The sequence below is a fragment of the Callionymus lyra genome, chromosome 2, assembly GCF_982586985.1.
Source record: "Callionymus lyra chromosome 2, fCalLyr1.hap1.1, whole genome shotgun sequence".
NCBI classification, from domain to species: Eukaryota; Metazoa; Chordata; class Actinopteri; order Syngnathiformes; family Callionymidae; genus Callionymus; species Callionymus lyra.
In genome coordinates, this window is record NC_141819.1 from 43,389,285 (window position 1) to 43,602,371 (window position 213,087).

The following is a 213,087-nucleotide window of genomic DNA, read 5'->3' on the forward strand; positions in this document are numbered from 1 at the left end:
CTGCAAACAAGTCTCTCAACACGTCCGCTGGTCCGGACCTGAATCAGATGTTACTCAAACGTGAAAACAGTCAGTGGGAATGGCGGGTTTTATTAAGTTGACCCTTGACCCTATGAGAGATCAGGTGACCGGGGCACTGCTCTGGAATGTTTTCCCTCTGTTTCATTTTCTAATTTAGAAAGCCCTGAACAGTCAGGAATCTTATTCATGTGATTGTGTGTCTGGTAAAAATCTAACAAGCAGCGGAGAGCTTCCTGTTTGTGTTGTAGCCTGAGCAACACAGACGTGTTCATTTCTGCCGTCTGTGCACACAGTTCCTCCTGCTTTCAACATTCTGTCTCTCTCTGGAATGTGATGAAGAATCAGCTCCTCTGACTTCAAGAACGTTCGGTCCAGGTTGACCGCAAGATCCAGACTCAGGTGCAGGAGTTGAAGCATCTCGGGATCTTGTTGACGTGTGAGGGAGGAATTCTCTCTCTCCATTGACCAGGGAACGCCTTGGTATTCCCAGCTGGATGTTTGAGGATTTTCAGTGTGATTCAACAACAGCATCAGGCTAATAATCAGTGGTCGTTGGAGATCCTGTGTGTAGGAATGCAGAAGGCACATTCCTGACCCGGCCCAGAGGCTCCAGCGAGGAGGGACCGTCTGAAGAAAACAGAATTCCCAGTGAGGTTTTGAGGAGGTGACTGCCGGGGAGTAGAGGAGGCCCCTTTTTGTCACCGGGGCCCGTGTTGGTGCGTCAGGGGCCATATGGACGCCTTCCACGGCGCGTCCTGACTTCATCCCATTCTTCACTCTCCATCACCCCCTCAGCTCCGTGACAGCAGCCTCCAGTGAATGAGTCATGGCCCGAGTGAAGAGGGACCCTTGCACTTTTGTTGTCTTCCATCTGCTGCTTCCTCACTTCCTTCTCATGAGCTTAAACCACATTTTCCTTTCAGAGAAAAACCCTGGACAGTTGCCGCTATAATCTGCACGCCCTTCAAACCCCCCACCTCGCCTCGGTTACGACCCATTATGTACTGGCTGTCACTTCTGAATATTGCTTTGGATTTTCCTTGACCTGTGGTGGACCCGGCTCTCTTGGAAGTCCTAACTTTAACCTGGAGGTGCCTCATGAGAAGCTGGGAAAATGAAAAATGAGCAAAGTTGAAACATTTGCGGAACAAAAACAACATTTTTTCTCGCTCCAATTATGAACCATGGTGCTGATGTATCCATGAGTGGCAGGATATGAGTTTGATTGTTTTTCATTACAGTCGACAATCTAATGTAATACACAGACTGTTGTTTTACAGAGCAACAGATGGTCTCACTCCTTCAATAATCCCTCACAGAAAACACTCTCACTACATCTAATCAATGTCAGGAAATTAGAAAACTACTTAAGGACTTCCTCTCAAGGTCAGAGGTTGGACTCTCCTCAGACCTCCAGGAGATGACGTGAGAGATGATGTGCAGTGATACCCAGTAACTCAATCTGCGCCTCGCTCAGTGACCCTTCCCTGACCCAGGATCAGAGCAGTGATACCCAAGATTGAGCGGGACAGAATATGTTCAGTCCTTTGATCCTTTCTTTGGAAATCATTAACAAAGTTGAAATCAATGAAGAAATTAATTTGGTTCGATCTAAGCGTGTTCTTAACACCAGTTTCAATATATTTGACTGTTTTTCATAGAATCATTAACATCAGATCATACACGACTTTTGTTTGTATATATTTGGTAAGTATGTGATTTATATTTGTAGAGCGCTTTTCCAGAGCAGGGTCACATAGCAATCAAATAATGTTCAACAACCATCAAACATTTACAGCTGTATTTAACCGACAATAATGCAATGTAATCAAACAATTTACAAATAAATGTAAACAATTATCAACAGTAATAAAACAATGTTCAACAGTAATAAAACAATTTTCAACTGAAATCACACAATGTTCAACTGTAATCAAACAATTTTCAAATGCTATTAAACAATGTTCACAGTAATCAAATAATTTGCAAATATATTTAAACCATTTTCAACAGTAATAAAACAATTAAAATAAACTGCAATAAAATAAAAACAAAACAAAAATCAACTGCAATCACACAATGTTTAATTGTAATGAAACAACTTTCAACTGTAATGAAACAATGTTCAACTGTGATGAAACCATTTGATGATGATCATCCAGGTGTGTTTTGAGAGTGAAAACGAACAGATGGAAAAAACATTCTAAATATTCTGCCCCTTATTTATAACTTTCTATGACACTGAACAACAATACTTACATTTAAGTTGTTGTTATTTTAATGATTATTGATCTTACATTATATGTCATCTATGTTTTCTCATCATGTATGTGTGTCACATGAACAATCTGTTAGTCATGTATAATATAACATTATTTCTGTTATTGATATTCATCTCATTACTAATTCAGTTAATAACTATTTTTGTTTATAAAGAAGTTGAGAAATTTTAATTTCAAATATGAAAAACTTTTGGTAGCTTCATTTTTATTACATTCAATGTTTGGAAAAATGTTTTATTTGCAAAATGATTACTTTGATGCACTCATTTCATTACATATTTTTCCACAAATATTTACACTACATCTTTCTAGATCTGTGGTTCACTATAATAAAATAAAAACCCATTAGTGATTCCAGTTCAGAGTTACAAGACAACATCACATAAAAGCCAGTCAGTAAAAGTGTGTTTTAAAAGAGATTTAAAAGAAGGGACAGACTCAGTCTCATCTCTGAAATCTCTGCGGACGAGAGGTTATGAGAGCAGGATCCATTGTGACGTTATAATGGGCTTAGCTCATCCAAGATCAATTTAAGAGACACTTAAATCAACACATTATTTGCCCTTTAAAGTAATGAGTAAACATTCAAATCAATACTAAAAAACACAGAAAGCCAGTTCACTGATGCTTAAACTGGGGCGAACCAGTTAAAAGCCCAGTTTCTTAGTTTTGGAGGAAGGAGAGAAAATGTCAGAGGGTATTGGGTGAGTTGTTCCAGGTTGGTGTTGAAAAGCATGGGTTGTTGGGTGGTTGTTGGCAACATGACTGACATCACAGACATTCTTCTGGTCTTTCTTCACCTACTTCTTTATCCTGTATCATCACAACTGTGAGTTACTTACATGATTTTATGTCACTTTTCCTGTCAGTGGTCACAATCTTACGGCTGATCCGAGTGTGTTGTTTCTTATATTTGTGGTGAGGTTGCGATGGTCGGCAGCAGGCCTGTGCTCTTCAGGATCTTCTCCTCCAACAGCAGGAACTCTTTATAGTCCTTGTTTTCCTCTGGACTCTCATGAAGGACTTTGCTTGGATCTTCTTGTTCCTTATGAGAAGAAAAACGTTTCATTTTCCTCTCGATTAACTCAACTGGGCATATCACAAAGAGAAATACAAGCAAGTATAATGAAGAAGTATAATGATCAATTAAAATGATTATTTATGTTATTATTTGTTTCTAAATTTGTTTCTGATTTTATCAGGGTTCAGTTCATTTCTGAGGCATGGTAAAGACAGCTTTATTAGAGGCACATATTATAAAAAAAATATATAAACATATTACTAATACATCTTAAAAATAATTAACTTGATAATTTAATAAGAATAATAAAACATTTATAATGTTCAAATATTTATTACATTAATCTCATTTTAATATTTACATTTACTTACCAGGAATCAAATAAATATGATGTATGATAATAAAATGCTGATCATATTTATTTATTCTACTAAAAAAAATATTTTGCACAACATTCAGCAGTGCAGCGGTCGTGGATTGAGAAGCAGAACAATTCAACAATTTATTATTAAACATCTTATCTTTAAGCAGATCTTTAGTTATCTTTAAATAGCTGTAAACAAAGTCCAGTGGCTCTCCTCTTCTGCTGCTCCGGCTCCAATAACCACGTGGATGAATAAAAGATGAGTTTGGGGACAGAAGAGGGTGAAAGAAAAGGAAGGAGGGAGGGACGGTCTGCTCCTGCTGCTACAATGTCAACTTTGAACTGCCTCACACACTTAACCGGCTCAATAAAAGTCTTTTTGTGAGCCTCGCTGGACTATTCAGGGAAAACGCCCGTGATTCTGGAGTTCAACTCAGGACACGAGGTCTGCTGAAGTGGACAGAACGCCACCTTTTTTCTTTTCTAAGACTCCAGATTTCATTTGTGTGTATGTTTTTTTACTGCAGGACTACTGACTGTTTTCTTCTTCTGATCTTCAGTCGCCTTCTTCTCTTCGCTCCAGTCGTGGCCCCTCTTTAAGAAATCCTTCAGCTTCTCCTCTTCCAGTTGAAGAAACTTCTTCAATGTTTTGATCTGCAGGAGGGATTGACATGCAGGTTAGAAGCAGAAACATCCAACTGAAGAAGAAAACTACTAGTTATTTGGACTTCAGCACACAAGAATCCCAACTGTACCAACGATTGCTTTTCACAGCCCACAGTCGTCAAACAACCCCCTGACAGTGATAGATAGAATGTGTCACATTAGGATGAATGTCTTGCCTCGTTCCTGGTGGGAATGCAATGTTTCCTCGGGATCTCAAAAACACGAACCATTCCGTGATCATCTGCTACAGCCAGGAGGTGTTGCTTGGCTGTCAGGAAACAGACATTCAGAAACAGGAATCCGAGGCTCTGTGCTTCTTTAACCTCACCTGAGACAGTCCAGGGTTTGATGCTGGTGATCTTGGAGTCAGTGTGATGAGCGTAAACCTGGACCGGTTCACTAGACTTCTCCAACAGGTTCCACACCTCGATATTCCCGTCTGCTCTCCCGATGTAGAAGACAGCTGCTCTGGATGGAGACCAGCAGGCGACGGTGCACTGCTGCTCAGAGGTCGGAGACAGGAAAACAGGACCGTCCTAGAGGTGAAATCACAGATTGTTACAGTGCATCAGACCCAGTGTGTCATAAACCTGCTTCGGGAAATCCAATTTAGGCTCCAGTCTACTTACCACAACTCCTTCCTGCCAAATGGCAAAGTTCCAACTTGATCCGGTCAGAACGACATCTTTTAAAAAAGGCGACCGCTGCACTGTGTTGACCGAATAGTGATGGACGTTATAGCAGAGCTGTGGCTTTGTACCTGAAAGAGAGAAAGTTAAAACGACCTTCAGTCAACAGCACAAGCTCGTATGGCTTGGAAATTACAGTGACATTTTGGGATTTGGTTTCTAGTGTGTGTGAATTACACGGGATCAATAAAGTTATATCTACCTTACACTCATTTTAGCTCAATATAATAAATGTCAATATTTAACGGGAAAGGTCCCACATAAGCAGCGACTCATATGACTTTGCAATTTCTAGATGCAAGATTAAAGAATAAGAGGCTCAATTTCCTCCCACAAACCTTTGTTGTAACTTTAGCTCCAACAAGGATAAGCAACAATAAAGTATATACAGCTATCGGGGGAAAAGACAAGCATCTCTTCAAGACATCTCATAATAAAGCCTCTCACTTCGCAGCCGTCCGCCGTCGTCCTTCTCCAGTTTCCAGTCCGTGTAAACAATCTCTCCATCCTGGCGGTGAAACATCAACATTAGCGACACCGTGGAAGGAAACGAGGGATAAACGTTCATAGTGCTGGATGTTATTTATAGCTGCAGCTCTTCTCAGATGTCTATTCACTCGCTTGACTTATTGAGGGGAAAGTGTTGCACAAAAAAAACACGTTTGGTCGAGTAAATACATGCCTGAACCTTGAAAGAAAATATTATATTTAAACTCTGAGGAACATATTGAAGCGTAATTGTCAATTCAAGTAGCTGTTTTGTGTAGAGTATTCTTCATTCTTGTATGTATTGAAATCTTTTTCTTCAGCAATTGTGCTCTACCTCTGTTCCAATGTACATCTTGGTGTTGACGTCCTCCAAAGGAGTGAGAGTTTTGGCTGATGGCATTCGGAGCTGATTGTAGACAGGGACCTCCAAACCATGGTTGTGTGACGCTTCTTTGCAGAGAACACAAGAAGACAGTTGAAAGGGAATACACATTATGGAACGTAGAGGAGAAAATAAAAATAAAAGAATGATATAGGAGAAATAAGTGAATAAAATAAAATAAAAGCAAAGAAAACAATCGTAATAGAAGAGGTAAAACGGAAACAAATATTTATCAGAAAATTTAAATGAATGAAAATATTATAATTTCAGGGAGAAGAAACACTCGAATGGAGATTACATGTAACAAGTAATAACAAGCTTTTTTTAAATTATGCTTTTCCATTTTTTAATCCTTAATTGATCAATATTTGTATCATAAATTTGTTTCAAAAATGTAGCCCGGGTGTTGACTACTATGACTACTCTTTAAGCCTAAACTAAATCATCAATGAATAATTTATCAACTTTTTAAATATGAAGACATTTTTCGCCCAAATTAATATAACAGTGCATCATTTGTAAAAACAAAATTAAAATTCTCAATTAATTTACATTGTTGCTAAAAAAAAAAACGTGGTTGCTTGATTTATTTGATGTGATCTCAAAGCTCCAAATGCGACTTTTAACATGGAGAAGAATAAGGCTTTGTTGACGAGTCAGCAAGATTTGCAGAGTGACCTTTAGCACAAAGACCACAAAGAATAAAGGTGAGCCACCAGAAGAATGTGAAGGAAAGCTGAGTAAGATTGTGGAAGATGGAATGGTAAGGTAAGGTAAAACTTTATTCTCGAGGTAAAGGAGAAGGGCAGTCGTGATGGAAAAGGCCGTTGTGTGACAAAAGCTGGACTGTGTCCTCTGACGACACAAGACTGTCCGTTCACACTCTCTTATCTGTGGCTCCCAATTAAGCGTTGGCCGCTGTAATCTGCTGGATTTGCCCTTGAAGGTCAGATCAGATCTGCTGGCACACTTTTAAGATGAGTGCACAGATAACACACACACTGGAGGTCAGTCCAGTCAACAAGTGATGTGCATTATTTACTTAATCTTCAAGGGTTGAGATGCCAACTTCCCGACAATGGACGCCATTATAATCCACAGAGCATGCTTCCAAAAAGTAAGTGGATTTATTGGCTGAGTTAATGACACTATTAATTCGATGAGCAGCGAAGCCGTGTTCTTAGAGACGGACCTCCCGGCGGACAAAGAGTCGTCTCTTCTTGACCAGCCAGGACACACAAACACAATCATCTTCTGTTGCTCCAGTGCCGCGCCGGCAGATTGCAAAGAGCTGACAGTCGCACAACTAATACTCGACAACTATGAGAGCCTTTTTGTGGATGTATCACTTAATAAAGTGCTGTGAAACCAGAGGAGAGACGAAGGTGCATGAACTGGTCTCTTCGCTCAACTGTCCAAACACATGTCAAGACAAAGGAGATGATGTCAGGATGGGTACAGAACAGTCAAAGGTATTTCAGTGTCATTATTATGAGGCCTGGACAAAGTAACAATTATACTGATCTTATGTTATTTGCTGCAACATTTGGACGTTTCTAGTTCAATCATTTTACACCTGTGATCTGAATTTCACGACAGAACTTTAATATAGTTACATATTGACACTTTGCAAGGATTGAAGATTAACTGTGTTTTACTTCAAATGAACTTACATTTTCTGTATTATTCACCCAAATATTTAAATTAAGATGACTAAGATAAGATAAGATTTGTATTTATTACATATTTTGACATATTGAACTTCCAGAGTTTAACATATTTAATTATAAGTATGAACACAGATTTCTTTTATGTCATTATTTCTTCCTTGGGTTTTGTTCAATCATTTTTTGGAAGCACTTTGAGGAAGTTAAGACCTCATCAGGCAGACGGTAAATAACATCTATAGGAGTTACTCACACTTAGACTAGTCTTGCAGAAATACCTCAGCTTGTGGGAAAAAGTTAGAAGCAGTTTTTTTTTTTATTCTAGAATTGATTGACTAGAGTAAAGAAACTATTTTAGGCAGCATTTACTTTTTACACATGTTACATGATAAAATATGCACATAAGTGTGATGCTTTGAGGTGGACTTTTTGAGGACATCACAGGTGTGTGAGTGTGTCACTGCGAGTGTGTAACTGTAACCCAACCCGTTGATGTGGCCGTACAGACGGGAAATCCCTCACCTGGGCTGCTCCCGCTCTTATCTGTGCAGGTGTAGTGATCCAGGCTGAACTTCAAAGGGGCGTATTCTCCTGCCTTCTTGATCTTTGGCAACGAAACCTGACGGATGATGAGGAAGGTTTAGTTTGACATGAGCAGAACCGACAAAGAAGTTACCTTCAACACTGCTTATAAGCTCCGACTACAACCAGATGAATGATGGAGGCTCATGAAAGGTTTTCATTATATATAATGAAATTTATTATGTTTAAGTATTTTGTACAGTTTGTACAGAATACCTAAAGTAGCTTAACTAAAGTATGTTTTTGTCTTGGGATGTTGTCTCTTACCAGTACTATCTTTATGAAAACTACTATTAAACTTACTATTAAATCGAAATATTCTCTACTCTCTATTTTTAACATTTTTATTTATTAAACATATTTATTCCAGTCATGTTATTTATTCTCTATTGATAAATGCTCTATTTGTAATTACTTATCATTAATGATTACATAAACTGCACCAGAGGTGAGAGAAGTATCATAGATGCTGAGTGAGGCCTCGACTAAAAAAAGAAAAAAAAATGGCTTAAAATGGATACTAGTTCTTGTCACAATACACCTACAACATTTTATAGTGTCATACCTTGCAGTATTTGAAGCTCAAAAAAAGGCCTGATATATTATATTTATTGATGTAAACATGCTGACTCATCAGGCAGCAAACACAACTCCCTATGCAACCAACTCTGAGACACACACCACCTGCACGTTAGATTTCCTCCTGCAGCAGTTAAATCTGAATAAACCTGAAAACTGTTCAGATAAAAGCACGACAAAACAGTAAAGTCATGTTTTTGTTTTAGCAGGAAAATAACTATATCAATAACTTCCTTCACGGAGAGTTTTCTACTAATTAATTCTTATTATTATTGGCTATCTGGTGCAACAGAGTATTGGTATTAGGATTTAAGTATTTTTTCAATTTCATGTTCAACTCCATAATCATTTTTAATTTACAGACATCTGTATTTCAAGGGGTGAGAACTTTAAAGGAGGAAACTTTGATAACCTTGAACAGGGGTTTCCATGTTCGGTCCAAATGTTTAAACGTGTCCGAAACACTTTTCAGAGTCATCATCTTGTCAACCAGCACTGGTTTAGACGCCCGGACATCCCAGAACAGAAGGGAGCTGTCAGGAGAAATAAGTTTGTCACCTGAATGTTCAGTATTGTGCCTTCCTTTCTAGAATTAGTGGGAGCAGAACAGCACAGCGGAGTGACCCACCAGTCGGAGGAGCAGGTGACGAGCTGAACACAAATGTTGAGCTGGTTCTCCATTGGTATTCCTCCTCTGGTGACCTGATCAGAAAGAAAGGTCTTTAGAAAGGCTCCCTGGAGGCCACTTTGACGATTGCCTTGTTTCACTTAACCAGATGGGTGCCAGTGCTTTATCGCACCTAATCTATGCAGAAACAGCAGGAAGGCACCGTGGGGAAACCAGGAAGTGTGTAACGTGATTATCTAGAGAGCACACCCAGAGAACGCCACTGATTTATTAGATCAGCCAAGACCTTCAGTCCATTTAGTCGTAAATACTTATGACGGTCTACCTCAGAACGTGATGTATCATTGATTCATTGGTTCTTTCTTCTAGTCTCCTTGACTCAATATTTCACATTTAAACAACATTTGTTCTTACATTTCATCTGCTGAAAACTGGAGTTACAAGTTAGTTCTATAGAAGAAACAATGTTGTTGTCAGGTTGATATTGTGTGTTTCCAAACCTCGAGCGTCCGGGGTAGCCAGCATACATCTGTGACCGGAGCTTTGTGGCTGTTCTCTAAAGCTGATCCGGCACAGTGGGGCACCAGTGGGGTCTTCTTCTCTCTGGGCTCATCAAGGCCCTGATGAGAGTCCACTGAGTCAAACTTATCATGCACAGCTTGTAGAAGGTTGAGGAAGCATCAACAGATGAGTAATAGTGGTAAGTAAATAATGTATATTTCAGAGGAGTTGAAACAGATTTAAACAACTCATCTATTGAGAACCAGATTGTTCCAACTCTTATATTTATTGATTTATAGTATGATTGTTAAAGACATAATCTATTTATAATTAAATAATAGATAAAACATAATAAATGAGTCATTTATTTGCCTGACAGCGCTGATTGAAATCCTTATTTACAGATTTTTATATAATTCAATATTCTTCGTATTGCTTTTATTAATCGGTTGTTCAACCTTATTAAGAGAAACAAGTCAAAATAACCGCATTTCCAAATGTCCATAATCCTGGCCAATTTGAATTAAGAACACACCTGGTAGAAATAAGAAATAATAATTACTAATCAAGGGCCCTACAGTTATTTCCAAAGGTTCTACATATGCCTGGATCAGACATAAAGAAAGTCATAAGGGCCTTAATACAATGTACTGTGATCTTATTAAGACTTATGCTACCATCTAAAGTTTCTATTAATGTTCATATTCCAGGTCCTGGTCAGAGGTCCATTTGTTCTCTAGTCAGTGTTGGTATATACTCCAACACTGACTCTCCAATATTTGTTTCTGATTTAGGTCCAGTTTGGATCCATTCCGAGTCTTAGTTATTCTTGAGCAGGAAGGAAGAATGATAAGGAAATTATTATAATTATTACAGCCACAAAACTTTAGTAGTTTCTGTCGTTCAACAGGTGCTGAGGCCGCTGACACTCGACCTGGAAGCTATATTGACACAGCAAACATAAGCCTCGGTCTGATTCGTCTGTGCGTTATCTTGCAAGAGGGACAGATACGAGGGGCTAGACGGCGGGAGGGGAAGGGGCTTGAGTAACAGCTGGACTATGTGAGCTGATGCTGTTGGCTCTGGGAAATGAAGAGCAAATATGGCGATGGATAATAGAGGGAGGTGCACAGGAGAGAATGAAGGCAAGGCAAAGACAAGAGAGAGGGATGGAGACAGCTGTTCCACTGGAGAGATGATAAAAGCACACAGCAAACAGATTCTGGCTGAGGTGGGAGGGTTTGGGGGCTTTTTAAATGCAGGGGTGGGGGGTGATCAGAGATCTTGCTTTTTAGTGTCCTATTCCTACATTACACAAAGGGCAAAGACAAAAAAACATTGGCATAAAAGAAAACAGTATGTAAATCATGTCTATTGGCATAATTTAAAATGAATAAACACAAATCTGTTTGTTCAAAAATGTTGAATAGTTATTAATTCTATTCTATTCAAATAGGAAAATAAGGTGTTAAAAGTGTTTTTCTAACATGGTGATAGTGTTTGTTTTTTCACCATAATACATACATTTTTTAAAGAAAATTAAGAACAAACAATGACAGGTACAATACAAACGTTTTTAATTAGAACATCTTTTAATTTAAATGAAATATCATAATGCTGTTTTTCTGAATATACATTTATTAAAGTGTAATTTTGGAACCGTAGGATATATTTTCCTATAAGGAAAGTTTTTTAACCATGAAAAATTTTCATTAGATTATTTTAGATTGATTCTCTTTTGTGGATATGTAAAAATTACATTAATTTCAGTGTATCACAACTGTGATCAAAAACATTAATAAAGTACATTTCTTTGTCTTGTTAAATCATACTTAAATTGCCAGCCTAAGGCTTTAGAAAAAAAAAAAACCTTATACGGTGGAGGCTGTAATAATGAGTCATTAACAAGTCATTGTTAAATGCACAATTTACAATGCAGGTTTAAATTGTTGATAAGCACCTTTTCCAACATTTGAATATCTGCCCTTTTTTCAAGACATATTTTCTAATAAATGATTCCTCTTTGACATGCACACTTTCCAGAGACCATGTGATGTGTTCACTTTGAGGCTGAGCGCTTGTCTTCTCGATTTGATAATCCTGGTAGAAATTAAGGAGACACAGTTGAAGTCCATATGCCTGTCACACATGATAATCCTTCCTTTCCTAACCCTTCTGTCCACCCTTACTCCACAGCCATCCTTTATAGTGCCTAACTGTGCTGCTTGACTTAAATTCAACCTCATTTTGTTTACCTTCCAACAGGCCAAGTTATATCTATTGGACTTGACCACACCCGTTAGGTGCTTTAACACTCCGGAAGTGTGAGGAGAAAAGGTACTGAGGCCGACATGACTGATGAATGAGGGGTAATTTTCTTCCTCCCCTCAGGCACTTATATATAATAAATGATGAAAACATTCATGACAGGAAATTATACATTTGCAGAACTGCCCTTGACAGCTCATTTCACATCAACTAACCATTAGAGCAACATTCCGATTGAATAAAGGACGTGGTGCTTCAACACATCCGTCATCAAACGCAACCGGTCTTTACAGCAAATGTGTATAAACTGAGCTCCCACACTTGCATCACTGCATCTGACATCATCTTTCAGAAAAAGAATGAGAGTAACTGAGAAGTGTATGAACTTCATGACTAAAGATACAGAACACCTTCTATTATCGTATCAACATTGTGCACATTAGAGACGAGATACTGGTACTTACATATGTGTCACTGTTGATGGATGTCTTTTGACCAGCAGGCTGTTTACACTGCAGGTGGGTGACGTGAGACGAGATGTCCCACAATACAACCTACGACAGAACCGGATCAGTTGCACGACACACAACACTTCAAAGTGTGTAGATAATAGTAATAATAATAAATAGTAACAAATTCTACTTCTTTTTTTTTGTTATAAGCACTCAATTGTACATATCTTGTCCAAAAAAAACAACTTGATTTGTGACCAGACAAACATTTCAGAGAATGCGTCAGATACTTTTAGTGCTTTAAACATGTATTGAATTTCGTATTTTTTATTCAATTTAATCAACCCGCTTCTCATTTAAATTACAAAAGTATATCCAGTAAGGAACACAGGAAGGAGGAATGCAGTATGAGAAGGTACTTGTATTCATTTTGAAGGAAACCAGAAATAAAAACTCCACATGGGTTTACTTAAAAACATAAGAGTTGCCTTAAATTGGAATTTAACCTGAAACCTTCCTGCTGTAAAACTTCAGCACTTGAATACATTCTTACAAAAAACTTTCATGGGAGACTTGTTGAATGAATCCATCTGGAGTCAGTACCTGGCCATTCACACAGCCGCCAACAAGGATATTTGGATCAGAAGGGCAGAACTCAAAGGCAAGAATACCATCTGGACACTCCAGCAGCAACTGCAACACAAAAGAACCCTCGCAGTATTTATATATCCTGAGTATCTGATCCATGAATCCGAACTGCAGATTTGGTTTCACCAGTTGACAAAAAATGGACTCGGGAGGAGTAATTCTTCATCAGTGATGTGGTGTCCATATCCCTCCCAGCAATAGGTAGACGTGGATGTGTTGGTCATATATAGTTTCTTCTGCACATCCTTGCTGTGAAACTTGAGTATTTCATTGACTAGAAAAGATGTACGTCATGCAGAACTCAGATTACATTCTAAGATTTGGTTTCCCAGTTGGAGCAGGTCAGCTATTGATCAAGTGATGGGGTTGGATCAATACACCCCCTCTTAAATTCTGCTGAAGTCAACACTGGTTTTGAGTGACAGAAAAAAAATTAACAGCTAAGTGAAGAGTGAAGAATGGAAGTAGAAAAATGGCTATCATTCAATATTCCTGCTGACTTGTTGTTGGGAAAGGGGCCTCGGTGAATACTTTTCATACCTGAGGTTTGGAAGGGTCAGAGAACTCGTACAACAGTATGACAGGAGGTTCGGACTCGTTGAACTGCTCCTCCATGTTGTCTGTCAAAGCCACGGCTATTACTCCTAGAAATTGAAGAGCAAACCTCGTCTTTCCAACACTTACCATCAGCGCACATGTCTACTATAAACATGTCAGCTACACAAGATTAGCTTTTTGTTCACATCCAACACTATTTGTTGTTTAGTTTCAAACTCATGTGGTGATTATGAGTTGTAAATGTACCATTTCAAAATATCCTAAATATAGAATAAGCGCTTTTATGTTGTTTATATCTAAATATTGCAATTTCTGCCAACAATATGCTTACCTTACTTTGTTAATCTTATTATTTAAATTAAACAACTTTAGAAAAACATTTTGTCCACTAATTGTGTTGCCTTCTGAAGTCTTTTTGTGTTACGGTTATTCACTTGTTCCGCGGAGTACAGGCTGGATTGTGTCCACACCAGATAGGCTAAGATCTCCTATATGATTCTGACTGAGGTTTGAATATGGCTATAAAGTTTAAATCACAGTCCATTTAAACTATGTCCAAGATGAACGACCACGTGAACCACAGCTTACAGTTCAAATGAGGAAACTATTAATATATATATATATATATATATAAAGTATATTTATCTTGCTTACTCACCCTGGATGGTGGGGTGCCAGTTGATGCAACTGATTTTCTTTTCTGGGATGAAACTATGGACATTGAAAACTTGATAGATCATCAAATCTCGGTTCACTTTTCCAAAGTTGTCCACGGTCTGAGCTCCTGTTCCCAACGCCATCCAGTCATCCACAAACACATTCATGATCTCCTCTTGCTGAAGTGCCAGCAAAATCCTGCGATGGAGGAGAACCTCTTAAGAACCTCCTGGTAAACTGAGCAGCCTTGTCTATTTAAAAGGTTTATCTGTAACTACACAAATCATAACCATCCACCTGCCATTATATTCTCTTACTCTAAGAAACCTGTCAACATTTGACTTGCCTTGGGGTCACCACTTTGCAAAACTCTTTGAGGTTTTCAGAATGAAGTAAGTTTTCTTCATCTTCTCTTCTAATCTCTCTTGCTGTGTACTGTGTCGTGTTGTTCTTCAGCAACTTCCTGCGGGATACAAAGAAGCTACAAGTGAAATGTGACATCCAGATGATAAATGTGTTTTCAATAGAGAGCGTCTTTATCTGCCATCATCATGTCAGCTGTGAAATATTAGATTCCTAATGCCGCCGGACAGGTGAAAGACCTTCTCTGGCCTGGAGGAGAAGATTGCTTTTTCCCCAACGTTGTGAAAATCAATTAAATATTTATTGGTAAACTCTACCATTCCGTCTGAGCAGTGCTGCTGAGGATTCTGGGAACTGCCTGCACCCCGCAGTCCCTCTGCAGACGCTTGACGCTGAATCGATTGTCCTGATAGGAGGCACACTCCATGAAGCCGTCCGTAGCATCTGAAGTATTGCGGTCGCTGAAGCAAACCAGCATCCCAAATTTCCTGCGCACTCTGGAGAACTTGAACAACAGCTGTTGACAGATTGAACACGGAGTTTCAGGCTTTATGAAATATTTATGGCGCTATTAAAAAGTACCGCTGCACCTTTTCCCTCGACTCTCCGTCAGACTCTTCCTCAATTTCGTGCTCACTGCCGAGAGAGATCCACTGCTTTTTGTCCGAGGTCATTGCATTCAAAACTGGTGCTGGTGTCGTTGGCTTTGGAGCCTGTACAGCCAAGAAACAGGAAATAGAGAGCTAGTACTTAGAACTGTTTATTGTAAGGCCTCTTTCACAAGCATGTGTGAAAGTTGTTTTTGTATTTCTGCATCTGCTTGAATACAAATGACACAAATCAACTTTCACCACTAATAAATCCACAATTTTGAGTCACACTCACTAGTTGTCACCTTCAATACTTATTCAATGCAATTTATGAAGAGTGTTGCACCATCTAGGGATCATGGCATGTTATGAAAACTGGTTGATGATGAGCACAAGTTCAAAAGTTACACATTCTAGCTGTTTTTGTCTGTGTCTGTGAATATTAATTCATTCTATTTTTAATCTTTTCAAGCAAGAAAATGATCCAACCTTTCATCATCAATATTATTTCCCCGACGGTGTGTCTTGGCTGTGTTGTATTCTGCAGTTATTTGTCATTTTACAAGTATAATGAAGAAATAATCAGTGGCAATTACTCCTGTGATGAAAATAGTTTGTCTAAAGACAACTTTCTGTCCTATCGATTTCTTACTGAAAGCATTCTGTTTTTGGCCGCTGGGGTGATGACCAAGTAGAAATTCTGTCCGTACGTAAAGTTCCTGTCGAACACAAGCAAGAGTTCGTCCTCTGTGTAATCCTGGGGAGACAGGAAAAAAAATTATCTTAATGCTGCCCTCTAAATAGACAGAGAGGCTTTTATTCGTATCTGTGTCCTCCCACAATATAATTTATCTTCACTGGTTCGTAGTAAAGGCAAAATGCGAGTTCCATTTTTAACTTTAATTTAGACTTAAAAAGAGGGGGGGGGTTTACACTGTTCACTTAATAATATCATCCATAGCAACAGCAATTAATCTGGAATAATTAACACTTAGAAATAATCTGAAAGAACAGCTTTAGCGGCGTGAAGGATCCAATTAAGGGTAAGGATAGATTGAATTTAGCAGCATGAAACTGAAGTACTTAAGCGAAGCACATGAGGATCTTTTTGAAGTCGGGGGTATTTTAAGCAGCTAATTGAAGCTATTTCTTCTGATTTGTGGTAGCTGATAAGAACAAAGTAAAGTAGAAAGAGTAAAGTACTCTTAAGTCAGCAGGTATGAAGTAATAAATCTTATCTCATTTTATTTTATTCAACTTAAACATGATGATACATAACAAAATGCATGCGCCAATAAAGGTTTTTACATTCTCATGAATTTATTATCTTAATGTTTCTCTGCACTATCTGCCTCACAGGGCTGAAATCGGACACCGCAGCTCTTGTCTTTATATCCTGTATGATGACTTCTTTCTGCAGCAGCTTGTATGGATTCTCTAAATTGACGTCCACATCTGCGCGGCAGCCCAAAAGCTCTTGAGTAGCAGATGTCAGGACAAGTGGTACGATGTCATCAGTGTGATCTGAGGTAGTGTTCGCTATCAGAATTCAAAGACACAATTAAATGTCTTTCAAAATTAAATTCGGTATAATTGTCCTTTATCACATGCACACACTTTTTATACAGTACAATTTTAGGTTATATCACATGAAGACAAAGTCATTTTTTTTAGATATTTGTATTCGAGAAAACTGCTTAAAAATGATAAAAGCCGTCAGGATTAATATTTATGTTTTTTTGTTCTCTGCTCCCGTTTTTATTGAAAAGGTTTTATTAAAAAAAGAAAGAAAAATCATTTCCACAATAATTTCATTAAAGAAATGTTCAAAGGGTCATTTGAATCAACCTTTATTTATTTATTGTTTTAAACAAGAACTGTGGTCGGAGCCAGGACACGTAGGAGAAACCATGTTTACCGCCGATTAAGCTTGTAGTTAGGCCCCGAGTTCTGCTGCTGTAGGTGTAGATTGCGGGAGGAGTTCTTATACACTGGGCTCTCTTTCTATGTCTCATCAACTATGAAGTTCTTACTCGCCTTCGTCCTCTCCATCTCCCCAGAACCACTGATTTATTTTTCTTGCACTACACACATCATTTTCAGACTATAATTTGGATGACGATGTATAAACTACAGAATCACGTACAATCAGAACCTAATATTCTGGTCACAGTACTGGTGGTGCTTCTGATTGATTTCAAAGCGGACTTTCAAGGGGATATAGGACATAAATGCAATGTTTTCTCGTAAAAGTGTTGAGACAGCAGATGCAGAGATGATAAGCAGGACTGAGCTCACTTATCAAGTGATGCTCTTACAATAGCCGAGCTTAAGAGTCACCTGACCTTCAGGCTCTGACACAAATTCTTGCCCTTTTCATCAAACACACAGCTTCTCTTGTGATCCTACACTCACCCCTCCCTGCAGGGCGGACCCTGGCTGATCCTGGTCTATGCACTAACGTAAATCTTGTAGCCAAAGGTGTTTCAGTTTAACAAAAAAAACATTCAATGATTTAAAAGGGCTCATCTTGAATAAACACAACTAGGTTCGACTTACGCAGGTCTGGTACACCTTACACTAAACACTGCTCCACATAATGACAGTTTTCATCTTCAAAGTCTTCCCACGAGGTAGCTACTGGGACCAAGAGAATGCTGGAGTGTAACTAACCACTTCCCAGCTGGGTGTGTCAGCCTTTTCCAGCTCCAGACTGCTGTAGTGGAAATTCACACTCTTTATGGAGTTATCAGTCAAGAGTGGCAGCTGTATTCAAAGATAACGTTTGCTCAGGACACAAAGAGCGCCATGTTTCATAACCCCGGAGAATGTAATTAACGTCTTATTGAAAACTTCTGAAAGGCCATTTAACTTCCTTTGATTTTCCTCATGATAAATTATCAGGTCAGGTGTTTAGTAGAATTGTTCAAATGTTTACTCCATGTATTGTGCGACACGCAGAAGATGATTTTTTGGAGCTTGTTATAGATACACAGTGATCCACGATACAAATGAGGAAAAAGTGTGTCATGTTTACATACCTGACACACTCGACACATGCACATACAAACTGCAGCGCCGCTGATAACATTTAAGATTAAAATCTAAAGGCAAATATTTACAAATCTGAACCCAATGACTGCGCTCTCCATCATTATGACTCTAGCATGAGCGTGTCACCGAACCCGGTGATAGACACCTGGGAGATGACCTGTATTTGACCACGGACTATGTTCTCAGGCGTCTGAGTTAAAAGCAAACCAAACCTTGATAATGTGGATCAACAAAAATGTGCAAAGGCGTTGCAACAAAACACTCTGGAATTATTCCCAGGAACCTTTCCCACCACTTAAATACAGAGTCGGAATGCGCCAAAGTTGTATTCATCTTTAAAATGTCAAATATTTTTATAATTATAACTGAACCATTGGGGAAAAAAAGAAACAATAATTTCAATAATGGACAATTCTGACCCAAATGAAAGAAAGTCTATCTTCCCATTATGACCCCTGTATTTAATCAACAGCCTTGGGAATCATGTTTGCCCAATTCTTGTGTAAGTGTTAATAATTAACTCACATTCTTCTTTCTTCTTGATGGTTGTAGTGGACACATGTTGTCTTATAACCCTGGTGACCATCTCACTTCTTAGTTAGCTTGACTAGTCCTGATACTGCAAAAGAAAAGGAAATCACCAGTTATTCAAAAATTGTAATTCCTTAAACCACCTTATGTTTAAATTCATTATCAACTCATACAGTCGTAGTCATGAGTGGTCCTTGGTCTACTTTAGCTAGGATAGTAGCGCTCCCTGGTGGTAGCCTGTGACCGTTGCATATGAACACCACCACTTTAAGGTAGAACTTTATAATACAACTACAGGAAAACAAACACAGGCGTTAAGAGCAGGAGTGAATACCACAATAAAAATGTATCATTTTATTGTTACTATGTATAAACACACGTCAGCGTTAACACTGAACACAATAGGACAAATAAAACAACTTGTTTCCCTGTAAGACGTGTTCTTTATTAATACCAATAACTACACGTAGTAGTTACAGCGAACACAACAACAAATAAAGTTTTGATTTTACCTCTCGAAAAAACAAAAGTAGTACTATTTCTACACAATCCACAGTATCAACTTCTGCTATATATGCACCTACTCTGAACGTTGCATGATGTCAAGTCTAGCATTTATGGAATTACATTAAAACAAACAAACTTTTTATTGTGGTGCAGATGACGTGTTCGCTAGCAACACATCATGCTATAGCACCACATCATGCTAACAAATATGTTCGCGCAAAAGAAAAACAATATTACCTTGAAGTCTTTGCTTTTCTGTTTCAATACTGATTTGCGACTAATGTTTGCTAATCAACTTTATTACCGGAATTAGTTTATAGTTTCAGGTCGTCCTCCTAAAATGTCTCGAGTTTGTCGCCACTCAAATAAACATTTGGTTGCTATGGGTTACGAGAATGCGGAGGTTTGTTTGGAGTGACAGAATACGCAACCAATCGGATTGCAGTAATAAAATGACGCAGGACTCATGACTCAACCATTACCTGAGGCTTTTTTTTCCACTTTCGCCGCAGGTAGCTTTACCTGTCGACGACTTTTGCAGCTAACCAACAAAAAAAAAACTTTTTTTTAATAACTTTCTTAAAAGAAAGTAACATTTTCGAGGGGCGTCGAAGGGTAGGATTCATTGAAAGTCAATTTGCAGCAGCCGTGCGAATTCGGTGAGTAAATACCATTTTCCTTCTGGCTTTAGTACTCATTTAATACTGAGGTGAAGAGCCAGAGCAGCAATGGTGGAGGCAGATTCTGAGTGTGAGGTGCCCTTAATAGTTGAAAACAGTTCAGGTACAGACTGTTATTTACAGCTTCACAATCACCTGAGTTGTCTTGTGAGTTTTCGTTTTAGAGTTGGTGTTTTACAGGGATGTGACGCAGGTGATACACGTTCATGACGTCAGCCCAACCATTGATCATTTAATAGAATTGGGCTGTCATTTTCTTGTTTAACTGGATACTTAAGAATGTTGACATGTCTCTACCGTCACTGATGATTGACTCATCAAATCACTTCCTCAGCAAACAAGTGTTGAGATGAGGATCAGCACCTCCATGTATGATGCTACTGAGAAGTTGGAAATGTTAATGTGTCACTTATGTAATGACAAAAATTAAATTGCTGTCACTTCCCGTTTCTTGCCTCCAAGTCTTCATCTTTTGTTAATGACCTGGAGAACAAAACCATTGATTAAGACTTTTTGATGGCTGGTGAATTTGGCGCCCATGTCGTGTTTAGAAAAAAAATACTTACCCATACCTTTGCCCATGTCTGCTGTGGATTCCCAAGTTTCGGGTGTCAACAGATCCAAGATCATTAAATTCTCATGACTATTGTAAATCAGACCAAAGTACATTTTGACACTCAGATTTTGTTTTCTAGATATGGAGGAGTCTGACGTCTTCCGTGACGACGAGGACATCTACGCCCGCTTGCCGGCGGAGCACGAAGACGGCGACATGGAGTGCCTGAGGAGGAAAATAAAGTATCACTTCATGAACCCGTGTGAGAAGTACCATGCGCGAGGACGGAAGCCGTGGAAGCTCATGCTGCAGCTCATCAAGATCGCCATCATCACGATACAGGTTAGCGTCTCACGTTCTCGGCGTATCTCCCTCGATTAAAGAGGACACTCTTTTGTCAGCTGGTGTCGTTCGGGCTCAGCAACCAGATGGTGGTGATGTTTAAGGAGGAGAACCTCATGACCTTCAAACACCTTTTCCTGAAAGGCTACACAGATGGAAGCTCGGACACATACGCCGTCTACAGACAAGCAGACGTTTACGACCACATCGGATATGTCATAGAGCAGGTAACTGAGACTTTTGTGTGGTTGTGTTATTGCTGAACAATGACTGTCTTAATCAACTTCAGGTCAGTCACAGTTGTTTGAGCTGCAGCTTCAAGAGGACAACATGGTACAATATCGGCTCGAGACGTTCCTTAGCTAGAATAATCTCAGACTGTATTTTGGGTGTGACCCATGTTTTCCTCCCTGCCCTTTGAACCAACATAATTCCAGGATGCAAAGTGAAAAGTGGGACCAAAGTCACCTTAATATTGAAGTAAACCTCAAAGTTATTGTTATCAATGTAACACAATGCAAATGTTCCAAACAACATTTTAAAATCTTGAAACTAATAAAAAAAATGAATAAATAAAACAAAGGTCAAGCATTTGTGGATTAATCCATTTTATTGCAGAATTGTAGTCTTCAACTTCTAATTAATTATTTTTAAAAATTGATTTGTGATTAAAAAGCATATTTATACAATTAAAAGAAATGTATACACTGTCAAGAACTGTACGTTTCAACTATTAAATATGTATATATCTTTTTTAGAGTTCGGTTATTGATATTTACACAATTGTAGTAGTGATTTGAACTTTTTGATAAAAACATATGTAATAGAAACAGAATTATAAGTTAAGAAAATATGCACTTTTAAGGTGCAGCAAGTTATTTGATCAAATACCTGATACATTATAAAAGGAAAGGAAAAAAGAACCAAAGTGTAAAAGGGAAAGTATATATATTTTTTTTGTCAATGATTGTTGTTTATGACTGCACGTGACCTTTGGGGTCACGTGCAGTCAGAACTTTGAACAGAGTTGTTTTGTAGACATTCCCCACATGAATGTGTTAAACACTATAGTTTAATGTTCCTGGTCTAGTACGGACTCCTGCACAACACCACAGTGGGAAACCATGAGTACGAAAAGAAGGGTTCGATATATACGCCACTGTCGCTGTGTCAGCAGTTCTACAGGAACGGATCCATCTTCCCAGGAAATGAGACATTCGAGATTGATGCTCAAGTGGAAACTGGTAGGAACGCAATCACTGAAAAAGACACTCAAAAAGTTCCATTTAACTCTTGTGTGTCAAACAGATTGCATTAAAGTTTATCCGACACCCCATCAGCCACTGCATGAAGCTCTTCCTCGTTTTGAACTTCACTTCAAAAGGTCCAGAAACGTTTCTTCCATATTTTTACACTGCAGTGGAGTTGCTCAAAATCAATTGCATCCTTCTTAAGTCAAAGAGGGACTGTTGAGGTGTATCATTATGTTAAATACCAAATTCTGTCTGTCAACTGCACATGCTTCAATACTCACTTTGTCGGTGTCTCGTGTCAGCTGACTTGGCTCCTCTGTCACCAGGATGATCTCTGTCCAGATCACGTTTGTCCTCAAAGCCATAAACCTGCAGACAGTCCGACACAGAGAGCTGCCCGACTGCTACGACTTCAGTGTTGAGGTGAGTCCCACAAGCCTGTTCACTGGATCACATATGGCTGAGAAACATTTACTCCTCTCTCTGAAACTGTTGGCTATATTCTATAGCCTTCATTTTCATTTAAATATTTACATTAGAAAATGTACTTAAGCCCCGCCCACTAAAAACCCTCAATGACCATAACCACACCCACTCTGCTGTGATTGGTCAAGCATCTGGATTTTACCACTCTACATTATCAATCTCGAAAGTCCCCATCTTCAAAGGACTGGATGTATAAACAAAGCAGGGTGTGATTACAGCTGGCTAGAGATTTCAGACGGGCGAGAACTTAACTATAAAGTAATAACTTCATCATGATGAGAGACTTACTGTATCTTGGAGAGGAAGACTAAAAAACTTAAAACTTGGTGATGAATGTGTTTAGTAGGACTTAAACTTAATTTGAATCTAATGGGTATCTATCTTAGACACCTGTGTCACACCTTCAGGTGAAAATACATCTTATTTCATTAGTTTTAGATTTACATCCTGAAGTTATATTTGAAGTCAGGCACTCTGGCATCCATGGCACCATTATCTGGACTGTGAGAGACAGAAAGAAAAGACAATATCAAGATGCATTTGTATATGTTCAAAGCTAGAGCCTCATTGAACATATACTGTACATGTGACTGATGGAGGCCAGGTAGATTTCTCATTAAAATTAAAGATGACTTCCTCCTTCATCCAACCACAGATCACTTTCAACAACCAGGCTCACAGCGGCAGGATTAAGATCGACCTGGAGAACGACGTGGAGATCAACGAGTGTCGTGACTGGAAAGTAACTGGAGCGTGTATGTGTGTGTGTGTGTGTGTGTGTGTGTGTGTATTTTTCCACACTAGTGTCTCATGTTCCTTCACCGTCGTCTCCGTTTCCTCAGCCGCCAAGAGCATCTATGTGACGGTGCTGTTCGACTGCTTCATCATTGCCACCTGCATCATCTCCTTCACGCTCTGTACACGCTCAGTCCTCAGCGGCATTCAGCTGCAGTTTGTAAGCAAACCGCTGACAATAGAGCCAGAGTCTTGCACCTTTTGAACCTCTGCTTTCCTCCCTACAGGAGTACACACTCCACTGCAGGGAGCACAGTGGGAAAGAAGTCCCATGGTCGGACAAGAGGGAGTTCATAAACGGATGGTACATTCTCATCATTGTCAGCGACATCATGACCATCATTGGTTCCATACTCAAAATCGAGATCCAGACAAAGGTGAATGAAATGTGGCGCCACCATGTGGATAAATGTATACACTGCAGATCACTGACAAAGTATTTAGCACATGAGCAACACACTCCTGCAGCTCGCACTCACAATATTGAAGCAAACTCTGGCAAACAATATGTGAAAAAGAGACCATGTATGTCTTGGTGCAGACCTGGGTAAGATCTGGCTCAGGGCCCCTAAAGGAGTCAGAGTTAAACAATGAAACAGAATGTATAGAAGTTTCTGACGGCTACATCAGAGCCCTGCTGTTTATAATTTGTTTCTGGACACTCAAGTTAAACATGAATCAATCCACTTTTTTCTGCCTTTAGTTGCTCACGAGCTACGACGTCTGTAGCATCTTCCTCGGCATCGGAACCATGTTTGTCTGGATCGGTGTTATCCGCTACATGGGCTACTTCAAGCAGTACAATGTGAGTCCAGAGCTCTTGTTCCGACATGTACAAACTGAGCACTCCATGGGTCGTGACCTTAAAGTCATGGTGTGACACAATCATACAAATAGTTTTCCACACCGCTGAACAGATCTGAATAGTGTTTCTTTGTTGACCTTTTAGATTCTCATACTGACTCTCCGAGCTGCGTTCCCGAATGTGATCCGGTTCATCGGCTGTGCTGGAATCATCTACCTGAGCTACTGCTTCTGTGGCTGGATCGTTCTCGGACCCTATCATGAGAAGGTGAGTGCTGACATCACAACCGTCTTAAAGTAAATGTTTAAACATGTTTAAAATGTCAATAAACTGTATGTTGGAACATCCTTAACTGACCCCTGTCCAGTGCTAGGGTTTGACTAAAGACACATTATTATAGGCCCATTATTTGACCCTTGTGTTGTCTCTTGATCAAGGTGAACATACATATGCACAAGGGTTAAAATACCAGTTGGCTCAACTTAAGAAAAATAGTTTTCAATAAAGGAGCAAATGAAATTCACAAATAATAAATAAACTTAGTAAGCCGCAGGGTCTACCTGGAAAGCAGGCACTTCATCAATCTAATACCATAGTTTCCAAAACACTGCAAATATGAATTATTAATTTACCCTTGCATCCCAATGGTGAGTGAAAACAAGCAGCACATGTACGCTGGGACACCCAGTTATTTTTAGGAAGAGCCGAGGAGCAATCAAGGTAGTGAAAAGTTATCAAGCCATTTAAATTACCAGCACTTGTTTAGGAAAAATTTGACCAAGCAAAAATAAGTGTAAATTAAAAAGTTCCACATGATTGATAACATATTTGTTTCGTGTTGGCAAATCAGATAACATACAAAAACATCTAATTTTTTGTTTGTTTTTGATGGCATCAGCAATGGAAAGAAGTCATAACTGTAGCAGCAAAAAACAGATTTCAGTTATTCTTATGATCAGACAAAAGGAACATATTGGGAAGATGTTTGTTGCATTTTGGCTCATTATTGATAAGTATTGGACGAGTTAGTGGCGACACTCATGACCCAAGTATGTTAAACTGTTGTGGTAAAATATTAATCCTCACCTCCTTCCGTCTTAGTTCCGGACCCTTAACACTGTCTCAGAGTGTCTCTTCTCCCTCATCAACGGAGACGACATGTTTCCCACCTTCAAGAACATGAAGCATAAGAGCAGCCTGGTCTGGATCTTCAGCAGAGTTTACCTCTACACCTTCGTCTCACTCTTCATCTACATGATCCTTAGCCTCTTCATCACCATCATCACCGACACCTATGACACCATCAAGGTAAACGACCGTCAAAGTCACTTTGATCCGTTCAACTCACCGTTTGGGTCTGAAACTCTACAGCAGCAGCAGCAGAGCGGGACGCCCACATCGGAGCTGCAGCGCTTCCTGTCAGAGTGTCAAGACCTGCCCAACTCTGGAGTGTACAGGCTGGACAAGAAGAACTCCTGCTTCCTCGGCTGGTGCATCAAATGGTAACAACCCTTTATTGTGGCTTTTCAAACTCATGACCATGGGTTATAATGCAGTATCGTTTGGAGTCATTCAACATTTCACCGATCTGGACCTACTCTGGATCGAGACCAAAATCTGGTATAAGAAGGTTTGCAGAAAGATGCAGAGTGGATGGTTTAGCTCAGAGGATGAAGATTTATACCACATTCTGTTTAGTTCCTCATGGCTATAAAGGCATTTTTCTTGTTGCTTTGAGCAAATGTACATTTTCTTCAGTCTGCAACCTGGACCGACCAAGTTTGACAATGAAAGTAGTTAAAGATAATTTATTTTTACTTGTGTACCTGAAAACCAAGAATTGTATGACCCACATGTAATTTTTTTCCTATTTGAATACATTTGAAGCAAGACAGCACTGCTGCACACATTACAGTAATACATTTGTAATTCACACGCCTTCATCTGTCAATCTCAAATCGGTCAAACAAATTCTTTCTAATGGTCTGAAATTGAGATCTTGAAGTGCTTGACATGTATTCTTCATTGATGTGACTGGGGATCTCCTGGGATCTCCTAATCTGGCTGTGGGTTTACTCAAACGTTTTTCTTGAAAGTGACTGATTAACATGTATAATTAATATAGATCAGGCGTAAACATTTTTGCTACTTTTAAGGGCACTATGTGACCTGAAGGGCTACGGTTAAGTTTGGTACACACTTCTGAAATAACTTGATTTTATTAGTGTTTTAGAAGAATAGCACTTATCATCCATAATAATACATTGATTTCCCCAATAATTACCAATGGTACAACAAGAAAGGAAACTTTCAAAATCATACAGAATAAGACAAAAAATATTTATTTAAAATAGTCCAGGGGCTACTCCTTTTGTGTCTGCAGGCACCACGTTTTGAACCCATGATAAAGAGGTACTCTTACAAACTGCTGCCTTACAATATGGGTGTAGAGGAGATCAAAGCTGACTGTTATGTGAAAGTCATCATTCAGGCTTAACGTTCCGACTAATGTTGCAAGTTAATGATGCGAGAGGAGGGAATTTATTGATGGTCCGTCCACAATAAGAAGTCTATAAAAACCAGACCTTTGAAAGTGATGACATCACAACCATGCATCTCCACAACAGCAATAATGGATCACTGCAGTGGCAACTTATAGGAAACTGAGAAGTTTGGAAATCAAATATCCAAATATTTAAACAAGCTAATAATCCTAATCCTGACAGAGCAGTGATTTATATTTGCTTTCCTCTCATGAGATCATTAAAAAAAAAGTGGGCTTTAATTTGTGAAGTGGGTCAACCAAACGTGACATTCTGAATCATGTCATTTTTGTGACATGTCCTGCCTTCTCTTCCATTTAATGCATGTGTGACAACATGGCTTCCAGGTATTCCTGAAAAGCATTTATAGAGCAATCTTTTATAAAAGAAAGAGGGGAAACACCTGATGATGAGTTTTTGTATGGAAAGGGCCGTAAACTGGTTTCGTACTGTAGGTTTGTTTAGAAGCCTAACACTAGATGGCAGTGTTTCGGCTCCAGGGTTTAACAGAACGTTTATTAAGAGATCTATTATAAATGCCCTGACATATTTATTTTCAGGTCCAGGAATGATCCGGAACCATTGACTTCAGAAGCCTGACCGGGCATGGAGGAACACAAATGTCTGAAAACTAACTTAAAATGATCTTGTCAAGATGATGCACAGAGCACTTTGTAAATATGTTTTATGCCCAAAGAGGCACTTGAATTTACACTGGTTTGTTTCCTGATCACAAAATAAAGCCAAATGTGTTGAAATTAGATTTTATTCCACCAATGTCAAGAGAATCAAATCTAAAAATCATTCTTCTCACAATAATTCAATTGAAATTGTTTCTAAAAAAACATTGATAGAACAGCTCTGTCAAAAAAAGTTAATAACTGTGTAAAAGTGTCTGTAAAAATGTCCCTTGAGTCTCAGCACTCGAGTTTTTGAATCCAGTCCAAAACCTTGGCTCCAGAACACATTCTGTGTTTGCTCCCATTTTTTTGTTTCCATGTATTGTCAAGTCTGTTTTCTTTAGAGAGTACTTGTAAACTTCATCTTGCATCCTGAGGTCCTACGACCCACTGGTCCTGGCCTCAGTCCGGTTTGGATGGGCCGGCTCCAGATGGAGGCTGGACTCTCTGCTCCTCCAGCCTGTTGGACTGAGAGCGTAGGATGAGGCCGAAGAAGTCCTCATCTGGCACCGTTGGACCTCTGGCTGATGGTGGCGCCGCACACCTCTGGTCGTTCAGTCGGGAGCCCTGGAGGACAATCAGTGCTGTAGTAAATCATGTTCAGAGCAGAACACAGATCCTAGTTAAAAGGTTAAGGTATTTATTTCATTTTTAAAACAACACTAAAGAACTAAACCTTCACTTACTACAAGAAGTACTGCACATGGGGAATTGTATTTTGCCAGTAGCTGTTGGAATCAGGAAAAGTTATATCTGTAGTACAATTTTGTGACAGAAATTCAGGAAAACCTTAATTTTGAGTTTCTCTAATTGCCAGGTTGATAATACTACTGTACATGCAGTATTGGGTGGAAATAAATCAATCACTTTCTAACTCAGTTTACAGCTAAGTTGTTCTAAAACACTGCTGTCTTTATCTTACTCCCCCTCAGTGAACTCATCACTCCAGGTATGGCATTTTAGCATATTTTGACCATCAATATGCACAAAAGCCACGTATCATTAATCAGCTCAGCTTTCAGAAACTTCTTTGTAAATCACATGGAGGTGAATGTGGTCCGACGGTTCTATCAGAGCACAGCCCCAGTTCGGGGCTTTCAGATGTTGTCTTATTAAAAAAACAGAATTAACAAGTTGCATTTCAAATGTGTGTATTAAATCTGGTGAGGGGTGACAGGATTGTCAGTGAAGTCGAACAGTCAGGATCTGGTGAAAATTGAGCTGAAAGCTTCCATCGACAGTCGAATGGTAAAGTTATAACAAGCATCACACCCTGACCAGCAGAATGGAGAAGTGTAGGTAAGTTCATGAGGCAAAATGACCTTCGGAAGTCCCACATGTTTAAGAGGACACTAAATTGTTTGAGGAGTATTTGTTCATGAGGTTCTGAAGTTGAGGTAGACAATCTCCTTACCTGGCACTTGACCAGCATGTCGAAGAACACCTCTTCACCCTCTGGCTGGTCAAAGCTGCACTTGTCTCCACTGAGCGGGGAGGGTGTGTGCGGCGGATCTGAGCTGGAGACTTGGGCTGAAGGAAGAACATGAGAATGAGTTCAGAGAATCTTTGAACACACCCAGAGTCGTCACCTTGCGATGGGTTTGGGCCGTCGCTGGAGGTGGTGGGTGTAAGTGGCGGGTTGCAGATGCTGAGTCTCCAGCCAGGAAAATTGTTCATGCTGACTCTTTGGTCGTTGAGTCGGCGAGACTGGGAGCTGGCCAGCAGCTCCAGGAAATGAGCTGGATCCTGGGATGGCGCTTCGCATTCTAAAATAGCTGCAGGTGGAACACAGTTGTCAATGTTGGACGAGGCAGGAGTCAAGTTGCCACAGCTGGACAGACGTGGAGACGCTGCGTTCACACCGGGTCAGTGAAGGTGAAGACTCTGGAAGAAGGGCTCACTCACATTTCCTCTCAGCTACAGGTGGGGTGGAGGAGGGGGAGGAATGGGCGGGGTGATGGCTGGGGCCATCCAACAGTGTGCACCTTTGGTCATCCATCCTGTTGCCCTGGAAACGAGACAGGAGGTCGAAGAAGCCGTCCTCTCCCAGCGTGTCGTGTGAATCCAGCTGATGATTTAGTAACCAGGATGAGAAATCACTCTATTGTAACAGGAAAAAACCTTCTGGACTCACCTTCGGAGATTCTGCAGAATCGGCTTCAGGTGACGAGGGTTCGTTTCCATTCTCCTGCTCCTTGGACCTCTTGTGCTTTTTACTCCTCAGACGCTGGAAGAGGAAGAGCTTGGTGGAGGCTTTGATGGTGTTACTCCTGGACCACTTGGAGGACGTCTCATCCTCGGAGTCCTACACATATGAAAGACAACGTTGACTTTTATCACGTTGACACTTGAGGTTTTATTCCAACCAACGTACAGAATTGAGTTGCTACTCACCAGACCTGCTGAGGGATCTACAGCTGAGATCTTGTCTGAAGTTGGACTTGACTGTTCCAGGTTCTCAGCACTCCCTCTTGACCTTGCTGGTGACTTTGATCCTAAAAATAAATGTATTAAATAAATGAAACATTTGATATACATTTTCTCATTCGTTTATCATGTGATGATTTACTTATTTATTGTAGTTTATTTTGTTTCCAACTCTTACATCTACAGTTTCAGAGACTTCAATATCTTGTTTATGTTTGCTAAATGTATTGTATTACATATTAAAGATTTCAATTCTATACACTTATTATGCATTATTTAAATGGTTTAATTCACTTTATAAACCATTGGCAATTTAATTGGGCCTGGCAGCAGATTGAAATCACAAAACACAAATGCACATTAAGTAAAAACATTTTTTTTTTACATGAAGCTTTCATGGAGAATGTGTTGTAATTTATTTCTCTGCGTCTTGCAATCTTGTATTGCTTGTGTTGATTATATTGTCACTCGTTTAATTTTATTTTGATATATTTGTACATTAACGGTTATTTATATTTGATGTTGAGACGATTATTTGATATACTTTAATCATAAAAATAGGATTTGTCAGAAGATGCTGGTTCAAGTACCAGTCAGGTGGGTGTAGTTCTGGTGGCTTCCTGGCACTACAGAACTATTGCTGTTGGTGTTTCGAAAAACATTGGTGGGACTGTGGGAGTTGGACTTGAGACCCACAACCAAGCGAAGGTCAGACAAGTTCATCCTGGCGGTGATCTCGCCACTTTTGTCGCCCGTCTGTAGCAACACAAAGCCATTGTGAGTCAGTTCAAATATCGCAGATGTTGAATTGACAAAGACATGTGCTGTTCCATTTGAATCAGCAGATGGTGCTATTGTCCAACGATATCTGTGCAGGTGTGGCGTAAACACTCGCCTCTTTGGCAATTTCCAGATGTTTCTCAGCGAACTGCATGGCCTGCTCGTGGTTCCCCAGGGCGGTGTGGGCATTTCCGAGACTCCAGTAAGCTCTTCCTTCTCCGACTCTGCAGTGGAGATAAAAATAACCTCATTTAGGATTACACAAGACTGAGGAGCCTTATTGCAGTGAGGACAGCTACACAAAGCAGATGTTTGGCTCAGGGCTGCTTCACTAAATCATCGACAACAAGACAAAAAACCAGAGCAGAGCTTAGGTGCAGGCTTGGTCTATATAGTAGAAACTCTTCATGACCTCCGGCCTGTAGCTCAGCTCATCCGTGCTCTTTAATCTGCCAAGGTATTAGGTCCGAGTCATCTCAGGTCAGTCAGCTTGAAATGTTTTGGATTCTTTTCAGAATTAAATACTGGGACGGTTTCCCCATTTACTGGTTTCAAGTAATTATCAGCGCCTTCCCCCTTTTTTCATATTCAAAATCCCCCAAAATGGAAATCATTCATTTTCAGTGAGAGGTGTTCCCCAGAAACCAACTAATCAGTAGTTTTTCCCTGGATGCCCATCTGGAAACTGGGATTTTATCACTGTGGAAGTTCCTCTTCCAACTCTGCCCGACACTTCCTCTCTCAGTATGAGCGAGGAGCGGGGCGGCTCATACCTGTCGTTGAGGTCCTGCGCAATGACCAGGTGTTTGAGGTGGTAATCAATGGCTCGCTCGTAGTCCTGCAACAGTGTGTAGGTGTTGCCCAGGCTGTAGCAGGCCTGGGCCTCCACGGCTCGGTCCTTCAGCAGCCGGGCCAGCTGTAGAGTCCTCCTGAGGGCGAGAACACAGAGGAGGGTGTGGAGGGGGGGGGGCGTCAAAGAATGTGGAGGGCGTGTGCACAGAGTGATAGTCATCTGTTTGTTTTCTCTTCAAAGATTCTCCCGTCAGGAGCGACTGACAGTTGATGAGGAGCAAACAATAGAGTCCTGTTTGAGCAACGGTCTTGATATCTCTCAGCACTCAAACTAAACAACTGATCAGACACACAAATCAATCCCCTGTTTTATCATTCTTCAGAGCTGAGGTAAATTAAAACAGAAATAAGTAGAATAACTAGCAAAACAATATCCAGTTTCAGGTTTAACATGTTATTATAACCTAATAAACTAATCACATTTCAGGTTTAAAAAAAGTTTTTCTCATTAACTTGCAAACGTCTCAAACTCAACTGACCAAAATGAAATCAGAGAACATGAAAAGTGGAAAATGGTTCTAAACTTGATTTCATGATAACTTTACTGTGTTTGACTAACATCTTGATGACATGTATACGACATGTAAACGGCAGTGACATGGCGACATAAGATTAATCCATTCAAACCTTTTTATAAAAATGAAGTTTAAGGGAAGGCAGTTTTAACAAGCAAAATGCTCAACTCAGAACAGACAAGGCTCTCTCAGTTTCTTCCTGGTGGGGAGCCAGCAGACCCTAAAACACCAACAATGCGCAGCTTATTTAGAGGCAAACAACTCACCAGACCAGGCCACATTCCTACACTGATGCTCACATGCTGCCATTGACATGGACCAGGTGTCTCTAATGCTTAGCTCCTGTTAGCTGAGGCACCAAGTAGTAGCTCACCAAAAAGTCAATAAATGTAGCGACGCAAACTTTTGTCACTGTGTAAAGAAGGTAGCCTGTTATCCCAAATTGGTGGGGAAGATGAATTGAATTTTTTTCAAAGTTGGCCTTAAATAAAAAGACATTCGATCTGTGCTTATTCACAAGCATGCTTGAACACTAGTGAAAGGCATCTGAAGAGGATTATAAGTGAAAGGGAACTCTCTCGGCGTAAAATGTACTGCGCTCTAGGAGATCTCGTCGGATTCATCAGCAAGCAGTTGCAATCCTCACAGAGCAGCCAAGTCTCAAGCTTTGAGTGTGACAGTCACTTTGAGCCATTTTCACAATACACGCCACACTTGAGATTTCTCAGGCTTAAATTTACCCATTTAATACTATATATTTATTTTTTTTAAATGATAATAAACAATGGTCATGTTTGCCATATCTATTGATTGACTAAAACGATCTAAGATTGTTACCCAATAAATAGGATTTACATTTTGCGAGATCACACAAAGGATTGCAAGATCACGTAATATATATTTTGTTCTTCCATGTCCCTTTAGGGGCTCCGTAGGTTACACCTATTAAACTAACAACATTTTGTGTGGCACAGACTCACTTGTAATGACCAGCCGCCACTTCAAACTGGCTGAGGAAGATGCAGGCGTTGCCAAGGTTACAGTGGGCCCTCCTCTCCGCAGATCTGTCGCCAAACTCTTTGGCGATCAAAAGGCGCTGCCAAAAAAAGGAGCAGTTTGGAGCTCATCATCAAACAGCGAACATGCTGGAGACATCGTAACTAGTAAAGATCGTATGTCGAGCCATTATTCATTCCCAAAAAAGCTTTTTAATGACCTACAGAAAAAGAAATTACAAGTTTGCAACACACCTTCTCGTGTGCTGCCACAGCAGTTTTAAAGTCGCCCAGCAGATAATATGTGTTTCCCAGGTTCCCATAAGTCCGGCCTTGAGCTGCGCGGTCCCCCAGCTCCTTAACCAAACACAAGTTTGCTCTGCAACAACAACACAAAAATACCCTTTTAACAACAGAAACTTATCTAAACATAGTACTTCCTGACTAGACAGGGAAACAAAATGTTTGTTTTGATTTTTAAGGCCAGCAAAACCATTTAAAATTATAACCAAGACGTGTCTGCTCAAAGACATCAGAAATAAATGGGGTAGTTGACTGCTAGTTTGGAATGCTAATTAAATTAAATGATAAAATATATATAATATATATATATATATATATATATATAAATTCACATTTTTTATGTAAATAATACTTAGCAAGCAATTATAACTATGCCATAAAGATGCTGATTTCAATCCCAGAATTTAATTAACAACGTTTGAAAACATTATGAAATCATAATTTTGGGATAAAAATGTAATTTCTTAATATATAGTTCACTTAAAAATACATAAATACTTCCGCAACTTTATAATTATGTAAGCCACCCTCTGAGCCTCACTGCCATCGTCTCCAGTGAAATTATAAAAAATGACAATAAAATAAATACAGTAGGTGACTCTGCTTTGATTGGTAAACAATTAAGGCTTGTCACAGCATGTCATTAATCCCGGAATTCTCAACCTCCAAGGGACTTGATGTAAAAATGCAATGAGCGTCATTACAGCTGGCTGGAGGAGGAGTGAAGACATTGTTACATCATAATTCACTCCGCTCTCGTAGCCTCTTATTCGCCAGGATTTCAGACTTTATAAAGTAAATTCAAAACATCATCATGATGAGTTATGAGTTACTGCATCTTGGAGAGGAAGACTTCAACATTTAAAATATGTGAGTAAGTCAGGAGAGTTGGGTTTTGACATTAGTTGCCCTTTAACATTTGAATTAGGATACATTTTACTTGAAACATCTGGCAGATCCCTTTTTCTTTTTAACCAAATACGGTAAATGGAAGGAGTTCAGCATTCCCACACAAGCTGCTGCTCTGGTGACATTTTCACCCACTCAGGTCATTTCCAGAGGGTGGAGTGAACCCTGACTCACTCGTAGTACTGAGCTGCTTTCCTCAGAGCGATCCTCGCTTCTTCTGGAAAGTCTCCCGGCTCCGTTCCACTCCAGCAGATGCTCTTTCCTTTGGCGTGGTAAACGTTCCCAAAATTATACAGCGCCCGAGCTTGCCCAACCTGCAGCGCATGCACACACACATAGACACAGACATACACGCAGACCAGAAGGAAACCAAAGTGAGCAGTTCTGTAATTAAATACTCAAAATACACGGACAGCAGACGGTGTTGTGATGGGATGTTGGTGTTCCACAACTCTGCAGAGGCAGATTAGATTTTTTGCTAAAAGATAAATCTCTCTCCGACGTACCCACCTTGTCATACATGGCTCGGGTGATGTCCAAGTGTCTTTGGCAGCAAACCACAGCTTCATTGTATCGTCCCAGAACCTTTAACGTGTTCCCTAGGTTCCCGCTGGCTTTGGCCTCACCAAGTTCATCACCAATGGTTCTGGGAGGACAAGAAAGAGCATGACAAGTAAGGTCCACATTCATAACAGAGAAATCAAACACAAATCAAGTTCAACTTCATGCAAGGATATTTTTCCAGGGGTCTTTTGAGTTAACGTGAGGGTAGCGGCAGCGTGAGCCAACAAGCTACAGACTGTAAAACAACAGATTGTAAAGACTGATATCCATGCATACTTGTTAGAGCTCTGTATTGAGGACGTATCGGGATGATACCTTCTCACAGCTCAACAACATTTATATAAAAAAAAAAAAAAGGAAATATTGTTACCGTGTGAGTGTGAGGTCATGTCGGTGGTACTCAAGGGCTTTGTTGTACTCCTGTAGGTGAAAGTAGGCATTGCCCAGCTGGCTGTAGATGGCGCTGAGAATCTGGAGGTCCTCTGTTCCGACCTGGATGGCCGACTCAAAGAACGATACCCCAGCCCGATAGTTTCCCGCTTTGCAGAGACGCTCCCCTTCAAGGGCCAAGTCCAAGCACGAAGATTCCATCCTGTGGATAAGGGCGACCAATCAGCTTATTTATTAATTATTATGATGTATAAAAACGATTGATGGGGTACAAAAAGGTGTCAAACTAACAAAATAAAGGGTTTTTGGGGGAAGTGCTTTAACACTGTAGCCCATATTGACAGAAAGTCTTGACTCTGAATTAAGCAACAAGTTAGCCCAAATACCTGTGCCATGTGCATTGCTCTCCACACCATACCGCAAATGTAAATCCAATGACTTGAAGTCAACATTTGAACTTTCCCAGTCTATGTACAATGTAACGTTTTGTGTGTAGGTGCTGCATATTGAGGGTTAGTCTTATAGTTAAACCCCTAAACTTCACTCACAACGCCTTATATAATAAAGAAGTCACAAGAACATTTTTCACCTTAAACTGTACACTGAAAGCTTCATGATAACTGAAATCATACTATACTTATATACTGTACAACCTTTACACAGATAAAAGTATTAATGAGAAACTCATTTCAACACGTCTTTTTGGTCTCTAAAGCATGGTTATGAGTCAAAGTCTAAGTTCTAGTTCTGCCCGCTGACGCAGTTCCACCACAAACGGCCTTAAAAAGGGAAGAGGTTTTAAAAGAGAGTTTTTAACCACAGAAATGTGGCTCATTAGCCGAAACAGAAGCTTCAGCATATGTGACAGTGAATTCATCTGGAAGAGACAACCACATTCCTCCTTTTACAATCGGAAAGAGAAGTAAAGGAGATGACACGTTGAGTCAGCGGGTTCCCTTTCCTCTGAAAAAAGTGCTTTAAGTAAACTGTTTTACTCTTGATGGAAAATTTCACAAGACTTTCATCTAACCCAAAAGTAAGATAAATGAAGTTAGGATTTTTTTCATTCCTACCATTTTTGACACACATTCATAAAAGATTTTCACATACAAAACAACCTTAAAATGTATAAAGCAAAAAAGATATAGAAATAAACAAATGTATAAAAACTATATTTTATCAGAATGTAAACTATACACAATCTATTTTAGTGATGAATGGAAAAGAAACGATCAATCACAGTTTAACATGGAAAAAGAAAAAATATTGAAAGAAAAGAGAGAAGTAAATTGGAAGTAATTCTAAGTAAATCATGGACTTACATAGAAAGGTATCTAAATCAAAAAACAAAAGTATAATATAATATAATAACAATATCTGTTCAAAAGACTGCATGTGCAGAAATAAAGATTCAAATAACTGGTCATCTAAGAAAATATGGGAAACCATTTTAAAAGATCCTGCTCATGGGTTTGGATGGTGACTGTCTGGGGGTCATTCTCGGTCAATAAACGTCACCAGCAGTTACTCACAGTTGTTTAATACAGGAGACGATTTAGCTGCTTGGATCGATGAACGGGGGGATTTTTAGCAAGACATGAAAAGATCCTTCTAAGCATTCAGCTGTATCATCACTTCAATAACGATTTCGACCTTTTCACTTTCAAAGAGTCTGGGATTAGTTGATTGATTCATGATTGAGGTCACATTACAAAAAACTAACTACAAAAATGATAAACATGACTTTCGGTACAAGACCTGATTCAAAGTATTTTAAGGGCATGTGAATGTCCTCTGTGTGGTTTAGAGTCAGACTCTCCAGTAAGTGTGTGAAGAGAGGAGCACTGGAAGATGCCAACGCCCTCACTGAGAAAGTCAGCCAGACTAAATCCACACGGGATTACTTCATATGCTTGTAAAACAAATCTAGTCATGCACCAGTTCAGTGCGGCTGATTCACAGCTACAGCTCTGTAAACATGGTGAGTCTCTCTTAGAAGAGTGTTTGCTTGTTATCGAAATCATGTTCACAATGTTGGTATTGCACACAAGTTAATTATAATTAGATTACTTTCAATATATTCATAATAAAAGTCATTTTTTTACGTCTCCGCTCGTCACACTTTTTAGCTCGCGAGATACCGACATGAAGACGATCTATGAATCCACAATTCATTCACACAATTTGACATGACACATACAAATGGTAACTATGATGGCTGAACAAAAACAGCCGAAAAATACGTCAAAGCATTGGGTTAGTTTATTCCATTTATCAACCTGCCATAGCTTTTTGATCTACACGGGGGTCACCGACAAAGGAATAACCTATTGGCCTGTTAGATCTTTTTTTTATTTTTTATACAAACAACTAATCATCCATCATATCATGTTTGATTTTTAGTTTCCTGTAGTTTGCCTTTTGGGTCACACAGTGCTCTTAGAGAAGCTTGCAGTTGCAATAAGCTTGATGGGCCCTGATCTCCACATTGTCTACCCTGACATTCATCCACGCAATGGTAGGGGGCGATAATGGATCTCAAAGTTGAAGAAATAAGATTTGTTTGAACAAAGAGCCTTAAATCTAAATAATGTTTATTGAGATGGACAGACACAGCCTTGCAAAATCACTTGATTTCCAAGACACAAATTAACAAAAGAAAGCAGTAGAATCTTGTTGACAAAACTTGTCAATCAGGAGATCCAGCGATGGGATTATTCAACTTAATTTGGAAAACCAGATATAAGGTAGGGCTAGGCAATAATATAAAAGACTATAAAATAGGGCTGCACGATATATCAAAGAAATATCGATATTGCGATATTGGCACGTGCAATATGCATATCAAAATAATTTTTTATTGTATAAACCAAGCATTTCTTAAATGCACACCTCGACCAATCGGTGTCACATTCTGTAAAGTTGTCAATTTGTATTTCTATTTCTCGTTGTTGTTTACGTCTTGGTCGGACAGTGAGCTGTGTGGCGCAGCTTGCTAGGCTCGGTTGCTATGGCGACGCGTTTTGCCAGTGAGCTGACCTAGCATGGCTGAGTATATACACGGAAGTAAGACTAATTTATGCGCTACTCAAACACTAGTTATCCAGTCAGCCTTTTCAGAATTCTTATAAAATTGTGGAACTTCCAAACAAGTGTATGCCTTTCTGGAGTCGCCATAAGCTAATGAGCTAAGTTGTTAGAGTCAGGTCATTTATAAACTGTTATGTGTGCGTATACAAGGAGGTGGGATTTATTATTGATTCGGTGATATCGTGACGCGCCGGCAGCTCCTATCTAATGTCGCGTAGCTTTGCAGGAAACCGATGCAAGTCCTGCGAAACTGAGTGTAATAAGTGAGATCTTTCTCCAATCATGTCGTCAATGAAGCACGGAAATATCGCATCTTTTACTTATCTAAACCCCAGGACCTCCCCTACAGCACTCACGCGGCTCATTTTTAGGTGAAAGAAAAATATATTTCATTAATATCGATTTGCAATACAAGACAATATTGCACTTATTTCCAATATCGTGCCGCCCTACTATAAATATATGATTCCCTATATTTAAGGGCTGGTTGAATGAAATATTAAAAACAACAAATAATTATTCAATTTATCCCTCTTAAATGTCACTTTGCAATGACAACAATTTAATAAAGTAGGTAGGTCTGTGGAGCTTTAGTTCAAACGTGTTAGTATTCACAAGAACATCCAGCATTGAAAATAATTCTGAGGTGGATGGCTAGATAAACCTTGCACCATGTTGTGACGTCAGCAGAAGAACCAATTGCGGTGGCATGATGGAAGTGGTAAATGGTATTGAAGGTTCTAGCAAAACTTGTCTGGATCAGTTTTGTGTCGTCTAGTCTTCAGTTTCAATATAGAAGAGCATCGGGAGGATCTTGGACCATAAGTTTGATTGCATTGCAGCACAGCAGAGAAACATAGATCAGTAGATATAGTGCCACTTTTTTACTTCTTGAAGTTGATATTAGGCTGAAATGCTTTCTAATGCTGACATCATTACAAGTCAAATGTACCCATGAGCCCGTAAAACCGTAAATAGATAACCTTGTGTTTAATACATGAGGCAAAAAAACAGATCTAGATGATTACTATACGACATCGCTACTAAATCATTTCACAAGAATATGGAAGCCTGAAATATCATTTATTTATTTATTGCTCTTCCATTTGTTTAAACGGTTACAAAAAACATGTCAGCCGAGAACTTAAAGAAAATGGAACAAGGAAGATCAAAAGGCAGTTAAAGCAAAAAATAAGCCAACATTCTATTCCAGTTCTATTTTATTAACAAGTATTTATGATAGACTCAACCATCTTCCTTTCCCAAATCCACAATTTAGAAAGGAATGTAAGAAACTCTCAGGGATCAGTCTGAATTTAGTTTAGAAAAATGTGTTTTTAAGATACTTGGTGATTTATTTCAGAAAATTAAATATAACACAGGTTATAAAAATTATTACTTGCGAAAACACAAATCCACTGCTGCTAGTGCACAAGTTCAAGACACCCTACATAATAATATTAATAATAATCATAATAATAATAAGCTAGCATTGTTGTATATACAGCGACCATATTTATTCTTAGAACAGATGTATAGTGGTGTGTAAAATCTTAATTCACTCAATGTGACTCAATGCAAAAGAGGCTTGTCCTCTCTAGAGCACTGCGAGGCTAACATGCACAAACACTGATCGGTCGAAGTGGCCGTCTTTTCCCAACAGAGCCAAGTTCATATTTCACCCATTAAATCTGTTTTGCAGACAATGATTTATTTACTAATTCATTAATTAACCATTAACACATGTATCCCCTCCACAAGTTCGACCCATCATTCCCCTTTAGAACTAGCCACAGAAGTGTCTCTTATCGGGGGTTAAACAGAGATGGTTTAAGTTAAGACTAATAATTAGACTGTATATCAAACTCTGTTAGGAATTATTGTATATAGTTGTATAGATACGAGTGTTACTGTTAAAAGCAAAATAGTACCTTTAACCTGCTTTGTAAGCAACTTTACCTCATTCATGACTACTCAAGCAAGAAACACTAATTTAGCTAAAGAAAGAAGTAAGTAAACATGCCTTTCTTCTTCTACTAAACCATTTGTGTGAACAGTCCCACTGGGATTTTATCTACCACCTTATTAATCTCCACTTCTGATTCAAACCATCTGCAAATGGGCGAGTTCTACAAACTCTTGCACCCACATCAGACATGGAAGCCATTATTGAATCTTACAGACAGAAACGTTGATGCATAAGACTTCTTTTACAAAAACCACAACTCTGTGGTTACACTTCAGTCTGCCACTCCCAACAAATGAGAGAAACACAGCGAGGAATTTAACAAGCAGAAGTCAATTCAACAAAACAACCATGCAATAAAATACAAAAGAGCCACATATTTCTATATATTGAGTTAACAAAGACTTCTTTGAACAATAATTCCATTCCAAAAACAATGTCTACTTTAGCTGTTGTTTTTATGCATTTGTCATCAATATATGCTAGGTGGGCAAGTTTCTTGGTTGAAGATTCAAAGTGGCCCTGCCTCGGAGAACCCTGGAAACGTTTATTTGGTTTGTGTCCATGTCTTTAGAAGAAGACGAAGAAGGTGATTTCTGTTCACAAACTTCACAGGATGTCTGGACTTTGAGATATACCGAAAACCTAAGCATTACCACTCAGAGAGACAGTCTTATCTACATGGGTTCTGTGTTTGAAAACACCAGATTCTAGAGGACCAGATACTGAAAATGCAAACCCAAGATTGTGGGGATACATTTGAAAAGCCAGTTTAGGGTCTTTATCGCCCATCCAATGGATAGCAGTGGTCCCCAACCACGCCTTAACCAGGCCGCAGGATATCCATAAACAAGTTCTATTATTTTGCATGAAAGTAATCGTTTTGATTATTAGTCTGGTGACAAACATTGTTTATTCGTAAAATTGTATATAAGCCGGGTAGGTAACCCATTAGATAGTCTTCCACATCAGTGGAGAGGTCTATTGAGGTGGCTCAGGCACTCATTTCAAATACATGTCTGCTGAGTTGTTGGACACATGTCCCAGTGCAAGCAGGAACCAGGGCAGACCCAAGACATGCTTGAAAGATCTCACATAAGAGAAAAAGTAATACATCTGTACTCCTTCATAGAGATGGAAGGGTCAGTTGGTTTGCAGCTACACACTTTGTGTCAACTCATTGTACTACAGACTAATGAACGGTACTCAAACAAGTGTGGGTTAACATTTCCTTCAATTCTTTTATGCATTAAGGGGCAAAACAGCAGTGTAAGAGCACTTTGACATTAACCAAGCAAGTTCTAGCCCAGGGGGTTTAGACTTTTCAGCCTGCCAGCTAAAAAAAAAGCAAAATATAAAGTATACTTATTTAAAATTATATTAAAAGTTATTTATGAGTACGATATACACTCATGTTAAGTCAGATGTTTACGCTGCAACATTATAAAGTGCAGTTTTAGAACCTGAATAAGTCGTTTGTAGCCATCCTTTTTACCAATTACTGAATACCGGTGCCCTTTTAACGATTGTTATTATGATGGTCCGTAAAGAATTTTATCAGAGAAGCTGGTAAATCAATAATTCTCATTTATGCAACATTTGTTTAATTTGTATTGCCACAGGCCTGTTGCTGTCAGAAGCCAACGCTAGTGCAGTGTGATCATTTTTGAAGGGGATTCTGACTGAGTTTGAACAGCTTATACTGTATTTATGTTATGCACAGTCATTGAATTGTAGTATTCACAAGATGTCCTGTATAAGGATCAGGAGACGGGATGGATGATCGACTGGCCATGTATTAAACATAACTTTGTTCTAGGCCAATAAACAAAGTTCAAAAAATATAATGCCCAACTAAAATACCATCAAGGGGTAGCATATTGAATGTTTGCATTCATCTCAACAAGCTGGACACTTAACATGTAAATTATTGAATGCATGGTGCCAATATGGGTGAGACAGTCCAAGTGAAAGTTTATAGAACACATTCTGTACTCTAATAACTCTCTCAGACAGGGGTTAGCTGACTTTAAGACATCAACTCTTCACACCAGGGATCAGGACTAAACACCTCAAAGTGTCTTCTGTGCCAAGCACACCTAAAACCCTTCTCCAGACAAGCGCTCTCCTAAAACGGATATCCAACAACACCAAAGTAACATTGGCCATTTCAAGAACAATCACACCGTCAATTGAATTTCCGCTGCTCCTGACAAATGACTTTCCTCAGAAGAGGATTAATAAAGTCTTCTCTTATTTATAGTCAAGGCACTGTTGAAACGCAAGGGTTTATTACCGTCACTGGTCATGTGTTGAAACCTACCAATTGTTCAGAGTGAAACTGAAATTCAATTGATGTAGTTTAAGGTTACACAACATAAACTCTTTGCTTTTGGAACACATGTTAATCAGAGTTGCTGATGTCTGATGACCTACTAGATCCCAAAGTTGTCGAGTCGAACTCAGTCGGAGGTTAATCAGGTTGGTGCAGATTTGCTGAAGTGGGCTTGACATGTCTGCAGGGGTGCTAGAAGTTCCCAAAAATGCACAAACTAAATAGTCAACATTGAATAATAAAAGTCCAGATTAAAACTCAGTTCACTACCTGGCAAGCAATGACAACTTCCAACTGCACATACCTCTTCCCTTTTTCCGTCCTTATGCATTTCAGGCAGTTGGACATGAAGGACATTTCAAGCTCCTTAGACGACCCCTGAAGTACTTCTTTCAACACGTCTTTGGCCTTCACGTGAAAACGCATAACGCAGACAAAGTCCTGTTGGCATTGAGGGTGAAAACACAACTACACACACTGAAGTCCTGACGCCACCTGTGAGACTAGGCTAACATGCGCTAACAGCAAAACAAAGGATTTAATCGGCTCAACAGCTCCCCTCGACCCAAGCAGACCGGCAGAACTGACAGGAAGCGTTTCGTTACAATAACGTCAGATTAATACTTGTGTGCCATTTAGCAGAAATAACAGCAGAAGAACAGGTCAGCGGGGTCTCCACGTTTTGGCTGATAGTTGCACTTCTCGACTATCTTCTCTGCTGTAGCCTGGCACTGCTAAGCCACCTGATGGTATATGTCACTTCCAATTAGCTCCGACATGGAAGGTAATTATAGCCACTTTAAGTGGCTGCAGACGGCCCTGTAGCTATTTGCTCAACACTCCATGAAATAATAATTCAGCAGCAAACAGGTTGAATGGCAAGGAACAGTTCTGTTGACCCCTGAAAAATAATTAACCTGCGGAATTCCGAAGATTTAATGAGATAAATCGTGAGTTAAGAATTTCCATAATTCTCCATTTCTGCAGCACACCCTTCAGGGAATGATTAGGGAAAAGAAAGACAGAAATTATTTTCTACTAAATCACAATTCCCACCCTCGGGCTCCTTGACACTCCACTCGCACCCATCCAGGGAAACCACTTGTCTGAATTAACCGTGAGGAAAAAATACATTAACTCAGTGTGAGGTTGACACATTGACAGGAAGTGTCCAGCAGCCATCAGACCCATTCACTAATGAGGACAAATGATAAAATATAATATCATTACCTTTTCAGAACAGTGAAATGGGCTTTGATAAAAGAAAATGTACATTTGTCTACACCACCAGGTTTTTTTTCTGTACTGATCAATTTAAAAAGATTGCATTGGAACGTGAAACTTAACTCTTCATACAGGTCACTTGCAAGCAATTGAAAAAATAATAATTCGTGGTCTTACGAGGACATCGAAAGATTTTACACATGTAATCTGGCACTTAAAACTAAACCAGCAACTTTGACGAGCACCATGTCCTGCAGGCTTGTCGGTTATTAGAGAGGAATTCAGCTGTAGGAGAAACTGTGCCAGTGGAGCAGCTCAACGTGTGGAGACTTGTGTGCATGAGAGCCACACAACAAAAGACACCAACAATTCTATCTAAATAAACAGGTGCATAGAACCCACAATGGGAGCTTTCTCACAATTAAATATTTACAGTTTGGCCCAAGGGACCTCCAGCAGTCAACTCTGAGTTGCTGGCTCGTGTTTCAGACACTTGCAGGAGACTCGTGCACATCCATTATTTCTACTGGTGGAGAGTTCAAAATAAAGAAAAACACATTTTGTTTATAATTTTCAGTCTAACATGTTCATTTTTTTTTTAGAATATGATAACCATGTATCATGGTAAAATAGTGTATTATAAAAACAGAATGGCCAAGGTTGTATTTATGAACTGAGAACTGCTTTGTGTTTTTCTGAGAATCATGAACTACAGTGTAAAATAGGGGTGTAAGAAAATATCAATATAACGATATATTGCTATATTTATTCTGCACGATACTGTATCCATATTCAATGGCACTGTATTGATGTAAAAATAATTTAAAAAAAAAAGTTTTTCCTTTGAAATTGTAATTCATATTTATTTCATGGTTTATATTTCAATAGTGTGTGTTTAAAAAACAATCATTACATTTTTATTTACAGTGGACGCTCAAATATTTACAGTGATAATCAATTTGTGTTCTGCAATTAAACCTCTGGCCACTAGTGAGCAGCATCTGCCAATTGCTCTGGATGTTCTGTTCTATGTTATTCTTTGTATCCTTTGTCTTTGTTGTTTTTCTTTGATCTATGTTCTTTGTCTTTATCTTTAGACTTAGATTGTGTAATTGTGTTTTTTCTCTTTATTTCTCTTGTTCTTATTTTATTTTGATTGATTTATTTTTTATTTTTTATAAAAAATTGCTGTATGTATTGGCAATTGGAAAAAAACAATTTTTCAATCAATAAAGTTTTACCTTACCTTAATTCTTCCGTGCCAAAGGTACAAAAAAACTGGCAAAATGGCAGCAATGACCAAAAAGGAAAGGGTACGCCAGGATCCAGCAGCTTTTTAAAGCTGATGTTTGGATCCATTTTTGGTTTAAAACAAAGCAAGACATTGGTAATGTCATAAGAGTCACACGATCTGCACTAGGAAATCTGGGCATGTGGGCCAGCTTCTCTTCCTCCACAAAAATCTTGAGTTAATAGATTTCTCTACATCCGACTGTAACTCATGTGCATTTAATATGGCTGATTTTAAGAATGGCATTGAATGTTTACTAGAATATGGTGGTTGTGTACAAGTAAATTATTTAAAATAAACAATATATATCATTGTTTCTACAGCATGGCAATATATCGCCACACATGTATTGTGATACGTATCGTATCGCCAGACACTTGCCATTACGAAGTCCTAGTGTAAAATACTGAAAGAATTCTGACCACCACCACAGAGAGACATAAAGAATAATTTCCAGTGTATAACATATGATGTAAAGTTTGACAAAGTTAGCGAATGCCACATTTGTACACATGTAGATGAGACGGTGTTGAACCAAGAATGTTGTAGTTGGAGGAAGAAAGATGAAGATTGTTTAGGTGAATAAGGTCGTGTAGAGCATAGAGTGTAGATGGATGATCAAGTTAGGTTAAGGATAAGACTCTTCACTTGAAAACAATTCCCTGAATGAGACCTCCAGAGGGATCAATAAAGTTTGATCCATCCATCTATCTAAGACACAACTAAACACCCAAAAAATCCAGTTGTTGTTATCACATATTCTTAAAATCCCAAGCAGCTTACCTGTGGCGAGTGAGTAGTACATACTCAGAGTCTACTTCCCAGTGCTGACGACCCATTGGATACATGACCACGGCTTCAGTATTGACAACAACTGAGCTAAACACAACCTGGCAAACTACGATTCAAATCACCACAAAGCATTAAGTATACTCATGAACAGGACCAGGATTCTAGTGTTTCACTCTCTTGGTCCAGTCAGGTTTCTAGAAACCTGAGCCAACAGGTGAGAGTGAACAGTGACACTCGGACTGTCAAACACTAGGAACCACTTTTTAACGAACAGTTAAATTTCCTATTATCTTTTTTGATATACCGATTTTATGGTTAGGGCCATTTTAACACTCATGTCAACAAATTAGGTCAAATGACAAATCTCAGAGAGCTCTAGACATATCTTGTATGATCTTTCTGTTGGTCATTAAAAATAAAATAGACCTTAAGAAAATGAATAAGCACATCAAGAAAGAAGCGAACAAAGATCGTCAATGCTACCTAATAAATATTAAAATAGATTATTGTGTGACTACCCCTTTAAATCATAACTATAAAAACATAACCTCTTCTGAATACTTAATGTAGTTTAATTTGATTTTATCCAACAGAAGCTTTGTCCAACCAAAATACACAAGTTTGACATTAAATGACAACATATATACATACATTTTTAAATGTGTTATTTAATCAAATTTAATAAGAAAAACTAATTTCCGTTCAATCACGCTGTGTCACAGCCTATAGGTCAATAACCACAGGTGAGAGTAAAAACAGTTTGTCTATTGGCTCAGCTCAGGTTGTTGAGCAACGTAACTCTCCTCTGAAAAGTGAATCCTCTGAAGAAATTCGCAGTTTTAAAACACGAACAAAATTAGTTCTACACTAAATAAAGCCATTAACAAATGGCACAAAATGGGAATTAAAATGCCAAAACAGCGTTACTGGTCATACAAACGCGATTTTAAATGCGTAATTTAGCAGAGAAACACATTCAAGTAAGATGTGAAACTTACCAACTTGGTCTTCCTTAAAGAAATCAATATATTCCCTCACTATTGAAGCGATGAACAACTGGAGACGTTACTCTAGTTCTGGTGAGTTGGTTTGGGGAAATTTAGCGGAAAAGTCCGAGTGAGTCATAAAAGCATGACATCTGTTTGACGTGGAAACAGGTGACTAAGTTTTAAATCCCTTTTTATTATTTCTTAAGTCACGCTGGACGTGTTTGGACGTGTGGGATGAGTAAGCTAAGCTAGCAAAGTTGTAAACAATCCAGCTAACTTACCTCAGACTGCAGCCTCTCTGAACATGTCTTCAGATCCCAAAACTTAATAAAGGTGGTCGAAATACCATCGCCAAGTGTCTTTCTTACAGTTAGTTTGCGTGTTGACAGAACTCGGAGCCCCTCATCTGGAAACAAACCGTGCGAGTGGGAGCAGTTGTGAGAGCAGTTGCGGGGAGAAGCCACTCCTCGCCCCGAAATCTGCCTCCAATTAGGAAACTTTGTGCTGCCTTCACGTGGAATCGGAAACCACAGAGACATCACCGGAGATACGCAGGAAAAAATAGAGTTTGTGTTTAAAAAAAATAAAAAAAATTCTAAAACATACAAAACAAACAAATAGTGACATATTTGTTTATAACAAGGTAAAAAAAAGAGTAATGCAATAACTCACACAGTGATTCCTCTATCAACGCGGTCCTTCTGCCCTCTTACGTTTTTTATCAATTCCTGGTCCCTGAATCACACACAATTCATACGAAATAAACTTGGTTTTTATTTTTTGGCGCATTAGCATAAAGGTATAAAAAGTGCGTATAGAGTACGATATATCTGATTTGTGTTGTTCAAGTTAACTTATTGCAATATTAAAAAACACAAAGAAATAATAAGAATTATATATGTTTTACTTTCTAGCATTGATTAAGTCATATTTACTGCATTTGTAATTTTAAGTATTATTTCAGTATTATTTTAGTTATTTAAGTAAATTGTATTATTGTTATTTTAGTTAAATATCTCCTTTAGTAAATCATGTTTTTAAAGCAGGTAATAATAGATGCTAAACTATATAACAACATTACAATTATATATTTTGTAATGTTAAGTTACCTATGGAAAATCATGCCATAGAACTCTACCTCCTGAGGGATCAATAAAGTTCTACCTAACCTAACCTTTTACTCTAACAACAGACTGGTCACGAATAGCGAATATATTTTATATAAAGTTCTTCAAAACTTTTTCAATTCACCAGAAAGGGAAAAACAATAGAAACTGCATCAACAGGAGCCTAAAAACAGAAGTTAACCAGTGTGGTATGTTGCAACAAAATTCCGTGACATTGTAGTTACACTCTTCTGACACTAGGGGTAGCCAGAAACCATCGGTTTAATCTTATGTGATGCAGCTTTACAATACATAAAGTATACATAAACTGTATGGAACTTTACTGGAATTTGGAATTGCTAATTATTTCAACAAATAAACTTAATGGTGTCATCACTTTTTGGAATATTTTTGTCACAAACAACATTTCTATTTAATTTGCATTTCCAAAACAAATAGATTATTTACTTTTTTAATATATTTCAGAAAATGTATGAACAGTATTGGTGCTGAAACGCTTCCTTCTTCTAAATACGAACCTTTTTGTCATAAGTCCTGTACTGTGACCTTCTGGCGCCCCCCTCTCTCCCCCGACACTTTTATGTAATTTCTCTTGGCTGCTCCTCCTTTTTATCAAAAAGTGGAATACTAACTTCCATCTTCTTTAACTGCATATGTTTATGAATAAAACGATTAAAGAGGAAATGTTTGTGATGAAAGTTTTGGAGGTTGTTTATTTGTGTGAGCTTTGAGAACATGTCCTTAGACACAAACATCCAAAGTGAAGTACAAAAAAGGCAATGGAGCATCAAGGTCATTCTGCAGTGTCAGTCTATTCTTCAGAACCAAAAGCTAATGTGAGAAAAGTGAAGCTTTTAATCTGCCAAATCTGAGAAGCTTCACACGGTGGTGTAGCGAGCAGGACCTGGGCAGGAGCGGAAAGGAGATGAGCCACTAGGGAAATCAGACAGAAATCTTGGGTTGTGAGAGGGTTGATTCTCCATCAAAGCCTGCCTCCTCCTGCGCTCTAGCCTCTGGTAATGGAAGGAAATTGGCGGGCGGCGGGCGACGAAGCCGCCTATCTCTTCTGATGATGAGTCAGAAGACTGTCGCTTTGTCAGAATTTCAGAGGACTCGCTTGAAGACGAGTCCCGGCGAGCGAAGCGGGTCGCGGCGACCGATGGCTCCGACAGCACTATGGGAGTAGACACAGGGTCGGAAGGCGCCGGTGCTTCCACAGGGGGCAGCTTGGGGTCTGAAAGAGTGGGCTCTGGCTCATTTACTGGATCAACGAACACAGGGGGAATAGGAGGGAGAGTGGGCTGTGATGGCAGGTCGTGACCTTGAGGCTGCACCGGTCTGAGGACATCCACATTCTGGAGAAGACAGAAAATACATGCTAATCAGCAATTCATCTTGAAATGTTGGAATAATTACACAGCCAGTGGAGTCTGTACGGAAAGTTAATGATCTTTTGAAGTTGACATATTTAAGAAATCAACCTGGACACATGGCAATTTTCAAAACTGTTGCTTCCCTAGCTTCTCTTTGAAATTTGTCTTTAATTTAAAAAGTGCATTCTTCTTAAAAGCATCTGTTATTAGTTGAGTTTTTTTTTGGGTTGGCTAATGGCAAAGAAAGTGCTAGACTTCAAGTTAAACCTGCCCCTTTGGTGGTATATCTATCTATATATCTGTCTGTCTGTTTGTGGGTCTGCCTGATCTGAATTGAAATAAAATGGATTGAATATTGGCGCTGCTATCCTTGGTCATGGTTTTATGAGGGATTTTATCAGATTAAAATTTGATTAGGTCTTATTTTGATAAGACTAAATATTATGTGTATGTATAGCAAAATACATATATAATAGTTCTAAAATTTCAGATCCTTTCTTGAATTAAAAGGCATGACGATTGTCGTATTTCTATATTTATACCATCATTAATAAATATTCAATAAGGTGCATTTCGAGAATCTCCTTTCACCAATTGTAAGATCCATAATCTGGTCAACTTTGTTTTCAAATTTATTTTTTATACCCAAGCAACTCCTGATCTTTCAACCCGTTTATATGAATAAATAGGGTTTTCTTTTATTTATGTCTTATATTAGTAGAGTGTACCTGTAGCTTGAACATCTCACACGTCACATAAACCTCTGGATGCACTTTCGGGTTTCCACGCACCGATCCAGAACAGAACCCGGCGGTCTAGAATGAGAATAATCACATTAGAGCAGGTACCTTCAGAAGAAAATCCCCGACTTCATACACTTGTAATGATGAGCACGGTGATGCTTGGATCAATGTGAAATTTGATGTCTAAGATGATGATGAATAGGCATTTCTAGAGATTTTCGGGTTTTTAGAAAGAAGCTGTTGACGTGTGCGTACGACCATCACCAGCAATGACTATAAGGCCCCTGCTCAGAGTCAACACTAGCTTCCTTTTCTTGTTTTTTTTACAAAGGGTTACATTTCTCACAAGTATATTCATTTCATTTTTTATTGTTTGAGGAAATAACATTAACATCACATGACCATTGGAACTAACATAAGCCTAAGATCACATGGCCATTGGAACTATCATTAGACCAAGATCACGCGACAATTGGAACTAACATAAGGCTAAGATTGCATGACAATTGAAACTAACATAAGCCTAAAATTGCATGACAATTGGAACTAACATTGGCCTAAGATCACATGACTATTGGATCTAACATAAGCCTAATATCACATGACCACTGGATCTATCATTAGACCAAGATCACGTGATGATTTGAACTAACATTAGCTTGAGATCACATGACCAGTGGATTTAACATAAGCCTAAAATCACATGACCACTGGATCTATCATTAGACCAAGATCACGTGATGATTTAAACTAACATAAGCCTTAGATCACATGACCATTTGAACCAACATTAGCCCAAGATCATAAGACCATTTAAACCAACATTAGCCTAAGATCACATGACCATTTGAACCAACATTAGCCTAAGATCGCATGACAATTGGAACCAACATTGGCTGAAGATCACGTGACCATGTGAACCAACATTAGCCTAATATCATAAGACCATTTGAACCAACATTAGACTACGAACACATGACCATTTGAACCAACATTAGCCTCAGACACATGACCATTTGAACCAACATTAGCCTACGAACACATGACCATTTGAACCAATATTAGCCTAAGATCATTTGAAAGTAAGTAAGTAAGTAAGTATCATTTGTAGAGTGATTTTCTAGATCAGGGTTACAAAGCGTTTAAACAATCAAAACAATACCAAATTAAATGTATGCTTAAAAAGACCAATACACCACCGAGACAAACACAGGAGTCTCAGAGAATCAAGGAAAAGCCTGCACGAATAAAAGTGTCTTAAGATGTTTCTTGATGTTTCTCTCATCAAACATAGAGAGAGAGGAAGATTATTCCAAAGCTTAGGAGCAACAGCCTGAAAGGATTTCTCTCCTCTGGTCCTGTGCGAGGAACTATCAGTAGATTCTGATCCACAGACCTCAGAGCCCGAGCTGGGGTGTAAGGCTGGATCAGATCAGTGATGTAAGGAGAGGACTGACCATGAATAGCTCTGAAAGTAAGAACCAGAATTTTAAAATTGATCCTGAAAGAAAATGGCAGCCACTGAAGTAATTTATATTTGAAGAGCGCTTTTCCAGAACAAGCGGGTCAGAATTCTTGCTACAGAGTTCTGAATCAACTGCAGGCGAGACAGCTCCTTCTTGTTAAGACATGAAAATAATTTGTTACAATAATACAGACGAGAAGACACAAATGCATGGATTACAAGCTCCAGATCATGTTTTGACAACATTTTCCTAAGTTTAGAGATTTTTCTCAGTTGAAGGAAACAGTCAGTTTTCTTTTGTGTTAAAAGATCATTCTTTAAACAACAAACTCAATAATCATTTTTCCGACATGAGATGAGTAAATCAGCAAATGATTATTCAACACGATGGAAACAACTTGGCACATTCTTATACAGACATTGTTAAAACACTTAATGAAGTGTTATCAGTTCTGCACAATGTTCTCTGCCTTGGTTGAAAACACTGTAAGAGACGAACGGTCCATCTTATCTGCACAATTAATGGAGCTAGAGTTGTGGTGGGGCGGTTTGACACCTCCAGTTTGGGCACCTTAATGTGGAACCAAACGTAAGTAATGTTGTACCTGCAAGTTCAAATAATTACTTTGCCTGCATTCAGCAGTCGCAGTCTTTTGTTGAAACTGGTTTCTCAGAATTGGGAGTCTTTATTTGTGTTTTTTATCTTTTCAAAAAAGACACAGAGTAAAGTGGAGGTGCAAAACATTTAAATAACTTACTCTTTAATGGTTACTTTCGTCAATCTGTAATTATAATCTTCACAAACACTAAGGACTTTTACTTCCTAATATTTTCTGTCACAATGATGTCCATCTGAGTGATCATTCTCTTGTCTTGTTTAACCTGGACTTCATCCCTGAACCTAAGCCCTTGAAAGTTAGGTCTCAGAGGCTTGTCATCTCAGCCGATACTGCAGACAGTTTTTCTGCTATGTTTGACCCTCTTTTCTTCAATGACTTCCTTAACCTGGACAGTTTGATTCACTGTTTCAGTGATCATTGTGTTGAAATACTTGATCAAGTGGCACCTGGTAAATCAAGTTTGGAAAACCTGTAACCCTGGTCTTGAAAAGCGCTCTATGAATTCTACTTACTTACTTACTTACTTACACTTGACATCTTCATTACCTCAGTGTCTGACTCCGCGGTCAGCCGCTGGCAGGTCCCTCTTTCGGTCATTCCCTCTGGACAGTACTGGACCGTGTATTCCACAAAGTTTACTTTTACCGGGAGAGTCTGGAACACATTACCAAAGATTATTGACATATGTTCACTATACAATATAAGCTTATGATTTTCTTAAACAAACTTAGATAGATAGACAGATAGATTGAAGAATAAATAGATGAAAGAAGAATAACAAAGACAAAGGATAATAGAATCATCTTTTCACTCCACTCCTGCCCCCAAACTTGGAATTAAACAATCTAATAGCATGATGAATGAATGAGTCCCTGAGTCTATTAGTGTTGCATCATGCAAGGACCATTCGTGCACTCCATCTGCTACTCTGCTCACTGATGACAGTGCTGAGAGGATGACTGTCATCATCCATGATGGACAGTAGTTTGTTCAGTGATCTACTCTCAGCAACTGTCATCAGTGAGTCCAGCTTCATGCCAACCACAGAGTCAGCCCTCCTGATCTACCTGTCCAACCTGTTGACACTCCTCTTGGACACATTCCCACCCCAACACACCACAGCATAGAACAGGACACTGGCCACCACAGACTGGTAGAACATGCAGAGGAGTTTCCTGCAGATGTTAAATGATCGGAGCCTCCTCAGAGGCTATACACATGGTCTGTGCTGCAGGACCAGTCCAGTTTACTGTCCAGCCACAAACCGAGGTACTTATAGTTGTGAACTATCTCTACCTTGTTGCCTCTGATAGAAACTGGACGTGGCTTTCTCCTGGCCCTCCCTAAGCAGTTGTAGCAGAAGTCTGAAGTGTGTATGATGAAGAGGAGAGGAGCCAGTACTGTCCTCTGAGGTGCTCCTGTACTGCACACCACAGTGTCAGATGTGATGTCCTTCAGCCGAGTAGGTCTGAACATTTTGCATCTTCTACACCAACAGGCCGGTAGGCAAACTGCAGGGGGTCTTGTGCGTGCTGGACTTGTGGCCTGAAATGTTTGAGGAGCTCCAGTGTCTGTGCCACTGGTCTGTAATCGATCAGCTCGCTCACCCGGATCTTTTTCTAGACTTGAAGTCTTCCATAGGGTTGGTACATTCCCCAGCTGTAGACTGAGGTTGAAGATATGCTGGAGCAGCTCAGCTAGTGCAGCAGCGCAGGTGTTTAGCAGCCGAGCAGTCACATTGTCAGGACCAATAGCTTAATGGCAACCATGGATCTAACCTTTTCAACATTCACTTGCAACTTGATTCACCTTTTCTTTTGATGTAATAATACATAATTATACCCTAAAAAGCATTTTTCCCATTTTTCGCTATTATGGAAATTAGTACCATTTGAACGCACCTGTGCTGCCGCCCTTGTTATCTTCTTGACTCCGAGTCCAGCCCCGAAAGCTGACCGCTGCTTGTAGGAATCAAGACTGACCCGAGAAGCCGTCACAGCCTGTGGGCTATCAACAGAAAGCAGGATTGGGCAGGTGGGGCAGGTCTGCTGGAGCTTCTCCGGAGGGTCTTCAGGAAATCACAGGAATGACAACAATTGAAATACATTTTGACCTTATGGTACCATTTTACAGACTTTAAAAAGCAAAGCTACAGAGGTCAGAGATGTTCATTCTCTGGTCACTGTTAACAACAAAGTCGGAGATCAGTGTGTTTTTTGGAGTTAAGAAGGTCAGTTGGTTTGGAGGACAATCAGGATCATGGATGAACATTTTGTAACCTTATCTTGTGTTTTTTGAAACTGCAAATCCAATTTTTTTTCAGCTGATCAGGCTTGTTACCTGGCACCAGAGTGCAGTCGTAGCTGTACAGGTAGGAGTAGCCCTCAGTGGTGTGCAGGAGGGTGGTGTTGCAGTTGCCTGAGATTTGCTAGAAGACATGAGAGATAATAAAAAGCTTTTCTTACTTTTCGCTCTCACACAGCACGATAATATTAATCTTAGTTCTTGTGTCCTACAGTTTCCATGAAAGCTCTGACATCACAGCGTTTCCAAGGTTTAGGGCTGCCAGTGTGACACTTGGTTTCCAGCACGTCCAAGTCCAGGTAGTACACGTTTCCTGCTGGACCCTGAGTTCAGCCAAAGCAAACACACAGAGCAAACATCAGCTCCTGACCATGTATAACTGAAGTCCGAGGAGCCCGCGTAAACAGCAGCAGCTCTGTGGAGAGTGGAAACTCTCCAGTCTATTCGCAAACGACCGCTTCTGACTATTTAAGCCAAGAGTCAAAGATCAATGTCACGGTTGTTGAGGCTCTAGAAAACCAGATCTATTCATGTCACACAACAAAAGCTTTGATCAAAGAGCTCAGGATCTGTTCAACCGTCCTGAAAAGACTTGAATTTGATGCTCAGTGGTAAACTCTTTTTACTTTCTGGTCCAGGACATGAAACGTAACACAACTTCATAGGGTGGACTTGACTCACCTGGGCGTGCAGGTGAACGCTGGAGATACGATTTAGAGCAAACTTGTAGCCTTCAGTTCGATCCTCGTTGATGTAGGTCATCGCCAGACGGGACAGCTTTTCCACGATCTTGTCATTGCAGGGAATCGGAGCCAGTTGGATCGGTGTCAGTGCGGCGAACTCAGCACACACCGTCTGCAAACAGAACAGAAAAGACAGCAGTACGAAGGTCCCGACAGACGCATCCATGATGGTTCGCTCGGGAGCTGAAGGAGAGAATGTGGAGTTTGTTTTCAGCTGTTTGCCTTCAGTCCGATGACTTTTGGAATCAAAGCAGGGCGCTTGAATCGATGCCAAGGACAAAGTGTGTTCTGCCGCAGGCGGGTGATATTTGTGAATGAAATTTACGTAAGAGCCTGAGGAACATAGGAGAGACTGTTTCATGACAACATTATGACCCTCTTCCTCACGCTCTGAATGTGTCTCTTTCATCCAGACATATCGCAGTGGTCACTACACTTCATTAGTGGAACAGGGAGAAATTGTTTTAGAAAATTAGAAAAACTAGGAAAACAACAAATTCATCTAACCGAATACAGCAAATTTATCTACATACATAATGTGTGTGGATGAAATAATACATGTCTGTGGTTACCGAAAAACTAATTTCTATTTTTTACTAGTATTGTGCACACTTACAGGTGAGCATGTTGAAAACACTTTAACATACATTATCTTGATTCACAGTTAAAACTAAACACGGAGAGAATCACCTACAAAACAGATGGTCATAATCTAACGGCACGTCTAAATGATGCTATTAACAGGTTAAATAAAATTGACTTTAACATGAAGTAACATAATGGATAGAAACATAATGTACTGGATAATGAGACTATAGTAGATGTAATTCGATGTTTTGGCCACTACAGGTCGCTGTTTGCCTGTTGTACGGAGACTCCTGTCTAACCGGGTTAATGATCCAGTCTGGTCCGGTTAATTGTCCTTTTGTTTTGGCTCTTTCAGATGTGGTTTGTATTTAGTGTCCACACACCCTCTGGCTCTTCACACAGACACTTCAGTGTGTTTATATGCAGTGGAAGTAGTTAAATAACAAAAACCTGAGTTGTTGTTTGTAAACAAGCTGAGGACACAGACAGTCACGTGGTGACAGCTAACATTTTATAGAGGACACATATCTTTGAATCAATACATAACACACAGGTGTGAACAACGAGCACGAAAAACATATCCTAACTCAAAATTCTTTGCATTTATTCATACAACACTGCACATATACACCCACACACCGCAACAAAAACCACACTGACCCACCGAATAAGTCACACACACACCTGCACTCAAAGTTTGATAATAATCACAATGCACGACGGAGGATCACATGCAAGAACAAGCCGGTCACAAATCACAGCTTCTCCATGATGAGGCAGACGTCGTCTGATTGCTCTGTTTGCTTGTTTTTCTTTTTGAAAATCAAGGAATTTTTTAATCTTCAGATGGAACATGTCTGTGAAGAAAGTGTCACTTGAAAACCCCCTGCTCCTTCAGATGCATGATGTCAGCCATTCAATGGCTTCTGAACATGTGTGAACTCTTTAGAGGCGACCTGACTCCTGGGGGCATTTTTTGTGTGTCCACTGGAGCTTGTTTGACACTGTTCAGTGGACAATCACATTACCCATAATCCCCTGACTGTGTCAACACCAGTCAGTGCTAAACCAATTTACTAATTGTATTACACGTGTACAGAAGGATTTTCTGCTGCTGAGTCAGATTTCCTTAAACAACGTGACAAGAACTGATCTGATATCAGCCATGACTACTGCTCAGCCTCATTTACATGGAGTGTGACCAAGAGCAAATTCGAGTGCGCTATATATATATTTTTTTCTCATCGATCCACATCTTCTTTAACACATCTATGCCAGTATGATGCTTAAAGGGAAACTAATGGGTTGATTTAAGTGTATCTTAGAGTGATCATGGACTTATATTGTACTGTTTGTACAAAACTCTCTTTTAATAAAGATATTTACATTAGAAAATTCTCTTAAGCCCCGCCCACTGAAAACACAGTTTTTTTTCTGCTGTGATTAGTCAAGCATTGAGTTTTGTCAGTGTCATCAATCCAGGATTTCTCCACCTCCAAGAAAGTGTATACAGAAAGAAGAAGTGTGTTCTTCACTGCTGCAGGAGGAGCAAAGCCCGTTGTTACGTCACAATAGGCTCCTTTCCCGTAACCTCTCGTTCTGCGAGACTTCACGCGGGGAAGAAAATAATATCTTCAAAACATCATGATGATGAGGGACTTACTGAATCATGGAGAGGAGGACTTCCACATTTGAAACCTGAGTGAGTCAGGAGAGTTGAAGTTTCCCATTAGATGAAGAATAAATTTGTCTAGGTGTGGATGTTTCTGGTTCTGGCTTGTGTTACCCACCAGTTGGCTGGGATACTAGACATCTTGAGACATACACTGGCTTCTCTTCATGTAAGGGGGCTGTTGCTCACCATATTTCTAATAGAGGACAGATGTCCTGCAGAGAAAACTAAGTCATCTTCAAGACCCAGCACCCATATATTCATTCAATTCAATTTTGCTGACTGATGATCAACAGAAGGGATTATTATGAAAATAATCCCAACCCCTAGACAATGTGAGGGTGAGTGGAAATGAGTGAAATTATAATTTTGGTTCTGGTTTAACTATCCCTTTAACAAAGATCTTGTGTGTCACATGAAATCAGTCTTGATATGGCCCCCAAAGCTGGATTTTGAAAAATGTGTCAGAAGTTGAGTTCTTGAAGCGTCAAACACAAACATCATATTTCAGTGTGTCTCTCTGCAGACTTTTCCTTCAGCCTGTTTGAAAACCTTTATGTAACATGGTGCCTGAGAGAGACTTGCTCAGCAGAACCAATCCGACCTGCACCGGGGGAAAAAGTCATGTGTTCTCCTACAACAGAATGTGTTCTATGTTTTATGCCACCGCTGCTTGTGTGCGACCGTCAGCCGGTTGTGTCTGCGAGCAAGAGATAAGAGTGTGGAGGCTGCTCCGAGGACTTGCTCCATCAGCACAACGCCAGAACCAAGTTACAAACCTCCTTTGATGTGAGCGAAGAGAAATCTCCCCTTCTGCTCGCTCGACAGAGAGATGCCGTTCTGGAGCGATAGCGCGCCAAGATCTGGAGCCTCCTGCTGCTCACTGTGAGCGGTGCAGGGGAACACAGGGGACAATAATCTCTCACAACACTGACTGCAGCACTTGATAGCTCTGGTGGGTTTACTTGCTTTCTGCAGGTGCTTTACAACACAAACGGAAGAAACAGTAAAATGCACAAAAGAAAAGATGTATTGAAGAGGTTTATGAAAGGATGTCTGGTTGAAAGATCCAGATCATTGATGAATAATAGATAGATCAATATATATTTGTATAATTAGATAGACTGATAGGTGGATAGATGGAAGAATGAATGATAGATGGAGGAGTGGACAGATCGGTGGATGTATATAGGTATGGATTCATAGAGGGATGGAGGGATTAAAGGATGACAAATATACGGATGAATGAAATGTTAGACAGACAGAATATTAGATGGATAATTCGATGGATATATTGTCAGGTGGTTAAATTGATGGATAGATGGATTGATAGAGGTATGGGTGGATAGATGGATGAATGGATAGATAAAGGTATGGATGAATAGATGGACAGAGGGATTGAAGAATGACAAATGGAGAGATGGAGTAGTGTATTGTTGGATGGATGGAACGATATAGGTATGAATGTATTGATGAATGGATAAAAGGATGTATAAATGGAAAATGAATGGATTAGGAAACAAAGATATACATGGAAAAATTGTAACTATTAGTAGGATGAACAGAGATTATAGAATTCAGGAAGGGAAACAAAGAGGAGGGATGGAATATCAAGGTAAAGATTGCCAGGTAAGAGAGATTTACATCATTGAAGAAATGACCTGAGCAGCACAACATTTATTGTCTAGATATCCTCCTCTTTGTCTCCTATACTCACCCGTCTTCCACGTTTCCTTAGAGATCCACCTCTAAGGGAGAAAGGAGACTTAGAGAACGAAAATGAGTCCCTTGTTTAATTACTTTTCTGACTTCCCTCCACTGGATGAACACCTGCCGCCTCTGTCGAGTCCTGGACTATGATTCTAAACCTTTCAGTATCTCTGTAATTGGATTAGATTATGAGCACAAAGCTGATCAGGATTCTCGGCTTCACGCAGGCCAAATCCCTGTCATTCTACCTGGATCAACCATTCATCTTTCGGCTCGTCATTTCTCTCCTTGTTTCTTATGTTCCGCCTTCAGAATCTCAATGAAAGAGGGGTTTATGAGGAGATTGTGGTCTTTGGATGTGGGCCACTTTGCATCAGACCTCAGACCTCAACCTGCTTGTTTCTTCATACAATCACTTCCTTATGGTTTGTCTGGTCACTCTGGTTTCCTCCCACTGACAAAAATCATACACACAGATACGACACTTTTCAAATTGCATTTTGCATTTCATATAATCCAATTTCAGTTAAAAACAGGATTAAACCGTTCAAATTTTGGGCTGAAACTATTAATATTTTTTAGAATCAACTCATTGACTAATATTGCAGTTGAATAGTTAAATAAACTTGAATGACTTTGAACTTATTAGCGTGTGGGTGGCAGGATGAATTGGGAATCTTATTTTGGAGGTAGCTGCAGAGGTAATCTCAGAGGAGACGCGCTCGTTAATATCAAGCACAAAGTCGACTGGTGTTTTAGCACCAATCTCCACGTAAGAGGGAAAACATTAGCCTGATAAACCAGGAGCTAATTAGTTTGGAGGCTTCTTCATTAGCTGTGCTGCAGGTAAGCTTTGCAGCGGTAAAAAGTCAAATAAATGAGGCAGTAAACTGAGGGAGGAAGAAAAGCTGAGCACAGTCACTGCTGGGCAAAGTTTTAGGGAGCTTTCTGACTGTACCAGAATCACATTACGTCCTATTGAAGCTCCATCCAAACTGACCTGCTACCCACCACCAGCTGGACATCAGATTTATTCCTTAGCAACCAGGAACTGGATTCTTGGATGACATTGTGAGATCCGGAGGATTGATGCCTCATGTTATTTTTAATGCGATTTTAGATCCCAGTGGAGCAATAGCAAGGGTTTATTTAGAAAAAAAGGTGATGTTTTGTCTATGCTAGTAAGCACAAATGCTGGACACACACATACTTCTCGCAGTGTTACTACACGTACGACTAGTGGAAAAAAACCTTGGTCGTACCACATTATGTGTCCATTACCGTCAGTATGTGAACGTTGTAAGGGGCAAGCAAGAAGAAAATGGCTGTCCTACCTAATGGCATACACCTGGAAATTGTAAAGCAATCAAGAATCCTGGAATAAAGACCCAGTAGTGCCAGTGTTGTGTTACCGGTCAAACTCGGTACCATGCTGGTTTGCCAATTTACTTTTATTCTCTGACTGTCTTGATATTTGTGTATATATATATGAGCTACTTACACTGCTGTGTGTATTGTTTTTATTTGTGTTCTCATTGTTACTAAGTAGTGTGTTTTAGAATTCCTACCTCTTCTATACACTTTTTCTTCTCTCTGTTCAGCGACTCCTCGGTTCTTTGTTTGTCTTCTATTTTGTTTTATAAAACTGATTAATTTTACCATAGTTGTGCAAGTCTCTCTGCAACCTCCATAAACCACAAGCACTTGGGTTCTGGTCCACTTTACAACAGTGGCCCTAATATGATGGGAAACCCTTATAAATACTTTTGTAACAAGGACAGCATGGAAAAAAATCTTGTTATTACAGTGCAAAAAATGCCATGACATTATAGAAAATGTATATTATTTTTGATCAACTAAATGTTTTTAAAGAACTTACATCAATACAACAATACATATGATATACAAACACTTAATTTCATACATATTCTTTCATGCTTCTGTTTTAAAGGACAATATAAAAATGAGGTTCTATTAAAACCCAACGTTTTAATTAGAATGTATCTAACATTTAACACAAAAATGTAAATGGAGGGTTACAGGAAATAAGCAAGACGACTCACAACTGTTGCTGCTAAGGTTAAACCGCAATAATCCAAACGAGACAAAACAATTGACCACTCCTCACATGTGCAAGGCAAGTTTGACGGAAAAAAGTTATGCTACATTAGCATAGCCATCTTAGCATTCTGGAATTGTCCTAATATTTGACATGTAATAAAGAATTATTTGTTCGATATAAATAGGATTTCTTTGAACGCAGCAGTAATTTATCTTCCAGATTTGAAATGCCCATAACTACTCTCTGAAAATGTATTTTTGCTGAAAATGACTAAAATGTTTTTGAATTGGATGATGAAAACTCCTTTTAGGTGCCATGCAGCTGTGGAATCACTGCTCTAATGTAAAGGTTTCCCTCCTCTACTGTCTTGGTCATGCTCACAATGAAATAATCTTCAGGTTTGTTCAGAATCTGATTCCTACCACTGTGATATGGATAATTTCTGTTGCTCATTAGCACTGATATGAATCTTTTCTGTTGAGCTTTGGTAAGTTAGTGAGAAAGAGGTCAAAGAGAAGTCAGAGTGCAACCTTGTCCACCCGACATATCGTCAAATTCATGACGACTCCAACTTTCTCTAACCCTAAAGCCTATTAATACATCCTTACAGGCTCCTTTGAAGTCGGCTCTTAAAAGCACCACTAACTCACCCTGGAGGAAAAGGCTGGTGCGTAGAGGATGCCCGCCGCTTGTGTGTCTGCTCATTTGTTTTTGGCTTTATGCTAACGAGATACTTTTTAAACTTTAATATTCCCACGCGTCACACTTCTCCCTAGCAAACCGCTGAAGAGGCGGATTTTTGTAGATGGCGAAAGTTTCTAGAACAACTCACAGATGTCAAAATGTTCATAAAAGTTACGTAGAGCATACAAGTGTGATATGATCAGGCCTGCAAAGATGTAATGAAGCAAAAACACGGATGGACCAACACATAGACAACACAGGAAACTAACAAGATCAAGGAACACTTAATTACAAGAGATAGGAAAATTGAAGTGAGGAGAAATGACTTGATGACAAGATGACGTAAGAAGCAGACAACCAGGATCTGAGTCAAAGATTATAAACAAATAAGTAAGTAATGGTTATTTTTAAAGCGCCTTTCTAGACCAGGGCACAAAGCGCTTTAACAATCAAAAAGAATACACAGTTAAAATATATGCTTTCAAAGGCTAAAACACATAAGACAAACACACAAGTCCCAGAATATCAGGGAAAAGCCTGCACAAATAAGAATGTCTTAAGATGTTTCTTGAAGGAGTCAGTAGAACCATCAAACGCAGAGGGAGAGGAAGATCATTCCTTAGGAGCAACAGCCTGGAAGGATATCTCTCCTCTGGTCCTGAACCATGTGCGAGGAATCATCAGTAGATTCTGGTCCACAGACCTCAGAGCCCAAGCTGGGGTGTAAGGCTGGATCAGATCAATGATGTAAGGAGGAGCTTGACCAACTTGCTGCCAGTGAAGAGTTTTAAGGATCGGAGAAATATGAGTTCTTCTACTAGAGTGGGTCAGAATTCTCCCTGCAGAGTTTTGTATCAACTGCGGGCGAGACGGCTCCTTGTTGTTTAGACAAGAAAATAAACTGTTACAATAGTCCAGGCGAGAAGACACAAACGCATGGATTACAAGCTTCAGATCATGTTGTGACACCATTTTCCTATGTTAAAAGAAATTTTCTCAGTTTCTGGTCAGTTTTCTGCAGTGTTGAACTGGAGACGTGTCTTTGTCAAATACAACACCCAGGTTTCTCAGGCTCAGTTTGACAGACTGACCTAAGTCTCCCAAGTACTGACTCAACCCTGGAACCTTATCATCATGCGCGATCACCAAAATAAAGGATGTAAGAAAAACAAACACAAGGATGAAAGCACTAAAATAGTGACTTTAATTAGTAAATTAGAAGGGTAATAGTTGGACAAATATATAATACACATGGTTGTGTAAGGTAAGGTAAAGGTAAAAAACTTTATTGATTGTTTTTTTCCAGTAGCCAGCAATTTTTCATAAACAATAAAAAATAATACATAAAAAATAAAATAAGAAAAAGAACATAAGCGGAAGAAGAAGATGACACAATCTAAGTATAAACATAAAGACAAAGAACATAGAGTCAAAGAAAAACAACAAAGACAAAGGATACAAAGACTAACATGGAACAGAACATCCAGATACTCTCACTCCACTCCTGCCCCCAAACTCAGAATTGTACAACTTAATAGCCCGAGGGATGAATGAGTCCCTGAGTCTATTTGTCTTGCACCTGGGTAGGAGCATTCGTGCACTCATTCTGCTTCTCTGCTGACTGATGACAGTGCTGAGAGGATGACTGTCATCATCCATGATGGACAGTAGTTTGTTCAATGATCTCCTCTCAGCAACTGTCACCAGTGAGTCCAGCTTCATTCCAACCACAGAGCCAGCCCTCCTGATCAACCTGTCCAACCTTTTGACACTCCTCTTGGACACATTTCCACCCCAACACACCACAGCATAGAACATGACACTGGCCACCACAGACTGGTAGAACATGCAGAGGAGCTTCTTGCAGATGTTAAATGATCGAAGCCTCCTCAGAAAGTACAGTCTACTCTGAACTTTCCTATATACATGGTCTGTATTGAAGGACCAGTCCAGTTTACTGTCCATCCACACACCGAGGTACTTATAGTTGTCCACTATCTCCACCTCGTCGCCTCTGATGGACACTGGACGTGGCTTTGTCCTGGACCTCCCGAAGTCCAAGACCAGCTCCTTGGTCTTTGAGGTGTTCAGCTGCAAGTGGTTCCTCTCACTCCAGTCCACAAAGTCACTTATCAGACTCCTATACTCGTCTTCGCTGTTGTCCCTGATGCATCCAACAATGGCAGTGTCGTCAGCATACTTCTGGACGAGATTCAGCCCTGAGTTGTAGCAGAAGTCTAAAGTGTAGATGGTGAAGAGGAGAGGGGCCAGTACTGTCCCCTGAGGTGCTCCTGTACTGCACACCACAGTGTCAGACTTGATATCCTTCAGCCTGACATACTGTGGTCGATCAGTAAGATAGTCCGTAATCCAGGAGACCAGACCAGGGTCCACATGCATCTTAGTCAGTTTGTCCTGGAGCAGAGTGGGTTGGATAGTGTTGAAGGCACTAGAAAAGTCCAGGAACAGGATTCTCACTGAACCGCTTCCTTTATCCAAGTGGGAGTAGGTCCGATGCAGGAGGTGAAGGATGGCATCTTCCACACCAACTGCTGGCTGGTAGGCAAACTGCAGAGGGTCTTGCGCGTGCTGGACTTGTGGCCTGAGATGTTTGAGTACCAGCCGCTCCAGTGACTTCATCAGCTGCGAAGTCAGTGCCACCGGTCTGTAATCGTTCAGCACACTTGGTCGGATCTTTTTAGGGACTGGAACGATACAGGAAGTCTTCCACAGAGTTGGTACTTTCCCCAGCCGTAGACTGAGGTTGAAGACATGCTGGAGTGGCTCAGCTAGTTCAGCAGCGCAGGTCTTTAGCAGTCGAGCAGACACCTTATCAGGACCAGCAGCCTTCCCTGGACGAATCCTCCAAAGTACATCCTGTACCTGGAGTGAGGGGAAGCTGGGAAGTGGTTGTGTGGAGCTGAGGGGGGCACAAGAAGGTGGGGCAGGTCCTGAGGCAGGCAGCAATGAGGGTGAGGTGACCTGCTCAAACCTGTTGAAAAAGTTGTTCGGTCCATTTGCCTCCTCCACCGTGTCCACTGCAGTCAGAGAGGCCTTGGTCTTGTGTCCAGTGATGGTTTTAACACCATCCTAGACCTCTCTTATTTCTTCTCGGCTCAGCTTCTCCTCCAACCTCCTCCTGTAGGTGTCCTTTGCCTCCCTCAAGCATCGCTTCACCTCCTGCTGAGCTGATCTCATGGCGTCCCTGTCCCTGCTCCTGAAAGCCACTTTCTTCCTGTTAAGGACATCCTTGACCTCCTTTGTTACCCACGGTTTATTATTAGGGTAACAGTGGTACCAGGGTACAGTCTTAGTAGGGGGCGACAACGTCCAAGCAGAAATTTAAATAATCTGTTAGACAGTGTGTCTGACCCTCGATGTCCTCACCATGAGACCTCAGCAGCACATCCCAGTCTGTTGTTTCAAAGCAGTCTCTGATGGCATCCTCCACAGCTGGTGTCCACTTTCTGATTGTCTTAGTGGTCACAGTCTGTCTCTGCACCAGAGGAATGTACTGTGAATGAAGGTGGACCAGGTTATGATCGGACCTTCCAAGTGGAGGAAGAGGTTTGGTTCTGTAGGCGTCCTTCAAGTTGGAATAAAGAAGGTCAATTGTCCTGTTATTCCTGGTGGGACAATCCACAGCCTGATGGAAAGTAGGCAGAGTAGAGTCCAGGTTGGCATGATTAAAGTCTCCCAAGATGATGATAAACGCGTCAGGATGTTGATTCTGAAGTTGAGCTGTCATTGTGTGGATCTTCTCACAGGCAGATGCAGCCGCAGCGCTCGGAGGAATGTAGACACACAGCGCGATCACGTGACTGAACTCACGCGGTAGATAATATGGACGCATGCTGACAGCCAACAGTTCTAAATCTTGACAACACGAGACTTTCTTTACAGTAACGTGTCCCGGACTACACCAGCGTTTATTCACATACATGATCAGACCTCCTCCTCTGCGCTTCCCACACGTGCGCGCGTCTCTGTCCGCTCTGATGGTGCTGAAACCAGGCAGCTCCACGTGTGAGTCCGGAGTCAGCTGAGTGAGCCACGTCTCCGTGAAGATCAACAAGCTGCTCTCTCTGTAGATCCGCTGGTTGTTGAGGGCAGACAGCTCGTCCATCTTATTCGTCAGTGAATTGACGTTCCCCATCGTGATCGTTGGGATCGTTGGTCTGTGACGTCTCCGATTGTCCGTTAGCTTAGCCTTTAGCCGCTTCCCTGCGCGACAGCCGCGATACCGGCGCTGAAGTTCAATCGGGATCTCGTGGCGATCTCCAGCCCGTGCCATTGACTTCAGCGATAGTAGATCCTCTCTTGAGTAAACAAGACGATTCTCCCCATGTTCAAAAGTATCCATTTAAAAAGTTATAGTAGAAAAAATTAATAAAAACAGAAAAAATATAGAAATTGCTGCTGAGCTACTGGAGAGGCAGCCGTCCTCGTCGGCGCCTTTATGACTACTACTTTATGTGTATTGTAATTACAACAGACCACTTGAACTAGACTATATAAAATTAATAACAAACACTTGAAAACAAAACTTCTTTTAAGACAATGGACAACAAGACAATAATGACCCCAATGATTAGATGAGCTATCAAAAAACAAAACAAGACACAAACAAAGGTGCAATAAGAAGAGAAGTGAGAAGATGTCCAGACAAAAGGTGAGAAGATATGCACTGAATAAAGACACAGGAGCAAATATGATAAGACAAGAATGGCAATTGCACTTTGAATGTGTTTGATTGTAAAAGTCTTGTTACGTGTTACGTTCTGTCAATATTATTTCAGGATTCAATTGTGCGTGTGAAGCACCTTGCATGTCAGGTGTGAAGAGAGAAATAGAGTGAGAGAAAGTGCTGTGATTCAAGGATTCTGATATGACTGTTTCTAAATTTGACCATCCATTCTGCAGGCGGCTGAAAGCGAAAAGTTAAACACTGTGATTTTCAAGGGTCACAATAAATGATAAATGTGAGAGAAGCTAAACATGAGCAACAAAAATAAGACTGAAAATAACTGAAAATAAAACGGATAGATGTGTGTAAACTACTGATTGTCAGTCAGTACACTGTCCTGGAGGTGGTCAATATTTATTATGCTGCGTTAGTTTGTTAACATCAGACCCTGAGTTCTGTGGCCGTGTGCCATTTCAATTATCTCACACTTTCTCCTGAGGAATCTTTTAATCTCACAGTCGGAGTCTCAACGCTGTCGTTTCAATCACTTTACTTTTACTACTCGTAGTAAATTACGTAAATCTCGTTTCCTGTTTCCGTTTGACGTGTCGTGTGAGGGCGCTTCACGACTGGAGTATTTCACGTTGTGAGGCCACTTAGAAACCAGTCACATATGAGCTCTCAATGCTCATATGACTGCTCCTTAGTTACACTATTAAGAAACACGTAAACGTTTTTAAACATGCTAACTTTCAAAGGCTTAGGTTCATGGATGAAGTCCAGGTTAAACAAAACAAGAGAATGATCACTCAGATGGACATCATGATACATTAGAAATGTCCAGGCCAAGAGTAAAAACTAAGTCTAAAGTGTGGCTTTTTTGATGAGTGGGTTCAGAAACATGTTGTACAAAATTAAAGAGCAAGATGTGACGTCATCAACATGAAGATTAAAGTCTCCAAGAATAAGAACAGATTTTTTTTGAATAATGGAAGATAAGAAGTCACTAAAGTGACACACAATAGAAAGGTCTTGTAGAACCAACCAAGATCATCTGAGTGATCGCGACTGCGTGTCTCATCCTGACCTGAATCCCAGATCAACCGATATTTCACAGAGTCTGTGTCGATGAGAAGGGGAGCAGGAAACAGACCCACGGGACGTTAAATGTGAATATGTGTTTATATATGTGTTCTTTTTATCTAAATATGGGAAAACACTTGTTTCACTAGTTGGTATTGTGTGCAGATTGATGAGAAAAAAGACAAATTAAATATATTTTCATTTTGTAACAAAAGAAAATTTGGTTAAAGTGTAAATACTTACATATTGACTATAAATTAACATGTAGTCAACTAAAAAATGAAATTGATACATCATTGACCAAATAAATTAAAACATTGGATTCATGAATAATAAGGAAAAAGATAATAAGTGTCAAATTTAAATGACATATTGAGTCTGACAGCCTAATGGATATTATTAACACTTACCAACCAAACATTCTCTTTTGAATGGCTAAACCTTCTTTCCATTAAACATTTAAGAAAGTCTCCATTAACGCTGTGATTTTGTGGAGCCGTATGGTGACTTCCTCTTCTAAAGTACATGTTACAGCTCACACTCGCCTCATCACGACTTTCATGTTAAGGCAGCTTTAATGTGCTGCTCTCACACACGTGTGAGTCCGGCTGCATATTCAAGGTTCCATTTAGGCGACACTCTTTTACTCCATCACAACCTTGTCACTTCCAGGTGAGTAGAGCCAGCAGCAACACGCAACACACATGCACCAGACTTCACTTTCCTGGAGTTTCTCTCCCTGCATGAGCTCTTCGCACCTACTTTCCCCCCGACTGTGCAGAACACTGATGATGCGATGATGTCGAGAGGAGTGGGAGGGAGCAATCAGGCGGACAGTTGGTCAGAGCTGGTCGAGCCAAGAGTTAGACAGACACCTGCAAGAGTGCTGCTCAGATCCCAATTCTGATTTTACTTGAATCCCCAACTGCCCATCTGTTGATTCCTTTCTTTAATATTTATACCTTATCCCGGTCTTTTGAGGTGTTCACACATCTCTCTGCCTTCTAGTTGCCACAAACACCTCCTGTGGAAGACGCCAGGATATGTCCAAGCCTTGTCTCTATCTTCACCGGACATGGAGGAGCTTTGGTTCTACTCTGAAACTCTCCCTGATGAACTAACTTCTCACCAAATCTCAGAAATGCAGACCTCACCCAAATAATCTTAGAAGTATCTAATCTGTCAATACCCAAAGCCTAATTCTGCCTAAATAAGAAAAAAAAAAAAGGTAGAATGTATCCTTCTTCATTTCACTTTTTTAAGAGTGAAGACTCAATGAAAAAGTACAATCCAGCCAGAAGACGATTAAAATCCACCACTCTTGGATCCGACAGGAGCCCCATGAGACTGCCAGAATAGATTAACATCTACAAAAGAAAAGAAAAAGATGACTCATGGAGTTCGTCAGACTTGTTTTTCCTCACAAGATCACAGATGACAGCAAGAGTGTTCAGATCTCAGACCTGAAGCAGAACACAGGCCGATAGTAATGCTGATTTAAAAATGAGAATGAAAACCTTAATAGCATTTAGGTCATGGACATAAATCATTAAGAAGAGATGATGTCACTTATGCTACAGCTTCCTAGCTCACTTGAAACTGGCAGTTCGCTTCCATTTCTTGAAATCATTTAGTTTGTTTCAATCTCATCTTGTCCTTAACATCAATTTAGCTTTTTTTTTTAGACAATATTAAACTAAATCATAATTATATCAACTTATATTTCCAGCTGTAATCAAACGTTTCAAAAGCAATCATACTCATTTCTGTATTCAAACCAATTTTAACTGCAATCAAACAATTTACAATTCTGATTGGAAAATGTTTAGATGATCAAGAAGTCTTGAGATTGATCACACGTTCTCAAGTCGACTTCAAACTGAGATTTGTGTTTATTATTTAGCTTTTTATTGATCTTTTGTAATGCTGTCTCTAAGTACGTCCTTTCATTTATACATGTACAGGTATATACATCATGTGAACATTATGTTTGTCATTTGATAGAGAGGAACATGTGTCGACAGGTTCCACAGAAGAAATAGGAAGGTGGAGAGAGTACTTTGAAGAGCTAACAAATTAGGAAAATGAAAGAGAACAGTGGGTAGAAGAGGGCATTGAAGAAGATGAAAAAAAGGAAAAGGCAGTTGGTCCTGATGATATAACTTTGGAAGTATGGAAGTGTCTAGGAGAGGAGGCAGTAGAGTTTCTGGTTAGACTATTCAACACGATCTAAGAGAGTTGAGGAATGGAGAACAAGTGTGATGGTGCCCGTTTTTAAGAATAAGGGTGATGTTCAGAATTGCAATAACTATAGAGGAATAAAGTTGACGAGCTTATGGGAAAGAGATAAGAGATAAGAGAGAGGAAGATCGTTCCAAAGCTTAGGAGCAACAGCCTGGAAGGATTTCTCTCCTCTGGGGTGTAATGCTGGATCAGATCAGTGATGTAAGTAGGAGCCTGACCATGAATAGCTCTGAAAGTAAGAACCAGAATTTTAAAGTTGATCCTGAAAGAAACTGGAAGCCAGTGAAGAGTTTTAATCGGAGAAATGTGAGTTCTTCTACTAGAGCGGGTTAGAATTCTCGCTGCAGAGTTCTGGATCAACTGCAGGCGAGACAGCTCCTTCTTGTTAAGACATGAAAACAAACTGTTACAATAGTCCAGATGAGAAGAAACAAACACATGGATTACAAGCTCCAGATCATGTTCCGACAACATTTTCCTAAATTTAGAGATTTTTCTCAGTTGAAGGAAACAGTTGAGGTTCTCTTTGGGAAAGACGAAGATAGATAGGATCAGGAATGAGTCAATCAGAGGAACAACTCATGTAAGATGTTTTTGAGATAAGGTTAGAGGCCAGAATGAGATGGTTTAGTCATGTACAGAGGAGGGATAGTGAGTATGTTGGTAGAAGGATGCTGCATGATGGTCATTTGTATCAAATGCCTCATTCAAATCCAAATATCAACAAAGGACAAAGCATGTACATGTCATATACAAACAATTTATTCAACGTCTTATTCTTCCATTTTTCGTATTGATGAATAATAATAATAAAATAGTTTGCTGTAAGCTGTTTATGTAATATTTTGATTTTGGAGTTTAACTTGATCTGGTAAGGGCCACATAAGAGTAAGAGTAAGTAAGAGGCCTGCAGTAATAAGGAGACTGCATGTCTAAAACGTGCCACTGTAGCTGAGCAGCTCAAACAAATTTAAAACTGTACAAACAAATGAAAATGTGAAACGTCTAAATTAAGAATTGGAGATCACAAGCACATCCGCAGGCAGTGCCGCAGGTCAAATCATCAAAGCATGAGAACAGGTGAGGACACCAGTGTGTTGTGATGCTGTCTTTTCCAGTGTGTTTAATCGTGCGCAATTTATGTAGCTGAGTGGGCACCTCCCACTGGGCCACGCCATCCCAACGCTTTTACATCTGACAAGAGCTTTGAAGAAACAGGTGCACCAATCTACATGCTGCATGCACACACACACACACACACACACACACACACACACACACACACACACACACACACACACACACACACACACACACACACACACACACACACACACACACACACACACACACACACACACACACACACACACACACCCACACACACTGACAAACATACAAACACACAGACATGTACACCACACACACACAGCCTTTGTCGGCACATGCAAGAATCATACACTTTGTTGTCCTGGTGCGGCGGGACTGTATTTGATTCATCGTAATCAGATTCACACAAAGGACTTGATAAATAAAAGAAAACAGGCTTTGAATCGTGCTGCTGTCAGTTCCAAGTCATCTGGGAGGAGACATTTTTGTGGGGGACCTGATGTGACACCACTTTGCCCCAATTGACACTTCAAAAACAGCATCCACATGAAAGACATCACACGTTTAAAAAGGCTCTGAAACAACATGCAAGCGAATCCATGCTCTGCTGGAATAAGTCGAAGAATTAGAGACAAATCAATGTCAGTATTTGGGATTTACAATTCCACACTGGCTGGTGGATCTTTAGCATGCAAGACCTCATTTAAAAAGCTTTCTACGAGTCAGAAAAAGTTTTAGGGCGAACTTGTGAGCCAAACAGAAGTCTTTCCACTTTTCTCGAGAGACGGGGTATAATGAGGGAATATTCGGTGAGCTAATATGTAGATTTTCTTCTGACACAGAGTCACTTTTTTAATCCCTGTGTTATCTTGCAAAGCAGGGACACGATAAAACATACAGATTCAATCATCCTCTTTGAATCCCTTGCACTTGTGAATACGAGAGCTGCTGTTCCACATTGACGACGATGTGGAGAGAGATGAGCCTAAACTGATAAATATTGACTCATTGACTGATGTTCATTCATGTTCATACACACTTTAAATACCAAATTAGAAAAGGAAGTTAGAGATGTTATATTCCTTTACTCCACTGAGGGGCTCCTCCTTTTTGTTGACTCTAGATCAAATAGGCTCAACAGCGTGTCCTGAGCCTGTCCTTGATTCTCATCTTGATAACTGAGCTTCTATTTCAATGCCACTTTTTCACTTTATCTAAATAAGCTGGATAACTAACAAGGTAACAGATGCTGCTTCCCACCTTCATCAGTAACTCCATTATCAAATCATTTAACTGGAGTACATCTAAAGAATAGTTTGTAGATCCAGGTCATTTAAAAAAAAATTGAGGACCAGAGGAGCGGAGAGAAAAACGAAGGCTGTTTTGTGTGACTGTATATGAAAATAAAATAAAGTTTTGCTGAAACTTGGGTACAACAGAATCCTTCTCTACATTTCTGTTTCAGTCTTTTGATAGACCGTAAAGTACTCAGATCCAATGTCAGAGAGTTGTGTCTCTGGCTGCAATCTTCTCCTCGTTCCTAACTCTGACTCTTCCTGCAGAACAGATAATCCTTTACTGCTCGTTGTCCCCATTTCTCCTCATGTTCTTTTCTTTTGGCTCCCAATCTGTGCTCTTGTTGATCCCGCTGGAACATTCCTTTGTGGAGCTTCCACACTACTTCTCGAGTGTTTAATTATAAAAGCTGGATTTTCAAAGACTTTTCCAGGGAATAATTGTATCATCTGTGACACTGTGTTGGCATGCTTATAGAAAAATTGGACTGTGAACAGCCTCAGTGCGATGAATGTGAAACATACATAAACAAGACTCTTCTGCATGAATCTTTAGTGATGGCGTGTAGAGAGGCAGGGGAAACAAAAACCTAGCTTTTAATGTGGCTTCAATGCTATCAATGTCTCTGATGGCTCTTTGATTGACACCTCAACATTTAAAAAGTTTCCCCCTTTACTCCCTGCAACTGCACTCCTCCTACCCCCCTTATTCACATCCCTCACTTTGTCACCATTATAAACAAGAACAAGGCTGATCTACCTCAAATCAATGTCACTCATACTGCACGCCAAATAGAGTACCTCTTAAGAAAGTATGAGGCGAGTCTCGAGGCTGGTCTTAAGAGCACTTATTAATGGTCTCGTCTTGGTCCCGACAGTCTATATTCTTTACCTTGTGTTCTGTCTCACCTCTTCTCAGGCTGAAATAATTTTCCCGGGCCAAGATCCTATTTCAGCTCATTTATTGGTACACACAAACGCTTGAGACGCCTCCTTACAGTCCACTCCACAGACTGGAATGTTGTCAAAACTGAACGATATGACGTCAATATTTGGCAAGGTCAGAGAACAAGGAGGTCTGGAAAATCGTTATTTACGTGTGACATGAAAATGTTAAACATTTGTCAGGTCAGTGTTGCCCAATGACTGGGGTAACTTGAAATGATTTTATTTCCTACAAAGAGGAAAAGGCATTTCAATTTGTCCGATCTATTTTCCCCTTCCAAACTAGAGAAAAGTCTGGAACAACCTTGAGTGGACAAGGGGCAAGAGAGTACTTCTGTGGTGTTTGAATCCTCGGATGTGGCATCCTAGAAAGTGCACACCTTTTGTATTGCTCAAACTACTGCTCAGCATCCTGATGCTTCCTGCCTGAAACCTCCCCCCCCCCCGAGTCTTTGCTCTATGCTCTGATGGCCCATCTGGACAGGAACAGTTTCCAGGATCTGTTCTTTCACCACTTTCAAATACGTTTGTTTCACTTTCCTACTGTTCAAATCTTCAACCTCACGGTACAAGATCCCTTCTTTCACCACCAGTCATGACATGGATCTAGTTCTTGGAAGCATCTAAGTTCGTCTTGGATGATCCAGGCTGAGTAGGACTCTTTCCTGCTTTACCAAGCCCAAAGATTCTTGGTCTCCAATTTAGAGGCATAGTAAGGTCACCATAACCTCCTCATTTCAGCTGCTCAAACTCTCTCAAGAATTAAACAACAACTTAGCTAGCTACTCTTGTTTTCAGGTAGGATAACTAGATCAAGCGAGGGGCCAGCAACCTAAGAGAACCCTCAATAAATCGTCAGTGCTGGGCATCGACCATTGTTCCACAGCACTAACTTGATGGCCCAGAGAACACAGTGATCAGTTTTAAAGTTATTCATTCATAAAGTTCTCCCCTGTCTGAAATCTTGGTGAATACATGTTGCGAGAACATAGCCCATTATTATGTAGAAATCCCCAAAGTCTACACCTCCAAGAGACTTGTCGTATAAACAATTCCAGCTGACTGGAGGAGGAGTGAAGACCATTATTACATCATAATGGACACCGTTCGCCTGAGCTCTCACTAGCCAAGATTTTAGCTTGGAGATTTTTACTAAAGTTATAACTTCAAAACATCATCATGATGAGGGACTGCATGTTGGAGAGGAAGACTTCAACATTTAAAACATGTGAATAAGTCAGGAGAGTTGGGTTTTACATTAGTTTCCCTTTAAAGATAACAACACGCTTTTCTGAACTTTCTGCTCTCTCTCTCTCTCTCTCTCTCTCTCTTTACAAGAACAGGGTAATCGAGAGAAACAACTATTCGATCTTAATGAGGATTTACATGTGAGGGGATGAGTAGAGAGGGTGCGCCCCCTGCTGTAACTGTGCACACCACTCTTCCACTAATGAATGGTAGATGGTCTTTCATGCAAAAACTTTAGACTACCTCACACATTCGACCACACGCTAATGGCAGTAGTTTTCACGAAAGTGGCATCCCTCTATTTGCAAGTTTCTTCATCATTTCTAAAGAAAAAACCTCCTCAGTTCCCTCTCGTCTGATGACTAATTGACTAGAGGATCATTTGAATGCTGAGCGGCGGCAGCAGGAGTCCACTTCACAAAGATGGAGGCAGCCAAGCAACACCAACAAATATGGTCCCCCAATCACTCGACAAAGGGGGTGTTTGGATCCCTCTTATTAAACATTCTGATCTCAGCTAAATCCAAAGTTGAATCACACAAGTTGATATATAAATCGAGAGCTGGCTGAGTAGGAGTTCGCTTCAGGGGCAACACATTTCCAATCATTAATTGAAGCTTTAAATTATGTAATTTAATGAATTCGTATGGTTTCGACAGCATCACGACAGTGCTGCTTCAAACATACTTCGGTAAAACTTTCGCTTTACAATCAAACTGAATACTTAATTGTTTTGCTATGGAATTTAATCACTTCAACATCAATTATTTATAGAGCCATTGTTCCCGCCACAGTCCACTTATCACGACGAGGAAAGTAGGCCACGCAGGCGCAACAGATCAATAATCAATCACAGAGAAAAATGATGCAACACAGAAAGAAACAATAGTAAGAAGGCAGAGCAAAGAATAACCCAGAAAAAGCAAAAACACAAAACCTTCTGATTAAAACTCCTGATAAAGTCCAAGTATAACTTCTCTTCGGGCTGCAGTGTTTGAGGTTTAATTCTCGATACTCTCTTCTAGAAACGCCAAATTTGATCTTTGGCCACTAGTTCTGACAAGTTAACCAATTTAATTACTTTTTAAGTGATTCCTGAGAGATGCCGTGACGTGTTTTTCTGGTCATTGGAAAAAAATCAACACTTGGGTTTGGGTAGGACCAACACGGTGTGAAGCCAATTGAGCCATGAGAGTGTCATTGCAGCTGTAGCTGTAAGGAGTCAGTTGAGGTATCTGAAGCATCCTGTCAGGATGGTGGTTGAACAGAACTATAGGAGTCAGTATTGAATTAAATGCAGAACATTGCAACTTCTCCTGTCCAAAGATTTTCAGGATTCCTTCATTAAGCAGCTCTGTTACTCCAACCAGTGTCAGAGAAGCATAGAATTGCTATACACACCAGACAGCTTCAACTTAAATTGTGTTTTTAACACAGCGGCAAGTGGTTGTTGCCTATGACTAACGAGGACAATTATATACTTACATGTCATTCACAACAGTTCAACAAGTCAATCTGTTCTATGCCCAACCACACACTCGCATTTTTGTGCATTGTGCGATGCACCATTCAAATCATTTGGTTTCGTACTAGTCAAAGCTTTTGGGTTCTGGTGATAGTGCAACTATGAATCCAAGGCAAAAACATTCAGGTCAAACAAGGTATAATCACGAAATGTCTTCGGTCTTATCCCAGCAAGATTGTTTCTTTCTCTGCTGAATTCCTCCCATACTTCTCCCATAACCACAAAAATATTGGTCTCGAAATCATCCAATGCCTACATGACAGTAAACACTGTCAGAATGAAACATCAGAATGTACATTGAAATTATTGCAGCTGCTTCACTCTCTTGCCAACAAACTTTTCTAACATTTTGAATACATTAAAAGAGCTTGAAAAGTGAATGCTAAGATGAATCGCTCAGCAACTGTTGCTTTCTGAAAATGTGACCTTTTTGGATCTCAGTCTGTCTGTTTATGGGGGACAGATGATAGGTGTCTTAATCAAACTGGAGCATTTGGTGTGGGCCTCCTGTGACAGCCTCAGACAGTTTCTCATTACTGGACTGGCATTTAGCATTTAGTCACGTTAACATTCTGCTCCAGTCCCGTCTGCTGACTAAGAGAACATGCTGTACCCTAATTCTCTTAAAACTTCACTGTTGGAATTAGCTTGTTGATGATTTAATATTGATCAAGATAACTTTAGGTAGATAATTGTTTAGCTACTTAATATGTTGCAAATCAAAAGTGACCGTGTTTACATTAAATTCCATTACTGAACATGTGAAAAATCTAAAAATGATATTAAAAATTGTTATTGCAAAACAGGTGATTTTGTTTGAAGCACACATTAATCCAAACCTCAAAGATTTTTGGTCACGAACAAGATCATGGGTACAAGCGACCAAAATTAGTTTTCTTCCTAAGGGTCCTAAGCCCAATTCGCATGGGATAAGTATAAACTGTGGACCTCTGGTAATTTGTAATAATTACGGAGAATTTTAATCCCGTGCGAAATGCGCTATGCCTGTGATTTGTAATGTAATAATTCCGCCGCAAATTACCTACTGTAATTCACCAAACACAGACTTGGGGTGATAATACTAGTCCCATGCGAATCCGCATGTCTGTGTTTGTAATTGTGAAGGCTGCATATACGCCACTGTAACGGACTTCTAGGCACTCGCCATTGTATTAATATTTATTTCCGCTGTTATATTTGGAAAGGGGTGGAAAAGGAAGTAAATGGAGTTCGTTGTTGTTGGGGGTGTGTTCCACATGACGGAAGTAAAGTAGACATGCAGCTAAAAACTAAGTTCCAGCTTTGTTGTTGCCCACACAAATACACTCAGTTACACTACTGTAACAGACTGTGTCCCTTCTGTAAGAATAATGTTGGGGCAAATTTATGTGCAGGGCAGCGCTCTCGATGTTGAGCATCTGCACAAGTTGAGAAACGAAAGAAAATAAACGGTCGTCCACTTTATCTTCTCTAAACGAAGAACGCTTGGTTACACTAACTTTGTCTTTCAGTAATTTCGCTCCTTTTTAGATCTGTATCTCTAGGTAATGTCAGTAAAAATGACTATTCTACAGCCATCGCTTATCCCGTGTGAATGCACTTAAAATAAGACAGATGAGGGGGGTCATTTACAAAACACAGAGGTCCCCAGGTAATATTAATCCCGTGCGAATAGAGCTTTAGAGATAAGCAAGGTCATCCGGGAGAATCTTGGAGTATAACTGCTGCATGTTGAGAGGAGTCAGTCATCCAATAAGGACATCTCCCTGGTCAGGTGTTTAGGGCATGTCCCACTGGTAAGAGACCACAGGGAAGACCGGGAACACGCTGGCGAGACTATGTCTCCAGTTGTTCTGTCTTGGGGTCCCCCGGGAAGCGCTGGACAATGTAGATGGAGCCAGGAAAGTCTGGGCCTCTCCGCTGAAGCTGCTGCCCCCCCGACCAGTATCTGGCTAAGCAGAAGAAAACAAGGCGAGACGAGACATTCTGAAATTCAAAGATCTAAATCTTTGGCTCATTTTGACTCGTTGAAGATGAAAACTGACACAAATAAAATCTTCTCTGAAATCTTCTCCCTCTGGCTGTTATTCTTCATCTGACTCACTCATGCAAGGAACATCCTTGTTTCACTGTGTTGGTTCAGAAAATCCCGCCACAGAGTGGTCGTCACTTCGAGGTAATGGGACTTTTAAATTAGTTTTATTTTGAGATTATCCCCCTGCGGGCAGTCAATCCTTATCTTAATGTTGCAGTCTGGATTATTTGGTGCGTTAGCCGCGGATTGCAGCAGGAGACCAGCCTCAACCAGTCAAGTTAATAAAACGACTCTCCGGACGCCCACAGTAACTCAGTGTTATGAAATTCTCCAGTGATTACTTGGAATATTGCGAAGGAGGTGAGATTAGTTGGTCTTCAGAGCAGAAAGCATGAGTCAGAGCCTTGCAGAGGACGACTGTGCTGTAGCAGCACATTAGGTTGACGTAGAGTTACCTGATAGCAGCAGCCAAATACACAAACACCAGCATTTCAATGAGCATAACATGAGAATTAGTGCGTTCATCAAACTCTGTGTATTTCTCGGTCTCTCAATCCGAGTCCCAACGGACGCCATTATTTTCCACGCCTAGGCTCTCATCTCTCCATGTGTGCAGCTGTATCTTTTATTATTCCATCTGTGTTATTCGCTTCTGCATGGATGAGCATGTCAGCGCCAGACACACTCGGGTGGGCCTCCTGAAAACTTCCACCCACTTTTTAAGTGCAGTTTTCAGTTAGCACAGTCTTACTGAAGATCTGACATCTGAGGAGCGTGGTGCCGCCCAGATGAACAGTTCAAGACACTGGCACAAACACAATCTCAGCTCGTGGGGGTTTGAGTTAACCGGCTGTCGGCAAGGCTGGCAGGCAGAGGGGCCACGAGATTTACCCTGAGAGGAAAAGGACTACACGATCAATTACATCAGCGAGAACCCAGTGAATGTTTTTAAAAGGTACTTTTTCTTGATGGGCGCCTGGATTAATGCAGCTGAGCATCTCAGATACACTTTTAGTAACAGCAGACTTGTGGCACATGGAACTTGCTTGAGCAGTAGTAGAGCTTGAGTTATTGGATTTAATCTCATCTATACGCACTTATCCTTTGTCGTGCTGCAAAGGTAACAGTCTTGATTCATTCCTTCTGTCGAGACAATACTCTCCGCCGGCGCCATTCTTTATCCACTAGATTGCATCACACTGATAAAAGATTGCACTGAGGTTTCAAATTCCACTTCATATTACTGTTTAAATTAGCCTCATGAGAACCACATACCTTCACAGAAGCAAGAATTATTTTAATACTTTGGTTGTGTCAATTTCCTTTAAAAGTAACTTTTGGAGATCCTAGTAGTCCTGAAAAAGTGCAACTGGACAAAAGGCCGTAGCCAGGCATGTTAGGTGTAAAACTGGTACAATGGAAAAGATCCATAAAAATACACCAGAGCAGTGGAGATCTGGACGTCTTTGAACGTCTCGGAAGTTGTTCATTTGTCTCTTGCTGCCTGGTGCTGACTGTGGCGTGGCATTTTAGCACCAACTATGTGTCAGTACCAAGACTCGTGGTGAGAAATGACAAATTAGAGTCAACAACATGCGATACTTTCTGCATTGCTGTGAAGCCATTACCGAAAATTTCAAGCCAAACCATTGTGGCAGACACACGGAGAGGGAAAGATGCTACAAGAGGAGAGAAAAAGGTAGAGATGGAGAAATCATACAGAGAGAGGAGAATAATGAGGACACGTTGTGTAGATATATTAAACAGAGAAATATTTCACACATTATATTTCATTCTCTCTGTCAGTCCTCAGAGACGTTTTTTTCATCCCTGATGTGTTTCCTAGCCACTGTAAAGCTCGCCACTAAATGACGTCCATAAATCCTCTAAAGTCCACAATTTTCTTTTCTGCCTCAGTTCAGGAGCTCAACAACAAGTTATTAATCTGAGCTAGAGTTTACAATCAGTATTGGTCCTGGGATGACTGCTTATCCTCTAAAACTCAATTTAGTGATAGATACAAGTTTTTATCTCCGTAAACATTCATCCAAGATGCTATTTCTGACTTCCTGTGATGGAGATTTACCGTAAAGAGTCAGAAATGACAACCTGTGTTTCTGACTAACCAATCACAACAGCCTTTAAACGACCCACAAAAGGACTCATAACTGTTCAACACAGAAAATTGTCAAAGCATCTCCCCTCAGTGTTTTATTTCCTGTTTTTGTTCGTTACTAGTCAAATTACTTGTTCCAATCTCTCATTTGTGACAGCTGAATGGGCCCAAATAAGTTCTGGAGTCATCTTCTTTAGTCAGCTGATTATTAACAAACTAAAATGTGTATTTCATTTCTGACAAAATGGAAGGCGCTTTTACATCTAACAGATGCACAGGGTTAAATAACTATTGATAAATAAGAACATAAGAAGTAAAAGAATCTTGATTCAACAAGATGATTAACTAGAGTGACACAAAGACGACTCATTAAGTCATAATTTTATATTTTAGAGCTCGTCCATGACCTTTGACCCACAGCTCACCCTGGAGGAGGGAATTCCCCCAGAGTCCTCATTACGCAGGCTGAAGAGGAGAATTAAGAATCAGTGTCCGTATAATGTCAGCCCGCTGTCTCACTGCATCATCTTAAACAAACTGCTTAAGAGTTTCCTCATAGATTCACTTTTCTCCAGTCATTAAAGCTTAAGCCCATCTTTGAATCCAGTCAAGAGTCTAGAATGTGACAGCCTGACTGACAGCCCTCAGCTTTATCACTCAAATTCAATCCATACAAACTTATTTACAGTGAAAATAGATGACGACATAAAAGCAGCAGTATTTTGAAGATGAATTGGTTAAACCTGGTCAGCAGTGTTACTGACCCAACTTCAGGTTTTGTACAATACGATTTAACTAGTTCCCTCTAGTGGGCACGTACCATACCTCATGTATTAAACATAAAAAAACACTGTGTGACCACTGAGTTACTGCAGTGAATCAGTTAATCCTTGACTCACAGGTTAGAGTTCCTACATCTCTGGTAGGTCACTTTAACTATACAACACATGGACTTAAATCGGTTACTTTACGATCAGAGCCTCTCTATTGAGCTCCTTCTAAGCCAAAAAGGACTGTTGCCAGACCCGGCTGCTATTTACAGCCCACCGCTGGAAAACATGGACACCTTCTGTGCCAGAGCACAGACAAACCCAGTCTCAGTCTGCCTGCGATATTTACCGTGAACAATTGCGGCAGGGATTGGCAGCATCCACCAGATGCTGCACTCAGCATTGTGTAGCCCGAGGTCAAACCCAAATAGAAATGTGCTGCTCTGCTTTATGACACAAAGCAGGCCGAGATTGATGTTCTTGCATTTCAAACAGCACTTTAGATAAAGCCAGGAGAGGATGAGAGACAGACGGAAAATTGCTTTTTAGATGTTTATCCTCTTCAGAGAAGCAGAAGAGAGATGATTTTGTCTGAAGCACACAGGAGTTTTGTTTCCTGCTGGAAGAGAAAATCAGGGCTCGTTTCTTTTCAGGAAACTATTCTAAGAATGTTGTTCAGTGCTTTTGTTCCAGGTGAAAGAGAAACTGTGATTGAATGGTTTGTCGTGAACATAATAATCAGTTATTATTATGTCTGTAAACCAGATTAGCCTTCTGTGGTAAAAAGTGACATTGCCTGCTCATAATGTTGACTGTAGAACCTCAGTCTCAACCACCAAACCTTAATTATTTCTAATTGATGTCTTAGCTCCGCCTCTCTATTACGCCAAGGTACTTGAATCGGTACAATTTCTAGTCAAGAACTTCTCTTTTATATTTATTTGCCTTTAATACAGGATCAACCTTGGCGTCCACACCAGTGTCTCAACTGTATTTTTGAGTTTGTTTGTCATATTCATGTTGTTTTTTTGTTGTGTTGTGTCGTATTCATGTGTACGTGCTACGCTACATAAGAGTGGGTTTGTAAAATGTATATTTGATTGTATAGAAAAATGTGTGCTTTTGTGTAGACAAGGCCAAACACAATGAACTACGTTAAAACCTCAGTTAATACAGTTTGAGGGAACAGGAAATAATAACGCTAAAAAACAGACAGACAAGACAGCGATGGTAGATATTGCCATAACAAACTGTCCCATGGTGGCAGATGTACCATCATCATATTTCTTACTTGTCAACTGAAACTGATACCAAGAAACAGAAAAATGACATGCACAGCATGATCCAGGTTTCACAGAGCGAGAAAGAGCAAAACTGTCTGTTTATGTAGGTTCTGTGAAGTTCAGGATCTGCAAAACTTTAGTTTGAAAACTTTTTTCAACCAATATACTTCAAATGCTATTTCAGCTATACATGAACGATTATAAATACTGTTTTCTAGACTTTGAAATGATGCAGGAGAAAAATATAGCTACAAAGTAAACAATAGCTTTAGATGTGTCACTATTAACCAAAACTAATCTGACAGCTACCTGTTCTTCCTTTAAAAATAAGTATGTGAATAAAAACTTTGTTTAAAATGTACACTGATGGTAAAGAAAGAAATACCATCTTCACATTTTTTAGGTGTCCTGGCAACAAATGAAAGCATCAGTGACTAATTTACATTGACTTGACTCTCATGACATTAGTGCCGACTTTAATCTGAATTTGTGAAACTATTAGTTCATGAATTCGTAACACATCATAAGGTCATAATGTTTCAGCAGACTGGTGTAGATTGTATCGAGACAATCACCACATGTTGATTGTTCTTTCACAAAAGACAAAAACAGAGAGCAAAGAGATGACATCCTCTTGAAGGCAGGACATTAAAATTCTCCTCAGGTTTCAGGGAAATGAAGCAGTGCCAGGAGGTGAAGAATCAAACCGGAACATCTGAAGAGGCCGACTGCAGTAGTCGAGCTTTTCTCCAGGCTAGCTAGAATGGATATTGGGTCCCGGAGGTTAAACGAGGGGAAGAATTTCCATTTAGGTGCAAACCTGACGTCTGCTCTGGTTTCTGACGGCGTGAAATATTAAAGAGGCCGGGGACTTCATGGTGGCGCGCATGTGTTTGAAAGAATAATGATAAAATATAGTGCCTGAAAATGGATTCACAAAGCTTGAAAAGAAACATGACTGATCATTCATTTAAAGTCATCGGAATGTGAAGATGCGCAGTCTGACTCAGACTGAGCTCAGCGCTTTAATTAAGAGTCATGATGTAACCACAGGAAAACTTTTCTCCATCTTTTCTTTCAGATCAGCATGTTGTTTCACTTCACAGGCTCACTGCCTCCCTGGAGTGGACACTCATGACAGCAACGCTAGCAAGAGTGGACACAAAACAAACCTAACATTGAGAGTCTTTGGTATCTTGGTCTTTCAATCTCTGTTGTAATTTTGGCCCAATGATTTGAGTCTGTGGGGGAAGGCGATTATATATCTGATTTCTGTGTAACACAATTGCAGCAGGTGGACATGATGTCCATCTTTGTGATCATTCTCTTGTTTTGTTTAACCTGGCTCATCCCTGAGCCAAATCCCTTAAAAGTTAGGCATGTTACACTCTTTTCTTCAATGATTGACTTAACATGGACCATTTGATTCACTGTTTCACTAATCATTGTTTTGAAATACTGGATCAGGTTAAATAAAACAATTCAGGAAAAACGGTGCCCTTGGACAAATGAAGATCCCCTGAGTCTGAAGAGACTTTGTCTGGAAGTCCACAAAACTTGAGGTGCACAGACTTCACCTGCAGTTCATCAAGTTTCCGCTTGAGGCAGAGTGGTAGTTAGAAACGTTTTTAGAGCCTGGTTCAAACAATGTTCACTGTACAAGAGTTACAGTTACCTTGGATGGTATTCACATTTATCTGTTTTTCTCCTTATGTTTGTTTTTTTCCTCCATTTCTTTCTCCAAATTACTGAGGAAGAATGACTGAGAGGCTTCAGAACCATGTTTAGTAACAGATAGTTGACATCACAGATAATATTTCAATATTATGTCATGATGTCAATCTAAAAGCTGATAAAACAGTTGCTCTTTAATATTTATTTAATATAGGAACTTCAGTGTGGTTTAACCAACATCTGTAGCATAAAAAGAAGAATGAAAGAAGAACGTATGAATGAAACTCACTGAGCTGATAGAGCCTCAAAAAATCTGATGGAAACAGAGATGTTTATAACTTTTGTTTTCCTTATTTATTCTTCTACATTAGATCCAAAAGAACCTCTCTTATCCTCTATTTTAAACTCTACTAATCTAAGACCCCCCAGCAGATAAAATGTGAATATATCGACTAATTTTGTATACAGGCAGTCTCCATAAATAACTAACTCAGGTTCTTATGATGCACCATAGCACCCACAAAATGGATTTACCTTGAGAATGGAAACTTGTAAACAACAGGGAGCTGCTTTTGGATGGAAACACGGCTAGACAGAGGCCAAACAAGGTAAATCTGATTGTTATTCCGAAAGTCTGCATTGAGGAAAGAAGAACACAAGGCCGAGAGGAAATCTATACGGTGACAGAAGAGTATGAAGGTGCGTGAGTCTGTGTGTGTGTGTAAGTGTGTGAAGAGGGAAAGATGTGAAGCACAATTAGAGTGGAGATTTCATCCTCAAAGTCTGCCTGTACTCATGACTTCACACGCACACAGATAATGTTCCTGGCTGTCCCATCTCCTCCAAGATGATTTGAAAAGAAGACGCATATTTAACAGTCTCCCGTTGCTATGGTGATATAAAAAAAAGTACCCCCATCCTTCGTCCTTCTCCTAAATCTGATTGAAACAGTGAGTCAACAAGTGGCAGCGACATAATGTCTGTTGTCTTGGCTTGCGGGGCCGACGTGGCTCTTGACTATATTTTTCTATTCATGCTTTGATTCTCACGTCTCATGCTGATCTCTGCCTGCCATGTTCAGCAAACCTACTGCACATTAATGGAATCTGATGATCCTCATCGGCGTTTGGAGATTGTTGTCGAGGCTACGCTGCAAGATTTCTTCACAAATAGGGAAATACAAGTCCTAACTGAATAAAACAATCATTTTTGTTTGCTTCCAGTTATTCATTGACGTTTGTGAGTTGTGTTTGTTAAGACCCAAGCCTGACAAATCTGTCATAGAAGTTGATATCAAACCGTGTCTGACAGTCGAACATGTCAATATTAACATAATTACCCCCAACAAGTAGATTGTATTTTTTTTAAGGGGTGTTTATTTGTTTGTAAGCAGAATGTATTGTCGACATCAGAGCAGGGAATAAATCACAACATTTTCTGAAATTCTGAGTAAGCATCTTGATTCACAAATATTTTTAAACTTCACTTCTCCATCACACACTTCTTTATGTCCACTGTAACACATTTAATACCCCTAGATGTCGGGATGTGACAAAAGGTCATTAGATTGTTAATTTTGGTCCCTTTTCAATCCTGTCTTATCTTTAGCTGATACTGAGTTGGAGACCTGAGGAGGTTGGGACCCCTGGACACGAAACATTCCAACAGATCCCGACTGTATATGGATCATAGAATGGTTTACCAGGGAGCTGATAAAAGCCACACTTTAACTGTGAAGAACGCATCATCCCATGCGACTAACATACATTCCTGAGCTTTGACCTCAGGTGTTGTCATCGTCACTGAAAATGTAACGCCACACTTTACACAGAGCAGCCAGGAACACACAGACGTCTTTGAGCGAAATGTCATTTCAAATCCGGCTGAAGACAGTTTGTGCAGGATTTATAATTACGTGGCTTTTAGGGCGGCTGACATTTGAAATCATCTGTGAGAACGTTCGTCTGTTTGTGCAGCTTTGTGTTTAACATGAAGGCTGCAACTCATCGCACACACAATCTGTCACACCAGTTTCAGTAAACAACTGATGCCTCCTGAGCAGGAAACATTTAAATACAAAAGAAGGTCAGCTGAGGTGAGGAACCACTGTGAACTCTGTCAAATACAGCTCGGATACAGAGCGGTCAAATTCTTTTAAATACTTTCACGATTACAGCGTTTACACACTTAAGTCAGAGGTGGACACTAACATCTCCTAAAGGGCCACAATATATGCCTTGACAGTTAAGAGGAGCAGTCAAGCTGAACAAAAGGGTCGTACGTTAAAGTTGTACAAATACAGTCAAAAAACCCTGTATGCCCCCTGGACCACCCGTTTGCAAGCCCGCTTCTGATTCAAGCAGTTTAAATCCATATGTTTTAGTAATATTTAAGCAAAATGTTTCACATGTGTAAGATAAATATATTAATAAAAAAGTAAAAACTTAATTAATTCTTTAAAATATTATACATTCATGGGTTTTATCTGCCAGCAGAATATGTTTTTATAAAAATAAACATGAAATATAATTGTACATTTATGTAATTGATAAGAAAACAATATAATGAAATATATAATATTTAATGAATTGTAACTAAAATATATGAATATTATATATGTTTTAAAAAGCAATTTACTTGAGTGTTTGCAGTTTGGCTAAGTTGAAGTCTGCTCTCTTCATTTATGCTAAATGGTGAAGAAATATTTCCTTTGTCTCATCTTCATCTTTTATCATCATTCATGTGTGCCCTCCTCTTGTTTCTTCAATACAGCCCTGGTCTGCACTCCTTAATGCGAGCTGGCTAGATAATTACTGCTGTACCAACATACAGTAGATAGTACGCTTTAAAGGCCCAATGCAAATAAATAAAAATAGAACAGTATCTCTGCAGTTCTCAGGACTTTTAAGAAGATACTTAAAGTCTCCATCAGAGGCCAAACCACCTCAGCCTAGTATTGAGCCCAGAGGTCAATATGGGAAGCACCTATCAATGTGATGGAGAATGACAGAGGCAAGCATGGACGGTGTCGGGAACAGGCGGTAATTGGAAAACTTGGGCGGAGTCACCCTCGACTTGAGAGTGGCTACAAGGTACTGCGCAGGACCCCGAAGTACCCAGGTTGAACAGTATATGTATACTGGGTATATTGCCTTGAGCTGAATTTAAATCGTCTTGCCCTGAAGCTGCAGCACCGACCGCTTAGATAAGATGAACATGTGAAGTTGAGCACTGGTAGTGTGTCATATTTATTTTAGCGAGCTGCTGCTGCTCAATAATAGATAAAGGCTCATCCCCTGAAGAAATGCCTGCCATCCATCCCGCAGCCAAATCTGCCTGCAACAGATAGAGGTGAGGATGACGCACCCAGAGAGAATCATGTGCTTTCCAGGAATGATGACCAGGAGGTGAAATGTCTCAGGCAGTTGGCTGAGGAAGTCAATTATTTACTTGAAGGGGGAGGAAGGGCAGTGGTTGAGGATGACTCACTCAAGGTTACAAAATGTTTTTTTTGCTTTAACATCCTACATCTTGACCTTTTTCTGTCGCAGTTTAGCAAATTCCCCCAATCCTTGGTTTCAACATCAACAACCTCAACACAGCCCTTGTCCCTAGTGCTTCCTGATCATGACACTACAATTTCTTCAATAATTCAATATTTTAAGAGTCACTGGAGCTGATTTTTTTTTTTTTTTACCATTTGCTTTTTATCTCCTGATCAGCCGCTCAGGTTAATTTCAAACTCCATCCCTGAAGTCGTAAACTTTAATATTAATCAACCAGAGACTTACAGGAGTCAATTTAAGAAATGACTCTTGATCCCATCAATGATTCAAGCAGTCGTCGCTCGTAAAATGAAAGTCGTTGAAGAGTTTTATTATCTTCCTTTTATCATTTTTACCGGCGCAGATGTCTTCAGTAATCCAACAGAGGAATTTATGGACCCGTAGATCAGGTGCCTTGCTGGGATTATTTGGACAGAATATTGAACAGTTGTAAGACTACTAGGAGTTACTAATACAAAAAATATAGGTTAGTGCCAAACCCGTGGAAAGAAGCAAAACATGATCATCATATCATAGATTGCTGATTAATTTGGACACACAGCTACTAGACCCATCAATAAGTCATTTTTGTGGAAAGTACATTTAAGTCAGTTCAAAACAGATTCCTGACTCATGGGTTAACATGCAAATCACAAAAAGGATTTAACTGTGAAACGTTTCAGTTGATTCGTATTCTTTATTGACAAACTTTGTTTTGCAAATGTAAGATTCAGAAAGTTCAACAGCTACAAACTCACAGCTGGTACAAACATGTTACTGCACACAGAACAACACACACTCAGATTTCACTACACACACAAACAAGTGCATGTGTGTGCAAATTTGCATTTTAATACAGTGAATATTACACAACTGTTTGCACGGGCAGGTGATGAGAACAGAGTCTCAAAGACAAATAAATGTACATATTGAAAGAAAATAGTTGAACAGTTTAATACATCCTGCTCAAGAACACTGTCAGAATCCTCCGCTCTGATGCCGGGTGTTTGTGTGGAAGAAACATCCATTTGAGGTGATGCAAGACCAAAAGTAAGACAGAAAAGCTGCTAAGAGACAGAGCAGAGAGAGTTGCACTGGAAGGTTTCTGGCATCAGGAGAAGAAAAGAAGAATCTCGCCACACCCAGACTCATTTTTATTCAAGGACCCAGTCCTCCGCCTCTGATGTCATGGCGCTCTCTTTAGCTTTTTCTCATCTTATTCCCTTTTTCAGTCTCTCTTTATCTCCACCCTTCTGAGTATTCCACCCTTCCTATTCAAAGACACATCAGAGAAGCTTGGGAATGCTGTGTTATTGTTTCTTCTTGTCACTACAAGTCAAAGAGAAAGTAAGAAAGCTTTTGTGCCTCAAAACACTGTCAGCAGCTCAAAGATAAAGATGGAGGAATGACGGATGAGTTCACAGCAAGGTCAGGTGTCAGGATGTGAAACTGACAGTTTATGAAATTATCATCGCAGTTTGTTATGGGTGTTATCTTGTCAGGAATGTGGGTAAGGTTGGACGGTGGGGAACAAAAACATTGCCTTCATAAATATCATTGTATTGTTGCTGTTTACCCCAGAAATTGGGCCTAATAAACAATATGTTTAAGTAAACATTAAATGATATGTATCCGTCAAAAGTAAAATTGAATAAGTAAGATGTTGGCAACGTTTTTTTTGTGCCACAACCTGCTTAAACACCCTATAGCAGTTTTGCCCAGGGCGGGAGAAAAACCTCTATAAATTCAAACACAAACATGAGTCACTTTCATTGCATTTATTAAAAATAGTCTTTTCTTAAGATTAAAAAGTGATAGGGAATTCCAACAAAAGAAGTGCCTGGTTAAAGGTTGCGCTGTAATGTTGTGAGCCCCAAAATTTTTTGGAGTAATGGTAATTTGTCACACTTACAAAAGGCGAGATTATGTGATTCACTATAAAATGGGTCAGTTAGCATCAATTAATGTTGCTATTTGTAAAGCACCTTTCTCAGACCAGGGTCACAAAGTGCTTAAACAATGAAAAACAATACACATTTAAAAAGATGAAACTCTTGGGGTCTAAAGTCAAAATAGGGGATTAAGATGCAGAATTGTAGCTTTTAAAAAAAAATTTTTTTTTTGTTCAAATCTTCACAAATGTTTTTTTCTTTCACTTCCGTTGTCACTGTTAAATCTGGGCTTTGATTGGTTGAATCGAAGTGTTGATTTTTCAATTTGCATTTAATACGACAGATGTAGCAACTAAGAAGAATCTGTTAGAATAGAATAATTGGACTAATAATATAAATAATATATACACCAGACTTTAATCATAAAAACATGTTAAATCATCTGTATATTCCAGTTTTGAGATTTAGGGATTTTCCATTGGGAAAATTATCCAACATTTTTATTTTTTCAAGAATGATGGTATGAAAAGATATTTCCTCACTTCTGTCTGAAAGTCACTTCACCTGCCACTTGTTTTGCCTCCCTACCAACATCAGGAGCAGAGGAGGCTCAACCGTTACTTTAACGTCAGCAGCACCAGCAATACAAGAGTCTGTTGAGACGTCATGACATCACCAACGCAGCACGAACACTTAGAAAAGAGACAGGTTTAATTCAAACATGATGTGCGCCATCGTCAGCTCTGCCAGCCGAACACAAAAGAATGGTGGGAAAAAATGTTTCGGTCTATTATAGATTGTCTGTCCACAGCAGAGCGATCATGCCGGGGGCAGCTGTAACGATCCCACCACGCTGCAGTCGCCTTGAGAAAACTTCCCTCGCACCAAAGTCACTTATTTGTTTTCAGACGCATTGAGCGCTTGTGCTGATTGTAGAACACCACCCAGCTTTTCTTGGAATAAATTACAGAAGTAGGACAGGAGTTGCTTGGAAGAAAAGTTTCTGCTCACAAAGTACCAAAAAGTATGAAAATCTTTTTTTTTTTCACAGCGAGTTTGTGCCACCATCCAGTGATGAGTCATCGAGAAGAAGATAATCACAGCTAAAACTCCTTTGACAATTACCAGGCCAAGAGTGAAAGCAAAGAGGAAACAAAAATCCCAAACAGTATTATGTACAAACTCTTCAATGTGAAGATAAACTCTCAGAGACTTTCAGCTCTGCTCTGGATCCCCCAAAAAACGTTCGCCATTTTCACGAGTGGTGCGACATGAAAGCCCCTTGTGTCTCCTCAGGCCTTTTTCTTCTTCAGCTGGTGTCAAATCAGACACTCTTTCTCTTCTGTGTGCTTGTAAAAACTGGAGTGTGGATTTTCAGCGAACTGAAGCCGTCACACAGATAGAAATGGTGTTTTGTGATTGTGGTCCACACAGACGAGTCTCTCCCTCCAGTTAGACTTGGTCTAGTTTGAGTCGATGGAGGAAGTTAAGTGACATCGGAGAAGTTCCGCCAGTGAACCTCTTGCGACCACAGTAATTGTTTCGATCCACAAGTGTAGAAAAGATGCAGCCTCGTCAGTTACCGGACTGCTGGAGGTCCTGGTGCTGTTAGACCGACTCTGTGGGAGACTGGTCGTCGACTTGGTGCCTCATGGACTGAACACTGGTCAGGATTTTCTTCTGGTGTCCTGCTAGGGATACTCCCATCTTCTGCAGGTCTCTGGTGGGACACAAAATGAAAAATGAATTTGCAAAAAGCATATAACCTCACCTCAGCCGAGCCTCTAATGGATGTTCTGAAGTGAAAATGAACAATTCCGGCTGTAGATGATTCCTGATTGACACATCAATATTTATGTTTTCCTTTTTATTATTGTATACAATTTACTCAGAAAAACTATAATAAGTCCATTCACTTAATCTTAATTAATGTGACAAAAATAGAATAAATTATATACATAGGACTGTATACTTTTTAGGAATTATGTTCCTCTTATTATTATTTTTGTTTATTTAGGTTTTAAAATAAATTAAATAACAATGACATGTTGTTTGTTTTTTTTTATAAAAGAATTGCCTTTTTATAAATTGGGTCATTTTTCTCAAAGGTGTTATTTTCTGCTTTTTTTTTTTTAGAAAAAACATAATTATATCTATGTTAAATCTACTGTATATTCTTGTTTCTTCCCCTTTTATGTTTATTTTTTAATGCTTGACATACTTTACCCTTATCTTAGCCCAATTTGTATTTTGGCTTGCGGGTCATCTTGACCCTGAGATAACACAGGGTAAAAAATGCAAGTGCTTCATCACAGTTATTAGACATTTCTGGACCCAAATTTAAGATTAAAAATATTTCATTTTCCAGTTCTGTTTTTTCTTTTATCAGAGACAATGTATGAAGTGCAAACCTTTCCTGCTTCTGTGTTGCTGCAGGATATAATCTGAAGGGATTAATAGAAGGATTCAGATGAAGTGTTCATTATATGTGTAAAAATGAATCATATGAATATTACCCCATCACACCTCCATCCAATTCTTTTTTTAAGCTTCTAATCAGCCGTTCACAGCTCGAGGGCTTTTCTGTCAACCTTTTTTGTAGAGCCAAACAATTGTGTGGGAGGTGTGTGAATATCCAGCCTTTATGTGCGAGTAAACAACTGTTAAAAATATTCCAGCCTCAGATTAGGAAGAGCAGGAGGGTGCTCTGAGGACAAAGAAGGAAAATCTTCTTTGCTGATTATGGGGTTGTCGAGGGGGCATCATGTCATTCAGAGGGCAGCTCTCTAAAGAAGCTGGAGATCTGTGATCTCACACACCCTTTTTTGTTCAAGGTGGCAATAATGTGAGGGAGAGAAAACTATTCCTGAAGGTCACCAAGCAGTTGACCTGAGAAATACATACATGTATGGGTGAGCACAGCTGCAGGTTATCATCTGCGCCCAATCTTTATGAGCGACTTGTTCCACATTATCCCTTCTCATGACACGAGCAGGTGATGCGAGTGATCCACCAATCACACCCAGCCTTTAGGTTTCATCTGGGCAGTCTCGGCTCTTGCTTTGTATATTTATTAATAATTGGACTTTTACACTTTTACCCCTGAGCATCATGCATCATTTTACTTCCAAACTTTTCGGATAAACATAACGATTTTCATCAGGGGTAAAAAAACAAAATCCTGACATTTGTGTCATCACAATTCATGTCAGTACCACTATGTTACAGAGCATCAGTACTTTTACCTAATATAACAAAGAGTTGCAAGTTGAACACAACTTGTCAGCACACAGTTATTCTTTAAAAACAGATTATCTTCTGGTTACTTCCTAAATGTTGGGTAGAGACTGTCCCGGATATGGTAATCTCTGAAAAGGACACATGTCCATCCCATGTCAATCACAAACCTACTGACAATTGAGTCGTCTCTATATTCTCCGACCGTCGGAAAAAAAACTACAGCTTCAGGAAGAAAACTCACATTGATTGATAAACTTGAAACCCTGAGTTTCCGCAAGGTTGATTTAAACCAGAAACTATTGCGGTGAGTCTGCAGCTCAAACATATTGAAGTGGAGTGTTGAAATGTTAATTCACCGGCATATATATTCGAAAGCACACAGCCACTAATCAACTGTCAGATGTAATGTGACAGCAGAATGTCGGCAGAGTGAGTCCAGGTCGTAACATGATCCACCGTCGGAGTGAAAAATAAAGCCTTGACACTTAATATTGTCTAAAACTATACTCCCATCCATCTTGCTCTTTTCTGCTGACTCCACAAAGCTGCGGTGTTGCACTTAATTTACCCCGCAGAGAGAGTGTCCGCTCTGTCAGGCCCGTCCACTCTGAAGGCTGCAGCGTGCCGGCACTGAGCTGGAGATAACTGCAGCACCAGCTTGTCTAGGAGGAGCTCTAGAACCTGACAGTTGAAGTTCTCCTTAGACGGATTCTTGAATCTCAGCCCTTCCCATCACCCCTTGCTGGACGGTTGATTGAATTTGGTTTGAAACATCAAGTTCATACGTCAGTCAACTTGAGGTATCCTATGTGGAGGTGTCTTTGAAAGCAGCATGGTTGTTTCTCTCTCAGATTCACACACAAACATTTTAACTTGACACTGTGTCTGTAAAACAAAAATTGAAACTACCTAAAGATAAAGCACTTTTGTACAATATAGTGAATAAAAATATTCAATTAACTTGCTATTTTTATGTGCCAAGGGGGGGCAAAAAGTTTGGACAAATCTTTGGTAAATCAATTAAACAACAAGTGTGTAAATAATTACCAGACACGAGCACAAACATGTGAATCTCCCCAAGTTCCAGCGTGTAGCAGACTGGAATGTGCGAGACGTGGGCAGGAAAGTTCAGACAGAAATAGCAGCCAGAGATGGGCTGGTACTTACTCAGCAGTGATTTGGGTGATGAGCGGCAGAGACGTAAATCCTGAGCCCAGAAACGAATCTCGGTACTGGGTCATCTTGAGCGCGGCCAGCCAGTCCTCCACAGAGTTCAATCTGCTCAGGTCCGGGCCGCCTCGGTCCAGCAAAGGGTGATGGGAAGGGCTGAGAAGAATGTTAAGACAAAGCTACTTATAGAGTAGTGTTACTACCTCCAGTACTACTAGTTATATTAGTAACTGCACTACTTCACTTCTACTATCTGTACTATTACTAATGCGAATACATTCTACTATGACAAGGGGTAGGGATTTTATGGAAGCCATAAAAGATAGCTTAAAAAAAGGATTCAAAAAAGTGAGTAGAAAGGCAGAAGTAAAAGGTCATTGTTGTTGTTATCTACAGTATTGAATGAGTGTTATGGAACTTCAGAATATAGTTAACATTTATTCAACTAACAAAACACCAGAAGTGATACAGACCTTTTTATCTGAGTATTAAGCCAGAAAGAAACACTAAAACTTCGGAATTTGTTGTGATGGTCTTGATAATCATTTAGGCGCAGACTCGTTTACCATATTTTACCATATTTTGGATCAATAATTGTTTATTGTAACACGCAGAGATAGCAATTCTAGAAGCAGACGTGGGCGACAAAAGTTACTTGCTGTCATGTAATTGGGCTCTGAACCTTGACTTTGTCACCTTGATAGGAAAAAAACGATTCTATTAATGATAGTATTGCTATTACTACTCATACCTCCAACCTAAATTTCCCTAATTTGGGAAGAATAAATGTTTTTTAAATCAAATTAAACTAGAAGTTCTCCTGTTGTTTACACTGTTTCAACACCCTCTGTTCAACAACCACCCTGTCACACTGCCAACATCTCCAAATATATGCCTCAAGTACTTATTCTTCTACCCAGAATACTTCACAACACACTGTCATCACTCTTGCATTATACAACTATAACTACTATAGCATATTTAGGCATTACTGGACTAGATCAACGTATACGTCTTCATCTGCCAGAACTAGCATGATGAATTCAAATACAACTCTCAACGGTGTTAGCACTTTCCACGACAGCAGATTGTGACTCACCAGTGCGGGATGTTGGTTCCAGCTTTCAGAGACGCCGGATTGCGGATCATCTTGTCCAACATGCTGACAATATCTGGGAACTTTGGCCGAGCGTTGCGGTCTTTCTGCCAGCAGTCAAGCATCAGCTGGTGCAGCACCAGCGGACAGTCCATGGGAGCTGGCAGCCGGAAGTCCTGCTCGATGGCGTTGATGACCTGCAGCCAGAGGGAAGAGGAGAGGAAATGGAAGGATTTAAAATTCAATAAACACAACAGGAAATTCTTGATCTTTTTCTGTGATCAACTGGATCGGTCAAAGATAAGAAGGAGAACTTTGAGATATCAATAAATAACTCAAAGGACGTGGGTCTCAACTCCTTAATCAACTTCTCCGGCATTTTACTTCTCATTTTCTTGATATCTGGTATTTTAGCTAACAGAATAATTGTTTCATCTATGTATTTCTAATTTTCCTTGCCACATTTTGACTATTTTGATTTATTAATTTTCTGCTACTTATTTATTATTAATTTAATTTTAATAAACACCAGAAACAATAATGTAAACAAATAAAATAAAAATAAAAAATATGAAACAATTTGGCTGTGACAGAAATCTTGGATGTGCAGATATATAATTATCTTAAATTAGTTTTATCTGACGTTTAAAATCTGAATAATGGTTACATCACACAAACTCTGATGGTTCCTCTTTGATTTTCCACAAACATGAGAACATCCAGCAGATCTACCTTTACATCAACTACAGTCAAGTACAGCGTAAGGTTTTTCTGATGACAGAAACCAGCGAAGTGTGTTTGGTGTGAACACACCTTTCTAAAGACAAAACAGTCCCCCCGACTTTTGACTCTGGCTGCTGCTCTTGTGAGCCAAAATTAAAAAGCTGTAAAAATAATGATAGATGTGACAGATTAAATATCTACATGACTATTAAGGTCCATAGCCCGCAGTTTTAGGAAGGAATTGGGAGCTCCATTATGAAAGCCTTTTTTAAAATTCCAATTACTTTATTGAGTGTTTGCAGACATGCAGGTACACAAGGCACCATTGTTGTACAAGGTACAACTAATGTAAAGTGGCAGATATCTGCTTGCATTGATTGACAAATTATATGTTGAGCCAACACTTTCATCCACCAGGTAAGTTCCAATTACGACCACCAGAGGAAGAGAAGACCTTCTTCAGTGATGATGGTTAGTGTGACATGTGCATACAGGTGAGTGCGTGATCATGCCTTCTATCTTCTATAAAATGAAGGTGCAACCGTTGGTTAAATTAATGTAGCCTCTTCTTTGTTTAAGCAATAACAACACAAAACATTTTCTACTAAAGGTAACTCATTGTGTCACACCTTCATTTAGTTTGTCTTCTATATCCGAGTTCATTTAATTAGCTTGTAGATTGAATATCATTTATTGACTATGTAAGAGAGAAAATGATGAAGCGTTGTTGAGAACATGATTTATCAATCTATAATCACAAGAGTTTTAACTTCTTTGTGTAGTTTGAGATGATACACAGACTCAACTTCTCCCTCAGCGTCTGTCGATCATGTGTCTGGAGCGCAGGATTTAATTCTGTTGAAGTTGACTGCATCTCTTCATGTCATTATATTGTGGAGAGGTAGTGTTGAATATATCCACTTCTGGGACACTGAATCTAATTATCAACACCAACTCAGAGCAAGGACAAGAATTGACTGAAGAGTGAAAATAGACACACCTACAATTAAACCATGTGTCCCTCTCAAGTGGTTAAAAAGAATAATGAAAACGCAACTTAGACGTAAGTTGGTCTGAAGATTACTATTGTCACTTTCTCTCTGTGATTAATACGTGGAGAAGTTGAGGGGATCAGCTTCTCTAAGTCTGAGGCCATGGTTCCATGTTAGAAATTGGTGGAGATTTCTGTCCAGTTTAAAAACAAGATCTCTAACCACTAATTTTTGCATCTTGTTTACATTTGAGGGAAGGAAGGAGCACGAGAAAGACAACAAATCCAGGCGTCTTAAGTCACAAGGACTGTATTTCTCCCCAAAGCTAAACAATCCTCCACTTAATCCATGTAATCTTCCTTCTGCATCAATGTTTCTGTTTCGAAAGTTTATTTTCAACATCTACAGCAAGATCTCTATCCAAACCAAGTTAGTTTGGAATGTTCCATGAAACCAGTTGAGTTTGATTGGCATATTAACTTTCAAAATAAATGTGCTACTGTTTTTACAGTAGAGTAGTGTCTTACATGTTTTACTTTGATGTATTTATTGGCCTGCAATCAAGGTGTGAGAAAGACTTAAGGCAATATACAAAAAGTACAGCAGGAAAACAAGACCTACTCTTCCTTTAAACACAAGGATGTTCATGTTTTAAGAACAAAATAACTTGGTAGGCCTACGGCTTTGTCCTACAATCCTTTAGTAAGATACATGTCTTCCTCGTGTTTCTTAGAAATATAAGTTTAGCTTGAACTTAAACCAAGAAGTGCAGGATAAGAATTTAAAGATTTAAAGCACCAAATCTTTTAATATTCGACCTTAATTTAGTGAAGAAATGGGTTAAATAATCGGTGAGTTCAGATCGGTTCTTTTCTTGCATGAAAAGTGAAGCTGGAACTGAAGATAGTTGTCAAACCCTAGTTTTTCGGGGGGAAAAAGTGCAAAAAGAAACCAGGACACTCGTCATGTTGGCAGTACTTAAAAGGTTCCTTGATTTTTCTTTTTTTTTGTAGCAAAGTCTTAGAAACAAATCTGTAGTTACAGTTGCAAAGCCTGTCTCATGGCGGCGCCGCTATTACTGTAAAGGCAGAGTCTGGATTTGTCTGCAAGCTGCCTGAACTCCGTGCGACCCCGACACACACGCTTCTGTCACTTTGTAGCTCATAAATTCTCTCTAAGCATCACTGTCAATCAAACTGGCAGCTCGCATAGTGAAACATCACAGGTTCCTTTCATGATTAATTTATGTAGAACACAGCACCTGTGGTGGCCCCGCTGACAGTTCCACCATCCACTCCTCTTTGAACTGTTTGTGTGTGTGTGTGTGTGTGTGTGGCTCCTCTCGTGTGTGTAGCATGTTCAGGTGTGTGACGTTCATGCCAGTTAATAATCCTGCAGACCCTTGTTAGCTGTAGCTCCCATCATTATTTCGCCTCCATAAATGTCCCAGTCATCATTCCGGCTCTCTCGTTCCAAAGCGTCCACCAGGGAATAGAGGGAAGGAGGTGAGAGAGGCGGTCAGCTAGACACACCGCTTCAAAGAACCGAATGTGAGGAAAAGGCTGGAGTTGCCTGCGAGAGGACGGCGGCAGTTAAAACAGAGAGAATAATTCTGGGGCTTCTGTTGGAAGGCTTCTGCGAATAACTTATTAACTTCTATCAGCGGTAGAGAACCAGCGGAAATGGCTCATATATTCCGGATTAATGAGGTCTGAGGGAGGTGAGATGCCGCAGGAGTGAGGAGGTGGTGGTCCGTTAAATGAGGTCTCGTGTGAGATAAAATGTAAAGGATAGAATGAATATTCCAAGTATGAATAGAGTATATAGCGTTTGTGTACAAATAAAACTAAGGGGTAAATGAGTGCTAATGTTGAGCAGATATTTGAGGCCTCCCTCTTTTCTTCTTCACTAAATTTTGCTTAATTCCTTCTTCATCTTTCTCCCTTCCTTTTCTTAAGCTCCCTCGTCATCACTTATCTATTCCTCACTTCATTTTGCTTGCTTTCCTTCTTTTTGCTTCTTCTTTCTTCCTCCTTTCGAGTATTCGATTAAATGTTTTGAGTTAGAACTTTTAAAACTTCTCTGATTATTGGTGTAATTGCTATCTTGAATCATCCTGTTGATTAAGTTAAAGGAGGTCGACAGTATGAGTGACTCATGTCTGACTTATATACACAAGTGAATAGCTGTGCTATACAGGAACCCTTTTTAAATTCACTGTGAGTCACCTGAAGATTTCCCCCAGCCAGTATTTACCTAATGACATTATAGCATAACAAAACAGCTCTTGACTATGTAGAGCTGTATTGGTTTAGTTAAGTTAATTTTAATGTGTTTGCTTTGGCTTATCACAAGGTTTCTGTTAAAAATATTGTATATTTTCTTGTCTATATATTATTTCTATATATATAGATTTCCCGTCCTTCTTTATCACATCCATAAAGCTCATTGGTTGTCTACTTCCTCTGTCTGGCCGTCATTTTCGGTTAAAAACACTCTTTCTTTCTCAAATGTCCAAATATCTGTCATCTCTAACTTAGTCTCCAACTTCTCCACACATCCCTCTGATATCTTGATTTATAGATATTTAAAAACATAAATATGAATAATACCAACACATGCATTGCAAATAAGTTAAAAAAAATGTACTCTGTACTGTCAAGGTGAAACCAGATGGATTAACTGGACTCCAGCAGTGGGCGAGTCAAGTATGCTGTGCAGGAGATCCTCCCTCACTGAGAGGGTCGTTCAGTCACTGGACTCAGTCACCACTGTCCTTGGCCCAAAATTAATTGCATGTAAAAACTTTTTCAGACCTCTCCAAAACTCGATACAAATAAATGAAAGAGAAGTAATGTTTATTTCATTTTCTGAATATTTATGAGCCTTAAGAACACCTCCAAGCTCTCCCATTATCATTTTTACCTTCTCAATGTTAGTAAGCATTACTAGCAGATCTGTTTTTATGGACCGAGTGGACAAGATGCCTGTCATTTGAGACATTCTTTAAATAAAAATGTAATAAAAAACATTCAAGGATCAATATTGGAATTAATACATTTTTAAAAATGTAACAAAAATATATTTAGGTAGTTGTTAAATAAAATATGTAGAAAAAATGTTTTTCAGGATTCCACATGTGTAACTTGCTTCAAAAAACACATGACACTGATAGGAAAGCTATCAAAACAGCGTATAGAACCAGAGGAAAAAGACATTCCGATGCCCTGTGGTTGCATTTCCAGGAGAACAAAGATTCTGTGACACTCAAATTGATGTTCTCATTTTCCGTATGTTTCCCCTCAACATGCAGGACCCCTGTGGCGGTGTCGATGGAGGAAACAAACAAGAGCAACAACAATTGCACACACGCATGGCAATTGAAGTTAAAAATAATTGTGAGGATGCTACAACCCCTGAATAGTAAGATGTCAAGTGTCAGAAAGCCTTTGTTCCTCGCTGTCAGGCTCACGCACACAGAGGAATATGTGAACAATTTACTGGCAGGTATTGGCGAGACCCAATTTGTTAACTTTCACACAAATCTAACACACACAACAAAGGAACAAAGTAAAGTGTTTCACTTACATCCTGGTTGCTCATGTCCCAGTATGGCCTCTCTCCGTACGACATCACTTCCCAAGTGACGATTCCGTAACTCCATACGTCTGAGGCAGACGTGAACTTCCTGTAGGCGATCGCCTCAGGTGCCGTCCACCGCACCGGGATTTTACCTCCCTGAGAGAGAGGGAGACAAAAAAGGGAGTGAATACATTTTGTTGAAGAGAATATGCATTTTCACACCAGGTAGCTCCAATGACTGTGCGTTCAACTAGGACAGTCAGCAGGGTGAAGAGAAAAGACTGGGAGCTTCTTAATGAGGATAATGAAGCAAATATTGTCACTCTAGTCAACACCTGGTTGTGCATCGCTGTGTTACAATGTGATTATCGCATGATGAAAAGTGCAGTGCTGATAACAAAGGTAGTAAACACACTGACAATGGCGGGGAACCCAGATTCCATTGTTATGAAAGAAGAATGCTCTTAAGAAGGAGCGCTAATGTATGGGTATTTTACAGAAGTCTTCTTCACCGCTTTGGAGAATCTTAAGATCAAGACCATTTATAAGAAGCTCTTAGTGGGAGCTGTTCACCGTGGTAGTGCTGAAACTGAATCATTTGATGCCAGTCAAATCGATCACCCACTGCTTCAACACACGAAATTTGGCCAACCCTTTTTTTAATGTATATTACATTATGTTAAATTACTAAATTGCTACAGCCGAGGTGTGTTCTTTGAGTGTGTCGGCCAATCAGAGCCCCAATTGACGGAGGCAGGTCTTTTGCATGTTTTCACTCAAATGAAATGTTTCCACTGCATGATCAGCTTCTACCAGTAGATCTGTGTCAAGCTTCAACTTGATTTCTCTCTGAATTATTATGCACAAAGGTATTTGCACGTAGTACTATAAACTCTTATACGCAGATGTGTGTGGAAAACCTAAACATGTAAGTCATCTTTTTCCTGAGCATTTGGTCGCTAAGAAGACTGTTTGGTAGTGAAAGATCTTCTTAAGCTGAGAGCAACTATGGGAAACCCATCCTTCTTTCACAGCGTTCTTTCTCCAAAGAAGATCACGGCACTAATAGCTTCTTAACCATTATGGGAATCTTGGCCAATGTAGGTAAATGGTAAGGAAGGGAGGAAGGAAAAGGAAGTATGAACAAAGGAAGTAAAATGGTAGGCAGGCAGGCATGTATAGAGGTGGATAGATAGGTAGGAAGGAATAAAAAGAAGGAAGAAAGAAGGAAGGCAGGTAGGTAGATGGTGTCCTAATAAAGAAGGTTGGTAGGCTGGGAGGATGGATGGGAAAGGCAGAACGGTAAGCAGAAAAAAGGGCAGAAGTCAGGTAGGTAGACAGGTCGACAGATAGGGATAGAGTGAGGGAGGTAGGCATGGAAGTGGCAAGTCAGGCAAGTCGCAAGACAGATAAGACACAGATAATAAATGTGAGAGGATTGAAGAAAGATAGGTAGCAAGGTATGAAGATAAGATGGTTTTAGGAAATTGATAATAAAGGAAGGTGGATGTGTACGTTGGGAGGTAGGAAGTAGGAAGGTTCTTAGGTGGAACGGAAAGACGGTGGGTAGGAAACAAAGGAAGATAGGTAGGTATGTATGTTGGTAAGACGATAAAAAGAGGGAGGAGAAAGGAAGGTGTGTCCGTCCTCACCAGGGAGCTGGTGTAGGTAGGGTCAGACGTGTCGTCCTCCAGATACCTTGACAAGCCGAAGTCTGACACTTTACACACCAGGTTGCTGTTGACCAGGATGTTTCGAGCTGCCAGGTCTCTGTGAACATAACTCATCTCTGCCAGATACCTAGACACAGGAACAACCACAGACTCATGGTTCACATTTATTTTTCCCGGTCAACAAAAACATCCATCTAGAACCATGACGCAATCATTTCTTCATCACGTCGACAAAATAGAGTGTTTGTGTACGAACCTCATTCCAGAAGCGATCCCTCGCAGCATTCCAACCAGCTGGATTACTGGGAACTGTCCATCATTCTGCTGCAGGAGCAAGAAGCGTGACAGGATTATGGTTATTATCTGTTATCAGCCGTTTTCACCCGACACCTTTGGAGGATGGATGGAATGAAACATCAATGTACACAGCAGCCGGTAGGAATTTATTGAAGCTGATGTATCTTCCCTCAAAACACTCCAACTGCAATTACTCTGAATTTATGAACCATCATTGTGAAAACAGAGCATATTAGCAAATATAAAATACAAAAAAAAAGAAAATATAGAAAACAATATTTGTACTGGATGCTTCAAGCTTCCCAGCTTTTACTTTATCAGCCAAACTTCCTTCATCTCTGAGCAGAAAGTGTTTGCTCCGAAACACCTACATGGATGTTTCCTTCTGAGCTGTTAGAAAGAAATCGGCGAGGACATTTCCAGCAAAGGGTGTGATGGCGACTGTCCAGCAGTCTAGCGTCTGCTCGCGCGGCTGAGTGACGCAGCAACGTGTGAGATAAAAACTTTAACGTGTAAATGAAACCAAAAGTCAAGTTTGAGCTGGGGACTAAAATGTGTTCACATATTTATGAGTCATGGCAACTTCCTGCCTGAGTCAGTGACTCCTGTGGAATGTGTGTCTTTCATAACTTGGATTACAGATCTCAGGTTTCAACTCATTCACTGCATATTGTAGGACTCGCTTTTGTAGGTGTGACTCATCAGGACCATCATTCTGACTGACATCCTTCATGAGGGACAACTTGTGTAGGCAGCATGGTTGGACTCTTAGGTAGAGGACCCGCCTTCTGAATTGCACCTCATGTTCCTCCATCTAACCCGGGCTGTGTTGGCTCAGAAAGAAAACATGAATCCTGACTACTTCCTGAACGTGTCACTCAGGAATGTGTGACACACAATGAGGATGACCCACTTCCTGTTCCTTGAACTACAGACTCGTTCAAATGAATGGGACTTCAAATCCAATACTATGAGTGACTTTTTGTGTACAAAGAGCTCACTATTTAATGAATCTCAGGCACTTACATAATTTGTAAGAACTCACTTTAATCAAAGGGCTCATTGGAAAACACCTCAGAATATCAAGAGTAAAAACCAACCTCATAGGACTCATGTGGGAATTATGTAGGACTCAAATTGAATTGATGTCTAAACATCAGTTAAGAAAAGGTTCTGCTTTGTGACTCATGGGTGAGCATTTCAATAAATGAGATGAAACCGTCCAACAGTACAGGGCTAAGCAGCAACACCAAAAAGAGGAAATTGATATTTGTCTTTGCTTTTTTTCATTTTCCTTCCATTTGGGTCAGAGAGCCTCAGCTCCCATTAGCATGGCTCCCATCCCTGCTGACATAGCTGCATTCAACTCTGTGTGAGTTTGTGTGTACGTGTGTGTGTGTGTGTGTGTGTGTGTGTGTGTGTCTTTTAATTCACTTTGTGCACCAAACCGCATCTTTGATGCTCCTCTGGCTTAATACTCTGCAGGCACAGACCTCTCCACACACACACACACACACACACACACACACACACACACACACACACACACACACACACACACACACACACACACACACACACACACACACACACACACACACACACAGATCCTTTGGGTGTTGTGCCGGCATGATGGTCACGCTAGGACCAAAACAGCAGTGAGATTGATCAATGTGTGTGTATGTGTGTTTGTGTGTGGTTGTGTGTGAATCAGGCGATGATTTCTCAGTAAAAAGGGGGTCATGCTGAGAGAACTGCACATCAAAGACTTTGTCTTTCTGTTTTTAGAGGTGCTGGAAAAGGAGGGCAGGATGAAAGACGTGGACAGACGGAGAGACAGACAGTCCAGCAGGATGAAGAGGAAGCAACACAGGAGGAGGAAAAAGGAGGACACGATTGCTGCTTCTGTCTTTGTGTCTCTTTATGAAAGCTGGCGAACCTTCGTCAGTCCATCTGTTACTATATTGTTAGTAAAACTGACTGCAGGCTTCGTCTTCCAACAAGTCAAACATTTTTAGATGAAGAGGATGCTGCTCCTCATAACAAACCTGAAATAAGCTTTCTTCACAGTGGACTTCTGCTCCCTTTTTCTTTCCAAGTTACCCTCGAAATATTCTTCAGTTATATTACACATGTTTGGATCAACATTTTCTTTTAAAAAAATCCATTATTTAAAATAGAATGTAGATAAAGATTTGTAAGATTTTGATTCATTTTTTCATTATAATGGAGGTGGATCCATAATTCCTTTTCGGATGCTTTTCTGTAAACTAGACAGGATGAGTACACCACGTGGAGGGGTGGTTGGGTTGGTTGGATGAGTTGGATGGGTTGGATGGGTTGGATGGGTCTTGACCATTAACCCCATACTGTCAGGAGGAGTTTTGAAGATGGGTCGTGTCTGGGTCTTACAGGATGACAATCACCCGGAACAATGAGCCAGGGAAACTTAAGAGTGGCCTTTTAAGAAGCGTCACAAGATCCTGGAGTGGTCTAGCCTTTCATCAAACTTCCAGAAGTCTGTACTGACCAGGGACAGTCACAAAACATAAAAGATCTGGAAAAGATCTCTATGTATCAGAGGTGTCAGCCAAAACCGTGTGCTGCAGTATGTCTTGGCCACATTGTACACATTTTTGGCCACGAAATACCTTAAATTCTTAAATTGATCTTTTAAAATTGAATTCCGTTTCGTCCCTAGCACAGATAGCTCAATTGGTAGAATCAGTCTTAATATAAATAAACTCTGGTTCGATTCCAACACTCGGCATTGTATGTTTTACGTGGTTATTTTGGAGACCTTATTGTGTTGGTACTATAGTAGAAGACTTACACTCTCTCCAGGCTCTTTACTTTGATTTGTAAAGACATTTACTCTGAATATTGTGTTCATTTTTAATTAAATTTGATTGTAAGTAATGTATCTAATTTACTGTACTGTCATCACCATAAACAAATCCTGTTTTTTTACCATGTCATGTTCGTGGCTCTATACAAACTTTCTGATTTGTGTAAATGCAAAAAAAGGTTTCTGTATTAAAAATTCTGTTCCGTTTTTCTGATCAAATTAATTCATGTCATTCATCAAAATGCAAGGTAATAAACATCTGATTACAATATTTGTTGTGAACCTCAATGTCTGGCTCAGGTGATCTTTATACGTCTTCCACAAGTCACGACTATAGCACCTCCATTCTTTAAAGATCCCACTCAAACTGAGAGCGAATTACAATAATCTATATAGTTTTTAAGGAGTGGCTTTATTCACTAGCCTGTGACGTTAGTGGAGTCAGAGAGGGATTTCCACAACGGGCAATTACTGTGCCTGATCACGCTTGAACTGGAGCTTCTCACCAGCAGAATTTCGACGTGAAATATGTCAATTATTCTTCAAACATCTACTTGACGGAGACTTGTCCGTGAATAACAAGTCAAGTGTGCAGTGAAGCCGGGAACTCCATTGTTGAGGTTCAACTACAGCCCTACATTTTTTATAAATAGTGGGATTATATAGGAGAACTTCTGGATAAACACATTATAAAGTTTATTGTAAACAGAAGCAGACAAGGGAACAGATTGCTCATGTCCACTCTTCTGGTTATTCTTGAGATTTCATGATGACTTTCATAGCATTTTGTTGGTTCAGGATGAATGATCGAGCTCAGTTAATGAATACCTAAATCATATTTAACATTGTAAACAACAGAAATTAATTAAAGAAGGATTTTTAAAAATAAATACAAATAGTTTTAATAAAAATATAAGGATATAATAAATTGTATGCTTTACAAAACAAATACACAATAATAACTAATAATACAAATAATAAATAAATAACCATCTATATAATAACAATTAAACTAAGTTACTAAATCCTCATCAAAACAACAAAAATCCAAAAACAATAATGTGGTCTAATTCATGAAAATAAATTATTCCTGTGAATGAAAAACTGAATACAATAACTAAAAATACAATTAAAATGGTAACTTGATCCATGTTGATTTTTCAATTCTTTTCAAAAACAAATTTCTGTTTGTTTTTAAATATTGTATTTTTATGTACAATATTTAGTTTTTGGTTGAATAAATTTAAGCTAAATTTTGATTTTTTTAGATTTCATATTCTCACTTGACAGGTCACGTGATGACTGCTCTATCTAAGTGGGTAGAGAAGGTTTTCTTATGAAGGACCGAGAGACTTTTAACTTTTACAGAAACTGACACAAGAGTTCCTCGGTTTGTAGACAAATATACCTGTGGTATCTGGAGGGTGTCCAGGACATTACAGTTAGAGTGCTCTGATTCTTTGGGAAGCCAAAAACAACATTTTCTAGCTATGGTTTTTACAATCATTTAATCTAAAAACAAGCAGAAAATGTGAAAAAATTAGAACATTCTCCTCTACTCAGTTGTAGACCAGTAAGGTTCCTGTGAGCACTCACCCTAAGGAAGGAGTCCAGAGCTCCGTTCTCCATGAACTCAGTGATGATCATGGTGGGCCTGCTCTTGGTGACGACGCCCTCCAGCCGGATGATGTTTGGCTGATCAAACTGACCCATGATGGACGCCTCGGACAGGAAGTCTCGCCTCTGCCTCTCTGAGTATCCCACCTTCAGGGTCTTGATGGCAACAGGGATTTCCTTCTTCCCGACAGGCTTCAGCCGCCCTTTGTACACCTCCCCGAACTCACCTGGCACAGATGGGGGAGTCACATGAGCCGGTAGAGTTGGAGTCAAACAACAAGGTATACATGAAAAGTCATAATGCAGTCGACGCCTGCAGCGACGCACGCTCAATTTCACGCACCGTTGTGCCTTGGAATGTCTCTGCGAGTGAAATATTGAGTCGACCAAAGCAGCGACGGAACGCAGGAGTTTTGAGAATTATGATGACAACAAGCTCACTAGCATGCTTGAGTTGGACCACACAGAAGCACAGTGTGAGGGACCAGTGACCTCAACACACTTTACCAGTCGGACTCCCACACACAGCACAGTGATAAACACAGAAACGAGTGTCGAGGTGACACTCGGCTCTGCATGAGTTCAGAGGTTTGTAGTGGGAATTAGCAAATTGAGTTTTGCAGTTTAATTACATTTGTTTACCTTTTATTATTTACAAGCCTCTTCCATCCTGCTTTTGCTTCAGCAGACGTCTCCCAGAAGTTTAGAGTTTTACTGATGTTGTCGCTTGAAAAAAGTGTATACAAATCTAGGATCACAAGTATAAAATAGAAAAACCCTATAACACACATTTAGAAATAGAAAATGTGATAAAGTCTTTGAATAAACGACTATGAAACAATATAAACCGTGTCAGGACCAAAACAATACATTCAAAATGTATCTAAATGGCAAAAATATATATAAAATAAAGTGTCTCTTAAATTGACGTTAGACCTCTATTGTTCTCACGAGTATGAGTCTGTTTGTACAAAACTCTCTTTACATTTAAATATTTACATTAGAAAGCTATCTTTAGCACTGCCAACCAAAGGGACTTGTTTTAGATAAGATGAAATGTACTTTAAGCACACCAAACACACTCTGCTGTGATTGGTCAAGCATCAAGGTTTGTCACCGCTTGTCATCAGAATCCCAGAAGTAACTTGAATCATGCAATTCAGTCAAAGTATGGTTTTCACATTAGCGGTCTGTTTAGGTCTTAATATAATGGAATTAAAATAGGAATGAAATATTGCTACATTAAAATGAAAAAATATAAACATCATTTTGATTGATTTGTTCTGTCAGACTTCTCACCTCCTGGGGCAAAAACATTCCACTTTTCTTGATACAATCGTAAAAAATAATGATGAAGTGTCCGCTAGAGTTGTTTTCTCAACCTCACACTAGATTAAGAAGCTCCACTGAGAAGCACCAAGGTCAAAGGCTTTGCTCAAGGGTCAATAGTCTGTGCTCTTGTGGTTCACTGAAAAAACAATAATGACTTCCCACAAATGATTGTCTGGACTGAAGGGAAAGGCGCTCAGAGTGAAGGCATCCAGCTAAAGAAACAATATTGAACTCAAAATAAAGAAAAATAGTGTGATTTATCAGCGTCAGTAAAAACGTTTTATTAGTGGATAGCCCAGTGGATTTGTAAACACATTAAGGCGCCTCACAAGGTCATTTCTAAGAGTCCTCACATGAACGTGGATTCTAGAGAATCATCAATGTTCAAATGAATAGAAACCTGAGGCTTCACTGAACACATTTAACCTCTGTAGTTCGGGGCAACTTGAGGACATCAAAATGGAATCCGACTTCAACAGTTGCCGTCCCAGAGATAAAAAAATGTTGTGTGTGAATAATGGATGAGTGATGGGAATTGGATGACAGGCTGTGTCTTCATGTCTCGCTGTGATCTTCACTGCACATCTCACTGCTCATTAAAAACTATCTACTGTCGCAGCCCAAAATCAGAAATCGTGTGAGCGACAGTACGAGTGACAGAAATGTGACATGCACATAAAGAAGAGAAATTAGGACGACAGAAAGCTTCTTTTAAGTGGGAACCGGAAAGGCAGAGGGTGTCGATGTATGTGTCAAACTTAAGGCCATGGGGTCGTATCGGAACATATCAAGATCTTTTTCCTTCAATGAGTAATTGAATGAGATTCCAAACGAATCTTGAAAATGATCTTAAAGTGTAAAGTGATTTCTCAACATGCTGCAGGGCGAGGGGATTGTCAATAAAAAATGTATGTTTTGTGCATCAAAAAGGAAATAATAGCAACTTTTGCATTATGAGGTGGTTATTTTTATAACTTGGTGCCAAAATAGGCAAACATACTAAAGAAGGGGACTGACAGAACAATTGAGTTTGAGAAGGAATATGTTTATGTTGTGAAGTTGAGACTTAGTTAAATAACCCAGAGAAATATTGTGGAAGAAGAATATGTGGCTAGTGTATGTTCTCCCTGGGTTGCGCTTGTACCGGGCACTCTGGTTTCCTCCCACAATTCAAATGAATGTAAAGGTTGATTGGGAACTTGTCGGTAGGTAAAACAGTGTGTAGGCTCCTCCCCCCTGCCATCCTCAAAAGGGTTTAAGTGTCATAGAACATGAAACGAATGAAGTAAGGCAACAATGAAGAGAGTTGAAGGTCTTGTGTTCAAACCCTTTCTAGTGTCAGCCCTTGTGCAAGGTACTCTGTTTAGCACATTTTTCCTCCATGTATTGTATTGACAGAAGAAATATTAAGTTAAAACATATTAGACATCAACATTGAGTTTCTAACACGTTAAGAAAAACTTAAAAAAGATTAAATTACTGTGTATTAGATACTGTTTAGTTTTGATGGTGTAACAAATAATAAAGTTGCATTTGTAAACCAAACAAATTGGGGGAGAAGATTGCAACATTTTCAGTTGCTGCATTATGACACTAAAGTGTCAGGAAAACATGGCGTTGCACTCAAATGGATACTGCTTCCTTCTTTTACTGCAGCAAGATGAGAGAACATTTCCTTTAAAGATATATCAGGATCAACAGAAGCAAATGTAACTGAAGTCTCTGTGGCTCAGCATCAAGAGTTTGTTTGTTTTGATTGAAGGACATTTTGATCTTAACCAGATGCATTTATTGTATGGAATTTGTTGGGCTAGAAGCAGGTTCTAGGTGGGCACAGGAGTTCTGGGCCAAGACAGACCAAAGGTGTGACCAAGGATGGACCTTTAATAGTAATACCTTTTTCCAGACCAAGAAGACATGAGAAGTAGTCCTAGGTTCTTTGCTTATCCTACTGTCCCTGTGACAGACCTCTTAAAAGCAGGAGTCAATAGATGGATGAATTCAGACCCAACTAGCCTGGGACCAGATTGAAACACATTCCTGTGCAATGTGATCACTTCCATCTTCCTGTGACCAGTATAGACCTTTAAGGTACCGTATCTGGGCCTGAGTCATTGAAAGACATTATCAGAGCATAATCAGAACAATGAGAAAATGGGGTGTAAAACTGTTCTCCCAGGTCTCTTGCTTCCAAAACTAATTCTGCAGCTCATCCTGGAGAAGCAAATATCCTCTATGCTTCCTTGCTCCTAAAAAACTAAATGGAGTCCTTCAGATAAGGGTTATGTGCCCATTAAGTCCAGTACCCGCTGAAACCTCCTGATGTGTTCAAACACAGAACCCTGAGACGAAAGTGTTGAACACGGAGACAAAATCCTTCTTTTAAAATTTATGCATTCGTCAGTCAAAAGTTCCTCTCAAGTAAAAGGTGCATCTTTCTGAGGGAGTCTTACAGAGACGTTGTTACTGAGGTGAGATATTTTTATGAACTCCTTCGGGGGCTTTCCTCTTTTATCTTTCTTCCGCATTCATTTATTCCACATTTCCCCTCCTCGCTTCCAACTTTCCACCAGCTGCTGAAAAACACTGCTGCTCATGGTCACATTGCAGAGTCTTCTCACCCCGGTTCAGAGAGCGCCTCCTTCTCCCTCGCCTCTTTTCATTACTTGGCACCTCTGGCTGAGGCCAGACATTTTCGTCCCCGAGAGAAATAAACGGCTCGACTTGGGGATTAAACAAAGCATCTGCGCAAGGCTCAACAGAACAAAAACCCAAAGCACACACACTCCGCAGAGAGACCCTGACCTTTAACATCCGAGGCTCTTCGGCTGCTTGAGCGTGATTGGTTTCGCTCCAAATGAAAAAGTTATGAGTTATCCGGGGAATAATATTTGAGCTTCACACACCTCCATTAGATGCGTCTCAGGGGCAAAGACAATAGATGTGCGGCCAAATGTTGAAACAAGAACACATTTCATTACTCCCTGCTGTGATTCCACTACTGGTTGTGTTTCTAGAGAAATAGAAAAGAAGAAATTGATGTTTCTTCGTCCTTCAGTTGGTAGAAACACAAACCAATGAGGAGAAATACAACAGACGCAGTCACAGCACCAGAGTGTAAAATTATATATCCAAGTCCACATCTTTTTGTTTTATGTTTTTAAAATAAAATAAAAAAATAAATACATTTATCATTTATGCCTTGATCAGGATTTTTGTTTGTTTTTAATTAGTAATAGTTTTCTATTATAAAACAAGAAAAAGGCTCTTGTTGGATCGGACCTTTATTTTTAAGATTTATCATTTATTTTTTCATATTGTTTTTGATTATTATACCTGTCCACAATCACATTGTGTCTGTATTTTAAAATATATTTTTTTATTTACGCCTCTTTTAGTTTATCTCTCTCAGGTTTAAAAAACAAGACAAAACAAATATAAGTAACTCCTGTATAGCCTATATTTGTTTTAAATGATCAATTGTTCGATGTTATTCCGTATTTTGTTAGTTGTATAACAACAAGTAAAGAGTTGGAAAATAGAGATGGAGCTGACTCCTTTAACCAGTCTTGCTGCATATCTTGACAAAGTAAGAAGAACATGGAGTCCAGGGTCAACAGTTCAGATGTCATGAAACTTAAAGCTGTCACCAGTGTAAGGAGCCTTGAACAAGAGCTATGAGGTCAAAAGTCAACGTCGGACTGTCTCTGCATTTCCCACCTGATCCAATGACTTCTTCTATTTTCACACACGAAGGGTCAATTTCCTTGGCAAACTCCCGCACCGCCTCATTGGGGTCCTCGTAGGTGAAGGGGTCGATGTAAATCTTGACCCCCGGTGAACTATGACCCTCAGACAGTGTGGGAAAGGTCACGGTCGGGGTCGGCCCACTGAAGATGTCAGGTCTGAGCGTCACCTCTGAGGTAAGAAGGAGAGAGAGTGAAAATAACTGTTTAAAGTGTTAAAGAGTGAGACAGGGACAAACCTCCTCCGTTATACTGCTGCAGCTTGTCGCCGTACACACTCTCCTTCAGCTGCCGACGCCTGCTCACGCGCACACACACACACACGCACACACCCCCACACACACACACACACACACACACACACACACACACACACACACACACAAAGATTCGTGAGCTGATCTATTGGAATAATTGGTCGTCCCCTCTCTGGTTGAGTGAAAATAGTCTCATTATTGTGCAACGTCTTGTCACAGTTCTCAGGGAAGCATTTCAAGTTTGGCTCAAACAAAATAATAAAAACTTTGGTTGGATTGTTAAAACTTTATCCTTAGGCTTGTTTGTAATTAAATATGCATACATATATATGCATAGTGTTCTACTGGGGGAATGCGCTGTGGCAGACCCAGGACACACAGGAGAGACTATGTCTCTGGAATGTTGAAAACACATTCAAGAAAGAACTTGGATGACAGATTGTAGTAACTGTTGTTCATGGTCTGGTCTTCATCTCACCTGGTGCAAATGATGGTGATGGCCACTAAAGAGACGATACACACGGCCCCCACCAAAGAACCTGCGATAAGCGACAGCTGCTGGCCCAACTCTGACTTGTACTCATCTGCAAATCAAAAAGGTTCATTTAGAAAAGTAATTTTTCTGTGACCTTAATCCTACACTGTGTTGTATCGACACAAAGACATGCTTGTAATGGAGACACATGCTCCTCAAACACACTCACCGTCAGTCAGTGTTTGGAAGAGCATCTCTTTGCTGTAGGCACCGAAGCCTGCCACCGTTCTGGCCCGAACCTGGACCACGTAGCCCGTCCCGGGTTTCAGACCTTCCAGGACCACGTTAGGAATCTGACTCTGAACAACCGAACTGTTGTGTACTGTTGACACCGACTGAAAGAGAGAGAGTGCAGAGATCAGAAACCCTTTTATCTCCAGGACAGTTTCTGAAGTCATGAATGTCACCATGACGTTTATCCGCATCCTCAAAGTATGACCACCTTCCTCCTTCGGCCCTGAGCCTTTTTTTGCTGGCAGTACAATGACATGTGATAAGGCAGTTAATTACTTTGGCCCCTCTGAGATTTTCTCTCCTCCTCTCAGTCCTCCAGAGAATTCCACATCATCATTCCATATCTCATAAAAGCTTCCACCTCCTAACATCTCTCGCCTCTCTTCTATTCCTCCTCTGTTCTCCTCTTCTTGAGATAAAAAAAGGCAAATCACAACAGTCCAGAGAGAGTGAAAGATGTTGGGGGGTTGTGCGATGAGAGACGGGGGAGGAGACAGGAAGGAGATTGAGAAGGAGGAGGACGAGAGGGAGAGCAGGAAGAAAATAAATTGGATATTGAGGTGTCAAAATTGAGTGTCCTTTCTCAAAATCTAAACTAAATAAATTATAGGTCCGGCTGGATTCATGTTCTCTTCCTGGCTGGACCTTCCTTTCTGAAGAAATATGATTTTGAACACCTTGCTAGTTTGAGAGGAATGCTTGCTCATTGTGCTTTGCACTGAAGCATACTGAAGTATACTGAAGTATACTGAAGTATACTGAAGTATACTGAGGTATACTGAAGTATACTGAAGTATACTGAAGTATACTGAAGTATAGTTTAGATGACTCTGTAACTGTCATGATTATACACATTGGTTTCAATTAACTTGAAACAACCAAGTCCAACATATGTTATCTCTTCATAGGGGGGTTTCGTTAGTAAATGAGCCTGGACAACCCTCACATGAAATAAGCTTCTTGGCAGAGGTATGCACTCATTATGACATTGATACCTGGTACAGTACTTCCTGGATGGGAAACTACACTCAAGCTTCAATCAGCATGGATTTTGTAGCATTAGTTAAATACATAAAGTCAGTAAAAAAGCAACACCTTCAAATCCCAAAGCTCAAAGTATTTCAGCATTGATATCAATAAACATTTATGTGTCAACATGTACAAGTTCAGACAGGAAGGTGTTGAAGTTTCAGTGGAAACAACGGTTAATTGAAGAATCTGTCTCTGAGAGGGTTGAAAGGAAGAGCTATATTTGGATGTGGCTACAAAATTAAAAGTGCATTATCAGTAATGGGGATTAAAGGTGTGCAGGTGTGAGAGATTTGGGGAGAGTGGGGGGGGCTGTGCTTGCCACAGAGAAGCGGTGAGGGGGCAGTGGATCAGGGAAGGTCTGCCTGACTGAGATAAGTATGGAGGAAATATCCTGTGCTTTGTATCAAATTTATACTTCATTATCAGAGGAGTCGGGGTGACAGAGTAGGTGGTGGGGATCAGGGCGATCAGCTGACAGAAATGTTGATCCTTACAGTGACGTTTTCACTTATTTGGGGCATTAATGAGAAGAAACAGAAAGAACAAACAAACTGTCACGCTTAATTGGCTTCTGTGCTAATATTGTTGACGGTAAGGCGCTGCCCTATTTTTGGCTGAGTAAGAGTTTCATCTCTCAGTCTGTCCTCAAATCACTCTTGGATATTAATTCATCTCCTCTGGTATTCTAATTAAATCAATGAGCGCCAGAAAAAAAAGGTTTATTAAAATGTAGCAGCAATAGACTATGTTAGCTTGAACAACATCACAGAAAACATTTATAGCTGCTGACCTGGTACTGACCGGGAAAGAATATTAGAGCTGACTGGAACACTCCTGCTGGGATTATGATTACTTTCCATTTGAGTTCAGAGCTTCCCAGTTTGGATTTTCACGCACTTTAGCTTCACTTGTGTTGCTTATCAGCTGCATTTACAAGCGTCTTCGCTGGCCCCGCTGTCACCAACCTCCCAATTAGACACTTTGATCCCATTTCAGAGTGAGGCAGATCTCGCTACCACTGCAGGTCCTTCAAGAGTTCAATTGTGGGACAAGGTTTCCAGGCTACAAATGATCCAACAGAGAAAGCTACATTTTGGGACTAATCATGTGAAGGTGTGATAATATTTTTCTGTTCTTCTCAAGGGCAGAGGAGAGAAAAAAGTGTTTTAAATTGGATTGTTAAGTGGATATTCTTTTCTTTCATAGAATGACTCACTATGTTCTCCAAGGATTTTTTTTTTTAATGGGTATGTTGCCTCGTGATTTGCCTCACAGAAGAAGTGATTAATAAAATTCAATACTATGTCTCTGTTGACATTTGTTAGAGTACTCTCTAAATAAATGCCTTTGTTGTCCGAATCATTTCAGTTAAATTGTGTAGAGCACTGCAGCTCTAACTAGTTTGCCATGATAAGCCTCAGTAATCACTAAAATCATCTAATCACTGTGATGTACATTCCTAAGGGTTTGCACTTACAATTGATGGCAGCATTACGTTTAAAAGTCGCTTTGTTAGTCATAGGATAATTTTCTAGACAAGAGAGAAGTGAGTGATGAGCTAAAGAAGTTTGCCACTCTGGCGTCATCTTGCTGATCAATGGCAAGAAAAGTCAAATTATGCATAATTATTTTAGCCACTGACTCTTTAACTTCAACAGGACTTTTGAGGTTGTACTGCCGGACATACGCTGTGCGTTACCTACGCCTGGCAATGTCATCTTCAATGGCCTGTGAGTTGATGCTCAGATATTCACCCCAAGTGTTCCAAAAAAAACTACAAATTGATGTGGGTTGGAGTGAACTGAATAATAGTCACCATGACCTAAATCTAAATACTTTACACTAAATACTAAACAATGCAAAAAAAGCACTGATGTAATGATAAATGTCCACAAACAAAAAAACAAACAAAGTTTTCCAATAAACTTCTAGTTACGCATGAAAAAGACAAATTGATGAACATCTTTTCGAGCTATTTAGACATTTATGAACAAACTTGAAAGTTAAATAAATGTAAAATTACAAAAACTATGCCCTGTCAATAAGAAAGCTTGTGGCGAAAATGTATTAGGAAACACATTAAGTGGGAGCCCCTACAGTATGCAAGTCCTGTGATTTTATTCTAAACCTGTTTCATAGTGAAACCAAAAATACAAAAAGGCCTCTGGATGTTTGTTCTGTGATGCTAACGGCCTGACTTACTTACACACGTACATGACACACATACTGGAAGCGCTGTAATAACCCTGACAATAAAAAGCTGCACATGCAGCCCAGCGGATGTTTATTCCCTGACTCCCTCCTGCAGCACAACAAAATGACGGTGGTTCACTGTATTGTGGAGTAAAATTGGAATCCGTGAGCGAGTCGAGCAGATCAGGTCTGAAAGAGTGCTGACACCAGGAGAGACGTATTGATTCACTCTTTGTTTGAGTCGGAGAAGCTCAGCATCTACAGAAAACTTAGAACAATATGGTGGTGTCTCCTAAAGATTTTTAGTTTCAGTGAAAGATCACATTCATCTCTGATCGTGACAACTCGGCTGACAATGACAAAGATATAGATGACACTATACTGTGGTCCTTCATCAGTGTGCCTGTGTCCTTCACCTTTGTTTTTATCCCGCCTTCAAACCTGCTAAATAACAGAAAATACTTGTTGAGAGATGATTTATTCTTTTCTTTCAAGTGAAATAATATCTTTAATGGAAGTAGAGTTTTACTTCAGTGGGCTTTTTGTTTTCAACTTAAAAAAACAACAACTAAGGTGTCAGGCTAGATCTTCCAAACTTCTCTCAAACAAGAACACAACTCCCGGCTTGTTCATCAGACCAAGGACAGAGATTATAATCTTTTCCATTAAGTTCCAGCATCCCTTTACTCCCTTTTGGTTGCCTTGGATCTGTTAAGCAGAGTCTTGTTTCTTTTTCCATTATAACCATGTATACACAGAAGGGATCAATCCTTTTTTTCAGATTTTTCGTGACACAGTTTCATCATCCTTCCTCCACAATATCCTTGTTTGTAGAAGCTGATTCCCTGAATATCCTTGTTCAACATGAAGCAAATAAATGCTATCACCTCTTTGTTGGACTGTTTTTGTCAGTTTTCTTAAAATAAAAAAAAGAACAATACAAAATAAGCAAAATTCTTTTCTGCCAATCATGAGAGAGACTTTCCGTCTTATCGCACTTTGAAAAGGTAATTTTACTGAGCCATGAAAAACACTCGATTATGAATGTTTCAGTATTGCTACTGAATTAATTTTTTTTTAAATACATTTATTTTTTGGAATTTATATTGATGCTAATCAAATCACCTTTTGTTTAATTATTTTTTAATTTGTTTAATTCATCTTTAAATTAACTTTTTATAAAGCTTAGCTGTTTCCATCAATTATCTCATTAGGAAAACTTTCCTAATGATGTGACACCTGGATATAATGATTTGTATTATATCTTAAGGCTTTTAAAACACTTTAACATAGTTTGAAATGTTACAACAAAAATAAAATCAACTGCCATGCAGAAAAAAAAAGGCTTCATTGGAGTTAAGAAACAATCTTCACAAAGGTTCTTCCGTCAAGCTGCACACATTGTTTATCCTTTTTAATGAAACATGTTATTTAAAGGGATTTCAATTTGAGTGGAAACACGCAAAGAAAATCCCTCACAGGTGAGGTTAATAGATTTCAATTTCTTATTAAAAAACCTGCCAAAACAGATTTGTTCTAAATACTACTAAAGACTACCACAGTTATTCTGGGCAAGAGGTCTTAAGCATATTACAGTCATACTCATACAGAAAGAGAGAGAGAGACACAGACACACTCTTTTGGACAATTTAGACAAGAGTAATTCATTTATCTTTTTTGGATAGTGGGAGGACAGCGAGAAAGAAACCTCCATATTCTCAGGAAACATCTCATGTCATACCAGGAGTCGCATGAATATAGTCGTGAACATCCTGCTACAAGGCTTCGGTTGGTGTTAGCTCCACAATGGTCTCAAAAGTAGCAACACACTTCAGTCAGACATCTGCAGCTGCTCCGTGTCTCATATTCTTCATGCAGCGAACGTTTTCTGCCTGAGGTTAGTGTGAGAACATTGTGGACAGCCCAGAAACACAGCCTGAATAAATCTGGACCACAGCACACAACCAGGCTGACAAGAAGGCAAAAAAAAGAAGATTCATCCTGGCGTGAGCATTCGACAGGTTGTTTGGTTTTCATATTGCAATCATACACTATAAAGTGTCACATTCGGTCCTCGACTACAAATCTACCATTTAGTCTTGAGATGTGAAGGTAAGCTTCAGTGTTAGTCATGCACTGCATCTGCATCGTCATGTACACAACTTCTTCAACATCTTTCATTCATGCGACTCCTCATATACAATGTTTTCCAAGCAACATCTCTCCAAGACTTTTTTTGGTCAAACTATGAGGGGGGTAGACGACATTCTCACAAGAAGAAATTTCAGTTTCAGGGAAAGAAGACAAGGTATTTTGCAGGGGATCAGAGGAGTAGACAGGATCAAGTATTTTTAACCCTGCTTTTGTAAATGTTCATACTCTTGCATGAACAACAGCAAGCAGAAACATCTAACCCTGGGGAGCCCACAACAGCAAGATCTTTGCCTTGGAATTCAATCATTCGGGCCTACTGAAGTGGGCTTCCATTTGGGCAATGCGAAGTCTTACGAAGTACCAAAGAGCAGTGGTGGGATCAGCACTGGTGGGGGGTCTGAGACCAGAACCACCACCTACAAGGTTCATCCATGTACAAAACACATGACACAGCAGTCATTCGTTTCTGTGTGTACAATACTGAGGTCGATTGCGTGAGGATCATCTTGTGAGTGATAGTGTAACTGGGATGTTTCTGTGCTTCCACCTGTCAGTCGTGGTCATGTTCAGCAAGTCGACACTAACCAGACTGAGTCGTAAAAAAAGTGTGTATTGATTTGTCTATTGCAACCAAGCTCATCTTGTCGCCAGTGATGAAGTACTTTGCGGTCCAACACCTTCAATAAGCTGTGAAACACAAAATGTAATCTGATTTAGGATCTCTGATGAAATCGATCGTCTAATTAGAATCACTTAGAGCTCTCGCAGGTCACCTGACACTCCGATCTATGGCCTGAAAAAGAGACTTGTTCTCTGAACCTTTACAGTTCCTGATGCTCATCATTGAAACCAGGATTTATCCTGATTGTGTGTCAGAGCTTGACTAGAATGATGATGTGAAATCAGAGCAAGGGCATCTGCCCTTCCTGACGATTGTTCTGCAAACATCCAGCTGCAGTTTTGTCATTGAAAATTGGACCATTTGCAATGTTTGGAGAAAATACATTTAAAGCAATTCCACTGCCTTCCTGCACCTGAGCCCTGACAGCTTTTTGTATTTGTTGATACGCAGCTCTTCAAACACTGCTGTGACCTTTAGAGTGAACCCACAGTGTTATAGCTACTGGTGGTGTTATTTATTTTTCATCCACTGAGAACAGTTAAGTTATGTTCAGCTCAACCAATAGTCCAAGTTTCTTAAAAGTGTTTTGAATTTGGACAAATTGACAAGTACTTTTTTTTCAGGGATTAAACAGACTGTTAGGAAGAGTGGTTTCGAATGACCAACACAAGACCTGGTCAGTTGTCAATGCTTAAACCAATTTGTTTTGTCTTGTCAAAGCTATCTTTGTTTTATTCTTACCAAAAGTTGCCTTTTTTCCTGCTCTTGCACTTGCCTTGCTCTCAGCAGTTTGTAGTTTGGTCTGTCACTGTCTTTGCAGCCCATTGTTCATGTTCAGTGGCTGTTCAAGCCCACTGCGGGCTAGCTGGCAAGCCAATTACAACAATTCTAATGAAAGTATCAACATCAATATTTTCACTGGTGCACAACAAACAAACACATTTATGGGACGCTCACACATAGGACAGGAACTATGCCAATGCTCCAGCTGCTAAAATGCAGCTGCAGCTGAAGCCAGGATAAGTTCTACAACTTAAGCAAAATAACCTTTTCTTGTCTTTACCTCGACACTCTCTTGTTCTTGGCTCAGGTGATCTTGACTAGTAGGTCTTCAAGAACATTTGAAAACTGCTTTAAACCGGCTTACAGCAGTCATGGCTGATGATTGTATAGGTGCAGACCGTCTTAATGTTGAAATGTTAAACCTTTGAGTTGTTTAATCACGTCACTTCGTCACTATCCAAGACTGAAAGAAGAAAAAGCCAGAGCGACCTCTAAGTGATGCATGTTATTTTGACTGAAACCAAAATCCCTTTCTCTGTGTGGTACATTTCATTTTTACTCACATTAGTCTGAGAAATATTCCACGTCGCTCCGCTCTTGAGTAACAGTCCCTATAACGGATGTCTTAAACGCGCGCTGTATTGATTTTCTCTCTTATTGACAGTAAAGGATTACAGGCAGCGGCCAGATCATCAGAAAGAGCTCCGAGGAACAAACACGTGCACATTCATCACTCCACTATACCTTGTCATAGTAGCGGATCTCGTAGTCGAGGATAATTCCGTTGGGCTGTTCGGGCGGTGGCCATGACAACGAGAAGCTGCGGCTCGTTGAGCTCACTTGGTGCATAATGGGAACCTCTGACGGAGCTGTGGAGAAACACAACAGTTTAAACATGATGGATATGGAAATATACAGTGCAGTGACATATTGCTAGAGATTATTTACACCCAGAGGGAAACGGGCGACTGCACTTGTCACTAATGGAGGCAAAGAGTTATGTCTGCTTTGCATATTAAGCCATAATTCTAAAAAAAACACAAAAACTGTAGGAAATAATGCATTTTACTTCTTCTGCTTTCTGATTTATGTTTTATCGCAATAGGTGGGAAGCAGCAAGATGAGTGGTTTGTATTTGAGAGAAATTGAACTTCAGAAAAATATATCAGATTCTATGATGAGTCAATTTGTGTGATTTTGTGTTAGATCTATGAAAACATAAATAGGATTTCACAGCAACCGGCGATGATACTCTTGTGAAAAACCACCAAAACTACAAGAACTGAGGCCTGCCATTAAAAATCTCCAGTACATCAAATTCAAATGTTTTTTTTAACATAAATGGTAAATGGCTCTTACTTATATAGCGCTTTTATTTATTCAGCACAAAGCGCTTTACACTAAGTCAAACATTCAGCTATTCACACACACACTGATGGGAGTAGGCTGCGACGCAGGGCACCAGCTGAACCATAAGTAGCAATCAGGGTAGAGTGTTTTGCTCAGGGACCAAACGCAAAAATCTTATCCGAAGTTGGGATTGAACCCACAAGCCAACCACTCTCCCATCTGAGCCACGACACCCCCTATGTTTGGTTAATATTTTACATATATAGCTGCTTTGCTGAATTAAAAAAGCAGAGCGAAAAGGACTAAAATGGGACTATTTTTGCAGTTTGATGTCTACACCTAAAAAAGATATCATACTTTTCAAGCTTTGCAGTTAGACAGGATGTTTTTTAGACTTTCCATCTATCCAAAAACCTACAAAAAAAATAAAATGATACAAATATTATATAAAATATAAATAGATGATTTGATGAAAATGAGTAATAGAAGTAAAATAAAAAGGAGAAGTATGTGGAAAAATTGGCTTGTTAAGTGAGACTCCCAACAACAAGCAAATTTGTTATTGTGTAACTAGATTCATAGTTTGTAAGTGTGTTGAGATTGTCTACCAACAAAAGTTATGTTAATCATTGACCATTTAGGAAAAGCTATGTTATTCATTGACCACTTAGGAAAAGCTAAGTTAATCATTGACCATTTAGGAAAAGGGTCCTGCATAGTGAAGACACTGCACAGATCTTTCTTAATCGCACAATATGTTTTATTTTTGTATCCAATAGAATAGGATGCCAGGTGCCTCAGAAACATCCCCAAATCCAAATTTCCACTGACCAGCAAAAGGCCTCTGGTTGATAGCAAGAAAAAAAACAACAATCAACTAGGTTCTACTGAGATGCCCTCTCTATTATATCAGCTGTGACCACAGTCCTCAGTTCCTATTGTTTTACAGCAGAACAGGCACTGATTCAAAAACGCTTCGAATAGCCGGGTTCTATATGCCATGCCCCTCACAAAAATATACATAGCAACAGTTACTAAATTTCCATTTGTGGTGAATTGTGTTGAGTGAGGGCACTGTCCCACTTCAAAACCCCAAAAATCTGAAAGGATAGCAGAAGAGGGAGAGACCACAGAGTTGCGCTCAAGGGAATTCATAGTATTTCATCATTAATAGCAGAGACGGGAAGACGAGGTAAATGAAAGGTTTACGATGGTCTGGCTTTTAAGTCTAAATTTGCGGGAACATAGAGTTACCATGAAGTATTGATGGGACACTAACGGGTCGCTCCACAGTCAGCGAGAAACTGCTGTCAAAGACTCTGGGACAAAGTGGTGAGAAGCTGATGGAGAGAACAGAAGCTCAAAAACAGAAGAAAAGAAAAAAGTCAGAGAAGAAGACTTGACATGCCTCTAAGATGTTTTATAAATTACAAGGTTCCAGTACCCTCAATCCCCAGCCATCCCTCTACCCATAAGCCAGCATGCCCCTGGGCAGATTCACACACACACCACACACTCACACACACACACACATGTTCACTGCCTATGTACTCACCGGCTTGATTGGTAGTAATGTTGAGTGACAGTTGCTGGGCGGGATAAGGGCTTTTGTTGGAGACTCCGTTGACAGACTGTGAATGAAATCAAACAAAAGAGGCACTTAATGTTAAAAATGGTATGACAAAGACCTCCTAGGATACGGTGGTGAGGTTATTTTTGTCAACAAGGTCATAAACGATAAGTGGAAGGCTGGAGAGATTCATCACTTGACACTAATGTAGCTTTGATTCGAGAGTGATGGAAGAACAAGAAGGCGGGTCGGTATACTGCGCAGCCTTCGGCTGCTTGCTGTCAAATACAAATGTTTATTACTCAGGATTTGTGTTTTATGGAAAGACTCACTGATCTAAGTGTGTTGAGATTGTCCACCAACGAAAGCTATGTTAATCATTGACCATTTAGGAAAAGGGACCTGCATATTGCACATGTAAACCAATGTTGTTTTTTTCAAGATAATAAGGCGTGCAAAAGGTAAATCTGTGTTTTATTTCCATTGATGGCAGAAAGCGTTTCGTTATCTACAGAAGAATGAATGATCCTCTCACAGACCAACATGAAAATGTGATAGTGGCAAGTACTGACAAGACGATAAATGTGTGGCTAGGTCATTTAGTGTATCTACATCTACTACACTATCTACTTTCTATGGTCAGTTTTTGCGGACGGTGCTACAGTGTGCTACAGCCAATAGAAGTTGATGGTTTAAACAGTTTCAGTCAGTCAACAATACTTAATTTGTGATCTTAACATATGTTTTAGTTAAGTTATGATTTATTTTTGGCAACAGTTGGATATAAAAAGGTTCCAAGTATGTGAGACATTTTTTGTCAAATAACCCTCCCAATGATCTGTCAAAAATACATCTAAAGAGTACAGTTGCGTGCTGGATTAAGGTTTGGTAGATATGAAGTAGTTCAGTGTTCAGAACATTCAATTACTCAGTGATAGCACTATTCTTAGGAAGGTAACCAATGCCTAACTGGAAGAGGAAACCATCTGAGTTACTTTCATGCATCCTATTCCCAAAGCTGATGTTTGGGTGGCACAAGGAGAAGTTTGTAGGAAAATAAAAACATCCTCACACACCAAAAAGAATAAATGAATACATTACAGCAGGCCAAAAATAAGTTGTCCACATGTCCCTTGAAAAGGAGGAATAAAGTGTGACAAATGGTTGACAACATGAAACTCTAATATAAAAAAATTAAAAAAAATTATAGCTAATGTGAGTCTATGTTAAAACACTTTGGTAACCACTTCCGTAGAATGTTGTCCCAGGTGTTTTTAGATACTTAGCGTCCTTGTACATTGAAGCTTTTAAGGCAAATGGCTCTTTGTACGACCCCAAGAAAAGGTTCAGCCCTTCCGAAAGCCTTTATCACATATTCATGACTCAGAATACCTCAGGCACTTCTTCCTCGAAACACCTCCTGTTAACTATGTCCGTCCACAACGATCACCATGCTCTTGCATGTTTTTCAAGGAAAAGCACCCTCCCCTTATTTCGCTAGATTGATATCGTCTTGTTGACTCTCAAAACTCATTTAGACAGTCATCTTACATCAAGATATTAAATCCAGGTCAATATTTTTCCCATCAACATTTTCCCATCAGCCATAGTTCACGTAATTCATCCTTCATTATTGATCTTGAAGACCGCAATTAATGTGGATTAACTCTGGAGTCAAAGTGCTTTTATGGAACCATGATTCAGAGTCGATCCACACACTTCAATACCAAGAGCTCTCACAGATTAGTCTCATCACTTCAGAAAGGTTTGATGACCAATAAGCGCTCTGTTGGGAATAACAGGAAATTTAGAAATCAGCCTGTAAAATAAGCTCAATGTTCCCGTAAATCCGGCTGTTCAAGATTCTGGATTAGCCTTGCAGTCATGACGGTACTGCAGAGCGAGCAGTAAAAAGATTTGAGCATCAGCAGGCGTGTTTGTGTCTGCTGCAGCCTTGACTCCTCCAGCATTCTCATGCAGAGCTTCTTTTTTTGCATCAGGTATTCAAGGTTACATGGAAAATATGTTGTTTGAGTTGAGTCGGCATAATATTCTGATGGCCATGATCACAGCCTTTGAATAACATATGGAATCCATGTGATTCACAAGTAACACACAGGTGACTCTCATTTAAATAAATTACTTACCATAAAGTTGGATTTCAAGGCTGAAATGCATCCAAAATGTGTCTCAACTATTTTTTGTTTGTAAGACACCAAACCATTTTCATAGTTTTAGCCCAAATCTGAACAAATGCAACTTCTTTCTGTAGAACATAATCCGTTAATGAATGAGTCTTGGAAAACTTTTCCAGGTAGATGGGATTGACAATCATATTGCTGCTGTTTCTTTTTAGTAAAGACGAAAGCTGAGCTAAAAGACAAACATCTATATTGAACAGTGGATTTTTTACTCTCACCTAGTGCCAGAAACTTTGGGTTGTAACTGGATGGCAACATAAATTGAAAACAGGTTGTCTTGAGTGTTTAAAGGTGGGTTCACATTGAATGCCACACAGCGACACTCGTAAGACTTGTAGCAAATGTAGGTACCCTAGTGATGGTTGGATCCGGACGACCACCTTTCTTCTGGTGGGGGGTCTAAAGTGAGTGGAAACCTCAAAATAATCATATTTTTCAACTCGTCCGATAGATACTCTAAATGTGGCAATAAATTACTTGCTACATAAACATAAAATCTGCAACTCTGCCCATACATGACACATTGCCCACATCACAGTCACTTTCAAAACTCGCTTTTGGTGGGGCAGATGAGGAGCTTGGTCGGTCATGTGACCTTGAAAGTGGAAGCGCCACAATACTACATTAGAGAAGCCAACATTGACTTGACATTGGCTTAAGCATCTTGTCAAAATTACACCATCTCTCACAGTTTAAGCACGTGTCTGTACATAGAGGGAAGTGTTCAGTGCTCCCTCTAGGTTTATCAAACAAAACATAAAATCAACATCTGTCAAAACAGCAAGACACAAACAAACCTGTATGTCGAAGGTGTACGATGTATGCGCTCGGAGCTTGCTGATTTCCACCCTGGTCTGCTTCAAGCCCATCTTCCCTGGCACATAGGCCACGCTGTCATCACACAGCTGACACGTCCGTCGCTCACTGCTGTGGCAGCGGTAGCAGAGGACATTATAGGACAGGTCCTCACGGTGACCTATGTCTCGAGGGGGGTGCCACTCCAGGAGCAGAGACGTCTGGTTGACGAGTGAGACCAAGTTCCGTGGCGCAGAAGGGACACCTGAGAGGGTGAACAGTGTGCAAAAATGAATCCACTGCAACATTCTGCACACCGGTCAACAAAAATATCCGCTGCACAGCAGGATCCAATCAAATGTGACTCTAGAGAGCACTTCACAATCAGTAACGTATGTAATTAACACTGCTTTAGTAGCACTTTTAATCACACGCACATGGATTTAAAAAGAGACGCTCAATAGAGTGGATTGTTAAAGATATTTGTGTTTGTCACCATGAGACTCACCAGCGTCACAGTTACAACTCAAAAAACAAATGTAGAAAGAAATTGAAAGAAGTGATGGGTATAATTTATTATCTCCCCATTACACACTTTACTATACCTTTATTTTACTTCCTCTCTCTTTGCGCTTGATGGAGTCTACTGACTCCTTCAAGAAACATCTGCAGACGTTTTTATTTGTTCAGGCTTTTCCTTGATTTTCTGGAACTCCTGTTGTGTTATCAGTTTTATCTTGCCCTTTATAGTATATTTATTAAATATTGTTTTGATTGTTTAAGCGCTTTGTTTTTAATTAAAGGTTAAAATAGTGGGAAAGCTGGAAAATTGACTGACGCTGTGCATAAGGCTTAGCTTGTGTGTCCAGTTATGTGCTGCCAGCACTTTAACAAGATTGTGTTCTTTATCGTTGGTCATTCACATCAGGTGTCACCACTGAGAATGCTCCACTTCACCCGTTTTGTCATCCTCCCTGGTCACAATAACTCTCTTCATGTCAAAAAATGGAGCTGAATGTTGAATTCCTCCTATTTTTTGATACTTTCATCAAATGTATAAAATTCAGGTTCATTTCATCACTCTCCAATTAATCCTTCATTTCCCATAATGAAGAACAAAACCAGGAGTATTTCTTCTCGGCATGTGGTAAATTAATAATATAGAGTTCAAGTGTGATCTTTTCCTGCGTTGGATATCAGTGTCATATCCACATTACAATGTACACACCAAACAATACGCCCAAAGAAATGCACAACGTTGCCCTCATATCATATTCTGGGATATCAGAGACAGAGCTGCTGTCCATTGGGAAATTGAGAAATCAAATATTGGCTGAACGTGAAGAACTTGGAATTCCAGCGGCTCCACAGTTATTGACGCGTGGGACATTTTCGGCTTCTAAATCACAGATATCGGAACACACTTACTGTCATCTCAAGGCTCTTCTTTGTGTAAAAGTTGGCAGGTGTGGTTCTCAGTGGCTGTTATCAGAGCTGATGCATGAATATTGGGCAGCAGCCAGTGATGTCTTCGCAGATTTTAACGCTGCCACAGAGAAGCACTTCCTCCAATGTTCTGTCCTCCAGCAGCTCCACTGTCAGTTTCTCTCTCATCAGGCAGCAAGTCTTTGATCCGAGCAGAAACTTCAGGTTCTAGGGGTTTTTCAGGCCGTCTTGATCTCAGAGTTAACTGGAGGTTAAATCTCAGCGGGGGGTTCAGGAATGTTCAGGAATACGCCCTCACTTGAGAGACTCAAGCAGTGATGGAAAGTAGTTCTGAAGTCAAACTTTGTCACATTTACAGTCCGCGGTTTTCATCAGCTGAATTTTAAAGACAAGTTCCACGCACAATTGAAATTCCTGTTTGTTGTTACCGCTTCTGCATCATCAATATTATGACAATTTAGACAAGCTGAAACAATAGCTGCATGGGATTACGTTCCAGACCACCCATGAAAATACACAATCTGGCTTTACATTTTTTTTATCTATTTATAAGTCTTTTTTTTTTTCTAGCAAAGGTTGCTCAACTCTAAAGATGAAGCACTGACTATACACAAAGGCTAAAAAGAGCACACAGACTAGCATAAGTGTTTAACAACAACAACCACTGCTCTAAATAAGTCAGAGAAGAAATCTTTAAACAGTCTACATGGAGCATAAGGGGAAGAAGAAACCAAACATAGGAGAATACACCAGTCAGAACAGAACAAATTACCTTCATGTTTTCTTATTCCACAAACACTAACCCTCTGATGCTGAATTTGTCACTGCTCATTACCATCGCAGAATACTAGTTCTTTCTGACAGTTTAATCACAAATTCAACATGACCCCCTGACACTAACCAGCTCCAGAAACACAGAAACAACCCGGCGATGAAATCAAAGCGAGAACAATCAGTCCGGGGTGGAACATCGAAGCAGAATCTTCGTTTTAAGTAATCCCTCGGAGAGAGACGCTCTGTCAGACGTGACTTTGATTATTATACACAAACAGACACACGCCGAGATGACACAGATATTGACTCGCTTTCCCGACAAATACGTTTATTCTGCCAGAGTTAAAAAAAGAGAGTATAAATATATTTTAACTGGGTCGTTGTTTTTCTCCCTTCCCTTCTTCATGTTGTTTGTTTAGATTGTTGATGTACAGACCATCTAACCTCACACACAAACCCCAGGGAAAAGATTTTATGTCCAGGTGTATAAGCTCGATTATTCATCCCTCAGCTTCTGGTTTATTCACATGAAATGCTTTTTTTTTATAAAGCATTACTTTTGACCTTATTTTCATTATCCTTCCAGCCCCACCTGTCCTCTTTATGTCCTCATTCATCCAACCATTTCCTCTTTTACTTTTCTCTATCTCCAACATTCAACAGTCTCTCTATTCTGCATGAGTCCAAAACATCTGATCTCCCTTACTTGTCTGGTGTGAGAACATGACTTACCACTGCCTTTTTGTAAGAGGTTGAATCCTTTTGATGATATTCCCATTCATTAGGATGAGCTTGTATAATAATGGGCGTGATTGACTTGAATGTGAAGTAAGCATGTATCAGCCTTCGTAGTCTCAACTACATGGAAATGGTTACAGTAGCCAATCATAATTCAGCCTACCTCTGCCTTTTCATAGTCTGGCTTTCAGGTGACGATACTACGTCGATATTTGATACAGTTTATGACTAAGTAGACACTGTTCTAGTTTAGTATTGTGTCCTTATAAGTCATCATTGTCTTTTGGATGCTTCAACGGCATTGAGATTGTGTTGCTGCTGGCAGAATTTGTTTAGTTTAGTTCATCTAAAATAGCCCCTGACCATATTAAGGTAAGGTAAAAAAAAAACTTTATTGAACTGATTGAAATTGTTTCAGTTCAGTATTCAGTTAGTAAGTAACAGTTACAAAAACTTCTTGGTACAATGACTCCAAAATTACCCTAGACATCTTTAAATTAAATGGTTTCTATAATCGGAAAAGGAGAGCTTTCTAATCCTAATGATAAAGGCATGCTAAACACATGAGTTCACTGAGAAGGAGTGAGACAAAGGTATCGGAAAAATACTTTGAGTGCAAGTTGTAGTGTCAGAATATGGTTTTATTTTTTGCAGAAGGCTGGTGTTGAGTTGCAGGATTAGTTTCACTTTTCAATGCAGGAACTATTTTATTCTGACACCACTGGCAATACAGTTCTATCTGATTCTGCAAAAATCAAATATTGGTCACATTTAACTAACACACACATTTATCAATTTACAAATGGTATTGAAAGATTGTCTTTCCTAAAAACCCATTTGAAAAAAAAGGGAAGGTGGTGATGAAGTTTTTTAAAAGTTTAAATACTTACAATAGCATGTAAAAATGGGCTCTAAACTCTAAAAGAAACGATTTATCATTCTTTTCCTTGTAAAATGTTACAATTTATTAAACAATTAAAACCATGTCTATCACTTGTCCACTCACCCTTGCTGATTGTTTTTGAATGCATCTCAATAATTCCCATCGCCTTTTTTCTCACACTGACAGAGAATGTTCTGTTCGCAATATGAATTTTAGCTTTTCACATTTAGTGGTCATCAAACACACTTGACTGTTTCGCCCTAACCATGGAGCCAAAATGATTCATTATGCTAGCATACAGCATGGCAACATGGTTAATAATATTCTGCAGTCACACCCTGACAAGGTATTTGGCAACGAAATGAAGAAAACATGACTGATTACGTGGGTTCCACAAGGACTAGAAAGCAATCTGAAAAACCAGCAACCTGAAAAATCACCACTCTGTTTTGTTTACCTATCTTTTTTTCAACTACTCTAAAATGTAAATTCAGGTCACTGGACGAACACACACATACACACAAGCACATACACACACACACTTGTTTGCTAAGAGTACAAAATGATTCATGCGTCAACCTACTTACACCATCTCTCTGTGGACCAGAGAGGGTGCATTTGTCAAACTTTGGAGCTCGACTTGAATACTAATGTGGTCTTTTCAACACATCCAAAACCTGAGGAATGTAGCAACGTGATTATTTTGTGCTCTAAAATCTCAAAGGCAACTCAGTATTCCTATACTTCTTCAGCCTTTTAACACCTACTGGTGCTTTAACTACACATATTAGATAAAACAAAAAACTATTTTATGATGAAAAGACAGAATTTTGATGCAGTTTCCTAAATGTTTTGAAATAAAGTTCAAGCAATAAATACTTAAAGAGCAACTAATGTGTTGATTTGAGTGTCTTTTAAATTGATCTTGGACCTCTATTGTACTCAGTTTGTATCTGTTTCTAGAAAAAATTTAATTGAAAAAATTACATTAGAAATTGTGCTTAAGCCCCGCCTTTCTGGAGATGAAGTCTTGTTACGCATAACCACACCCACTCTGCTGTCAAGCATTGATGTCTGTCGCCGCATCCCAGGAGTCTCCACCTCCAAGGGACTTGTTGTATAAAAGTAGGGGGGTGGGGGTGATCACAGCTGTCTGGAGGAGGAGTGAAGCCATTATTATATTATAATGGACTTTGCTCTCATAACCTCTCCTCTGCCAAGATTTCACATGGGGAGATCTTTATAAAGTAAGTAACTTAACAAAGTCATCACGATGAAAGGACTTACTGCACCTTGGAGAGTTACATTTTCACATTAGTTGCCCTTTAAGTTGTACTTATACACCTGTGCAACTTGAATGTGATACAACTAGAATAGAAAATGCTAAAAAACACAAGAGTTGTCAATAAGGACTATAGCATTATAGCTTGTAGTGTGTCATAGACACTTAAACACATAAACACGTGTGTGTGTGTCTGTGTGTGTGTGTGTGTGTGTGTGTGTGTGTGTGTGTGTGTGTGTGTGTGTGTGTGTGTGTGTGTGTGTGTGTGTGTGTGCGTGTGTGTGTGTGCGTGTGTGAAGACCCACTTGTGCAGATGTCCTCCGGCTTGTCCATGTCTCCTCTGTAGTAGCCGTTGCGACAGTTGCAGACAGTAGCGGCCTCAATTGTGGAGCGGCTGTTCGGAGGACACTGTTGACATAATCCTCCTCCTTGGTTGGATTTAAAGGTGCCCTGCGGACAAGCTGCGGACGACAGAAAGACAAAATCAATAAGTCACTATCCCTGCTAGAAAATATAGCTCCACTCTGTCTTTCTACTTTTGAAATGGAGCTCTTATTTGTCTGCGATTGACATTTGGTCAACTTGTTCGGAAGACGTGTGAATACTACAGAACGATGCAGCTGCAGGCATTTTTGTCTGGCATTGTAACAGTAAACAACACAGAAGGGGATTTATTTGTCAACTGAAGTCGATAATCCTGTTCGCAAAAGATACACAACAACAGTTTTAAAGTCTACAAAATCAGTGTTGGACTGATTATCAGGGATGTGGATTATAGCTTCATGTCTCAACTTTCCTTATCTGGGTCACAGTTGTTTCTATTCGTAAATATCAAATGAATTATTCTTTATCGCACCAAACACAAGTGAGTGCAGCAGAGGGTTGCTGTCCTGATTTTATTCAAATTAATTCTGGGACAGTGTTGGCACTGCAGAGTCATTTCTTGTTAGTGAGTTGTTGAATATGTTTCATTAAATCAGCTCCGAACAAGAATTCTAATTAAAAACTGCTGCAGTGACGGTGAACGGACTTCTGAAGAGTGTCAGTCAGGGCAATGAAAAGCACGGCAGGAGAAAAAGATAATGCTGAAAACATGATTAGTTTTCATTCCACAAAACCAGTTTCACACTCTCAGGACACGGTGTATTCATGCTGTTTCCTTTTTTTCTTTTCACTTTTCAATTACATTAGACCCCTCTACTTGAAAAACAAAAACATAAAACAAATAAAAATCTGGAAATCATCGTGTTTCATTTGTACAAACCTAAACAGGCAAAACTTGATCTTCAGGCATGACCCGAAACTGATGACCTCAGATGAGTAGAAATCAATCTAGAAATAGTTAGCTTTGTCTTTTGGCTCAGCTCTTTCTTTACCACAACCTAATCCATGTGATCTGTGTCTCCATATTACCCGCCTCGTGTGAGAAAGACCTCAAGATAATGGAACTGGAAGCATTATTTTTGACAAAATCAGTTTTCTTTTTTTAAATGAAAAACTCAACATCAAACATAGTTTATAAACACTTATAAATCTTTAAGTCTTTTGTTCAAGGTCTAAAGTTGGTGAAAATTCAAAATGGTTAACCGTAAAATGTGGGCTCAGATTGTTAAAAGAAAATGAAAGATGAAGACTGAACATTTTCTACTAGTGCGTTTGAAACAACACGTTGCCTCAAAAAGATGGTTTACAGGTTTACATAGTCAGTGTCTCACAATACGTTTGTAATCCTGCTGTGGCCCCTAGCTCGTAAATTTAGTGAATGCTCTATCAGAGTCTCTTTCTGCTTAAACTAAATAGGACCTTGCCTCTAGGGTGCAACTTACTTATATGGGCTGCACAGATACATCGAGACCCTACAGACCCAGAGTTCAGAGTGCAACAGCAAGCTCCAATTCAATTGAACTTTATTTATAAACTGCCGGATATTCAGCAAACCTTTGTTATTGAGCAAGTGAGGGTGATGCTCGTAATTTTACACATCCCACGAGAGCACTCAAGGTGACGGTGAGAAAATAGCCCCTTAATGGAAGTGACCCCAAGTCTTAGTACTCCGCACAAGTACGCCGTGTCCCTAAAGCAGCCTGTTCCATATTCACACAGAGATTTCAAGTGGCTTTCTTGGTGTGAGCGATCACATTCTGCATCAAAGTAAAGGAGCCTTACAGAGAAATATGAGGTTTTAAATGAAAATAAGTCGGATTCACTGGCTTCACCAAAGGACTGTTAAAAATCCAAATGATCTTTTTTTCCATTTACTGCATTTTTCCAACACCCCAATTTTCCTCCGTTGTCGTAATGAAGGTTCAGTTTATTCATGAGGTGGATTGAATGAAGCGAAACCGAAATGCAAATGTGACATAGATTTATCAACAAAGACACAACGAGAAGAAGTTAAAGACCAATTCTTTGACTGGTTAAGCCTATTTCAGCTTTGAAACTCAAGTCTTTTACACTTTCGACGTTCATTTCAGAGTTCTGCATACATGAAGTTGGTTATTGACTCTGTGATTTACCATGTCATTTTAGACATCTGAGGTTCCAAAGGTTTATTTTTGCCTTAATTCCTTCTCATGACCGAAGGGCCAATCCCAACTCATCTCCTGCACACCTGACTTGAATCACCCGAGGTTACACCAACAACTGTAGCTAGCCCAATAATGCTTAAGCACCAGTTAACAATTGTATCCGTCATCAAGTTTTCCTAACTTCTTATTCAACCAATTTTTTTTTCACGTAGGAACATTTGTGAGCCGATGTTACCCAGTTCACTGTTTACTTCTCCTTTGTTCCATTACACTTTTGTTTAGCAAATTCATTTTGCGAACTTTTGAGAACATTTGTATTATTTTCGTCACCTGAAATATCTTCTGAATATTTTTTATGCTGGAACTATTATACATTACTGCATGTATTTTAGTTCTTGAATTAGAGTCTTTACTTGACATTTAACTAAGTCCATTTTGTATGTAAAATTTAAAATACTGAATCATCAATCTTCCTATGGAGGTACATTTTACTTTAGTTAATCAAGTGTACTTTGGACATTTCAGATGGCAAGTCAATTTCAAATGTTTTGATACAACACGTTTCTGAGTCTGTTTCAGGGCAACAGCCTCAGAAATTCTACTTTACATTCCCATTTCAGCAAAAAAAGTCTAGTCTAGTTTTAACAGTTTTTTAATCTCAATGGGATTTCTTTCCTGGTAAATAAAAAATGAAACACGTCAGCTACTCTGTTAGCTCACAACCTTCTGTAAAGCCAATAGAGAAACTTGTGTGACAAAAATGCAGCAGTAAAAAACTGATAACTCCGGAGTTGCAGTGATGATGCTGCTAAATGATAATTGAAGCTGTAATCGCAATGAGAAATGAACCTAGAATGCTGCTTAGAGGCAGAAGAGTTGTGTGTTAAGGTTTGAGTGCTTGACTGATGTTGGAACATGTGATGAAGCAGAAGGCTGTAGCTCGGTGACAGAAGGAGAACCCTGCTGCATCAGACGCAGCCTTTGTTGCTTCTATCAGATATTCTAAGAAGAAATATCTGTTCTCTTATGTGTAAAATACATTCGTGAGCCTTAAATTGTGTTGGTCGTTGACATGAGTTGCTTCTAAAAAATGTAATATTTCCACAAACAAGGCAAAATAAAAATGAAAGCGCTTCTTTATAGGACTCAAGTTTTCCTCTTATTTTTAACTAAATATTTAAAAATGCTTCATGTTCCCATCATTCTCTCTCTGGTGAACAAGACACGGAATTGTACTTACGTACTAATCAAAAAACAAAGTGAACTTTAAGTACAGTAAATGTTAAGTACAGTTAAGGGTTTTCTCAACACCAAAGGAAAATGGTGCCTGGATTGTCATAAGGTTATGGAATAACCTTGTTAAATTTACCCAAAATTTAAATGTGTTCACCTTCATGTCAACTAAGGGTTGGGATTATTTTCATTGTACTTTACAGAGTACTCTGTTTTTTTTATCTTCATCCAAAAAGACACTCTTTAAAACATCTAAATACTTCTGTGGTGGTCGTCTGTAACATCCATCTTGTATTGCATTGGACGAGAGGAATTGTTCAGAAAAACTTGAATAAGTCTATATAAAAAAATTGTTTCAGTGGGAAAAGATTGCAGGCCATCGGCGTAAATCTTGCACATGCGCACCTCCAATGTTTTTTTAAATGAAGTTAAACTTGTAGCAGGAGCTGAGAGACGAATGACTTACACTACACACAAACATTAAATAAAGAACTATTTAAGTTTTTTCGTAACAATTCCCAATGTCAAGGCTTCAACAGAAGTGGGAAAATACACAGTTTTTTTTTAATGTTTTTAAGTTTGTCTTTTTGGATGAAGATAAAGACTACAAGGTATCAGTTGAATAAAATAGACTTAGATTTTTGCCTGTTACTCTAAAACGGAACAGAAACATTCCAAGTCCTTTGTCCACATGAGAGCCAGTAGAAAACGAGTGATATTTGAATTTTGGCTGAACTATCACTTTAAACCAGGGTAAATGTTATTTTAAGCATGTTTGTTCTTTTTCACATGTTAGTCCTCATCGATGGAGGTCTGTTGTGTCTGTAAGCTTTTTTCATGTGATTATAGTCCACAGACTGTTTGACTGATGTTTGTTTTTATTCTGAAATTCTCTAGTGTGTTGTTTTCTTCAATCTTACACATTCTGTACTAATCAAGTTTTTTTCTTGTTGTTCTTGGGGTATATTTTTAATGGGAATTAATTAATTAATTTTGCAATCTTAATAAAATACATGATATCTAAAAAAAAACCTTTTTGTGTTTCTATTTCCTCATGTATTCAATTTTGTTGGTTTTCGGGTGTTCAATGTCTTTCAGGGTAAGCTTTATACTCATAATAAAATAACTAAGCAAAAACAACAAACACACATTGACGTGACCAGTAATTGATGGTGTGATCCATTAGGTTCTTCCTGAAAGTGCTTGATTATCTCACCAAGCCAAAAGGGAGAAAAACGTAGGAGCAAAGATAATGATGATGGCTCGCACTCAATTGATAATTCTGATAATCAAAATCAATTCCATGTTCTTTCAAAGGAAGAAGCACTTTAAAACACCTGCTTCTGTGATTGCACAAAGTAAAACAACCCTTTTCTGAAGTCAGGAGCTGGAAATGTTTCACCAGGATCAACACTTCCTCCACATGAGCCTCATGCTTCTGTCCGGTCGTAAATTGGTCAAATGATGTAGCATAGAAGACGTACTGGGCGGTCATCAAACAAAGAGGATGTTTCCATGTTCACTGTGTGACTCCTTTACCATCGGTTGTCTTTAGAGATGCAACCTTTTGAAGTCTCTCCAGAAAGAATCAACACGTGTCCCTGCGAGTGTGTGTGTGTGTGTGTGTGTGTGTGCACGCAGAGAGACATCTGGCTTGTCAAGGTCATTTATTCAACAACCTTGCTAGTACACTTGGGCTGTGTCACCATGGCAACAGGTCCCTCTCTCTGTTCTCCTCTACATACAGGCCCATTTTGTTTCATGGTCGGGATCCATCCTGGAACTTCAAACCACTCATCCCGCAGAGTGAGCGAGACTAGTATTTGCTCTTAACAAATATATATATATTTAACTTGTTTTACTTTATATTGAATAACTTATGAAAAAAAAGTTATAAGCATTTAGAAAATTCAGCGTTTATCCATCCACCCACCATCCTTCCTTAAAACCATCCATCAATCCATCCATTCATCATCCATCCATCCATCGATTTTCTATCCAGCGATCATTCATCCATCCACCCACCATCCCTCCTTCTGTCTATCTATCAATCCATTCATTCATCTTCGTTCCATCCTTTCATAATCAATCCATCCATCCATCCATCCATCATCCACCCATCCATCATCAATCCATCTATTATCCATTTAATCATCCTTTCGTTGATCAATTATCCATCCATTATTTATCAGTTATTCATCAATCCAACCTACCATCCATCATCCATCTACTCACCCTTCCATCATCCCACATTAATCCATCATCTATCAATCTATCCTCTAACCATCCACCTGACCATCCATCCATCATAACTGCTTATCTGAGGATAAATGGTTTTTTTATTATCTTTGAACTGACTTTGTGGCTCTTTTGGTTTTGGGCTTTGCTCAACAGAAGATGGCCGAGATCTTTGATGACTCAGGAATTGCAGAAACACAAAGAAGGTTTTTTGTAGCACTAGCAAACCTCAGCCTGGCCTTGTCAGAGTCAGATTCCAAAACCTTTATTACTTCTCCATATCAAGAGGTCAAGGTATATTCTTTTTTTTTTACTCTCCAACTATCCAAAATGAATAGATGGTATTAGAGCATTACCTTCCAGCACTAGCTTCAAGATAGCTATTATACCTCTTATTTGAAGTCAGCTCAAAGTCAAGACTTCCCTCTATCCAGAAAGCACATCTAGACCTGGAAAAGTGGCTGACATAGTACATTTCCTAGGCAATTGCAAAAAAAATGAATGAGGCTTCAAAAAATGTGCCATAGCACACTTTAAATAGCTTCCATATTTATAAAGGAGCAACTGTTCGATGTACAATGACTGAGGTCCTCACCTCTTCTTTGAGGGAGAGTAAAAACACAATAAAGCAACTTGGATCCGGCATCTTTTCATTTCATTCACTACCTTAAGTTGTTGACCAGAGATGAGTAGCAACTCTTGAATAGCATTCCAAGATATTGTACTCCTGGGGAAGGATTTCTCCTCAATTCTTTCACCGAACCATTTCCGACTGAGGACCATGGTCTCTGATTCAGAGGATCTGATTCTTAGCACATTTAGCTGAGCGCCGCAGATTAAAATGTCAGCGCTGCTTCACAAACAGGAATTTATCAAGAAGTAAACAATCTGAGCAAAATTCTAAAATTAATGCAAATGCATTGCACATGTTTATTCATTGTTGACCAAGTATGTGAGTGTTGCGGTATATGATGAGGCCACTGTTTTAGCCTCTATAGCCTGCTGGGTCTGTGTATGCATGTGTGTGTGGGTGTGTCCAAATGTTTGTAATTGTGTGTGTGTCCGTGTGTATCTTTTAGTGTATGTAAAGTCTGATTTACAATCCATGTGCCATCTTAGTTAAAATCTCTATGTGCTTGTCTAGCTGTAGTCGTTAATTTTGAGTAATTCATTTCTTATAGGTGTCTATGGGTTTTAATCAACCAACAGATTTAAGCATAGTTTTTTACTTATAATATCATTCATAGTTATCATTCATTTTCTGTAGTTCACCCTTTTAAAACGTAACTCTTTTAACGTGTTTTTAAAATGTCTCTTATATGACGTCAGACAGTTTATAAATAATTTGTTTTATATTATTTATATTGTTATTATTACATGTCATTCTACATTTTATGGCCACATAATAATTAAAATCGTGTTGACTTTGTTTTAATCTGCACACAAAATCACTTTCGCTTACGCTAAATTAAGAATATGAAAGTCAAGATGGAAACTCAGATGTTAGTTAATCTTGCCCCAAGGCAGAAACTAGACATTCTATAGATACGATGAAATCTGAGTTAATGGACACAAGAATCAATAAAAGAGATCTGATTTATAAACACAAAAATTAAACCGTAATCTGATGCTCCAACCCCTGAGACTCAGTGAGCCACAAACACTACAGCTATAAAAAGATTCATTATTTGGTTCTCTGCACAGAACCTTCAGGCTGCTGTGCAGTAAATCATCCGTCTACCTGTTGCCAGAATATAATTGGTATCAATATTGTAATAACATGAGCCTGATAGTTCAAGAAGGAAACTTTGAAAAGGCATGTGGGCTCGATGGACGTCTTCCTTGTCTGCACCAGGCGGGCATGACTGATGCAGGCGCGTCTGCCAATCAGCTGATAACAACTTGGCAGAAAACCGGACTCACTATTAGAACAGATGGTTGCCCCTTGGTGTGTGTCCTCTGTGTGTGTGTCTTGTGTGTGTAAGAGTGTGTCAGGCCACAGAAATTGTGTTTATTCAGTACCGAACCATCACATTGCGCAAACCATCCGGCAAAACTGGCTCATCATCAAAGGACCTTGTGGGTGTCCGTGTTAGTGTGTGTGTGTGTGTGTGTGTGTGTGTGTGTGTGTGTGTGTGTGTGTGTGTGTGTGTGTGTGTGTGTGTGTGTGTGTGTGTGTGTGTGTGTGTGTGTGTGTGTGTGTGTGTGTGTTTAAGCATAGAAATTCAAATAAGTATTTGCAGTGTGCAACAAAACAGAAGCACTTTCATCACAAAAACACACACATCTTTCCCTGCTGTGTATTCCCGCTCTGACTTCAGACACAAACTTCTGCGAGGTTTTAAATAATTGATCAGTGAGCCTGGATGCCGACTTCTCTCGATTGTCATCAGCCGCGGCGCCGCATGATGCCACACAGCTGGTTAAAGGCTCTCTGAGGATAAATGTTTTTCCATAAACTTTGAACTGACTTTGTTGCTCTTGGTTTTGGACTTCGCTCAAGGCCGAGCTCTTTGATGACTCCGAAATTGAAAGAACAAAAAGAAGATTTACTGTAGCACCAGAAATCACCTCAGCCTAGCCTTGTCAGAGTTGAATTCATTTTTTTTTTTACTATCCAACTATGCAAAATTATTAGTGATGAATACTTTTTAAATGTAGTTTCTTGCCTTCTAACCACTTGTATAGCAGCATTACTGCACAGCAATAGCTTTAAGATCTTAGCTTAAGAAAAAAAAGGAAATCCACCATTAACCCTTGATTTGTCAACTTTAGGTTTACAATAATGACACTGGTTCTGTCTAGTTAGTAGATGGAAAAGACAAAAGTTTTACCTAAACCGTTGAAAGCAATAAAGACTTTCATGTTTATTTTTTCTCTTTCTCATCTTATCTTATCTTTACATTTGCCCTCCATTGATTCTACCTATTCACTTGTTTGAAATAAATTATATATTTCTGTTAGTCTTTGGTTTGTCATTTGCAGTATTAATGTACCTGTGTTACCAACAACCTGCAAGTGGATCAGGACTTGGCTGACTCTTCTCCTTCACTTCTATTATATCTGAACTATTACAGAAAGCTTTCCTGGTCTCCAATTCTTGTGTAAGCATGTTAAAAGTGAAACGTATTTGATCATGCTTTTTATTGGAGTTTTCAAGGCTTCTTATTGCTCACGTTGCTCAAATACTTTTGACTTTCAAGGTCTCTTTCATGTTGTTCTCATCTCCTCTGTGAAGCCTTGAAAGATGTAACACAAATCCTCGTTATTTCTGTGTTTTAGCCATTTCTAGCAATCAAGTTCATAAAAGTTTGAGTGGAAACAGTAAAGATAGTTTTTCTTCCAGATGAGCAGAGCATGAGTTTACAAATGTTGTGGCACCGATTGCGAAAGTCTGTGGCAATAATAGAGCATTTAATTGGAAATTTCTGGCTAGATAATTGTAGCTAGAGATGCATGGAGGTGCTGCCTACAATGTTTCATGTGTTAATATTAGTCGAGGCAGATTTGGGCCCAGAAATAGCTCCTCCGCTCCCAATGATCCAATTCTCCCACCTCTTTCCCTTTTTTATCTGCCCTCTTTCCCCATTTCCTTTCCGAAGTAGAACCAATCATTTCTCATTTTCCCTGGAGAGCGTCATCCGTTTGGTGTGTGCGAGTGTGCACGGAAGATGTATGTACGTGTGCTACGATGATAAGTGAGGCGGCTTCATCCCATGTTAATTAGTTTAGAATATTCTGGCCAGATTAATCCTGCTGCAAATTAGACCTCAAATATCAGCAAGATGAAGAGGAGAAAAGTTAAGCGGAATCGAAAAATAGAACAAGGCTTTTGTGTGTCTGTGCATGTTTTTGCATATGTTTCTTTGTGTGCCTGCGTGCATGTGCGTCTGGAGGTACGTTGGTCTGTGTGTATGCTAACATAAGTGCGTTTGTGTTCTTTTTCTTGCATCTGTGTGTGTCCTTGGGCAGTTATCTGGGCATGTTTGTTTCAATGTGTGTGCGTAGGTAAATGTGTGTGCATGTGTCTGTGTTTGTGCATGCGTATGTTTGTGTGCTCGTGTGCCTGTCATATGATTGATTCTATTCTCAGCATGATTTTGAGCTTTTACTTAATATGTGTGATAAAAAGAAACAGTAGGTATTTTTCTTGACATTTTCTTTCTGATAATTTACAATTGAAGCCCAGCAAAAAATTATATTTAATATTACTTCCAACAGAATAACTGATTAGGATGTCACCAAGACCATGGGTCCCCAAACTTTTTGGAACTGCAGGCCAGTTTCATGTCAATATTTAAATAATGGAACAAATAAAAACAGTAAAAATAATGATATAAAGTCTGTGTTTCAATAGTTTTCACCTAAAAGTTAACTTTTTTGATTTAACTTGAATGAAATGATAGTCTGGAAGTTACTTAAGGGAAAATACCATCTTTTTAAAGAAACAAACCTTTCAGAAAGTAATAATTAATAAAACATAATATATAAATATAATTTTGACTTTCTGTGCAGCCATTCAATAAATGCCTCAGGGACCAGTTATTGACTGCCCCAGGACACACTGGAGATAATTTGTCACTTAGCTGGGCCCTGGGAAGAGCTGGACTATCAAGCAACAAGAGTTAAGTCTGGGCCTCCCCGCGACCTGACCCCGGAAAAAGCAGAAGATCTCTTTACAGTGAAGCCAAACTACTGGAAAAAGTAGGTCATCTCAGTGATTTCGTATAGTATTAATTACTCATCCTGGTGTTTAGTCCCGAGACGACAACCCTTTAATGGATCAGGGAATTCACCGGAATCGACTTTGGATCCCAGCGGTGTGACAATTAGTGAGCACCTTCACAAGGTTTCTCAGATGACGCAGATCTTCTCATTATTCTCCAGGGAGCAACATCTTTTTCATTTTTAGAGAAAAAGTATGGGACATTCTGTCATATCTCAGTAACAGATGATGGCCTTGGTATTCTTGAATACTTGTTATTATTTGTTTATTAGATTATAAGACTTAGTGATTTAAAGGGGTGATAATCGGCAATTCTTGGCAGTTTAAACATGCCACCGTTGAGTAATACTGGAATTAGTCCTCCACATCATTCTACATGAGTTCATATGAGTGGAACCATCCAGTGGTAAATTCATACATGCCAGTATCTTCCAGTCCCAGTGACATCACATCAAACCAACTCTCCTCTATTTGTCTTTAAATTAACTTTCGTTTTCTCTGTAGATTTGATGTTCTTTTTATGTACTTCCATGCATGGTTGTGAAGACAATGTATTGTGTATTTTTGTTAAATGCTTATTCTCATGTCATATTAAAGGGTATTGTTTTAACTTGTAACAAAGCCTTGATGAATGTCAAAAGCAAAACAAGTGTTTACCTCGACACACGTTGCTGTTGTCTGGTTCGTAACCGGCCTTGCAGCTGCAGCTTCCAATAGGAACCATCCACTCTCCATCGCCGTTGCAATAGAGCTTTATTGGCACGTCCACTTCCTCCGCATTGGGGATACAACTTCCTCTGGCGATGACTAATGAGGTGGATTCTGCACCCGTGAGTGTCTGTGCGATCAGAATAAAATTTAAATATTTATATATGATAACTGCTGCACCAAAAAGCGTGATGGATAGACTCTAGTGAACCGCTGCATACCTCTGGGAAAAAGGCAAAGTTCTGCACAATGCTGGGGCATTTCTTGTAGAACACTCTCACGGCTAGAAGGGACATGCAGGCCCCGAGATCCTGGAAGGCCAGATGGAAGCCCCTGCCTTTGGACAACGGGCCAAAACTTCGCACTTCTGTGTTGACCTTCATGAGGCGGCCGCCAAAGTCTACCTGAGAGAAGCTCTCGTCTGCGGCAATGGTGTCCACCTACATCCAAGGAAGGTTATATGTCATCCAAGAGCCATGAGTCAGAGTACAACATTTACAACACATATCAAGGTATGAACGGAAGTTGACTTTTGATTGTTTTAGAATTGCGTGCCTTTTTCGTCAACATTGTACCCAAGTAGAAAGGTTCAATAATTGTAAAAAATGAATTAAAGTTTGCAGTATATTATACTCAAGTTTTACTTAGGCACAGTCAGAAATATAGTAACAGGAATGAATCTTGGCTCCTTTCAACTCAGTTCTATCACAGTAACATTTACAAAGGTGCACATATTTAATATATATATATATATATATATGGTTAGATGGTCTTTAAGTTACACTTCAAATCTTGGAGGCGCTACCATAGTAAGTAACCATGAAGTGTCTCGCGTTCATCAATAAAGGTTTAAAGTAGAATTATTTAGAAAGATGTATTGATTTTTGTCATGACTGCAGTTTGTTAAATTCACTGAGTAACGTGTACACATCTTATGTGTGTTTAGAGACCAGCCTTGCCTTCAGTCAAGGTCTCTTTGTGACTCAAACATGCTGCAATATTACAATTAGGTTTGTCAGAGTGGCAACACATCTGAGAAGAGTGTTGAGCCAGTGGCCTTAAGACCGTGGCGCTACTTTGAAATGCAAATGTGCAGTCTGATATGATTGCAATCGGCGGCAGTCTCTTGCAACATTGAAACCCCCCAAGACCATTACCTTCAAAAATGGGGCATTGGCCCAGTACTCCACCCCTTTGACGCCCTCTGACACAGTTCTCTCAGTTTCCAGGTAGTAAAGGTTGAACGTCTCCTTGCAGGAGCCCAGGACGCTGGGGATGGAGGCGCAGTCTCGGACAGTGAAGCGAATCTCCACGTAGATCCTCTGGGCGGCCCGCCTGTCCACGTACGTGGTGAGGAGCCAGTTGTTCTGGCTGGGCTCAAAAACGTTGCACACCTGGTACGTCCGGATGGTGTTGAGGTTCTCGTCGTAGCCGCTCACCTCCTCCCACTGGAGCGACGGGAAGATGATTAATGGGTTTACTAAGCCGTGACACAAATTAAACTTTCTCTTCCCCTCCCTCACTGTTAGAGTTCTATCAACACACTCTCTCCTCCACCATGTTTTCTCTTCTCCACCTTGATCTGAGCTGCTCACGGACATCCATTTATCACTATTAGCCTGCTCACCTCACACTCACAGACACAAACAACACACAGATATTTTGCAGAACTCAGAGGAAAAGTCCACTATCATTTCCATTCCCAGGTTTATCAGCATCCTTTCTCAGACAGAGCAGCTATCTGGTGTCACCTTCCTGCTGTAATTAAGATTTTGACGGACACTTTAATGGATCGCCGTTAAGTGTACTCAAACCGCTCACCCCAAGGGTACATGCGCGCACACACACGACACACTTCAGCATTGTTCTTACCCCGTTCGCCGGAAACGATATCCAGCCAAGTTCTGCTGTCGCTGTCCTTGTATCCATCACGGTCTCTGTCAGACAAAAGAGAGACAAACAGGGGAAGAGAAAAGAAGGTGAGCAGTGAGGATGTGGCAGATATGATTTTAATTAATGTCTCATTCAGACTTTAATCGGCAACAAAGACACTGAACGTTAATGAAATTGGTCTTCAGTTATCACATTCGCTTTCATTTGTAAAACAGGTCAGAGCTCGAAACGTTCTTGAAAAAAGGAATAAAAAAAAGAATGTTGAACAAGTACATAGGCTTTCACACCTCAGACTGATATACTAACCTTCAACTACAAGGATGAAACATGTTCTCAGGAAAATCTCTGCTTTGCTATTATATAGCTTTTCTCATGAAAGAGAGAAACTTTTGCTGTATCCCATGTTTTGTGTCTGGAGACTCTAAAAAGGCCAACAAAAAATGTAACCAACAATTATCATGAATCGTTTAAAGCTATTTTACTATATTTTGAAGTTGGCTCATGAGCAGAGATGTTTTCCACCAGGTTATCTTTGTAAAGTGTTAAACAGACAACACATATGTTACTCTCCCAAGCCGTCAATGTATATTTTTGCTTAGCAAGGAAAGATTAAAAACGAGGAAAAATACATTAAGCATACTTATTCAATAACAGTAGCATCAGCATCAGATTTGTATTAGTCATCAGGCTCATCATTATTATTATTGTTCGAATTGTTATTGATTATAAATTAACTATAAAGCATATTTTTGAAATGGTATATATATAACTTAAGCCTTCGGAAGCTCTTGTAAGATTCAGTGGATTAATTTTGATGAAAATTAAAATTCAACCCACTCATGAACAAGGAGAAAGAATCTTCTATACACAAAAAAGAGCTTAATATAATATTAATTGCCAACAGTTCCAATTAGTGAGCAGCAACGAAGCAATTATACAGATCTCTTTCATTAAATCCATGCATGCGGTGCTATGATGTGCCCGATGCAACTAATCACCAATCCCTTTGTGATTTCGCCCCAACCTTCACCGTGAGCAGGATTTGGAAGCAAAGCTGCAAATAAACCCGAGGCGATGATTTAATTGTGGCTGATTAGTCAACTCTCAGGTGACGACAACCATGTTGACAACACGTCAAACAAGAGAGACAAGGAGCCTGCATCTTGACAGCAACAGTCAGTGTTACTGAATGAACCCTTTCTGTCTTTTTGTCACCTTTGATACTTTGACAGCACTCACGACATTGAGATATAGCAGCATTTATCATATTTAACACAATGTTGAAAAACTCGCTTCCTGGAGTTATGATGGAAGGCAGCTGTTTCATTTCAACTCTTATTTTCTATTAAATATCTGACAAACCTGGTCTTAACATTATTTTTTAATGTTTAATTAAACCCTTTTAGTTCTTTATTTTTGGTTTAAACACCAAGAAATGTTTTCACCTGTTTGTACGTATCAAAAGTAGAAAAATGAAAGTGTAGGTGAACGCCTGAATGTAAGGGGGCGTGGCATAAGTGTGGTCAGAACACACACCTGTGGTCATTCACACAGGACAGTGACAAAAAGGGTCACTGAGACTGGACCTGGCACTATTGAGAGAATGAATTAGAGAATGTATTATTACATTAAAATCAACATGTTCATTTCACAAGGCTACGTTTGTGTGAAACACTGCTTGTAGATCTACGTTTCCTTTATTGATCTTAGAATTACAAATAAAAAGAAACAAAGTCCAGAAATTTAAAGTTAATTAGAGTGTGGTTTAAGTAATGTTTCTGGTCGGTTTATGGAAGGAACGGACTGTGGCCAAACACCTACAAAGCATTTGTCATTTAGTATAATATTCTCCAGAATAATATAACCATCGTTGCAGACTTCATTTCTTGTATCTGTCTCATTTCCCCAAAGTCTGAATTTTTTTTTAATAAAGGTTGTATTTGCTACTTGCTTCACCCACACTGGAAAGGTCCACAATTATCTCACGGAGAATTGTTTCTTTTTTATGCCATCACTTGTCATGTATATAACTAATCTATTATTATTATTATGTTTAATTAAGGGTGTAATAAATGAAGAGGACAGTTCATACTCAATACACAAGCTTTTATCCTCTGTACACACTGATGGCAAAAGAATGAAGTCATGCTAGATGTTCACTGACTGAGTGTGAACATGTGGTTTTCTTCTACAGGCTTCTGTACACTAACAACAAATGAAGCAACTGACCTCAAGGCTTTGTTGAACATCATACTTCTGAAGGCCAAACACGTGTGCTACTTATTTACAATTAACTGCATGCGACACACTACCCTTTTCATTTCCGACTGGTCAGGATAACATCAGCCTTTTGACAGCACCAGGGTTGTGTCGACCGATGAAGGAAGAAGAAGTAACTCTTCTCAAACATTTTATTAAGTGATTTTAGTGTATGTGCATGTCACTGGCCTTAAAACTTAATACCAGTCCTTGAGATGTTTGCTAACCAGCTGCACAGAAGCAAAGAATAATGATAACATTTCATTTTTATCCATTATTGGAGTTTAAAAAATAGGTTTTATTTTGCAAAATTACCAAATGTGAAATTCATGTCTTCCTAGACTGAAATCCTGTTTTTACTACAGTGTTAAATTACCTCGCAGATGTGGAAGCTGCTGAAAAAAAGGATGCTTATTGGTGTCATCCTCACAGCATCAGTTTACAAATCCTTCCTGGTCTCCAATATGTTTATCGCCACGTGTTTGGAGCAACTGCTTGTGAATCAGGGATCTTTTTTAACTACCAGTGTTTCATTCTCTGCATCCTTTAAGTGTTGATGTTTCCAGCACTCGTTCAGCAGCGTCTCACCTCATAGTTATTTCATGAGACTGAACTTTAGGGCGGCATCCCAAATGAACAGTGACATAAATCGGCGGGTGGACATGATGAGATGAGTGGGCTGACATAAGTTATTCATCATCACACACCCCGACAACAAGCCCTTTGTAAGGAAACATGGCGAGAAGATCAACGACATCACACCAGGATGCAGGCATCGGCAAACAACCCTCTTGCCCTCCTGGATTCCTGTCATGCTCTCCTCCTCCTGCACTCTTTCATTCCGTCACCCTGCTTCTCATTATCTTGTTTCTCACACCCCCTCTACCTTCATCCTCTTCACCGTCTTTTATCCCCCTCTACCTTGGTTCTTCTTCCTTCTTTTCCCCCCGCTACTCTAATTACTGCCGCTTTTTTAGATCTCCCCTGAGAAAGAAGGTTGTTTGAGGAAAATGAAATGCTTGTTAGGGAAAAAAAATGTAATGGACTATCAAACTCTTTGACCAAAGCTCATTGAAACGGGAAGAATTGTCGCTTTCTAATTTGTAGCTTCACTGACTTTAGCAGCATGTTGTCAACAAAGATAAAAAAAAAAGAGGAATATGCTAACTCATTACCCACTTTGCATATTGTGCCTCTTCCAGACGCTTTGAAGTTTTCGTATAAATAGGCTTGAAGGGAAGATGGTAACTTGTGCCATGTTGACAGGGCAAGAATAATCACATACTCTCGCATTGGAAATCAAACAGCAAAGATTTACGAGGCAGACTTTAAAACACCCCTGACTCTTCATTCAAATATCCACTTGCATTTGTTTGCTCTCGTGTCATTACACATGTTACTATTAACAGCAGCTAAATGTTCCAGGAAACAAACCATCAATTATTATGTATATGAAGTAATGACACGGATATTATTCTAGTAAAATATAGCATTTATTCCATTCACTTTGGCATGTTATTTTGTAATGTAATTACCTTTGAGGTCAGCTCATAGAGACAGGGGGCTAAAAGGTTTCATTGGATCAGCCAGCTGTGAATTAAAACAGCTTGTTTGGTGTTTTGAAGATTGCTGTAATAAACTGTAATGAACTGTTTGGAAGAAGTAAAGAAGGGCGAGGGACGCGTTGGTGCATTCTTACTCTTACTCCATATAAGCTTTGGCTTCACAGCCTCTTGCAGCAAGAACATCGCCTAGGGTACCTGTGTTGGTTTAACTGGTTTTGTTAAGTGCAATCTTGAGGACCAGGGGCCAATCCCAGAGATGGCTTAATAATTATAAAGATAATTAATGTGGACAAATAAAAGGGGAAACATGTGTGGAAAGAGTGTCTTTGGTGAAACATGCTTTTGGACACAAACATATGAACATGACAAATTCAGCCTTTAAACAACTCATCCATCAAGAGTCAATACCAACGGAGAACAACATCTGTTGAGCCTTATATCTCAGCCACAGCAGGTTTGTACAGCACCTTGTGTTACTTAGTTTTACACTCTAAATGCAAAACAGTGATTATGTTGTAGAAGCTGTAAAAGAACTTGATCAAGCTTTTACAACACGATATTTTGACCTGGGATTCTATGAAAATTGTTGTGCGTCCGTGTACGTCTCCAGGTTGTTAACCTGTCAACCAATAGTAGGTTCATAGAAAGTGTAAGTTGCGTTAATTGTCGACACGATCCTCATTAGTGTGCATCGAGTCGTCATTCTAATTGGCAGCTCACACAACTAACACACACCTTCCCACCACATAATAGGCTTTAGTCTGCCATTCGCCTAATTACTTTTGACACATCGAAGGCCGTGATCGTGGAATGCCAGCGTCCCCCGCAGTTATGTGCCTCTTCAACCAATGTGTCACCGGGGACTGAAACCACAACTATTTCACAGAGTAGCAACTAGGAGGTAAATCTTGGCAATATTGCGGCAGTCAGAGAGGCCGTTAAATCCTTGTTGTGGCCCACCAGGGAGGAATTAGAGCGTTTCTCTCACAGATGCTGAAAAGGACGTAATGCTACTGTTGCTACGCTTCCCTCTGATTTATACGCACAGGTCATCTCACGGCCTGTCAGGGCAGGTCATCTTATGCTAATTAGCAAAGCATGTTCAACGCAGATTAGTGAACGAGAACAAATTTGCTTTGATTAATTGTCCTCATAGCGTGCGAGTGTGCATATGTGGACTATTTACCTCTGAGAGTAGAGGCATTGCCTGGCTGCATTACATTCACGCTCAAAGAAGCGCAGCTAAGTCCACCAGCAAACCACCTGACGATCACTTCAGGGAGGGTTTATCCACCAGGGTAGTGATGGCACACCATCAATGAGCATCATTTTTACATCATAAAAGTGCTTCAAAAAGTCAATTAGAAATGATAAAGAATTGTCCAATTGATAGAAATGGTTATTATTTTGTGGATGCTCGTGTTACAATAACAATTGATTGCCCTTAGGGACGTAAGAAAGCTCTTAGGAAGGGTTCGGCTAAGAAGGAGCATTTAGATACGGATGTTCTCAGACGTGCTCTTAAATGCCTCAAGAATGCCTTACAGAAACCTAAATATCAAGCCAAATATGCTTCGTAAGAAGCTCCTAAACTCTGGAATCTCTGGAAACACCTTTATATTAAATAAAGGAGCCCACTCTCTGAGTTGAATTACATGTTTCCTTGTTATCTGCCTCAGGGTTGTTGATGTGTTTTATGTGTAGTTGCTAGAGAGCCCATACATTTTATATTTTTTACTTGGTTTATTGGAGTGGAAACTATTAGATAGATTAATAGATAGATAGATAGATATACTTTATTAATCCCTCTGGAGATCTCCTTTGGGAAATTAGGTTTCCAGTTCACAGCAGATGAAATGTTAATAAAAACAAGAACAAGAACAAGGTGTAAATAAAAAGAACATAGATGTAAGGAAATAAAGCAAGTTAATGGATACAAAGTTTAACATATAATAACATCATCCTTTCACTCTGCTCCTGCCCTTTCCTTTCTTTCTATCCTTTTTTTTAATTGTGTAATACTGTGTTTTTGTTCAGGCGTGTTTCTACCAGTCTCATACGCGTATATGTAGATTTAATGCAGTGTGTGTCTTAAATTTTCTTCTAAGTGAAAGATCTTCTTAAGCTAAGAGCAACTCAAAATTATTCCTTCCTGAGAAGGAACCACACCACACTAGTTTGATTTATATTTAGATATCTAAGGTGAAATGTACCACCTTGTTACACTTATATCTTATCTATCTATATTATAAATGTATAATTATAAAATTATGAAATTCAATTAACATTTATGTGAGGAAAACACTGAATATTTTAACAATCATGTTAGGAAAACACTGAATATTTTAAACATTATGTCACAAAAATCCTGTCTGCTACAAGGTGGTGATGTTGAATCGAGGTGTCATAAATAAAAGCATTGAGGATTAGCATCTAATGGGGGAAGAGATAGTAGGCAGAGGAGGAACTCCTGAAAGCATGATGGATGATTCTACATTGCTTTATTATAGGGTCGAAATATGCTTAAAAATTCCTACTTGCTCTTTCATGAACGTATCAACTGTGTTTATATACAAGAGAATAATTCATAACACTACACTTGAATATTTTATCAGTAGTTTTGAAGAAATAATAAATTGCACTTCAAGGGCCAGACTTGTCAAAAAGAGACAGTCAATGAATAATGTGAGATGATAAAACACCCTGATAGAACATTTTCATTATACTACAGAGCACAAATAATAAAAAATAAATAAGATCTATAGTGCTGTGAAATTTAAGCTCACTTCTTATTTATTTGGTCTAAATTAGGCCCATAGGAGAGGACCTGGTCCCAAACCGCACTCATCAGCATTCGGCTTCCCCTCCGGCAGCACTTTTAAAGGCTTATAAACAACCTGCAAAGTCTTGCCCAATAGTTTGCCGGTTCCACATCAATCTGAGGCGTCGGCTAATGGGCTCAGCCCGTTGTTTTAAAAGAGTCTACTCAGCGCTTCACAAACACGGCGGATCAGCAGGAAGACGAAACATAACTAGGCAACGACGGGAGATTTACACCATGAGGCAAGTTGAGGGTCAAATTACAATTCTGCTGCAATAGACTGACACAGCCTTTGTTGTAAATTAGGCCAGGTTTGGTTTGGAGGTGCATTTGTTTTAGAGGATCAGGAATATTCACGAAGAAGTTATTGCTTTATAAAGTTTTCCCCCGTCTGAAATCTCGGTGAACGAGAGGTTACGAGAGTGAAGAGCTATGACATAATAATAACTTCACTCCTCTAGCTAGCTGTAATCACGCCCCACTTTGTTTATATAATGAGTCCCCTTCAGGAGAGATGACGTGGGGTGACCGGTGATCGATGTTCGACCAATCACCGCAGTGTAGGTTTGGTTATGAAACAAGATTTAATCTCCAAAATAACAAAGCGTATTCAGTTGGATGGGTTTAAGAACATTTTCCAATGTAAATATTTTAATCTAAAGAGAGTTTTGTGCAAAAAGACACTTACTGATGAGTAAATTAGAGGCCCTTTAATAATACCCCCTCCTGTAAAATATAGTATTGCTCCTCTGATCGCGCTGCATCCCCACCCTTATCAGTAACGTTGTTCTCCTTCTTTTTGATATATCGAACCAAAGCATTGTTTATTTTGTAATGCTACAGCCACGTAGCTTTTTCCTTCTGTATTATGTCAAGCAGTTCAACTTTTGGAGTTACAGTCAGTCTCTTCCTCTGGTGCTGGGGGGAAGCCACAGGCCCAGCATCAGAATGTGTCATACATCATTTCCAAAACTACAGTTTCAGAACACAAAAAAACAAAGTAACTTGACTCTGGACCAGAGTACCTTGGCCAATCAGGATATAAAACAAAGTGCAGGGATGTTCACTGGCCCAATCAGGATAATAATAATCAATCAGGACAAAACACCGTGGGCTGATTCATACAGTAGGATTTAGACATGAAATTATTGACAAGAATTTAAATATATTTAAATAGGCTGTTGTTCATGCAAAAACAAATTTGGTGAAAAAGCGAGAACGCAGATGTTGAACCACGATCAAACGACCACTATATATTATCAAGCTCCAGTGTTATGCTACTAGAAAATGCATAGAGCTTGTTTAGGGTCACTCTGCAACAGACATTTGATACATTACCAGACCTCTTAAGAGAACACATTTCTTTTGTTTGATGCATACAAAACAACATTTTTTTTAAACCATTAAACAACCTAACATTGTATTAAAATCTATTTTATTTGTTAATGGTAACATACAATTTTATGTTGTTTCAAAAGTGATCATATAGTGAATATTTCCTCATCTTATAATACAGTAAGTATTTTTGTTTTTATTATGTATTGTCTTCGTGTCATATTCATGTTTATATTGCCATATCTTTTTCCTTTTTCCTTCCGTATATTTACCGTATCCCCAATTATAATCTTTTTTTCATTTCCTATGATGTTGTTTTTCTTCCTTTTTTTCAAATTATTTTGCACAGAAACCAGCACAAATGGATTTGTGTGTTTTTTTCATTAGCTTTGCAGCCTCTTACAACTGTCCCAGTGCAGAATAGCCTATCCCACCCTGCTCTGCAGCCTCATAGCTAACCGTGCTACATAAGCAAGTGTTGTCAGGTTTGATGGCAGGAGAATGAGTGACAGTACTGCTCTGTGTCTTCAATATAAACCCTTTTTCGGTTTTTGCTGAAAACACTGATCAAAATGACAAACCATCACAGGAAGCATTTAGAACAGGAACTGCCAATTGCGTTTACCAAGGCGCCATGTCATATACTGAGACTGTTTGGGAGGACCATGAAACCAGAAGACAGAAGGAGACACAAACATTCTCAATTGATGTTGAAAATACAAAAATACACACTCCACAAAAAAATAACAATTTCACAAAAAGGTTCAATGTAAAAACCAAAAAAAGTTTTAAAGATGTTTAAAGTATATGTCATAAAAAGGGCAATTAATTACTAAATGTTTCAGGCTCCCCCAGTGTTCAAACAGTGCAACTGAATGTTGTCAAACCTTCATTGCCTCGTTTTCACATACCACATCTACTGTACATTTGTTTATAAACAAGATTCACAGTTTCTGGTTTTATATTGTGGTGTGTTGAAAAAGTACTTTATATGAAAACACTGCCTCTGACGCTCTGCTAAAAAGCAGTTTGGTGGTCACATGACCATCTCCTGGTGGGTCGTCCAGGCAAAGTTACATAGTGAAGATCATCTTTAAAGCTCTATAACATGAGTCATCGTTTCAGAAAATATCAGGAAAACTGAAAAATGTCACGTCGTGCTTCTTTGATAGAAGACAAACTAGGACCAACAAAATAAAAGAAGAAAATGGAAAACAAGGTTTAAAAATAAGAAAGAGATAAGTTTAGAATTCATAAAGAACAACACAGAATTTACAAATGTATTATTCTTATTTTTGTCAAAGAAATGTCTGCAATATCAGTTATTCTGTTTTAAACTGGCCTCATTGGACAAATGTAAGAAAATGATGCATTTGTCTGTGGGCCAAACGTTACAATGGACTGGTATGAAAATATATATTTTTTATTCAAGGCTACTATTAATCAAGTCATCAATTATTTTTTGGATCACAAGAAGGAATCGGTTTGTCCACCTTAGGCCTTAAAAACAGTCTCAAGCTTGACATTGTTAATGCCTTGCATGTGCATGTCGATTTCTGACTTTGTATTTGGTCATTTACTAGTTACAAAAATCACCTTGCAACTTAGCAACACAAATATACTTCAGATTCATTTATCAGTTTTATTGTTAACTTTCTAGTAATCTTAGTGCTTTATTGTAATTATTTCTGACATCCTAGTTAACTGAATTTCATACTTCCCAGTTAATTCATTGTCTTCCTTATAATCCACTCTAGCATTTGTTTTACTGAAGAAATCAACAGCTAATTCCCTAGGGTTTTATTTCTGTTCAGCTCATTCAATGAGAAACTGTTTGATTATTTTATTTTCGTTGGCAAACTCCTCTTCTTTTGGCTTCCTAAATGTCTCCTTTTTTATTAAACTTTTGAATCATCATTTGTCAAAACTTTAACAGCTGGCGACAAACTTCCCAGATGTTTGCTGTCAAGAACACTATATTTAGTTGGTGGCCCGTAAAACCTTACAGAAAAGAAATAATGTCAAAAAAGTAAATTATTTTTTAACCTCTGTCTTTGGTTGTGTAATGACTGTTTAGAAAAATATTAAACTAGAACATTTTTTCATTTAATTAGATAAGAATTAAGAATAAAAATAATTTATTAGATAAAAAAGTTTTTTTAAGTGACCAAATGTTACTAAGCACTTTCATTGAATAAAAAGTAGTTAAAAGTTACATGGTTAATGTGTGTTTAATGTAATACTTTGGAAGCATATTTACTTAATGGCTACTTACTATTTAAATAAAACAACTGCATTGTCATGAATATATTTCTATCTATTTTAACTCTTGCAATTATATTCATTGGCTCTTTATTAGTAATTCAGTTTACACACTTGCTCGCCCCAAAGCACCCTTTTACCGTAAACTTTGATTCACTGTGATCAACAGAAGCAAAGGAATTTATGGGTCAAATGAAAAGTCTTAAAATAGAAAGTAGGTCTTCAATCTCTGCAGTTTATAATATCTGTGCAGCGAAGCCAGTGAGCTCCGGGAATAGATTATTTATCAGCAGGTGGTCACGGATTTACAGACAGAACTCCATCATCCATCAAGTCGCTCGACATTTCCAGGCCAAGTGAGCCCGCAAAGCATAAGACGCCAGTGACACCGTCGCTGGAGGTTTGATTTCTCTCAGCGCTGACATGTGTTGTTGTTACCATGAGTGAAAGCAGGAGGAGGAGTGTGAGGCGCAGAAAAGAACAACCCTGGATGATACTTTTCTCATTCTAACAGAGATCAAGGAGCCCATCTCACGATGTCATCCTTTTTCCATGTTCTCAATAAATGTAGAACATGTGTAGCGTTTGGTTCATGTGCATTTTAAAGAGACTTGGCTCACCTTTTTCTTCAGCTTGCATTTATGATTGCTTTATTCCTTTAGTCACCGTTACAGGGTCACTTTCATTTTCCTTCAGGTCCTTCATGCATGAGTTTACCACTCATACACACTCACCTAGCTGTTAGCTAGCACAGAGTTTAAATCAGACCGCCAATTCAGGACTCATTTCATCTGTGAATTTCCAGAAATCCACCGATGAATAGTTCAACAATGTTTACCAACACTGCAGAGAGATGGACCACTTTAGAAAGTTTGACTTTTTTGTGTGGCAATAATAGCTGTTAACCCAGTGAAAAAACAATAAGAAAGCTTAGCAGTATAATGCTAGCTATAGCATCTTTGGTAAATCTAAGCTGTAAGATGTATGTGAGATCATAGAATACATTACATGCCTTTGGTTAGGATAGTAATTGTAAAACATCTATGCTATAGATGTCCTCAATCCTCAGGCCTCTAATGGTAATTATGTAGTTTAGGAGGAAATAATGAACAGTTGCTTGCCTGATTTGATTTAAGAAAAAAGTGTACAAAAATTGCAAAGCAATACTTTATTTCATCACTCCATCATGCACTTAGACCCCAGGTTGGGCTCTGAGGTCTGTGGATCAGAATCTACTTATGGTTCCTGAACACAGTTCAGGACCAGAGGAGATAAATCCTTCCAGGCTGTTGCTCCTAAGCTTTGGAACGATCTTCCTCTCGCTTTGCGCTTGATGGCTCTACTGACTCCTTTAAGAAACATCTTAAGACATTTTTATTCGTGCAGGCTTTTCACTGATTTTCTGGAACTCCTGTGTAGTTCTCAGTATTATCTTGACCTTTTAAATATATATTTTATTGAGAATTGTTTAATTTTTTAAGCGTTTTGTGAACCTGGTCTGGAAAAGCGCTATATAAATACAAATGAATTCCTTACTTATTTACTTACTTCTCATCTCATGCACATGTAAGTAAGTAAGTAAGTTATTGTTATTACAATGACTTACTTACTTAGTTCATGTACACATAGTCCCTGTACTATGTGTACATGAACACAACTAACTACTTCAAACTTGACAAACAATGATGTCCAGGAGATAAACAAAAAGTTATTTGTTGTCTTTTTATTGAATACTGTGAGATCATTAAAAATGCTTAGGGGACTTCAAATATTTGATGTTATGATGACAGACATCAAAGAAATACTAATAAATAAAAAATAAAAAAAATCAATAAATAATTGATTATAAGGTCACTCTTCTAGAGTGCTAAGAAAAATACACCAAAGAAAAGGACCAGTTGGTAGATACTTGAAATATATACTGTTTTTTGTGTTTTTGTATTCCACTACCATGTTATTGAGAAAAGTTATCACAAAACAACCAGCATAAAAATCCTGTGGACACTTTGTCAGAGACGCTACCATGGTGTGAAACATCCAGTCTGTCATCGTGGCAGAATCACAGGAGGAGACACTCTTCTCGCCTGGTTTTAATGAGCACACCATCTCCAGATTACAGCGTCGTTTGTTAGAGCGAACGTCGGCCATGTTGATTGGGTGTCGGGTAATTCGGGGGGCAATGAGAGTGGGCACGGGTGGATGATGGAGCTTTTGTGGGTGCAAATGAAAGGTTGTGTAATCATGGAGCGCGTTACAGTGGGCGCACACACGCCGAGAAATGAAACTGAGAATCATTTGTTATGATTTGATAAGTGGAAATAAAACGCCTTTCAAATACGATGGTGGTGAAATATTGCGGAGAGGAAAGTGGGCGCGGGTTTGGAGTTATAATAATCAGAGTAGGGGTCACTGACCTTTTGAACAAGGGCGTATGCAGCCACTAGAATCTTGATGATGTATGAAGATATTTATCTAAAAAGCTGTGCGATAATTTATTATTATTTTATGTTAATATCATGCATTTCTTAAATACACATTTTGACTATTCAGGCACAACCCTAAATAGATATGGTCTCTAGCCACTTTACTATCAGTTGAGTGCGCAAAAACTAGCTAGCAGGGGAAGGAATTGATAAATTCAGACGAAAGCTGTGAGCAACTTGTTCCTAGAAGACCCTGCACTTCAGTAATTTAGGCGTATTTCAGATTCACAACACAGGGCTAATCACAGACACATTTGCTTCTGTTGCTTCTTGTGAGAAATATTTTGCAACAAAATGCACACTTTCAGTTGATTTGGTGTCTAAAGAGTTTTTTTTTTAGAACCTGTAATGGAGTTTGGGTTTTATTTTAATTAAAAAGGTTTTAAGCAGGTACAAAAACTGAATGTGAAACATAATATCTATTCGTCAAATAAATACAATATTTGAAATGCTCGAGTATTTTTTTGCTTGCAGAATATGTATATTTGTACCTCACTACATTTGAAAGTAATCGAGTTGTGATCTTAATTAATATGTTTTAGATTGTTTTGCTTTTTTTATTTCAAGCAGATTGCATTTTCAGGTAAAAGAAAAACATCTATTGTTGATATTATAATAGTAAAAATTGCATTACAAGTGTCATTGTGATACTGGACACCCATATCACACTTATTTTCAATATCCATTTATAGTTAGCACGATCGGGTCACAGCAAGGAGGTTGCCGCTTTGCTTCCAGGTTCGATAGGGAGACAACTTTTCTGTGTGGAGTTTGTATGTTCTCCCTGTGTTGTGTGGGTTTACTTTGGGCACTCCGGTTTCCTCCCACAGTTCAAAAACATACAGAGGTTGATTGGGAACTTGGGGAAATTGTCTTTAGGTATGAGTGTGTGTGTGAACGGTTGTCGGTCTTTGTTTGCCCTGCGACAGACTGGCCTCCTGTCCAGGGTGTCCCCCAGCTCTGGCCAGAATAAAATGGGATAGGCTCCATCCCCCCGTGTACCCCATAAGGGATTAGGTGGCATTGATTTCTTGCATATCTTCTCAGTTCTAACTTGACAAAGCAACGCAAATTGATCGAGACAAAGTTGAACTTAATTAGGTCTTGCAGTGCCGTTTCACCGTTGCACAGTTTCTAAGGCCCAGACTTGCTGAGAGTGACGAATACAAAATCCTTAAACACTGGACTGTACCTTAATCATATAATATGAGTCTTGAGTTCCCCAAAATCTTTGAGTACAGATATCTGTAAGTGGATAATGGATATCAACTTCAAACAGAAAATTGAAATGTAAAACCTGTTCAAATAACCAGTTCAGGGTTGATCTGTAGCTTTAGTCTTTGAATCAACATAACAATACGTATTTACCTGTATCACTATCAACATGATAACCAACAGCTCAGCCTGGATACAGCTAGCTGCAGTTGGAATGAACATCCAACAGTGTGATGGATAGAAAGAGTTGGTTTTACCACTTATACAGCCGGCCATCTGACTGATGCAAGTAGACGTCTTATCTAGCTGTTGTCAGAGGAGCTCAGTGTGAGTAGAAATCAGCTGATGACATCATCAGTGTTGACATCATCAGATCTGGCAAATTTTATCCAGCATCAAAGGAAACATATTGCAGCCTAAAGTGAATGTCAGGATTCATTGGTAAAACTATATTAAAAAAACAACTAAAATCTGGCATGGCTGGACTTTGGTGCAACACAAGTTCATTCTCATAGCCCACTCCAATATAAGAATATAACAAGAAGAAGATAATCTGACTGCATTGTCACTTTTTCTTCAGAAAAATCCACACATTTTCAAGTTTAAATCATACATGCGTATTAAAACGTGCACCAAAAGACAAAGCATCTTTTGATACTTGGTATTACCTTAATATAGGTTGTTACCACAAAAGAACTGAAGTACATTACCCAGTCCTTCTCTCTGATATTATTGAACTATTGCTCTATTGAAATCACACATCATTTTATAACTGTGAGTGCGACCCAGTGAGCTAAAAAATACCTTTTTGAAGCAGCACTAAGGAACATTTATCATATTTGTTTCTGGCTACCTCTAACAGTGTCATTGCAGTATGGTAAATACTGATGTACAAAGGCTCTTTTTTGGTCAAGTTCCCTTTACTGGAAGAAAAAGTTGAATGTTTAATGCAACCGAATAAATTTGCTGTCAATAAGCAGTTTGCTGGCGTCGCCTATGCAATACTAGGGCTGAATGACTATTCGCATTTGTGATATAATCACAATTAAAAAAATGATTATTATATTGCAAGGGTTGCGATTTAATTTAATTTGATGTTCATTTGATTTTCGGGCCGTCTTGTAATCACATGACTTAGAAGCTTCAACGAGCGCAGCGGAGCAGAACAAGCGAGAGTCGTAAACCCTCTGCTTTACCCCGTTGATCAATGACGTCGACAGAAGCTAAAGAGCAGCAGTATGTGACAACTGTGGTATCAGTGTCACAACCAAACTATTCAAACCTCCGTATGACCGCAACACACCAAGTGGTGAGTTGATACACAACTTATATGATGATGGCAGCTCAGGTCATTGAAAGAACTTCCAGTGTTTTCAACACGTTTACATCCTGACATCGGTTCGTAAATTTGAATTGAGACGTGCTGCTGGTGAGACTGCTCGTGTTCGTGTGTGTGTGCACATTAATATAAATGTCTTTTAGCAGTGAATTTTTTGAAGTAAGTAAGTAAGTAATTTGTATTTATTTCACGCTTTTCCAGACCAGGGTCACAAAGTGCTTAAACAATCAAAACAATACTCAATAAATGTTATACTTTAAAGGTCAAGATCACACTGAGAACAACACAGGAGTTCCAGAAAATAAAGGAAAAGCCTGAACGGATAAAAGTGTCTTAAGATGTTTCTTGAAGGAGTCAGTAGACTCCATCAAGCGCAAAGGCTTCAAGTAAATAACGTTTGTTTACAACTGTTATTAAAGTCACTACATGAACATTCTCTTTTTATCTAAATGTATGCTTATTTTTCCTTTATCTTAAAATGACTTAATAACTTCATCTCAATCACAAAGAAATACATTTTACTGTAAAGTGAATACACAGTAATTGCATAGGGAAAAAGTGCATGAGGACATAAAAAGAATCGCAATATTGAGGAAAATAATCGCAATTATATTATTTTCAATAATCATTCAGCCCTAGGCAATAGTGTGTAATATTGAGTAGAGTTTTAAAAAACATTCAAACCGCCTTGTTCTCTGTAACTCTTGAATTGTTGATACTGCTACCCTTGCCATACATGCTGCACTGTTACCTACAACTTGACCTGTATTCTGTGAACTTCCATTCCTGGTTGTCTGAGAACAGAATTTTTTCAGTAAACATGCTTTATTTAAATGTTTGGAACCTACAAAGCAGTGAGCGCAGCAGGAGTGTTTCTACTTTTCCACTGCAAGTCTCTGATCTGCCAGTCAGGCAGTTTATAGATTAATGAAAAAGAAAATCCAGCCCAGCAGAAGTCTTTGAGCTCCAATCCCAAACATTTAACAACTAAAATGTCAAAATATCCTCTTAAATCTGTCACATTCTCATCAAATAAAGATTCTTAAGCCATAACAATAAAAGCCACCTTCATCTGACAAGAACTAGGTTTGCACATTGTTCTATTTTCAGAAACCTGTGGCATGAAACATGGCACACAGAGCACAATTAATGAACGTGTTACTCTGACTAACAAGGAGAGTTTGTGGTTAATGAGTATTGTCGTCCAAGATGTTTTCTCAACAATGAGACATATTTATGTAGACAATTTGTCATCTTCTTTTCACATTTTCATTTAACAACCTTACATTTGTTGTATACCAGTTATAATGAAATCAATTTCACGCACCATTCTGTCGCTTGAATTGAGAATTATCTTCTGAAAGAAGATGCACTTAAACTTAATGTGGATAATGGGAAATGTCCTTAATCAAAAGACAGAATGATTACTTTCTAACCCATTATATAATTATAACTTTTTAAACAGTCAAAATTGTTAGATGATTAAAATTCACTTACGCTACAAAAAGCATGTGTCAAAGTAAATGCATGTTGGATAAAGCCGCAAACGGTTGTTAGACACTGACATCCAAAGTATATGGACACCATGCCACACCAAGACTGTTAACCTTAGAAGAAATAGACGTTAGATATAACTGTTTAAACAAACCTAAAAGGTTGATTAGGAAGGAAATGTGAACAGATGTGAACAGGGAAACATATTTCTTTGCTGTGTGCTTTGTGTGTCAAAGCAGAGCCACAGAGATGCTTCAATAGATCAATAATTGACACCCACAGACGATCCATTCTGTTCAGAGTCAGATAGAAAATGTGTTCTGCCTTCGACCCTGTCTTTCAATTTTGGGAATAGCTACATTTAACCTTTTGCTGCTTGATTAATTTGTATGTCTGTTTATGATTTAAACATGTCTTCCATCAATGGCCCAGGTGTTCACAGCACAATATTAGATTTTATCCTTTGTCTCTGGACTCCCAGTTTCCCTGAACACCACCCCTCGAGGAAGCCTGATGTCTAAACAACCTCAAGTGGCTTCCCTTGAGGTTGAGGAGCTGCCATTCTCCTTTGAGACTCTTCTCTTCCTTCTCTTAAGCCTCTTTTACATAGCAGCAAAGGTGGCATACGTAGTGCAACCAATGTGTCGGTAGGGTATTCGTCAGCATTGGTACCACTGTTTGTACCAGATCTTCCTAAGGGACTTGGAATACAGTCGTAAATGCACGATGGCTCTTGCTTCTTGGCGACAATGTCGGCTCTCACAACAACCGATCTTTCTCAGGAGTTTTGAAGCCAATCCTGTTTGTTGAATCAGAACAGCATCAGAGGCTGAAGCCACCGACAGTTTGAACACAGGGGCAGGGGCGTTCCACCTTGCAAAAGAAAAATAACAGCAAAGTTGTAAACAAAAAGTCTGTTTTTTTTATAACATATATATGTGAGAAATTCAGTTCCCAAAAAAGGTCACCACAGCGACACTGAGTATTCTAGATGTCCTCACGTACTTATATTGCTGCCAAAAAATGTAGGCTTTAGTCCCAGACGGGGCAAAAGATAAAATAAGTTGAGTCACATTTGAGAAGGATGACGGTTTAAAACAACCGTTTGCTGTATTTCCTCTGTGACAGATATCATTTGTTGATCCCAAATCCCTGGTAATCTCATCCCGACTCATCTCGGCTTTGCACCAACGGCGGACAATGTTTAATCGGTTCAAGTATTCGTTCGTGGAAGACTTGTGTACTCAGTGATCAGAGTGCTCTAACACGAGCAAATATCTTTCTGTCAGTGTACACCAGTACAAAGAAGCAAACACCTCAGTCGACAACAAAGAGATGCTGCCAAGCTGCTATAATGCCTCTAATGTTCCATCCCCCTGGTGTACCGGGGTATAAACAGAGATAATTAAAAACCATCAGACTACAGCTTAAAGCATTATTTAGTCTGTGGAGTTTTGTCGCTTGGCACAAAAGAGCTTGTCTAATCATCTAACGTGTATTCTATTAGGGCCCACCATTAGTCACAGATCTGTTTATCACATGTCAGCATGTGTCTCTACTGGTCACCCTGGAGACGGCAGCAGGAGCGAACAAAGGTAGAACGAGGAAGTTGTCAGCTGACCGCATGAAGCTGTGAATGTTCTATATCATCTTTGACAGTCTCGGTCTGTCAGCGGGTCAATCTACTGAGAGACACCAACGGCCTTGAAAACATCCGCTAACACAGTGAGACACCTTGTGGTAACTCCACCTGCCAGGAGGACACATGCTTGCCCAGCGTGAAGGCTGGACCCAAACACAGCAAGATCACGGCAGAATTTTACAACCAGGCAAACACCACGATTTTGAATTATCTAGCTATAAAGAGAAACAATCCTTGCTTGAGTCACAAAGAAACTGCCTTTTACTTTCTTTCACTTATCTTCAGGTCACAGAGGCAGCAGTCAAAGTAAAGAGGGCCACACTTTGCTATCCCAGAAACATCCCCTGGTTACTCAATGTAAACTGAGAGACATAATCTCTCCAAATGCCTCAGGTCCGCTCCATGGCCTCCTCCGTGAATATCTTACTTGCAGGCGTCCAGGAGATTAACTGATAAGATGCACAACTGTCCTGGTCTGCAGTCTTATCTGAAGAGAACTGAGATGAGATCCTGAGGTCACTGAACCAAAGACCATGTGCATATATAAAAAAAACGATGTCCATTAAAATGAGGACCCAGATGAAGGTCAATCCTGGCTCAGTCCAATCCCTGGCAAGTACAGGAAGTACTAACTTCTTATACTTCTTATAGCTTGAAGCTTTGATGTAGATGAATGCCTGGGAGCACAGTATGTGTTCTTTTACTGCTTTTATTGTTAAGAGACCAGAGTCTATAAATTCAAGACCTAAACTTTTTCAGGATGATAATGCTATTTCTGATCAAAGCCATGAATCTCATTTGGCCATGCTGTTTATAAAATATTTAAATAGTTAGCAAGCCTCAGCATTAATATTCAAATTGTGGATTTTAAAAATGAGAGTTTGGGCTGTTTGACTTTTATAACATCAGCATTGTCTGAAGTCTTTAAACCATGTTTAAACATGAATAAAAAAACATATAAGTTAACACTTTCATTTTTAGTTTTATCTTTAGGGTGATATTAGCTAGTGCAAGTCCAAAGGGTATTGATCTTCACAGAGCATAAGGATGACACAGGAATAAACACAAAGTCTTGATATTCTTCTAAATAAAGAGCCTCTGAAAATCTTGATGGATTGTTCATAAACCAGCATCAGCATATACTAGCTACAAAGGCTTAAGCTGACATAATGCTCGAAGCACATTGATCTTAGCATACACTACCTACCAGCTTTCATGAAGAGAATGCCTTGAAGGCATTTTCTTACTATACTGCCTACCTCCTTCCTTATGGAGCCTCAGAGACTGAGCTAGGAGTCCAAAATAATGCAATGAGGAAAGGTTTCCAAAGCAGAAGGACAAAGAGAAAATGTAACCCTTTGAATTTGTACTACTTTCAGGCATCTTTGTTTTTAGCTTTCTTTGTCTCTGTGTTTAAATAAGAACCTCAAATTTGAGACAAAGTCAAGAAAGTTAGAGGTCAGTAAAGTAACAATGTCCAGTATTATTAATACAACATGAAAAAAAACCTTGCTAAAGTCTGAGAAAAAACGTTTGAATAACCAATTACTGAAAGAGATGTAGAAAAAAATACCTGGGAGTCTAATCCTCTCACAATAGAAGGGATAGCGCGAAGAAGCTTTGCTGTATACCAAGCTCAGCACAACACAAACATTGTAATAAATATAAACTTCACAGGAGAAAGATTAGTTTAGTAAAATCTTCCAACATTCCTAGCAGACTAAATGTGCAGTATCAAGAACAAGATGGAGATGATCAATATACTTTTAAGCAGATCCAATAGACTAAGAGTCACTCTCAGGTGTTCAATTTAACATGAAAAGAAAGAAACTTTGGTATGCAGACTGTTCCATTAAATAGTAGGTTATAGGACATGAGTTTAATATCAGACAGCGAGACAAACATGTAGAGCAGTGAAAAAGGTGAAACTACTATTGTACATGAATATTGAACTGTGGCCATGTGTGTGACAATACTAGCAGTTGACCAGCTGGCCTATTTCTAATTCTTCCCATGTGTTGTAAACAATCCTCTAATTCCTTTCCGGCGTCAAACAACATTGATGTAGATGAAATTGTCTTGCATCTGATATTATTGTGGACTAGAGATCTCCAGGGTGAGATTGTTTGCCTCGTTTGAGAATCACGGTAAAATGACTTCCCTCAAAGTCCCACGATGTGAAGGTGAGAACTGATGGATGTCTCCATTACACGCTTAGTAAACCAACAGGACCATTTGTTAAATTTACAGCCGAGGAGACAATTATTTGCAGTGCTCATTATATTTTGATTGCTTCTGTGGTGTTTTCAAACACCTATTAGTGGCGATGAAACATCCTGTTCATCATGACTGAGCTGACATCGAAAAGGCGCCTGACCTTTGACCTCTGGTTTGAGCCTGGTCTCAATGGATTATCTGGGTCAATACGAAGATGATTCACAAGGAAAAGGATCACAGAGAAGCTATATTAATTATATGTCTATGTCCACAAACAATATACATCTAATCCCCCTTGACTACAAAGAATTGATTTCATGAAAATATGACAAGATCAGTGAGTTTATTTCTGAGTTGAAGCACCATTAAAAACTATTACAGACGATATAGCCGCGAAGAAAATTTCAGTTCCAAGGCACAACCATCAGCCATCACATAATGAATCACCACAGAGTAGGGATGGTAACGGTAAACAAGACTTTTCTTATGCCCCGCCCACTTAAAATAATCAATTTTTCCAGAGATAAAATCTTGTATACCTCAACCACACGCACTCTGCTGTGATTATTCAGGGATCAATGTTTGTCACTATGCATCATCAATTCCAAAAGTCTTTGCCTTGAATACAAACAGGGCGTGATGACAGCTGCCTGGAGGAGGAGTGAAGCCATTATTACGTCATAATAGACTCAGAACTTTTTAAAGGAAGACTTCCACATATGAAACAGGTGAGTAAGTCGGGGAAGTTGGATTCTGACATTAGCATTCCAGATATGGACTCACCACCACAAAAGAGTCCCAGAACATCAAAGCTGGCTTTTGGAATGAGCCTCACATTGATTTAGAATGACTCTTGGATTAGCAACATTGTGAGTCTTCTGTGCTTGTGTGGGTTACCTCCATGCACCTTGGCTTCCATTCGCAGTCTAAAAGCATACGGAGGTTAATCCGTGTTTCTCAATTGCCCATTGGTGTGAGTGTGTTTTGGCACATTTTCAGCCTCAGGTTGTAAATCAAATGTTGAGAGGGCACTCTAGACTCAGATGGAAGAGCTGCAGGCAGATTGAAAACTCTTTACAACCCATTTACCACTTTACAGATCAACCCAATCAATGCCACAGGTAGCAAAGTCCAACTGGTGAGTTCATCCAAAGTTCAACCAACAGTGGGCCAGTTATATGTTGATCGCCTCCTTGCCAAAGAAATAAGACACAGACAGATAAACAGTCCTTTACAATGACCATTCATAAAATATTTTAAGGGGTATATTGACAAATGTTTGTATAATATTCTCAGATAAAGGAAGCAATAAGCTCTCTCCGTCGGAGCCCTGGTAAGATTATTATTGATGTGTAGTAGCTGGAAAATGTTGTTCAATTATTGCACTCATGGCTTTGTTTACTCGAATAGATAGAAAATTCACACTTGCCATTACTGATGTTGTCGCTCAAGCGACCCCTGATGTCATTTCAATGTAATAATGTATTTTTTTTAAGTTTTTCAGTGGGAGGCATCCTGGGTCATGAAGTCAATGTGGGCAGGTGTGTTTTTTGAACCGCACTTCTCTGCTTGAACACACACACAGTAGTGCACACATATGTCTGTCCTTGGTTGACTTTAATGACTATACACCTCTCTATTGAGCGCCATGCATCTTCCATGATTCACTAGTCCACTTTCCTCCTCTCTTGATCTTTGATCTTACCACACATTTCCATTCCATTGGGTCGGAAAATTATACAACAGGATGGTTAGGTTGTCTTTTTCGAGACTACGGCAACACCACCCATGCACAGAAAAAAAACAGGTTAGTCTCATCAGAGACTAAAAACATTAAAGATCCATCAACCCCTGAAAGAAACTTTTTTGCTTCTTAAATTTGAGCTTTATTTTCTTTTCTTCTGCCTCTAAAATTTCTGATCTTAACTATGAGTGCCTCATGCATCATGTTTGTGGCCTAATGAATGCAGCTTTCAACATGAACCTCAACCTTAAATGCAAGCATTTTCTACAGTCAACTGACACAGAAGTGGATAAGCCTCTAGAAATACTAAACAGTAGTTTGTGCATACACTATCTAAGAACTTTAAAATCCCTATACATCAATAACCATCAATACCACTACTATTCAACCCTACATATATTTTCATAAAGATCTTTGTATTAATACCTTTTCTGGTAGTGCTTTTATATGATTTAAAAACATTTTATATATAATTAAATATTACACAATTTAATTACTGCTTCTCTTAATGTCTATATCATGCAGTTATGTACATACATTTTCCTAAAGATCTTTGTTTAAATGTCTTTTTTGCCTTTTATTTGTCCTTTTTATGGGTTTTTGTTTTATACTATCCTTAGTTCTTTTATATTTTTTATTAAAATGTATATACAATTAATTAAAATAATGAAATAAAATAAAATGGCATAACATTTTTTGGCATTTGATGTATTTTATTTTAAATGGTAAATACATGAAATATGCAGTGTTTTTTAGAATCTACAATTGAATTATAACATAATTATATAAAATCAAATTAAGAACTAAGCTTATTTTCAAATTTCCTTTTATTTATTTATCTTAATATTTTTCCTTCATATAAAATTGTAACCGTCTTTCTTTTAGCTTGACGGACCCTTATAACAACCACAGTATATAATGTGGCCCCTGAGGATATATAATTGCCCACCCCTGCACCTGAACATGAGTGCACATTTTACTGGGGAAAACACCTGAGATAGTCAGATGGAAACAGGGCTACAAGGCTACAGTTCTGCCTTACACATAAGTCATCTGCGAGAGATTCAATGTAGAATCTGTGCTACTTCACATGAACATGAAGATAATACATGCAGGGGGAGAGAGTCTGGGCCATAACTACACCTTAAATAAGCTAAGCAGGCAGATTGGTTTAAATGATTCCTCCTTTAGCCTGGTGTATATGAAATTTGCTCAAAGCTTGTTTTAATGTCTCAGAGTGGGAAGAAAGTGACACTTACACATTCAACACTCAAACTGTTGAAGGCTAACCACAGCGTTCATTGTCTCACTCTTTAAGCATCTCACTCCTTCAACTCAATTTCCTTTCTCTCCATCGCTCAGGAGATTTGCTATCAAAACAGCCGTCACACTGAGTAAAACTGTCGTAGTGGTATTACCACCGTTACTCCCACCGCCTCCCCACTCCTGTTCACATTTGCTTTGTGTAGCCAGAAAAACAAGAAGAGAAAATGTGTCGCCACGAAAAGGTCTGATCTGTGGTATTGTGATAGAAGCGTAGTATCCAGTACCCTGACATTTTGTCAGACAAAAGTTGACACTTTGAGTGCATGTGGGAGACCTTGATCATTCTCTCATGGTCAAGTTTCCTTCTGTTCCTGAGCTGAAGTGCAGGTGCCACAGCAACAGTGACAGATAACAGAAGCGTAAAAGATAGTAACCAACGTGAATCGGCAAATGTTACAGAAGATGGATGACCCTTCAACCAGCAGGCAAAGGATGCTTCAGCGTATGTTTATTTATGCTAGTTTTCGAAAAAAGAAACTGTATAAACATTATCCTGAAAAACATTTATCTCGACAAACTAGCAATGGTGTTTTGTATCCTTAATCTTGAAAGCTGAAAGGTTCAAGCAGGCCTAACTGATCCCATCTATACCCGGTCTCAAAGCACAACACACTTTGTAAAGGAATTGGTGTTTTCTGGGACAAACATCCTAACTCAAGTGTACAGCTTTCATTTGCTCCACAACCATTATCATGGTTTACCTGAGATCGTCTTTGCAACAGAGGTACCAGTGAGCTCTGGGAATAATTAACCCCAGCTTACATCGTCCCCCAAACCCAGCAACAAGGCTTATACGACAAGAAGCTGAGAGAGCAGAGGATGGTGGACAGTGAAGTCCTGGTGCCTCAAAAGAAGGGCCTGAAAAACTACATAGCCTTCTGCAAAATAATGTTGGAATGTTTAAATAGAAAAGTAGTTGTTGAATAAATTGTGTGTAAAGTTTAAGTTCTGTGTGACCTGGTGGGGAAAATTAGCTTTTAAAAAATTCTGGATGGAAATTGTGTCCTCGGGCAATGAAATCAAGGGTGTCCTTCTATAAAAACAATTGCAAAAAAACTTTTGTAATTAATAGGCAATTTTCAAAAGATGGCCTTGTTAGTGGTTGAAAATGAGGAGTACTGTTTTTGTCACGTCCCCAACACTCATCAGTAGTGTATGAAAATCACACTTGTTTCAAAAGAGAGCTTAGTAAGCTGTGCATTTTTAATGGGAGAGTATGTATATTTAATCAACAAAGGCATCTGTCGTTTTATTAATCTAAGATGCTTTCAAATTGTCAATTTCTTCTTAGATGTTTTGCTGCGTCTAATGGTGGACAGATCTTTAATTCTATCATGTCTATCTGGGAGACCATATGTCCTCCACAGGAACCCTAGAGAGACTGGAGTCCGGCCCATTTGGAGCCGGCAAGAGTGGGTCATGCTCTGGATAAATCCTGTTCATGTTTTTGTTTTTTTATGTACATGTAGATTCATAGACCAAGCTCATGGTTATCCAAGGGTTCAAAAGTGAGGCATTGGACTGTGTAAAGTTTTTAGAAGATGTTTGACCTCTCATCCGATAATGCTTTGTGTTTTTTTTAATCCTAGGAAAACACGAGTATGTTAATTATACAACAGTTGACAACACTTGATGGTCCTGTTTTGGCCTTAAAGTAAAGAGACAGGCTGAGGATCACCTTCTAAAAGTCTGCGACATGGTTCTTGGAAAAGGTTGGTGCATCCATTCTGGCTTTGGAATTCGATCCTGTATGATCCTTTGGTTTTGATCATGAGTAAATAATGGATAGAGTATGAGATGGACAGACATATTTCCATCTTCAATCATGAAAGATTAACTTAAATGTTGTAGCACACATTCAAAGTAGACATCTTGAGACTGCATTGAAATAAGTTAGTAAGTAAGTTATAAAAGTAATAATTTGTATGGTGCTTTTTTTTTTTTTTTTTTTTTTTTTTTTTTTTTTTTAGAATCCCTTATTAGTCCCGCGAGGGGAAATTCAACCATTCACACATATATAGACCAGGGTCACAAAGCACTTAAACAATCAAAACAATATTCAATAAAGTATATATTTTAAAGATCAAGATAAACTGATAACACAACAGGAGTTCCAGAAAATAAAGGAAAAGCCTGAACAAATAGAAACGTCTTAAGATGTTTCTTAAAGGAGTCAGTAGACTCCATCAAGCGCGAAGAGAGAGGAAGATCGTTCCAAAGCTTAGGAGCAACAGCCTGGAAGCATTTCTCTCCTCTGGTCCTGAACCGTGTGCGAGGAACCATAAGTAAATCCACAGACCACAGATCCACAGACCTCAGAGCCCGAGCTGGGGTGTAAGGCTGGATCAGATCAGTGATGTAAGGAGGAGCCTGACCATGAATAGATCTGAAAGTAAGAACCAGAATTTTAAAGTTGATCCTGAAAGAATCTGGAAGCCAGTGAAGAGTTTTAAAGAGTTGTGGCTGTTACAATAGTCCAGACGAGAAGAAACAAACGCATAGATTACAAGCTCCAGATCATGTTGTGACAACATTTTCCTAAGTTTAGGAGATTTTTCTCAGTTGACGGAAACAGTTTCTGGTCAGTTTTCTGCAGTGTTGAACAATAGACATGTCTTTGTCAAATACAACACCCAGGTTTCTCAGGTTTGACAGACTGACCTAAGTCACCCAAGTACTGACTCAACCCTGGAACCTTATCATCAGGAGCAATCACCAGAGTTTCAGTTTTGTCCACATTTAGCTGTAGAGTGTTTTCACTCAGCAATTGTTTGATTTCTAGCAAACAATTGACTAAGCTCTTCAGCCTCTGGGGCTCAGTTGGATCAAAAGAGCAGTAGATGTCATCAGCAAAAATGTGATAAGAAACATCAGGAAATCTCTGAATGATTTTACCCAGGGGAATCAAGTACAGCAAAAACAATAAAGGACCCAGAACAGAACCTTGAGGGACTCCACACAACAGATCTGCCGATTCGGACCTCATTTGATTGACACTAAAACTGCGCCCAGAAAGGTAAGATGAGAACCATTCTAACACAGACCCAGACAGTCCCACTTCATCCCTCAGTCTTCTCAGCAGGATCTGGTGATCATCTGTGTCAAAGGCTGAGGACAGATCCAAAAGAACCAGAACAGGGTATTTACCCGAGTCAGCCGACATCATGATGTCACTGGACACTTTCAATAAAGCTGTCTCCGTAGAGTGATGTTTACGGAAGCCAGACTGAAACTTCTCATGGATGTCGCTCTGATCCAGGAACAAAGACAGGTGCTCAGACACCACCTTCTCTAAGATCTTGGACAAGAAAGGGAGCTGAGAAATAGGCCTGAAATTACTGAGAACATTAATATCTATAAATATCTATAATTAATAATTAATTAATAAGAGAGAGGAAGTTCTTTTTTGATAGGCTTTTTGAAGTTATCCTTCTGGGAGAATGACCCCGAGAGTGAGATCAGAACTCTGTGGACCTGGGGATAAGAACCTATTATGTAGGTAAAGTTATCAGTACAGTATCCAGCCCTACCTGAAAACATGTGGTTTACTTCTGTTAACTTGGCTTCCATAGTAAAGTTTCACAGTATCATAATTTCTCCATTTATGATTTAGTGAGCAGCGATAGCCTAATCGCACTCTTCAACTTCTACTTGACTTAGTAAAAAAAACATGACAAAGAAAGCAGAAGGTCAAGAGAAATTATGGGGTGTTAATTGATAAAACGTGCTTTCCCTAAAACAAAGGGTAATTGATGCGATTGTTGGCCTTGCATGTTAAAAAAATGAATCAATACAGAACAAAGAGCAACACAGGAGTTTGCAGTGGCCGTCTGTCTGACATTGTGGCGTATTGATGTGACTCTTTGAGCTGCAAATTAGTTGAAGTGACAGAATAATGGACTCTGGCAAAATAAAGGGTTCAACATTTTAGTGGGAAACAAAAGATCCTTTCAGTCCTTTCATACCTCGGGTCTCTCTGTTCTGCTATCAGTTCTATATCAGCGATATGAAATCTATTAAGGCTTGTTTGTTATGCAAATAGCTGGCAACGTTTGGGTGGCTGAGTGTTTAATAATGCCGTCTGTTTCGGTCTTTGGTGCTGAAATCATTTAGAGATTACTTAGCAAAGGCAGCTGTGATTGCAGATTTGTGTAGATGGTTTACAGCCTCAACGTTTCCTCATCATCCACTTTAGGCGTAGATCTGACCCGACACAAGCTTCTCTCTTCTGATAGATACATGACCGTGAACAGTAGGTATGAGAAAAACATATGTAATCTATGGGTTACATACAGTTAAACCAGGGGTTTTGTTCCAACTGATCAAGCATGCACAGCTTAACCAATGAGGTTTCAGCTGGAACAAGCAACACCAGACTGACAATCAGCTGATTACACTCTGAAGACTCCTGATTGGTTAAAGGGGGGGCTCTTGATTGGTTGGAACAAAAACCTGCACCACCCCGACCGTTTGAGGACCGGTTCATAGACCCCTGAGTTGAACCCTTATCAAGGCCTGTTTTGGAAACAATTCACCCGACAAGGCACATAAAAAAAAAAAAAGGTCTTTAAAGTGACTTCATCATTGTGTGATATTTAATCCGCAACGGAGGAATAATTATACGGATCATTTAGTCACACACCAAATGAACAAAAGCAATGTACCCAGAATGAATTATTCAAACTTCAATGTTATTTATATATATGTCCAACTTAAATCATAAAGAAAACTGTGATCAACTTTTGAGAACAATTAAACCCAGCAGAAAAGAATCCCAAAAGAAAGAGATAGAATGAGACGTCCATCCTAACATATGCAATCACAGCATTAAAAGAATAAAAAAGAAGTTCAGTAGTGGTCTGACTTCTCAGTGGTCATTTCATGTACTTAAGGACACTTTATAAATCCACAATTTATGATAACTTGCAGTCTAGTTGTCATTCATTCAAACCTTCAACTGCCATGTGCTTGATGTGAAAATGGGTGATGTAGATGTGGCACTGTTGCCCCCCGTTTTATTTTATTACCCGTTCATATGGTCTTCTAGTTTCACCAGTAGGGGGAGGTCGGTGCGTTACAAATCAGAGGCTGACACTGTTGCCACAGAAAAATTCACGTCAGCTTTACTACATGGTAGTGCACCGAAGCTAAGCAACGATTGACCTGATTTTCTGTTATCTTCACATGCAAGAGTGGTGATTAAAATAAACATAACTAGACGGAAATAATATGATATTAATAATATAATATAAAGATCAAATGGGCCTCAGAATGTAACAACTTTAGTAAATAAGTTGTTTTTGAGTGTTTGACGTGACTGACCATCTTGTGTGTAAGCGAGGGTGGACTCGTGGTTAGGGCTGGTTACAGTGGGGAAATAAAACTGTTTTCTGTTTGTGTGGATCCATGTGGGTGGAGCAGGTGGTCCAAAGAGAATAATATTTTGTTTCGAGTTATTTTGTTAATTTTGTGCAAAGGTGATGCTTGACTATATTAGAATTCATATAAAGTGGTTGATAAAAGGGAAATAGGTGCAATGTACATTATAAATAATCTTTAATCATTAATAATTAAAAATAAATACATTAATATTTAAGAAAGTTGAAGATATGAACTGCTTATTTAGTCTTGAACACTAAAATGCTTGTTTTAGTGTTTTTATGAAAGCGGTCTGATGTTTGGATTTTGATGCTGCGATTCATTGTAGCGCACCGAAGCTAAGCAACGATTGACCTGATTTTCTGTTATCCTTACAGTTTTTTAACAGATAAATATGTCACTTGAAAGTGGACTTCGCTCATCCCTAACATAGGCATTTACCCAAAGCAGTCACTGCAATGTTTTGTTTTTGCCGCCTGAAAATTAGAACTAGTGCAAATCCCTTGATTAGTCACCAAAAAGGAGGGTAGGTAGTAAGATTGATAATATTTTGTCTGCGCCACTTCATGGCAACTATGTTGATCATTCAGGCAGGAAACAAGTTACGAGTAAAGAGAAAGTATTTGCTGAGACGTTATATTGTTTTTCATTCATACAATTACCTCATAACCCTGTAAGGAGGGTCCCACTACACTTTTCACATTTCATTATTTGAATACAGCCATCTTTGAAACCCTACATCAGCTGTTTTGATTGACAGGAGGCAGATCAATGAAATCGTTTAGTGGTCCAACTCCTTATGACAATGAAAAGTTGCCCATTGATTCATTGATCAACTTGTGCCGGGACCGTCGAATCGTCGCCTCTGGTACTGTGTTGTGTCAATAAAGATGGAAATATACAGTACGAACAACATGGTTTATCTCAACCAACAAAACACTTCAACACTGACTGAGTTGTTGAAAAGCCATGAGTTTCATTCTGCCACTCACTATCAGAACAAACTGTATAGTAACTGATTTTTTTTTCTTGATTTTAATCTTGTCTTAGTGTTTCCTTAGTATTTGGTTGTTGATACCAAGTTGTTCATTAGTTCAGCAAATAAGTCATAACAAACACACATTTCTTCAAAGGGCTATAACGGAAATCAAAAAACCTCTAGATTGAACTTGGACAGTGTCGACGTTTACCCTCAACCAGTTGGAAACCTGTCCACAAACAAACAAGAGTGCAGGACCGGTGTGAGGCATCCAGCGAGCTCGTACATTCCCCCGGTTCAACGATCCGTCCGTCACATTGACGACCTGTCGCCGGGGGAATATGGAGGCAGCATCTATAAAACATGAGCTAGCGGAGCGTGGAGCAGGTTGTGTGTCGCATGTATCATCTGCATGTATATCTGCAACAGGCATGTGACAGGTTTCCCCGAGGAGATCATTAACTCATCATTTTCACGTGCACAAACACAACAATAAGAAACAAATGACACCTTCTCATGATAATATCTGAATCTTTGTTATTTAACCTTTAGCGTTCCCAGAAGACACCAGGCGACATTTCCAGTGTCTCCTGAGCACGAGACAGTTTGCGGGGGACCAATCGTGTGCAGTCAAACATGGCAACAGTGAAGGGAGAAAGAAAAATAGATTCTAAATCCGTTCAAACAAGCAGTTCCCAAAGAAGTCGGATTAGCTCCTGGACATTCAATACTGACACACATCAGCTATTTTGGCAACATTGACTGCCGCTGACTCAGCGGTTTACAAAGACACAGATGACTCTGACACCACATCCAGGGATTGTTTGTGGGATGTGCTTCACTTGTACCCAACAACATCCTCTGGCTCTGTGCTACACCACTTGGATGGTCTTCCTGCACATACAATGGGACTAAGGAAGGAGAGGGTCACACTGCAGAAGGCCGTAAATATGGCATTAAAATCTATATATAGTGGCTAAAAGACAAGAGGAAAACATGCTTGTCTGTGTGAAGTTAAGGCTTTTGATGTCCAGGGTTAGATTCTCAGATGATGAAGATGGTGGTGAACTCATGAAATTGTGTCTTTTGAAAAACCAGCTTAAAACATTAACAACAAACAAGTATTGTTTTCGTTTGGTTTCACAATTACAGCTTTTTTTTTTTTTTGAATAACCCATCTGTGAACACCTACTCTGGATGACTGGACCAATTAAAATTAACGAAGCCCCTTAATCACTCGACAAAACGCTGCAAAGATTTCTGCTCCGTGTCGGTTTCACACCTACTAACTCAGCACCTACGAAGACGGAAACTAACCCAACACCCACTGTATATGTCAGTCCTAACCTCTCAGCGGTCTGCTCCAGGCTCCCACGCGAGCCCCGGTTCATATCAAAACAGCCCCTCCACACATCTACATGTCTCAGACTGACTACAGAGTCCGCAATCACACGCTCCATTAAAACACAGCGGTCGACTAATCTCCTGCCTCCGTCAGGGAAACGGCAGAGGAGAATACTTTGGAGGAAACCCAAAAGAGGAAGTGTAAGAACAGGACTTGGCTGAGGGGGAGCCCAGAAGGTGTCAGTCTTGAAAGCAGAGGAGGAGTGGGTGATAATTATTGTGTAAGGGGGACATCACAGGATTTGGCGGGAGTGAGCGACAGAAATAGATTCTATCAACTGAGGCGATAACGAACCTCTGAACAGTTTCAAGTCAGGCTTTAGTAGTTCGCACCTTTCTTGGTCAGGTGATGCATCAGCAGCCGGTGCTTCAGTTTGAGATGTTTGACCAGTCGCTGGCTTGCTAATAGGCCACGTGGCAACCTAAGATTACTGTCAAACTATTGAACTGTTCACTAAGACTGACATGGAGGGGAGAGAGTGAACTGACATCAATTACTTTCACATTTCATCCATGTATTCCAAAACTAAACTGTACGTCTTGTCAAATATTTATTGCGGAATTTATTATTTTTATAATCGCGCGATTATTGAAATGCTGTCAAAACGGTGCCTAAGAAGGGAAAATAAAAACCTTAAACTGTTGAAAAACATTTTCATTTAGCATTAGAAATGTTTTTTTTTTACTTTAAACTTGTTTCCCCTGTGATAGACTTGGTTTTTATTTCTCCAAATTTTAGTTAAGATTTAAATTTGAGTACGAAAACTGAAATAAAGCACTGACGTTTCAGTCTGCTGATTACCGTTTACTTCAGAACCAGTACAGTAAAGGAGTGTTGGTACCCGTCCTAAGTGACTGGGAGGCGATCAAGGGACCCCAGGAGATCAAGACTCTTGGTTGTCCCTCAGAATAGCCGGAGGAATTTTTTGAGAGCGAAAACCTTCTTCCTTTTTGATGACACCTTACCATGACATGCTGGGTAAGTGTACCTACTCTCATAGGGTCATATCTGCTGTGTCTAGCTCTGAGATGAGTCATGTGTAAAAGTAAGAATGGACTAATTCAATTGTGATGTTTTTTATCAACTGTCTTCCTGCCTGAACGACTTTACTTTGGTCAAGGAATCTAAAAGCACAAAACAGAAAGCGCTGAGCGGCTGAACCAGAGAACAGTACAGACACTTTTGTAATGTGGATGCTTTTCATGGATCAACAGGGTTTGAGAGAGGATGAGAAGTAAGATCATCCAGGAGAGACTCAACTTAGAGCCACACAGAGAGACCACAATTGTAAAAAGTTAGTTAGGAGTCACTTGAGCAGGGGGTCCTGGAGGAGGACCCAGAGTGGAGCACCACACATGGAACTGCATTGATGTGTTGAGAGAACACCAGCACATCTGTGTGGAGTCACCTGAGACGTGGAGGTGCTGCAGGCTTCGGGGAAGAGTTGCACGAGCTATTTGAGGGAGCGAGAAGCGCTCTTAGGTGCAGCGTCAGATATTTGGAAATAAACAGCAGGAGAGAACAGCCAGAGCAGGAGGCTGCTACACGGTGCACCTGTGAGCTATAATTACAATTCAGTTTGTAGCGCACAGCGAGAGCCAGTGTCAGGCAGGAGGGAGGGCCACTCAGGAGACACAGAGTCACAATAAACACACAAAACACACCTTTTGTTCTTCATACACTGTCCTTCAGTGAAAGGCTGTCGGCTTTTAAAATCAAACACGTGTTTCAACAAAGTTCAGTGAAATGCTTTCTTTCAGCCACTAGTGTTTCCTAAGACCTATAGTTGAACTAAATAAAATAATATTAATATTAGTTTTAATTAAACGGGTTGTTTTGAGCGTTTTATGTTTGTTGAATTGCTGCTAAAGTAAGTAAGTAATTTTATTTATATAGCACTTTTCCAGACCAGGGTCACAAAGCGCTTAAACAATCAAAACAATATTCAATAAAGTATATACTTTAAAGATCAAGAGGAAACTGATAACACAACAGGAGTTCCAGAAAATCAAGGAAAAAACCTGAACAAATAGAAACGTCTTAAGCTATTTCTTAAAGGAGTCAGTAGACTCCATCAAGCGCATAGCTTTTAGACTTTAATTTACGTTTCACACACACCTCCTTAAATAGAAACTATATTGTGATTTTTCTTGTTAGTATTATTACCCAGAACTGTGTGGCGTTATTTTGTTGACATATAAATAAAGTGTTATTAGTTCCTTTACAGTATTTTAATTTCTGCTAGTATAGACATTTCAAGCTATTTTTTTTAAATATAATTTAATAACATTTTGTTTAATAATTTGTTTTTGTTTTAGAAACATTTCTTTTTTTTGTAACCGCTTATCAACTTTTCAACAGAAATAATCTTTCAAATCTATATGCAAGAGACGCGCAATTGCACAGATATATTTTTGAATTATTTGTGGACTACTGGTGTTTTTTCTTTCTAATAAAAAATGACTACTTTTCCTCTTTTTGAATGCTTTTCAAAACATCCCGCATGTACGGTATCACAATAAAGTCCACTAGTATAGCGTTTGAATTAAAGTCCAACCTAAAGTTCATTCAAGGAGGTGTGAAGTGTGCAGGTGTGCAGAGAGTCGTTACCTTCCACCGCGCAGACCCAGCTGATGAACCCCAGCAGCACCGCAGCGGCGGCGGTCACTCCCCGCCTGTCCACTCCCATCATCCGCCTGGGGGAACGCGCGCAAATCCCAGAGAAACAGATGCGAGAGTCCCGAGCCAGTCTCACATCCCCGTCCTCAGAGAGCACCGGCGCACTGACAAGGACCCCCGGCCACTGATGCCTGGCTCCCGCCCACTCCACAGCGCCGATGATGATTGCTCCCCTCGTCCAATCAGGAGGCAGGATGGCGCTCATCAACCAACCACAAGCCTGACCCTTGATGATGGACAGGTCCTTCCTAACGGCTGGCAGAGAAACGCGGCGAAAGAGCGACACTTAGTGGTCAGATATTGTAACTTCAACTGTTTTATACACATATCAGTTTGAGCCATTAAGGTGACTGAATAAAAAATATATAGATATAAATACTTACGTTTATTGCTTTATTGCTTTACAATGCATGCACGAGTGGCTTTACACTGCATACTTGAAATTAAATGTATAGATATTGAACAGTATCAAAAGCAACAATACTTCTATAGTATGTGGACCCAACAGCGTCCCTGATGGACAAACTGCACACCTTAGCAGCTTCTCTCAGTCCCTAAAAAAAGGTTGTCAAATATTTCTATATTATATATACAGGTAACTGACACGACTTCTTGTTCATCCTCTCAGTGTTAGACAGTGCAGAAGCCCAGCGCCAATTGACTTCAATGGCGAAGCAGTGCCAGTTTAAATTATATTTAAATAAATACATTCTGATTTAATAACAACATTAATTGCTAAATTAGATATATTTATTTAACCCCTTTTTTGGCTGCTCATTTTATTATTCTTGTTATTTTATTAAATGTAATTTTCGACTCCGCTATTGTTTCTTTTAAAACAATATACTTATTTGTATCTCTAAAAAAAAAAGTGACAAACAAACTCTTTAGTGAAGAAGTCTGAGGAGGATGTGGTCAATATATAAGATATACTAGAGGGAAGTGACAGAACAGGAACATGTATCAGTGCAAGTTAACAACCCTTAAGAAACTTTTATAAAGCAGTTCAGTATTTGATGCTCCTACTGCACATGCCGGAGACAATAACTGAAACAGCACAACGCATATATCTATAGAAAATAATCTGAACCTTGTTGTTGCCATGATGCAACTAATCTAAGTATGACCCTCCTTACCCTCCTTAACTTTACCAAAGCCTCCAAAACACTGCAGCTCCCCCTTGATGTCTCTAAATCGGTTGTTGTGTTTTTAACCACCAGCAATTTACTGGCTATGAGTCCTGAGTTCTGTCCTCCCTGGTATAATGAACTGGAGCAGAACCACCCATGTCTTTGCTGGGAAATTAATATGTTTCCAGCAGGTTTTCAAAACTTTGTATTTAATACTAATTCAGGCATATTTAACTCAAAGGCTAGGTTCTGGCAGTACAACCTCATGTTAGCACATCAGAGTTGCTATACTACTATACTATATTTATATATTTATATTTTATATATATATTTTGAAGTGTCTTTCAAAAGATTGATCTCAGGTTTTTCTTTTTTGGGACTGTACAAGGGTGCTAGCTTTCTAACTTCTGTGCAATATACAACAAGTTTTGTCTTGTTTGATTGTCTACACAGTAACACACCAGATCCTTCAATAGCAGAAGTGCTTCACAGTCAATAATCAAGTAACAAGGATTGCACTACGTACTCAATTGCAACAATCAAACTGTTTAATGATGCACGTGTGATTAAATACACAGATCAATACAAATGCTGCTTCAGTGTTCAGAAGCCCCTCTTGTTTGTCATGTTGGCTGTGCTGCAGCAGGAGAGCAGAGATGGATGAAGAACACGATCCATGATAAAGATAATAATTACAGACTGAAATGTCAGAGATTCAATCCAACGTAACTGGTGAAATTAACAAGGAGTGAAGACAAAGTCTTCTATGATTGGAAAGTAAGAAATTGGTCCCGATGGGGTTTCTTCTACACTCTGAGTCGTCCTCTTCATCAACCATAGAGTGTTATAGAGTCAAGTCATAATGTGCAGTCAACATGAATTCATGGTTTTTCATTCATGCCTCTTAACAGACTTCAACTACTTCATTGTCATCCTCAAATACATTTGCTTAATCACAGGTTCAACGCCTCACCTCACTTTGTTTGTTGAACAAGTGACTCCCCTTTTCTTGGACAAGTGCAAGCACTGCTCTGAGTCTCTGAAAGATGTCTGAGCTTGGAGTTGTTTAAAGGAAGAACATGTTAGATCTAGAATGTCTGAGCGTCAGAGGTTTTTTCACAACACAGTTGGATGCTTTTCTCTTTCCTCATAATATCATCTTTCAAGAAACATGTGCCTGTACCGCATACGATACAAGCGACAAAGGTCTTAAACCACAGCATCAGGTTGGTAGAAGGAGCTGTAGAGCCAGGCTAGATCTTCTGCCTGAACTTAAACTATAGATCACTCTATTTCCAGTTTGGAGAGAGAAAAAAAGGTTGATAACGTTGACCAATCCTGGATCCAACCCAGGATCCCTCACCTTCAAGCCTCTCCCATCAAAACCTTCTCTTACATCCCCATCTCCTTCAATCTACAACTCATCTCCTCAAAATGCGGTAATCAACATGAGCAAATGAAACTGGAGTGAAACAGGATCTCTGTAAACAAATGCATCTAGAACGACTGGATTCTTCTGTGCTTGTTTGTATGTGCATTGATGCGTCTCCTCTCAACATGTTTTTTTTAAAAGTGCTCATTTTTGTTTTTTTTCTATTAAATGCTGGGATATTGTTGGAGCGCTGTCATCACATGGAAGTTTCCAACACATAGCACGACATCTGGACGACAACATCACAGGTTTTTTGGCTCAATACGAGGCCAGTTTGGAAAGCTAATGACATTTACAGTTCACATAATGATTTTAAGACAACTCGGACGTAGAAAAAATAAGGTTAAATTAAAGCAAATGCACCACGACTGAGGCGCGTTCAGTCACAGTCCGGATTATTGACATTCGACATCCCCTCGGACAGTTCTGTCTCATCTCTCCAGATTTTTTATTGGGAACAAACTAAACATCCTTCGTCCATTTCTCCTCGGCTCTTTATCCTCAATTTGTTGCTTTTTTGGCAAGGTTGCAGTCCAGACTGGACACCGTTGATAGTTCGTCCCATTGTTTGTTCAGAGCCCCAAGAGTCATGAGCAGGCGGGATCCATCATCGCAGCAGCAGCAACAGGACCATGGCGGGCAGAAGGACCAGGAGGCTGCACAAGCTAGACTGAGATGAAGCTGCGCCCTCGGGGCCCTTATCCAGAGGGAATGCGTACAATCCAGGCCGGCTCCGTGGACAGCTGCCGCTGGCACACATTCCACTGCCTGAGCCGCTTATGTCGTCACCTGAGGGAAGGATACTCATCTTAAAACCTGACGTTGATTGACTTTATGCTTCTGTTGTCTGTCAAATGTGTAAATAAAAAAATATTGATCTACCTTTGGTGGCTAAATCTGGCCCAACATGAAATAATCTCAAATGCATGTGGTGACCCATGAGCCATTGAGTTATAGTCAACTTTAAAAAGAAAAGATGCTCTTATATATATTATGGTACAAATAAATATTTCTGACATTGGCCTTTTAAAATAAACTGAACTAAACTGAACTGATTTTGATTCTGATATAAAGTGCTCTGCAAATCAACCAGTAGATGACGCCAAATACCTAATATGCGCTTCAAACATCTTAGCAGTCAATGTAGTTTTTAGTTTCTCTCACAAACGTCACCCCAGTGCTCAGATGACGATTCAAAATCTTTTAAACATAACTCTATGCCAGACCTGTCAAAAGTGCTGACATGGCCATTTGCACTGATATTTATGAGGTCAGAATAAAAGAACAAAACTAACAACGGAAAAATGCTGCTAATGCAACTAACTCCATACCGTTTCCATTTTTTTTAAAATTTATATTCAAATTCAAAAGTATCTAATGGAATATTTATGACATATTAAATGTGACTTTTTCCCTTTGTTATTCCTTTTATGACTACTGAGACTATTTATAGTCATATTATTGTTTAGCTGAATTATATTAATATGCTACAGAATAATTGAAATTATATATTTTTTTATCCTGAGAATGCTAAATTAAAATGTAAATAAATATAATAATTAAATAAAAATGTTGCTTTTATTCATAATGACTTGTTAATAAAACTGACTTCAACAGAGAGAGATAGTGGAGATACGTAGTGCACGTCATGAACTCACTTGCATCCTGGAAGTCCACGTCATTGCCTTCCAGTGCATTTTTCAGTCTGTTGCTCATGATCTTCAACTGCATGATCTGCTGACGGATCATCATATCGGGTTTGGTTATGTCCAGCTCTACCTCTGGGTTGTTGATCTGATTGGCCAAACCATCTCCCATCACCTCTGGGAGGTACCTGAGTACATAGAGAGACATGGAAACATACTCAAATTTACTTTTTTTTACATTTCAGGCACCTCGTGTAGTCTGCCTTAAAAACTGCTGTTCCTAAGCCTGACAATATTTTTTGTTTTAGGAGTTCAAACATCTTCCTCACCTTCCTTTTGAGATTCCATTCCAGCACTTGTCCTGGTTTGCACCACCAGGTGCTAGTTTAGTGCACAGAGCGAGAGGAAGCTGGAGCCAGTACTGGCGCATCTCCCTCAATTTACCAGTCAGATCTGACACCTGTTAAGATAAAACAACTGTTGGTGTCTTTGGATTTACAAACCCTCACCACCCTGACAAGATACCTCACCGATCTGGCTTTATTCTGAAGTCACTCACCTGCATCTCCAGCCTGAGTCCAGCGGTGGGGGAGGGTTTATATTCCAACGCAGTCAAGGAGCCACTTTTTTTCTTCGATTCTTGGGGTGTCGGACTTCGAGTTCCTGCCTGACCTGGAATCCCACACTTCTGATATACCTGCACAGACAGATTCAAAGTCACAACTTGTTTTAAGGCATTAGTAAGTAAATAAGTAAGTAAGTAATTTGTTTTTATATAGCGCTTTTCCAGGTTTGATGATCTATGGTCCAGAAATGGTTTTAAGCATCACTACATTTCATTTCTATGAAAAGGAATGCGATGGAAGGGGAAAAAGACAAAAGCAATAGCCGCTAGACGGCGCCAAATATTATTCTTTCACGGTATCAACTTTAGCGTCGGGGGGAAAATAAATAAATAAATGAAATGAATAATAAATAAATTAAATGTATTTATTTTTATATAAACCTTATCAAAGTTTTCTAATTAAATCATGTGTTTTTTTATATTTTGATTGATATAATAAGTTAAACAAATATGAAATATTTTCTTTGTTTGTTTTTTAAAGCTAGTCAGATTTTAATCTTGAATTTTCCAAAGGTAAGGAAAAACGGACAAAAGGGTTGGTATCTTGCATAGTCGACAATGATTACTATAAGGGGGTTTGAGCTTAACATCCTTTAAAAAAAAATTGGACCAGTAAAATAAATCAATTCAAAGTGGCATGTGCCTCAATAAACCTCATAAATACACACACAATCACACACACACACAATTATATCAGTGAATACAAGCATACACCTGTTTCGTGTCAAGTGGAACCTAAAATACACGAAAATAAATGTTTTTACAGCTTTTGCTGACATGACAAGAACTGCCTGAACGGTTCGGGACTGATATTGAGGAGGTAGATCATAATTTCATAATTTTCAGGACAAAGTGTTGTTACAAAAATAAATCACACGTTGGCACCATAAGCAAATCTTCATCATCCCAATGGCAGTCAAAAAGCATTGTAAAATGAATTAGAGATTGGCATAATGAGGTGGTTGTTGGGAGCGACATGATCAGTAATAAGTATATACTGTATAGGTTTATGTACATTAATAAATGTCTTGTCTCACAGGGACCGCCATCAAGAAGATGTGTTGGACAGATTTGGAGGACGAATGTTGGAGACTTAGGAGGAAGACGACAAAAATGAGGTTCATTGATGAATAAGGACAGGAAGAGGAAAGGTGAGATGAAGGGTGGGGGTCAAGACAAGTTAAGATGGAGGTGAACAAGAGAAAAAATATTGAATAGGATGAAGGGTAAAAAGCAGCAAAGGGCGGTAATCAGGAAATAAAACATAGTAAATAATAAACCTGCCTATCAGTCAAACACCTGTTTATTTAAGTCTAAAACTATTCTCAGGGGCGTCTCTTATCTGTAGGAAGCAACATCAGTCTTACATGGTACTGGCCACTGCAGACATTGAGCAGCCTGAGTGACAACAAGTGATACACCTTCCAGGCAGGTGTTGATGATTTCATAGCTGATCAGTCAGAGAAACACTAGTGGAGTCTGACAGGTTGATTCAATCTTTTATACGATTGTTCCCGCAGAGTTGTGCAGATTTGTTATGAACCGCCTTCGTCTTCTCACACACACTTGAGCGGGCGCTGCTCGAGATCTGAGAAGTGGCGTTTTAAGAATCGTCAGGAGACTTGCTTGGAACTGGAGCGTGAAGCTGTCGTTCCTGCTGGACCGACAAAGATTTCCGCGAGAGAGCGAGAGAGAGATGGTGTCGGCGTGTCGAGGATGAATCGGAGTGTTATGCTCCTTACTTTTGCAGTGAATGTTTCCATGTTCTCCAGCAAGAACCGAACTGCCTCGTAGATTCTGGACGGGATGGAGGACAAGACCACGTCCAGACTGGGATCCGTGCTGAAGCTGGACACCACCTGGATCATCAAGTCTGCAGAAGGACACGTGTGAATTCCAGTGTTCACTCCACCGTGATGGTCTCGCTCCTCACCGATCAGGTTCTGCCACTCCGGGTCCAGGTCGGCCTGGTTGGCCAGGCATCCCTTCATGACGTTGGAGCAGTAGCTGGAGCAGGGTTTGGTTGAGGCCAGACCTCGACAGTGAGGGCAGTAAACCAGCTTCATGAGGGCCTTCACACACTCAGGACTTAGAGACACCTAATGATACACAACAGATGTAATTGTATTTAAGCTATTCATAGTATCGTGGACATCACAATCTCTGAGTCACTTTCTTCATTTAAATGTTTTCTGAACAATACAATACAACATTTCCCATAGTTTTTTTCCATGCAGTTGTTTAGTATAAGCTCCACTTTTCATCTTCTTAGATTTTTCTAGTTGACTCGTTGTAGTGATACAAATCATACTTTCTGTTTCACTGTCCAGAAATTCTGCTTTATGGTTCATTAAAGAAAGAATTCCATAAAATACATCACTGCTTCATCTAGTATATTCACCTGCCACTGCCCACACTGACCTGTGAGACCTTCCGGACCACCTCTCCACTGATCTCCAGTCCCTGAATAAACGACCTGGCTGTGACTAAAGCCCGAATTGTCTTGCTCTTCATGTCACGCGGGATCTCCCCAAAAGGCCGTAGAGTCTCCTGTTGCTTAGCGACACACTCCAGGTAGTCTTCGGACAGGATGACCTGTGGAACCAACACACCAAGGAGCAGTTTACAATCAGAAAAAAAAAATGAGATCCAAAAGTATTTTATAGTGAAGGTTCAAATCCCATTTGAGCTGAACTTAAAACTGAAGGTCAAAACTCACATCTTTGGGTGTGGAGACTTTGAAGGTCCTCTCCAGCAGGAGGGACCAGAACTCGGTCAGTGTCTCGTCCAGGTTGAGAGCCGAGCCGCGGAAGTAGAGTCTCAGGTCGGCGTAGAGGTTGGCGTAGATACGAGTGTTCTGGGAGTAGAGCGGGCCGAGCGGAGACAGAACCTCCTTCATGTTGCGCTCTGAGCGCACGTGAAGGTCATTGAAGTACACTGGAGAAGACGACAAAAGATCTCAGATATTCAAAGAGTTGCGATGGACCTGTCCAGGGTGCCCCCCAAGATAGCTGGGGTAACTCCAGCTTGCTAGGATCTAATGCTTGATTTGAAGGAGAACTTTCTTCATAAGCCACATGGAGTCCACCTCTGCTTCTCCAGTGATGGATTATAACATCTACAAGTGTTGATTAACCTATTAAAAGAGCCTTTGAAAGTTCTCCAGATTGCTCGTTTGATGGCGACATCTGGCACCTCTACTTGAAACAGGAGAAAGTGGATATAAAGTGATAGCCGGGTCAACCAGAGGGAGGCGCCGTGCAGTGGCACAGGGCTCTTCAAAGGAATAGAGCTATAACCACCAACAGATGGACAGAGTGCAGCAACAGAGGTGGGCTGGAGATTAATAACAGTGTTCTCAGAACTAGCAGCTTTTACATGTACTTCGTTGTAATACAGTCACATAATAACATTTATTCTGGCCAAAGAAACTATAGTTATTAGATCTACACCAATTATTATATTTTATATATACAGTATATATTTACAGTATATATACAGTATATATATATATATATATACAGTATATATACAGTATATAAACAGTATATATACAGTATATATACCGTATATATATATACGGTATATATATATATATATATATATATATATATATATATATATATATATATATATATATATATATATATACTGTATATATATGATTTCTAATTATGATTTCCCTCTGTTTCTAAATGACAATACATGAGAAAAGGACACAAAAAATAAATTCTATGTATAGCTTATTTAAAAAAGGAAATTTGAAAGAAGAATGTGTTTCTTATCATGACTTTTATGGGGCAAATATATTTTAATATCAAATAATCATTGCATTCAATAGTTTTAGCCGGACATGTCGTATATATTGTTGATAATATTCTATCCTTTTTTTTCATATTGACTACTGATAAAAAAAAGTTATATTCTTTCCTTCTATTTTCTTCAGAGTCTCTTAATTTTTCTGGTATTACCGGCATCTGTCCTGCCCTTTTCTCTAGTGATGTGCAGAGATCTGCAGCGTCAGCTCCTTGCTGGGTCAACTGCTCATTAGCAGAGCACTCCTCTGGCCCCGGGGGGACACCCCTCTGTTCATGTGCCACCCCAGATCAGGGGATCGGCTTATCACATTTCATTGTGTCTGCCCGACACTACTCTTCTTAGAACACACACACACACACACACACACACACCTTCAACCTGGCAGTAGACATGGTGCTCCTGGACACAGCAGGAGATTGCGAACTTAAAAAATAGACAACAAACACAGGTCTCGCTGGTCTGGACTTGTGTTAAAGCTCAGACAGTAATGAGCATTCCCACTGGACTCCGCTAACACCCCCCCTCACACACACACACACACACACACACACACACACACACACACACACACACACACACACACTGGACTCACTGTCAAAGCTTCTGAACAGCGTGCTGATAGCTAACTGCAGCGAGCGACCGGCCTCTCTGATCAGACCCTCTGTCTCTCTGGAGCTCAGGTTGGTCAGGTTCTCCTCCATAGGGCTGGTGCAGCAGGTCAGACCCTGGGGACACGTCCTCAGATGTTCACCTAGAGTAGACACAGTCATGCATTAGTGAAACCTTCTAAAAAGCACCTTATAAGTCATATATCACATTTTGTTAATACACATTAAAACATAGTTGCTTATATCTGCTTTTATATCTGCTGCTTTTGAAGCCATTATCCATTTAAAAATAACACAAATGTCTTATATTATCTATAGAGATATTTTCACACAACTGCTTGTGTACCGGGAGATCCCGTGTGAGTATAAATAAGGAGATTGGTAAGACTGTTTAAATTGAGTTTAGAAAATAATGTAAATATACATACATGGTAGTGCATGTTAAATCTCTAAATTAAACATATAAACAAAAAATAAAAAGTACTAAATATTCTCTCTAGCATATAAAAGCATTTGTCAGGCACTATTTCTTTGCTACAACCACTGTGCACAGACCAGTTAAAGCATGTATAGAAGCTACTGTAGCTTCTATATATTGTCTATAGTTTATTGATACATAAACTATATATACAGTATATTTAATAGCATGTGTGTTGGTCCACATTAGTCACAATTTGCTCGACCACAACACACCCCTGCAGCCACAAAGTTTGCACAAATGCTGCATAACTAACTAGACCTCAGAAATCAACTTGGCCTTGACTTAAACATACACAGGGAACATTTCTCATATTCCATTTTCTAGTCCTGAGGAGCTTACTTATCTCGCCAGAGAGATTCAAATAAAGATTTAGCCAGACAGCCGAGAAAGAGGTCTGCAGCATCAGTCCCCCGACAAAGCTGACGCCTTAGGATTGGTGTGTGTGTGCGTGCATGTGTGTGTGTGTGGCTGCCAAGGTTAAGGGTGAGTAAGTACCCTGCAGCTCTGTGCATCACTGCTCTCATCCTTCCTAACAGGTCTTGGGTCAGTATGTATGCCAGTCTTTTCATTTGTGAATGTGTGTCTGTGTGTGCGTGTGTGCGTGGGTGGATGGGTTGTGGGTTAGCGTGGGGAAGTCCACCAGGGTAAGTGGAGCAGACGAGAAAACGCCTTTATCTGCGACGATGGATACATCTTTCATTTGTCTTGGACCATTTTGATGTCTAGAGTATAATCAATGATGGGACATAACTGATGATGGGAAATTCATTGTTAAATATAATCTAGCTCATACTATAATGAAATATATATCACTTGATTTGATTTTGACTGCTGTCATACTATGTAAAAATAATCTTAATATTTATAATATTAATACATACAATATGATCCAGTACTCTAGCTCACAACGACACAACGGTAGTGTTGCTAAATAATAACTGCAAACATAATCCTGAACTTAATCCCTCACTCCCATGTTATCACATGAACCCATTTTTCTCCAATGGCCCATAAATCATTTTGTCACATCCTGTCTACAGACTCTCCCACCCATGGGTTCATATGATTGGTCAGTTGGTCTCAACGCCTGTCTAATCACTAGTCACTCGTACCCTAGTTTATGTACAGTTCAGTTCAGTTGCATTTATTTTAGTTGTCGTACACACATGAAAGCAACTATCATGCCGTTAATACACCTACTTTGATCTATTGGCTCAATGGACCCTCACAACTGTCTTTTTATATGATATGACACATTAAAAATAGTACTGGATTTGAATCCATGCTGTAGCCAAGTGACATTTAACAATCCTGTAATAGATATGATCCCATATTATAATTCTCATTACATTATTACATTATCTTTATGCTATATTACTATGTATAATGGGGCTTCATACATAGTGATAATAATGCCCCATCTTCAATATATTATTATACATTATATTTCAGTGTATTACTCATTTTAAATAACCACATGACAGAAATATCTAGCTGGGTCTGTTTGTAATCTGCTACTTAGAATTCTGATAAATGCAACTTTTGTCGAATGTTAAAGAACATGAAGTTCAATAAGCATTGGTGATTAATAATAGCGTGATACTACTACATTAGCAACAGACACGACTTGTGAAAAACATGCCGACTATTGCTTCAAAGATCTTCCACAGATACTGGTCGGATTAGGAATTCAAAGCGCAAGTGGTTTCAAACGTCACAAGTCAAAGAGCAAAGTGATATACGATTCAGAGTTTGAGAACGGGTCAGTCAATCGAGGAGCTTCAGTCGCCATTCAATTAAATCTTTTACCAAATCTTCTGTCTGGATCTGTTTCAAGTGAAGAGACACACTTGAACTTCTGACTCCATCACATCTGTCCATCACGCACCATAATCACCTCTTTGTCTTCAGTGAGAACAGACGGATCAGTTGTTGAATCTTTCTCAAGAGTCACGAACCAGTCACACTTCCCAACATTAAATAACTTACAATAATTATTAACATTGCAGTATATAACAGATGTCACAACCAATCCAACACTGCCCAACTCCAGAGTCTTAAACAAGTCCTTTCACAACCTCCACCCTTCAAGTCATATAAGCCCGTCTTCAAATCAGTATTGTCTGCTGATATTCTTCAACATTAAAAATCTCACCTCGTAACATTCAGGTCACAAGTCACACCTACAAAAATGTCAATTCAACAAGTCTAAACTATAAGAAGTTCAATCTCCCTGACAATCAAGTCACATCTCCTAATATTCAAGTCGAAAAAAAAGTCTCACCTCCTAACATTCAAGTCACAACAAGTCTCACATCCTAACATTCAAGTCACAACAAGTCTTACCTCCTAACATTCAAGTCAAAACAAGTCTCAACTCCTAAATTTCAAGTTCCACCTGATTAAATTACAAAAATTCTGGTCAAAACAAGTTTCATTTCCAAATTCCCAGGTCACCAACAAGTGTCACCTAAATAAAGTTTTCAAATAACTTGACAGCGTCTGGAAGATTTTTCTTTTCTTTCCTTTCAAGCCTATGACTCGGGTTCCGTGACTCTCTGGTTCCTACGACCACCATAGTGGCATCTGCTGTACTTTCATTCCTCCATGTTCAGAGAAGCAGCTGGTATCTCGTCGTAAAAGCTTTAAATGACTTGAAAACTTAGGAAAACATGCAAACACACGCTGCCAGATGCTTTGAAACAATTCTCAGGAAATCTCAGATTAAGTGCTTAGGTCCTACTTTCTATGTGAAAGACCTGCAGGCTTTTATCAGATGATAGTAAAAATAGATGGAGTACAGAGAGATTTGAATTTTTGTCTAGATCTAGTCAAGGGTTGAATGTTGGGAAGAGTTATCAGTTAACAGAGACTATTTTTCTGGAATTCCTGGTAAATGCTGGCGGTTTGATGTGGATTAATATCATTTCCCTTCAAGATCTCAGCTAATCCTTCAGCACACAGCTGAGGTTCCATGAGAAGCCGCAGGCAATGACATAGCTTCTGATCTGACTAGATTATTTCTGCAAAAACGAGTTGACTTGTTGACCCACAAGACAGAACTGTGGGCCATGTGGACTTGAACATTAGTTTTACAGGAGAAGCCACTATGCAAGAAACTAGAAGGTCTCATTCTTTGAAAAAACGCTTTATTTCCTCATTCTTGAGTTTTAAAACAGTCATGTCTCTATATTCAAATCTCAAGTCTCTTAGTTGGTTTCTCATTGTACTGCCTTACCTTTAACTCACAAGTCTGACTACTACATTAAATTAAAACTCTGTTTCCAAGGCTATGATCAAGCCTTAATCCCCTGTAAATCACACACTTCTTTTAAGATTCAAGTCAAAACAAGTCTCACCATCTAACATTAAAGTCAAAACCAATCTCACTATCTAACATTCAAGTCAAAACAAGTCTCACTGTTTAATATTCAAGTCAAAACAAGTCTCACCATCCAAAATTAAGTAAAAACCAATCTCACTATCTAACATTCAAGTCCAAAAAAAGTCTCACCATCTAACGTTCAAGTCAAAAAAAGTCTCACTGTTTAATATTCAAGTCAAAACAAGTCTCACTTTTTAATATTCAAGTCAAAACAAGACAAGTCTCACCATCTAACATTCAAGTCAAAAAAAGTCTCATCATCTAACATTCAAGTCAAAACAAGTCTCACTGTTTAATATTCAAGTCAAAACAAGTCTCACCATCTAATATTCAAGTCAAAAAAAGTCTCACTGTTTAATATTCAAGTCAAAACAAGACAAGTCTCACCATCTAACATTCAAGTCAAAAAAAGTCTCACCATCTAACATTCAAGTCAAAAAAAGTCTCAATGTTTAATATTCAAGTCAAAACAAGTCTCACTGTTTAATATTCAAGTCAAAACAAGTCTCACCATCTAATATTCAAGTCAAAGCCAATCTCACTATCTAACATTCAAGTCAAAACAAGTCTCACCATCTAATATTAAAGTCAATCAAGTCTCACCATCCAACATTAAAGTCAATCAAGTCTCACCATCCAACATTAAAGTCAATCAAGTCTCACCATCCAACATTAAAGTCAATCAAGTCTCACCATCCAACATTAAAGTCAATCAAGTCTCACCATCCAACATTAAAGTCAATCAAATCTCACCATCTAATATTCAAGTCAAAACAAGTCTCACCATCTAACATTAAAGTCAATCAAGTCTCACCATCTAACATTAAAGTCAATCAAGTCTCACTATTTAATATTCAAGTCAAAACAAGTCGCACCACGTCTCATTTTACATTTCAGTTTATATAAAAATGTCTCCTCATATAACGGTCTCCTTTCATCTGAGTCACAAACAAGACTCACTTCCTAAGCCATACACTTGTTTCTTTTCCTCACATGTGGACTGAAGCCTTGGAGAATCACACAGATCTATATTTGTTTTTGGTGAATGGCAGTTCTGAGCCTTCACACACACACAACTGACGGGAACAGCATCAACTCTTGTTCAATCACAGGCTCTATTTATACCTTCACAAACAGACTCTCAGCATGCACTTCTCATGCCCTCCAAACAATCAATCCACCTTCATGACCTTAATACAGAGGAGCAGTGGCGAAGCTACAAAACATCTATTTTCTCTTCCACACGTTCGCTCTGAATGCTGATGAGTATCGATCGCGTTAATCCTGTGTAGTCAAACATTACGTTAAGCAGCGATCAAAGTCTCCCAACGACCCCAATCTTCCCTCGGACTGTGTTTCCTGAATCATGAGTGCAACAAACTTTGGCTCAGGGAGATTTACCCTGTTGCCACAGGGACCCCACAAAGACAACATTCACTGTGCTTTTAATTTTCTCATGCCCATCAAAAGTACTCTCGCAGCGGTTGTTTCCCAGCATTCCTGGTGGCAGACGCGGCATACCTGAGCCCGTCTGAACAAGTGAGCTGCCAGGCACGTGCACTGGCATCATCGCCCGCTGAGCACTTCTTTTCTGTCCCTGCTTTGTGTGCGTCTGACCACGCAGACCCATGACGCACAAACGTCTGAGTCCCACAGCAACAATACTGCAAGTATCTTGGGGTCTTGTTAGTGACAGATATGCAGATTAATGAGTGCAGTCTGGTAAAGTAGAGCAAAGCCTGGACACGCCTAGTTTCTAGGGAGGAGGAAGCCCAGGACAACTAACATGCCAGGAGAATTTTCCACTATGGAGACCACAGGGGTGAGAAAAACTCTTAATGTTAAAGGGCACCTAATGTGAAAAACTCTCCTGACTTATTCACATGTTTATGTTGAAGTCGTCCTCTTCAAAATGCAGTAGGTCATTCATCATGACGTTGCTACGTTTTTAAGTTATTACTTAATAAAGTTATCTCCCATCTGAAATCTCGCCAAACGAGATTAAGGTTTAAATTAAACATTCTGACGTCACTCTGGTGGAGGTGTCCTCCTCTAAATCGGTTAAGAACCTACATGTTAATCGTGAAACAAAATAAATATTTATGTAAACATGGTGAGAGTTAATTCTGCCTTCAGGTGTTTTTATAACGTTTACATTAAGTAGCAAACCTTATTTGAATGATTAGTTTTTAATGTAAAAAACGGGAGTTTCAGGGGTGAGTTTGAAATTTGCGAGAGTCCTTGAATGCAACTTGTGTTTTTTTGACCAATCAGAGCAGAGTGGGCGTGGTTGCTTGGACGAGACTTCATCTCAGCCATAACAACGTATTTTAAGTGGGCTGGGCTTAAGGATATTTTCTAATGTAAATGTCTTTATTAAATGAGTTTTGTGCAAAAAGAAATATACTGATGTGTATAATAGAGGTCCTAGAACAATTTAAGAGACACCTAAATCAGCACGTTAGGTGACCTTTAAAGACTTTTCCAAACAGGACAAGGTGAGAATCCCAAATATCTGAAAGAATGTCCTTAACTGGGGCCTTCCCTTTGAAAAGAGACCCCATTTCTCCTCCCATCTCTCAAAGGCTTGCCCGGCATAAAGATGCATCTTTTCCTACACAACATGTTTCTTTGCCGGTTTCTAAAAAATTGAGAATGCACTGGATACAATGTAGTACACAATGCTATATGTGGCACTGTAATGCTCTCGCAACAAACAAGAAGATGTTGGTTTTGGTCGGAAAAGGGAAAGCATCAGGGTTAAGACCTCTTTCCTTTTTTTCAAAAAGTCTGAATCAAATTACTTTGTGTGGACATATCTTCAAGACTCTTTGGGAAGGGGATGGAAAAATAAATGACCTGAGATGGCACGTGAATCAAGCAAAAGCGCCTCCCTTTTGCTTGATTCACGTGCCATCTCATCTTGACTATGATGAGTTTTCCAACTTTGTTTTGATTGATTTTGACAAACAAGAAATACTTGTATGCTATCAAACTAATTAGAAGTTAATCCCTCTCGTGTCACACCTGAAAGCAGCGCTCACTTATTATTAATTCATTTCCCTTTGAAGGCAACTCCAGTTCTTTTTCAGGAGTGAGTTGCAGTTTGACTGGCGGCAGTTTGTCCGTTAATTAGCTTGATACAAAGGTGTGTTGCGTGGCAGCTGGAGGAACTTAACCTGGCCATAACTCATCAAAACAAGCCCTTAAGAGAAAAATATGTCAACAAGAACATCAACAATGTTTATGGAATATTGGCATGACATAATCCCAAATGCCTGTATTAGCATAGAGACCATGAGAAGGGTTGCCATCCATTCTACAGAACCATACAGAATCCTTCCATGCTTCACATGCAGAGGACGTGTCCCCTATATCCATCTGGAATTATTACTCCTTTCTCAAGTATAATGGTGCTTGTCAGATAAAAAAAACTGAGGTGGGGCTAAAGCCCTACTCTTATAATAATAATAATAATAATATAATTATAATAATAATAACAAGATCTGATTTATCATCATTATTATAATCTTATAATAATAATGAGAAATCAGATCTTGTTTCAAAGACACATTTTAATTGTAATTGCAATGAAAAAGATGGGCCAGTTCTGTGTCCAAATCCCAAATCTCAAACAATGACATGTTAAGTTGCTAGTTTTTGCCTCCTCCCAAATAAACCAGGAGTTCATTAAAAGTCAGGAGAACAGATATGAAAAGGCTTTATCTCAAGGCCAGGCTAGGGTTTACTCCTTCAGAGTCCGAAATTCTTCTCCCTTCCATGTCCCTTTCCCACGGTTGTGAAGAAGAAGAAAACATATGAGAGATTATAAAATATGATAACATCATAATTTTTCCATCAGTGCTTTTCACTTGTTCTTTTTTAAGATACAATAAAAATGGGGAATAGATTTTGTTTTTGTTAGATTTCTGAAGAGTGTTAGATACAAGCAGAGAAAGAACAAGATTTCAAGCTTTAATTGCAAAGTTTCCTCAACAAATAATGAGGCAATAAAAATTAAAATATAAAAATATTTGCCAATGCTAGCACTGGTGTGCATTACCGACTGATTAATTTGCTAATGTTTGATTATAGTTAGAGCAAAAAGCTTCAGCTTGATCAACCTCAACGCAAAAGTTGAAGTTATCAGAAAGGTTACCAGACCAGGTCCTCAGTGTCAGATTAAAAAAGTGTTGTCATCCCTGCAGCTCTTAAACTTAGACTCTGCAGCTAGGAAATTGGGGCCACCAGCTGTCAAGAGTGGGAAGCCTAATCCTAAATGAAAAGAACAATAGCAGCAACGTTCTACACGATTACAGAGACGGGCACCCAGTTCCCTGGCCATGTAATATTGACTAAAGAGTAGGAAATTGTGTGTAACACACACCACCACACACACCACCTTAGTAGCCAGATCAGGATCGCAAGACATCAAATTAAGCAGATCACTACATTTTACAACACATACACACATATGTACACACGCAGAAAATAATAAAAAAATCACGTAAGTAAAGAGGTAAAGATACTCTGGGTTACTTGTACACAGGTTAGATATACACATATCTCCAACACTAATGAACAGCATGAAGAGTTCATAACATCATCAGTGCGCGCATGACTCAACATTGTGTAGTTATAACATTAAAAAGGCTCTTCTCTTCAGTGTGAGGAGGAAAATCTAATTAAAATCTTGCAGATGCTGTACGTCTAACTGATGAAAACCTCACCCTGATCTTTTTGTGAGGTCAAACAATCGAGCAGCAAGAGGAAGGAAGTCAAAGTAGAAGAGCTGAAAACACATCACGATTACAGATCTTTAATCCCTATACAAATGTCCAAACTAAAATGTTCTACCATAATGTGGCCAAAGATCAAGGTGACCAGGTACGTCAGGTGAAATGGTCATTGTAGTGCAGGTTATGTAGTAAATAAAACTTTTGATGTGAGGCTATTCCAACATCTGTCAATCACTGTTTCAGTTACCTAAAGACAAGAATTGATTAGAATAGACAAGGAACACTTGACGTGAGCCCCCTGAGAACTATCATATTAGAACTCTTAGACAACGCAAGTCATTCACTTCCTTCTCTATATTATATGTTCATATATCAAGAGCTGTTGTTGTTGGCGGGTCTGTTTCTTTGCCGATTATCTCCTCCAAAATATCTGATATAAACTCTGATTTATTATCACTCTGAAGTTTATTGAAAGCTTCTTTGTTCGCTGCACCAAGTGTTAGTAATATTCTTTACAAATCTGGGCATGTTTGGTGGTTATTTTAGTGGAGTTTTTTGCCTGTTTATTTTCTGTTATATTCTGTGTTTGCTAAAAACTCGACGGATGAAAGGTGTATGCTAATGAACAATATCAGAATATCAGACTCAGTTATTTTCGTTATGAGCATAAATGTATATAACAGTCCTCTACATGGTAATCATATCAATGGAGTGACAAAATAGTGAGAGCAAATAAGAATATTTTGTCTCACCTAATGTGTCGTCATCTCCTATCTCCTAAGTGTTCCATAATAATCATTCATGACGATTACGACAACTAGACATAGTTGTTTATGCTTTAGAATTAGTTCTGATTCATATAGGGTTCATTTTAGTTCAGTAAATTATTGAGCAAACTTTTAAAGTCACAAACATTCCCTCTTACAGCAGCAAACATGATAGCAGGAAGTCACATGATTAACCAAAACTGTCATCGTTTAGACTGTTTTCTTTAAATTGATTCACCCAAAGATTTTATTAATGTAGCCGTTGTGAGACGATGACAGAATTGCAACTTCCAGTAAAGACAGTAGACTGAAAGAACTCTCTGTCTGTGTAGGATGTTGGCCTAGCAGCTAGCCTAGCAGGGTACGCTATAAAAAAGCCTCTAAATATAGACTTGTTTAAGTTCTTCAGGAACAATTCCTCTTGTCGAGGTTTCAATACCAGATGGACCTTACGGACGAGCAGTATTCATTTCGAGTGAACTATCACTTTAAGTGAGCTTAGTCAGTGAGAACCCCAAACCAAGGAATGAAAAAGTTTCCTGTTTGGGCTTTAGTTGGCAGCAATAACCACCAAGTAGATTTGCTCTTGAGTCACTGCTGCCATGTCTTCTCCCTCCTGCAGGGATGAAAGAGAACCAGAAGTGACCTTTTTTCTATGCAAATGTATCTGACTTGACCTCTGACATCAGAAGGACAAGTCTACATTGGTGGAAATAAAAAGCAATATCCTGTGTTTTGTTGAATAAACTGCCGAGGCCACATCAAAGCTCCACGCTGGTGAGCAGTAAAAACTGTGCAGCGGTTTGAATTTATTTCATCAGTCAGACGTTTACTCACTGCTTCCTTTTCTTAATGAGCCTCTGACAATAACCCTGTCACTTACCCTGGCAAATCACTGCCAGCCAAGTGACTGACTGCAAGTGTGTTCGGCATTTAAAGGCCTGTGATTTAGTGATCCACGTGACCTTCTTCACCAAGTTTACCTTTAACTGCCTGCCAGCGGGGAGCGCTGGTGACAGGATGACACAGCAGTCAGTAGTTTTGTGGTTGTTAATGGAATGTCTGTGACCAAAATTGAACCATGCTGTACTTTTGTTGCCAAGCATCACTTATTCATCAGAGCTAGTTGCAAGTCTGCAGACATTTATCTGTAGCATCAAATCGAAGGTATTGACGTGTGTTTAATGGTTAGGTGTTAGTTGGGGAGAGACAAAGGACAACAATTGGAAACATATTTAAGACAAGACTAGTATGATGGAGGTAATTCCCTGACTTTGTCATTAACCTTGTTGTATTTGAATGCGTATATAATGTCATAGCAATTCCAAATAAGTCTTATTATTCATCCATGCTTTCATCAAGGATGACAAACCCTCCAAAAAAACTGATCAAAAAATGGACTCACTTCAGAAGATGGTAGGACGACGGTTTAAAGACAAAGTTTAGCTTGTGTCCTGACACTGAGTTGAAGCAGGATTTGATCTTCTGCTACAATTGATTAATCGTTTCTGATAATTATTACAAGAAACTTTGACACACTGTCATTATTTCACCCAAATGAAAGAATCACAGTCCAAGAGGGAGGAGAGAGAGTGTTTTCTCATCCCTCTGTTTAACCATTACCAGGCTAAATATACCCAACTACCCCCACAGTCCGACCAATGAGTGTGTGTGTGCGTGTGAACATGGCACAGCCCGCCTGTGCGATGCTATAATTCTATGTCATTTCTGCACGTTGTTAAACTAACTACTACTTACACTTCACTGGCGCTATAAAAGACGGCAGCACGTGCCAACTGGGCCGACTAGAGAAAGAGTCCCATGCTGCAGTTCTGTGCAGGTATGACGGGAACTCCTCCAGGAGTAGAGGTCGCTGAGCAATCTTTGAATGCTGGGATTAACTCTTACAGTTACAGTCGAGCTTCACAGTGTTGATTATTTAATGATGATGAGGAGTTAGTTAGGTTTTGTGTTGAGATGAAGCAAAAGTGTTAAAGATATATCACAGAAAGTGCTTTGCCAGCAAGGTCAGCACGCTAACTCTCGCCCTGCGAGCTGAGGACCTCGCAAGGATTAACAGAGCTGGATTAGCAGGAGATTAGACAACAGTGCCGTAATCCTAGCGTACAGCTGATGTAAAGAGGGTAAATAAGAGGTGGGACTGAGAGAATACGTCTATGTTTGTCAGTGTGTGTGTGCCTGCTTTTGTATGTGTGTATGTGTGTGTGTGGGTGTGGGGTGGGTGTTAATAGACTGACGCTGCTCTTTCACAGCAGGGGGCGTCAAATCTCTGATCACGTGAGCTCCACGGTTTTCAGGTCAAGTCTGCAGCGAAGAAAAAGGATGTGGCAGTGGCGTGGTGTAGGACGGGAACAAGTAAACTTGAAGATGAAACTGAGAGAGAGGCACAGGGCCCGTCGGACTGTCCAAACTGGCCTATGTTTTACACTGATTCTTTAAGCGATTTGTGACCCTGGTCTAGAAAAGAGCTCTATAAATATAGATTACTTACTTACTTACTTACACTGGGTGACTTTTTGAGTCGATGTTTATTCATTTGATCACCGATTTTTCTATTATCTTATTTATTAAAAGGTTTCTTTCTTTGTCAGTTGAATTACCAGATCTGTTGTGTTATGTCAGATGTTTGGGATTGTAAAACAAAGGTCTTAGTTGGCTTGTGCAAATATCTATACATTATAGATATACATAAGTACATATAATAAGAGATATATTCAATATGTTGTCTTCAAGTATGATGTTTTTTAACAGATTCTTGGGTTTCTTTTCACCATCACTCTCTTGACAATGAAAACAAAAGTATTAGTTGTGACAGCTCTGATTATTCGGCCCGTGTGGATTCATCAGTTTATTTTCATCGACATTTACATTCTGGGCGAGACATTATCGACCTGACCTTTTGAATCCCCTGCTCAGGTTTCAATGATCTGCCCACACGTGCAATCCATCACATGATCAGCCGCTGCTAATGAAAACTGGCAGCTCGTCTGTTTGTTTTACCTGGTTGAGGCCTCAGCTGATACACCAGACACGGACACCAGTCACTTTCAATGAGATCTGTGGCCGAGTCGCACTTGGCCCCTGTTAATCTGGCACCGCGCGGTCATGTCGTGACCTCACAATCGGGCCTGAACTGTCACCTGACAGCACGCACACATCAAGACCTGACAATGATCAAACTCAGGCAAGTATGTTTTACCCTTAAAAATACTTTTTATCAAATTTACATTTTAGAAAGAAGCCATTGACACCAGGATGGACGACTCAAAGGTTCCTAAAAATAGAAAAAATTTTGTTCAGAGGAAAAGTCAACCATGGTAATGCACAGAATGTTATCTTTGTGGGGTTATTGCTGTCAGCAATATGTCTCAAGTATTAATCTTTTTTAATTCTCTGAATAGCAGGGGTCTATCCCAAGTCCTCACTTGGATATCTCTTGGAGGAAACCAGAGCACCAGGAGGAAACAGGAAGGCGCAATCATGCAAGTTCAGAGTTGTCTCAAGACGCTGTCATATTTTGGTCGAGCCAATAGGAATGATTGATGACTCCAACATATGTACATGTTAGCATGCGTGGTCATCAATCTACCATGTTTCCCGATAGGTTAGGGATCCAAAGTTTCCACTTGAGTAGTTCTGAACATTTTACTGTGGATAATAGAGATCAGCAGCTCACAGTGGTGTTTGAGACACTCGCGACTACTGGGATGGAAACAGGAGAGCAAAGCGGCTCACGCTAATAACACCAGACCAGATAACCAGCGCGGAGACGGTTCTCTCTGGAATTATGGATCACAACAGTTCAGTGAGAGGTGAAGCGAAGTATATCAGCACCTCTGTGTTTCAGTCCCACAGTGGCTCACTCCTTCTTTTCTTTCTACGTGCTGGTTGTCAGCAATGGTTGTTTTTTCACACGCACATATGCCAACATCATTGTGTCTCTTAGTTACAAGCCACATCACAGTATATTTGTAAAACGACAAGATTATTGGAATATTTGAAAATCAGGATCAATAGAAAAATAAATAAAAAAAGGTGAAGGAAGAAGCTCCTCTACCCGTTCCTCTTTTTTACTTCTCTCTGCCTTTTTTCTTTCACTTAATGCAGCCAGAGACCTCATGAAAGATTTACTGAGCTGCTTTTACCAAAATCTTAAACCAATCTTCTCTCCACCCAAGCGCACACAGACACACACACGCACACACAAACACCTGCACACCCACGCACCCACACACACATCCACACACACACTACATTTAGAAATGTAGCTCTATCAAACCAGCCCATGTAAGAGGCGGAGAAAAGTGTATCTGCTGTAGATTGTGTGTGTTCGGTGATGTGTGTATGCCCCGTGACAGATGATGTATCTTATCAATTCTCTCCTCACATGCGTAAACGCTGCTCCACACGGGTGTTACACGGACGCTGCAGGCGGTTATCCAGATGTACGGCAGGTAAATGCTGAGAGATCCTTCACATAGATCTGTCGTCAGGCTGGCGGCACCCAAATTTAAAGCGACAATCAGGGAGAGAGGAGGCGACCACTCTCCTTCTGTCACATTCAATTGAATTTGCATTTTTTAAATCCTCAGCTGCTCTTGAGATGCTTCAGGAATATTGAAACGTGATGGATGCAATGGTGGTTTGTGCAGCTCCGCCTACAGCCAGCAGCCATGAGTAGAGGAGAACAGAATTCATAAACAGACTTATTACACACATAGAAATCTGTTTTTTCATAAAACAATTGTACTGTTTATCTTTGTCTTCAGTCTTTCTAATCCTATTTCTTTTAAATTGTAGAAATTATTGAATTATATATTTAAAACAATTTAATCTATATCTATCCAGAAGACAAAAACAACAAACAAACCAAGACTTTATTTCTGATTTAGTAAAAACAATTGGTTATAAAGTTTACAAAATATGACTTATAGAAGAATAAGTACAATAACTACATCCAAATGCCCTTAGAAATATGCCTCCACACATGAAATATTTGGGAAAAAGATGAGGATCAAATGGTTCATTAAAGGAAAGCAGGTGGAAATATTATAATATTTTGGAGAGTTCAAGACATGACAGCTCTTTTTAACCTTGGTGGATGAGCTTCACATATTTCAGCAGCTAGCCTGTCAGAGAGGAAGCAGATCCAGCCGGAACATTGACCCTTGCTCACTCTGGAGCCCCAGCCTTCAGCTAAATACTGAAACAGGTGAAAAATCTCTGGCATGTCTTGAATGTTCCAGTAGGATTTCGCTCAAGAGGACTGAAATAGATTCTTCACACATTTCCCATCAAGTTTGGTGTTAAGAGAGTGAAAGCGCTCCCTAGTCGACACGTTCAGATCGACTGGTAACCGAAGACTCGCCCAGTGTTCTAATCTGAGGTAATCTGATCTAAAACAACAAGTATCAAGTTGACCTCCGACATCTGGAACACACTTCATCTGTCACATCATTCAACATTTATAACAAACACACTCGGGCAACAGGTGCCGGCGCTGACATGTGGGAGTGGCCTGAATATTTACGTTACTGAATCTTTATTGTCCTCCCTCGACCCTTTAACAATACATCAATGAAGTTAACTAATTTTTAAAATACCAGCTTAAGCGTAGTTCTCAGTCATCTCCTGTAATGTTACTATCAGACTCAACCATTTTGCTAAAATAGATTGAAGTCTTCTACATAGCCACCTGCCAAAACCCCAAACACAAAAGGGCAGTAAGTGGACACAGTATTTATCTTTGAAATAACATTAACAAATAAATACCAACATGCATATTTAGATATTTACAATGTTGAACTATTGAGTTGATATTTTAGAAACAATTAAATTATTATTATTATTTATTCTTTTTTTTTTTTTTTACAAATTCTGAAGTTGGAAAAAGTTTATTCCTTGAATATACTTTTCACATTGTTGCCAGAATATCTGGAAGAGATTTCTGCGCTCAACTAACTATAATATATTTAGTTAGTGCTGGGTCTACCCAAAGGCCTCCTCCCAATGACAAGCTCACATGTCCAGGAGATATCCTAACAAGCTCAATAATCGATCAATCAATAAACAGAGTCTAGATCAGTGGTTCTTAACCTTGTTGGAGGTACCGAACCCCACCAGTTTCATATGTGCATTCACCGAACCCCTCTTTTGTGAAAAATAAAATATGATTTTTTTTTATATGATATGTTTCTGTATTCCCCGTCTCCTTGCAGCTTAAAGAAGTGTTCCTTTAGTTTTGCTGGTGCAAGACTAGAGTTGCTCAACTTGGCTTTGAAAATCATGCAGATAGTACGCTCACTCCCATCACATTCCGTATACATGTGAATCCATGTTGTACATATTCGTCCGACCACTTTCTTCTTTAGCCCAACATAGTTAGATGGATTAAAATATTAACAAAGAAATTGCACGACGTACTACCACAACAGTTGCACGTTGACTACTGAGCACTAAATTCCCCTCAGCACGGATTGTCCAAACAGTGAAGCATGATCATCTGCAGCCAGTGATGGACAAGCGCGGTGTGTCATCACGAATTTATAGGATAATTCGGGTGTGTCCGGACCTTCGCGGCGGAGGCTCTGCAGAACCCCTGAAACCGACTCAACAAACCCCTAGGGTTCGATCGAACCCAAGTTAAGAACCACTGGTCTAGAGTGATGGAGGAAACTACAATAAAACAAATTAGCTTCATTATTCCCTTACTCGTGAACAAGCTGAACAAACATGCTGTTAATAGATTAACTGACTTAAAATGTGTCACAATGAACAGCAGCTCGGTCCTCAGTGTCGCTTGATATTCTTGGATGGAAGCAGAATGTGAGAACGCAGATCAGAAGATTATCTCGTGCATGTGTCCGCTCAGTGTCTATTCCCCCCCTCGACCTGCGTTTCTGGGCGTCACCCGATCTCCTGGGTGTGTGCTGCGTATGGAAAATGCATGTGTGAATGAAACTAAGCATCTTCCCAGAAAAAGGTGTTGGCTTACACTGACTTTTAAACACACACACTGGGCTTGTCTCACTATTGACCAGGTGAAGGAGACAATGAAAAACGCTGGCAGGCACAGAGACGGAGTGACAGGAAAGACGACTTCTATTCAAAAGTCATGCGAGCAGACAGGGATAATAGGGAGCGAGCAATGAACATGAAAGAGAAGAAGGTGGAATTCAGAGCATCTGCTCTTCGTGTTACGCACAATTCTCCAACAAAATAACAATATCAGGATTCTGTGGGTGTGGTAAGTCGTAGTTGACATGCTACAATTTAAAAAAATATCATTTTAAATAAGTTGCAGCTTAAATGGGTTTCTAACAACATGTGTTATTTGAAGTATCAAACACTCAAGTTGAGAAATCTAAACTTTGGTTATAAATCAAGGCACATTTAAAAATCAGAGACCAGATGTAATGCTGTCGAATGATCCTCTGAAGGACCTGATGGACCCGAGACGTCCAAATCTTTTTACTCTGTTCATTCTCTCACATCTCTAAACCAACAGTTGACTTTCACCTAAATTGACCTCCAGCAGATTAACCTAGTTTTGTAAATAAACTTAAGGGACGACTAGAAATTGTTTTGTCGTGACTTGTGACGCATTTAAAACCAACTTTGAGCAACAAATTGATCAACATATCAGCTGAATACCAACTTTGCCTTCTGCAGAGTCGATGGACAAAGGAAACATGTACACTTCTTAAAATACAGCTTTTATTTCTCAAGAGAGAAACTGCAGCTACTGTGTGTTTGAGCTGTGACTCAGTGAAAGTCATTGTTCAGTAATCGTTGTTGTCCATTGACCATGGAAGAGTACAAAAGAACACAGCTGGAAGAAGTTCCATTGAGTGGGCTCAGACTTATCAAGATGAGAAACTTGGACATCAGCAGGGATATTGCCTCCTGCAGCCTCACTGATGCACTGTTTGGTGCTGTGCTGACGGAGCTGGAGGGAATGCACATCATTCGACTGGCCTTGGGCCCGAGCTGCAGGAGAGGCGGAGCCACGCGTGGCTTATGAGCCAGTCAGCTGTCAGTCCGAAATTCAGGGTTGCAAGTCACTTAACTCTTTGTTCCAACCATGAGCTCCAGCACAAGTCAGTTGCAACAAACATTCCCAATATCCAATATACATCATTATTGAGAGGCACGTTTTATTAGATATTCTATCATCTAAATGTATTTAATATTTCTTTTACATAATTTATTACATAATTTACTACATTTTTGTTACAGTTATAAGCAAAAAGTGGTGGTTGATGAAATTATTCTGTCTCTGATTTAGCTTATTTAGTGAAAATAAGCTAAACATACCTGTGTGAGTGTGAACCATTTAAAGGTTCTAACCTACAGCTGAAGCACAGCTCAAGTGTGTTAAAGTGCTCACTATATAAGAGTGAAGTAGAAAGAATGTTACCTCCATATCGAAATGACAAATGTTCACCTGTCACAGAACTATTAGAAGGTAAATTACTGTCAGACAAAAAATGCCATTTTGTCGCCTCATTGTTCACTTTGCATTACTTTATCTTCAAATGTTTTTGTAAAAAAGAAAAAGATCATCAATTTATTTTTGTATTTTGCAAATCTTTAGTCTATCTTTAGTCTGTCGTTGAATGGAAAATGTTTTCTGTGTCTTGTGATAAAATATACAAACAAAAACAAGATATTGGTACTACTGCTGTCAAGCTGGCACCAGATGTGTTGCCCTCATGTTAAGGCTCAGTCTGCTCACACCTATTCAAACACTGAGGGATTCCACCGATATTTGTCACCTTTGTGAAAAAAACTGCTCCTCTTTCTGGCTTCAGAAAATATTAATCATGTCTAGAAACATCTGGGCCATTTCCCAAAGAAGAAGCTATAGTTCAAGATGCTTAAGAATTATATCGCTATGTGGTTCAAGCACCATCTAGACACAGTTAAAGGAAGTAGATGTTTATTCATTGTTTCATCCTTTTTCTGCCACTCCTACCCAGTATCACAGGGGCCTAGAGTCTAACCCAGCTACTCAGGGAGTGACCCCAGGACACCATGGACAGTTTCCTACCTATTTATACAGTACTGATACTTCTTATTCTACAATACTCAGTACCATAATGGCATGAGACATCAACCAAAACAATAAAACAATTAAGTATGAATCTGAAAAAAAATATTGTCATACATTTAGCCTTTTGTCAGTTGTATTCCCTTTTATTGTCTTATTGTGTTTTTAAACTGCAGTAGAAAGGGTTTTCTGCTGGGTATTGACATTCTGTTTAACAGGAAATTCAGCTGACATTTATGCACACATTTTTCCACCAGTGATTTTTACTCTAATGTGTTGTTTTCTTTCAGCCTCGCCCCGTGTGTGTAGAGCATACTTCGATCATGACCAAAGGCTAAGATAAACATCAAGTGTGGTATTTCACCATGGAGTTTTTTTTATGAATAAATTCTCAATAATCAAAACTTTTTTAATGTTGTGTATGCCAGAAGTTGGAATTACATAAATAGTTGGTATTGTATGTTCTGTTGAATCTGAATGCAATATTTAGTATTGCATGAGGATATCTTCAAACGTGCCTGAATGATGAATTGATCTATTTATTATGCATCTAATAACTGCAAGTCACCATTGTTTCCTAAAATATATAGATCAAGTAAACCAATGTCCTCAACTGTGCTTGTTTACGTCTGTTGATCCTCTCATTTACAAAACTGCACCGGTGTTCGACCCACTTACGACAACCAAACATTGCTATCGTTCTACTCATCATTATGTCATTCACTATAGCTTATGTAGGCATGAATATATACATGTTTTTTGTAAACACAGGATCAAAATAATTTTTAATTTACAAATACCCTACTGACGTGACATCACACAGCGGACCAGGCAAACTCTCCTGACGTCCATTAAAGCAGCTCAATGCGATTTGAAGTCGAGCGACGCCAGTGGACTAAAGTAGTAGTGTTTAGCCCCACAGGAGACCACATTTCCCATGAGCACTCGCTAAACGTCGCAAAAGTGGCCATGTCCCGGTATGCAGCAGTTTGACACATTTTCTATTTCCAGACTTCCATTGGCTGAATGATGGATATCTATGAGGTACTGAATCAGATTGTGGATAATGAAATATGATATGCGTTATGACGGCTTTGTAAATAACAAACTTTTACTTTGCTTTTGTACTGTAATTCGCCCCTCCCCCCCATAACCAGCGTGATATGTTCACACTGTCCCAACTTTTACAGTGAAAATAAAAATCACACAAAACTCCTCAAGTCATGGTATATGAGTCATTCAACTAGTTTTAAGTTGATGTGTCATCACAAGTTATTTTAGTACAAAAATATTAAGGTACCCAACACAACCCAGAGCTGCTTTAAGGTAACAAACACAGCCTTTTTCTACCTAGTTCTAAGAGCTGTCCGCGCTCTGAGCTTACGTCCTCCTGATTCACTGTCAAACCCCCGAACGTTGGAAGCATTGTTTTTCATCTGTCAATAAAAGATGAGATTTTAATGGAGGAAAGGTTGAGCCTCTTCACGGGTGGAGCTCCATCCGAGTCTCATTCTTCCTCTCCGTGTCTTGGTGTGTCAGCTCTCCCCGCCTGTTATTGCTCTGTGTATCACTGCTTCTATTATCAGACGGCTCCTCTGACCTTCAGATCAGACATCCGCCCTCTTTTCATCGCCGTCCACCTTCACAGCGACGCGACAGCTGAAGCCTTCAAGGAAGAAACAACTCAATTTTGTAATTTTCTAGCTGCCCTTCTCTCAAGAGGCTGGGGCCCTTTAATCAGCCTTGCGGCGATAGAGGGACTCCGATGTGGTCGTCTGCTTGACGGACTGGATCTTCAGCTGATGGATTTTCTGACATGAGGATAATTAAGCGATTGATTAAATATGTGATTATTCTATTGATAAAAGAGGCAATTGCACAAGATCTATCAACACTTTTATGCTTACAATGTCTTGTCAGCAACTCTAGCCCAAGTGAGCTGTAGCATCCAGTTGGTTCTCAACTCAGGATGTATTCCAGTCTTATTATATGAGTAAATTAGTTTTTTATAGCTTAAAAGCGTTTTTGGATGCCTTTTAAACATAAACTTTCATTCAACAAATGTAACTTAATATCAGGAATAATGTGCCTTGAGTAGAGGAGCTGCTGCAATGGCTCATGCCTGATGGTGACTCTAACAAAAACGAAGTAACTACAGTAAGCAAGTCAGTAATTTATATTTATAGAGCGCTTTTTTTCTTTTTTCTTGTGACTCTATTGGAAAGTTATTTTTTATTGTTTCCTCAACCAAATAATAGTAAAACATAAGTCCTACAACTTCAAACAATTTCAGCACCACAATGTGCCTCTATGAACTTTTAAAAACATTTTAAATTCACATTGTCAAGATAATAAACAAAGAAACAAATCTAAAAGCTCTGAAATCAAAAGTCCTTAACTATGTCAACAGTGTCTAATATTTTAATGATCTTGCTGTGAATGAAAAAGTCAGACGCTAACAAATACCGAAGCAAGAATGGATTTGCACTTACCCTGGGATTCAAACCCACAACCTCATACACCATTATCATTCTTGTTATGAAAGGAGCTAACCAGCTGCTCTATGATGTCACTAAATATAGTATATACATTAATTTTTTGTTTTTTGGTGTGACTTGTTTTACTTTATTTACCAAGCAGAGCTAATACTTAGGCTATCAAAAGAAGGGAACACACATAGAGTGGATTTCAAAGGCAAAGACAAGGCTAATATTGTCCTCAAATGTAGGTTAGCAGCCCCAACCAGACTCATTTATTCAGCCTAAAATGCCAGCGCAGCATTTGAGGCTGGCACCTGGCGCCCGTAGCAGGGCTAGACGGTGAAAAATGCCCCATTAGTGTACAGCTGCTCTTTGCTATATTAAATACAAAAGGCCATATCTTTATCTGGATATCCGGTAGGAAACAACAATAAAGGTCCTAAAATAGATCCTAATATCTTCAATAGACTCCGCCTGCAGACAATAAAAGAGTTATTTTCTTACAAAGCTGCGGGGAAATATTGGAAATGCTTCAGGGAAAGCGAGACTCAGCTGATATATTAACTTGCTGGTAACAACTAGCTGTTGTGTGGAAGCTTAATATAACAAGATTTGATGTGATGCAACATAACTTCCAAACAAAAGAGGAGGTGTGTTGTGTCATAGCTTCAGTATAACAATCGTTCCTCTGTCTCTTGGACATATATTAAAACTTTGATTAACAGGTCAACATTCACACCGTTAGCATACCATGTTAGAACGCATGTGGTGATGTAATGGCTTCACAAATAACTTCTCGAACACCATTCCTCTTCATGCTCTTATTTTCAAATCCATAAACCTCATTGGTCTGCACTCATTATAGGTCCTACCCTCTCTTTCTACATGTCCAAAGTACATGTCCCCCTAACTTTGTCTCTAACCTTCTCCATATGTACCACTCATATACTCATCTCTGATTTAGTCATTCCCAATGGAATTTTCAGAATCTCCATCTCTGACCCTTCCAGCCCGCCTTCACTCTCTTCTTCACCTCTTTTCATCTATGTCCGTCACTCCTGATGATTGATCCAATACTTAACTTGAACTAGATAGTTTCCACACCATCACTCATCCTCCTCCTGTGATCTATATCGCTTCTTCTGTTATTATTTTATAGTTTTTATTGAAGCACAGTTGGAACTCAGATGCACCTGCGTGAAGAATGAGAGTAATAATGTAATGCAATTAGGAAACAAGTTTGCGTTTAACATCAAGACTTGTTTGTGGAAGCTCATTATTGTTTACATGTGAAGATAAGACCCAACAGTTTATACATAAATCAAAGACATGGATCAAGATTAAACAAGCCCACTTGCCCTGAACCGTATCGTTACACCCTAATTGGAGAGAAAGGAGACAAAATATGGCATTTTCTAGTTTAATAAGGCGTGACTTTAATGTATGAACTGTGCAAGGCAGTGGAACAGCTTGAGATAACAAGAGCGCACCTGTCCAGGACGAAACACTCTTGACACAAAAGTGGAAAACACACAAAACAAACAATCAAAACACAGCACAAGTGTAGATACGAATGTGCTGCAGAACTCACCCGAGATCTCTGCCTGCGGTACGCCGGCGAGAGTAAACCCTTTCCCGGTGTAGAACTGCCGCAGGTCGGCGCAGCCTCGCTCCGCTCCAGCTGTCAGACCCACCAGGGCGCACACAAGCACCAGGACCCGCATCTTCAGAAGTCCAGTCCTTCTTATCACCGGGAGAATAGAAGAGTCAAAAATGACAGGGGAGGATATGAAATAGTTCCTCGGGCGGGGAGAGCAGGCTCAGCTGGAGAGGAGCTGCGACATGCGGCTCTGAGCGGCAGGTAGTCCCGGTCTCCTCCCTGGAGCTGCTGGATTCAAAAGAAAATTCTATTTAAAAAAAAAAAAGGCGATATATTAAAGCAAGTGTTCCTGAAAGATTCGCGCAAGCCGGCTGTGTTCTTCAGAAACAATTGAGTAGGAAAGCCCGTTGCAAATTGAAAGTGCGTGAACGTCGAGGGGGTTCCAGACTGGAGGCGCAGTCCCTCAGCCTTCCACACAATGAGGAGCCCGAGTGTGAACGCGCACTCTCTTTGTGTGCGCCCGTGAGCGCGTGCGCGGCAGCGAGGAAACAACGTCACCTGCAGGATACACCAAGAGTGAAGGAACAGCCAGTGCAGCGTTCTCCTTGTATAATATTGGTCTGGATTTTATTGTATTTCTCTAAAAACATTGAACTTAAATTAATATTATTTGAAAAAACAGATAATGAAATAAAATTAATTAAACTAAAAATGTATTATATTATGTCTTTAACATAAAGTTTTGGTGAAGTGAGAGCAGTGAAAGTGGTCTGCACCTGTAACAGGTGTAACTGTGGTAGTGTCGCTGTCAGCCATGGTTGATGTGTTGCTTACCTTCTGCAATCTTTGTGTTTGGGCTTGTCTGCTCATCAAACTGAGCAAATAATGAAAAAAAAATCTTTGAACAAGGATTGTGACAAGATCAAGAACCATATTTTGCTTGGCTTCATAACTCTTGAAAATATGCAATATTTAAATTGCACACAACAAAAAATCTGAATGGAAAGGAAAAACTCAAAAAGCCTCAAATTGATATATAGTATTATCTCTTCATGAAGAGCTTTCAATGTGTTCTGCTATTTAAATTTAACAGAATCTCAATGAAAACAATGTTTACCAAATGTCAACTAATTGTAAACACTAGCGTAATAATTATTTCCAGCAAACTAAAACCCAGGAACATAATTCAAGGAGTACGAGTAATTATTTCACTGTCAGATGGCTGCTTAAGAAAATACATTCTAACAGTGGATCATTTTTTTGTTTTTAACAGAACACTAGATACTGTAACTGGTTGCAAAGACGGGGTTGGGGATAACAAGTAATACACTCTTTAGCCTTTAAAATTTTGCAATGTTGTGTTTTAATCACTCTGCTAAAATCACACTTTAAACAATTTCAAGTTTTAATTTGAATAGAAACCCTAGTTGCTCTCTCAACATGCTCATATTGATGCCAATATTAACATAGTGTCAAGATAATCAATATTTAGCAACAAAAGTAGAGTTTTAATATAATGTGGAAATAGTTAAGTAAAAGGACGAAATAGAAAAAGAAAACGTCACCATGTTCAAGTGGTATACAACTAACAGTTAAACAAATATAATGTAATAAGCATTACATTGTGGTGGTAGAGAACAAACCTCGAATTATATTTTTCTTGTAAGAAGGAAGACTTCTGGTGAAGGAACCTTGGCTGTCATAAGATGATGAATCTATGAAAAGAGGTCAGCAGCTGCAGTAGAACCTTCGTCTCTTCGATCACCTTGCGAGAAGTGATGGATGAGCTGTCCCTACGCTCTCTTCTCTCTTCTTCGTCCCATTTCCCTCCAGAGCCGGGAGAGCTGACTGACAACGCCACGATGATGCCGTGTTTGACACTAGCAGCAGAAGTCAAACTGGAGGTGATGAGAGTGTAATTACTGCCGATGACACAGAGAGAGAAAAGAGTCAATGATTGTCGCAATTCTTCATAGCAATGCGCTGTCAGACTTCAGAGGCTAAAAGTTGTCGTACTTCTGCAGGGAACGTGGAAGAGACAGACACTTCTGAGGCGCTGGCTAATTAAAGCTGTTGTGGAACTGCAAAGACTAACACGAATGATGCGCTGTGCCAATGGTAAGCAGAGCCATCTTTTTTATCTGTATTAACACCATAGCTTTGTTGGTGTGTAGTGTCCAAAAATATGTCTAAAGTTTAAACATCAACTTAAATGCTTAATGACTTGTAGTAAAAGCAGTTAAAAATAAATCAGAATAAAGCGTCCTGTCGTGCTCCCAGCATAGACACAGACGACACAACACAGAAATGCAAACAAACACCACCCCAATATGGAGAAAAAAAATATCAAGACACACATTCACAACATTTCATCACGTAACACACCCACACACACATACACAAGGGCACAGTGAGGTTAAAGCTCATTTCCAAGCTGCGACCCATTTCAGAGATTGATGCTGAGGTCGACAAGATTCACAACCTTGCTCAAAAACATAAAAATTATATTCCAGAGTTCTCTGATGAAACAATAACATGGATGATCTTGTCTCTTCCACAATGGAAGCTTTCTGATTTAGAGCTGCTGGGTTGAAACACGATCCCAACCTTCATAAGAGAATAATAAAAAAAGCTTGTAACGCGTCATATTTAGTTGCGTATCAGAAATAGAAACGGAGGTGTGACAAGATTAAACAAGTAAACAGTCGGGTTATTAGTTCAGGCAACAATATGAGCTCTGTCTGAGGATGTGTTGCAGTTTTGGCTCGCAAAGCTGAGCCACGAAGAGTTCAGTGAGCGTGTGACTGCAGCATGAAAGTTCACCTTTATATTCCTCCAGCAAGTTTTACCTCATACACACTCTGGTGTTCTAGGGGATTTTTCAAACAAATACCTTTGAATTAAACAAACATTTCAATAATTTGAAAAACAATTTTGACATCAAATTCAGTATTTCAGAAGATGTAGATGAATATTAGAGTTCCATTGGCAGATAACTTGATAGCTATAAGTGACAAACCCACAAAGCCACAGTCGACGCCTGAACACACACCAGGTAGAGTC

The 213,087-nt window shown here is 39.4% G+C and overlaps 6 protein-coding genes across 11 annotated transcripts; 1 reads left to right on the forward strand and 5 right to left on the reverse strand.

Annotated features, from left to right (window-relative positions):
- Positions 1 to 2,088: 2,088 nt before the first annotated feature.
- dnai3 (dynein axonemal intermediate chain 3) lies at positions 2,089 to 19,826 on the reverse strand. 3 transcript variants are annotated; one of them, XM_087785380.1, is made up of 23 exons: positions 19,737 to 19,826; positions 19,166 to 19,283; positions 18,987 to 19,080; positions 16,060 to 16,164; positions 15,408 to 15,530; positions 15,135 to 15,334; positions 14,801 to 14,917; positions 14,456 to 14,652; positions 13,780 to 13,883; positions 13,195 to 13,284; positions 12,604 to 12,693; positions 9,871 to 9,990; positions 9,371 to 9,444; positions 9,155 to 9,275; positions 8,104 to 8,200; positions 5,867 to 5,982; positions 5,491 to 5,551; positions 4,984 to 5,114; positions 4,683 to 4,890; positions 4,531 to 4,622; positions 4,226 to 4,342; positions 3,188 to 3,348; positions 2,089 to 3,116 (listed from the first exon to the last, which is right to left on the reverse strand). In XM_087785380.1, exons 3-22 carry the CDS (start codon positions 19,020 to 19,022, stop codon positions 3,211 to 3,213), a joined length of 2,337 nt encoding a protein of 778 aa, XP_087641506.1. In that variant the 5' UTR covers positions 19,023 to 19,080; positions 19,166 to 19,283; positions 19,737 to 19,826; the 3' UTR covers positions 2,089 to 3,116; positions 3,188 to 3,210. The 3 variants fall into 3 exon arrangements, with proteins under 3 accessions (XP_087641506.1, XP_087641507.1, XP_087641505.1); XM_087785381.1 differs by lacking the exon at positions 19,166 to 19,283 and having other exon boundaries at positions 5,867 to 5,979; XM_087785379.1 differs by lacking the exon at positions 19,166 to 19,283.
- Positions 19,827 to 20,016: 190 nt separating this feature from the next.
- On the forward strand, positions 20,017 to 27,717 carry mcoln3b (mucolipin TRP cation channel 3b). 2 transcript variants are annotated; one of them, XM_087785386.1, is made up of 14 exons: positions 20,017 to 20,158; positions 20,875 to 21,077; positions 21,137 to 21,304; positions 22,168 to 22,321; positions 22,386 to 22,461; positions 22,657 to 22,753; positions 23,472 to 23,571; positions 23,659 to 23,771; positions 23,839 to 23,988; positions 24,315 to 24,416; positions 24,561 to 24,683; positions 25,518 to 25,724; positions 25,788 to 25,918; positions 27,520 to 27,717. In XM_087785386.1, exons 2-14 carry the CDS (start codon positions 20,877 to 20,879, stop codon positions 27,557 to 27,559), a joined length of 1,662 nt encoding a protein of 553 aa, XP_087641512.1. In that variant the 5' UTR covers positions 20,017 to 20,158; positions 20,875 to 20,876; the 3' UTR covers positions 27,560 to 27,717. The 2 variants fall into 2 exon arrangements, with proteins under 2 accessions (XP_087641512.1, XP_087641513.1); XM_087785387.1 differs by having other exon boundaries at positions 25,791 to 25,918.
- On the reverse strand, positions 27,708 to 47,773 carry LOC148087203 (G protein-signaling modulator 2-like). 3 transcript variants are annotated; one of them, XM_087785383.1, is made up of 15 exons: positions 47,343 to 47,773; positions 35,355 to 35,576; positions 34,931 to 35,066; positions 34,595 to 34,734; positions 33,464 to 33,587; positions 33,194 to 33,309; positions 31,620 to 31,775; positions 30,962 to 31,070; positions 30,657 to 30,822; positions 30,034 to 30,134; positions 29,774 to 29,944; positions 29,545 to 29,707; positions 29,229 to 29,414; positions 29,054 to 29,169; positions 27,708 to 28,206 (listed from the first exon to the last, which is right to left on the reverse strand). In XM_087785383.1, the coding sequence occupies exons 2-15, from the start codon at positions 35,573 to 35,575 to the stop codon at positions 28,042 to 28,044; spliced, it is 2,070 nt and encodes a 689-aa protein (XP_087641509.1). In that variant the 5' UTR covers position 35,576; positions 47,343 to 47,773; the 3' UTR covers positions 27,708 to 28,041. The 3 variants fall into 3 exon arrangements, with proteins under 3 accessions (XP_087641509.1, XP_087641510.1, XP_087641508.1); XM_087785384.1 differs by lacking the exon at positions 47,343 to 47,773 and adding an exon at positions 47,071 to 47,090; XM_087785382.1 differs by lacking the exon at positions 47,343 to 47,773 and adding an exon at positions 43,070 to 43,191.
- Positions 47,774 to 48,883: 1,110 nt separating this feature from the next.
- On the reverse strand, positions 48,884 to 55,631 carry LOC148087204 (alpha-2-HS-glycoprotein). Its single transcript, XM_087783119.1, has 7 exons — positions 55,375 to 55,631; positions 54,906 to 55,016; positions 54,730 to 54,817; positions 54,291 to 54,457; positions 52,936 to 53,043; positions 50,290 to 50,376; positions 48,884 to 49,543 (listed from the first exon to the last, which is right to left on the reverse strand). Exons 1-7 carry the CDS (start codon positions 55,600 to 55,602, stop codon positions 49,067 to 49,069), a joined length of 1,266 nt encoding a protein of 421 aa, XP_087639245.1. The 5' UTR covers positions 55,603 to 55,631; the 3' UTR covers positions 48,884 to 49,066.
- A 32,758-nt stretch (positions 55,632 to 88,389) lies between these two features.
- Positions 88,390 to 178,296, reverse strand: LOC148087205 (ephrin type-B receptor 1-like). Its single transcript, XM_087785388.1, has 20 exons — positions 178,171 to 178,296; positions 144,075 to 144,139; positions 143,360 to 143,650; positions 142,424 to 142,642; positions 142,152 to 142,332; positions 131,075 to 131,230; positions 125,649 to 125,911; positions 122,636 to 122,711; positions 120,475 to 120,599; positions 112,882 to 113,047; positions 112,656 to 112,761; positions 112,160 to 112,218; positions 111,895 to 112,092; positions 106,822 to 107,069; positions 102,337 to 102,404; positions 102,060 to 102,207; positions 100,414 to 100,563; positions 95,114 to 95,307; positions 94,012 to 94,170; positions 88,390 to 91,324 (listed from the first exon to the last, which is right to left on the reverse strand). The coding sequence occupies exons 1-20, from the start codon at positions 178,250 to 178,252 to the stop codon at positions 91,213 to 91,215; spliced, it is 3,066 nt and encodes a 1,021-aa protein (XP_087641514.1). The 5' UTR covers positions 178,253 to 178,296; the 3' UTR covers positions 88,390 to 91,212.
- A 1,625-nt stretch (positions 178,297 to 179,921) lies between these two features.
- On the reverse strand, positions 179,922 to 210,511 carry LOC148087206 (glypican-1-like). The gene is made up of 10 exons (XM_087785389.1): positions 210,016 to 210,511; positions 187,484 to 187,642; positions 185,792 to 186,009; positions 185,494 to 185,667; positions 185,006 to 185,171; positions 184,815 to 184,945; positions 183,007 to 183,144; positions 182,777 to 182,907; positions 182,460 to 182,635; positions 179,922 to 181,590 (listed from the first exon to the last, which is right to left on the reverse strand). Exons 1-10 carry the CDS (start codon positions 210,146 to 210,148, stop codon positions 181,409 to 181,411), a joined length of 1,608 nt encoding a protein of 535 aa, XP_087641515.1. The 5' UTR covers positions 210,149 to 210,511; the 3' UTR covers positions 179,922 to 181,408.
- Between the last annotated feature and the right edge of the window lie 2,576 nt (positions 210,512 to 213,087).

Coding starts and splice junctions, on each gene's coding strand:
- dnai3 (XM_087785379.1), bottom strand. CDS start 19,022: ATGTGTCCACTACAACCATCAAGAAGAAAGAAGAAT. Junction 14,918..15,134: donor AGCACTGCTCAGACGGAATG/GTAGAGTTTACC, acceptor TGTATCCCGCAG/GAAGTTGCTGAAGAACAACA. Junction 5,115..5,490: donor CGACGGCGGACGGCTGCGAA/GTGAGAGGCTTT, acceptor TCTCTCTTTCAG/GTACAAAGCCACAGCTCTGC.
- mcoln3b (XM_087785386.1), top strand. CDS start 20,877: ATGGAGGAGTCTGACGTCTTCCGTGACGACGAGGACATCTACGCCCGC. Junction 23,772..23,838: donor GCGGCATTCAGCTGCAGTTT/GTAAGCAAACCG, acceptor TCCTCCCTACAG/GAGTACACACTCCACTGCAG. Junction 24,684..25,517: donor TCGGACCCTATCATGAGAAG/GTGAGTGCTGAC, acceptor CTTCCGTCTTAG/TTCCGGACCCTTAACACTGT.
- LOC148087203 (XM_087785382.1), bottom strand. CDS start 43,191: ATGCGTTTTCACGTGAAGGCCAAAGACGTGTTGAAAGAAGTACTTCAG. Junction 31,776..33,193: donor GTGGCGGCTGGTCATTACAA/GTGAGTCTGTGC, acceptor TCTCGCCCTCAG/GAGGACTCTACAGCTGGCCC. Junction 28,207..29,053: donor ACATGCTGGTCAAGTGCCAG/GTAAGGAGATTG, acceptor ATTGTCCTCCAG/GGCTCCCGACTGAACGACCA.
- LOC148087204 (XM_087783119.1), bottom strand. CDS start 55,602: ATGGATGCGTCTGTCGGGACCTTCGTACTGCTGTCTTTTCTGTTCTGT. Junction 54,818..54,905: donor TCAGAGCTTTCATGGAAACT/GTAGGACACAAG, acceptor CATGTCTTCTAG/CAAATCTCAGGCAACTGCAA. Junction 54,458..54,729: donor CGACTGCACTCTGGTGCCAG/GTAACAAGCCTG, acceptor GATTTCCTGAAG/ACCCTCCGGAGAAGCTCCAG.
- LOC148087205 (XM_087785388.1), bottom strand. CDS start 178,252: ATGATGGGAGTGGACAGGCGGGGAGTGACCGCCGCCGCTGCGGTGCTG. Junction 112,762..112,881: donor CTTCCAAACACTGACTGACG/GTGAGTGTGTTT, acceptor TTTGATTTGCAG/ATGAGTACAAGTCAGAGTTG. Junction 94,171..95,113: donor GGAACCAACATCCCGCACTG/GTGAGTCACAAT, acceptor CATTCTTCTCAG/CCCTTCCCATCACCCTTTGC.
- LOC148087206 (XM_087785389.1), bottom strand. CDS start 210,148: ATGCGGGTCCTGGTGCTTGTGTGCGCCCTGGTGGGTCTGACAGCTGGA. Junction 182,636..182,776: donor AATGGAATCTCAAAAGGAAG/GTGAGGAAGATG, acceptor CTATGTACTCAG/GTACCTCCCAGAGGTGATGG. Junction 181,591..182,459: donor CGTGGACTTCCAGGATGCAA/GTGAGTTCATGA, acceptor TCCTTCCCTCAG/GTGACGACATAAGCGGCTCA.